This window comes from Dendrobates tinctorius, unplaced genomic scaffold, assembly GCF_039654945.1.
Source record: "Dendrobates tinctorius isolate UK_male_01 unplaced genomic scaffold, ASM3965494v1 ptg000249l, whole genome shotgun sequence".
Taxonomy (NCBI): Eukaryota; Metazoa; Chordata; class Amphibia; order Anura; family Dendrobatidae; genus Dendrobates; species Dendrobates tinctorius.
The window spans coordinates 2,836,027-3,073,370 of NW_027361916.1; the positions used below are offsets into that span (position 1 = coordinate 2,836,027).

Genomic DNA, 237,344 nt, shown 5'->3' on the forward strand with positions numbered 1-237,344 from the left:
CAACAACCAACACCACTGATACACCACAATATAGCCTCCCCTTTCACTGCACACACAGTGACTTGTGTGTTGTGCAGGCCAAATCGCTAGCAGCAGAAGCAGTTTTTTTGTCTTCTTCCCTGCCTAACCCTCTCCCTACAGAATCAGCAGCAACCTCTCCCTATACTAAGATCGGCAGAAGTAAGATGGCGGTCGGCGTGCACGCCCTTTTATACCCCCTGTGACGCCCACCAAAGCAAGCCAATCACTTGCATGCCCTTCTGAAAGATGGTGGTGACCCGTGCCTATGTCATCACGTTGCCCACAGTGTCCGTGGATCCTGATTGGCTGAAAAAGAGCGCAAAACAAACTTTTGAAACGCGACTTTGGCGCGTAAGTCGCCGACCTCGTGGCCGACCTCATCCTAGGGTCGGGTTTCGTTTCATGAAACCCGACTTTGCCAAAAGTCGGCGACTTTTGAATTTTTTCGACCTGTTTCGCTCAACTCTAGTGCCAGCGAATCTCCAGCCAGGCTTGGTAGTGTGTGACAATGGCCGAAATCTGGTGGCAGCTCTTGGCCTAGGCAACCTCACTCACATCCCATGTCTGGCACATGTGCTCAACTTGGTCGTGCAGAGCTTTCTGAGGGACTATCCGGATCTTGATGCACTGCTGCACAAGGTCCGCATAGAGTGCGCTCACTTGCGTCGTTCCAGCACGGCAAGATCGCGCCTTGCTGCTCTGCAGCACCGATTACGCCTTAGAATCATAGAATGGTAGAGTTGGAAGGGACCTCCTGGGCCATCTGGTCCAACCCCCTGCTCAAAGCAGGATTCGCTAAATCATCCCAGTCAGATGTCTGTCCAGCCTCTGTTTGAAGACTTCCATTGAAGGAGAACTCACCACTTCTCGTGGCAGCTTGTTCCACTCATTGATCACTCTAACTGTCAAAAAGTTTTTTCTAATATCTAATCTGTGTCTCCTCCCATTCAGTTTCATCCCATTGCTTCTAGTCTTTCCTTGTGCAAATGAGAATAAAGTTGATCCTTCTACAATGTGACAGCCCTTTAGATATTTGTAGACAGCTATTAAGTCTCCTCTCAGTCTTCTCTTTTGCAAACTAAACATTCCCAAATCCTGCAACCTTTCCTCATAAGACAGGGTTTGCAGACCGGTCACCATTCTGGTCGCTCTTTTCTGAACTTGCTCCAGTTTGTTGATGTCTTTTTTAAAATGTGGTGCCCAAAACTGGACACAATATTCCAGATGAGGTCTGACCAAAGAGGAGTAGAGGGAAATAATGACTTCACGGGATCCAGACTGTATGCTTCTGTTAATACATCCTAGAATTGCATTTGCCTTTTTTGCTGCTGCATCACACTGTTGACTCATATTCAGTCTGTGATCTATTAGTATACCCAAGTCTTTTTCACATGTGCTGTCACTTAGCCCTATTCCTCCCATTCTATATATGCTTTTTTCATTTTTATTGCCCAGATGTAGTACTTTGCATTTCTCCCTGTTAAAAACCATTCTGTTAGTTGCTGCCCACTTCTCCAGTTTATTTATATCTTTTTGAATCCTCTCTCTCTCTTCTCTAGTATTAGCTATCCCTCCTAGCTTTGTGTCATCAGCAAATTTAATCAGTTTACCCTCAATTCCTTCATCTAAATCGTTGATAAAGATGTTGAACAATACAGGGCCCAGGACAGAGCCCTGTGGTACCCCACTTGAGACATTCTTCCAACTGGATGTGCAGCCATTTACGACCACTCTTTGGGTCCGATCACTAAGCCAGTTATGAATCCACCTAACAGTTGCCTTGTCCATTCCATACTTAGTCATTTTTTCAATAAGGATTGTATGAAAGACTTTGTCAAATGCTTTGCTGAAGTCAAGATATATTATATCTACAGCATTTCCTTGATCCACCCAATCAGTGATACCGTCATAGAAGGAAATTAAGTTAGTCTGACATGACTTATTAGCTACAAACCCATGCTGACTCTGTTTAATCACTTCATTCTTATCCAGGCATTGACATTGACATACATGTTGTTTAATAATTTGTTCAAAGATCTTCCTTCCGGAACATCGCATCATATGTGACCTACCCACCAGGTGGAATTCTACGTTACATATGTTGGAGCGGTTCTGTGAGCAGCAGGCAGCAGTCATGGAGTACCAGCTGCATCAGGCGCAAACAAGTCGCAATGTGCGCCGGTCACACTTCAGCACCACTGAGTGGGCCTCTATGAAGGACATCTGCCTCGTTTTGCATGCCTTCGATGATTCCACACGGATGGCGAGTGCAGATGATGCACTAGTCAGCATGACTGTCCCCCTTATCTGCCTGCTTCAAAACACTGCAAGCACTAAGGGATGAGGTTTTGGAAGAGGTGGAGGATGAGGAGTCCCAAATGCCATCTGCTTCTGGACAGTCTGCGCTACGTGGTTCCTCACAAAGGCCTAGGCAGGGGACACTTTGTGAGGAGGATGAGGAGGAGTCGATGGAGGAGGAAGACATCTCTCCAGTAGAGGGAGGTACACAAAGCTCTAGTCAGTATGTACAGCGAGGGTGGGGTGATTCAGAGCAGGCAGAGATCACGCCTCAAGCAGGGGACAGCGGTTCTTTGGCAGTTGGGAGTCTGCAGCACATGGTTGACTTCATGCTGCAGTGCCTGAGAAACGACCGCCGCATCGCCCACATTCTCTACACGGCTGATTATTGGGTGTACATCCTCCTAGATCCTCGCTATCGGGACAACTTGCAAACCCTCATACCAACGTTGAACCGGGAGCGTAAACTGCGGGAGTACCAAGACACACTGTTGCAGTCCATCATGTTTTCCATTCCACCCGACAGCAGTGGTGCTAGTGCTTTACAAAGCACCTCCGTGCGTCGAGCCAGTGGAGGAAACACGGCACAAAGAGGGAGCAGAGGCAGCGCCTCAGCACAAGGCAAGACCACTATGGCCCAAATGTGGCAAAGTTTTGTGTGTCCTCCACAACTGTCTACACCATCACTGACGGCTCCAGTCAGCAGGAGGCCACGTTTCCGTCAGATGGTGACAGACTACATGTCTTACCCTGTGAGTGTACTCACAGACGGCTCTTCCCCCTTCAAGTTTTGGGTCTCTAAGCTGGATACATGGTCAGAGCTTAGCCAGTATGCATTGGAGGTGCTGGCTTGCCCTGCTGCCAGTGTATTATCGGAACGCGTCTTTAGTGACGCAGGTGGTGTACTAACAGACCGTCGCACGCGACTTTCTTCCAATAACGTCGACCGGCTTACTTTTCTGAAAATGAACAAGGCCTGGATCTCCCCAGAATTTGCCAGTCCTCTTCCTGACTAAATAATTTGTTGGCAACTGTATCCAGGTCTCCTGTTGTGTTCACGTTTCTACCACCTGAACTATAATCCCTGGGCTTCAACACAGCCAGTTGTAGCTCAGGTGTGTCATCTGCACAGAGAAAAACACTAGCTCCTGTGTTAGTGGGGTTCAGTAATGCCAGCTGCTCCCCTGCTGTGTGGACAGCAAAGTCTCCTGCTCCATCCACATTCAAACTACTACTGATTTTTAACCCTGCTCCACTTAGGCCTCTGGCTCCACTGTCTCTAGTATTTCCCCTGGCCTCCAACCCCGCCAGTGACAGTTCTTAAGTGGCGTCTGCACAATCCACACTTGTTCCAGTGTTACTTGGCCTCAGTCACGTCAGTTGATCCCCTGATGTGTGTCCGGCAAGGTCTCCTGCTCTGTCCACATTCCCATTACTAGTAGTGTGAATGAGGACAGAGCAGGAGACCTTGCCGGACACACATCAGGGGATCAACTGACGGGACTGAGCCAAGTAACACAGGAACAAGTGTGGATTGTGCTGACGCCACTTCAGAGCTGTCACTGGCGGAGTTGGAGGCCAGGGGAAAAACTAGAGACAGTGGAGCCAGAGGCCTATGTGGAGCACGGTTACAATCAGTAGTAGTCTACAACCTCTATAAAACGTGCTGCAAGTTGGCCTCAGCCTGCTCCATGCCTCATCCTGGGCTCCAACAACGCCAGTTGGTGTTCAGAAGTGCCGTCTTCACAGAGAAACACACATTAGCTCCTGTGTTAGTGGGGTTCAGTAAAGCCAGCTGTTCCCCTGCTGTGTAGATAGCAAAGTCTCCTGCTGCCTCCACATGCCAACCCTATCAGGCCTCAGCCTGCTCCATGCCTCATCCTGGGCTCCAACAACGCCAGTTGGTGTTCAGAAGCGCCGTCTTCACAGAGAAACACACACTAGCTCCTGTGTTAGTGGGGTTCAGTAATGCCAGCTGTTCCCCTGCTGTGTAGATGGCAAAGTCTCCTGCTGCCTCCACATGCCAACCCTATCAGGCCTCAGCCTGCTCCATGCCTCATCCTGGGCTCCAACAACGTCAGTTGGTGTTCAGAAGTGCCATCTTCACAGAGAAACACACACTAGCTCCTGTGTTAGTGGGGTTCAGTAATGCCAGCTGTTCCCCTGCTGTGTAGATAGCAAAGTCTCCTGCTGCCTCCACACGCCAACCCTATCAGGCCTCAGCCTGCTCCATGCCTCATCCTGGGCTCCAACAACGCCAGTTGGTGTTCAGAAGTGCCGTCTTCACAGAGAAACACACACTAGCTCCTGTGTTAGTGGGGTTCAGTAATGCCAGCTGTTCCCCTGCTGTGTAGATGGCAAAGTCTCCTGCTGCCTCCAACATCACACAACATCATCTTTTCTACTTGCTCCAAGTAGGCCTCAGCCTGCTCGGAGCATTGATCCTGGGCTTCAACACAGCCAGTTATAGCTTGGAAATGCAGTCCGCACAGATAGAAACACTCGCTCCTGTGTCTGTGGGGTTCAGTAACACCAGCTGTTCCCCTGCTGTGCGGATGGCAAAGTCTCCTGCTGCCTCTAACATCACACTACTACTAACTTTTAATGTCTCCTGCTCTGTCCCCATTCCCATTAATAGTAGTGGGAATGTGGACAGAGCAGGAGACCTTGCCGGACACACATCAGGGGATCAACTGACGTGACTGATCCCCAGTAACTCAGGAACAAGTGTGGATTGTGCAGACAACACTGCAGAGCAGCAACTGGTGTGGTTGGAGGCCAGGGGAAATACTAGAGACAGTAGAGCCAGAGGCCAAAGTGGAGCACGGTTACAATCAATAGTTGTGTACAACCAATAAAAAAAAACTCGCTCCAAGTTGGCCTCAGCCTGCTGCATGATTGACCCCTGGGCTTCAACATCGCATGTTGCTGCTCAGAAGTGTCTTTGGCACGGGTACTCACTCCTGCCCAGCCTGGTTCCAGCACGCCAGCTGTTTCCGGGTAGTGTCAACGTCACTTTGCCACCAATACGTTGTCCTGTCGTGTTGCGGTCGGGTTAGCCGAGTCTATGGTGCCTGCAGATTCGGTGCTTCCTATGTGGGCTGCGGGTTCTGGTACTAAAGGCTGGTTCCGTAGTGCCAATAGGACAAGAACCCCCTGTAGGACTGTGGGATTCGGAAACTGCGTCCTGCTCGCGGCCTTGCAATTTTTTGGATTCTGCTACCCATCTGAGTTCCAGCACTGTCAGCTGGTTCTCGGCAGTGTCTTTGGCACGGGTACTCCCTCCTGCCCATCCGGGTTCCCGCACCGTCAGCTGGTTCTCGGCAGAGCCTTTGGCCGAGGTGCCTCCTTCTCGGTATCCGAGTTCCAGCACCGTCTGCTGGTTCTTGGTAGTGCTTTAAAGCACAGGTACCTCCTGTGTAGTAACCGTGTTCCAGCACCGTCAGCTGGACCATGGTTGTGCCATTGGCTCTTGTTCCTTCTGCTGCCCCTCCGGGTTCCAGCACCGTCAGCTGGTCCTCGCTAGTTCCATTTGCTATTGTTCCTTCTGCTACCCATCCGGGTTCCAGTACCGTCAACTGGTTCTCGGCAGTTCCTCAGCCTTCTTGTACCTTCTGCTACTTTTCCAAGTTCAAGCTTGTGGAAATGGTTTTTGATTCTCACTCTGGATATCCCTGACAATGACTGTGAAGACGACGACCCTGAAGACCACACAGAAGAATACCTAAAAGATGACTATGAAGAAGATGACCAAGAGGACAAAGAACATGAAGACAACCACCAAGATGCAGAACAACAAGAGACAGAAGACCAAGAAGCATAAAAAACAAAAGCAGAAGAACCTTGAGCATAAGACTAAAAATCTGAGCAAATGATATTATCTAATTTATAAGCAGAGGAAGACTAAGCAGTGTATGGGGGTGAGTCCGTTCCTCCTCGTGGTGCCCCTGGAAAAGGCCTGCTGCTACAGACCAAACTGAACGCGGACAAATCCTGTTGTAAATCTTTTGTGACAGACAGAACGTAAGGTGTAATCTTCAAACTTTTATAGATAACAACTACAGGAATGCCTGATACAAATCAGAATATGATGAAGAAGAAGAATAGGAAGAAGATGAAGAAGTTGAATATGAAGCAGAATAATAGTTGAATGAGAAGAATATGAAGAATGTAAAAAAAAAAAGAAGAAGGTGAAGAAGAAGTTGATAATAATAATAATAATAATAAATTTTATTTCTATAGCGCCGACATATTCCGCAGCACTTTACATTTCAGAGGGGATTTGTACAGACAATAGACATTACAGCATAACAATAATCACATACAGTAGATTATAACAAAATACCAAGAGGAATGAGGGCCCTGCTCGCAAGCTTACAGTCTATGAGGGAAAAAGGGAGACACGAAAGGTGGGTGGTAACAGTTGCCCTGATTGTATGGACCAGCCATAATGTTAAGTGTGTAACAGTACAGACACAGAGGGCTGATGGATGCATAAAGCATGTGGGAACATGATGCGGGGAACCTGGTTATGGTAAAACTTTTGGCTGTGCCACACAGGGATAGATTAGGTTAATGTATTGAGGCGATAGGCCAGTCTGAATAAATGCGTTTTCAGGGCACGCTTAAAATTGTGGGGATTGGGGACTAATCGTATTGACCTGGGAAGTGCATTCCAAAGAATTGGCGCAGCACGTGTAAAGTTTTGGAGACGGGAGTGGGAGGTTCTGACTATTGAGGGTGCTAACCTGAGGTCATCAGCAGAACGGAGGGTGCGGGTAGGGCGGTATACTGAAACAAGGGAGGAGATGTAAGGTGGTGCTGAGCTATGGAGGGCTTTGTGGGTGAGGGCAATAAGTTTGTACTGGATTCTGGAGTGGATGGGTAGCCAGTGTAATGACTGGCACAAGGTAGAGGCATCGGTATAACGATTGGTGAGGAATATGATCCTGGCTGCAGCATTCAAGACAGATTGGAGGGGGGAGAGTTTGGTAAGAGGGAGACCGATTAGAAGAGAGTTACAATAGTCGAGACGAGAGTGAATAAGAGAAACAGTAAGAGTTTTTGCAGAGTCAAAAGTAAGAAAAGGTCGGATTCTAGAAATGTTTTTGAGGTGCAGATGACAAGAGCGAGCCAGTGATCGAATGTGGGGGGCAAAGGAAAGCTCGGAATCAAGTATGACCCCAAGACAGCGGGCTTGTTGCTGGGGAGTAATAGTGGAACCACACACAGAAATGGCAATGTCGGGTATAGGTACATTAGAAGAGGGAGGAAACAAAAGTTGTTGTAAATCAAGATGACTATGACTTGGTCTTCTGATCTACAAAAGTTGATGAAAAAGATACTGGCTGCTGCTGAAGATGATGAAGGAGAAAATGTGAGAGAAGTAAAAAAAGGTGAAGAGCATGGAAGTAGTGATACATATCTAACAAAATATAAAAGAGGTTAACATAGTCAATATCTTTGTAACTCCGAACGTCTTTAAAAAAAAAAATTTAATTCCTGCTATTCCATTTGATTGGGCTAAACCTCTATGGCTTTAATGTCTCCTCCACCTCCCACAATACATTCTACATTATTATTAGTTGTTTTTCTTCATGTAGAATTAACCAACAGGGAAAGAAAGGGTTTTTTTTAATTCCGATATTTCAGTTCCATTGACTTGAATGGGACTTCCGGGATCGGAATCGGCGATACCCGATACTTTTTTTAGATCGGCCGATCCATTCTGATCCGATATTTTTCAGTATCGGGTGGTATCGCTCAACACTACTTATGACCATGTGATATTTCACTTTTTCCTTTTTAATAAATTTGTTTTTTTTCAGTTAATATGGGGTGCAGAGTGCACATTAATGAGGAAAAAAATGAGCTTTTTTAAATTTACCAAATGGCTGCAATGAAAAATTCAAAGGGCTCTGAATACTTTCTATACCCATCTATACCCACTAATATATATATATATATATATATATATATATTTATATACATATATATATGGAAAAAAAATAGGCAGCACTCAAATTAAATGTGAAAAAGTGGATACTTTACTGATCCTCAGATGGCAACGTTTCATATATATATATATATATATATATATAAAAGGAAAAAAAATAGGCAGCACTCAAATTAAATGTGAAAAAAGTGGATATTTTACTGATCCTCAGATGGCAACGTTTCATATATATATATAAAAGGCAAAAAAATAGGCAGCACTCAAATTAAATGTGAAAAGAGTGGATATTTTACTGATCCTCAGATGGCAGCGTTTCAACGGTGACCCGTCTTTGTCAAGCTTGACAAAGACGGGTCACCGTTGAAATGTTGCCATCTGAGGATCAGTAAAGTATCCACTTTTTCACACTTAATTTGAGTGCTGCCTATTTTTTTTCCTTTTGTCATTTTGGCTGTTTGGACACTGCTGTATAGGTTTTGCACCTGCTGTATTATTTTGGTAGTGCTGCCCTTTTTTCTTGATATATATATATATATACACACACACACACACAGAGGTTGGAAAAAATAATGGAAACACCTAACGTTTTGGCCTCATAATCTTCGAACATGTTATAAACATGCAAACCGTGACATATGGTAATGTTTTGCAGTTGATTATTTGTGTTATGTGATATGTGTATGTAAATTAACTGTTTGTTTTGCAGAATTGTAAGAACATTGATGAGAACCTGATACTAATGGCAGACCTCTCGGATTTTCAAAGAGGCCAAATTGTTGGTGCTCGTATGGCAGGCGCTAGTGTAACAAAGTGCCCGAATGATTGGCGTGTCAAGAGGTGCTGTCTCCAAAGTAATGACTGCATTTGAAAGAGAAGGAAAAACATCAGCAGCAAAGCACAGGTCCGGCCAAAAATTGAAGTAGACTGAGAGAGACCGTCAGACTCTAAAGCGAATTGTGAGAGAGGATCACAAGACAACGGCTCCGAAAATTACTGCTGAGCTCCATGAACACCTACAGAACCCAGATTCCACGAAAACTGTTCGTCGGGAGCTGCACAAATCTGGATTCCACGGAAGAGCTGCAATTAGAAAACCGCTGCTCTCAATGACAAATGTTACCAAGCGTTTAGAGTGGTGTAGAAACCTCCAAAATTGGTCCCTCGAGCAGTGGAAACGTGATATTCTCAGACGAATCATCATCTACCCCATTTCCGACCTCCGGCCGAGTGTACCTTTGGAGACAGCCGAAGGAAGCATTCCATCCAGACTGCCTTCTCCCAACCGTAAAACATGGCGGAGGTTCTGTGATGATCTGGGGTGCTATTTCATGGAGATCCGCCGGGCCAATGATATCCCTTCATGGAAGAATTAACAGCCGTGATTATTTAGGCATTTTGGGCGACCAAGTGCATCCTATGGTTCAAGCACTGTTCCCGGAGGGGAACGCCATCTTTCAGGATGATAGTGCACCAATTCATACAGCTAGAATCGTTAAAGCATGGGACGATGAAACATTGTAATGAAGTTGAGCATCTCATCTGGCCCCCACAATCCCCAGACCTCAACGTTATTGAGCATTTATAGGCGATTTTAGAGATTCAAGTTAGACGTCGATTTCCGCCGCCATCGTCGCTCAAAGAACCAGAGTGTGTTTTAACTGAAGAATGGGCTACAATTCCTTTGGAAACAATTCACACCTTGTATGAATCCATACCTCGGAGAATTGAGGCTGTAATCGCCGCAAAAGGTGGACCTACACCATATTAAACTAACTTTTTTGGAGGTTTCCATTATTTTGTCCAACCCCTGTATATACACACAGGGTCAGACTGGCCTGGCGGGGTATCGGGGGAATCCCCAGTGGGCCCTTGGCTGTGGGAAGGAGGAGGAGAAGTAGAAAAAAATAAAAAAAGTCTGGTTTTCAGGGGCGCAGGCCCTTTAAAGGCGCAGGCAGAGTATGTGCAGGGGTGCGCGCATGTAGCAGTCATTAACTGAAAAACTGCGGCATACGTCCCGATCAAAAATGGCCGGCCTGTGCTATGTCGGCGGCCATTTTACTATATGCACTCCGGGACCTGCAGAGGAGGACTGCGCCGCACGATGTTGGAAGCGCAGGAAGGTAAGAGGATTTTTTTTGTCCTCTCTCTCTCTGTACATGAAGCCAGGACACGGGGCCAGGATGGATATACATGGGGTGCCAGGATGGATACACATGGCGGGCCAGGATGGATACACATAGGGTGCCAGGATGGATACACATGGGGGTCATGATGGCTACACATGGGGGTCATGATGGCTACACATGGGGGGCCAGGATGGATACACATGGGGAAGCCAGGATGGATACACATGAGGGGGGGCAGGATACACAGATACACATGGGGGGCCAGGATGGATACACATGGGGGGAGTCTGGATGGATACACATGGGGGGCAGAATGGATACACATGGGGGACCAGGATGAATACACTAGGGGGACCAGGATGGATACATATGGGGGGCCAGTATGGATACACATTAAGGGACTAGGATGGATACACATAGGGGAGTCAGGATGGATACACATAGGGGAGTCAGGATGGATACACATAGGGGAGTCAGGATGGATACACATGGGGAGAGTCTGGATGGATACACATGGGGGACCAGGATGAATACACTAGGGGGACCAGGATGGATACATATGGGGGGGCCAGTATGGATACACATTAAGGGACTAGGATGGATACACATGGGGGGGCCAGGATGGATACACATGGGGGGCCAGGATGGATACACATGGGGAGGCCAGGATGGATACACATGGGGGGGCCAGGATGGATACACATAGGGGAGTCAGGATGGATACACATAGGGGAGTCAGGATGGATACACATAGGGGAGTCAGGATGGATACACATAGGGGAGTCAGGATGGATACACATAGGGGAGTCAGGATGGATACACATAGGGGAGTCAGGATGGATACACATGGGGAGAGTCTGGATGGATACACATGGGGGACCAGGATGAATACACTAGGGGGACCAGGATGGATACATATGGGGGGGCCAGTATGGATACACATTAAGGGACTAGGATGGATACACATGGGGGGGCCAGGATGGATACACATGGGGGGCCAGGATGGATACACATGGGGAGGCCAGGATGGATACACATGGGGGGGCCAGGATGGATACACATAGGGGAGTCAGGATGGATACACATAGGGGAGTCAGGATGGATACACATAGGGGAGTCAGGATGGATACACATAGGGGAGTCAGGATGGATACACATAGGGGAGTCAGGATGGATACACATGGGGGGGCAGGATACACAGATACACATGGGGGGCCAGGATGGATACACATGGGGGAGTCTGGATGGATACACATGGGGGGGCAGAATGGATACACATGGGGGACCAGGATGAATACACTAGGGGGACCAGGATGGATACATATGGGGGGGCCAGTATGGATACACATTAAGGGACTAGGATGGATACACATAGGGGAGTCAGGATGGATACACATAGGGGAGTCAGGATGGATACACATAGGGGAGTCAGGATGGATACACATAGGGGAGTCAGGATGGATACACATGGGGAGAGTCTGGATGGATACACATGGGGGACCAGGATGAATACACTAGGGGGACCAGGATGGATACATATGGGGGGGCCAGTATGGATACACATTAAGGGACTAGGATGGATACACATGGGGGGGCCAGGATGGATACACATGGGGGGCCAGGATGGATACACATGGGGGGGCCAGGATGGATACACATGGGGGGGCCAGGATGGATACACATAGGGGAGTCAGGATGGATACACATAGGGGAGTCATGATGGATACACATAGGGGAGTCAGGATGGATACACATAGGGGAGTCAGGATGGATACACATAGGGGAGTCAGGATGGATACACATAGGGGAGTCAGGATGGATAAACATAGGAGAGTCAGGATGGATACACATAGGGGAGTCAGGATGGATACACATAGGGGAGTCAGGATGGATACACATAGGGGAGTCAGGATGGATACACATAGGGGAGTCAGGATGGATACACATGGGGGGCCAAGATGGATACACATAGGGGGAAAGGATGGATACACATGGGGGGCCAGGATGGATATACATGGAGGGCCAGGATGGGGACACATGGGGGGCCAGGATGGATACACATAGGGGGAAAGGATGGATACATATGGAGGGCCAGGATAGAGACACATGGGGGGCCAGGACAGATACATATGCAGGTCCAGGATAGACACACATGGGGGATAGGATGGATATATATGGGGAAGGGCCAGGATGGATATATATGGGGGGCCTGATTGCATATACAGGGAGCAGGACAAGAGACCATGAAGCATATATATATATGGGGGGCCAGGATGGAAATATGGGGGAGCCAGGGCAAGGGACCAGGAAAGATATGTGGGGGTCCAGGAAAGATATATGGAGGTCAGGATTAGAGACATATGAGGGCCAGTATGTATAGCTGGGGGTGTGGGATGGATATCTGGGGCCAGGCTGGACAAGGGACATAGGGGACCAGACTGGGGCATATTACAAAAAAAGGGGGCCAGGCTGGTGTGATGATGGTGTGATTGATGCCACCAATATGTGAAGAACAATAAGAAAGAAAAAATGCCAGCTTACCCGGTTGGTTCAAAAGATAAGCTGCTATACTGTATAGGCTCTCAGCAACGGATAAATGACAGGAGCTCTTGCCAACAATAAATGCGAAAAGGAGATGAATCCAGCGAGCCAAGTTTGAAGTACTTAAAAAATCTTGTTCTTTATTTCAAACGTAGATTAAAAATATTTATCCATAGCAGCATATTATAGATGTAGGCAGAGATGGGAAAAATTACTGGTGTAAAGCGCACGGCAAGACGCGTTTCGGCTAAACCTTTATCATTGCCATAATACACATTGCTATTTTTCTGGGCTATAAGAAGGATAAGATCCTTGGATAGGTGGTGCTATAGTTGATTAAGCGTTAATAGATCACACTTGTGGGCATCCACCTATAAGATTAACTATTTAAAAACAAGTGTTAACCCTAACAAAAGCTAATACGCTAGCAGTAATTTTTCCATATATTTTACAAATATTTTACAATACATGATATAACAGAACATATGTACAGAGATTTTATTCTCATGTTGTCCTCCACAATATTTCTATAATATAATTTTTGCTCAAAAAAGTATATTTACAAACTTAGGACAGAGCGGGTTGTAATTATTAACATAAGAATCATAATTTTAGGATTTTTAATAAATTCTAATTAGATCTTGTCTATTGTTTAAGCCAATTGGCATTCTAGTTTCCAAAGTAAAAATCCAAGCAGATTCTCTGTTAAGTAGTTTACGTCTTCTATCGCCCCCTCTGGTGGACCGTGTTACTAACTCTATTGCTTTAAACCTGAAGCTATCAAAATTACCAGAATGATATTGTGAAAAATGTCTGGAGACCGCTGATTGATTGAAGCTGGAGGGGTTAATGGCATCAGAAATGTGTCTTCTAATTCTTTTCCTCAGTTTTCCCGTTGTACAACCTATATACTGTTTACAACATGATGTACAGTCAAATATACTACACTAGATTATGGCCCGATGCTATCGCATCGGGAGGATGCGATAGCATCACACCTCTTGCCATGTTAACTCTCAACACACACACACTCCTCAACACACACTCCTCTCACCTTTCACCATCTCCACTCACGTCCACTCACTCCTTCACTCCACATACGACCCCTTCTCTCACTCCGTCTCTCATACTCACGCCGTCATCGCCGCTGCTCCACGATCCCCGACATCTTCTTCCGCCGGCGCCATCCTGGATCCAGACGTCCTTCCACGCCGGCGACATGTTCTTGCGGCGACGCCATCTTGAGTATCGTGAAATCCCGCGATACTCAAGATGGCGTCGCCGGAAAAACATGTCGCCGGCGTGGACAACGTCGGGATCCAAAATGGCGTCGGCGAAATCTCGCGAGTTTTTGCTGACGCCATTTTGGATCCCGACGTCGTCCTCGCCGGCGACATGTTCTTGCGGCAACGCCATCTTGAGTATCGCGGGATTTCACGATACTCAAGATGGTGTCGCCGCAAGAACATGTCGCCGGCGTGGAGGACGTCTGGATCCAGGATGGCGCCGGCGGAAGAAGATGTCGGGGATCGTGGAGCAGCGATGATGACGGTGTGAGTATGAGAGACGGAGTGAGAGAAGGGGTCGTATGTGGAGTGAAAGAGTGAGTGGACGTGAGTGGAGATGGTGAAAGGTGAGAGGAGTGTGTGTTAAGGAGGAGTGTGTGTGTTGAGGAGTGGTGTGTTGAGGGTTAACATGGAAAGAGGTGTGCGGTGACGTCACCGGTTACAACTGGACGGAAGTTGTTACAACCGGAAGCTGCTTAGCCATTTATTATTATAGATAGGTGGAATTACAGTTCAGAAAGCTGTTAATAGGATATTCTTTGTTACTATGGAATGAGGAGAATTTGTTGATTTTATGTGCATATTGACAACAAGTACATCTCTTATTTCCACATTTATAAACCCCTTTAATTTCAGCCAGGTGTCCCTGGTCTCCAGCGAGGAATTCAGATACAGACTGGGCGATAGTTTATCCTGCAGAGTAGGAGCTTTTTTTGCTACATAAGTGATTTGGTTTTCTGCAATAATTTGTTTTAGTTTTGGATCCTGGCTTAACACTGGAACATATTTCTTTATAATAGAGACTAAGTTGTTATACTGAAGACTATATGGAGTAGAGAAAAAATTTTTGGACTTAATAATAAATAAAAAAACAACAAAAAAAACACAATTTCCAAATAATAAAAAAATGTTTTTCTCTACTCCATATAGTCTTCAGTATAGCAACATAGTCTCTATTATAAAGAAATACATTCCAGTGTTAAGCCAGGATCCAAAACTAAAACAAATTATTGCAGAAAGGGTTAACACTTGTTTTTAAATAGTTAATCTTATAGGTGGATGCTCACAAGTGTGATCTATTAACGCTTAATCAACTATAGCACCACCTTCTTAGGATCTTTTCCTTCTTATATCCCAGAAAAATAGCAATGTGTATTATGGCAATGATAAAGGTTTAGCCGAAACGCGTCTTGCCGTGCGCTTTACAGCAGTAATTTTTCCTATTTCTGCCTACATCTATAATATGCTGCTATGGATAAATATTTTTAATCTATGTTTGAAATAAAGAAAAAGATTTTTTAAGTACTTCAAACTTGGCTCGCTGGATTCATCTCCTTTTCGCAATTATTGTTGGCAAGAGCTCCTGTCATTTATCCGCTGCGGCGAGCCTATACAGTACAGCAGCTTATCTTTTGAACCAACCGGGTAAGCTGGCATTTTTTCTTTTTTATTGTTCCATGAGAGTTTTTTTTGCCGTGCCTACCCTTATTAGGCAGAAGATCTTAATGATTGAACTTTAACATGAATACAGAACAGATAATTTTGGATGTGGATGATTATGCCAATAGACTAGACAGATCTGCACAGATCTTTAGAGCCAGTAATGTGAACAGGGTGCAACTTCCTGATGAACTGTCCACCATTATTAAAAATCTGGAACATAAAATGAGCAAGGAAATAAAAACTTGGTGGAATCATAACTCTCTAAATGTATATCTTGAAAAGGAGATGATTCCCCGCGGACTAAGATTACGGAAAAAAGCTACAGCTCATTTCAGTGAGGAATTCCAGAGAAAATGGGAGAACATTCTCAGCACATGTTCCTTGAAGCTTATTCAACTGATTATCCAGCTTCCATACAGACAGATATCAAAGCTCTTAAAAATGATCTGGCTAAATTTTCACAACATGTGGACTTTCAAAAATTGCAAGACAGAATGAAATCAAACTTGGTTAAATTGGAAAATTCTATTACAGATATTAAGAAAAGAAAGTTTGAAAGAGATCTGAAAGACTACAAAGAAAATAAAGTCTATAATTGGCAATCCTATCCACGCCCTACACTAAAGAAAAATCTGTATACACAGAATAGAAACAAAGTGACTTCCTCAGATGGGAATAAAAGTTCAGATTCCTCTTCATACAATTCTACAGAGGACACTCTGGATTCTTCATCTTTATTCACTTCTATTGAAGATAATGACGGCGTATACAACCCTGGAATACAACAAAGGACTTTTTATTCTAGAAAGGTTTCAAAAAACGGAGGAAAAGAGGCGGGCGGAAACACCATAGTGCCAGCAAGAAGAAATCCGCAAAGGAACAAAAATCGGAGGTATTAGAGGTTCTTATATGGAACCTCTCTAGTTATATACTAACGGAAGATCAAATTTCCTTATTATCTAGAGGACTAGGCTACTGTCCGATGTATAACTTTGATTTATATAAAACCTTGTTAGATGTTAACAAATTGGCACGCAATTTTACCATTAAATGTCATTTTTCTGATGATAATGTTACAAAGTTATATGATGATATTCCTATTATAGATGAAGATATCATGTTATCCTATGAAGAACAAAAAACACTTTTGTCTGCAAAAAAACTACAATGCGAAAGCACAGATAGCTATATAGATCTGAACTCAACCTTTCATACAAAAAATCCTCAATTTTATCCCCTGAAGTCACGACCACCAGTCCTCGATTCCTTCCAGGAGCTGGTGGAAAGTGAACTTATAGAGGTGGATAAGGAAATTAGAAATAATCCTATAAATAGAAATAATTTATCTACAAAAGAAAGAATGGCTTTAAAGGATTTAATACGTAATAAAGATCTGTTAGTACGTGAGGCTGACAAAGGGGGAGGAGTAGTTATTCTTAATGCAGGATTGTATGAAAGGTTGAATTTATTAGACCTCGAGAACTCTAAAGCTTATCAAGAAATATTCTATGATCCTACTATTGAATTTAATGGGGAGCTCAAAGCACTGCTAGACGAGGGCTTATTCAATGGGGCTCTAACACAGGTTATGTGACTATTTACATGGCACCTGTCCAATTGTTCCTATTTACCATTTTTACTTTGGAAACTAGGATGCCAATTGGCTTAAACAATAGAGAAGATCTAATTAGAATTTATTAAAAATCCTAAAATTATGATTCTTATGTTAATAATTACAACCTGCTTTGTTCTAAGTTTATAAATATACTTTTTTGAGCAAAAATTATATTATAGAAATATTGTGGAGGACAACAGGAGAATAAAATCTCTGTAAATATATTCTGTTATATCATGTATTGTAAAATATTTGTAAAATATATGGAAAAATTACTGCTAGCGTATTAGCTTTTGTTAGGGTTAACACTTGTTTTTAAATAGTTAACCTTATAGGTTGATGCCCACAAGTGTGATCTATTAACGCTTAATCAACTATAGCACCACCTTCTTAGGATCTTTTCCTTCTTACTGTATATCCCAGAAAAATAGCAATGTGTATTATGGCAATGATAAAGGTCTAGCCGAAACGCGTCTTGCCGTGCGCTTTACAGCAGTAATTTTTCCTATTTCTGCCTATATCTATAATATGCTGCTATGGATAAATATTTTTAATCTATGTTTGAAATAAAGAAGATTTTTTAAGTACTTCAAACTTGGCTCGCTGGATTCATCTCCTTTTCGCATCTTTAAAGATAACCCCTTTGGTTACTAATTTGTTTTTATTCTTATTTTAAATGCCAATAGCATGTCATCCACATATAAGAGCATCTGGCTCCTTCTGGTGACTCACATTGAGCTAGGTTAGCCGATTTTACCTGGAAACAATAGTAGGTGATTCACAGTTCCCTTGTGGGATTCCGGTGACTGTATACCTGCTCCCCTTATATGTGAATACAAACCAAACCTGGCTATCTGGATGTACCAGGATGCTGAAGAAGACATTACTGACATCACTGTAAAGACCTTATGTCCCGGCCTCCAGCCATTCAGCAGAGTATGGGGGTCTGGCACTGTGGGGGCTCTTGTTATCACAGCCTCGCTTACAGATGGGGGCGCCCTCCCTACTGGAAACAAGGCTGTGTTACAAGGTGAGCTGGACAGGGTATAATCACCCCTATTATCGATCCCACATCTGCAGGTCATGAGGACCACAAAGATCCTGGGTATGTGGTCAATTCTTCCTCTAATTCTAGGAAAGGATCAGCATTTCTCACTCGTTCCCCTGCCTCCCTGCAGGTGGACACTGGGTTTAGAAATGGTGTTCCACTTTAGTACTTGTGAACATGCCTGCAGTCTGGCATTGTAAAATGAGCCAGCACCCAAATCCTCCCATCGTTACTTTCCTTACACTCCAACAAAATCACCAAGGAATTTCCATGATCTACCTTACATCTGGAGAGGGAAACATGTGGCTCGGGGCCTCTAAAAAGCAAAAACAACAATTTAATTTGTTCTGACAGATTACAACTGGCGACACAGTTCCCTTATGATCCCAGTATAGAGTGTCCAAGAACACTCCACAGGCAGAGACACAGCATAGGACTGGAGCACCTCGGGCCCACCAGAGAAAATCATTCTTGGGGCCCACTATGTAGCTACATAGAAATAAATACAAGACCACCAATTGTGCGGTAAAACACGCTAATATCAGGGTATAATATAAGGTAGTACACGTCTTAATTATGTAGCAGGGGTTGGGGTAGAATCATAGAGGGGTAGCCCTAGAATATAATGTAGCCTCCCTCATAAAATATAATGCAACCCCCTCATAAGGTATAACACAGTCCCCACCATAGAATATAACGTAGCACCCTCATAGGGCATAATGCAGCCCCCCATATAGTATAATACAGCACCAACACAGAATATAATGCAGCCTCCCCATAGAGAATACTGTAGCCCCCTAAAAGGGCATAATGCTGCCCCCTCATATAGTATGATGTAGCCCCCCAGAATATAATGTAGTCCCCTGAGAGAATAATGCCGCCCCACCACAGAATATAATGCAGCCCCCCATAGAGTATACTGTAGCCCCCTCATATAGTATGATGTAGCCCCCCAGAATATAATGTCCCCTGAGGATAATGCAATCCCCATCAGAATATAATGCAGCCCCCCCATAGAGTATAATGCAGCCCCTCTCCACCCCCATCATTGTCCTCATCACCACCTCCATCATTTCCTTCTCCCCCACCATCCCTATCATTCTCCCCCACCACTGCTCATTCCATCACCTCAATCATTGCCTCCTCCCCACCATCATTGTCCATTTTATCACCTCCATCATTGCCTCCCCCACCACCATCATTGTCCATCACCTCCATGATTGCCTCCCCCACCGCCATCATTGCCCATCACCTTCATTATTGCCTCTCCCCACCACCATCATTGTCCATCACCTCCATTATTGCCTCCCCACCTCAATCATTGCATCCCCACCTCCATCATTGCCCATCACCTCCGTCATTGCCTCCCCACCAATCATTGTCCATCACCTCCATCATTGTCTCCCCCCACCATCATTGCCCATCACCTCCATCATTGCCTCCCCCACCACCATCATTGCCCATTTCCTCCATCATTGTCCATCACCTCCATCATTACCCATCACCTCCATCATTGCCCATCACCTCCATCATTGCCTCCCCCACCGCCATCATTGTCCATCACCTCCATTATTACCTCCCCCACCACCATCATTAACCATCACCTCCATTATTGCTTCCCCCACCAATATCATTGCCCATCACCTCCATCATTGTCTCCCCCACTGCCATCATTGCCTCCCCCACCAATATCATTGCCCATCACCTCCATCATTGTCTCCCCCACTGCCATCATTGCCCATTACCTCCATCATTGCCCATCACCTCCATCATTACCCATCACCTCCATCATTACCCTTCACCTCCATCATTGGCCATTGCCTCCTCACCGCCATCATTGTCCATCACCTCCATTATTGCTTCCCCATCAATACCATTGGCCATCACCTCCATCATTGTCTCCCCCACTGCCATCATTGCCCATTACCTCCATCATTGTCCATCACCTCCATCATTACCCATCACCTCCATCATTACCCATCACCTCCATCATTGGCCATCACCTCCATCATTGCCTCCTCACCGCCATCATTGCCCATCACCTCCATTATTGCTTCCCCATCAATATCATTGGCCATCACCTCCATCATTGTCTCCCCCACTGCCATCATTGCCCATCACCTCCATCATTGTCCATCACCTCCATAATTGCCCATCACCTCCATTATTGCCTCCCCCTACCACCACCATTGCCCATCACCTCCATTATTGCCTCCCCCAACAATATCATTGCCCATCACCTCCAGCATTGTCTCCCCCACTGCCATCATTGCCTCCCCCCACCAATATAACTGCCCATCACCTCCATCATTGCTTCCCCCACCAATATCACTGCCCAACACCTCCATAATTGTCTCCCCCACTGCCATCATTGCCCATCACCTCCATCATTGTCTCCCCCACTGCCATCATTGACCATCACCTCCATCATTGCTTCCCCCACCAATATCATTGCCCATCACCTCCATCATTGCCTCCCACCACCCCTCACACACACACACATACACACAGCACCGGTCCGAAACACTCACTCACATAGCAACCCATCACACACACACACACAGCACCGCATCACTCTCACACACACAGCACCACATACACACACAGGCACACAGCACAACTCACCTCCCTGCAGCAGCAGCACATCCCGGAAGCCTCTTTCTCTCTGGCAGCTTTCCCTCTGATACAGAACGCTGGATGATGATGTCATCCCGCTGGGCTGTCACAGACAGGAAACGCCCAGAAAGCAGGAAGCCGGGAAGTGCTGCTGCTGCGGGGAGGTGTGATGTGCTGTGTGCCTGTGTGTGTGTGTGGTGCTGTGTGTGAGAGTGATACGGTGCAGTGTGTGTGGTGCTGTGTGTGAGAGTGATACGGTGCAGTGTGTGTGGTGCTGTGTGTGAGAGTGATACGGTGCTGTGTGTGTGGTGCTGCGTGTGAGAGTGATACGGTGCAGTGTGTGTGGTGCTGTGTGTGAGAGTGATACGGTGCAGTGTATGTGGTGCTGTGTGTGAGAGTGATACGGTGCAGTGTGTGTGGTGCTGTGTGTGAGAGTGATACGGTGCAGTGTGTGTGGTGCTGTGTGTGAGAGTGATACGGTGCAGTGTGTGTGGTGCTGTGTGTGAGAGTGATACGGTGCAGTGTGTGTGGTGCTGTGTGTGAGAGTGATACGGTGCAGTGTGTGTGGTGCTGTGTGTGAGTGATACGGTGCAGTGTGTGTGGTGCTGTGTGTGAGAGTGATACGGTGCTGTGTGTGTGGTGCTGTGTGTGAGAGTGATACGGTGCTGTGTGTGTGGTGCTGTGTGTGAGAGTGATACGGTGCAGTGTGTGTGGTGCTGTGTGTGAGAGTGATACGGTGCAGTGTATGTGGTGCTGTGTGTGAGAGTGATACGGTGCTGTGTGTGTGGTGCTGTGTGTGAGAGTGATACGGTGCAGTGTATGTGGTGCTGTGTGTGAGAGTGATACGGTGCTGTGTGTGTGGTGCTGTGTGTGAGAGTGATACGGTGCAGTGTGTGTGGTGCTGTGTGTGAGAGTGATACGGTGCTGTGTGTGTGGTGCTGTGTGTGAGAGTGATACGGTGCAGTGTATGTGGTGCTGTGTGTGAGAGTGATACGGTGCTGTGTGTGTGGTGCTGTGTGTGTGAGAGTGATACGGTGCTGTGTGTGTGGTGCTGTGTGTGAGAGTGATACGGTGCAGTGTGTGTGGTGCTGTGTGTGAGAGTGATACGGTGCAGTGTGTGTGGTGCTGTGTGTGAGAGTGATACGGTGCTGTGTGTGGTGCTGTGTGTGAGAGTGATACGGTGCAGTGTATGTGGTGCTGTGTGTGAGAGTGATACGGTGCTGTGTGTGTGGTGCTGTGTGTGAGAGTGATACGGTGCAGTGTGTGTGGTGCTGTGTGTGAGAGTGATACGGTGCTGTGTGTGTGGTGCTGTGTGTGAGAGTGATACGGTGCAGTGTATGTGGTGCTGTGTGTGAGAGTGATACGGTGCTGTGTGTGTGGTGCTGTGTGTGAGAGTGATACGGTGCTGTGTGTGTGGTGCTGTGTGTGAGAGTGATACGGTGCTGTGTGTGTGGTGCTGTGTGTGAGAGTGATACGGTGCAGTGTGTGTGGTGCTGTGTGTGAGAGTGATACGGTGCAGTGTGTGTGGTGCTGTGTGTGAGAGTGATACGGTGCAGTGTATGTGGTGCTGTGTGTGAGAGTGATACGGTGCAGTGTATGTGGTGCTGTGTGTGAGAGTGATACGGTGCAGTGTATGTGGTGCTGTGTGTGAGAGTGATACGGTGCTGTGTGTGTGGTGCTGTGTGTGAGAGTGATACGGTGCAGTGTGTGTGGTGCTGTGTGTGAGAGTGATACGGTGCAGTGTGTGTGGTGCTGTGTGTGAGAGTGATACGGTGCAGTGTGTGTGGTGCTGTGTGTGAGAGTGATACGGTGCAGTGTGTGTGGTGCTGTGTGTGAGAGTGATACGGTGCAGTGTGTGTGGTGCTGTGTGTGAGAGTGATACGGTGCTGTGTGTGTGGTGCTGTGTGTGAGAGTGATACGGTTCAGTGTGTGTGGTGCTGTGTGTGAGAGTGATACGGTGCTGTGTGTGTGGTGCGGTGCTGGGGATGGGCTGCCCACTATTAAAGAGGAATGGTATTCACGCCTCTCCACGCCCATAGGGGTGTGGAGAAGCGTGAATATTCATTTCGTTTTAGCAGCGGGGACAGGAACTTGTCTCCTGCTGCTGCTAGCTGGCACAGGGTGGGCCCCCTTGACTCAGGGGCCCTATACCCACTGACTTGGGGGCCCTCGAGCAGTGGGGGCCCTTGGAGCAGTGGGGCCCTAGGCACTTGCTGGCCAGTAAGCCAGCAGGTGTCAGTGCCTGGGCCCACCGGAGAATCCTCCGGTTCTCCGGTGGGCCAGTCCGAGCCTGCGTAGACAATGGTCCTCTGTGGCTTACCACTTGCTCCTTTTACCACTATGCAGGCAGCAGACAGTCCAATAGTCGGTATCTCTTCTGGATGTACTAAGGTTCTAGTGCTGCTGCTGAATCAACAAGAGAAGTGACCTCATGGCTTCCCACAAGGACGGTTACTTCTGGAAATACAGTGTTTTATAAATGTATTTCTACTTTAGCCAAATTAAATATTTCCTCTCATTACACATTTCTTGTACCAAATTTTCACATTTTATCAAAGTAGTTTACCATCAAATACAACCCATCTGTCAGGGGACACCCTCAGCTCTTCTAGTGGCCCCTTCTTATCTCAAAACCACAACCACATTCCACAACAATCCTCACCTCACAGCTTATCTCCCACCTCAGGACTGTTTGCTCTGGGTGGTGCCGGCTCCTAGTTTTTCAAGATTAAAAAGACATTGTCAGGGATATAGAATGTTTACTCTCTATTTGTTATAATATGTAAGAGTTGGGCCTATAAGTTACCAATAAGGACACATTACACATCTGATCTGAAGACTGTTCTCTCTGGGTACCTGATGAGGAAGGACCATATCCGGTCTCATTCCAGGGATACCTTCTTGGTACAGTCTTAATAACTTTCCAGCCATCAGATGAAATGGTCAATAACAATTCTGCCTTAAGGGCCTGTCACACTAAGCGATATCGCTAGCAATATCGCTATAACGTCACTGGTTTTTATGACGTTATAGCGATATTGCTAGCGATATCGCTGTCTGATACTTACCTACAACCCGCTCCCCCGCTGGTTATCGCTGATCGCGCGAGAACGTCCTGGACCGTTTCTCGTCGTCAGCTTCCTGCTGGGCTTCCTGCTGGCGCCGACGAGCAACGCGTGGATGCGGGCGGGAGGACATCAGGATCGCCTCGTCTGACAGGTAAGTAACGACGCCCAACCCCAGCGATGTTGCTGGTGAGATCTGCCTGTGTGGCAGCTCACTAGCGACCACTTAGCGATGCACCAGCGATCCTGACCGCGTCATATCGCTGGTCGGGATCGCTGGTGCATCGCTAAGTGTGACAATACCTTTACAATGAGGACAAGACCTTAAAATATAGCTATGGGACAAAGTCCCATAAGGATGTTACATGAAATTCTTAAATACAAAAGACAAACAAGATGAGGACTATACACAATATAAACCCTGGAGCACAATGGATTTCTACCCACTTATAAGAAGTCTGACAGATATCAGTGAAATTCATAAGTCAACAAGAAGATAATAAACCAGTAGCAACAATACAATTACTGCTACTAATATCCAGGATCTAAATAATCCTCACTGATTACACTATGTCCTAGGTATTCACCAGCTTGTATCTCTATATCGTGCCACCTCCGTCCGATGAAGGCCTGTAAGGGGCGAGTGTGACAACACAGTGTAATAATAACAAAGTGCCCCAAGGACTATGGCTACTGATATCACAAAGATACATATGCTCACAAGGACTTCTGACTAGTGCAAAGGCCCCTTTACATTTAGCGATGTACCAGCGATCTGACCAGCGATCCGACCAGGTCAGGATCGCTAGTGCATCGCTAAATGATCGCTAGTGAGCTGTCACACAGGCAGACCTCACCAGCGATGCAGCAGCGACGCAGCGGACGATACTTACCTTTCACACACAGCGATCCTGACGTCCTCCCGCCCACCTCCACGCGTCGCTCGTCGGCACCAGCAGGAAGCCCCAGCAGGAAGCTGACAACGAGAAATGGAGCCAGACATTCTCGCGCGATCAGCGATGGACAGCGGGGGAGCCGGTCGGAGGTAAGTATCATACATAGCAATATCGCTAGCGATATCACTATAATGTCACAAAATCGGTGACGTAGCGATATCGCTATAACGTCACAAAATCGGTGATGTTATAGCGATATTGCTAGCGATATCGCTATGTGTAAAACCCCCTTTACAGTACAAACACACAACAATTTTCACAGTTAGGGACTGGACATACACACATACACAGAGACATATAAGACAAGAGAGTAAAGTTCCCTCATACTCTTACAACCTGAACTGCTGAGATAAAGTCCAATGACACCGCCTCTTTATATCCAGAGACGTTCCCGTTCTTAATATCAGGTATTCAGAGCACCACCGGCGCAGACTCTCCTCAGTGAAACGAGGAGGGTTCAGTCACTCTGTGTTATTAAAAGAAAAACATATAACAATACAACATAGAATATTCTCTATGGGGATCAGGTGGCGTGTACCTAGGTGATTTATATCACTATAATAACCTATGATTTGTCTCCAGTCCACAGGTGACTGTTAACCACGCCTACTGGACTCCCCTATACAGTCAGGATTTTATATTCCAATCCTTATACATTCACGCAAGATAACATTCAAGGAGTCTCATGTGTAACATAAAACATATATTTATGGCGCTTTAGTTCTATATAATTTTAAAAGACAGACAAAACAGCACACTTACCAGGAAACAACATTCAACAAAGTACAGAAGACAAAACAGAATACCGGCAAAAATTCATCTTATACTGGGTTCTATTTTAGGTTAATCCAGCGGATTCCTTAATCCGACGAGAATCTCCCTTGATTCTCCCATCTAGATCAATTTAACGTGCACACACAGTTGCCTTCTCACACTGGCTTTGTACCCATTCTACAGAATTCTTTACAAGAACAAACCCCATTCCTATGGAGCTTCGCAACTTACAGGAGTTATTATAACTCCAATTGCATGTAAACAACTTCCAACTTACAGGAGCCTCTCACAAACCCCAATTGGAAAAGTCCACAATCACAGTCCCCATTCAATTCCTAGAATAACATTCATACTGGATTAACAAGGTTACCGAATATAATGAAAACTAGTAAATGTTCTTACCTGTATTCAGATACAGACGATTCCCAGAGATCCTTAGACTATACGAAATCCGTCACTTTCCCTCAGACCGGGATAACTGATAATGCCCCTGTTGACGCCTACTGTCAAGGCGGAGGACTTACTCCCCCGTGCACGGTTTACAGTACTCACCGGTGAGGGAAAGGTGTTGGATTTCTCGGCCAACGCACTAAATGTCAGTGGTTTTAGTCTTCCAATTAGAAATCGTCCAGACCTGAATAAGTAAGATCCTTTATTTGTCATGCCTGCATGGAGAAAGATTGACAACCACACCAGCTGTGGGCAGTCATCTGTCTGACTCCATACAGATTCTTAGAGTTTAAATAAGAAAAGAACAGGGTGTTCAAAATACTACATTTTCAAATATAGTGCATACATTGGAATATGCTTAGCTGTAAACAATTCTTATCTACGTTACCAGAGAAGTAAAGGTATGACATTTTATTTTTGTACGTTAGATAAGGATAGCAACCTAAGCATTACACCCATGTATTACATCAGCTGAAAAGAGTGTCTAGGCATAGTAATGGCATATATGCAATCATGTATATACTGTACAGTATATATATATACTCACACACATACACGTATGCATATATATACAGTGGGGCAAAAAAGTATTTAGTCAGTCAGCAATAGTGCAAGTTCCACCACTTAAAAAGATGAGAGGCGTCTGTAATTTACATCATAGGTAGACCTCAACTATGGGAGACAAACTGAGAAAAAAAAATCCAGAAAATCACATTGTCTGTTTTTTTTTTCATTTTATTTGCATATTATGGTGGAAAATAAGTATTTGGTCAGAAACAAAATTTCATCTCAATACTTTGTGATATATCCTTTGTTGGCAATGACAGAGGTCAAATGTTTTCTGTAAGTCTTCACAAGGTTGCCACACACTGTTGTTGGTATGTTGGCCCATTCCTCCATGCAGATCTCCTCTAGAGCAGTGATGTTTTTGGCTTTTCGCTTGGCAACACGGACTTTCAACTCCCTCCAAAGGTTTTCTATAGGGTTGAGATCTGGAGACTGGCTAGGCCACTCCAGGACCTTGAAATGCTTCTTACGAAGCCACTCCTTCGTTGCCCTGGCGGTGTGCTTTGGATCATTGTCATGTTGAAAGACCCAGCCACGTTTCTTATTCAATGCCCTTGCTGATGGAAGGAGGTTTGCACTCAAAATCTCACGATACATGGCCCCATTCATTCTTTCATGTACCCGGATCAGTCGTCCTGGCCCCTTTTGCAGAGAAACAGCCCCAAAGCATGATGTTTCCACCACCATGCTTTACAGTAGGTATGGTGTTTGATGGATGCAACTCAGTATTCTTTTTCCTCCAAACACGACAAGTTGTGTTTCTACCAAACAGTTCCAGTTTGGTTTCATCAGACCATAGGACATTCTCCCAAAACTCCTCTGGATCATCCAAATGCTCTCTAGCAAACTTCAGATGGGCCCGGACATGTACAGGCTTAAGCAGTGGGACACGTCTGGCACTGCAGGATCTGAGTCCATGGTGGCGTAGTGTGTTACTTACGGTAGGCCTTGTTACATTGGTCCCAGCTCTCTGCAGTTCATTCACTAGGTCCCCCCGCGTGGTTCTGGGATTTTTGCTCACCGTTCTTGTGATCATTCTGACCCCACGGGGTGGGATTTTGCGTGGAGCACCAGATCGAGGGAGATTATCAGTGGTCTTGTATGTCTTCCATTTTCTAATTATTGCTCCCACAGTTGATTTCTTCACTCCAAGCTGGTTGGCTATTGCAGATTCAGTCTTCCCAGCCTGGTGCAGGGCTACAATTTTGTTTCTGGTGTCCTTTGACAGCTCTTTGGTCTTCACCATAGTGGAGTTTGGAGTCAGACTGTTTGAGGGTGTGCACAGGTGTCTTTTTATACTGATAACAAGTTTAAACAGGTGCCATTACTACAGGTAATGAGTGGAGGAAAGAGGAGACTCTTAAAGAAGAAGTTACAGGTCTGTGAGAGCCAGAAATCTTGATTGCTTGTTTCTGACCAAATACTTATTTTCCACCATAATATGCAAATAAAATGAAAAAAAAACCAGACAATGTGATTTTCTTGATTTTTTTTTCTCAGTTTGTCTCCCATAGTTGAGGTCTACCTATGATGTAAATTACAGACGCCTCTCATCTTTTTAAGTGGTGGAACTTGCACTATTGCTGACTGACTAAATACTTTTTTGCCCCACTGTATATATATACATGCACATAAAAGAAAGGACTTTATTACTATTATTATAACATTAGTAGTTTGGGGAACATGTAGGACTTGTTTTTAATCACTTTTTATTCTGCTGTTTGTGAGGTAGGATTTAGAAAATGACGGCAATTCTGCTAATGTTTTCTATTATGTGACTGTACGGCCCCTTCACACGACCTGTCATGGTTTTCACAGATGCCACGTGTCCCATATTTGACATACGGTGCTGCTCTTATGTCCGTGTTTTCCCAGCAGCACATGTGGGTATACAGGTGTATATGGGTCGCCCCATCCCAGGGCTGTGGGGTACTCGGTACCGGTGTCAGCGGGATGTGTCACAGCGGCGGTGACCCGGTCTGTGGCCCTGGGCGCCCAAATCAATGGTGGTGTGTTGTTAATGAAGTGGAATAGTTCGTGACGCCACCTGTGGTGTTTGGCAAGCAAGATGTTAAAGCCAACGCTGCGTGCAGATCCTCTGGGGCTGATGGTGTGTTGCAGCATAGATGGTGTAGCTCCCCACAGGTGAAGATGTAACCCCAGGGCAGTGTATAGGTGCAGGCGGTGTGAGGAATGTTGGTACCAAGATGTAGCAGTGCTGAAGGTGTTGGCGCACAAAGGAATGGAAGACACCAGGGCTTGTAGTTCCAAAGCTTTACTCACAGTTCGTGGTACACACTGGCGCCTGCCTCTGTGCCGTGTCCTCCGGGGTAGAGACTCAATCAACCTCCCGGGCAAGTCAGGATTCTCCTCTCCAACACCCCGCCAACTTGTACCTCTCCTGAATGACTCCTCTATTGTGCCTTTTAGTGTGAAGAGCTCCAGTACCGTGGTACTCTGAAGTTCCTCCTGTCAGATGTTCCTAACAGCTCTCCTCGTACGGCAGATAGCTGTAGCCTCTCTCGGGGACTCCCTTTATCCTGAGTCCCGGCTCTCTATCCGTGTTGCTTTTGTGCCCCAAGTCTTGGATGGGAGTAGTGCATTTACAGCCAACTACTCTACCGGTGTCTGCTGCAGAAACATAAGTGTCCATACAACCTCGGGGACCGGGCCCCGGCCTTGCGCTGAGAACCTATAGGCAGGGTTCCTCTTCCAACCCACAACTCCTCTCTGTTCTCCTACTCCTTCGTTCCGTGCTGTTCCTTCTCTCTCTTATGGAAGCTTAGGTTGCAGTTCTATGTCTTCTCCTTCTGTTCCCTTCCCGTGTCAGCTGGCTCAGATCACTGAGGCAGCTGCAGAACTCCTTCCTCTCTCTCTCTCGGACCCATCCTCAGTCTCTCCTGACTGACTGTCCTTCTCCCGCCTGACCTCCCGTCAGACTGACCTGTCATTCTAAACCTTCCCAACCTTTTATGTATCTCAACTCCACCCACCTCCCAGCACATCTCGTGTTACAAAGCAAGGACCCACGAAAGGTGCTCTGCTATACTCTAAGCGTGGAGCTGCAATCTGGTCCATTGCTGAACTATCCTGTGTGTGGGTTCAGCTGTTGGAGCGTGGAAAGGAGTTCCCAACTTACCTAGGTGGTGGGGCACTACACCTTAGGAGAAGATGCAGTACCTCTGTGGCGACCGAGCCCCAGGGGCGCCACATATACAGTGTACACAGAGGGGTCTGCGACTGAAGCTGTGGGTATACGGGTGTATACCGCGTACATGGGAGTCTGTGACGGAAGCTGAGGGAATACAGGTGTATACAGCGTTCACAGAGGGGTCTGTGACTGAAGATAGGGGAATACAGAGTACACAGAGTGGTCCCCTCCGTACACACACGGCTCCGCTCCGTACACCTCGTACACACACGGCTCCGCTCCGTACACCTCGTACACACACGGCTCCGCTCCATTCACCTCGTACACACACGGCTCCGCTCTGTACACCTCGTACACACACGGCTCCGCTCCGTACACCTCGTACACACACGGCTCCGCTCCGTACACCTCGTACACACACGGCTCCGCTCCATTCACCTCGTACACACACGGCTCCGCTCCGTACACCTCGTACACACACGACTCCGCTCCATTCACCTCGTACACACACGGCTCCGCTCCGTACACCTCGTACACACACGGCTCCGCTCCGTACACCTCGTACACACGCGGCTCCGCTCCGTACACCTCGTACACACACGGCTCCGCTCCGTACACCTCGTACACACATGGCTCCGCTCCGTACACCTCGTACACACGCGGCTCCGCTCCGTACACCTCGTACACACACGGCTCCGCTCCGTACACCTCGTACACACGCGGCTCTGCTACATCCACCCTGTAAACCCCTCCTGACCCCACACATAAACTTCCCCTCATCCAGCACCATGACAACCAGCACAGCAGAGTCCTGCCCACACTGAGGCCCCTGATCATGTGACCCCTGACTCCTCCCCTCCTGTGACCTCATCACAGGTCCTGTGCGCACAGAGCAGCTGTAGAAATCTCCGGCCTCGGGGGTCTCACCAGACTTCGCTCTTTTCTTGCAGGGGCCGCAGTGGATTTCATCCTGGATCCATAGAGCTGAATAGAGGAGCGATGTTCCTTCACTCTGATGGGAATTGATGGTGACGTTTGTCCAATGTCCACGTTACCGAGTAAATCTCCCCAGGACTGCAGCCGGTAAAGACCCCGATATCCACAGGTGTCCCCTCTATTTGGGGGAAAGGGATAGAAAAGCCTCTTATCCCGAGGGGAAACCCTGTACATGGAGACATCGGCCTCAGATCTCTCCTGTCCTGTTCTTCCAGAAAAGCCTCAAACTTCTGTGTGTGACTCAGAGCTGAGATCTAACGTGATAGAAGATTCCAGTGCGGGGAAGACGGGAAACCTTCATATAGACGGCCGGTGGGGATGGAGGCAGTGACCGACTCTGGTCAAATCTGTCTCTAGAGCCGCAGTAGAAGATGAAGATGTCGTCCTCACCATGAAGGAGTTATTTCTCATGTCGCGTGTAATGAATATCTCCTGCAGTATTGCTAATGCCGATTCCAGTGTCGGTAATGAGACGAGAATTAGCGTTATGGAAGATGAGTCTATGAGGAACGTGTTCAGCTGCCGACTCCGAGGAGGAAACTGCTTGTTGTCTGTGGCCTAAATATATAGGTTTTATTAGTAGATGTCAGGGAAGAAAACTAAACCCTGTAAGATAATAAATCTCCTCCTATGTTTCCCTTATTATCTCCAGTAATTGTATTATTACACAGGATTCTTATGATGTTACATCGGATCATCTTCTCATTCAGGTCTCTACAATATCGGATCCTCTCAGTGAAGATCTTCTACAGAAGAGAATTTTCCTGATTTACCCATCAAGGACGGATATGGACAGAGACAAGATGGCGGAGAGGATGTTACACCTCACCCTAGAGATCCTCTTCCATCTCACTGGAGAGGTGAGAGATTCTGATGTCGTCACATTACATCATTCTTATCTATGGGAATAACAGATGGACAGAACTGGAGAGGTGAGGACTCTGGAAATGTCTGTAGTGAGATTTATTAATGTGTCTCTCCATAACCAGGATTACACAGTGGTGAAGAAGACCTCTAGTGACCGCTGTCAGGACCCTGTGTCTGAGGAATGTGGAAGACCCCTGAGCCCAATCACGGGGCCTCCACCTCACCCCCTGATCCATGAGGACATCAATGACCAGAAGATCCTAGAACTCACCTACAAGATGATTGAGCTGCTGACTGGAGAGGTGACACTGCTGGGAATGCTGGGACATTATACAGTAACACTATGAAGGGATCGGGGGATGACGGTATCATTGTATGTGTCAGGTTCATATAAGGTGTCAGGATGTCGCTGTCTATTTCTCCATGGAGGAGTGGGAGTATTTAGAAGGACACAGAGATCTGTACAGGAACGTCATAATGGAGGTTCCCCAGCCCCTCACATCTCCAGGTAATAGACAGGACTAAATACACACGGCCTATAATTATCTGTATGTAGAGAATGAATTCAGTCCCTGTATGTGTTTCCTCCAGATCTATCCAGTAAGACGACAACACCAGAGAGATGTCCCCGTCCTCTTCTTCCACAGGACTGTAACCAAGAAGATCCCAGTGCTCTTCAGGATCATCAGGTAGATGGAGAGAAGGTGTCAGGAGATCTCCCCTATGATGTGTAGACGGCTGTGAAGGTCTTGTGCTCAGTCTTGTTTTATCCACCAGTATTATATGTTTTATACTTGTGTAATGAGAACGGTGGAGATGGCAGGATTAGAGCTGATCATAGATGGGACTTCTCCATCTGTCTGTGACTTTTACAATATTTGTTTCAGGGTGAAGATCTGACCCATATTAATACTACAGAGACATATGTGAGGGGTGATGAGCGGTGTAAAGAGGAGATTCCCACATATGACTACCCAGGTGAGTAGTAACCACTGAATGCAGAGAAGTCACAGAATCCTCTCAGTCACCGGCTGTGGCTGCTTTATCGGTGGTGTAGTCCGGCCGTATTACCATGATCACCATTTTCCCTCTAGACCACAACATTCTCCTCCACCCAAAACTGTTCAAATGACTTTGGGCATTGAAAGCCCTTTTCTATAGAACTTACAACCAATTACATTGTTTTCGATCCTAAGGAATTCAGATTACTGCACAATCTCTCCTGAAATGGGGAGCAATATTATTTTCTCTAATCTTCTGGTCAGGATTCATAGTAGCTCCAATGGTCCACCATAAATGAGGGCAACTCTGGTTTACTGTTGTCTAATCTGTATTTGTAGTTTTCAGTTAATGAGATTCTCGTGCTCTGGGGCGGGGCTGTGGGTGGGGCTGTGGGCGGGGCTTTATGTGGTGCTCTGATTACATATTCATTTGTATTGGCTTATGACAGGTCGCTGACCCCTCACTGACCTGCCCCCCATTATTACATGATGCATATAGAGTTGAGCGACTTTTGGTTTTTTAGGGTCGCGTTTCGTTTCGTGAAACCCGACTTTTCCAAAAGTCGGGTCGAGCAAGATCGTCCGATTATAGGGAAAAGTCGGGGTCTTCCCGAAGCAAGAAACCCAATGTAAGTCAATGGGGAATAAAAGTCGGCAGTGAGAGGAGGACAGGAAACACACCTACAGTGCCCATTTGAATGCCAAAAGCATCAATTCTTCTTACTTAAGCTTGTCAACCTTAATTAACTTCATAATACAAGTTACGCACTGAAAAATGGGGGTTATTTGGCTAAAGTTGTGGGGGGGGAGGGCTGGCTGCAGGTTTTCATGTGCCCTGGGCGAAAGAGCGCCCCTTTAACACATACCACAACTCATCATGCTCCGATACGGCAGAGAAATAGCGGTATAGTACAATGAAAAATACTTCACTTTTTACATCTCATGACGAGGCCCATCTATTTCTCCATACAGAATCATTGGTCCCATATAATGTTTGAAACAGTATATGATGAGCTCCACATAATGCTACAGTATATGTTGGTCCCCATGGATGAAGCTCCACTGTCTTATGGGCCCAAATAATGCTCCAAACATAATGGGCCCCATTTCTAATGCTCTAGTGTATAATGGGCCCTGTAAATGCTGCTCCAGTGTCTGATGTCCACCTTTGGAATGTTCCAGTGTATGGTGGGCCCCATCTATCATTCTCCAGAGTAACGTGCTCCCCAAAAATTGCTGTCCCAACATTGAAAACAATCAAATAAGTCTCCTCGCTAGGGAATCCCTGTACTAGTCTGGACTCCTCATCGTCCCCATCTTCCATCTCACTGCACAGTATTTCAACCTTGCAAGTGCTGTGATCCTGAGCAAGCAGGGGGGGCCCACTCGTTGGTGACGGCACTGGCACAGGGCCCCTGATAGTACGGTGGTGTGTCTGATGGCGGGTGGGCCGAACCTGCACTTTCATCTGCAGCTTCCTCTTTGTCACCGTGTAAGATGGAACTGTATATGGGAAGGGTAACCTGAGTTCATCAGGGTCAGATTCAGGCCGTGTAGCGTGCGAGGGGAATGTAGTGGTCTGGGTCAATGTACCAGCAGATTCATCGAGCAGTGGCTGGGCATCAGTGCACTTGTGTCGCCCCCAGGAGTACGGTCGCCACAGTGGCATTACCTTCCTCCTAGGGAGTGTGATGTCATGCTTGGGAGCAACGAAGGATCTCTCTAGCAGGTTAACTGATTGGGCGGCGTTATTACCACCAGTCATGACCCTCCAAACAGCGTTCATGAAGGCAAAGTGTTTGTTTTACGTGGGCAGTATAGTTGCAAAGCTGAACCTTAAAGGAATGTCCAGAAGGGCACCACCAGGAGTAGAGCCTACGGTTAAATTCGACTCCACCTGGGAAACCTCAACCATGCCAGCTACAGAACAGATGCACACATTGCAAGCTTAATTCCGTTAACGAACGAGACTCCGTCATGCCCCGCGGTCCGAGTCCGGCTTACTAGAGGGACACGTGAGGCTCTGGAACATGAGATTGGCCAATAACTGGTGTGTCATGCCCTTACATGTCCATGGCTGCATGTGCGCTACACTGAAAAGGCCAGCGTTTGTCGCTTACAGGTGCAGATAACCCGCTGAACAACGTTAGTGATGGGGATCACTGATTACAATTATTACCCGCGAACAATGATTTCCCAGTAAGTGCAGGTCAACTGCAGTTCCGGAATTAGGCCTAACCGTCATTCCTGAAAACATGAAAAACTTACGTGTGCAAACCACAGGTGCTGTAGCTTGCTTAACAGCTCGCCAGCCATTCTCACACCCAGTATGGATTACACGTGATTGCACAAAGGTTAGAAAGGGTACCGTATCCCCAGATAACATGTATGGATAGCATACACATTCAAAATATATGTCTCAGGAGGCAGGCTCAGACGGTGTTAGGCCCAGTATGGATTGCACGTGATTGCACAAAGGTTAGAAAGGGTACCGTATCCCCGGATAACATGTATGGATAGCGTACACATTCAAAATATATGTCTCAGGAGGCAGGCTCAGACGGTGTTAGGCCCAGTATGGATTGCACGTGATTGCACAAAGGTTAGAAAGGGTACCGTATCCCCGGATAACATGTATGGATAGCGTACACATTCAAAATATATGTCTCAGGAGGCAGGCTCAGACGGTGTTAGGCCCAGTATGGATTGCACGTGATTGCACAAAGGTTAGAAAGGGTACCGTATCCCCGGATAACATGTATGGATAGCGTACACATTCAAAATATATGTCTCAGGAGGCAGGCTCAGACGGTGTTAGGCCCAGTATGGATTGCACGTGATTGCACAAAGGTTAGAAAGGGTACCGTATCCCCGGATAACATGTATGGATAGCGTACACATTCAAAATATATGTCTCAGGAGGCAGGCTCAGACGGTGTTAGGCCCAGTATGGATTGCACGTGATTGCACAAAGGTTAGAAAGGGTACCGTATCCCGGATAACATGTATGGATAGCGTACACATTCAAAATATATGTCTCAGGAGGCAGGCTCAGACGGTGTTAGGCCCTGTATGGATTGCACGTGATTGCACAAAGGTTAGAAAGGGTACCGTATCCCCGGATAACATGTATGGATAGCATACACATTCAAAATATATGTCTCAGGAGGCAGGCTCAGACGGTGTTAGGCCCAGTATGGATTGCACGTGATTGCATAAAGGTTAGAAAGGGTACCGTATCCCCGGATAACATGTATGGATAGCGTACACATTCAAAATATATGTCTCAGGAGGCAGGCTCAGACGGTGTCAGGCCCAGTATGGATTTGACGGGATTGCACAAAGGTTAGAAAGGGTACCGTATCCCCGGATAACATGTATGGATAGCGTACACATTCAAAATATATGTCTCAGGAGGCAGGCTCAGACGGTGTCAGGCACGGTATGGATTTGACGGCCCAGATTACACAGCGGAGGAGCAGGGAGAGGTAAAGATTGCAAATGCTGGGGCCCTGCCCAAGCAAGGGGGGCCCACTCGTGGGCGTCGGTACTGGCACTGGGCCCCTCATAGTACAGCGGTGTGTCTGACGGCGGGTGTGCACCACCACCGTCAGAGACACTTGATTGCACTATGAGGGACCCTGTGCCAGTGCCCGCGCCCAAGAGTCAGCCTACCCACCTGTCCAGGGCAACGGCACTCGCACGGTGTCGTGCGCTAGGTGGTGACCCCGGCCATGGGGGGGAGGTAGCACAGTTAGGGAGTTTTAGAAAGTGGCATATGTTGATGTTGGACATTCAGCTGATGCAAAAGGCGAAATAGGTCAAGTCCCAGGAAGAGGTGGACCAAAGCAAGCCATTTTTCTGTCACCCTATGTGTCATCAGGGGAAGGTGGGACAAAATCCTTGGAAACCCATGCATGGTTAATTTTAATGAAGGTTAGATCATCCACATTTTGGGTTGACAGACGGGTCCTTTTTTCTGTCAGGATTGATCCAGCTGCACTGAAGACTCTTTCCGATAGCACACTTGCAGCTGGGCAAGCGAGCTCCTGTAAGGCATATTGTGCCAATTCAGGCCAGGTGTCCAGTTTAGCGGCCCAATAGTCAAAGGGGAATGACCTGTGTGGGAGAACATCGATATGGGAGGAAAAGTAGTTTGTAACCATGGTTGACAACTGCTGTCTCCTGTCACTTTCCATCGATGCAGTATTACCAGTTGTGTGAGCGGTATTTGAAAAATCAGTCCACAACATTGTCATGAAACCCCTGTCTCCAACGCCACTTCTGCTGTGTGCACCACGAACACCTCTGCCAAGCTGCCCCCGGCCCGTACGGCTCGTGTGAGAACCATCACCGCTGCTGTGTGCTGGGAATGCCTCAAGCAACCGATTTACCAGAGTTGCTTGTTTATTAGCCAATATTAGGTCAAGGTTCTCCTGTGGCATGATGTTTTGTAATTTGCCTTTATAGCGTGGATCCAGGATGCTGGCCAACCTGTAGTCGTCATCGTTCATCATTTTGGCAATGCGGGGGTCCCTTTTTAGGATCCGCAAGGCATAATCTGACATGTGGGCCAATGTTCCCGGTGTCAATGATGCACTGCGAGTGCTGGTTGGAAGAGCACTTTCTGGCAAATCCACATCCCTCCAGTCACGCACAAACCCTGTACCAGACCTTGCCACGCCAACATTTTCACTTGCCCCACGAGATGCATCCTCCTCCCCTAAGTAATCATCCCCATCATCATCCTCCTCCTCTTCTTCCTCCACCTCGTCCAGGAGAGGTCCCTGAGCAGACAATGGCTAAATGTCATCAAGGATTCCCTCCTCCTCTTCCTCCTCATCAACATTGGCTGCAGACGCCTGCTCCTTAAGGTGCGTCAAAGTTTGCATGAGCAGACGCATAAGTGGGATGCTCATGCTTAGGATGGCGTCGTCTGCGCTTACCAGCCGTGTGCATTCCTCAAAACACTGAAGGACTTTACAGAGGTCTTTCAGCTTCGACCACTGCACACCTGTCAACTCCATGTCTGCTCTCAAAGTGCCTGGCCGTGTATCCTCCCACAAATGCATTATGGCCTGCCTCTGCTCGCACAGCCGCTCCACCATGTGCAGGGTGGAGTTCCACCTTATTGCAATGTCGATAATGAGGTGGTGGTTGGGAAGGTGGAGCAATCGCTGCAGCTTCTGCATACGAACGGAGTGTACAGGCGACCGGCGGATGTGTGCGCACAGTCTTCGCACCTTCTGGAGCAGGGCTGTTAACTCCGGATAATTTTTGAGGAAGCACTGCACCACCAGATTCAAGGTGTGAGCCAAGCAAGGTATGTGGCTGAGTTTTGAAAGGGCTATGGCTGCCACAAAATTACGGCCGTTATCACTAACTACCTTGCCTGCCTCAAGATGTACACTGCCCAGCCATGACTCAGTTTGTCGCTTCAAGTACTCGGCCAGCACCTCGGCGGTATGTCTGTCGCCCAAACACATCATCTGCAACACAGCCTGCTGACGCTTTCCACTAGCTGCTCGATAGGGGGACACATCGTGTGCAACAGTGGCAGCTGCAGATGGAGTGCTCGTATGACTGCGCTCTGTGGACGAGCTTTCGCTTCTGGAGGAGGAGGGTGGAACGCCTACAGCCAACTGTTTCCTATACCGTGGGCTAGGCAGCACTGTCCCACCACCGCTGTCCCCTGTGGACCCTGCATCCACCACATTAACCCAGTGCGCAGTGATGGACACGTAACAGCCCTGGCCATGCCGACTGGACCATGCATCAGTTGTGAGGTGCACCTTTCCGCTCACTGACTGCTTGAGTGCATGGACAATGCGGTCTTTCACATGATGGTGGAGGGCTGGGATGGCTTTGCGAGAGAAGAAGTGGCGACTGGGTAGGTCATAGCGTGGTACTGCATAGGCCATGAGTTCGCGGAAAGCTGTGCTTTCCACCAACCGAAAGGGCATCATCTCAAACGAGATTAGTTTGGCAATGTGGGCGTTCAAACCCAGTGTACGCGGATGAGAGACTGAGTACTTTCTTGACCTACTCATAGTGTCTGGGAGGGTGAGCTGGACTTGAGAGCTGCATATGGTGGAAGTAGCGGTGGACAGGGCGGACTGAGAGAGGGTTGATGATGGTGATGGAGTTGGTGTTCTTTCTGATGGCCTAGAATCAGTCTTTCGTTGATATAACAGTGGGATTCCCTGACTGCTGTGGCCTTACAACGACACCTCAACATTTGCTGCTGTGCTAACCGGTGGGCTTACAGTGGGGGAAACAATGTAGCGTTGATGACTACCTTCGTTGTGATCAGTTGCACATGTGGCACTTGAGGTTTGGTGTTGTGTCCACGCTTGCAAGTGCATGCTGGTTAAATGTCTAAGCATGCAACTGGTATTCAAATTTTTCAGATTTTTCCCTCGGCTAAAGGTCTTGGCGCACTTCTTACAGATAACCTTGGCCTGATCATGAGGATTTTGTTCAAAAAAGTGCCACACTGCACTCTTCCTACTTTGGCAGACATTTTGTGGCCTAGCACGCTGTGATCTTTTGACCCTCTGGACAAGCTGTCCAGCAACTCTTTTGATGTTTGGAACCTGTCTTTGGAGTGCTCCGGGCCTGCCAGATAACAGCTGTTGCGATGTCGATGTCTGCTGTGGATGCTCCTCATCTGAGCTATTGGAAGCAGCACCCTCTTCCCCCAATGGATGCCAATCTGGGTCAACAACTGGGTCATCCATCACCTCCTCTGTGTCACCGTGTATGCTGGTATAGTGTGCGGGAAGGGGCACCTGAGTCTCATCAGGGTCAGAATCTGGCTCTGTACACTGCGAGGACAATGTAGTGCTCTGAGTGAATGTACCAGCAGAATCATCCATCAGCGGCTGTGCATCAGTGCACTCCATGTCAGATTCATCTTGGCCTGGGTAATTCACCATTTCACTTGATAATCCAGGCATGGTATGTGAAAACAGCTCCATGGAGTAATCAGTAGTATGGCCTGCATCATCCTTCAATCTTGGTTGGGGTGAAGGACACAAGGAAAGGTGTGGTTCATGAACATGAGCCTCCAATGACGACTCAGTGCTTTTACTTTTTACAACTGAAGAAGAGGAGGCGATAGAGCTGGAGGCTGAGTCAGCAATGTAAGACAAAACTTTTTCCTGATGCTCTGGCTTTAAAAGCGGTTTGCCAACTCCTAGAAAACTAAGCGTTCGAGGCCTTATGTAGCCAGACAATGACGCAGGCTCAACACCTCCTGCATTCGGTCCTATTTTGCTCTTGCCACTACCATCAGATCCACCACCAACACCATCATTACCAGCTGCCAACCCCCGCCCAATTCCACGGCCTCTTCCACCAGCCTTCCTCATTTTTGGTAGAAATGTAGACAAAATCCAACAAACTATATAGTATGTAAAACAAGGTATAAGGTGTCTATAGGACAGGGGAGATTTTGAATTTCTGCACACACTTTTGGACACTGGACACTTTTGGATTGTGTGAGGCCCAATGAATATCTGAGCGCTATGTGACAGGCTCGATGGCATAGCTGTGACCTAAGTGACTAGAGGATAAGTGAGATTTTGAATCTCTGCACACACTTTTGGACACTGGACACTTTTGGATTGTGTGAGGCCCAATGAATATCTGAGCGCTATGTGACAGGCTCGATGGCACAGCTGTGACCTAAGTGACTAGAGGATAAGTGAGATTTTGAATCTCTGCAAAAACTTTTGGACACTGGACACTTTTGGATTGTGTGAGGCCCAATGAATATCTGAGCGCTATGTGACAGGCTCGATGGCACAGCTGTGACCTAAGTGACTAGAGGATAAGTGAGATTTTGAATCTCTGCACACACTTTTGGACACTGGACACTTTTGGATTGTGTGAGGCCCACTGATATCTGAGCGCTATGTGACAGGCTCGATGGCACAGCTGTGACCTAAGTGACTAGAGGATAAGGGAGATTGGATTGCTTTTAAAAAAGCAGTTTGTGGAGCAGTGGGTAAACAGCAATGCCAGCCTGTCAGGAAGCCTTAAAAGGCAGCCCAACAACCAAAACCACTGATACACCACAATATAGCCTCCCCTTGCACTGCACACACAGTGACTGGTGTGTTGTGCAGGCCAAATTGCTATCGGCAGCAGAAGCAGTTTTTTTTTCTTCTCAGCAGGACAAAAAAAAAAAATTGGGATTGCTTTTAAAAAAGCAGTTTGAGGCCCAATGAATATCTGAGTGCTATGTGACAGGCTCGATGGCACAGCTGTGACCAAAGTGACTAGAGGATAAGGGAGATTGGATTGCTTTTAAAAAAGCAGTTTGCGGAGCAGTGGGTAAACAGCAATGCCAGCCTGTCAGGAAGCCTTAGAAGGCAGCCTAACAACCATCACCACTGATACACCACTATATAGCCTCCCCTTGCACTGCACACACAGTGACTGGTGTGTTGTGCAGGCCAAATCGCTAGCAGCAGAAGCAGTTTTTTGGTCTTCTTCCCTGCCTAACGCTCTCCCTACAGAATCAGCAGCAACCTTTCCCTATACTGAGATCGGCAGAAGTAAGATGGCGGTCGGCGTGCACGCCCTTTTATACCCCCTGTGACACCCACCAAAGCAAGCCAATCACTTGCATGCCCTTCTGAAAGATGGTGGTGACCCGTGCCTATGTCATCACGTTGCCCACAGTGTCCGTGGATCCTGATTGGCTGAAAAAGAGCGCAAAACAAACTTTTGAAACGCGACTTTGGCGCGTAAGTCGCCGACCTCGTGGCCGACCTCATCCTAGGGTCGGGTTTCGTTTCATGAAACCCGACTTTGCTAAAAGTCGGCGACTTTTGAATTTTTTCGACCCGTTTCGCTCAACTCTAGATGCATATAATAGCATTGATGTTATTGGTGATAATGCCTATAATATTGTGGCTATTGTGAGGCTTAGAAAGAAATTACATCCAGCACAATGTCACCGGCGATGGCGGCGCCTGCGCAGTAGCATCTATATCAACTATATCAAATTTTTTTGTTAGGAAGTTATAAGGGTTAAAAGTTAAACAGCGATTTCTCATTTTTACAACAAAATTTACAAAACCATTTTTTTAGGGACCACCTCACATTTGAAATGAGTTTGGGGGGTCAATATGACAGAAAATACCCAAAAGTGACACCATTCTAAAAACTGCACCCCTCATGCTACTCAAAACTACATTCAAGAAGTTACTTAACCCTTCAGGTGCTTCACTGAAATGAATGGAATGTGGAAGGAAAAAATAAACATTTACTTTAATTTTCTTTCACAAAAATTTTCCTTTAGACCTATTTTTTTTTTAGTTTCGCCAGGGTAACAGGAGAAAATGGACTATACATTTTGTTGTGCAATTTCTCCTGAGCATGCCGATACCCCATATGTGAGGGAAATCTACTGTTTGGGTGCACGGCAGGGCTCGGAAGGGAAGGCGCTCCATTTGATTTTTTGAATGTAAAATATACTGTAATAATTAGTGGTTGCCATGTCTCGTTTGGAGAGCCCCTGATATGCCTAAACAGTGGAAACCACCAATAAGTGACACCATTTTAGAAACTAGACCTCTTAGGGAACTTATCCAGATGTGTATTGAGCACCTTCAACCCACAGGTGCTTCACAGAAGTTTATAACATGGCGCCATGCAAATAAAAAAAAAATACGATTTTTCACAAATCTTTTTAGCTCCATATTTTGCATTTTCATAAGGGTAACGGGAGAAATTGCTCCATACAATTTGTTGTGCAATTTCTCCTGAGCTCGCCGATACCCCACATGTGGGAGAATACTACTGTTTCGGCGCATGGCAGGGCTTGGAAGGGAAGGAGCGCTGTATTGGAGAGCAGATTTTGCTGGAAGTGTTTGTGGGTGACATGTCACATTGTCAGAGCCCCTGAGGTGCCAGAACAGCAAAATCCCCCAAAAGTGACTGCATTTTACAAAATACTACCCTGAATGAATTCTTCTAGTGGTGCAGTGAGCATACTGACCCCACAGCTGTTCCATAGAAAATTATACCATTGGGCAGTGAAGAAGAAATAATTACTGTATTTTTTGGACTATAAGACGCACCCCAAATTTTCAAAAGGAAAATAGGGGAGAAAAATGTGCAAAATGGGGGTCCATCTTACATCCGAATTCAGCTTACCGGGGGGTGGAATCAGCACAGGTGCAAGAGTGGTCACAGACGTTGTTCGGTGGTCCAGGCTGGTGCGGTGGCTTCCGGAAGCTCCCATTCCAGGCTGGTGTGGCAGCGGTGCTCTGTGCTTGGGTGGAAGTGCTCTGCGTTGGGTCGGCAGCGCTCCACCTGTGGCGGCGGCAGCGCTCTGTGCTGGGGCAGCGGCACCCTGTGCTGCGTGGGGGGCTTTGCCGCCATTTTGTCAAAGCCTTAAGCCCCTGCAGCTCCATTGCTGTGATGCGATGGCCTCCGGGAGAATGGCAGGTGGGGGCGGCACATGCTCAGATTTAGATCTCGGCAACGAGATCTCGGGGCGAGATCTGAATCTGAGCATGCGCCGTTCCCAGCGGCCATTTTTCTGGAGACCACCGCATCGTAGCAATGAAACTGCAGGGGTCTCTGGACTTTGACAAAATTCCAGTGGAGCTCTCCACGCAGCACAGAGCGCCGCCGCCACAGCATTTGTAAGTAAATTCCTACTATAAGACGCATCCCTATTTCCCCACTAAATTTTTTGGCAAAAAGTGCGTCTTATAGTCTGAAAAATATGGTACATTTTTATCACTAAAATGTTGTTTTAACCCCAGATATTACATTGGAAATTAGGTAGATAGGTAAATGGTCACTACACCCAGAGATGAATTCACAGAGGGGGGGTCATTTCTAATTCCCAGAGGGGTGTCATTTCTAAAATGGGGTCACTTCAGGGGGGATTCTGCTGTTGTGGCACTTTGGAGAGCCGCTAAGTGCTAGAACAACAGAATCCCCCCCTGAAGTGACCCCATTTTGGAAATGACACCCCTCTGGGAATTCATCTATGAATATAGTGAACATTTTCTCTACATGGATGATTTCCAGAAACTCGTAGTGGAAGTTTTAGAGCAAAAATTGAAAAAATGTCATTGTAGTGCCCAATATATTGTGCCCAGCTTGTGTCTCTGGAGACCTCCCCCCACCTACCACCGGAAATTGTTAAGTCAGCTCTACTCAAATGTGTCTGTCACTAAATAAACCAAATGCTTGAATGTCAAAACAGTTCAAAGACGGGGTTCTGTGTGGAAGATTGTAAAGCCATCATGGAGGCATAAGGCTGGCAATGATGGGCATTGTGGGTAATAATAGCAGGTATCATGCCTCATTCCTCTCTAGGAACATACACGACATCTTCTCTGGGGTTCTTTCTTGTTTCAGTTACTGGGATGAGTGCAATAAAATGTCGCTCAGTGAGTCTTCTGACGTCTTCAGATTATAAAGGATTGGCGGGGACAAAATTCTCAAAAACAAGATTTTCAGTGACCTTTTCCTGATAATCAAGGAAAGTATCTGCATTTCCGGCTTTTTTGTATAACACAAAAGAATTATATGTGGCCACCTGAAACAAATACATGACTAACTTTTTATACCAGATATATGATTTTCTTGATACCTGGTATGGCTGTAGAACCTGATCTGCAAGGTCCACACCCCATATATTTGTTGTAGTCAATGACAGACCCAGGTTTTGGAGTAGTGGATCCCTGTTGGTCTGCAGTGGCCCTTGTGTAATCTGTGTGGATCGAGCTCAGGATAAAAATATCTTTATCCTTATACTTAAGGGCAAGCAGCTCTCCATTGTGTAAAGCCCCTGACTGCCCCTTTTGGAACTTTTTGCTGACCAATGATTGTGGAAACACCTGACGGTTTTTGCGAATAGTCCCACAAGCCCCTATGTTATGTTCAACCAGACTTTTAAATAGGGGTATGCTGGTGTAGAAGTTGTCAACATACAGATTGTAGCCTTTTTGTAAAAATGGCGTTATCAGCTCCCAAATGATTTTTCCCTATGTCCCCAGATAAGTAGGGCCTCCTGGTGGGTTTAGTTGGCTATCTTTCTCCTCATAAATGCGAAAAGCTGATGTGTATCCGGTTGGACTCTCGCACATTTTATAGAGCCTTATTCCAAAAATTGCCCTCTTAGAAGGAATAAATTGCTTGAGGTGCAGTCTTCCTTTTCCTTTTCTGTGATGATGGGTCTGATTTTGAATAGTCTGTCATGTTCAGGGACATTTCTGGGCAGGCATTGACTATTGTCGTTAAAATGACAAAATCTCATGAGCATTTCATAATGGGTCCTACGAAGAACAGCAGAAAACATAGGGGTGGCTTGAACAGGGCAGTTGGACCAATAGGACCGAATGGTTATTTTTTTTAACAAGTTCCATATTGAATGTAAGTCCTAAAAATGTTTTCCTTTCTAGGACATTAGTTGGTTCCATAAATTTGACCTAGCATAATAGGATGGTGGATTCTGGCTGATGAATTGGGACACATATAAATTTGTAGGACAATATGCTCTTGCAAGCTATCTGTCAGAAACAAATTAAAAAAATAATCGTTCCAAAATTTTCCACCTCCACATTTATACCAGGAATGGCATTAAAATTAGGGATGAATGGAGTAGCCGAATCCGAAGCCTCCCATCTGGGAAATGCTACATCAAGAGGCAAAGCCCCTTGGACATTGGTGTGCGCCAATTCACGAGCACTAGGGACAGCGCTAGTACTGGGCATTGTTCCCTGAGTTGGAGACATTTCTCCAGAAGCGCTATTTGTCCTTCTTGTTGTACTGGTCCTTGTGTGTGAGGATGGACCAGAATCACTGCTCATTTCTGAGCTATCACTGTCGCTGCTACTAAAACCCTCAAAATCCACATCGCCATCTGACACTGAACTTTCTTCACTGTCAGAACATAAAAGTGCATAAGCCTCCTCTGCACTATAATACTGACGGGCCATTTTATTCGTTTATAGTTTTTTTTCTCCGGAAATAGAAAACTCTCACGTAACATGACTGACGTGACCAAATTATTGGGGAGACAATTGAGAAAAGCCTAATTCTTTAGCCTACCCCTAACTGTAGAATAAACTCTAACTTTAGCCTAACAGTAACCCTAACTTTAGCCTAACAGTAACCCTAACTTTAGCCTAACAGTAACCCTAACTTTTGCCTAACAGTAACCCTAACTTTAGCCTAACAGTAACCCTAACTTTTGCCTATCAGTAACCCCAACTTTTGCCTAACAGTAACCCAACTTTTGCCTAACAGTAACCCAACTTTTGCCTAACAGTAACCCAACTTTTGCCTAACAGTAACCTTAACTTTCGCCTGACAGGAACCCTTTAGCCCCCGTCTCACATAGCGAGATCGATTTTGTGACGCATCAGCGATCTCGCCTGCGTTCTCGCTACTTGTGACACATAGTGGCGATTGGGCCCCTGCTGCGGTGTTGCTGATCATGCTCGAATGTCCTGGGCCATTTTTTGATCGCTGGTGTCCCGCGGGCCAGCATGCATCGCTGTGTTTGACAGGGACAATGAGGAATGACCTCAGTACTACAGGTCTGAGAGACCGGATCCCAACGACTGTCGTATCATTCTATATCGCTGCTGCGTCGCTGTGAGATCTGACTTTGACATCTCACCAGCGACCATGTAGCGATGCACCAGCGATCCCTATTAGGTCATATCATTGTCGGGATCGCTGGTGCATCGCCAAGCGTGACAGTACTCTTACTTTAGCCCCAACACTAACCCTAACTATAGCATTAACTCTAACCTGCCTTGACTAAGGGTGCTGAGACTCTAGAAATGCGTTGAGAATGCAAGCATCTGTATTTTCTATGCAGGCATTTTAACTTCCTCTTTGTAACGTCTGATGTGAATAAAGAAATCTGTTTTCACAACATCGTGGAGCTGGAGAACTTCTTCCAATTATTTTTGCCTATGTAACATTGATTGGTTTCTTTATATTTGATATTTGGGAGGCAGAATGAACAAACAGTTGAACACCACACACTACTGGCTCATCCAACAAGGTTTTCTATTAGACTGTGAACTGTCATTGTCTTGGTAAATAATTAAAGTTTTTTACATAGTTTGCCATTTTTATGGACAGTTTAAGTAGAAATGTTCAAAAATATAAAACTCAAGGATATTTTATTAAAAAAATTGTTTTTTTATCCTAGAAGATGACTGTACCAAGCGATCAGAGGGACAGCTGACATCTTCAATTTTTAAATCTAATGATCTTGAGATCCTACAAGATACAACTGAAGTGAATGCTATTACTCCAGATATATCATCACCTATTCACAGTAAAGATCTGTCATCTGATCCTATGAAACAGGTCCCATCTTCTGATTCTTTACCGATTACTAAGGAAATTCAAAGTCACAAAAGAGACATTAAAAAACAAACTGCTCCTAAAGCAAAGAAGCCATTTTCATGTTCAGAATGTGGGAAATGTTTTAACACGAAATCACAATTGGTTAATCACCATAGGACTCACACAGGGGAGAAGCCTTTTTCCTGTTCAGAATGTGGGAAATGTTTTAGCCGGAAAGAGCATCTTATTAATCACCAGAGAACTCACACAGGGGAGAAGCCGTTTTCCTGTTCAGAATGTGGGAAATGTTTTAAACAGAAAGAGCATCTTATTAATCACCAGAGAACTCACACAGGGGAGAAGCTTTTTTCATGTTCAGAATGTGGGAAATGTTTTACTCAGAAACCAAATCTTGTTACACATCAGAGAATTCACACAGCAGAGAAGCCATATTCATGTTCAGAATGTGGGAAATATTTTAAATGGAAAGTAAGTCTTGATCGCCATCAGAGAACTCACACAGGGGAGAAGCCTTTTTCCTGTTCAGAATGTGGGAAATGTTTTACTCATAATTCAAATCTTGTTAGACATCAGAGAATTCACACAGCAGAGAAGCCATATTCATGTTCAGAATGTGGGAAATGTTTTAAATGGAAAGTAAGTCTTGATCGCCATCAGAGAACTCACACAGGGGAGAAGCCTTTTTCATTTTCTTAATGTGGGAAATGTTTTACTCAGAAACCAAATCTCATTACACATCAAAGAATTCACACAGCAGAGAAGCCATATTCATGTTCAGAATGTGAGAAATATTTTAAATGGAAAGTAAGTCTTGATAGCCATCAGAGAACTCACACAGGGGAGAAGCCTTTTTCCTGTTCAGAATGTGGGAAATGTTTTAGCCGGAAAGAGCATCTTATTAATCACCAGAGAACTCACACAGGGGAGAAACCTTTTTCCTGCTCAGAATGTAGGAAATGTTTTAACCAGAAAGAGCATCTTATTAATCACCAGAGAACTCACACAGGAGAGAAGCTTTTTTCATGTTCAGAATGTGGGAAATGTTTTACTCAGAAACCAAATCTTGTTACACATCAGAGAATTCACACAGCAGAGAAGCCATATTCATGTTCAGAATGTCGGAAATATTTTAAATGGAAAGTAAGTCTTGAAAGCCATCAGAGAACTCACACAGGGGAGAAGCCTTTTTCCTGTTCAGAATGTGGGAAATGTTTTACTCATAATTCAAATCTTGTTAGACATCAGAGAATTCACACAGCAGAGAAGCCATATTCATGTTCAGAATGTGGGAAATGTTTTAAATGGAAAGTAAGTCTTGATCGCCATCAGAGAACTCACACAGGGGAGAAGCCTTTTTCATTTTCTTAATGTGGGAAATGTTTTACTTGGAAATCAACTGTTAATAAACATCAGAGATGTCACATAGGGGAGAAGCCTTTTTTATGTTCAGAATGTTGGAAACGTTTTAACCAAAATTAGATCTTCTTAAAGGGGTTGTCTCTTGTCATTCCTCATGTTTGCTGACAAAAGGATAAAACTAAACTTTATTAACTCAAAATGTAAAACTATACCCATAAATTTACCCCCTGAAGGTTAGTCAGAAGATGACTAATAGAAAAAACATGTACCCCACGTTTCAGTAGATAGGGTGATAGGGTATACACACTCACTCTCCAAGCCTCTCATTTCTGTGAGTTTTGTCATCCTCACCAAAGGCGACTCATCAGCAGACTACATTTAATATTTATCTATATTCAAGCCAGACTAGATGGAAAAAAACTAAAATCATGTATCATGTTATCCGAAACAGTCAGAAAACTAGCCCCATATTGGCAGATCCCAGACCTCAGACTATATACTGTGTAAGTTTATAACCCACTCCAGTGTCAGGAATAGATATTATGTGAAAATACAGTATTATTCTTGTGTTTTTCTCCTATAGGGACTGCCCTAGTTTGGTAATGTAACTGCTGATAATTAGTAGTGCAGACAAATTGTCCTAGACTAAACTCAGTCTTCAGACGGCCCAATATGTACCACTCAGGGAAAACTTACCTGCTCCAAAGATCATTAGCAGCTTCTAACTAATGGCCATGCTGCGGTCTGTCAGGGAATGAGTGCAATATCGGTATAAAGACTAGGGATATGTGCAGTCATAATGTCTGGGAGATGTGTGCCATTATTTAGTATGAATAAGGTGAGTGTTCCCTGAGCGGTATATACGGTATTTTCACATACTATCTATTCCTGACACTGGAGGGGCTTATAAACTTACACAGTATATAGTCTGAGGTCTGGGATCTGCCAATATCTGGCTAGTTTTCTGACTGTTTCGGATAACATGATACATGATTTTAGGGTTTTCTTCATCTAGTCCCGCTTGAATATAGTTCAATATTAAATAGTCTCCTGGTGAATGAATGATGAATCCAATGAATATTCATTTCTCTTAAGTAGCAGCACATGTGACCGCCGGCAGCAGTAGGATGTCGGTGGCTGATACTGCGCTCTACTGAAGAGCAATGAATACTCACCGTGATCTTTGAGGAACAGTCCTGGCGAGTACTCCGGCAAATGTAATTTTTTTTATGTTTTCTGATGGGGCCATGCATACCAGGATGGGGTGGGGGCAATAGGGATGGGGCCATACATAACAGGATCGGGATGGGGGCCAATCGTATCAGAATAGAGATGGGGCCCTGCGTACCAGGGTGAAATGGGGGCCCTGCATACTAGCATAGGGATTAAGACGATCATTCCTGTCAGGATAGGGATGAGGGATCCATGCATTCCAGGATAGGGATGAAGGATCCATGCATTCCAGGATAGGGGATGAGGGATCCATGCATACCAGGATAGGGATGAGGGATCCATGTATACCAGGGTAGGGATGAGGGGGCCATGTGTATCAGGATAGGGATGAGGGGGCCATATATACCAGGATAGGGGATATTAAGTACAGAATTGACCACATTTTTTGCTTCAATTTTTTTCCTAATTTCCTCCTCTAAACCTAGGTGTGTGTTTATAGTCCAAAAAATACGGTATATATCTTAAATAATAGAGTGACACACTGGCGCTAGTCTACTTGGCCCAGAATAAAAAATTGGGCGTTCCCAGATGCTGCTGGTGATTGACAGGTTCTGTGCTAATACCTGCTAAAAAGAGACAAGCTTAAAATAGTAATTACAGCGCGCTATACTGGGAAAGACAAGGGTTAACATTAGACTACTCACTTGATAATGTATAGAAAAAACAAGATGTCCTGGAGGCTGGTTGCCTGGTCTTGGAAATATGGATAGCTGGCACAAAAAGTGAGATGAATAAATGAATGAATAAATAAATAAAGCCTATTTTTTTTTTTTTGGTTTTGTTTTAGAAAATAAGCTACTTACTTGTTAGTGTATAGAAAAAACGCAATGCCCTTAAGGCTGATCGCTTTGTCTTGAAAATGTAAGTAGCTGCCAATAAAGTGAATGAATAAATAAAGAAGTAGAGTACGCTTATCTTACAAAAAAGGGGGGGCAACCCCTTAAGGGTTAAAAGAGATTCTGATAGACTTACTTATTAATGAACCCGACCATAAGTGCATCCAACCTTGGAACTGTTACTGGGATATTGGCTGGCACATGTCCCCTAATCCTGGTTTAAATATAATTACTAATAAAAAAAAAAGATTTGAATATCAGAAAAAAAGCCAAAAGGTACCAAGGAATAATGATAGATGGTTGGGGTGGAGGCTGAGGCTAACCTTGCCGAATGCTTGTGGCTGAATATCCTTAGATAAATCAAGAGCACCTGGTACTAGACTGTTCTATGCAGAGGCAGACCTGTGACATGGGTGAGGGTTAGAGGAGGCTTGTGCTGGCTGGTATAGTGCAGGGAGGGTGGCACTTACTTGGAAGCTGGTGGTCGGTGGTGCAGTCAAGCGTGCTAGGTGGGGTGGGTGATGACCGCTGCTGCTGGGCAGTGAAGCAGTGCGGATCGCCGCTACCTTGCGTGCTCCGGCCTTGAGCGGCGCTGAGGTCGGCGTGTGCTGGGGGCAGGGTGTAGCGTGACGTCACACTGGGAAAGGACGGTGGCTGGCTAATGGCACAAAACCAACGCGTTTCGAGAGAACGTCTCTCTTCATCAGGGTTGTGCCTGCCATTGCATAGAGCGTCCTTATAAAGTATCCTGAAACCCTGCAGAGTAATGACCTGACCCACAGCTGCCTGATAAGAAAGCCTCATTAGGAAGGAGAGATTGTGGATTCAGTGAGAATCAGAAAGGGAGGAGGGGAGGACGGCAGTGTCTGCATCTAACCCTAAAGCAAGTAGAGGTTGCATGAGACTGAATCCAAATGGATGGACATAGAGAATATGTGTATATAAAAGGGAATGAATGATGAGATTAAGAAAGACATAAATAAAATATGCATGTGGTGTAACCTTTATTTATTAACATAATTAAAATAGATTAAAAAATGAGAATGCAAATATATATATAAAAAATATATATATATCAAGAATAATACTAAAAATAGGAAAAAATATAAAAATTAAAATAAAAAGTATGTGCATATTTCAAAAAGCCCCATTTTATCGGGCCCTGTTCATTTATGGGCTGATCAAAAGGTCCGACATTCATATGAAATCATGTCCATACTTCTGATGTAGCTTCACTTTTAAGCCCTTTTGTTTGGGGCTTAAAACTTGTACCACAAAGTGAGGAAAAAACTAGAACGCATAGAGCTCAATTTCGTGATTCAAACCTGCTGGGGCTAGTGTCCAGGGTAAAAATCCATCTGGATTCCACTCGGGACATTGCTTTGAGATAGTCGCCCCTTCTATGATTTGGCTTAACTAATTGTATGCCCATATAGGAGACACCTCTGCGTGATCGATTGTGCATGTCTGCAAAGTGGCGGGACAATGGATGTCCCTTATATCCCTTTCTAATGTTGTTAAGGTGCTCCTTGATCCTTACTTGCAGAGGTCTCTTAGTTCTGCCTACATACAATATGGAATCCAGATGGATTTTTACCCTGGACACTCTATCCCCAGCAGGTTTGAATCACGAAATTGATTGTGTTATGGAGCCAGTTTGTTGACTGCTAAAGCAAAAAAGGAAAAACTATACAAATAGTTTAAATCAGGGGTCTCAAACATGCGGCCCGCGGTGCACCACATGTCTCACTCCCGAGGCAAGGGGAAGGCATGCATTCAGGAGCGGCGATGGCATTGGCTGTTCTGTGTGCACACACTGCACAGGACCTGTGATGAGGTCACAGGAGGGGGAGGAGTCAGGGATCACATGATCAGGGGCCTCAGTGTGTGCAGGATGGACACTGCTGACCACCCCCGGGTTAGCCCCCCCTTAGTGAGAATTTGGGTAAAAAATGACTACATTCATTAGATCTTTGTTAGATCCGGTTTGATCAACCAAAACTAACATTAGATCACCCCTACAAAATGAGATATTTACGATCTTTTTCAGGGGGGGCTAACCCGTAGCTAGCCCCCCAACTATGAAATTTGCCGTTTTTTGGATGGATTCTGATAGATATTCGTTAGATCCGGTTTGATCAGCAAAAACTAGCGTTAGATCTCCATTCGTTCCCGAGATATTGGGGGTGTCAGTTGGGGGGTTAGCCCCCCCTAATTTGAAATTTGCCATTTTTTGGATGGATTCTGATAGATATTCGTTAGATCCGGTTTGATCAGCAAAAATTAATGTTAGATCTCCTTTCGTTCCCGAGATATTGGGGGTGTCAGGTGGGGGGTTAGGTACGGGTTAGCCCCCCCTAATTTGAAATTTGCCGCTTTTTGGATGGATTCTGATAGATATTCGTTAGATCCGGTTTGATCAGCAAAAATTAATTTTAGATCTCTTTTCGTTCCCGAGATATTTCCGATCTTTTTCTGGGGAGGGCTAACCCGTAGAAGTTTCCCCGATAACTTGAATAAGGATACAAGCCTTCTGAACTGCTCGTACTAGAAATGTTGAGGCTGCTTTAAAATAGGGGGGTAAAAAAAAGGCCTGCATGTAGGAAGAAAAAAAAGTGCTAATATTTTGAGCACTAGCAGTTCAGTAAGTTACTGTCCCCGTTCCAGCAAACAGGGAAGCAAACTATGATATTTGGTTCTGTCCAGCCTCTCCTTTGGACAGAGAAGCTGAATATAACTATACGATGTCCTTGTGAACTCAGCCTACGCTAAGTGCATTTACAGACCATTTTCATATACCGTAACTGAAACCAAACTAGATTCCAAAATTAGTTATATGTCAAAAGCAATAAGTAAAAGAGGACTATCTGTTAATTCTCAAAGAGTAACTAAACTCTTCTATTTCATAAGTGGGCAGGGAGGGGGCATATATATTTACTTCTATATAGATGTAGGGTCTACAGATTCTGAAAGTGCCCCCAAGTTACCCCGCCAACCATCCACCGGATTTTTATTTCTTCAGCCGACTGGCTTAATCAGCCTGACTGACAAAAGGGAGAAAAGGGGAGAGCAATGTGACCGTGGTCCTAATTGGCTGGTTGCTGTTAGAGCTAGCAGCCAGCCAATCAGGAGTTTGGCCACAGTGCTAGCCATGCCCGTGATATCATGCAGATCATGGAAGAAAAGGAAATCTAGTGGACAGCTGTGGAAATTGTAAGGGGAAATTTGAAGGCACTTACAATAGTCTTTAGACTCTGCATATAAATACAGTACAGGTTAGTATGCAAATCTCAGTGGCTTTCACTGCCACACTGTACCAACCAAGAAGAAACAAAAAAAAATGTAAATTTGCATGGATTTCTACAGACAATACATGTAATACAAGTAACAACCCTCACATACCCCCATCTTCAGCAATAATGCCCCCAAAGTCAGTAATGTTGCCTTCGCTTTGCTCTCCTGTGTGTCCCGAGTCCCACTCCTCACCACCTGCTGCACAGCAATATGGCTTACATGGCAGCAGGAGCGAGTGGCTGCATGGAGCTCATCATCCCGCTCACCTACAGGAGGGCTGCGGCTGTCTGAGCTGATCCGACATCTGCAGTCTGGGTCCGGACGCTTAGGAGGCAGTGACACACAGCAGCGCTTGCCAAGCTCCTCACAGGCTGAGCACACTACAGCCTCTACTAGGAGCTAAGCCGGCCTCGGAGGAGCGCCCCGACCGCCACACACTTCTTTCTATCCAAAGACGGTTCCTCCATTCCTAAGTAGGGTTTTTGTATGAGTGGAGAAAAACTAAAAGGAAAATGGAGATAAATTTATTCAAATATGTTTAATCATAGAATACCAATAATAATTTACAATACATATTCACGAAAGATGTAGGCTGTATCTGAAGAATAGAAGGACTGAAAATTCCCATGAGTGCCAAATAACTCAAACAAAGGAAAGAAGAAGAAGAACAGGAACGCCCCGGTGTTGGGGTGAAGGAGAACAGTAACACCCCGGTGTTGGGGTGAAGGAGAACAGTAACACCCCGGTGTTGGGGTGAAGGAGAACAGGAACGCCCCGGTGTTGGGGTGAAGGAGAACAGGAACGCCCCGGTGTTGGGGTGAAGGAGAACAGGAACGCCCCGGTGTTGGGGTGTTGGTGTTCTTCTTTGTTTTGTTTGAGTTACTTTGCACTCATGGGAATTTTCAGTCCTTCTCTTCTTTAGATACAACCTACATCTTTCGTGAATATGTATTGTAAATTATTATTGGTATTCTATGAGATTAAACATTTGAATAAAATTATATCTAGTCACATTAGTAATTTTCTTTGTTTTTTGTATAAGTCAAACCCCGATAACTCAGGAACTCCGTCTAGATATTAAAATGTAGGTGTTCTATTTATATTACAGGGATTTTCAGTCCTAAACTTTCAGGTTTTCACTGTTAAATATCTATTTCTGTAAGGTATTACTTTTACTTGTGTTTTTGTACTAATAAGATTTATTTTTTTGATAATTAAATTGATTAAAAATGAGACCACATGAGGAGTTTTTGTTTAGTCTATGTACAGGCTTTTTTAACCCCTTGACGACCGCCCATTGACTTTTGCCGACGGGGCTAGCCGGGCCTTATTCATCCACCATAGAGTTTTCACGTCGGGCGGGGAATGGCAGCCCCAGCTATCCCCATCGGCAATCACGGGATCCCAGCTGTCCTACCGTCAGCTGGGATCCCAACCCCCAAAAATTAAATATTTTAATATTTATTCCACACGGTAAACACCATAAAAAATAAAAAAAGCCATAATTTCTATTTTTTTCACTGTTTGAGTCACAAAAAAAGGCATAAAACGCGATTAAAAAATCGGATATATTTCAAAATGGTCCGAATAAGAACTACAACTCTTCCCGCAAAAAATGAGGCATCCCACAGCTCCGTAGTCAGACAAATAAAAGCGCTACGGGGCTGCGCATGCGGCGAGACCAAATCCTCTCCAATTATTTAAAAAAAAACATTTTACTTTTTAAAAGTAGTGAAAAGAAAAAAAATTACATAAATTTGGTTTCGGTGTGTCCGACCTGACACGGAGAATAAAGATATTCTGCTATTTTTACCGCACGGGAAACTAACTAAAAATAAAACTCAAAAAACATTAGCGTAATTAATTTTTTTTTAAATTTTGCCTCTCCTAAAAAATAAATAAAAGTTATACAAAACATTATTTGCACTCCAAAGTGGTGCCAAGGAAAAATACAACTTGCTAGCTATGCAAAAAACAAGCCACCTGTACTTTGAAATTTGCCGGTTTTTATATGGATTCTGATAGATATTCGTTAGATCCGTTTGAGCAGCGGCGACTTCGACGGGGGCCAGTTGTGGGCAGCATCAGGACTTCACTGGCGATGTGTCGCGGCGAGGAAGGGGGACAGTGTGCTGCGATGATTGCGAAGAGGCGAGCCTGTAGGCATCATGGGGGACGAGAATGACTCACTGACCGAACTTTCAGATTGTCCCACTCACTCACCACCTCCTCACTTCACTCTCTCTCTGTTGGTCTCCCCCAATTGGACCCCTCCTCTTCTCCATCTACACCTCAGGACCGCTGCTAAAACGGATCTAACGAATATCTATCAGAATCCATCCAAAAAACGGCAAATTTCAAATTAGGGGGGGCTAACCCGTACCTAAACCCCACCTGACACCCCCAATATCTCGGGAACGAAAGGAGATCTAACGCTAATTTTTTCTGATCAAACCGGATCTAATGAATATCTATCAGAATCCATCCAAAAAACGGCAAATTTCAAATTAGGGGGGGCTAACCCGTACTTAACCCCCCACCTGACACCCCCAATATCTCGGGAACGAAAGGAGATCTAACGCTAATTTTTTCTGATCAAACCGGATCTAATGAATATCTATCAGAATCCATCCAAAAAACGGCAAATTTCAAATTAGGGGGGGCTAACCCGTACTTAACCCCCCACCTGACACCCCCAATATCTCGGGAACGAAAGGAGATCTAATGTTAATTTTTGCTGATCAAATCGGATCTAATGAATATCTATCAGAATCCATCCAAAAAACGGCAAATTTCAAATTAGGGGGGGCTAACCCGTACCTAACCCCCCACCTGACACCCCCAATATCTCGGGAACGAAAGGAGATCTAACGTTAATTTTTGCTGATCAAACCGGATCTAATGAATATCTATCAGAATCCATCCAAAAAACGGCAAATTTCAAATTAGGGGGGGCTAACCCGTACCTAACCCCCCACCTGACACCCCCAATATCTCGGGAACGAAAGGAGATCTAACGTTAATTTTTGCTGATCAAACCGGATCTAATGAATATCTATCAGAATCCATCCAAAAAACGGCAAATTTCAAATTAGGGGGGGCTAACCCGTACCTAACCCCCGACATGACACCCCCAATATCTCGGGGACGAAAGGAGATCTAACGTTAATTTTTGCTGATCAAACCGGATCTAACGAATATCTATCAGAATCCATCCAAAAAACTGCAAATTTCATAGTTGGGGGGCTAGCTACGGGTTAGCCCCCCCTGGAAAAGATCGTAAATATCTCATTTTGTAGGGGTGATCTAACGTTAGTTTTGGTTGATCAAACCGGATCTAACAAAGATCTAATGAATGTAGTCATTTTTTACCCAAATTCTCACTAAGGGGGGGCTAACCCGGGGGTGGTACACTGCTGTCTGTGTGGTGGTTGTCATGGTGCTGGATGAGGGAAGTTTATGTGTGGGTTCAGGAGGAGTTTACAGGGTGGATGGAGCAGAGCAGTGTGTGTATGAGGTGTACGGAGTGGAGCCGCGTGTGTACGAGGTGTACGGAGCGGAGCCGTGTGTGTACGAGGTGTACGGAGCGGAGCCGTGTGTGTACGAGGTGTATGGAGCGGAGCCGTGTGTATGAGGTGTACGGAGTGGAGCCCTGTGTGTACGAGGTGTACGGAGCGGAGCCGTGTGTGTACGAGGTGTACGGAGCGGAGCCGTGTGTGTACGAGGTGTACGGAGTGGAGCCGTGTGTGTACGAGGTGTACAGAGCGGAGCCGAGTGTGTACAAGGTGTACGGAGCGGAGCCGTGTGTGTACAAGGTGTACGGAGCGGAGCCGTGTGTGTACGAGGTGTACGGAGCGGAGCCGTGTGTGTACGAGGTGTACGGAGCGGAGCCGTGTGTGTACGAGGTGTACGGAGCGGAGCCGTGTGTGTACGAGGTGTACGGAGCGGAGCCCTGTGTGTACGAGGTGTACGGAGCGGAGCCCTGTGTGTACGAGGTGTACGGAGCGGAGCCCTGTGTGTACGAGGTGTACGGAGCGGAGCTGTGTGTGTACGAGGTGTACGGAGCGGAGCTGCGTGTGTACAAGGTGTATTAAGTTTGAAAGGAATGTGGCCCCCCAGCTCAAATTTTTTTTATGTGCGGCCCATTTACTCTGCCGAGTTTGAGATCCCTGGTTTAAATAATCAAGTAATGCTATAATAATCTCATCTCCATTCTTACCCTTTATGTAAACACTGAATGAGGGACACTTGTTAAGTCTAAAAATAGGTTACATGCCTCTGTATAAAGAGACAGAGAGAAAGAAACAGAGAGATTCTGCCAAGACATCCATACATCTCAAAAGGACAAGAGACAGGACAGCAGCCATTTTACATCATGGCTCCATTATGAGAAACATGGATTGATTATTCTATAGGAAATAACCTAGGGGTTTTCAGCCTCGGTTGGAAGAATTCAGATTTGCCCTATTGACCATTGCTAAACCATGGATACGTTTGGACAAGCGAGGTTGTGATCCTCAGATCAATTGGTCTTTTACCTTGTATGGACTGTCATCTTCCTACGCTTGTCGTTACCTCCTCTCTCTGTGTGTGCCACAGCTGGGATTGTGACCCTGGAAGATCTGTAGTCACAGCTGCCATTATCCCGGCGGGTCAGTGGAGGGTGAGACTCTGTAATGTGCCCCATCTTGAGTACTGTGCTGGGACTGTTCTGCATGGTACTGTGTGCTGGGTGTTTGGACAGTGCTGAAATCATAAGTCTGCTGTGTATGGGCTGCTGCATGTGCTGAGATTACTCCATTGAGGATATCAACAGGCTCTTTAAATCCGACTGAAGGCAGAGATAAATCCTGGTGCACAGAAGTTTGTCTAATTCTGCTACTTTGTAATTGGGACCTCTCTGGATTATATGGATAAAGAGTTGGACATACAAAGGTTTTGCCAACCAGGTCTCAGCAGAGATGCCAGATAAAACACCAGAGGGTACAGAAACCACATCGCAGAATGAAGGTAAAAATTCCCTCTGCTTGCTGTCTTCTACAACATATTCAAATGGTACAACTTCCCACCTCTGATTGCTGTCTCATCTGCTGCAATAGACTCTAATGGTAAAAATTCCCTCTGCTTGCTGTCTTCTGCAACATATTCAAATGGTACAACTTCCCACCTCTGATTGCTGTCTCATCTGCTGCAATAGACTCTAATGGTAAAAATTCCCTCTGCTTGCTGTCTGCTGTGTCATCTGCTGCTTTACCATCTAGAAACATATTTTAATGTGTCTGCTAATTCATTGTTATAAATCATTTGGTGCATTGTACTTAAAACTCACTGTTGCATTTCCATGACTGGGATCAGTGTAGATCTTATCTGGTGGAGGTGTTAAAATAGATGTTGCCAGGCTGAATGTCTTTGATCATCCCAAAAAAACCCAACAACCCTGGTGTGCTGAGCCCAGCTGCCAAATTATCCTCAACCAGTTCCCACAATCCATCTCTTCTGACCCAGCAGTCTGGACTATAAATGTGAACCATTCTTAGGGGTGTACGCATGTGGGGGTGCACGCATCACAGAAGCAAAGCGTCACGAAGATAAGCGTCGGGATACAGCAGTTATTACATGGCAGTCAGTCAGGACAGGAGTCAGGTAACCCACACTCTGCTGTCCCTTTTAACCATGTGCTTTATTCCTATCCTCCTATGTTCTCTTGCAATCCACTTTCACCGACCAATCCCCCCTCCATCACAACTCATATACATCAGCTCCTCTCTCTTTCCTTCTCCCATGTACAGCTCCCATGCACTTCTCACCTTCTTAAAAAACCTCATCCCATCTTGCCCAAACACATTGCACAAAAAATCTTCATACAATTCCAAAAACTACTTGCTCTTTATCTTCCTGCTCCTACTGATTTCAGGGGACATCTCCCCCAACCCCGGTCCACCATCCCCCAACCTCAACCCCTACCCTACCTCACATCGAAACCTTAATAATCTTACTAATATTATTTGCACTCCTTCATCTCCTTCTTTCAATTGTGCCCTTTGGAATCCACGGTCTGTATGCAACAAGCTTCCTTTCCTACACAATTACTTTCTGAAAAACTCTCTGAATCTGTTGGCCCTCACGGAAACCTGGATTCAGGATTCTGACACTGTCTCTCCTGCTGCCATTTCCCATGGTGGCTTACAATTCTCCCATTCCCCGAGACCGACAAACAGACCTGGTGGTGGAGTCGGCATACTCCTGTCCCCACAATGCACTTTCCAGGTCATCCCCCCAGTTCCATCACTCTCATTCCCTTCTTTTGAAGTCCACACCATCAGGCTCTTTCGTCCCCTCTCCCTCAGAGTAGCGGTCATATACCGGCCCCCAGGCTCACCCACCCACTTCCTGGACCATTTCTCTGCCTGGCTGCCGCACTTCATGTCCTCAGAACTACCAACCCTTATCCTGGGAGACTTCAACATCCCCATTAACAGCCCCACTTCCACATCTGCATCCCAGCTTCTATCACTAACCACTTCTCTAGGCCTCTCTCAGCTCTCAACCTCTGAAACACACAAAGACGGTAACACCCTGGACCTGGTTTTCGCCCGGCTCTGCTCAATCTCCTACATAGATAACTCACCGCTTCCCCTCTCTGACCACAACATTCTCTCCTTTACACTCGCAAATCCTCGCTCACCCCAGCACCCTCCTACCTACCATTCAGTCAGAAATCTACAAGCCATTAACCCTCATACACTTTCAGACTCCCTACACTCATCACTGTCCCCAATCTCTTCTTTGTCCTGTCCTGATCTGGCTGTACATCACTTCAATGACACTCTTAGAAGCACCCTTGACCAAGTAGCCCCCCTCACCCTCAGAACCTCCAAACACAGAGTGAAACAGCCCTGGCTCACATCGCAAACCCGATTTCTCCAGCGATGCTCTAGGTGTGCTGAACGCTTATGGAGGAAAACACGCACACCAGAAGACTTCATACACTTCAAATTTATGTTAAGGACATATAACTCTGCCCTTCACCTCGCCAAACAGACCTACTTCACCACCCTGATCTCCTCACTATCCAACAACCCCAAGAAACTTTTTGACACCTTTCACTCCCTCCTCAGGCCAAAAGCACAAACCCCTATCACAGACATTTGCGCTGATGACCTTGCCTCCCACTTTATAGAGAAAATAGACAATATCCGTCAGGAAATCCGCTCCCAATCACCAAATTCAGTGACTCCCATCCCTCCCTGCATTCCCCCTGGCTCACTCTCCACATTCGATCCCATCACAGAAGAAGAAGTCTCCAGGCTCCTCTCCTCTTCTCGTCCGACTACATGCACAACCGACCCCATTCCCTCACATCTCCTCCAGTCTCTCTCCCCAGTCGTCACAACTCACCTAACTACAATCTTTAATCTCTCCCTCTCCTCTGGCATTTTCCCCTCCTCCTTCAAACACTCTATCATTACTCCATTACTAAAGAAACCCACCCTCGACCCATCCTGCACAAACAACTACAGACCAGTCTCCAATCTCCCCTTCATCTCTAAACTCTTGGAGCGCCTGATATACTCACGCCTTACCCGTTACCTCTCCATTCACTCCCTCCTAGACCCTTCACAGTCCGGTTTCCGCCCCCTACATTCGACAGAAACTACACTCATCAAAGTGACCAATGACCTTCTGACAGCAAAACGTAATGGTGACCACTCTCTGCTCATTCTTCTCGACCTTTCTGCAGCTTTCGACACTGTTGACCATCCTCTCCTACTCTCTAGGCTCCAGTCACTAGGCATTAAGGACACTGCTCTTTCCTGGTTCTCCTCCTATCTTTCCGACCGCTCCTTCAGTGTTCTGTTTTCTGGCTCCACTTCATCTCCTCTTCCTCTCACTGTTGGGGTACCTCAGGGCTCAGTCCTTGGCCCCCTTCTCTTCTCTCTCTATACGGCCCCAATTGGACAGACCATCAGCAGATTTGGCTTTCAGTACCATCTTTATGCTGATGACACACAACTGTACACATCATCCCCTGACCTTACCTCCGCTGTACTACAGAACGCCACTGACTGTCTGTCTGCAGTCTCCAACATCATGTCTGCTCTCTATCTGAAACTCAACCTCTCCAAAACTGAACTTCTTCTGCTCCCACCATCTACTAACCTCCCTAAATCTGACATTTCCCTCTCTGTGGGTGGCACCATAATAACACCCCGACAGCAGGCACGCTGTCTGGGTGTTATGTTCGACACCGATCTCTCCTTCACCTCCCATATACAATCTCTTGCCCGCTCATGCCGCTTACACCTAAAGAACATCTCTAGAATCCGCCCTTTTCTCACCATGGAAACAACAAAAACTCTCACTGTCTCCCTGATCCACTCCCGCCTGGACTACTGTAATGCTCTATTAATTGGCCTCCCTCTCACTCGACTCTCCCCTCTCCAGTCTATCCTTAATGCAGCAGCCAGGGTTGTCCATCTGGCTAATCGTTACTCAGACGCGTCCGCTCTTCGCCAGTCGTTACACTGGCTGCCAATTCATTACAGGGTACAATTCAAAGTACTTGTTCTCACCCACAAAGCTCTCCACAGTGCGGCACCCCCTTACATCTCCTCCCTCATTTCTGTCTATCGGCCTAACCGACCGCTGCGCTCTGCAAATGACTTTCGACTAACCTCTGCCCTAATCCGTACCTCCCACTCCCGACTCCAAGACTTCTCCCGTGCTGCGCCAATCCTCTGGAATGCTCTACCCCAAGATATTAGGATCATCCACAATTTGCATAGTTTTAGGCGCTCGCTCAAAACGCATTTGTTCAGAGCGGCCTATCACATTCAGTAATCAAAGTCATGTTATGTTTGTGTGTGTGTAGCCCATTCACTATCTCCATCTAACCCCCACCCCCTGAAGATGGCTGGACCGTCATTGTAAATACATCATTGTAAATACAAACCTATGCTTTGTATCTCCCCCACCTCATTGTAGATTGTAAGCTCCACGAGCAGGGGCGGCTTATTTCGCTTTAATTATTGTATTGTTAACGTTGTTACTTATGACTGTTGTGTTTGAAACTGTTCAACTGTAAAGCGCTGCGGAATATGTTGGCGCTATATAAATAAAGATTATTATTATTATTATTATGTGTTATCTGCCTGTTCTGTGGCACAATAAAGCATTGCCCACACTGTTTTACCCTCACCCTGTGTTGTCTGAGTAGTGTTTTGCCCATGTTAAAAGGGGAGCAAGGTTCGGTGGGACGATCACTGATCCATGTGGTTTTGGCTAGCGGGCGGCGCTCACAGCATTCCGGTAGTGAGAAGCATAGAGGTCTGCTGGAGACCACTGGTTGTGATGCCAACCCATCAGTGACCGATGGGTGGATTTCCGGTGCTTGCTGGAATTGCGCATTAAATGCCGCTGTCAGAGGCTGTTAGGGGCAAATGGCAGATGTGCAATACAGCTGACATGTGCCGGAAAAGATGTGAGATCACCGCCGGAGCCCACATCAAAGGGAGGAAGTACATTTACACCCGATGTCAGAAAGGGTTAAAGGGGATTGTTTTTACAGAGCCAGAAGTGGTAATCAATCATGTATACATACAGATAATTACAGAAATACACAGCTTCTAATGGTAAATAGTATAGAGTTACCACAAGAAAATATAATTTGTTTAAACCATGTGTAGATATAAAAATTCAGGCAAATGTCAGATGTTGTAGCTCCATCTAGTGGCCATGTGCAGAAGTGCCATCATAGAGTAACATGTATCCTAAGAGAGTGTCACTATCAAGGTGGGGATGAGATAAGTGCATCGTATTTATTGAGTATAAGATAAATCCATCCATAGATATATGTAACCGGATTGTAGATCTATCACTGGATATCAGTGTATAAGGGGAATAGATCCTGTGCACTTATAGATGAATAGCTTATATAATGAGAGGACACAGAGCAAAGGGTATAAATAGTGAGAGAATAAAGAGCTGACAGCGCATTACATCCCTGGAGTACAGATAGGAGATATAAAGTGCAGCCAGTGCTATATGGGATATCCCAGGAATACAGCACAGCCCATATAGTGTAAAGGAGGAGCCATCCTAACAAGAGATGGAGATTACAGATCCTACAGACGACATGCCGGGAGTGTACAGAGAAAGATGGCAGATTCACCACTGTTCCCTCTTACGGGCGTTTCGCCCCGTCAGCTTCCTCAGAGGGTACGGATAAGTGTTTCCAACACAGCAAGGTCCTGCACTAATCCAGGCAAGGGGAGTAACTCTGGGGTAAAGTGGGGGTGTTCCTAAAGGAATTGGGGCTGTTCCCCGGTCACATCTTTCCCAGTGAAGCAGGAGGTTCAGGATGAAAACCTGTTGGTAAGACCAAGATGAATAATGCTGCATAGAGCCATCTGGTAGCGATCAGTCAGGTAAAGTGATAGTGAGGGGGGTCCGGAAACAGAACAATGCAGGTGAAAAGAGCCAAATGTGACCCCACCAAGTGACCAGTGAGAGTGCAACTGTGCAACGGGTAAGAAAAGAGAATAAACAGTGATATGGTAAAGATATAAAGAGAAAAGCAGCTTAATAACAGTGATGATAATAAAATCTATGGGAAGTGTTTGTGGTGAAGTGTATACACTCCTAGAAATGTTTCCTCTACAATATAGAGATATAAATGATCAGTATTAGGACGTGTAACAAAGAGGAATCTGTTATTATATAGAGAGAATGTAATGAGCAATAAATGACGGGAATAATCAGGAATGAAATTGTTATTAATAATATAATGAGATCCCAGCACCTGACACTTCCCGGGATATATGGGCTTATATTAGAATCCCAATTACCAACTGGAAAGATAACAACAAAGGGAAAAGGGCGGAACAAAAAACAAGCCCCAAACACCTCATAACCCACAATGTAAGGGCAGAAAAATACCGGAAATATAAGTGTCTATTCACACTGCAATATTAGTCACCTGTGATCTGTGTCTCTCCCAGAAGAGAAGTCATCACAGCGTCATTCCCCGTAATAACCGTATAGAGGAGGAAATGATCGCGGAGAGAGCGTCCATTGTTAGAATAGTGGGGAGACACAGATGGGATCCAATGCTCCTGACTGTCCGGATGTCTAGAGGATCGTCACCATCGGAGAGTAAAGTGCAGATCGGCGATCTTGTGACCGTTGTATTATGGGGAAATAAGAAACAAATAAGACACATTGAGATCAGAGAAAACTGTTCTATGTAATAAAGAGTGTAGAGAACGAATTCCACCAAACCCCCTATAGGAAAGGGGAGAAGCGGAGAACTTCATCTACACCATTGGGATGTCAGGGATTTAATTGCCGGATCCATTTAGTTTCTGACTGTGACCAGATCTTTTTCCAGTCGCCCCTATTGGTAACCAGGACCCTATCGGTGCCAGAGACACAGAGGAAGCAACTACAGCAAAAGAAACCCTAAAAAATAACTTATTAATTATTTAAAAACTATCAAATTTTACCAGAAATAACCAAGAAGAATCTTTCCAATGTAAAGGAGTAATGGGGGGTCTGGTGGTGGTAATGGGGGGTCTGGTGGTGGTAATGGGGGGTCTGTTGGTGGTAATGGGGGGTCTGATGGTAGTAATGGGGGGTCTGGTGGTGGTAATGGGGGGTCTGTTGGTGGTAATGGGGGGTCTGGTGGTAGTAATGGGGGGGTCTGATGGTAGTAATGGGGGGGTCTGGTGTTAGTAATGGGGGGTCTGGTGGTAGTAATGGGGGTCTGGTGGTATGTGCACTGAGCACAGATGTGGCTCCATGTTACAGAGAAGATGCTGCATCCATATATCCTCCGTATGTCTAATATCTTGTAGTGATAGAGAAATAACAAGATGTCATGGATCAGAGACAAAAGACATCGATCATATAGACCTACTGCTCAAACGTAAGACGCCTATAATAACAAAGCAGAAGGCCCAAAAGGAAATCTATCATTCTCTGCAGCAACTGAAGATCTAATGTGTAAGCATGTAAAATCCACAGCACAATGGATGATGTAAAAAGCACAAGACCGTGCCCACAATACAGGCCACACTTCTGCCTTTATATGGCCCCATTAGCTTCATATTATATAAGCAGGTGTCGCCCCAATACTGAGCCTCTGCTGCCGTATCTGTCCCTATTACTGCACCTGATACCCCAATACTGAGCCGCTGCTGCCATATGTGTCCCTATTACTGCACCTGATACCCCAATGCTGAGCCACTGCTGCCATATCTGTCCCTATTACTGCACCTGATACCCCAATACTGAGCCGCTGCTGCCATATGTGTCCCTATTACTGCACCTGATACCCCAATGCTGAGCCACTGCTGCCATATCTGTCCCTATTACTGCACCTGATACCCTAATACTGAGCCGCTGCTGCCGTATCTGTTCCTATTACTGCACCTGATACCCTAATACTGAGCCGCTGCTGCCGTATGTGACCCTATTACTACACCTGATACCCCAATACTGAGCCGCTGCTGCTGTATGTCTCCCTATTACTGCACCTGATACCCCAATACTGAGCCTCTGCTGCCGTATGTGTCCCTATTACTGCACCTGATACCCCAATACTGAGCCGCTGCTGCCGTATGTGTGCCTATTACTGCACCTGATACCCCAATGCTGAGCCTCTGCTGCCGTATCTGTCCCTATTACTGCATCTGATACCCCAATACTGAGCCGCCGCTGCCGTATGTGTCCCTATTACTGCACCTGATACCCCAATGCTGAGCCCCTGCTGCCGTATGTGTCCATATTACTGCCCCTGATACCCCAATGCTGAGCCGCTGCTGCAGTATGTGTCCCTATTACTGCCCCTGATACCCCAATGCTGAGCCGCTGCTGCCGTATGTGTCCCTATTACTGCCCCTGCTGTGTGGTTCTGTGTGCCCTTTAAATTCTAAAGCAACCGCGTAGAATATAGTAATGCTGGGAGCAAATGCCCTACAAACCAGTGCCACCATTTTGTCCTCTAGAAAGTAATAATGTCCTGTGGGCCCCTTTGTCAGTCACAGTAACCTGAGTTCCCCTGTAACAATAAGTGCCCACTTTACATTTAATAATGTCCCGAGTCTGCCCCTGTACAGCTCCCCTATACACAGTATGATGCTCCCCAATACACAGTATGATGCTTCCCTATACACTGTATGATGCTCCCCTATACACAGTATGATGCTCCCCTATACACTGTATGATGCTCCCCTATACACAGTATGATGCTCCCCTATACACTGTATGATGCTCCCCTATACACTGTATGATGCTCCCCTATACACTGTATGATGCTCCCCTATACACAGTATGATGCTCCCCTATACACAGTATGATGCTCCCCTATACACTGTATGATGCTCCCCTATACACTGTATGATGCTCCCCTATACACTGTATGATGCTTCCCTATACACTGTATGATGCTCCCCTATACACTGTATGATGCTCCCCTATACACTGTATGATGCTCCCCTATACACAGTATGATACTCCCCTATACACTGTATGATGCTCCCCTATACACAGTATGATGCTCCCCTATACACAGTATGATGCTCCCCTATACACAGTATGATGCTCCCCTATACACTGTATGATGCTCCCCTATACACAGTATGATGTATCAACCACTGAGGACTCTCAATTCTGAATATTTTTCTATCTACTGGCTAACATGGTACAAAGATATACATCTTCCCTCACTGTATACACACTGACCCCTTAGTATCCCCCAAACTTTTTGATGGTTCAAAACTGTATGACGGCCCCCTCACTGTAACCTCCACTCTGTATGATGCCCGCCTAGATAGCCTCCATATAGTATAATACTCCAGATAGTCCTCAATATAGTATAATGCAGCCACCATAGGCAGAGTCTATATAATATTTTATTTTAAAACATTTTTATTGAATTTTAAATACAAACAGGAAAAACATAAAAAACTGTAAGGTGTATGTAACAGAGCATTTGATTACAAGGAAGTCAATCGGTTATAGATCAATTACAGGTTGTTAGATATTTGATTTCAAACAAAATCTCTTTTCGTGTACAGCTATTGTGACATAATAAAAAGATAGACAGGTTTCCTTACAATATGGCGGTACTGTTCTAATTCCAAAATTTTAATCATTTGAAAGAATTAATGCCTGTACATATAAACCTATTTCTTTTAAGTTATAAGGTAGTGGTGAAGAAGGTGACTGGGGGAGAGAGGAATAGGGTGATAGGAGAATCTTCCAAATGGGGGAGGCCGAGATGGCATCTAATTCCAATTAAAACTGAAGGCCTATAGGGATAGTAGTGTGAATCACATATTAGACGTCTCACCTTTTAATTGAAATCCAAGATCACCTTCCACAGTATGTCAGTTACTCAGTGCTCCTGAATTTCAAATATTCATCGAGTCTATATAGTATAATTGTATTGTAAGGGTTCCAATGGATTGTAATGAATAAGAAAATGCTCACACAAGAATTGAATTTACTAAATTGATTTACTTAATAAATGATAAGATCAAATAATAAACAGTATAAACAATAAATATACACGTGAATTAAACATGCATTACATTATTCAGGTAGAATTCAGGTCCATCTCTTTCTCATCTCCATGTCCTCGTCTGGTCCGATCATCTCCCCTCTGCCCTTTGTCTCTCTCTGTCCCTCTGCTAATCAGTCCACTCTTTTTATCCCCCCAAAAGCATCCAAATGTGTCTTAGTTAAAAAGCTTTGATCTATCCTTGAATGCTAATGAGAAAGTCCCCTGCAACCAAATAGATGAGAATTCACCAGATAACATCCTTGGGAACGTTTACACACCCAATCTAATTATGGCAACGAAGGTCCTTTGTTGGTAGATAGCTGTAAGCCAGTTATTTGCTCTGCTTGGACAATTTGACCATCTGGTTGAACAAGTCAATTACCTTCTAGGAAGGATCAAAGAGATGAGACTATATATATATATATATATATATATATATATATATATACACAGTAGATTGTAACGGTATCAATAGTTGGTATTAATTAATTGGAGTCTTGAAACCATTAAAAATAACTCATAGTATACAATAATGCAGCCCCCATAGGCAGACTCTACAGTATAATGCAGCCTCCCATAGGCAGACTGTAATATAATGCAGCCCCCCATACAAAAACTAATGTAAGGCAGCCCCCATACACAAACTGTAATGTAAGGCAGCACCCCCCATAGGCAGAATGCAATGTAAGGCAGCACCCCCTATAGGCAGACTGTAATGTAAGACAGCACCCCCCATAGGCAGACTGTAATGTAAGGTAGCACCCCCCATAGGCAGACTGTAATGTAAGGCAGCCCCCCATAGGCAGAGTGTAATGTAAGGCAGCACGCCCCCCATAGGCAGACTTATGTAAGACAGCACCCCCCCATAGGCAGACTGTAATGTAAGGCAGCCCCCCATAGGCAGACTGTAATGTAAGGCAGCACCCCCCATAGGAAGATGGTAATGTAAGGCAGCACCCTACCATAGGCAGACTGTAATGTAAGGCAGCACCCCCCCATAGGCAGACTGTAATGTAAGGCAGCACCCCCCATAGGAAGATGGTAATGTAAGGCAGCACCCCCCATGGGCAGACTGTAATGTAAGGCAGCACCCCCATAGGCAGACTGTAATGTAAGACAGCAACCCCCCATAGGCAGTCTGTAATGTAAGGCAGCACCCCCATAGGCACACTGTAATGTAAGACAGCACCCCCCATAGGCAGACTGTAATGTAAGGCAGCAACCCCCCCATAGGTAGACTGTAATGTAAGGCAGCACCCCCAATAGGCAGACTGTAATGTAAGACAGCACCCCCCATAGGCAGACTGTAATGTAAGACAGCACCCACCATAGGCAGACCGTAATGTAAGGCAGCACCCCATAGGCAGAGTGTAATGTAAGGCAGCACGCCCCCCATAGGCAGACTGTTATGTAAGACAGCACCCCCCCCATAGGCAGTCTGTAATGTAAGGCAGCCCCCCATAGGCAGACTGTAATGTAAGACAGCACCCCCCATAGGCAGACTGTAATGTAAGGCAGCACCCCCATAGAGATAGGCCCCAGGGCAGTTATAGTTCTTATAAGGGATAGTGACGTTGGGTGCAGGACTGAGGGAATAATGAATAACTGCAGACATATGAACTGTAGTTTCCTTTACCTTTACTTGATGGTTTGGAATGCAGACAGGAGCACTGCTAACAGATGGAAATGAAGTTGCAGACAGCCTGGAAGCAATTTAGGGTCCCCTAAGCCAGATGCAGGTGGAGGCCTCCTTGTTGCGCTGTTCTCTGAGGTCCAGGCTACTTAAAGCTTTGCTCAAGCCTCTGTTCCTTATGGTCCCTGTTCTTTCCCATATGGCAGGCAGCTTGAGCTTATTCCAGGTGTCGCTCCTTTGTGGCAACTCCGGGCTCTGATATGCTGCTGTGCCCCTAGTGTCTGATGGGCCAGGGGACCTTCAGTTGCCTGCCCTCCAGATTTAGCTGCTTGGACTCTTGTACCCGTGCAGCCACGGACTCCAGCGTCTGGTTCTAGTGCTCTGTTCTGGGGTGAGCTTGGTCACAGCTCCATCGCCAGCTTTTCCTAGACTTCTCTCTTCCTCTAATGTATAAACAGAGTGATAAAGGTGGTATGATTGTTGTCTTGAATTCGGAAGGCTACAAAAATCAAATGTTGGAATTGTTATCAGATACTTCCACATATGAAAAACTCAAAAATAATCCAACTGAAAAGTCCAAAGAAGAAATTAGTAAAATTATTTTTGAAGGACTAAGTTTGGGTGTTCTTAGAAAAAAACAAGCTGACTTTTTGTTTGTACCGAATCCTGTCCTCCCGATCTTATATGGTTTACTGAAAGTCCATAAAAGCACTGGAATCCCTCCAATGAAACCCATTGTCTCTGGAATTGGATCAATAAATGAACATCTTTGTGAATGGGCCAATTCCTTGTTACAACCTTTGGTACAAAAACTACCAGGCTACTTAAAAGATTCCAAAGACGTTCTGAGAGTTTCTTCCTAAAAAAAACATGGCTCAATAATTTTTCATGGCTATCTTGAGACGTTGTGTCACTGTACACTTGCATTCCTCATGAACTAGCTGTACGAGCTCTTCATTTTCATCTGAAAAACTCCAGTAACTATTCAGAAGATCTTATAAATTTTTTATTACAGGTTCTTTTTTGCTAACGTATAATTTGTTTTCTTTTGACCGCAATGTCTACTTACAAAAAACAGGCGTTTCTATGGGAGCAAAATATTCCCTGTCATTGGCTAATCGCACCATGGCATATTGGGAGTCGCAATACATTTATTCCATTCACAATCCCCTCTCCCAAGAGTTGATTTAGTATGGCAGATACATTGATGATATCCTCATTATATTGGGGGCCGATCTGTCTGCCATACCGGAAATCATCAAATATATCAATTCCAATGATTATAATATTCACTTTACACACAGACAAGATAGTCATTATATTTCTTTTTTGGATTTAGATCTTCAAGGTAAAGTAGGCCAACCAATTTTGAGCAAAACGCATTGTAAACCGCTGAGTGGGACACTATCCTACATGCCCATAGCAGTCATCTGAAGCACACAATAAAATCCATCCTGGTGGGAGAATATATCAGATAGAAAAGGAACTGTAGCAACAAAAGACATGGATTCAGAATTTCTCAATTTACACCAAAAATTGTAAAAGCAAAATGATCCTGAGTGGTCTTTAAAAAGGGAAAAAAGAGAAAATGTAACTGAACCCAAATTTGAAATGACACGTAAGGCTCGGGAGAGAAAGGAATACAAAACCTTATGTGTGTGTAAGATCTAGTCCTCAGCTCAATATAAGTAAAGAAATTATTAACAAATGTTTTCCCTATTATATGAGGATCAACCTTTGAGCGATATCTTGAATTTGGGTGTGAATACAGTAGCTAGAAGAGCCCCCAGCATTGGAGGTGTCATCTCACCAGGAATATTTCAGTGCAAATCTTTATCTAAAACTTGGCTAAGCTGTAAAGGCTTTTATAAATGTGGTGCATCTAAATGCAATACATGGAAATATGCCCAAACTAGCAACACGCTCAATAATTACAATAATTCTCAGACCCATCATATTGACCAATTTATTCATTGTAACACTAACAATGTTGTCTATAAAGCTGCCGCTTACTGTATACAGGCCGCACTACAAGGAAATGAAAACCTCGCACATCTGAGCATGTTAGAGACATAAGTAACACAAGGATCAGGAATCGTAATGTCTCTATGGCGGCAAAACATTGTATAATGCATCATGCCTGTAACACATCCTCCCTCACAATACCGGGCCCAGAATGGGTGAGGAATCCCCGCCGTGGGGGAGAGGTCAAAAGACGTCTCCTCAGGCGCGAGGCTTTTAGGATCTATAACTTAGGAACTAGATTTCCTACTGACCTAAATAGAGGAAACAAAATCAGGTTTCATTATTAATGGTGAACTATTAACACTTGTTTTATTTTATTCTGCATGCATTAGTCTAGTTTTATATTTCATGTTCACAGCATTTTGTTACTGTGTTTCAGGCTGTTTGCTAATTATCAGTTTTAACCTATCAGGACCTTAGTACTCTGTCACCTGACATTTTTAATAGATTTGATTGGTCTGAAAACACTATATGTATCTTTTGCTGTGTTACATGGTTTAGCTGTGAAAAAACTTGACATACAGTACAGACCAAAAGTTTGGACACACTGTCTCATTCAAAGAGTTTTCTTTATTTTCATGACTATGAAAATTGTAGATTCACTCTGAAGGCATCAAAACTATGAATTACCACATGTGGAATTATATCATTAACAAAAAAGTGTGAAACAACTGAAAATATGTCTTATATTCTAGGTTCTTCAAAGTAGCCACCTTTTGCTTTGATTTCTGCTTTGCACACTCTTGGCATTCTCCTGATGAGCTTCAAGAGGTAGTCACCAGAAATGGTTTTCACTTCACAGGTGTGCCCTGTCAGGTGTAATAAGTGGGATTTCTTGCCTTATAAATGGGGTTGGGACCATCAGTTGCGTTGTGCAGAAGTCTGGTGGATACACAGCTGATAGTCCTACTGAATAGACTGTTAGAATTTGTATTATGGCAAGAAAAAAGCAGCTGAGAAAAGAAAAACGAGTGGCCATCATTACTTTAAGAAATGAAGGTCAGTAAGGCCGAAAAATTGGGAAAACTTTGAAAGTGTCCCCAAGTGCAGTGGCAAAAACCATCAAGCACTACAAAGAAACTGGCTCACATGAGGACCGCCCCAGGAAAGGAAGACCACCTGTGCTGTGGAGGATAAGTTCATCCGAGTCACCAGCCTCAGAAATCGCAGGTTAACAGCAGCTCAGATTAGAGACCAGGTCAATGCCACACAGAGTTCTAGCAGCAGACACATCTCTACAACAACTGTTAAGAGGAGACTTTGTGTAGCAGGCCTACATGGTAAAATAGCTGCTAGGAAACCACTGCTAAGGACCGGCAACAAGCTGGAGAGACTTGGGCTAAAGAACACAAGGAATGGACATTAGACCAGTGGAAATCTGTGCTTTGGTCTGATGAGTCCAAATTTGAGATCTTTGGTTCCAACCACCATGTCTTTGTGCGACGCAGAAAAGGTGAATGGATGGACTCTACATGCCTGGTTCCCACCGTGAAGCATGGAGGAGGAGGTGTGATGGTGTGGGGGGGCTTTGCTGGTGATACTGTTGGGGATTTATTCAAAATTGAAGGCATACATGGCTACCACACCATCTATTCCATCCGGTTTGCGTTTAGGTGAACCATCATTTATTTTTCAACAGGACAATGACCCCAAACACACCTCCATGATGTGTAAGGGCTATCTGACCAAGAAGAAGAGTGATAGGGTGCTACTCCAGATGATCTGGCCTCCAGTCACCAGACCTGAACCCAATCGAGATGGTTTGGGGTGAGCTGGACCGCAGAGGAAGGCAAAAGGGCCAACAAGTGCTAAGCATCTCTGGGAACTCCTTCAAGACTGTTGGAAGAACATTTCCGGTAACTACCTCTTGAAGCTCTGCAGCAGCTATATGACTGCAACAAACGTTGAGAGTGGTTGTGTCTGAACACAACCCATAAAGGGTGAGTACTCCAGAGTCCCTATGTCTGCGCCCCCGCCCTTGTTTTCTCTTATTGCTGGATTGCTATGAGCGCTGCCCGCTAGCTGAAACCACATGAACCAGGGATCATCCCGCCAAACTCCCACTCTCGTTTTAACATGGGCAAAATGCTACTCAGAAAACACAGGGTGATGGAAAAACAGTGTGGCAATGTTTTATTGAACCGCAAAACAGGCAGGTAGCACACAGAACAGTCCCAGCAAAATACCCAGATGGTGCACATTACAGAGTCTCACCCTTCTGCTGTGACTTCAAATCCAGGGTCACTACCCCATCTGTGGCACGCACACAGAGAGGAGGTAACGACAAGTGTAGGAAAACAACAGTCCATACAGTCCATACAAGGTACAAGGCCAGTTGATCTGAGGATAACAATCTGGCTTCATCTTCCAGGGTTGACTACTTCACCTGTGGCATGCACAGAGAGGAGGTGATAACAAGTGTAGGAAAACAACAGTCCATTGAGTCCATACAAGGTACAAGGCCAGTTGATCCGAGGATCACAACCTGGCTTCTCGAAACGTATCCATGGTTCAGCGATAGTCAATGGAGAAGATCTGTATTTTTCCAACTGAGGCTGAAAACCCCTAGGTTGTTTCCTGTAGAATGATAGATCCGTGTCCCTCATGATGGAGCCATGATGTGAAATGGCTTCTGTCCTGTATCTGGTCCTTTTGGGATGTATAGATGTCTTGGCAGAATCTCTCTGGCTGTTTCTCTCTCTCAGTCTCTTTATACAGAGGCATGTAACCTATTTTTAGCCTTAACAAGTGTCCCTCATTCATTATTTACATAAAGGGTAAGAATGGAGATGAGATCAAGTAGCATTACTTGATTATTTAAACTATTTGAGCAAAGCTCCAAAAAGGTGACTATAAGTCCAAAGTAAAATCAATAATTTATATTAAGACAAATCCAGATACAAGTGGGGGGAAGTGGACAATGAAGTGCGGAAACCGCACAACGCATGGATAACAAGGGGATGCTGTACAATCAGAACCTTATTGTCCATCTATTTGTATCTGCTATTGAATTATTATGCTAATTTCCTAATATTTAAAATGCAGATATTTGTCAAAGGCATTTTTATTTATTTAAACTATTTGCATAGTTTTTCCCTCTCTGCTTTAGAAGTCAACAAACTGGCTCCATAACACAATGCATAATTAGCATATCAGCAATCATCACTAGTGATTAGTGTTGAGCATTCCGATACCGCAAGTATCGGGTATCGGCCGATACTTGCTGTATCGGAATTCCGATACCGACATCCGATATTTTTTCAATATCGGGCATCGGAATCGGAAGTTCCAAGTTGATTGACAGCCGAAATGACGTCATCATGATGCGCGGTGTGTGCGCATCATGATGCGCCGTCATTTCGGGCCTTCCGGGGGGTCTGTACCGGCCTGCCGGGGGGCTGTGCCGGAGGTCTGTGCAGCCTGCGGGGGTCTGTACTGGCCTGCCGGAGGGCTGTGCCGGCCTGCCGGAGGTCTGTGCAGCCTGCGGGGGTCTGTACCGGCCTGCCGGGGGGATGTGCCAGCCTGCCGGGGGCCTGTGCCGGCCTGCCGGAGGGCTGTGCCGGCCTGCCGGAGGGCTGTGCCGGCCTGCCGGAGGGCTGTGCCGGCCTGCCGGAGGGCTGTGCAGCCTGCGGGGGTCTGTGCAGGCATCGTCCGATGTGACTACAAGTCCCATCGGGCGATGCCTGCTACCATGACAGTGATTGACACATTAGCCAATGATGGGACAGTAGTAGGCCCATCATCCGGCTAATGTGTTAAATGTAAAAAAAAAATTTTTTACATACATACTACATACATACTACATGCATGCTACATACATACTACATGCATGCTACATACATACTACATACATACTACATGCATGCTACTTACATACTACATACATGCTACATACATACTACATACATGCTACATGCTACATACATACTACATATATACTACATACATACTACATGCATGCTACTTACATACTACATACATACTACATACATACTACATGCATGCTGCATACATACTACATGCATGCTACATACATACTACATGCATGCTACATGCATGCTACATACATACTACATGCATGCTACATGCATGCTACATACATACTACATACATGCTACATGCTACATACATACTACATATATACTACATACATACTACATACTACATATATACTACATGCATGCTACATACATACTACATACATACTACATACATGCTACATACATACTACATGCTACATACATACTACATATATACTACATGCTACATACATACTACATGCTACATACATACTACATACATGCTACATGCTACATACATACTACATATATACTACATACATACTACATACATGCTACATACATGCTACATACATACTACATATATACTACATGCATGCTACATACATACTACATGCTACATACATACTACATACATACTACATACATGCTACATACATACTACATGCTACATACATACTACATACATGCTACATACATACTACATGCATACTACATACATACTACATACATACTACATACATACTACATACATACTACTTACATACTACATACATGCTACATACATACTACATGCTACATACATACTACATGCATGCTACATACATACTACATACATGCTACATACATGCTACATACATACTACATGCTACATACATACTACATACATACTACATGCATGCTACATACATACTACATACATACTACATGCATGCTACATACGTACTACATGCATGCTACATACATACTACATGCATGCTACATACATACTACATGCATGCTACATACATACTACATGCATGCTACATACATACTACATATATACTACATGCATGCTACATGCTACATACATGCTACATACATGCTACATATATACTACATATATACTACATACATACTACATACATACTACATGCTACATATACACTACATGCATGCTACATACATACTACATGCTACATATATACTACATGCATCCTACATACATACTACATGCTACATACATACTACATATATACTACATACATACTACATACATGCTACATATATACTACATGCATGCTACATACATACTACATACATACTACATACATGCTACATACATACTACATGCTACATACATACTACATATATACTACATGCTACATACATACTACATGCTACATACATACTACATACATGCTACATACATGCTACATACATACTACATACATACTACATACATACTACATACATGCTACATATATACTACATACATGCTACATACATACTACATATATACTACATGCATACTACATACATACTACATACATGCTGCATACATACTACATGCTACATACATACTACATACATGCTACATACATACTACATACATACTACATGCATACTACATACATACTACATGCATACTACATACATACTACATGCATGCTACTTACATACTACATACATACTACATACATGCTACATACATACTACATGCTACATACATACTACATACATACTACATGCATGCTACATACATACTACATACATGCTACATACATACTACATGCTACATACATACTACATACATACTACATGCATGCTACATACATACTACATACATACTACATGCATGCTACATACATACTACATGCATGCTACATACATACTACATGCATGCTACATACATACTACATACATACTACATATATACTACATACATACTACATGCATGCTACATACATACTACATGCATGCTACATACTACATATATACTACATGCATGCTACATGCTACATACATGCTACATACATGCTACATATATACTACATATATACTACATACATACTACATACATACTACATGCTACATATACACTACATGCATGCTACATACATACTACATGCATGCTACATACATACTACATATATACTACATGCATGCTACATACATACTACATGCATGCTACATACATACTACATATATACTACATGCATGCTACATGCTACATACATGCTACATACATGCTACATATATACTACATATATACTACATACATACTACATACATACTACATGCTACATATATACTACATGCATCCTACATACATACTACATGCTACATATATACTACATGGATGCTACATACATACTACATGCTACATACATGCTAAATACTACATATATAATACATATATACTACATACATACTACATACATACTACATGCATGCTACATACATACTATATGCTACATACATACTATATGCTACATACATACTACATACATGCTACATACATACTACATATACTACATACATACTACATACATACTACATGCTACATATAAACTACATGCATGCTACATACATACTATATGCTACATACATACTACATACATGCTACATACATACTACATATATACTACATACATACTACATGCATGCTACATACATACTACATGCTACATACATACTACATACATACATACTACATATATACTACATGCTACATACATACTACATACATACTACATGCATGCTACATACAATACATTCATACAATACATACATAGACATACAGTACATATAACATAGAGTAACATACTTACCAATACTTGTCACATTGTTCCCTGAAGCGATTGTCTTCTGCGGAATAAATACTAAAATAACAAACCACCAAAATACTCACCCATGATCCGAAGCAGTCCACGAGTGTGTCCCACGACGATCTTGAGTAGAGAACGGCAGCATCAGCTGATGCTACCGCTCTCTACGGGCTCCAGGAATCCAATGACGGAAGGTAGGTATCCTTCCGCACTGTATTCCTCCGCCACTTAAAAAAAAAAGTCCCTAGTCTCACTTTATGGTAAAAGCTGTGTGGGAATTTCCCATGCAGCTTTTACCATAAAGTGAGACTAGGGACTTTTTTTTTTTTAAGTATGTATGTAGTATGTATGTAGCATGTAGTATGCATGTAGCATGCATGTAGTATGTATGTAGTATATATGTAGTATGTATGTAGCATGTATGTAGTATGTATGTAGCATATAGTATGTATGTAGCATGCATGTAGTATATATGTAGCATGTAGTATATATGTAGTATGTATGTAGTATATATGTAGTATATATGTAGTATGTATGTAGCATGTATGTAGCATGTAGTATGTATGCAGCATGCATGTAGTATATATGTAGTATGTATGTAGCATGTATGTAGTATATATGTCGTATATATGTAGTATGTATGTAGCATGTAGTATGTATGTAGCATGCATGTAGTATATATGTAGCATGTATGTAGCATGTAGTATGTATGTAGCATGCATGTAGTATATATGTAGCATGTAGTATGTATGTAGTATATATGTAGTATGTATGTAGTATGTATGTAGTATGTATGTAGCATGTAGTATGTATTCAGCATGCATGTAGTATATATGTAGTATGTATGTAGTATATATGTTGTATATATGTAGTATGTATGTAGCATGTATGTAGCATGTAGTATGTATGTAGCATGCATGTAGTATGTATGTAGCATGTATGTAGCATGTATGTATGTAGTATGTATGTAGCATGCATGTAGTATATATGTAGCATGTAGTATGTATGTAGTATATATGTAGTATGTATGTAGCATGTATGTAGCATGTAGTATGTATGCAGCATGCATGTAGTATATATGTAGTATGTATCATGGAATCATAGAATCATAGAATCATAGAATTGTAGAGTTGGAAAGGACCTCCTGGGCCATCTGGTCCAACCCCCTGCTCAAAGCAGGATTCGCTAAATCATCCCAGTCAGATGTCTGTCCAGCCTCTGTTTGAAGACTTCCATTGAAGGAGAACTCACCACTTCTCGTGGCAGCCTGTTCCACTCATTGATCACTCTAACTGTCAAAAAGTTTTTTCTAATATCTAATCTGTGTATAGCATGTATGTAGTATGTATGTAGTATATATGTCGTATATATGTAGTATGTATGTAGCATGTATGTAGCATGTAGTATGTATGTAGCATGTAGTATGTATGTAGCATGTATGTATGCAGTATGTATGTAGTAGTATATATGTAGTATGTAAGTAGTATGTATGTAGCATGTATGTATGCAGTATGTATGTAGTATGTAGTATATATGTAGTATGTAAGTAGTATGTAGTATGTATGTAGCATGTATGTAGTATGTATGTAGCATGTAGTATGTAGCATGCATGTAGTATGTATGTAGTATATGTAGTATGTATGTAGCATGCATGTAGTATGTATGTAGCATGTATGTATGTAGCATGCATGTAGTATGTATGTAGTATGTATGTAGCATGTAGTATGTATGTAGCATGCATGTAGTATGTATGTAGTATGTATGTAGCATGTAGTATGTAGCATGCATGTAGTATGTATGTAGTATATATGTAGTATGTATGTAGTATGTATGTAGTATATATGTAGTATGTATGTAGTATGTATGTAGCATGTAGCATGCATGTAGTATGTATGTAGTATATATGTAGTATGTATGTAGCATGCATGTAGTATGTATGTAGCATGTAGTATGTATGTAGTATGTAGTATGTTGTATATATGTAGTGTGTATGTAGCATGTAGTATGTAGCATGCATGTAGTATGTATGTAGTATATATGTAGTATGTATGTAGCATGTAGTATGTATGTAGTATATATGTAGTATGTATGTAGCATGCATGTATTATGTATGTATCATGTAGTATGTATGTAGTATGTATGTAGCATGTATGTAGTATGTAAATTTTTTTTTTTTTTTTTACATTTAACACATTAGCCGGATGATGGGACTACTACTGTCCCATCATTGGCTAATGTGTCAATCACTGTCATGGTAGCAGGCATCGCCAGATGGGACTTGTAGTCCCATCGGACGATGCCTGCACAGACCCTCGCAGGCTGCACAGACCCCCGGACATCAGCACAGCCCCCCGGCAGGCCAGCACAGCCCCCCGGCAGGCCGGCACAGACCCCCGTAGGCTGCACAGACCTCCGGCAGGCCGGCACAGCCCCCCGGCAGGCCGGTACAGACCCCCGCAGGCTGCACAGACCACCGGCAGGCCGGTACAGACCCCGGGCAGTCCACACAGCCCCCCCGGCAGGCCGGCACAGCCCCCCGGCAGGCCGGCACAGACCCCCGTAGGCTGCACAGACCACCGGCAGGCCGGCACAGCCCCCCGGCAGGCCGGTACAGACCCCCGCAGGCTGCACAGACCACCGGCAGGCCGGTACAGACCCCGGGCAGTCCACACAGCCCCCCCGGCAGGCCGGCAGAGACCCCCGGCAGGCCGGCAGAGACCCCCGGAAGGCCCGTACAGACCCCCGAGAGGCTGTACGGGGGCTTTAAAGGGTTTTTCCAATTCCGATACCGGAAGTCCCATAGACTTGAATGGGACTTCCGGTATCGGAATCGGCGATACCCGATATTTTTTTTAGATCGGGCGATACCGTCCGATACGATATTTTCAAGTATTGGACGGTATCGCTCAACTCTACTAATGATCAAGGATAAGCGCACAATAAAAGTCAATATTACCGGCTTACACAAACAAAAGTCTGTTTTCTTGACCAACCAGAAATCAACACTTACATTTAAAGCCAACATACAGATAACATTCTATTATTCTTTGTTTGCTAAAAATAGTCGTCTGGTTACTTAAGATACAATGCTGTATATCTTCACAATGCCAAAAGTAAAAAAAAAAAAGGTTTTTAAAACTGTTAAAGAAAAATATATAAAAGTTCAAATCACCCCCCTTTCACCCCATTCAAAATAAAATAAAAAAATCAAACACAGTTATTTGGTATCGCCGCTTTCAGAATCGGCCGATCTATCAATATAAAAAAGAATTAACCCGATCGCTAAATGGCGTAACGAGAAAAAAGTCAAAACGCCAGAATTAAGTTTTTTGGTTGCTGCAACGTTGCATTAAAATACAATAACGGGCGATCAGAAGATCGTATCTGCACCAAAATGGTATCATTAAAAACGTCAGCTCGGCACACAAAAAATAATCCCTCACCCAACGTGAGATCATGAAAAATGGAGACGCGACGGGTATCGGAAAATGGTGCAATTTTTTTTATACTTTACCTAATAAAGAGGAGTTATTTTTACTGATAAATGTTTGTTTTGGGTCATTTATTTTCTGTTGGTATTTGGTTTATCCTATAAAACTCCCATATAATATTCTCACCCTGAATTTATCCTATAAACTCCCATATAATATTCTCACCTTGAATTTATTCTATAAATCTCCCATATAATAATCTCACCTTGAATTTATCCTGTAAAACTCCCATATAATATTCTCACCTTGAATTTATCCTATAAAACTCCCATATAATATTCTCACCCTGAATTTATCCTATAAACTCCCATATAATATTCTCACCTTGAATTTATTCTATAAAACTCCCATATAATATTCTCACCTTGAATTTATCCTATAAAACTCCCATATAATATTCTCACCCTGAATTTATCCTATAAACTCCCATATAATATTCTCACCTTGAATTTATCCTGTAAAACTCCCATATAATATTCTCACCTTGAATTTATCCTATAAAACTCCCATAATATTCTCACCCTGAATTTATCCTATAAACTCCCATATAATATTCTCACCTTGAATTTATTCTATAAATCTCCCATATAATAATCTCACCTTGAATTTATCCTGTAAAACTCCCATATAATATTCTCACCCTGAATTTATCCTATAAAACTCCCATATAATATTCTCACCTTGAATTTATTCTATAAATCTCCCATATAATATTCTCACCTTGAATTTATCCTGTAAAACTCCCATATAATATTCTCACCTTGAATTTATCCTATAAAACTCCCATATAATATTCTCACCTTGAATTTATCCTATAAAACTCCCATATAATATTCTCACCTTGAATTTATCCTATAAAACTCCCATATAATATTCTCACCTTGAATTTATCCTATAAAACTCCCATATAATATTCTCACCTTGAATTTATTCTATAAAACTCCCATATAATATTCTCACCTTGAATTTATCCTATAAAACTCCCGTATAATATTCTCACCTTGAATTTATCCTATAAAACTCCCATATAATATTCTCACCTTGAATTTATTCTACAAAACTCCCATATAATATTTTCACCTTGAATTTATCCTATAAAACTCCCATATCATATTCTCACCTTGAATTTATCCTATAAAACTCCCATATAATATTCTCACCTTGAATTTATTCTATAAAACTCCCATATAATATTCTCACCTTGAATTTATTCTATAAAACTCCCATATAATATTCTCACCTTGAATTTATCCTATAAAACTCCCATATCATATTCTCACCTTGAATTTATCCTATAAAACTCCCATATAATATTCTCACCTTGAATTTATCCTGTAAAACTCCCATATAATATTCTCACCTTGAATTTATCCTATAAAACTCCCATATAATATTCTCACCTTGAATTTATCCTATAAAACTCCCATATAATATTCTCACCTTGAATTTATTCTACAAAACTCCCATATAATATTTTCACCTTGAATTTATCCTATAAAACTCCCATATAATATTCTCACCTTGAATTTACCCTATAAAACTCCCATATAATATTCTCACCTTGAATTTATTCTACAAAACTCCCATATAATATTCTCACCTTGAATTTATCCTATAAAACTCCCATATAATATTCTCACCTTGAATTTATTCTACAAAACTCCCATATAATATTCTCACCTTGAATTTATCCTATAAAACTCCCATATAATATTCTCACCTTGAATTTACCCTATAAAACTCCCATATAATATTCTCACCTTGAATTTATCCTATAAAACTCCCATATAATATTCCATCCTTGAATTTATTTTATAAAACTCCCATATAATATTCCATCCTTGAACGCACGCCGCGTGCATCATGTTTTTGTACAATTTGTGAATAATATATATAGGTTCTCCTCGTCTGAGTTATTTTTGAAAGTCAACAAAATACGATTTTCCTGTAATTCATTTCTCACACTCTCGGTATAATAATGACTTTTCTCTGTGTGGGATTTTTGATAAAGAGGTTGACAACTAGTTGGACAACCCCTTCTCATTCCTCATGTTCGGTCCTGTTAATATAAAAACACTTACACAAACCTCCCATGCTGGCTCCGTTTCAGCGGTGTCGGCACTTGCGTTCTTGGGCTCTTTTGAGGCTTTTACGTCATGTGAGCCCTGTGCCCAATCAGCGCTGACGTCACTGTCCCCACCTTCGGACAAATCAAGCATCATGAGGCCGTCAGAGAGCAGCCGCAGCCCTGGCCTCCTGTCGATGTTCAATATGTCCGAAGGAACAGTGAAGCTGCCGCTGATTGGGTGCAGGGCTCGTGTGATGTGAGAACCTCACATAAGCCCCGGGACAGTGAGTCTCAACACCGCTGAAGTGGAGCCGGCACGCCAGCGGAGTATGAGTGTTGTTATTTTAATGAGGCCAAACATGAGGAATGAGTTCAGAGAAAATTTATATATAGGAAGAAGCCGAGCGGTGAAACACATGTCGGGGTGTCAGGAAGGGTGTCACAACTCTGCATCAGGTGAATCGCTCTCCCTTTACTACTTATAACTTTTATTATTGACATTTGGGATTATTTAGCGTTCAGTCAGCTGATTATAGTATACATACTGTTTAGAATTAGTGACATTTTGGTCTATTACCTTACATGGCATGGTATAATCAGTGAATTAGATGCACTGCTTTCCCTTTACTATTCACACCTCTTGCTATTGACTTTTGGGATTACTTAGCAGTCATCTATTCAGCTGTTCATTGTATTGAATACTGTCTATGCTAAGTGGCTGTTTGGTCTTTTGACCTTATATGATGTGGCACAATCAATGGAAAATAATGCCTTAATTTCGTTTTAGTCGAAGAATAATATATTTTTTCATATATCTGGCACTGTGCATTTTATGATAAACAATTATTTGCATATTTTTGGCATTAAACTTTGGATATATGGGCATTCATTACCTTTGTATTTTCCACTGATTTTTGCACGAGTTGTTCCGTCCTGATTTTTGAGGCATTCTGCTTAATTTTACATAAATTGTTGTTTTTAATATTTGAAACAAAAATGTTATTTTTATGGATCTCTTCTTTTGTCGTTACGTTATCATAAGGAAGGATTGGAGTTAAATATTTATGCTGAAGGGCCATATATCTTTATTGTCTCTTCTGGACATTTACTTGATGGTATATATATATACACACTCACCGGCCACTTTATTAGGTACACCTGTCCAACTGTGTGTTAAGACTTAATTTCTAATCTGCCAATCACATGGCGGCAACTCAGTGCATTTAGGCATGTAGACATGGTCAAGACAATCTCCTGCAGTTCAAACCGAGCATCAGTATGGGGAAGAAAGGTGATTTGAGTGCCTTTGAACGTGGCATGATTGTTGGTGCCAGAAGGGCTGGTCTGAGTATTTCAGAAACTGCTGATCTACTGGGATTTTCACGCACAACCATCTCTAGGGTTTACAGAGAATGGTCCGAAAAAAAAAAAAATCCAGTGAGCGGCAGTTCTGTGGCCGGAAATGCCTTGTTGATGCCAGAGGTCAGAGGAGAATGGGCAGACTGGTTCGAGCTGATAGAAAGGCAACAGTGACTCAAATTGCCACCCGTTACAACCAAGGTAGGCAGAAGAGCATCTCTGAACGCACAGTGCGTCGAACTTTGAGGCAGATGGGCTACAGCAGCAGAAGACCACACCGGGTACCACTCCTCTCAGCTAAGAACAGGAAACTGAGGCTACAATTTGCACAAGCTCATCGAAATTGGACAGTAGAAGATTGGAAAAACGTTGCCTGGTCTGATGAGTCTCGATTTCTGCTGCGACATTCGGATGGTAGGGTCAGAATTTGGCGTAAACAACATGAAAGCATGGATCCATCCTGCCTTGTATCAACGGTTCAGGCTGGTGGTGGTGGTGTCATGGTGTGGGGAATTTTTTCTTGGCACTCTTTGGGCCCCTTGGTACCAATTGAGCATCGTTGCAACGCCACAGCCTACCTGAGTATTGTTGCTGACCATGTCCATCCCTTTATGACCACAATGTACCCAACATCTGATGGCTACTTTCAGCAGGATAATGCGCCATGTCATAAAGCTCGAATCATCTCAGATTGGTTTCTTGAACATGACAATGAGTTCACTGTACTCAAATGGCCTCCTCAGTCACCAGATCTCAATCCAATAGAGCATCTTTGGGATGTGGTGGAACGGGAGATTCGCATCAGGGATGTGCAGCCGACAAATCTGCGCCAACTGTGTGATGCCATCATGTCAATATGGTCCAAAATCTCTGAGGAATGCTTCCAGCACCTTGTTGAATCTCTGCCACGAAGAATTGAGGCAGTTCTGAAGGCAAAAGGGGGTCCAACCCGTTACTAGCATGGTGTACCTAATAAAGTGGCCAGTGAGTGTATGTATGTATATATATATATATATATATATATATATATATATATATATATACACACACACACACACACATGCACTACCATTCAAAAGTTTAGGGTCACTGAGAAATTTCCATATTTTTGAAAGAAAAGCAGTTTTTTACAATGACGCTAACATTAAATGATTCAGAAATACATTCTATACATTGTTAATGTGGTAAATGACTTTTCTAGCTGCAAACGTCTGGTTTGTAATGCAATATCGTCATAGGTGTATAGAGGCCCATTTCCAACAACCATCACTCCAGTGTTCTTATGGCACTTTGTTTGCTAACTGTGTAAGAAGGCTAATGGATGGTTAGAATACCCTTGAAAACCCTTGTGCAAGTATGTTAGCACAGCTGAAAACAGTTTGGCTGATTAGAGAAGCTATAAACCTGACCTTCCTTTGAGCTAGTTGAGAATCTGAAGCATTACATTTGTTGGTTCCATTAAACTCTCAAAATGGCCAGAAAAAAAGAACTTTCATGTGAAACTCTACAGTCTATTCTTGTTCTTAGAAACGAAGACTATTCCATGCGAGAAATTGACAAGAAATTGAAGATTTCCTACAACGGTGTGTACTACTCCCTTCAGAGGAGAGCACAAACAGGCTCTAACCAGAGTAGAAAGAGAAGTGGGAGGCCCCGCTGCACAACTGAGCAACAAGACAAGTACATTAGAGTCTGTAGTTTGAGAAATTGTCACCTCACAGGTCCTCAACTGGCAGCTTCATTAAATAGTACACGCAAAACGCCAGTATCAACGTCTACAGTGAAGAGGCGACTCCGGGATGCTGGCCTTCAGGGCAGAGTGGTAAAGAAAAAGCCATATCTGAGACTGGCTAATAAAAGGAAAAGATTAATATGGGCAAAAGAACACAGACATTGGACAGAGGAAGATTGGAAAAAAGTGTTATGAACAGACGAATCCAAGTGTGAGGTGTTTGGATCACACAGAAGAACATTTGTGAGACGCAGAACAACTGAAAAGATGCTGGAAGAGTGCCTGACGCCATCTGTCAAGCATGGTGGAGGTAATGTGATGTCTGGGGTTGCTTTGGTGCTGCTAAAGTGGGAGATTTGCACAAGGTAAAAGGGATTTTGAATAAGGAAGGCTATCACTCCATTTTGCATCGCCATACCCTGTGGACAGTGCTTGATTGGAGCCAATTTCATCCTACAACGGGTCAATGATCCAAAGCACACCTCCAAATTATGCAAGAACTATTTAGGGAAGAAGCAGATAGCTGGTATTCTATCTGTAATGGAGTGGCCAGCGCAGTCACCAGATCTCAACCCCATTGAGCTGTTGTGGGAGCAGCTTGACCGTATGGTACGCATGCCAATGGTCTGCAATGCTGGACTTGCTGCAAAGGGAGCATTCTTTGACGAAAGAAAAATTTGAAGGAGAAAATTATTATTTCAAATAAAAATCTTTTTTTCCAACCTTGTCAATGTCTGGACGAGATTTTAAATTAATTTGGCAACTCATTTGATTAATAAAAGTATGAGTTTTCATAGAAAACACAGTTGTCTGGGTGACCCCAAACTTTTGAACGGTAGTGTATATACATTATATATATATATACACACACGTAATTATCCCTTGATTAGAAGATTCACTGACAAAATGATAAAACTAAACTTTATTAATTCCAAATGTAAAACTATAATTCACTCCCTGAAGGTTAGTCAGAAGGTGACTATTAGAAAAAACATGTACCCCACATCTCAGCATATAGGGTGAGGTGACGTATACACACTCACTCTCCAAGCCTCACATTTCTACGGGTTTCATCGTCCTCACCAAAGGCGACTCATCAGGAGACTATTTATTATTGATCTATATTCAAGCGGGACTAGATGAAGAAAACCCTAATATCATGTTATCTGAAACAGTCAGAAAGCTAGCCACATATTGTCAGATCCCAGACCTCAGACTATATACTGTGTAAGTTTATAAGCCCCTCCAGTGTCAGGAATAGATAGTATGTGACAATACAGTATATACCGCTCAGGGAACACTTACCTTTCAGAGATAATTTCCATATTCATACTAAATAATGGCACAGATCTCCCAGACATTATGATTGCACATATCCCTAGTCTTTATAACGATATTGCACTCATTCCCTTCCAGACCGCAGCATGGCCATTAGTTAGAAGCTGCTAATGATCTTTGGAGCAGGTACGTTTTCCCTGAGTGGTACATATTGGGCCGTCTGAAGACTGAGTTTAGTCTAGGACAATTTGTCTGCACTACTAATTAACAGCAGTTACATTACCAAACTAGGGCAGTCCCTATAGGAGAAAACACAAGAATGATACTGTATTTTCACATACTATCTATTCCTGACACTGGAGTGACTTATAAACTTACACAGTATATAGTCTGAGGTCTGGGATCTGTCAATATGGGGCTAGTTTTCTGACTGTTTCGGATAACATGATACATGATTTTAGTTTTTTGTCTAGTCTCTCTTGAATATAGGTCAATATTAAATAGTCTCCTGATGAGTCGCCTTTGGCGAGGACGATGAAACCCGTAGAAATGAGAGGCTTGGAAATGTGGGATATATGTTTTGTCTATTAAGCTATGTGCACACGGTGCGTATTCTGCTTTGGAATTTTCCACGCAAAATTTACTAAATCCGCAGGTCAAATGACCTGCATTTTTCCTGCAGATTTAGTGCATTTTTTGTGCGATTTTACTGCATATTTTGTGCGGTTTTCCCCTGCGGTTTTCCACCTGCAGATTCCTAGAATGGAGCAGGTGGAAAACTGCAGCAAACCGGCACAAAAGAAGTGACATGCTGCATTTTTCATTCCACACCAAATCTGCACGGAAAAAACGCAGCATGTGCACTGCGGATTTTGTTTTACATAGCCTTTAATGCTACTGTACATCACATGCAGTTCTGCTGCGAATCCGCAGGGCCAAATGCGCTGTGGATCTGCAGCAGAATTCGCACCATGTGCACATAGCCTCAATCACCTTCTGACTAACCTTCAAGGGGTGAATTATTTGTATAATTTTACATTTGAAATTAATAAAGTTTAGTTTTATCCTTTTGTCAGCAAACATGAGGAATGACAAGAGACAACCTATTTAAGAAGATTCAATTTTGGTTAAAACTATTCCAACATTATGAACAAAAAAAAGGCTTCTCCCCTATGTGACATCTCTGATGTTTATTAACAGTTGATTTCCAAGTAAAATATTTCCTACATTAAGAAAATGAAAAAGGTTTCTCCCCTGTGTGACTGCTGTGATGCTTAACAAAATATGATTTGTGCGCAAAATATTTCCCACATTCTGAACAGGAAAAAGGTTTCTCCCCTGTGTGGGTTCTATGGTGAATAACCAAATTTAATTTCCGGTTAAAACATTTCCCACATTCTGAACAGGAAAAAGGCTTCTCCCCTGTGTGAATTCTCTGGTGATTAACTAAATCTGATTTCTTGTTAAAACATTTCCCACATTCTGTACAAGAAAAAGGCTTCTCCCCTGTGTGGGTTCTATAGTGAGTAACAAAATTTGATTTCTCGTTAAAACATTTCCCACATTCTGAACAGGAAAAAGGCTTCTCCCCTGTGTGGGTTCTTTGATGGCGATCAAGACGTGTTTTCCCTTGAAAACATTTTCCACATTCTGAACATGAAAAAGCTTCTCCCCTGTGTGAGTTCTATGGTGAGAAACAAGCAGTGATTTATGTGCAAAACATTTCCCACATTGTGAACATGAAAAAGGTTTCTCTCCTGCGTGAGTTATTTGGTGTGCAACAAGACTCCCTTTTTGGTTAAAACATTTTACACATTCTGGACAGGAAAAAGGCTTTTCCCCTGCGTGAGTTTTTTGGTGTTGAACAAGATTCCCTTTCTGGTTAAAACATTTTCCACATTCTGGACAGGAAAAAGGCTTCTCCCCTGTGTGAGTTCTTTGGTGCTTAACAAGATTCCCTTTCTGGTTAAAACATTTTCCACATTCTGAACATGAAAAAGGCTTCTGCCCTGTGTGCGTTCTATGGTGTGTAGCACAAAGTGATTTCTTGTTAAAACATTTCCCACATTCTGAACATGAGAATGACTTCTTTGCTTTAGGAGCAGTTTGTTTTGTAATGCCTCTTTTGTGACTTTGATTTTTCTTAGTAGTCAGTAATGAATCAGAAGATGGGACCTGTTTCATAGGATCAGATGACAGATCTTTGCTGTGAATGGATGATGATATATCTGGAGTAATAGAAATCACTTCAGTTGTATCTTGTAGGATCTTAAGATCATCAAATTTAAAAATTGAAGATGTCAGCTGTCCCTCTGATCTCCTGGTACAGTCATCTAAGATAAAAAAAAAAACTTTTTTTTAAATAAAATATCCTTGAGTTTTATATTTTTGATCATTTCTACTTAAACTGTACATAAAAATGGCAAGCTATGTAAAAAACTTTAATTATTTACCAAGACAATGACAGTTCACAGTCTAATAGAAAACCTTGTTGGATGAGCCAGTAGTGTGTGGTGTTCAACTGTTTGTTCATTCTGCCTCCCAAATATCAAATAAAAAGAAATCAATCAATGATATGTAGGCGAAAATAATACCAATTTTCATCTCACAAAAAACAAGTCCCCACTCAGGTCCATCATCTGTCAATGGAAAAACAGATAAGGCATGTGATGTACAATGTCTGTGAGGTATGGGGTTTTGTCCACAAAATATGATGTTTTCTGTTGTAACTTTCCAGAAAGATCCGGCAGATATGACAATCCAGGCTGCTAGCTCTGCAGCTTCATTCCTCCTCCCTTCACACACACACAGAGCAGTGCCACCCCCCCTCCTCTACAGCCTGTGTTCGCACTAGTAATAGGAGACCCCCCTGCTGTTACAACCATTTGTTTCCTTCTCTCCTCTTCAGAGCGGGAAAAACTTCTTTGTTTGAAACGAATAAAACTATGAGAGACTATACCATAAGAACCAAATACCCTAGAGATATGAAAATCACATTTTTGTAATCCGGACGGTCACAGCGTCGCTACCGTGGTTCTGGCGAAGCGTAATCCTTTCAGAACCTGAGATATGTGTTCCAGCTAAACGGTGTATCAGAACTACTGCATATTTGGTCTTGAATTATTGTACTCAACAAATCACAACCAATGATGCCCTATATGTGTCTGTGCGGGCTGCCCCCACGGAGTTATGATTAGTATAAGTTTTCTAGTGTAATTCTACATCCAAAAGAGAGAGGTGGGATTAACCCAGCATGCATCTCTCCGTGATGTCACATAGCAAGTCTTTAAAGCATTTCCTGGACAAAACCAGAGCAGAACAGCTCAAGTCGTCGTGCTAGAAAGACCCAGATGAGCGGAGAAGTGCAGCTCCGCCTCCACCCACCTTAGCCGCATGGTCTGCCTAACAACAATATGGAACCGTGAGTATAATCTCTTTGTTTTCTCCACTTTTATTTTATACCTGTACTGTACATATTTTATGTCTCAATTTTATAGCAACTTTTATCTGTAATCACTGTCCTCTTTCGGAAAATAAATGAAATAATTATTTAGATCTGTCTCTATGCTCTAAGACTCGAACTATACGCCTTTGATAGATAATGGCTACTAATTCAAGGGGTTTGCCACGGACCCTCTTAATTTAACAGTGAATTAAGTAACCGTGACTGGTGGCAGCGCGTTGTGCACGGCTATTGCGGCTTGCTGGCAGTCTAGAAGGGTCTTATAGAGCTGAATAAGGGTCTGCGGCACCAGCATTCATAATTCCCTTACTGCAGAAGCCTAATTGCCGGTTCACAACAGGCAGCCCGTCCGGCGACCAATTATCCTAGGTGCAGTTCCCTGACTGACCTGAGGGTAAGGGGGGCGCCGGAGAGCTGCAAGTTCAAAAGTGGAACTGAGAAAGTGGGATATACATAAATCCCCGCAGTACTTGGAAGATTGATAGCAGTGGTGGGGCATCCAAATTAAACTCCCCCTGTGGCAAATTGTAGAGCGAGATTAGCTTGCTGGATATTTTTGGTCACATGGTGCCAGTGTTGGGATAACTAAGATAAGCCCCACTGCGCCTGTGATAGCCGTGTGCCGGCATTGTGTCACGCCCCTCCGTCCGCTGATACACCGGTGTCAGTGGTGGGATTGTGACAGTGGTGACACAGGGTCCGCTGTCCGTCGCGTTTTGGTGGCAGCGGGACCCCCGTTAGTGTCGCCCGTAAGTGGATGAACGGCGGTGGGCTGTTCGTCACATATTGGTGGCAGAGCGGTGGGATAATCCTAGAGCATTAGTGATTTGGTTTGAGCAATCACTCCTCTCACTAAAGACCTGCACGGTTCCTGCGGGAATCCTGCATCATAGGTTTTGGAGAACAGACTCAGTGGTTACTAGTCCTGAGACATTAGTGTGTACTTGCAAGTATTCCCTCCCTTTTTCTCCGTTTTTCTTTTCTGTCTTTTATTTGGCAACCATGGCTACGATGGGAGCAGAGTGGTATAAGCAGCATAACAAGGCATCTCTTATTGCCCTCTGCGGGGTGTGGCGGATCGACACCACGAACAAAAAACAAAGCCCAAATGATCGCGGCTCTGGTGCAACGGGAAAACGACCAGAGCCCAGCGAACGCAGAAGCGGGCTCAAGTAACAATGGGGCTGCAGCAGAGGCTCCACTCATGAGCGCTGGCCCCACATTCAACCATAACGGGGTGGACCCCTATCTGCAAATGGCCTTGGACGAACTCCCTGCCGAAGACAGTGAGGGTCGTCTGACACTGATCCGGCAATATCGGCAGGAGGCCCAGGCCGAGCGTCAAGCCCAGGCTGAGAGAGCCGAACGTGAGCGTCAATCCCAGGCTGAGAGAGCTGAGCGCCATGCAGAAGCTCAGAGGGCCCATGAGCTGGAGATGCTCCAGCGGGGGTGGAATGCCCCCACAGCCCGAACCAGTGAGCCCAGCAGCGTCCAGACTCCTAAACCCCGGACAGAGCATTTTCCCGTGATGGAAAAGGACGGGGACTTGGACACGTTTCTGCGAGCCTTTGAGAAAGCCTGCAGACAGTACCGACTGCCCGAAGACCAATGGGCCAGGTACTTGACCCCAGGGCTAAAAGGCAAAGCTCTGGAGGCGTTTGCTTCTCTTCCGCAAGCGCATGATGATGACTATCGCGCCATAAAAGAGGCGCTGATCGCCAAATATCGGCTGACACCTGAGGTATACCGAAAGAAGTTCCGACACCTCCAACGTGGCCCACATGATAGCTACAGTGATGTGGTGCAAGGACTCAGGACCCACTTTGACCAGTGGATCCATGGACTGTCCGTTGAAACCTTTGAGCAGCTACGGGACCTGATGATCAAAGACCAGTTCCTGCATCTCTGCCCAGCTGAGGTCCGACAGTTCATCCTGGACCGCGAACCAACGAACGCGGACAAAGCGGCGCAGATCGCCGACAACCACGAGGCCAACCGGAAGCCCGAGACGCGGAGGCCAGTCGCCACCAGCTGGAAAGGGGGTAAGCCAGCAACCAACCCCAATGCCCCAGCTAGCCGTCCCTCCGGAGGCCCTGTCCCTGTTGCCAACAACAGGCCGGCTACTGACAGTCGCCTGTGTCACCACTGCCAGCGGCCTGGTCACTTCTTTTACGCCTGTCCGAACAGGCCGAAGAACCCCCCAGCCAAGGCCCCCGGGCCCAACGCCTCTGTTCTTTTGGTGGGAGGTGTGGTTGGGAGGGCTGACGACAACGTTCAACTTGTTCAGGTGGGGGCCCGTCTTGCTACAGGCCTCAAGGACACCGGGGCTGAACGAACCCTCATCCGTCCTGGACTGGCGGCCCCTGAAGAGTTTGTTGAGGGGAAAACCCTGACTGTCACCGGGATTGGAGGCACCCGTTGTCCTTTGCCAGTGGCACGAGTTTATCTCGATTGGGGTGCTGGGAGCGGGTTGAGGGAGGTGGGAGTGTCTGAAAACCTGCCCACTGATGTTTTATTGGGGACTGACTTGGGGCGGATGGTTGCATACTACGTCAGGAGTGGTACTGTGCAGTGCATATATGCAGAACAGGAGTGGTGCTGTGCAGTGCATATATGCAGGACAGGAGTGGTACTGTGCAGTGTATATATACAGGACAGGAGTGGTACTGTGCAGTTGCGACGCCTCCTGTCTGATTTCACGGTAGGTCTAGAGGGAGTAGTCCTGCTGCCTAAGGCTACTTCTGTGACTATTTTTACCGTGACAGTTTCGCTGTTATTCTGTGTCCCCGAACAGACGTAGCGTGTCACTTTATTCTTTTCCCTGCAGCTCTGTGAGCATAACAGAGCTCTCTTCTGTGCACTTAGAGTGCAGTTAACCCCGTGCACATTACCGCCATAGTGCTCTGCCTCTCTAGCAGCGGTTATATCACCTGGCGCACGGTGGACCCCGGGCGGCGAACACGTTTATTTATATTTTTTTTAAGCGTGTACCGCCGCCGTAACATAATACTAGCGCCAGGGTCTGGCTAGAGATGGCAGATCAGAAGCAGCTGTTACAGCTTGTGCGTCAGCTCGAGGCTCGTCTTGCTACCCTTGAGAGGTCTCTCGCAGCTGCGCAGGCCACAGATGCTGCCGTCCAGGCACTTACGGACGCGGTAGGGCGTATGTCCATGTCCACCCTTGCGCCGACAGTTACCCGCCTCCCGTTGCCCGATAAATATGCTGGGGATGGAGTCCCTCCTCCATCAGCGGACCCGGGTGCATCTGTAGGAGATGGTCGCGAGCATTTGATGTCGCTGGTTCGTTCGTCGGTGACTTCGTCTACGTGGCAAGCCTATGATGCCGTTAGACCGACTGTCTGGTTACTAGGACACTCCTACATATTTTGAGCAGCACAGCGAGCTGAGTGCCGCCCTGGGGGGAGGCATCTAGGTTTCCGTGACGTGGCCTTCATGTGGAGAGGCATCAGGGGCTTGCAATGGCCGCAAGTTCTACCGGAAGTGGTATCGATTGCAAGAGGAGCCAGGGGTCCTATAATTTTGGATTCTGCACGCGGGGGGAATGATCCATGATCGTACAGGTGGCAGAGCTTCTCACAATGATGCGGGCTGATATGGAACGTTTCCATGGTTTTTTTTTCAGGAATTGGTGCTAGTCTGGTCTGAGATTGTCCCGAGGGCGGTGTGGCAAGGAGCTAGGGATGGTATTGCCGTTGAGCGCACTAGGAGGACCATACACGCCTGTATTTCTAAGATGGTGCGTGAGAGGTTTGGTTGTTAGACACAGACAACTGGAAGGGGATAATGCTGCTTTATTGAGACCTGACGGGGTGCACTTGAACAATATCGGGCTCGATATCTTATCCGGTCTCCAAGATGGCATAGAGCAGGCATTGCTACTGATGGGTGGGGGTCGGAGTCCTGTTTGAGAAACAGGATCCTCCGTGGCGGTGGAGAAGTAATGGCACATAAGTTACGGCTTGCTGGCTGACTTGCCTGCGAATATGGAGTAGGGCATTAGGCAGCGAGCGCGTTTTTAAGAAAGCTAAGTGCCTTTTCAAATGGTTGGTAAGAAAACATTTAATAAAGCTGTGACCGACCTTCACCCATCACTTGGTCTCTGAGTTTTGATTTGTATGGTTAAGTGGGGCTGAGGAAATGCGCCAAAGGGTTGTTTAGCCCTATGTCAACACAGTCATACAGGAGGAGAGGTACTGTGCAGTATATACATATACAGGAGTGGTACTGTGCAGTGTATATATATACAGGAGGAGTGGTACTGTGCAGTATATACATATACAGGAGTGGTACTGTGCAGTGTATATATACAGGAGGAGTGGTACTGTGCAGTATATACATATACAGGAGTGGTACTGTGCAGTGTATATATACAGGAGGAGTGGTACTGTGCAGTATATACATATACAGGAGTGGTACTGTGCAGTGTATATATATATATATATACAGGATGAGTGGTACTGTGCAGTATATACATATATAGGAGTGGTACTGTGCAGTGTATATATACAGGAGGAGTGGTACTGTGCAGTATATACATATACAGGAGTGGTACTGTGCAGTGTATATATACAGGATGAGTGGTACTGTGCAGTATATACATATATAGGAGTGGTACTGTGCAGTGTATATATACAGGAGGAGTGGTACTGTGCAGTACATACATATACAGGAGTGGTACTCTGCAGTGTGTATATATACAGGAGGAGTGGTACTGTGCAGTATATACATATACAGGAGTGGTACTGTGCAGTGTATATACACAGGAGGAGTGGTACTGTGCAGAGTATATATAAAGGAGGAGTGGTACTGTGCGGTATATACATATACAGGAGTGGTACTGTGCAGTGTATATATACAGGACAGGAGGAGTTGTACTGTGCAGTGTGTACATATACAGGAGGAGTGGTACTGTGCAGTGTGTATATACAGGAGGAGTGGTACTGTGCAGTGAATATATACAGGACTGGAGTGGTACTGTGCAGTGTATATATATATATACAGGAGGAGTGGTACTGTGCAGTGTGTATATACAGGAGGAGTGGTACTGTGCAGTGTATATATACAGGACAGAAGGAGTGGTACTGCGCAGTATATATATACAGGAGGAGTGGTACTGTGCAGTGTATATATACAGGAGGAGTGGTACTGTGCAGTGTATATATACAGGAGTGGTACTGTGCAGTGTATATACACAGGAGGAGTGGTACTGTGCAGGGTATATATACAGGACTGGAGTGGTACTGTGCAGCGTATATATACAGGACAGGAGGAGTGGTACTGTGCAATGTATATATACAGGAGTGGTACTGTGCAGAGTATATATATACAGGAGTGGTACTGTGCAGTGTGTATATACAGGAGGAGTGGTACTGTGCAGTGAATATATACAGGACTGGAGTGGTACTGTGCAGTGTATATATACAGGACAGGAGGAGTGGTACTGTGCAGCGTATATATACAGGACAGGAGTAGTGGTACTGTGCAATGTATATATACAGGAGTGGTACTGTGCAGAGTATATATATACAGGAGGAGTGGTACTGTGCAGTGTATATATACAGGAGGAGCGGTACTGTGCAGTGTATATATACAGGACAGGAGGAGCGGTACTGTGCAGTGTATATATACAGGAGGAGTGGTACTGTGCAGTGTATATATACAGGAGGAGTGGTACTGTGCAGTGTATATATATACAGGAGGAGTGGTACTGTGCAGTGTGTATATACAGGAGGAGTGGTACTGTGCAGTGAATATATACAGGACTGGAGTGGTACTGTGCAGCGTATATATACAGGACAGGAGGAGTGGTACTGTGCAGCGTATATATACAGGACAGGAGTAGTGGTACTGTGCAATGTATATATACAGGAGTGGTACTGTGCAGTGTATATATACAGGAGGAGCGGTAATGTGCAGTGTATATATACAGGAGTGGTACTGTGCAGTGTATATATACAGGAGGAGTTGTACTGTGCAGTGTATATATACAGGAGGAGTGGTACTGTGCAGTGTATATATACAGGAGGAGTGGTACTGTGCAGTGCATATATATACAGGGCAGGAGGAGTGGTACTGTGCAGTGTGTATATGCAGGACAGGAGTGGTACTGTGCAGTGTATATATACAGGACAGGAGTGGTGCTGTGCAGTGTAAATATACAGGACAGGAGTGGTACTGTGCAGTGCATATATACAGGCCAGGAGGAGTGGTGCTGTGCAGTGTATATATACAGGACAGGAGGAGTGGTAATGTGCAGTGTATATATACAGGAGGAGTGGTACTGTGCAGTGCATATATACAGGACAGGAGGAGTGGTACTGTGCAGTGTATATATACAGGAGGAGTTGTACTGTGCAGTGTGTATATGCAGGATAGGAGTGGTACTATGCAGTGTGTATATACAGGACACGAGTGGTACTGTGCAGTGTATATATACAGGGCAGGAGGAGTGGTGCTGTGCAGTGTATATATACAGGACAGGAGGAGTGGTGCTGTGCAGTGTATATATACAGGAGTGGGACTGTGCCGTGTATATAGACAGGAGTGGTACTGTGCAGTGTGTATATATACAGGACAGGAGTGGTACTGTGCAGTGCATATATGCAGGACAGGAGTGGTACTGTGCAGTGCATATATGCAGGACAGGAGTGGTACTGTGCAGTGCATATATACAGGACAGGAGTGGTACTGTGCAGTGTATATATACAGGACAGGAGTGGTACTGTGCAGTGCATATATGCAGGAGGAGGGGTACTGTGCAGTGTATATATAGGAGTGGTACTGTGCAGTGTATATATACAGGAAAGGAGGAGTGATGTCGTGCAGTGTATATATACAGGATTGGTACTGTGCAGTGTATATATACAGGACTGGAGTGGTACTGTGGAGTGTATATATACAGGAGTGGTACTGTGCAGTGTATATATAGGAGTGGTACTGTGCAGTGTATATATACAGGAAAGGAGGAGTGATGTCGTGCAGTGTATATATACAGGATTGGTACTGTGCAGTGCATATATACAGGACTGGAGTGGTACTGTGGAGTATATATACAGGAGTGGTACTGTGCAGTGTATATATACAGGATTGGTACTGTGCAGCGTATATACACAGGACAGGAGTAGTGGTACTGTGCAGTGTATATATATAGGAGTGGTACTGTGCGGTGCATATATACGGGACAGGAGGAGAGGTACTGTGCAGTGCATATATACAGGACAGGAGTGGTACTGTGCAGTGTATATATACAGGAGTGGCGCTGTGCAGTGTATAAAGGAGGAGTGGTACTGTGCAGTGTACATATGCAGGACAGGAGTGGTACTGTGCAGTGTATATATACAGGACAGGAGTGGTATTGTGCAGTGCATATATACAGGACAGGAGTGGTATTGTGCAGTGCATATATACAGGACAGGAGTGGTGCTGTGCAGTGTATATATACAGGACAGGAGTGGTACTGTGCAGTGTATATATACAGGAGGAGTGGTACTGTGGAGTGTATATATACAGGACAGGAGTGGTGCTGTGCAGTGTATATATACATCACAGGAGGAGTGGTGCTGTGCAGTGTATATATGCAGGACAGGAGTGGTACTGTGCAGTGTATATATACAGGAGTGGGACTGTGCAGTGTATATAGACAGGAGTGGTACTGTGCAGTGTATATATACAGGACATGAGTGGTACTGTGCAGTGCATATATGCAGGACAGGAGGAATGGTGCTGTGCAGTGTATATATACAGGACAGGAGTGGTACTGTGCAGTGTATATATACAGGACAGGAGAGGTACTGTGCAGTGTATATACAGGAGTGGTGCTGTGCAATGTATATATGCAGGAGTGCTACTGTGCAGTGTGCATATGCAGGACAGGAGTGGGACTGTGCAGTGTATATATACAGGAGTGGGACTGTGCAGTGTATATAGACAGGAGTGGTACTGTGCAGTGTATATATATACAGGGCATGAGTGGTACAGTGCAGTGCATATATGCAGGACAGGAGGAGTGGTGCTGTGCAGTGTATATATACAGGACACGAGTGGTACTGTGCAGTGTATATATACAGGAGGATGGGGTACTGTGCAGTGTATATATAGGAGGAGTGGTGCTGTGCAGTGTATATATACAGGAGGAGTGGTACTGTGCAGTGTGTATATATACAGGACAGGAGTGGTACTGTGCAGTGTATATATACAGGAGTGGGACTGTGCAGTGTGTATAGACAGGAGTGGGACTGTGCAGTGTATATATACAGGAGGAGTGGTACTGTGCAGTGCATATATACAGGACAGGAGGAGTGGTACTGTGCAGTGTATATATACAGGAGGAGTGGTACTGTGCAGTGTATATATACAGGAGGAGTGGTACTGTGCTGTGTGTATATGCAGGACAGGAGTGGTACTGTGCAGTGTGTATATACAGGACAGGAGTGGTGCTGTGCAGTGTATATATACAGGACAGGAGGAGTGGTGCTGTGCAGTGTATATATACAGGACAGGAGTGGTACTGTGCAGTGTATATATACAGGACAGGAGGAGTGGTGCTGTGCAGTGTATGTATACAGGACAGGAGGAGTGGTGCTGTGGAGTGTATATATACAGGACAGGAGTGGTACTGTGCAGTGTATATACAGGAGTGGTACTGCGCAGTGTATATATATATACAGGAGGAGTGGTACTGTGCAGTGCATATATATACAGGACAGGAGGAGTGGTACTGTGCAGTGTGTATATGCAGGACAGGAGTGGTACTGTGCAGTGTATATATACAGGACAGGAGTGGTGCTGTGCAGTGTAAATATACAGGACAGGAGTGGTGCTGTGCAGTGCATATATTCAGGACAGGAGGAGTGGTACTGTGCAGTGTATATATACAGGAGGAGTGGTACTGTGCAGTGCATATATACAGGACAGGAGGAGTGGTACTGTGCAGTGTATATATACAGGAGGAGTTGTACTGTGCAGTGTGTATATGCAGGATAGGAGTGGTACTATGCAGTGTGTATATACAGGACACGAGTGGTACTGTGCAGTGTATATATACAGGATAGGAGGAGTGGTGCTGTGCAGTGTATATATACAGGAGTGGGACTGTGCCGTGTATATAGACAGGAGTGGTACTGTGCAGTGTATATATACAGGACAGGAGTGGTACTGTGCAGTGCATATATGCAGGACAGGAGTGGTACTGTGCAGTGTATATATACAGGACAGGAGTGGTACTGTGCAGTGTATATATACAGGACAGGATTGGTACTGTGCAGTGCATATATGCAGGAGGAGGGGTACTGTGCAGTGTATATATAGGAGTGGTACTGTGCAGTGTATATATACAGGAAAGGAGGAGTGATGTTGTGCAGTGTATATATACAGGATTGGTACTGTGCAGTGTATATATACAGGAAAGGAGGAGTGATGTCGTGCAGTGTATATATACAGGATTGGTACTGTGCAGTGCATATATACAGGACTGGAGTGGTACTGTGGAGTGTATATATACAGGAGTGGTACTGTGCAGTGTATATATACAGGATTGGTACTGTGCAGCGTATATACACAGGACAGGAGTAGTGGTACTGTGCAGTGTATATATATAGGAGTGGTACTGTGCGGTGCATATATACGGGACAGGAGGAGAGGTGCAGTGCATATATACAGGACAGGAGTGGTACTGTGCAGTGTATATATACAGGAGTGGCGCTGTGCAGTGTATAGATAAAGGAGGAGTGGTACTGTGCAGTGTACATATGCAGGACAGGAGTGGTACTGTGCAGTGTATATATACAGGACAGGAGTGGTACTGTGCAGTGTATATATACAGGACAGGAGGAGTGGTGCTGTGCAGTGTATATATACAGGACAGGAGTGGTACTGTGCAGTGTATATAGACAGGAGTGGTACTGTGCAGTGTACACTCACTGGCCACTTTATTAGGTACACCTGTCCAACTGTGTGTTAAGACTTAATTTCTTATCAGCCAATCACATGGCGGCAACTCAGTGCATTTAGGCATGTAGACATGGTCAAGACAATCTCCTGCAGTTCAAACCGAGCATCAGTATGGGGAAGAAAGGTGATTTGAGTGCCTTTGAACGTGGCATGATTGTTGGTGCCAGAAGGGCTGGTCTGAGTATTTCAGAAACTGCTGATCTACTGGGATTTTCACGCACAACCATCTCTAGGGTTTACAGAGAATGGTCCGAAAAAGAAAAAAAATCCAGTGAGCGGCAGTTCTGTGGCCGGAAATGCCATGTTGATGCCAGAGGTCAGAGGAGAATGGGCAGACTGGTTCGAGTTGATAGAAAGGCAACAGTGACTCAAATTGCCACCCGTTACAACCAAGGTAGGCAGAAGAGCATCTCTGAACGCACAGTGCGTCGAACTTTGAGGCAGATGGGCTACAGCAGCAGAAGACCACACCGGGTACCACTCCTCTCAGCTAAGAACAGGAAACTGAGGCTACAATTTGCACAAGCTCATCGAAATTGGACAGTAGAAGATTGGAAAAACGTTGCCTGGTCTGATGAGTCTCGATTTCTGCTGCGACATTCGGATGGTAGGGTCAGAATTTGGCGTAAACAACATGAAAGCATGGATCCATCCTGCCTTGTATCAACGGTTCAGGCTGGTGGTGGTGGTGTCATGGTGTGGGGAATTTTTTCTTGGCACTCTTTGGGCCCCTTGGTACCAATTGAGCATCGTTGCAACGCCACAGCCTACCTGAGTATTGTTGCTGACCATGTCCATCCCTTTATGACCACAATGTACCCAACATCTGATGGCTACTTTCAGCAGGATAATGCGCCATGTCATAAAGCTCGAATCATCTCAGATTGGTTTCTTGAACATGACAATGAGTTCACTGTACTCAAATGGCCTCCTCAGTCACCAGATCTCAATCCAATAGAGCATCTTTGGGATGTGGTGGAACGGGAGATTCGCATCAGGGATGTGCAGCTGACAAATCTGCGCCAACTGTGTGATGCCATCATGTCAATATGGTCCAAAATCTCTGAGGAATGCTTCCAGCACCTTGTTGAATCTCTGCCACGAAGAATTGAGGCAGTTCTGAAGGCAAAAGGGGGTCCAACCCCTTACTAGCATGGTGTACCTAATAAAGTGGCCAGTGAGTGTATATATACAGGACAGGAGTGGTACTGTGCAGTGTATATATAGATCACAGGAGGAGTGGTGCTGTGCAGTGTATATATGCAGGACAGGAGTGGGACTGTGCAGTGTATATAGACAGGAGTGGTACTGTGCAGTGTATATATACAGGACATGAGTGGTACTGTGCAGTGCATATATGCAGGACAGGAGGAGTGGTGCTGTTCAGTGTATATATACAGGACAGGAGTGGTACTGTGCAGTGTATATATACAGGACAGGAGTGGTACTGTGCAGTGTATATACAGGAGTGGTGCTGTGCAATGTATATATGCAGGAGTGGTACTGTGCAGTGTGTATATGCAGGACAGGAGTGGGACTGTGCAGTGTATATATACAGGAGTGGGACTGTGCAGTGTATATAGACAGGAGTGGTACTGTGCAGTGTATATATATACAGGGCATGAGTGGTACTGTGCAGTGCATATATGCAGGACAGGAGGAGTGGTGCTGTGCAGTGTATATATACAGGACACGAGTGGTACTGTGCAGTGTATACAGGAGGAGGGGTACTGTGCAGTGTATATATAGGAGTGGTGCTGTGCAGTGTATATATACAGGAGGAGTGGTACTGTGCAGTGTATATATACAGGACAGGAGTGGTACTGTGCAGTGTATATATACAGGAGTGGGACTGTGCAGTGTGTAAAGACAGGAGTGGTACTGTGCAGTGTATATATACAGGAGGAGTGGTACTGTGCAGTGCATATATACAGGACAGGAGGAGTGGTACTGTGCAGTGTATATATACAGGAGTGGTACTGTGCTGTATGTATATGCAGGACAGGAGTGGTACTGTGCAGTGTGTATATACAGGACAGGAGTGGTGCTGTGCAGTGTATATATACAGGACAGGAGGAGTAGTGCTGTGCAGTGTATATATACAGGACAGGAGTGGTACTGTGCAGTGTATATATACAGGACAGGAGGAGTGGTGCTGTGCAGTGTATGTATACAGGACAGGAGGAGTGGTGCTGTGGAGTGTATATATACAGGACAGGAGTGGTACTGTGCAGTGTATATACAGGAGTGGTACTGTGCAGTGTATATATACAGGAGGAGTGGTACTGTGCAGTGCATATATATACAGGACAGGAGGAGTGGTACTGTGCAGTGTGTATATGCAGGACAGGAGTGGTACTGTGCAGTGTATATATACAGGACAGGAGTGGTACTGTGCAGTGTATATACACAGGACAGGAGTGGTACTGTGCAGTGTATATACAGGAGTGGTACTGTGCAGTGTATATATACAGGAGTGGTACTGTGCAGTGCATATATATACAGGACAGGAGGAGTGGTACTGTGCAGTGTATATATACAGGAGGAGTGGTACTGTGGAGTGTATATATACAGGAGGAGTGGTACTGTGGAGTGTATATATACAGGACAGGAGTGGTGCTGTGCAGTGTATATATACATCACAGGAGGAGTGGTGCTGTGCAGTGTATATATACAGGATACGAGTGGTACTGTGCAGTGTATACAGGAGGAGGGGTACTGTGCAGTGTATATATAGGAGTGGTGCTGTGCAGTGTATATATACAGGAGGAGTGGTACTGTGCAGTGTATATATACAGGACAGGAGTGGTACTGTGCAGTGTATACAGGAGTGGGACTGTGCAGTGTGTAAAGACAGGAGTGGTACTGTGCAGTGTATATATACAGGAGTGGTACTGTGCTGTATGTATATGCAGGACAGGAGTGGTACTGTGCAGTGTGTATATACAGGACAGGAGTGGTGCTGTGCAGTGTGTATATACAGGACAGGAGGATTAGTGCTGTGCAGTGTATATATACAGGACAGGAGTGGTACTGTGCAGTGTATATATACAGGACAGAAGGAGTGGTGCTGTGCAGTGTATGTATACAGGACAGGAGGAGTGGTGCTGTGGAGTGTATATATACAGGACAGGAGTGGTACTGTGCAGTGTATATACAGGAGTGGTACTGTGCAGTGTATATATACAGGAGGAGTGGTACTGTGCAGTGCATATATATACAGGACAGGAGGAGTGGTACTGTGCAGTGTGTATATGCAGGACAGGAGTGGTACTGTGCAGTGTATATATACAGGACAGGAGTGGTGCTGTGCAGTGTAAATATACAGGACAGGAGTGGTACTGTGCAGTGCATATTTACAGGCCAGGAGGAGTGGTGCTGTGCAGTGTATATATACAGGACAGGAGGAGTGGTACTGTGCAGTGTATATATACAGGACAGGAGTGGTACTGTGCAGTGTATATATACAGGAGGAGTGGTACTGTGCAGTGTATATATACAGGAGGAGTGGTACTGTGCAGTGTATATATACAGGAGGAGTGGTACTGTGGAGTGTATATATACAGGACAGGAGTGGTGCTGTGCAGTGTATATATACATCACAGGAGGAGTGGTGCTGTGCAGTGTATATATGCAGGACAGGAGTGGTACTGTGCAGTACATATTTACAGGCCAGGAGGAGTGGTGCTGTGCAGTGTATATATACAGGACAGGAGGAGTGGTACTGTGCAGTGTATATATACAGGAGGAGTGGTACTGTGCAGTGCATATATACAGGACAGGAGGAGTGGTACTGTGCAGTGTATATATACAGGAGGAGTGGTACTGTGCAGTGTATATATACAGGAGGAGTGGTACTGTGGAGTGTATATATACAGGACAGGAGTGGTGCTGTGCAGTGTATATATACATCACAGGAGGAGTGGTGCTGTGCAGTGTATATATGCAGGACAGGAGTGGTACTGTGCAGTGTATATATACAGGAGTGGGACTGTGCAGTGTATATAGACAGGAGTGGTACTGTGCAGTGTATATAGACAGGACATGAGTGGTACTGTGCAGTGCATATATGCAGGACAGGAGGAGTGGTGCTGTGCAGTGTATATATACAGGACAGGAGTGGTACTGTGCAGTGTATATATACAGGACAGGAGTGGTACTGTGCAGTGTATATACAGGAGTGGTGCTGTGCAATGTATATATGCAGGAGTGGTACTGTGCAGTGTGTATATGCAGGACAGGAGTGGGACTGTGCAGTGTATATATACAGGAGTGGGACTGTGCAGTGTATATAGACAGGAGTGGTACTGTGCAGTGCATATATGCAGGACAGGAGGAGTGGTGCTGTGCAGTGTATATATATACAGGACAGGAGTGGTACTGTGCAGTTTATATACAGGAGTGGTGCTGTGCAATGTATATATGCAGGAGTGGTACTGTGCAGTGTGTATATGCAGGACAGGAGTGGGACTGTGCAGTGTATATATACAGGAGTGGGACTGTGCAGTGTATATAGACAGGAGTGGTACTGTGCAGTGTATATATACAGGGCATGAGTGGATAGTGCACTGCATATATGCAGGACAGGAGGAGTGGTGCTGTGCAGTGTATATATACAGGACACGAGTGGTACTGTGCAGTGTATATATACAGGAGGGGTACTGTGCAGTGTATATACAGGAGGAGTGGTGCTGTGCAGTGTATATATACAGGAGGAGTGGTACTGTGCAGTGTATATATACAGGACAGGAGTGGTACTGTGCAGTGCATATATACAGGAGTGGTACTGTGCAGTGCATATATACAGGACAGGAGGAGTGGTACTGTGCAGTGTATATATACAGGACAGGAGGAGTGGTGCTGTGGAGTGTATATATACAGGACAGGAGTGGTACTGTGCAGTGTATATATACAGGAAAAGTGGTACTGTGCTGTGTGTATATGCAGGACAGGATTGGTACTGTGCAGTGTGTATATACAGGACAGGAGTGGTGCTGTGCAGTGTATATATACAGGACAGGAGGAGTGGTGCTGTGCAGTGTATATATACAGGACAGGAGGAGTGGTGCTGTGCAGTGTATATATACAGGACAGGAGGAGTGGTGCTGTGCAGTGTATATATACAGGACAGGAGGAGTGGTGCTGTGCAGTGTATATATACAGGACAGGAGGAGTGGTTCTGTGGAGTGTATATATACAGGACAGGAGTGGTACTGTGCAGTGTATATACAGGAGTGGTACTGTGCAGTGTATAAATACAGGAGGAGTGGTACTGTGCAGTGTGTATATGCAGGACAGGAGTGGTACTGTGCAGTGTATATATACAGGAGTGGAACTGTGCAGTGTATATAGACAGGAGTGGTACTGTGCAGTGTGTATATATACAGGACAGGAGTGGTACTGTGCAATGCATATATGCAGGACAGGAGTGGTACTGTGCAGTGCATATATACAGGACAGGAGTGGTACTGTGCAGTGCATATATACAGGACAGGAGTGGTACTGTGCAGTGTATATATACAGGACAGGAGTGGTACTGTGCAGTGTATATATACAGGAGGAGTGGTACTGTGCAGTGTATATATACAGGAGGAGTGGTACTGTGCAGTGTATATATACAGGAGGAGTGGTACTGTGGAGTGTATATATACAGGACAGGAGTGGTGCTGTGCAGTGTATATATACATCACAGGAGGAGTGGTGCTGTGCAGTGTATATATGCAGGACAGGAGTGGTACTGTGCAGTGTATATATACAGGAGTGGGACTGTGCAGTGTATATAGACAAGAGTGGTACTGTGCAGTGTATATAGACAGGAGTGGTACTGTGCAGTGTATATATACAGGAGGGGTACTGTGCAGTGTATATAGGAGGAGTGGTGCTGTGCAGTGTATATATACAGGAGGAGTGGTACTGTGCAGTGTATATATACAGGACAGGAGTGGTACTGTGCAGTGTATATATACAGGAGTGGGACTGTGCAGTGTGTATAGACAGGAGTGGTACTGTGCAGTGTGTATATACAGGAGGAGTGGTACTGTGCAGTGCATATATACAGGACAGGAGGAGTGGTACTGTGCAGTGTATATATACAGGAGGAGTGGTACTGTGCTGTGTGTATATGCAGGACAGGAGTGGTACTGTGCAGTGTATATATACAGGAGTGGTACTGTGCAGTGCATATATACAGGACAGGAGGAGTGGTACTGTGCAGTGTATATATACAGGAGGAGTGGTACTGTGCTGTGTGTATATGCAGGACAGGAGTGGTACTGTGCAGTTTATATATACAGGAGGAGTGGTACTGTGCAGTGCATATATACAGGACAGGAGGAGTGGTGCTGTGCAGTTTATATATACAGGAGGAGTGGTACTGTGCAGTTTATATATACAGGAGGAGTGGTACTGTGCAGTGCATATATACAGGACAGGAGGAGTGGTGCTGTGCAGTTTATATATACAGGACAGGAGTGGTACTGTGCAGTGTATATATACAGGACAGGAGGAGTGGTGCTTCCCTGAGGAAGTTGTTTTTCTAGCTCCGAAACGCGCGTCGGGGATAGGACCGACCTTGCTGCTTCCCCCCGTACTTCAGGTATAGTAATGCAGTTTATTAGGTCATTAGTATGACGTGTATTATACATCAATTTTGCATGTGCGCATTTGCACTTTGTCAGGGTATACTTCTTATGAAGGATTGTAGCACTTGCTGTATGATTTGTCTTATTATACTTTATATAACCCCTTAACTCTTATTAGCTATACCATCTAGCTCTGCATTTTACTATCCTGGCGGGGTGTTTGCAGCTTCGTTGGCCCTTCATGACGATTGTGTTCATTTATATGCTGTTCCTTTTCCCTGTCCAAACACTGTGTGTCCATATCTATTAATGTTTTAAATTATCTTTAATAAATATCATAGTTTTATGGATTTTTTGACTGCTTCTTTGTTTGGTACTTTCTATATACAGGAGTGGTACTGTGCAGTGTATATATACAGGAGGAGTGGTACTGTGCAGTGTGTATATGCAGGACAGGAGTGGTACTGTGCAGTGTATATAGACAGGAGTGGTACTGTGCAGTGTGTATATATACAGGACAGGAGTGGTACTGTGCAGTGGATATATTCAGGACAGGAGTGGTACTGTGCAGTGTATATATACAGGACAGGAGTGGTACTGTGCAGTGTATATACAGGAGTGGTGCTGTGCAATGTATATATGCAGGAGTGGTACTGTGCAGTGTGTATATGCAGGACAGGAGTGGGACTGTGCAGTGTATATAGACAGGAGTGGTACTGTGCAGTGTATATAGACAGGAGTGGTACTGTGCAGTGTATATATATACAGGGCATGAGTGGTACTGTGCAGTGCATATATGCAGGACAGGAGGAGTGGTGCTGTGCAGTGTATATATACAGGACACGAGTGGTACTGTGCAGTGTATACAGGAGGAGGGGTACTGTGCAGTGTATATATAGGAGTGGTGCTGTGCAGTGTATATATACAGGAGGAGTGGTACTGTGCAGTGTATATATACACAGGACAGGAGTGGTACTGTGCAGTGTATATATACAGGAGTGGGACTGTGCAGTGTGTAAAGACAGGAGTGGTACTGTGCAGTGTATATATACAGGAGTGGTACTGTGCAGTGCATATATACAGGACAGGAGGAGTGGTACTGTGCAGTGTATATATACAGGAGTGGTACTGTGCTGTATGTATATGCAGGACAGGAGTGGTACTGTGCAGTGTGTATATACAGGACAGGAGTGGTGCTGTGCAGTGTATATATACAGGACAGGAGGAGTAGTGCTGTGCAGTGTATATATACAGGACAGGAGTGGTACTGTGCAGTGTATATATACAGGACAGGAGGAGTGGTGCTGTGCAGTGTATGTATACAGGACAGGAGGAGTGGTGCTGTGGAGTGTATATATACAGGACAGGAGTGGTACTGTGCAGTGTATATACAGGAGTGGTACTGTGCAGTGTATATATACAGGAGGAGTGGTACTGTGCAGTGCATATATATACAGGACAGGAGGAGTGGTACTGTGCAGTGTGTATATGCAGGACAGGAGTGGTACTGTGCAGTGTATATATACAGGACAGGAGTGGTACTGTGCAGTGTATATACACAGGACAGGAGTGGTACTGTGCAGTGTATATACAGGAGTGGTACTGTGCAGTGTATATATACAGGAGTGGTACTGTGCAGTGCATATATATACAGGACAGGAGGAGTGGTACTGTGCAGTGTATATATACAGGAGGAGTGGTACTGTGGAGTGTATATATACAGGAGGAGTGGTACTGTGGAGTGTATATATACAGGACAGGAGTGGTGCTGTGCAGTGTATATATACATCACAGGAGGAGTGGTGCTGTGCAGTGTATATATACAGGATACGAGTGGTACTGTGCAGTGTATACAGGAGGAGGGGTACTGTGCAGTGTATATATAGGAGTGGTGCTGTGCAGTGTATATATACAGGAGGAGTGGTACTGTGCAGTGTATATATACAGGACAGGAGTGGTACTGTGCAGTGTATACAGGAGTGGGACTGTGCAGTGTGTAAAGACAGGAGTGGTACTGTGCAGTGTATATATACAGGAGTGGTACTGTGCTGTATGTATATGCAGGACAGGAGTGGTACTGTGCAGTGTGTATATACAGGACAGGAGTGGTGCTGTGCAGTGTATATATACAGGACAGGAGGATTAGTGCTGTGCAGTGTGTATATACAGGACAGGAGGAGTAGTGCTGTGCAGTGTATATATACAGGACAGGAGTGGTACTGTGCAGTGTATATATACAGGACAGGAGGAGTGGTGCTGTGGAGTGTATATATACAGGACAGGAGTGGTACTGTGCAGTGTATATACAGGAGTGGTACTGTGCAGTGTATATATACAGGAGGAGTGGTACTGTGCAGTGCATATATATACAGGACAGGAGGAGTGGTACTGTGCAGTGTGTATATGCAGGACAGGAGTGGTACTGTGCAGTGTATATATACAGGACAGGAGTGGTGCTGTGCAGTGTAAATATACAGGACAGGAGTGGTACTGTGCAGTGCATATTTACAGGCCAGGAGGAGTGGTGCTGTGCAGTGTATATATACAGGACAGGAGGAGTGGTACTGTGCAGTGTATATATACAGGACAGGAGTGGTACTGTGCAGTGTATATATACAGGAGGAGTGGTACTGTGCAGTGTATATATACAGGAGGAGTGGTACTGTGCAGTGTATATATACAGGAGGAGTGGTACTGTGGAGTGTATATATACAGGACAGGAGTGGTGCTGTGCAGTGTATATATACATCACAGGAGGAGTGGTGCTGTGCAGTGTATATATGCAGGACAGGAGTGGTACTGTGCAGTACATATTTACAGGCCAGGAGGAGTGGTGCTGTGCAGTGTATATATACAGGACAGGAGGAGTGGTACTGTGCAGTGTATATATACAGGAGGAGTGGTACTGTGCAGTGCATATATACAGGACAGGAGGAGTGGTACTGTGCAGTGTATATATACAGGAGGAGTGGTACTGTGCAGTGTATATATACAGGAGGAGTGGTACTGTGGAGTGTATATATACAGGACAGGAGTGGTGCTGTGCAGTGTATATATACATCACAGGAGGAGTGGTGCTGTGCAGTGTATATATGCAGGACAGGAGTGGTACTGTGCAGTGTATATATACAGGAGTGGGACTGTGCAGTGTATATAGACAGGAGTGGTACTGTGCAGTGTATATAGACAGGACATGAGTGGTACTGTGCAGTGCATATATGCAGGACAGGAGGAGTGGTGCTGTGCAGTGTATATATACAGGACAGGAGTGGTACTGTGCAGTGTATATATACAGGACAGGAGTGGTACTGTGCAGTGTATATACAGGAGTGGTGCTGTGCAATGTATATATGCAGGAGTGGTACTGTGCAGTGTGTATATGCAGGACAGGAGTGGGACTGTGCAGTGTATATATACAGGAGTGGGACTGTGCAGTGTATATAGACAGGAGTGGTACTGTGCAGTGCATATATGCAGGACAGGAGGAGTGGTGCTGTGCAGTGTATATATATATACAGGACAGGAGTGGTACTGTGCAGTTTATATACAGGAGTGGTGCTGTGCAATGTATATATGCAGGAGTGGTACTGTGCAGTGTGTATATGCAGGACAGGAGTGGGACTGTGCAGTGTATATATACAGGAGTGGGACTGTGCAGTGTATATAGACAGGAGTGGTACTGTGCAGTGTATATATACAGGGCATGAGTGGATAGTGCACTGCATATATGCAGGACAGGAGGAGTGGTGCTGTGCAGTGTATATATACAGGACACGAGTGGTACTGTGCAGTGTATATATACAGGAGGGGTACTGTGCAGTGTATATACAGGAGGAGTGGTGCTGTGCAGTGTATATATACAGGAGGAGTGGTACTGTGCAGTGTATATATACAGGACAGGAGTGGTACTGTGCAGTGCATATATACAGGAGTGGTACTGTGCAGTGCATATATACAGGACAGGAGGAGTGGTACTGTGCAGTGTATATATACAGGACAGGAGGAGTGGTGCTGTGGAGTGTATATATACAGGACAGGAGTGGTACTGTGCAGTGTATATATACAGGAAAAGTGGTACTGTGCTGTGTGTATATGCAGGACAGGATTGGTACTGTGCAGTGTGTATATACAGGACAGGAGTGGTGCTGTGCAGTGTATATATACAGGACAGGAGGAGTGGTGCTGTGCAGTGTATATATACAGGACAGGAGGAGTGGTGCTGTGCAGTGTATATATACAGGACAGGAGGAGTGGTGCTGTGCAGTGTATATATACAGGACAGGAGGAGTGGTGCTGTGCAGTGTATATATACAGGACAGGAGGAGTGGTTCTGTGGAGTGTATATATACAGGACAGGAGTGGTACTGTGCAGTGTATATACAGGAGTGGTACTGTGCAGTGTATAAATACAGGAGGAGTGGTACTGTGCAGTGTGTATATGCAGGACAGGAGTGGTACTGTGCAGTGTATATATACAGGAGTGGAACTGTGCAGTGTATATAGACAGGAGTGGTACTGTGCAGTGTGTATATATACAGGACAGGAGTGGTACTGTGCAATGCATATATGCAGGACAGGAGTGGTACTGTGCAGTGCATATATACAGGACAGGAGTGGTACTGTGCAGTGCATATATACAGGACAGGAGTGGTACTGTGCAGTGTATATATACAGGACAGGAGTGGTACTGTGCAGTGTATATATACAGGAGGAGTGGTACTGTGCAGTGTATATATACAGGAGGAGTGGTACTGTGCAGTGTATATATACAGGAGGAGTGGTACTGTGGAGTGTATATATACAGGACAGGAGTGGTGCTGTGCAGTGTATATATACATCACAGGAGGAGTGGTGCTGTGCAGTGTATATATGCAGGACAGGAGTGGTACTGTGCAGTGTATATATACAGGAGTGGGACTGTGCAGTGTATATAGACAAGAGTGGTACTGTGCAGTGTATATAGACAGGAGTGGTACTGTGCAGTGTATATATACAGGAGGGGTACTGTGCAGTGTATATAGGAGGAGTGGTGCTGTGCAGTGTATATATACAGGAGGAGTGGTACTGTGCAGTGTATATATACAGGACAGGAGTGGTACTGTGCAGTGTATATATACAGGAGTGGGACTGTGCAGTGTGTATAGACAGGAGTGGTACTGTGCAGTGTGTATATACAGGAGGAGTGGTACTGTGCAGTGCATATATACAGGACAGGAGGAGTGGTACTGTGCAGTGTATATATACAGGAGGAGTGGTACTGTGCTGTGTGTATATGCAGGACAGGAGTGGTACTGTGCAGTGTATATATACAGGAGTGGTACTGTGCAGTGCATATATACAGGACAGGAGGAGTGGTACTGTGCAGTGTATATATACAGGAGGAGTGGTACTGTGCTGTGTGTATATGCAGGACAGGAGTGGTACTGTGCAGTTTATATATACAGGAGGAGTGGTACTGTGCAGTGCATATATACAGGACAGGAGGAGTGGTGCTGTGCAGTTTATATATACAGGAGGAGTGGTACTGTGCAGTTTATATATACAGGAGGAGTGGTACTGTGCAGTGCATATATACAGGACAGGAGGAGTGGTGCTGTGCAGTTTATATATACAGGACAGGAGTGGTACTGTGCAGTGTATATATACAGGACAGGAGGAGTGGTGCTTCCCTGAGGAAGTTGTTTTTCTAGCTCCGAAACGCGCGTCGGGGATAGGACCGACCTTGCTGCTTCCCCCCGTACTTCAGGTATAGTAATGCAGTTTATTAGGTCATTAGTATGACGTGTATTATACATCAATTTTGCATGTGCGCATTTGCACTTTGTCAGGGTATACTTCTTATGAAGGATTGTAGCACTTGCTGTATGATTTGTCTTATTATACTTTATATAACCCCTTAACTCTTATTAGCTATACCATCTAGCTCTGCATTTTACTATCCTGGCGGGGTGTTTGCAGCTTCGTTGGCCCTTCATGACGATTGTGTTCATTTATATGCTGTTCCTTTTCCCTGTCCAAACACTGTGTGTCCATATCTATTAATGTTTTAAATTATCTTTAATAAATATCATAGTTTTATGGATTTTTTGACTGCTTCTTTGTTTGGTACTTTCTATATACAGGAGTGGTACTGTGCAGTGTATATATACAGGAGGAGTGGTACTGTGCAGTGTGTATATGCAGGACAGGAGTGGTACTGTGCAGTGTATATAGACAGGAGTGGTACTGTGCAGTGTGTATATATACAGGACAGGAGTGGTACTGTGCAGTGGATATATTCAGGACAGGAGTGGTACTGTGCAGTGTATATATACAGGACAGGAGTGGTACTGTGCAGTGCATATATGCAGGAGGAGTGGTACTGTGCAGTGTATATATACAGGACAGGAGTGGTGCTGTGCAGGGTATATATACAGGACAGGAGGAGTGGTACTGTGCAGTGTATATATACAGGAAAGGAGGAGTGGTACTGTGCAGTGTATATATACAGGACAGGAGTGGTACTGTGCAGTGCATATATGCAGGAGGAGGGTTACTGTGCAGTGTATATATAGGAGTGGTACTGTGCAGTGTATATATACAGGACAGGAGGAGTGGTGCTGTGCAGTGTATATATACAGGACAGGAGTGGTGCTGTGCAGTGCATATATACAGGACAGGAGTGGTACTGTGCAGTGCATATATACAGGACAGGAGGAGTGGTGCTGTGCAGTGTATATATACAGGACAGGAGTGGTACTGTGCAGTGTATATACAGGAGTGGTACTGTGCAGTGTATATGTACAGGAGTGTTACTGTGCAGTGTGTATATGCAGGACAGGAGTGGTACTGTGCAGTGTATATATACAGGAGTGGGACTGTGCAGTGTATATAGACAGGAGTGGTGCTGTGTATATACATATACAGGAGTGGTACTGTGCAGTGTATATATACAGGAGTGGGACTGTGCAGTGTATATAGACAGGAGTGGTACTGTGCAGTGTATATATACAGGACAGGAGTGGTACTGTGCAGTGCATATATGCAGAACAGGAGTGGTACTGTGCAGTGTATATATACAGGACAGTAGTACTGTGCAGTGCATATATGCAGGAGGAGGGGTACTGTGCAGTGTACATATAGGAGTGGTGCTGTGCAAGGTATATATACAGGAGGGGTACTGTGCAGTGTATATATACAGGAGGAGTGATACTGTGCAGTGTATATATACAGGAGGAGGGGTACTGTGCAGTGTATATATACAGGAGGAGGGGTACTGTGCAGTGTATATATAGGAGGAGTGGTACTGTGCAGTATATACATATACAGGAGTGGTACTGTGCAGTATATACATATACAGGAAGAGTGGTACTGTGCAGTATATACATATACAGGAGTGGTACTGTGCAGTGTATATATATACAGGATGAGTGGTACTGTGCAGTATCTGTATCCAACATTCTGCCCCAGCTCACAGCCTGCCCCCATGTCCAGCATTCTGCCTCAGTCTCCAGCATTCTGCCCCAGCTTCGAGCATTCTGCCCCACGTCCAGAATTCTGCCCCAGCGTCCAGCATTCTTCTGCCCCATGTCCAGAATTCTGCCCCAGCGTCCAGCATTCTTCTGCCCCATGTCCAGAATTCTGCCCCAGCGTCCAGCATTCTTCTGCCCCATGTCCAGAATTCTGCCCCAGCGTCCAGCATTCTTCTGCCCCATGTCCAGCATTCTGCCCCGTCTCACAGTCTGCCCTCATATCCAGCATTCTGCCACCAGCGTCCAGCATTCTGTCCCCAGCGTCCAGCATTCTGCCCCCAGTGTCCAGCATTATGCCCCATGTCCAGCATTCTGCCCCAGGCTCCCTGGATAGCCGCTCTCAAAAAAAAAAAAAAAAAAAAAAATTCTTACCTTGTTATCTGGCTGTGCTCCAGCGCGAGGCTCCCTCCCTCTCCCACGTGGCACACTGACTGAATGAGGAAGTGGAGGAGCAGAGCAGTGTGTGACGTCAGGTGAGGGCGGAGCTGTGGCTGGACCATTGTGCAGGGGGGGATTTCGGCGCTGGCTGGACCATGGTGCGGGGGGGGGGGGGGGGGGCCTGCCCGAGGGTCCCGGCAGGCGCTGAGTCTGAATTTAAAATATAGCTGCAGAAGCCTGTATAAAATGTAGGGGGGCCCCAGCGCGGATCGGGCTGCCAGCATGGTCGGGCCCCCCTAATCACCGGGCCCCATACACATGTAAGGCCTGTCATGCCCTGATGGCGGCCCTGGTTTCAGGATGCTTGACAGTTGGCATGAGACAAGACTGGTGGTAGCGCTCACCTGGTCTTCTCCGAATAAGCCGTTTTCCAGATGTCCCAAACAATCGAAAAGGGGATTCATCAGAGAAAGTGACTTTACCCCAGTCCTCAGCAGTCCTCTCCAGAAAAAACATCATGGACAGACTGATATTCTGCAAGAGGTACAGGGAGTGAAGTGGCTTCTTTGCTGTCCTCCTTGAGACCAGGCCTTGCTCCAAGAGTCTCCGCCTCACAGCGTGTGCAGAAGCACTCACACCTGCCTGCTGCCATTCCTGAGCAAGCTCTGCACTGCTGGTAGTCCGATCCCACAGCTGAAGCACTTTTAAGAGACGGTCCTGGCGCTTGCTGGTCTTTCTTGGGCGCCCTGGAGCCTTTTTGGCAACAAGGGAACCTCTCTCCTTGAAGTTCTTGATGATGCGATAGATTGTTGACTGAGGTGCATTCTTTCTAGCTGCGATACTCTTCCCTGTTAGGCCATTTTTGTGCAGTGCAATGATGACTGCACGTGTTTCTTTAGAGATAACCATGGTTAACAGAAGAGAAACAATGATGCCAAGCACCAGCCTCCTTTTAAAGTGTCCAGTGGTGTCATTCTTACTTAATCATGACAGATTGATCTCCAGCCCTGTCCTCATCAACACCCACACCTGTGTTAATGGAGCAATCACTGAAACGATGTTAGCTGGTCCTTTTTAAGGCAGGGCTGCAATGATGTTGAAATGTGTTTTGGGGGATAAAGTTAATTTTCTAGGCAAATATTGACTTTGCAAGTAATTGCTGTTAAGCTGATCACTCTTTATAACATTCTGGAGTATATGCAAATTGCCATTAGAAAAAATGAAGCAGTAGACTTTGTAAAAATTATTATTTGTGTCATTCTCAAAATTTTTAGCCATGGCTGTACAGACCAAAGTTTGGACACACCTTCTCATTCAAAGAGTTTGCTTTATTTTCATGACTATGAAAATTGTAGATTCACTCTGAAGGCATCAAAGCTATGAATTAACACATGTGGAATTATATAATTAACAAAAAAGTGTGAAACAACTGAAAATGTGTCTTATATTCTAGGTTCTTCAAAGTATCCACCTTTTGCTTTGATTACTGCTTTGCACACTCTTGGCATTCTGTTGATGAGCTTCAAGAGGTAGTCACTGGAAATGGTCTTCCAACAGTCTTGAAGGAGTTCCCAGAGATGCTTAGCACTTGTTGGCCCTTTGGCCTTCACTCTGCGGTCCAGCTCACCCCAAACCATCTCGATTGGGTTCAGGTCTGGTGACTGTGGAGGCCAGGTCATCTGGCGTAGCACCCGATCACTCTCCTTCTTGGTCAAATAGCCCTTACACAGCCTGGAGGTGTGTTTGAGGTCATTGTCCTGTTGAAAAATAAATGATGGTCCAGCTAAACACAAACCGGATGGAATAGCATGCCGCTGCAAGATGCTGTGGTGGCCATGCTGGTTCAGTATGCCTTCAATTTTGAATAAATCCCCAACAGTGTCACCAGTAAAGCACCCCCACACCATCACACCTCCTCCTCCATGCTTCACGGTGGGAACCAGGTATGTAGAGTCCATCCGTTCACCTTTTCTGCGTCGCACAAAGACAAGGTGGTTGGAACCAAAGATCTCAAATTTGGACTCATCAGACCAAAGCACAGATTTCCACTGGTCTAATGTCCATTCCTTGAGTTCTTTAGCCCAAACAAGTCTCTTCTGCTTGTTGCCTGTCCTTAGCAGTGGTTTCCTAGCAGCTATTTTACCATGAAGGCCTGCTGCACAAAGTCTCCTCTTAGCAGTTGTTGTAGAGATGTGTCTGCTGCTAGAACTCTGTGTGGCATTGACCTGGTCTCTGATCTGAGCTGCTGTTAACCTGCGATTTCTGAGGCTGGTGACTCGGATGAACTTATCCTCCGCAGCAGAGGTGACTCTTGGTCTTCCTTTCCTGGAGCGGTCCTCATGTGAGCCAGTTTCTTTGTAGCGCTTGATGGTTTTTGCCACTGCACGTGGGGACACTTTCAAAGTTTTCCCAATTTTTCGGACTGACTGACCTTCATTTCTTAAAGTAATAATGGCCACTCGTTTTTCTTTACTCAGCTGCTTTTTTCTTGCCATAATACAAATTCTAATAGTCTATTCAGTAGGACTATCAGCTGTGTATCCACCAGACTTCTGCACAACTGATGGTCCCAACCCCATTTATAAGGCAAGAAATCCCACTTATTAAACCATAGTCATGAAAATAAAGAATACGCTTTGATTGAGGTGTGTCCAAACCTTTGGTCTGTAGTGTGTGTGTGTGTATATGTATATATATATATATATATATATATATATACACACACACATACTATGACTTATCTCGGCTAAGACAAAGCCTAGATCCTCAGGCTACATCCACATCATGGGCGTAGCCAGGATCAAACCTGGGGGGGGCAGAACCTCATACTGCACACCCCTACACTTGAAAATAAAGCCTGCACCTTAAGAAGATGTGGTGGTGAATGCAGTATATTTATTCCAACTATCAGTTGATGTTACTGAAGACGAGCAATGCCTGTCCTGGGCGTCCTTTTGGGCAGCTATGAGGTGGACCTGACTGGTGCTAAAAAAAAGGAGTGTTAGTCTGTGTGCTATCCGGCTTTCATTCTTTTTGGTACAGATATGATATGGATAGACAGATATATAAATAAAAGCAGATTAGAAATCTGCTCTGATATTGAAAACATTATCTATGAGCTCAAAAACCTTTCAGGTGATGCAGTTTTTAAAAAGCTGATCTGCTTTTGCAACTGAAAAACGTATCCTCAAAAAACGCAGCAAAAACGCTGTGTGTGAATGTAGCCTTAGATCAGGAATAGAACAGCCATTTATAGGACATTTCATAACTTTCCCAAATTCCTATGAAAAAATATTCAGCACATTCTGCATTGAACTACTGTACCCAATTTATTATATATTTTAGGAGTCGGAATCGTTCCATTTTATACCAACTCCGACTCCACCAAAATGAGCTCCGACTCCGACTCCACAGCCCTACATACTAAGGTTGTGTTTTATCTCCCGTCCACCACACTCCAGCTCCGCCCCCTAAGCACCATCCTCTGCTCCCCCCCCATGCTCAGCCTCTGCTCCCCCCCATGCTCAGCCTCTGCTCCCCCCCATGCTCAGCCTCTGCTCCCCCCCCATGCTCAGCCTCTGCTCCCCCCCCCATGCTCAGCCTCTGCTCCCCCCCCATGCTCAGCCTCTGCTCCCCCCCCATGCTCAGCCTCTGCTCCCCCCCCCATGCTCAGCCTCTGCTCCCCCCCCCATGCTCAGCCTCTGCTCCCCCCCCATGCTCAGCCTCTGCTCCCCCCCCATGCTCAGCCTCTGCTCCCCCCCCATGCTCAGCCTCTGCTCCCCCCCCATGCTCAGCCTCTGCTCCCCCTCCCCATGCTCAGCCTCTGCTCCCCCCCCATGCTCAGCCTCTGCTCCCCCCCCATGCTCAGCCTCTGCTCCCCCCCCCCATGCTCAGCCTCTGCTCCCCCCCATGCTCAGCCTCTGCTCTCCCCCCCCATGCTCAGCCTCTGCTCCCCCCCATGCTCAGCCTCTGCTCCCCCCCCCATGCTCAGCCTCTGCTCCCCCCCCATGCTCAGCCTCTGCTCCCCCCCCCATGCTCAGCCTCTGCTCCCCCCCCCCATGCTCAGCCTCTGCTCCCCCCCCCCATGCTCAGCCTCTGCTCCCCCCCCCCATGCTCAGCCTCTGCTCCCCCCCCCCCCATGCTCAGCCTCTGCTCCCCCCCCCCCATGCTCAGCCTCTGCTCCCCTCCATGCTCAGCCTCTGCTCCCCCCCCATGCTCAGCCTCTGCTCCCCCCCCATGCTCAGCCTCTGCTCCCCCCCCATGCTCAGCCTCTGCTCCCCCCCCATGCTCAGCCTCTGCTCCCCCCCCATGCTCAGCCTCTGCTCCCCCCCCATGCTCAGCCTCTGCTCCCCCCCCCCATGCTCAGCCTCTGCTCCCCCCCCCCATGCTCAGCCTCTGCTCCCCCCCCATGCTCAGCCTCTGCTCCCCCCCCATGCTCAGCCTCTGCTCCCCCCATACACCGTCTCCCTTCTGTCCTCTGCTCCCCCCCCATGCTCAGCCTCTGCTCCCCCCCCCCCCATGCTCAGCCTCTGCTCCCCCCCCATGCTCAGCCTCTGCTCCCCCCCATGCTCAGCCTCTGCTCCCCCCCCCATGCTCAGCCTCTGCTCCCCCCCCCCCATGCTCAGCCTCTGCTCCCCCCCCCCCATGCTCAGCCTCTGCTCCCCCCCCCCCATGCTCAGCCTCTGCTCCCCCCCCCCCATGCTCAGCCTCTGCTCCCCCCCCCCCATGCTCAGCCTCTGCTCCCCCCCCCCCCATGCTCAGCCTCTGCTCCCCCCCCATGCTCAGCCTCTGCTCCCCCCCCCATGCTCAGCCTCTGCTCCCCCCCCCCCCCCCCCATGCTCAGCCTCTGCTCCCCCCCCATGCTCAGCCTCTGCTCCCCCCCCCATGCTCAGCCTCTGCTCCCCCCCCCCCCCCCATGCTCAGCCTCTGCTCCCCCCCCCATGCTCAGCCTCTGCTCCCCCCCCCCATGCTCAGCCTCTGCTCCCCCCCCCCATGCTCAGCCTCTGCTCCCCCCCCCCATGCTCAGCCTCTGCTCTCCCCCCCCCCATGCTCAGCCTCTGCTCCCCCCCCCATGCTCAGCCTCTGCTCCCCCCACTCTCTCCCCCCACACACCGTCTCCCTTCTGTCCTCTGCGGGGTGTCGCCGCTCCCTCCTCCGGGCTTTGTGTTGTGCCGCGCTCTTCCCCGCTGACAGCTCCGCTCCTCTGCTGCTGCTCTCTCCACAGCAAACATTACGACACCACCGTCGCCTCCTCCATGACTCAGTCCGGCCTCCCACGTCTCCTCACCACACGTCACTTCCCCGCCCGGCCGCCATTTTAGTTCCTGTGGTGGCGGAGCACAGGCGGAAGTGCCGCCATCTGTAGCAGCGGCTGCGGTCCTCCTCACCGTGTCTCCGCCGAGTCAGGAGGTTTTCGTGAGGGGGAGATCTCGGCGGCCTGATACCATAATGCCGTCCACCCCGCTCCGTGTGGCCGCGGTGTGCTCCAGAACCGCAGCATGGAGGCGCACAATCTCCTCCGGTAATGGCGGAGCCCCTTCTTCTTCAGTCTGTGCGCGTAGTTCGGGGCCGTGTGAGGCCGGGTGATGTCTCTAGGCCTCTGTATGTGATGGAGGACCCTGGGAGCGGCCATACCTTCTTACACACACCTCCATGGTGGCCTTTTCCCCCTCAGATGTAGGAAAATTACACATTTGTAACTGAATGTGTTAGAAACTTTTTTTGGGGGGGAACTTGCGCCATATAGCAACTCTCCGGCCATTTTTTTTAAAATTCTTTTATATGACTGGGAAAGGATTAAAAGCATAACAGTAGTGGCCTTTTCAGTTACCGGGGCCGACTAGGCCTCACACGGGTTCTGGTCGGGTCGTCATCAGTCCAGTCTGGGCAGGTGGTGTGTATATATATATAATTTAGTTTTCACCCCCCCAGTCTCTTCGCTAGTTTTAAGCTTCAGGGGCCTGAAGGTCCTGGAAACCCTTTTATTTCGAGTGATTTCTGGCCGAAGCAAACTTAGGTTTGTTTGTGTCTGGTGGAAACTGATTGCCTTCACTCTGTTTTTTTTTCTGTTTTTGGAGTAAAAAAAAAAATATATATATTAGGTTCTTTTCACACCAGGACGTGTACACTGAATATATTCTATAGGGTATAACAGGCACCCGTCTGCCGAGAGAACGTCCTTCTCAAATCCATCTGACCACTGTACATCCAAAGAAACTTACCAGCTGATTCATCAGTTTAATTTTTTTTTTTTTTTTTTAAGCCAAAAAATGTCTCTTGATGTTTTTACAGCCTCTCTGTTAACTTTGTGAAAAGTTGAATAAAATGCCTTTATCTACGATCATCTGATGTCTTGTTACAAAGAAATTAGACAGGGACAGAGTTTTGAATATTGGAATATTACAATTTTTTCTCATGTAGGGTGACCAGCCAATGTTACTGGGCACAGTGAGGCTACATGAAAGCTCCACATGTCCACTGTTAACTCCTGGTGGATTGTTTTATTAGTAATCTGTTCATTGTGGTATAAGTTGTATGCACAACTTTTTGTGTTTTTTGTGTTGTATTTGAATTCAAATGGAATTTGAATTCAGGGGGTCAGAGCCTGGCTGTCCATGGATAAAAGTGGTCCTTGTGGTGCAGGCTTGAGGGTGCACAAATGCCCAACAGAGCACCACACAGCCCCAAGAACTGCTCCCTCACCTCAGTCTGGTAATTAGCTTTCAAATGACATCCCAATGTCCCCTCTGGCTTTGCCAGAAGTCCCACCAGGGGCCCCAATGTCTGATTTGGACAGCAGATCTGTACAGAAGTCCCTGGTGGTGCAAACTCTTGTGTCACCAGGGAGCATGTCAATGTCAGCAGTCAGGATGGCCTAGTGGTCTAAGGCACTGTGTTCAGGTTGCAGTCTCCCGTGGAGGCGTGGGTTCGAATCCCACTCCTGACAGCAGCAGTACTGGTCCCTGGAGGTGCAAGCTGTTGCGCACCAGGGAGCGTGTTAACCGTCTGCAGTCACCACATGTGGAGGTGTGGGTTCAAATCCCACTCCTTGACAGCAGCAGTACTGGTCCCTGGAGGTGCAAGCTGTTGCGCACCAGGGAGCGTGTTAACCGTCTGCAGTCACCACATGTGGAGGCGTGGGTTCAAACCCCACTCCTTGACAGCAGCAGTACTGGTCCCTGGAGGTGCAAGCTGTTGTGCACCAGGGAGCGTGTTCAGCGTCTGCAGTCACCACGTGGAGGCGTGGGTTCGAATCCCACTCCTGACAGCGACAGTATTTTTTTTTTGTTTTAAGAAAAGAAAATAAACCTAGTGGCAGCATGTGTAATAACAGTCTCCCGTGGAGGCGTGGGTTCGAATCCCACTCCTGACAGCAGCAGTACTGGTCCCTGGAGGTGCAAGCTGTTGCGCACCAGGGTGCGTGTTAACCGTCTGCAGTCACCACATGTGGAGGCGTGGGTTCAAACCCCACTCCTTGACAGCAGCAGTACTGGTCCCTGGAGGTGCAAGCTGTTGTGCACCAGGGAGCGTGTTCAGCGTCTGCAGTCACCACGTGGAGGCGTGGGTTCGAATCCCACTCCTGACAGCGACAGTTTTTTTTTTTTGTTTTAAGAAAAGAAAATAAACCTAGTGGCAGCATGTGTAATAACAGTCTCCCGTGGAGGCGTGGGTTCGAATCCCACTCCTGACAGCAGCAGTACTGGTCCCTGGAGGTGCAAGCTGTTGCGCACCAGGGAGCGTGTTAAGCGTCTGCAGTTACCACATGTGGAGGCGTGGGTTCGAATCCCACTCCTGACAGCAGCAGTACTGGTCCCTGGAGGTGCAAGCTGTTGCGCACCAGGGAGCGTGTTAAGCGTCTGCAGTTACCACATGTGGAGGCGTGGGTTCGAATCCCACTCCTGACAGCAGCAGTACTGGTCCCTGGAGGTGCAAGCTGTTGCGCACCAGGGAGCGTGTTAACCGTCTGCAGTCACCACATGTGGAGGCGTGGGTTCAAATCCCACTCCTTGACAGCAGCAGTACTGGTCCCTGGAGGTGCAAGCTGTTGCGCACCAGGGTGCGTGTTAACCGTCTGCAGTCACCACATGTGGAGGCGTGGGTTCAAACCCCACTCCTTGACAGCAGCAGTACTGGTCCCTGGAGGTGCAAGCTGTTGTGCACCAGGGAGCGTGTTCAGCGTCTGCAGTCACCACGTGGAGGCGTGGGTTCGAATCCCACTCCTGACAGCGACAGTTTTTTTTTTTTGTTTTAAGAAAAGAAAATAAACCTAGTGGCAGCATGTGTAATAACAGTCTCCAAGTCTTATAGCCTAATGTATACACCATAAATATTTATGTGTGTCTATACAGTTGGTGTATATATGTGTGAGTATATTTTTTAGCCTTAAAGTTTTGATTCTCCATCCTCATTTCTTTCTTTTCCAAATCAAAAAAACACTTGTGTGAGAGCAATCTGCATCCAAAAAAACTTAGGGATAGGGACAATTTAGTGAGTACGTCGGGCTCCCTTAAAAGGTCAATTCACCCAACGAACAAGGGTGCTGCTCAGGGTGGATTGATTTAAATCACGCCGATTTAAATCATGATTTAAATCACGATTTAAATCAAAAGATTTTTTTCTATTTAAATCGGATCGATTTAAATCATGATTGTAATCACTGATTTAAATCATGATTTAAATCACTGATTTAAATCAAAAGGTTTTTTTTTAATATAAATCACGATTAAAATGAGAAGTGAGAGCAGTGTGCATGTGCGCCCATAGTTACACGGACGAAAGTAGGGGCAACGATCTAACGCCAGGGTGAGGGGGGGACCCCAAAGTAAGTAAAAATCTTTTTTGTTTTACTATATGGCAATAGGTAGGTGTTTAAAAGCAGCATGTCTTAATTGTATAAACTATTAATAGCCTCCACATTTTGTTCATACTGCCCCTTTAATTCCACACTTCTAGCATGGTTTCAGTTTGGGTTTAGTTTCTTTTTCCCTGCATTCAGTTGACATGCCCAAACTTGTTGGATAGTCAGCAGTACTTGGCTCAGGCTGTAGTAACATCAGCAGTGCTTGGCTCAGGCTGTAGTAACAATCAAACTTCATAAGTGATCTGTGTGAGCCATGGCAGCAGGTCGTAAGAGAGACCCTATTTGGGTTCATTTTGTTGAGATGCCAGCAGCAGATCTTGGAAAGAAAGGTGCAAGAGCAAAGTGCAAATACTGTCAAAAATCTGATTTTTTTGATTTTTTAAAAAAATTCAAGATTTTTATCCACCCTGGTGCTGCTTGCTCGTCGGGTGAGATGGGCAGCACGATTATCATCTAACACGCTTTCCTAGGATAATCTGCCAACACAAATCTCTTCTTGAATGGACAATCGTTTCTTAAATGACAATTTATGCTGATAAAAAAAACCAAAAGCTCTAAATTAGGAAGGAGGCTGGAGGGGGGGGCGTCAGGGACTGGAGGGGGGAGACAGAGGCTGGAGGAGGAAGTGTGGTGCTGTAGAGCGGGTTGCGGGAGGCTGTGTGGTGGTGTAGAGACCTACAGGGCCACACAGCCCCCTGGTGTGACTTCCCGAGTGCCATGACAGCTGACTGTATATACATGTTTACACATACATGTATGTACATGTGCCATGACCGCTCCTTAGACCATACATACATGGATTGTCACTTACCCAAACCGAGGATGAAGAGGCTTAGCTGCTCCACATGATGATGGTGGCCGGAGAGCTGTGTTCCTCCATAGCGATGTCGTCCATTAGGCAAACTTGGTGTCCTTGTCCCGCCAGTTCTTGAGCCAGTTTAGTGTCCACGATGCCTTGTTACCTATTGGAAAAAAAAGGGAAAAGGAAATTATTGAATTTTGACATAGAATAAAAATTAAGTCCTATGAATTGTACTGGTACATTAACCCCTTTTTCTACGAGCGTATATTGCCAGCAGACACACAGAGAGCGGGCGACTGCCCCAAGTGTTACCTACTGAGAGACAGAGAAATAAAAAAACAATAATTAATAAGGGAAATATTGCATTCATAATTAGTGTTCACAGCAGAGTGACAACACAGCCCCCCTAACCCTCCCCTACCCCACAGGAAACGCCTGTATCCCGCCATGCCCCCCACAGCTGTGCCCATACACTGTCCTCACCTCCCCCTGCAGGGACCCCCTGTCTCCCACGCAGTGCCCCCCACAGCTGACCCCATACACTCTGCAGGGACCCCCTGTCTCCCCCGTAGTGCCCCCCACAGCTGACGCCATACACTCTGCAGGGACCCCCTGTCTACCCGCAGTGCCCCCCACAGCTGACCCCATACACTCTGCAGGGACCCCCTGTCTCCCCCCCACAGCCTCCGGGCTGCGAAGAAATCGCGACGGAGCCGCCGTCCCTGTACCGGAGCACAGCCCGCTGCCACCACCGCACCGCAAAGCGCCGCCCGCTGCCACCACCACAGAGCCCACCTGCCCCAGCGCAGCTGCCCCTGCCCCAGCGCAGCTGCCCCTGCCCCAGCGCAGCTGCCCCTGCCCAGCTGCCCCTGCCCCTGCCTCAGCGCAGCTGCCCCTCCCCCAGCGCAGCTGCCTCTCCCCCAGCGCAGCTGCCCCAGCACAACCAACCTGCCCTAGCACAGAGCCGCCACCGCACGAGCCTGGACCACTGAATGACCCCTGTGACTACTTCACCTGTGCCAGATCCCTTCCCAGGTAAGCTGAATTCGGACTGTAAGACGGACCCCCATTTGACACATTATTTTTTTTCACCCTATTTTCCTACTGAAAATTGGGGTGTTCTTATGGTCCGTTGCATCTTTTTTTTTTTTTAAAGAAAAGAAAATAAACCTAGTGGCAGCATGTGTAATAACAGTCTCCAGGTCTTATAGCCTAATGTATACACCATAAATATTTATATGTGTGTCTATACAGTTGGTGTATATATGTGTGAGTATATTTTTTAGCCTTAAAGTTTTGATTCTCCATCCTCATTTCTTTCTTTTCCAAATCAAAAAAACACTCGTGTGAGAGCAATCTGCATCCAAAAAAACTTAGGGATAGGGACAATTTAGTGAGTACGTCGGGCTCCCTTAAAAGGTCAATTCACCCAACGAACAAGGGTGCTGCTTGCTCGTCGGGTGAGATGGGCAGCACGATTATTATCATCTAACACGCTTTCCTAGGATAATCTGCCAACACAAATCTCTTCTTGAATGGACAATCGTTTCTTAAATGACAATTTATGCTGATAAAAAAAAACAAAAGCTCTAAATTAGGAAGGAGGCTGGAGGGGGGGGCGTCAGGGACTGGAGGGGGGAGACAGAGGCTGGAGGAGGAAGTGTGGTGGTGTAGACGGGGCTGCGGGAGGCTGTGTGGTGCTGTAGAGCGGGTTGCGGGAGGCTGTGTGGTGGTGTAGAGGCCTACAGGGCCACACAGCCCCCTGGTGTGACTTCCCGAGTGCCATGACAGCTGACTGTATATACATGTTTACACATACATGTATGTACATGTGCCATGACCGCTCCTTAGACCATACATACATGGATTGTCACTTACCCAAACCGAGGATGAAGAGGCTTAGCTGCTCCACATGATGATGGTGGCCGGAGAGCTGTGTTCCTCCATAGCGATGTCGTCCATTAGGCAAACTTGGTGTCCTTGTCCCGCCAGTTCTTGAGCCAGTTTAGTGTCCACGATGCCTTGTTACCTATTGGAAAAAAAAGGGAAAAGGAAATTATTGAATTTTGACATAGAATAAAAATTAAGTCCTATGAATTGTACTGGTACATTAACCCCTTTTTCTACGAGCGTATATTGCCAGCAGACACACAGAGAGCGGGCGACTGCCCCAAGTGTTACCTACTGAGAGACAGAGAAATAAAAAAACAATAATTAATAAGGGAAATATTGCATTCATAATTAGTGTTCACAGCAGAGTGACAACACAGCCCCCCTAACCCTCCCCTACCCCACAGGGAACGCCTGTACCCCGCCATGCCCCCCACAGCTGTGCCCATACACTGTCCTCACCTCCCCCTGCAGGGACCACCTGTCTCCCACGCAGTGCCCCCCACAGCTGACCCCAAACACTCTGCAGGGACCCCCTGTCTCCCACGCAGTGCCCCCCACAGCTGACCCCATACACTCTGCAGGGACCCCCTGTCTCCCCCGTAGTGCCCCCCACAGCTGACCCCATACACTCTGCAGGGACCCCCTGTCTACCCGCAGTGCCCCCCACAGCTGACCCCATACACTCTGCAGGGACCCCCTGCCTCCCCCCACAGCTGACCCCATACAGGCATACAGTTACCGGCCGGCAGCTCCAAGGTTCAAATCTGGCGCTCAGGTGACGTCATTGTTGCTGCAGTTAGACCGAGAAAGCAGGGGGTGGGCTCGGAGCCACGTGACACAGAGCCCGGCCGCCCATCCCCCAGCCTCACTGTACTGCAAGCCAGGGAGAGACTGTTTGTGTGCTGCACGGCGCTGACTCCGCCCCCCGAGCCAGGGGATGAGTCACAGGCAGCTCGGCGTGTCACACGACTCCTCCCTCTTCCACCTTCTATGCAGGCCGGATCTTGGTTCCCATAGCACAGTGACCCTGCCCACCGGCCAGTCACTGCCGCCCCTCCCCCACCACTAAGCGATCTTGCACAGCAGCACAGAGCCAGGGAGGAGATGGGAGATGACCCCGCACCACACAGCGGAGCACTATGAGCCCTGGGGGTGCAGCGCTGACCCCGCCCACGCCGCACCACACAGCGCAGCGCTATAAGCCCTGGGGGCGCAGCGCTGACCCCACCCACCCCGCACCACACAGCGGAGCACTATGAGCCCTGGGGGCGCAGCGCTGACCCTGCCCACCCCGCACCACACAGCGCAGCACTATGAGCCCTCGGGGCAGTCTCCCGTAGAGGCGTGGGTTCGAATCCCACTCCTGACAGCAGCAGTACTGGTCCCTGGAGGTGCAAGCTGTTGTGCACCAGGGAGCGTGTTCAGCGTCTGCAGTCACCACGTGGAGGCGTGGGTTCGAATCCCACTCCACACAGCGCAGCACTATGAGCCCTCGGGGCGCAGCCAGGGGTGGGATTCAGCGGGTTCTCCCCGGTTCGGTGGAACCGGTTGTTAAAGCTATTGCTCTCATTTTTGGCACCATTAGCCGGCTCTCACTTTTGAAAATGAGATTTCAAATTTTGAGGTCTGCGGCAGATTCTTTCCGGTGTCCATGCTCCCGGAGGCCACTGCAACATGGCGGCGGCCAGCAAGGGAAGTGCGGGGGCCTCCGGGCTGCGAAGAAATCGCGGCGGAGCCGCCGTCCCTGTACCGGAGCACAGCCCGCTGCCACCACCGCACCGCAGAGCGCCGCCCGCTGCCACCACCACAGAGCCCACCTGCCCCAGCACAGCTGACCCTGCCTCAGCGCTGCTGCTGCCCCTGCCTCAGCGCTGCTGCTGCCCCTGCCTCAGCGCTGCTGCTGCCCCTGCCTCAGCGCTGCTGCTGCCCCTGCCTCAGCGCTGCTGCTGCCCCTGCCTCAGCGCTGCTGCTGCCCCTGCCTCAGCGCTGCTGCTGCCCCTGCCTCAGCGCTGCTGCTGCCCCTGCCTCAGCGCTGCTGCTGCCCCTGCCCCAGCGCTGCTGCTGTCCCTGCCTCAGCGCAGCTGCCTCTCCCCCAGCGCAGCTGCCCCAGCACAACCAACCTGCCCTAGCACAGAGCCGCCACCGCACGAGCCTGGACCACTGAATGACCCCTGTGACTACTTCACCTGTGCCAGATCCCTTCCCAGGTAAGCTGAATTCGGACTGTAAGACGGACCCCCATTTGACACATTATTTTTTTTCCCCCTATTTTCCTACTGAAAATTGGGGTGTTCTTATGGTCCGTTGCATCTTGTAGTCCGAAAAATACGGTAATTTATCCTGAGATTACAGAGTCTGCAACTTTTCTATCTAGCCAGTTAGAAGTGACTCATTGTAACACTTAGGGTACCGTTACACCTAGCGATGCACCAGCGATCCCGACTAGCGATATGACGCGGTCAGGATCGCTGGTGCATCGCTAGGTGGTCGCTAGTGAGCTGCTACACAGGCAGATCTCACCAGCGACATTGCTGGGGACGGGGATCGCTACTTACCTGCCAGACGCGGCGATCCTGCGTCCTCCCGCCCTGGGCGCCACAGGAAGCCCAGCAGGAAGTGGCCGACGAGGAATGGACCAGGAGCTTCTCGCGCGATCAGTGATAACCAGCGGGGGAGCCGGTCGGAGGTAAGTATCACATGCAGGGATATCGCTAGCAATATCGCTGCAACGTCACAAAATCGGTGACTTTACAGCAATATAGAATCGTAGAGTTGGAAGGGACCTCCTGGGCCATCTGGTCCAACCCCCTGCTCAAAGCAGGATTCGCTAAATCATCCCAGTCAGATGTCTGTCCAGCCTCTGTTTGAAGACTTCCATTGAAGGAGAACTCACCACTTCTCGTGGCAGCCTGTTCCACTCATTGATCACTCTAACTGTCAAAAAGTTTTTTCTAATATCTAATCTGTGTCTCTTCCCATTCAGTTTCATCCCATTGCTTCTAGTCTTTCCTTGTGCAAATGAGAATAAAGTTGATCCTTCTACAATGTGACAGCCCTTTAGATATTTGTAGACAGCTATTAAGTCTCCTCTCAGTCTTCTCTTTTGCAAACTAAACATTCCCAAATCCTGCAACCTTTCCTCATAAGACAGGGTTTGCAGACCGGTCACCATTCTGGTCGCTCTTTTCTGAACTTGCTCCAGTTTGTTGATGTCTTTTTTAAAATGTGGTGCCCAAAACTGGACACAATATTCCAGATGAGGTCTGACCAAAGAGGAGTAGAGGGAAATAATGACTTCACGTGATCTAGACTGTATGCTTCTGTTAATACATCCTAGAATTGCATTTGCCTTTTTTGCTGCTGCATCACACTGTTGACTCATATTCAGTCTGTGATCTATTAGTATACCCAAGTCTTTTTCACATGTGCTGTCACTTAGCCCTATTCCTCCCATTCTATATATGCTTTTTTCATTTTTATTGCCCAGATGTAGTACTTTGCATTTCTCCCTGTTAAAAACCATTCTGTTAGTTGCTGCCCACTTCTCCAGTTTATTTAAATCTTTTTGAATCCTCTCTCTCTCTTCTCTAGTATTAGCTATCCCTCCTAGCTTTGTGTCATCAGCAAATTTAATCAGTTTACCCTCAATTCCTTCATCTAAATCGTTGATAAAGATGTTGAACAATACAGGGCCCAGGACAGAGCCCTGTGGTACCCCACTTGAGACATTCTTCCAACTGGATGTGCAGCCATTTACGACCACTCTTTGGGTCCGATCACTAAGCCAGTTATGAATCCACCTAACAGTTGCCTTGTCCATTCCATACTTAGTCATTTTTTCAATAAGGATTGTATGAGAGACTTTGTCAAATGCTTTGCTGAAGTCAAGATATACTATATCTACAGCATTTCCTTGATCCACCCAATCAGTGATACCGTCATAGAAGGAAATTAAGTTAGTCTGACATGACTTATTAGTTAGAAACCCATGCTGACTCTGTTTAATCACTTCATTCTTATCCAGGTATTGACATACATGTTGTTTAATAATTTGTTCAAAGATCTTTCCTGGTATAGAAGTCAGACTCACCGGCCTATAGTTGCCTGGGTCCACCTTCTTCCCCTTTTTGAAGATAGGAACAACATTTGCTCTTCTCCAGTCTTCTGGCACTTCTCCTGTTCTCCAAGAATTTTCAAAGATTATGGAGAGGGGTTCAAAAATATTGCTAGCGATATCGCAGTGTGTAACGGGGTCTTTACAGACAATGGCGTTTACCATCTGTCTGCAGAACTAAAGTAATGAAAAAGAAGCTGGTAATTAGCTTTCAAATGACATCCCAATGTCCCCTCTGGCTTTACCAGAGGCCCCAATGTCTGATTTGGACAGCAGATTTGAAAAGACATTTTCAGTCTGGGGCAGTCTTGGGGGTTCTCAATCCCCTTAACTACTCTGCAGAAGGGGTCAGGCAAATCAAGCTTGGCAGGAACATCATCCAGGAGGCCACCTACATACAGCAACATCACTTGTCCCCCTGCTCCAAATGGAATTTGAATTCAGGGGGTCAGAGCCTGGCTGTCCATGGATAAAAGTGGTCCTTGTGGTGCAGGCTTGAGGGTGCACAAATGCCCAACAGAGCACCACACAGCCCCAAGAACTGCTCCCTCACCTCAGTCTGGTAATTAGCTTTCAAATGACATCCCAATGTCCCCTCTGGCTTTGCCAGAAGTCCCACCAGGGGCCCCAATGTCTGATTTGGACAGCAGATCTGTACTGAAGTCCCTGGTGGTGCAAACTCTTGTGTCACCAGGGAGCATGTCAATGTCAGCAGTCAGGATGGCCTAGTGGTCTAAGGCACTGTGTTCAGGTTGCAGTCTCCCGTGGAGGCGTGGGTTCGAATCCCACTCCTGACAGCAGCAGTACTGGTCCCTGGAGGTGCAAGCTGTTGTGCACCAGGGAGCGTGTTAAGCGTCTGCAGTCACCACATGTGGAGGCGTGGGTTCAAATCCCACTCCTTGACAGCAGCAGTACTGGTCCCTGGAGGTGCAAGCTGTTGTGCACCAGGGAGCGTGTTCAGCGTCTGCAGTCACCACGTGGAGGCGTGGGTTCGAATCCCACTCCTGACAGCGACAGTTTTTTTTTTGTTTTTTTTTTAAAGAAAAGAAAATAAACCTAGTGGCAGCATGTGTAATAACAGTCTCCCGTGGAGGCGTGGGTTCGAATCCCACTCCTGACAGCAGCAGTACTGGTCCCTGGAGGTGCAAGCTGTTGCGCACCAGGGAGCGTGTTAACCGTCTGCAGTCACCACATGTGGAGGCGTGGGTTCAAATCCCACTCCTTGACAGCAGCAGTACTGGTCCCTGGAGGTGCAAGCTGTTGTGCACCAGGGAGCGTGTTCAGCGTCTGCAGTCACCACGTGGAGGCGTGGGTTCGAATCCCACTCCTGACAGCGACAGTTTTTTTTTTTGTTTTTTTTTAAAGAAAAGAAAATAAACCTAGTGGCAGCATGTGTAATAACAGTCTCCAGGTCTTATAGCCTAATGTATACACCATAAATATTTATATGTGTGTCTATACAGTTGGTGTATATATGTGTGAGTATATTTTTTAGCCTTAAAGTTTTGATTCTCCATCCTCATTTCTTTCTTTTCCAAATCAAAAAAACACTTGTGTGAGAGCAATCTGCATCCAAAAAAACTTAGGGATAGGGACAATTTAGTGAGTACGTCGGGCTCCCTTAAAAGGTCAATTCACCCAATGAACAAGGGTGCTGCTCAGGGTGGATTGATTTAAATCACGTCGATTTAAATCACGATTTAAATCAAAAGATTTTTTTCTATTTAAATCGGATCGATTTAAATCATGATTTTAATCATGATTTAAATCACTGATTTAAATCAAAAGGTTTTTTTTTAATATAAATCACGATTAAAATGAGAAGTGAGAGCAGTGTGCATGTGCGCCCATAGTTACACGGACGAAAGTAGGGGCAACGATCTAACGCCAGGGTGAGGGGGGGACCCCAAAGTAAGTAAAAATCTTTTTTGTTTTACTATATGGCAATAGGTAGGTGTTTAAAAGCAGCATGTCTTAATTGTATAAACTATTAATAGCCTCCACATTTTGTTCATACTGCCCCTTTAATTCCACACTTCTAGCATGGTTTCAGTTTTGGTTTAGTTTCTTTTTCCCTGCATTCAGTTGACATGCCCAAACTTGTTGGATAGTCAGCAGTACTTGGCTCAGGCTGTAGTAACATCAGCAGTGCTTGGCTCAGGCTGTAGTAACAATCAAACTTCATAAGTGATCTGTGTGAGCCATGGCAGCAGGTCGTAAGAGAGACCCTATTTGGGTTCATTTTGTTGAGATGCCAGCAGCAGATCTTGGAAAGAAAGGTGCAAGAGCAAAGTGCAAATACTGTCAAAAGGATATCCAAGGACTTGTTTGCCGTTTGAAATCACATTATGAAAACTGCAATCAAATGATTTAAATCAAAAAAATCTGATTTAAATCAAAAAAATCTGAATTTTTTTTGATTTTTTTAAAAAATTCAAGATTTTTATCCACCCTGGTGCTGCTTGCTCGTCGGGTGAGATGGGCAGCACGATTATTATCATCTAACACGCTTTCCTAGGATAATCTGCCAACACAAATCTCTTCTTGAATGGACAATCGTTTCTTAAATGACAATTTATGCTGATAAAAAAAACCAAAAGCTCTAAATTAGGAAGGAGGCTGGAGGGCGGGGCGTCAGGGACTGGAGGGGGGAGACAGAGGCTGGAGGAGGAAGTGTGGTGGTGTAGACGGGGCTGCGGGAGGCTGTGTGGTGCTGTAGAGCGGGTTGCGGGAGGCTGTGTGGTGGTGTAGAGGCCTACAGGGCCACACAGCCCCCTGGTGTGACTTCCCGAGTGCCATGACAGCTGACTGTATATACATGTTTACACATACATGTATGTACATGTGCCATGACCGCTCCTTAGACCATACATACATGGATTGTCACTTACCCAAACCGAGGATGAAGAGGCTTAGCTGCTCCACATGATGATGGTGGCCGGAGAGCTGTGTTCCTCCATAGCGATGTCGTCCATTAGGCAAACTTGGTGTCCTTGTCCCGCCAGTTCTTGAGCCAGTTTAGTGTCCACGATGCCTTGTTACCTATTGGAAAAAAAAGGGAAAAGGAAATTATTGAATTTTGACATAGAATAAAAATTAAGTCCTATGAATTGTACTGGTACATTAACCCCTTTTTCTACGAGCGTATATTGCCAGCAGACACACAGAGAGCGGGCGACTGCCCCAAGTGTTACCTACTGAGAGACAGAGAAATAAAAAAACAATAATTAATAAGGGAAATATTGCATTCATAATTAGTGTTCACAGCAGAGTGACAACACAGCCCCCCTAACCCTCCCCTACCCCACAGGGAACGCCTGTACCCCGCCATGCCCCCCACAGCTGTGCCCATACACTGTCCTCACCTCCCCCTGCAGGGACCACCTGTCTCCCACGCAGTGCCCCCCACAGCTGACCCCAAACACTCTGCAGGGACCCCCTGTCTCCCACGCAGTGCCCCCCACAGCTGACCCCATACACTCTGCAGGGACCCCCTGTCTCCCCCGTAGTGCCCCCCACAGCTGACCCCATACACTCTGCAGGGACCCCCTGTCTACCCGCAGTGCCCCCCACAGCTGACCCCATACACTCTGCAGGGACCCCCTGTCTACCCGCAGTGCCCCCCACAGCTGACCCCATACACTCTGCAGGGACCCCCTGCCTCCCCCCACAGCTGACCCCATACAGGCATACAGTTACCGGCCGGCAGCTCCAAGGTTCAAATCTGGCGCTCAGGTGACGTCATTGTTGCTGCAGTTAGACCGAGAAAGCAGGGGGTGGGCTCGGAGCCACGTGACACAGAGCCCGGCCGCCCATCCCCCAGCCTCACTGTACTGCAAGCCAGGGAGAGACTGTTTGTGTGCTGCACGGCGCTGACTCCGCCCCCCGAGCCAGGGGATGAGTCACAGGCAGCTCGGCGTGTCACACGACTCCTCCCTCTTCCACCTTCTATGCAGGCCGGATCTTGGTTCCCATAGCACAGTGACCCTGCCCACCGGCCAGTCACTGCCGCCCCTCCCCCACCACTAAGCGATCTTACACAGCAGCACAGAGCCAGGGAGGAGATGGGAGATGACCCCGCACCACACAGCGGAGCACTATGAGCCCTGGGGGTGCAGCGCTGACCCCGCCCACGCCGCACCACACAGCGCAGCGCTATAAGCCCTGGGGGCGCAGCGCTGACCCCACCCACCCCGCACCACACAGCGGAGCACTATGAGCCCTGGGGGCGCAGCGCTGACCCTGCCCACCCCGCACCACACAGCGCAGCACTATGAGCCCTCGGGGCAGTCTCCCGTAGAGGCGTGGGTTCGAATCCCACTCCTGACAGCAGCAGTACTGGTCCCTGGAGGTGCAAGCTGTTGTGCACCAGGGAGCGTGTTCAGCGTCTGCAGTCACCACGTGGAGGCGTGGGTTCGAATCCCACTCCACACAGCGCAGCACTATGAGCCCTCGGGGCGCAGCCAGGGGTGGGATTCAGCGGGTTCTCCCCGGTTCGGTGGAACCGGTTGTTAAAGCTATTGCTCTCATTTTTGGCACCATTAGCCGGCTCTCACTTTTGAAAATGAGATTCCAAATTTTGAGGTCTGCGGCAGATTCTTTCCGGCGTCCATGCTCCCGGAGGCCACTGCAACATGGCGGCGGCCAGCAAGGGAAGTGCGGGGGCCTCCGGGCTGCGAAGAAATCGCGGCGGAGCCGCCGTCCCTGTACCGGAGCACAGCCCGCTGCCACCACCGCACCGCAGAGCGCCGCCCGCTGCCACCACCACAGAGCCCACCTGCCCCAGCACAGCTGCCCCTGCCCCAGCGCATCTGCCCCTGCCCCAGCGCATCTGCCCCTGCCCCAGCGCTGCTGCTGCCCCTGCCTCAGCGCTGCTGCTGCCCCTGCCTCAGCGCTGCTGCTGCCCCTGCCTCAGCGCTGCTGCTGCCCCTGCCCCAGCGCTGCTGCTGCCCCTGCCCCAGCGCTGCTGCTGCCCCTGCCCCAGCGCTGCTGCTGCCCCTGCCCCAGCGCTGCTGCTGTCCCTGCCTCAGCGCAGCTGCCTCTCCCCCAGCGCAGCTGCCCCAGCACAACCAACCTGCCCTAGCACAGAGCCGCCACCGCACGAGCCTGGACCACTGAATGACCCCTGTGACTACTTCACCTGTGCCAGATCCCTTCCCAGGTAAGCTGAATTCGGACTGTAAGACGGACCCCCATTTGACACATTATTTTTTTTCCCCCTATTTTCCTACTGAAAATTGGGGTGTTCTTATGGTCCGTTGCATCTTGTAGTCCGAAAAATACGGTAATTTATCCTGAGATTACAGAGTCTGCAACTTTTCTATCTAGCCAGTTAGAAGTGACTCATTGTAACACTTAGGGTACCGTTACACCTAGCGATGCACCAGCGATCCCGACTAGCGATATGATGCGGTCAGGATCGCTGGTGCATCGCTAGGTGGTCGCTAGTGAGCTGCTACACAGGCAGATCTCACCAGCGACATTGCTGGGGACGGGGATCGCTACTTACCTGCCAGACGCGGCGATCCTGCGTCCTCCCGCCCTGGGCGCCACAGGAAGCCCAGCAGGAAGTGGCCGACGAGGAATGGACCAGGAGCTTCTCGCGCGATCAGTGATAACCAGCGGGGGAGCCGGTCGGAGGTAAGTATCACATGCAGGGATATCGCTAGCAATATCGCTGCAACGTCACAAAATCGGTGACTTTACAGCAATATAGAATCGTAGAGTTGGAAGGGACCTCCTGGGCCATCTGGTCCAACCCCCTGCTCAAAGCAGGATTCGCTAAATCATCCCAGTCAGATGTCTGTCCAGCCTCTGTTTGAAGACTTCCATTGAAGGAGAACTCACCACTTCTCGTGGCAGCCTGTTCCACTCATTGATCACTCTAACTGTCAAAAAGTTTTTTCTAATATCTAATCTGTGTCTCTTCCCATTCAGTTTCATCCCATTGCTTCTAGTCTTTCCTTGTGCAAATGAGAATAAAGTTGATCCTTCTACAATGTGACAGCCCTTTAGATATTTGTAGACAGCTATTAAGTCTCCTCTCAGTCTTCTCTTTTGCAAACTAAACATTCCCAAATCCTGCAACCTTTCCTCATAAGACAGGGTTTGCAGACCGGTCACCATTCTGGTCGCTCTTTTCTGAACTTGCTCCAGTTTGTTGATGTCTTTTTTAAAATGTGGTGCCCAAAACTGGACACAATATTCCAGATGAGGTCTGACCAAAGAGGAGTAGAGGGAAATAATGACTTCACGTGATCTAGACTGTATGCTTCTGTTAATACATCCTAGAATTGCATTTGCCTTTTTTGCTGCTGCATCACACTGTTGACTCATATTCAGTCTGTGATCTATTAGTATACCCAAGTCTTTTTCACATGTGCTGTCACTTAGCCCTATTCCTCCCATTCTATATATGCTTTTTTCATTTTTATTGCCCAGATGTAGTACTTTGCATTTCTCCCTGTTAAAAACCATTCTGTTAGTTGCTGCCCACTTCTCCAGTTTATTTAAATCTTTTTGAATCCTCTCTCTCTCTTCTCTAGTATTAGCTATCCCTCCTAGCTTTGTGTCATCAGCAAATTTAATCAGTTTACCCTCAATTCCTTCATCTAAATCGTTGATAAAGATGTTGAACAATACAGGGCCCAGGACAGAGCCCTGTGGTACCCCACTTGAGACATTCTTCCAACTGGATGTGCAGCCATTTACGACCACTCTTTGGGTCCGATCACTAAGCCAGTTATGAATCCACCTAACAGTTGCCTTGTCCATTCCATACTTAGTCATTTTTTCAATAAGGATTGTATGAGAGACTTTGTCAAATGCTTTGCTGAAGTCAAGATATACTATATCTACAGCATTTCCTTGATCCACCCAATCAGTGATACCGTCATAGAAGGAAATTAAGTTAGTCTGACATGACTTATTAGTTAGAAACCCATGCTGACTCTGTTTAATCACTTCATTCTTATCCAGGTATTGACATACATGTTGTTTAATAATTTGTTCAAAGATCTTTCCTGGTATAGAAGTCAGACTCACCGGCCTATAGTTGCCTGGGTCCACCTTCTTCCCCTTTTTGAAGATAGGAACAACATTTGCTCTTCTCCAGTCTTCTGGCTCTTCTCCTGTTCTCCAAGAATTTTCAAAGATTATGGAGAGGGGTTCAAAAATATTGCTAGCGATATCGCAGTGTGTAACGGGGTCTTTACAGACAATGGCGTTTACCATCTGTCTGCAGAACTAAAGTAATGAAAAAGAAGCTGGTAATTAGCTTTCAAATGACATCCCAATGTCCCCTCTGGCTTTACCAGAGGCCCCAATGTCTGATTTGGACAGCAGATTTGAAAAGACATTTTCAGTCTGGGGCAGTCTTGGGGGTTCTCAATCCCCTTAACTACTCTGCAGAAGGGGTCAGGCAAATCAAGCTTGGCAGGAACATCATCCAGGAGGCCACCTACATACAGCAACATCACTTGTCCCCCTGCTCCAAATGGAATTTGAATTCAGGGGGTCAGAGCCTGGCTGTCCATGGATAAAAGTGGTCCTTGTGGTGCAGGCTTGAGGGTGCACAAATGCCCAACAGAGCACCACACAGCCCCAAGAACTGCTCCCTCACCTCAGTCTGGTAATTAGCTTTCAAATGACATCCCAATGTCCCCTCTGGCTTTGCCAGAAGTCCCACCAGGGGCCCCAATGTCTGATTTGGACAGCAGATCTGTACTGAAGTCCCTGGTGGTGCAAACTCTTGTGTCACCAGGGAGCATGTCAATGTCAGCAGTCAGGATGGCCTAGTGGTCTAAGGCACTGTGTTCAGGTTGCAGTCTCCCGTGGAGGCGTGGGTTCGAATCCCACTCCTGACAGCAGCAGTACTGGTCCCTGGAGGTGCAAGCTGTTGTGCACCAGGGAGCGTGTTAAGCGTCTGCAGTCACCACATGTGGAGGCGTGGGTTCAAATCCCACTCCTTGACAGCAGCAGTACTGGTCCCTGGAGGTGCAAGCTGTTGTGCACCAGGGAGCGTGTTCAGCGTCTGCAGTCACCACGTGGAGGCGTGGGTTCGAATCCCACTCCTGACAGCGACAGTTTTTTTTTTTTTTTTTTAAAGAAAAGAAAATAAACCTAGTGGCAGCATGTGTAATAACAGTCTCCCGTGGAGGCGTGGGTTCGAATCCCACTCCTGACAGCAGCAGTACTGGTCCCTGGAGGTGCAAGCTGTTGCGCACCAGGGAGCGTGTTAACCGTCTGCAGTCACCACATGTGGAGGTGTGGGTTCAAATCCCACTCCTTGACAGCAGCAGTACTGGTCCCTGGAGGTGCAAGCTGTTGTGCACCAGGGAGCGTGTTCAGCGTCTGCAGTCACCACGTGGAGGCGTGGGTTCGAATCCCACTCCTGACAGCAGCAGTACTGGTCCCTGGAGGTGCAAGCTGTTGCGCACCAGGGAGCGTGTTAACCGTCTGCAGTCACCACATGTGGAGGCGTGGGTTCAAACCCCACTCCTTGACAGCAGCAGTACTGGTCCCTGGAGGTGCAAGCTGTTGTGCACCAGGGAGCGTGTTCAGCGTCTGCAGTCACCACGTGGAGGCGTGGGTTCGAATCCCACTCCTGACAGCGACAGTTTTTTTTTTTTGTTTTAAGAAAAGAAAATAAACCTAGTGGCAGCATGTGTAATAACAGTCTCCAGGTCTTATAGCCTAATGTATACACCATAAATATTTATATGTGTGTCTATACAGTTGGTGTATATATGTGTGAGTATATTTTTTAGCCTTAATGTTTTGATTCTCCATCCTCATTTCTTTCTTTTCCAAATCAAAAAAACACTTGTGTGAGAGCAATCTGCATCCAAAAAAACTTAGGGATAGGGACAATTTAGTGAGTACGTCGGGCTCCCATAAAAGGTCAATTCACCCAACGAACAAGGGTGCTGCTCAGGGTGGATTGATTTAAATCACGCCGATTTAAATCATGATTTAAATCACTGATTTAAATCAAAAGGTTTTTTTTTAATATAAATCACGATTAAAATGAGAAGTGAGAGCAGTGTGCATGTGCGCCCATAGTTACACGGACGAAAGTAGGGGCAACGATCTAACGCCAGGGTGAGGGGGGGACCCCAAAGTAAGTAAAAATCTTTTTTGTTTTACTATATGGCAATAGGTAGGTGTTTAAAAGCAGCATGTCTTAATTGTATAAACTATTAATAGCCTCCACATTTTGTTCATACTGCCCCTTTAATTCCACACTTCTAGCTTGGTTTCAGTTTTGGTTTAGTTTCTTTTTCCCTGCATTCAGTTGACATGCCCAAACTTGTTGGATAGTCAGCAGTACTTGGCTCAGGCTGTAGTAACTATGTAGGTGACTATACAATTTTTTTTTCTTGTATCGGAGGCAGCGGCAGCAGCAACATGTTGGGGCCACTCACTGTGCAGCAAAGCTGGGGCCACTCACTGTGCAACATAACTGGGGCCACTCACTGTGCAGCATTATCTGGGGCCACCCACTGTGCAGCATTATCTGGGGCCAGTCACTGTGCAGCATTATCTGGGGCCAGTCACTGTACAGCATTATCTGGGGCCAGTCACTGTACAGCATTATCTGGGGCCAGTCACTGTACAGCATTATCTGGGGCCACTCACTGTGCAGCATTATCTGGGGCCACTCACTGTGCAGCATAACTGGGGCCACTCACTGTGCAGATAACTGGGGCCACTCACTGTGCAGCATTATCTGTGGTCACTCACTGTGCAGCATTATCTGGGGCCACTCATTGTGCAGCATTATCTGGGGCCACTCACTGTGTAGCATTATCTGGGGCCACTCACTGTTCAGCATTATCTGGGGCCACTCACTGTGCAGCATTATCTGGGGCCACTCACTGTGCAGCATTATCTGGGGCCAGTCACTGTGCAGCATTATCTGTGGCCACTCACTGTGTAGCAATATCTGGGGCCACTCGCTGTCCTCATTATCTGGGGCCACTCACTGTGCAGCATTATATGGGCCTCTCACTGTGCAGCATTATCTGGGTCCACTCACTGTGCAGCATTATCTGGGGCCACTCACTGTGTATCATTATCTGGGGCCACTCACTGTGCAGCATTATCTGGGGCCACTCACTGTGCAGCATTATCTGGGGCCACTCACTATGCAGCATAACTGGGGCCACTCACTGTGCAGCATTATCTGGGGCCACTCACTGTGCAGCATTATCTGGGGCCACACACTGTGCAGCATTATCTGGGGCCACTCACTATGCAGCATAACTGGGGCGACTCACTGTGCAGCATTATCTGGGGCCACACACTGTGCAGCATTATCTGGGGCCACTCACTATGCAGCATAACTGGGGCCACTCACTGTGCAGCATTATCTGGGGCCACACACTGTGCAGCATTATCTGGGGCCACACACTGTGCAGCATTATCTGGGACCACTCACTGTGTAGCATTATCTGGGGCCACTCACTGTGCAGCATTATCTGGGGCCACTCACTGTGCAGCATTATCTGGGGCCACTCACTGTGCAGCATTATCTGGGGCCACTCACTGTGCAGCATTATCTGGGGCCACTCACTGTGCAGCATTATCTGGGGCCACTCACTGTGCAGCATTATCTGGGGCCACTCACTGTGCAGCATTATCTGGGGCCACTCACTGTGCAGCATTATCTGGGGCCACTCACTGTGCAGCATTATCTGGGGCCACACACTGTGCAGAATTATCTGAGGCCACTCACTGTGCAGCATAATTGGGGCCACTCACTGTGCAGCATTATCTGGGGCCACTCACTGTGCAGCATAACTAGGGCCACTCACTGTGCAGCATTATCTGGGGCCACTCACTGTGCACCCTCGGCTTATACGCGAGTCAATAAGTTTTTTTGTGACAAAATTAGGGGGTCGGCTTATACACGGGTCGGTGTATATAAGGTAGTACCACAGCCCCAAGGGGTAAATTGCAATGCTATATACAAAAAAAACAAAAAATAATCAAAACATAAAATAGAATGATAAAAATAATTAATTATGATGGAGCAACATTATGATTAAGACCCCGGCGGGGTGAAAACATCAACAACTGTAGTTGCTTCCTCACATTGTAAATTATCGCTCCCTTGTGAAAACCCCAATAAATCTTTTCTATTTATGCATGAACACCCGGCACTGCCGCTGGCATTCGGACCAGAGCTTGCGGCTGCATAGAAATACATACTGCACACTCTGGTCCGAGTGTCGGCGGCAGTGCCCGGTGTTCATGCGAGAGACTCGCACGAGAATCGTGAGTTTCTTGCATGTGTGTCCCCGGCCTTATCCTGGTCTAGGGCCTATATGGTCCATTACCCCAGCCCCTCACTTTAATTCTCACAGTGTGCAGGCTAATTCTAAATTTCACTGCATCTGTAGTTGCACAAAAACTCAACTAGCACCATTAACAAGCACGTCCACATCCTTGTCCCACCGCAGCGTTCAGTTGTCCACACCCCAGTCCATGGAACGCAAGTGTGGCGCCCCTGAGGCTGTTGCCACAGAGGTACTGCACCTTCTCCTAAGGTGTAGTGCCCCACCGCCTAGGTAAGTTGGGAACTCCTTTCCTCACTCCAACACCTGCATCCCACACACAGGATAGTTCAGCAGGACCACATTGCGGCTTCATGCTTAGAGGGTAGCAGAGCACCTTTCGTGGTTCCTGGCTTTATAACACGAGATGTGCTGGGAGGTGGGTGGAGTTGAGATACATAAAAGAGTGGGAAAGTGTAGGATTACAGGTCAGTCTGGCGGGAGGTCAGGCAAAAGAAGGACAGTCAGTCAGGAGAGTCTGAGGATGGGTCCAAGAGGGAAGGAAGAAGGAGTGCTGCAGCTGCCTTAGTGATCTGAGACAGCTGGCATGGGAAAGGAACAAGGAGAAAGATGTAGAACTGCAACCTAAGCTTCCATTAGAGAGAGAAAGAACAGTACGGAACGAAGGAGTAGAGAACAGAGAGGAGTTGTGGGTTGGAAGAGGAACCCTGCCTATAGGTTCTCAGCGCAAGGCCGGGGCCCGGTCTCCGAGGTTGTATGGATACTTATGTGTTATGAATGAGTCACCGGAGGAAAAAACAAAAATGCAAGCTATGTCCAGAAAACCGGAGAGGTTGGTAGCTAGCGGATTGCAGACCCCTGATCCTATTCACAACTAACAGTAGCCGTGGAGCGTTCCTACGGTGGTCCTAGACGCCTCTTCACAGCCGAAGAACTAAATAAGCCTAAAGAAAGAAAGGGGAAATCTAAACTGCCCCAGAGCAGACCCCAAAGCAATAGACAGCCCCCAACATGTATTGTCGGTGAAAACACAAACACAGACAGAAAGAAAGGCAGAGCAAACGATGGGGCCCAACTAACTAGATAGGAAAGGACAGAAAAGATGCTGGCTGCAATCCACAAAAACCCTACCAAAAAATGTCCCAACACGTCTGATAGGAAAAACGGCCCTGAAGTCACTAGACTTCAAAATCCCTATATCAGCACTCCGATATATTCTGAAGACAGAGCAAAAGAGATTTAACCGATCAGGGACAAAAATGGAAATTCAGCAAAGCCCCAGTCGGGGCTGCCTGAACACAAAACTAAGCAAATCAGACAAAATCTCATAGAACAATAACAGAGCAAAACTTAGCTTTAGAAGACAGACACACTGAACATGTGGCATGAACTGGCTCTCTCTACTGCGCATGTGTGCTGTACTCATGGTCAAGGAGTGCACGGTGACTCGCTCTCTGGCGGTCACTGGGCACACGGCACCTCGCTAAATGGCAGTACCACTTTTACAGTTGTGGCCAAAAGTATTGACACCCCTGCAATTCTGTCAAATACTCAGTTTCTTCCTGAAAATGATTGCAAACACAAATTCTTTGTTATTATTATCTTCATTTAATTTGTCTTAAATGAAAAAACACAAAAAGAATTGTCCTAAAGCCAAATTGGATATAATTCCACACCAAACATAAAGAGGGTGGACAAAAGTATTGGCACTGTTCGAAAAATCATGTGATGCTTCTCTAATTTGTGTAATTAACAGCACCTGTAACTTACCTGTGGCACCTAACAGGTGTTGGCAATAACTAAATCACACTTGCAGCCAGTTGACATGGATTAAAGTTGGCTCAACCTCTGTCCTGTGTCCTTGTGTGTACCACATTGAGCATGGAGAAAAGAAAGAAGACCAAAGAACTGTCTGAGGACTTGAGAAACCAAATTGTGAGGAAGCATGAGCAATCTCAAGGCTACAAGTCCATCTCTAAAGACCTGAATGTTCCTGTGTCTACCGTGCGCAGTGTCATCAAGAAGTTTAAAGCCCATGGCACTGTGGCTAACCTCCCTAGATGTGGACGGAAAAGAAAAATAGACAAGAGATTTCAACCCAAGATTGTGCGGATGTTGGATAAAGAACCTCGACTAACATCCAAACAAGTTCAAGCTGCCCTGCAGTCCGAGGGTACAACAGTGTCAACCCGTACTATCCATCGGCGTCTGAATAAAAAGGGACTGTATGGTAGGAGACCCAGGAAGACCCCACTTCTTACCCCGAGACGAGTTTGCCAAAACTTACCTGAAAAAGCCTAAAACGTTTTGGAAGAATGTTCTCTGGTCAGATGAGACAAAAGTAGAGCTTTTTGGGCAAAGGCATCAACATAGAGTTTACAGGAGAAAAAAGAGGCATTCAAAGAAAAGAACACGGTCCCTACAGTCAAACATGGCGAAGGTTCTCTGATGTTTTGGGGTTGCTTTGCTGCCTCTGGCACTGTACTGCTTGACCGTGTGCATGGCATTATGAAGTCTGAAGACTACCAACAAATTTTGCAGCATAATGTAGGGCCCAGTGTGAGAAAGCTGGGTCTCCCTCAGAGGTCATGGGTCTTCCAGCAGGACAATGACCCAAAACACACTTCAAAAAGCACTAGAAAATGGTTTGAGAAAGCACTGGAGACTTCTAAGGTGGCCAGCAATGAGTCCAGACCTGAATCCCATGGAACACCTGTGGAGAGATCTAAAAATGGCAGTTTGGAGAAGGCACCCTTCAAATATCAGGGACCTGGAGCAGTTTGCCAAAGAAGAATGGTCTAAAATTCCAGCAGAGCATTGTAAGAAACTCATTGATGATTACTGGAAGCGGTTGGTCGCAGTTATTTTCGCTAAAGGTTGTCTAACCAAGTATTAGGCTGAGGGTGCCAATACTTTTGTCTGGCCCATTTTTGGAGTTTTGTGTGAAATGATCAATGTTTTCCTTTTTGCTTCATTCTCTTTTGTGTTTTTTCATTTAGGACAAATTAAATGAAGATAATACCAAAGAATTTGTGATTGCAATCATTTTCAGGAAGAAACCGAGTATTATCTGACAGAATTGCAGGGGTGTCAATACTTTTGGCCACAACTGTATTGGCAGGAGCTGACGGGAAGTCCTTTGCGGTGCCTGTGCTCTAAGGACAGAGCACGCCGCTCAGCCTCCTCTGCGCTGCTTGTCCACACCAAAAATCTCTGCTGTCGTGCCCTTTCTCTTAAGCTGGCCCCCTGCCTCTAGGTCACAGGGTCTGTCTGCTGCAGTTCGCTGCAGCGTCGGCACTTCGAGTGCATTGTGCACTACCCCCCTTGCTGCTCACACGCTCACAGCTGGGGACTCACTCCTGCTTTGTGTTTTTTTCCCTCAGCTTCCGACCACGTTCCCTGTCTATACATGCCCCCTCTTCCTGGGTAATGGAGCCTGTCCATTCCCCTATTACTTCCCTCGGGAAACGCAGCCTTGACAGTTCCGAACCCGGCACAGCACAGGTACCCGCAGCACGGTCATCCTGACTGCGTACATATCTGGCCAATCAGTTCTTTAATGCAAAAATCATAGAAGGCATGTTCTTCCAATTTTCAAGAGAAAATTGTACATTACATCCAGAACACTTTCACTTTGAAGGACTTTGTGGCTCATATCAATCCACAAGATGACACTAGTCTCATACTTCAAAATTTCGGTGGTAAATCATTTCCCCACTGATAGGCTGGGTATGTTCTGACATATGTAACATCATTTGGGTGATAATAATTATTCATACCTATTTGCTTCACAATATATTCATCTTTTTCTTAAAGGCTTCGGAATCTAATGTAAAAGTGAAAGCAAGTTGGTGAAGTGTGTTTTAACTCAAATGTGAAACGAATTGTCATCTTTACTATTTCTCCATTCCGTGTGCGGCTAACCACCTCATTGATCTTATTGAGTTTCTTTGGCAAGAAAACAACAGCACCATCAATACCACGTGCTTTTCCTATTAATTCATCGTGCTGGTAAAGTAGAGGTGAGATTAGTGATCTAGATAACATCTGTGGACTGTAGTCAACATGACACTGTGCCAAGACCCACTGGGATCTAGCTACCAATTTGACAGTTTGTGCACAGCTGAACAGAGTTGTCAGAAAAACGATTTTGATTCAATAACATGTTGGATGGTTTGTCTAGTGGAAACACCCATATAGTATTATTATAATTATTTATTTATATAGCGCCATTAATTCCATGGTTCTGTACATGAGAAGAGGTTACATACAAAGTAATAGATATCGTTTACAGTAAACAAATTTACAATGACAGACTGGTACAGAGAGTAGAGGACCTTGTCCTTGTGGACTAACATTCTACAGGATAATGGGGATGAGACAGAAGGTCGAGGGTGCGGTGCCTCAGCTGGTGGAGAGGCAGCAGCTCATGTGGTGGTGTAGAAGTCACATCTATGACCACCACGCTCTCCAATTGACACCTCTTGAAATGCAGCCGAAATGTCAAAATCTCCGTTACAGAAAGTGCAGGGGCTCCTTTTTTACGTCATCATCCAACCAGTTCAGTATTAGTAGGTAATGGATTTTCAGATTGCGGCCCAGGAACAGCAGCCTTCAGTAGTTGCGAGTCCTGCTCTTCCGCGTGATCTTGCTCTGGCTCTTTCAGTCATGATTTAATCTAGAAGATTTTGCCTTTAAATTCAGAGACAGAGTACAACACCGCCCAAGCGTTAACCCTCTGCTCCTCAGACTTTCTATCTGCGCAATGAATGCCTCTAGGCAAAAGATGATGGTGGTAGTAGTTGGAGTATTTAAGACAGTCATGAAGCAGCCATAATGACTTGAAACAGAAGTATTTTTACCGAGATATCACACTGTTCAATATGTGGCCTGTATTTTTACCCCAAAATAGTGTAGAGGACTAGGGTATCTGACAGCAAATACAGTGGAATATTGGCCAGAATTGCCACAATTTGTATGCATATGATATGTATATACACACATAGAGTGCTTGCCGGCCTTGCACTAATATGTATAGAGCGACGTACACTCCCCTGTCCACATAACACTGCAACCTATATACTCCGGAATTAGTCCTTAGAAGGACTGTTGGTTTAGCTGGATGTGAGTATTTAGGATGGTAGACCCCACACTGACTAATAACTCCCCAAATCTGACCCTATCTCTGCAGCAGCTCTCCCTACACTATCTCAATCCAGAGTTGAATGCACCGATCAGGGTGGTGTCCGGTCTCTTATACCCTTGATGATGCTGTGTGGCCAGCCAATAACTGCACGACCATAACAAAGATGGCTGCGGCATTACAGTGCCTGGCAGACAATCCCTGCATGGTGATTGGGTCTCTAAAGACCGCCAAAAATGCTGGGTGGAGCATTTCCCGCCGAGTAGTCCCGGATATGCACTGTGCTCGCCGAGTACAGTGATACTCAGGCGAGTAACGAGGAATAGCAAGCACGTTCGCTCATCACTAATCAGAAAATACATAAATGTAATTTATGACAAACAAATGAATGTGATATTGAAAGGATACGTTATGATGTAGAATATCGATGAGGGCACTGTTTATTAAGTAGATATTATAATATATTGCGCAAAAAAAATAAAGGGAACACTTATACAACACGATGTAACTCAAAGTCAATCACTTCTGTAAGATAACCTGTCCAGTGATGATACAACACTGATTGTGAATCAGTTCCTCCTGCTGTTGTGCAAATGGAACAAACAACAGGTAGAAATGATCGGCAATTAGCATGACAACCCTATAAAGGAGGATTCTGCAGGGGGTGACAACAGACCATTTCTCTGATCTCCTCCTTCTTGGCTGTTGTTTTGGTCACTTTTGCGTTTTGTCATTGCTGTCATCTCTAGAGCGTGTACAGTAGCATGAGGCAGTATCTACAACCCATAGAAGTTGCTCAGGTAGTGCAGCTCTTCCAGGATGGCACATCAGTGCGAGCTGTGGCGAGAACGGTAGCTGTGTTTGTCAGCAGTGTCCAGAGCATGGAGCAGATACCAGGAAGCAGGCCAGTACACCAGGAGACATGGAGGGGGCCATAGGAGGGCCACAATCCAGCAGCAGGACTGCTACCTCCTCCTTTGTGCAAGGAGGAATATGAGGAGCAGTGCCAGAGACCTGCAAAACGACCTCCAGCAGTCCACTAACATCCATGTGTCTGCTCAGACTGTCTGGCTTGGCTTTTATCCCAAGTCATGTAACAAGGCTCGTTAAAGGGTCGACATTGACTTTTAGGATTGCTACTTCCAATAGGTGGCACTAGAGTTCTGGTCCTCTTCCTCTCTGATGAGACAATTTGCATAATTAGCTCAGACTGTCAGAAACAGACTCCATAAAGATGGTTTGAGGGCCCAATGTCCACAAGTGGGTGTTGTGCTTACAGCCCAACACTGTGCACGGTGATTGGCATTTGCCAGAGAACACCAAGATTGGCAGATTCAACATTGGTGCCTTGTGCTCTTCATGAATGACAGCAGGTTCACCCTGAGCATGTTACAGACGTGAGTCTGGAGACACTGTGGAGAAAGTTCTGCTGCCTGCAACATCCTCCAGCATGACCGGTTTGGCAGTGGGTCAGTAATGATATGGGAAGGCATTATTTTGGAGGGCCACACATCCCTTTATGTGCTAGCCAGAGGTACTCTGACTGCCATTAAGTACCGGGATGAGACCCTCAGACCCATTGTGAGATCATGGGCCCGTGCAGTGGGTCCGGAGTTCCTTCTGCTGCATGACAATGCTAGGCCTCATGTGGCTGAAATGTCATCAGTTCCTGCATGATGAAGGCACTGATGCTATTGACTGACGTGCCCATTCCCCAGACCTGAATCCAATCAAGCATATCTGTGACTTTGTATCTCGTTCCATCCACCACGTTGCACCACAGACTGTCCAGGAGTTAACTGATACATTAATCCTGGTCAGGGATGAGATCCCTGAGGAGAACATTCGCCTCATCAGGAGAATGCCCAGGCATTGTAGGGAGGTCATACAGGCAGATGGAGGCCACACACATTCCTGAGCATCATTTCTTTTTCTAGAGGACTTTCCACTGAAGTTGGACCAGCCTGTAATTAGATTTTTCTCCTTGATTTTGAGCATCATTCCAAATCCAGCTCTCCGTGGGATACTGTAATTTACATTGATCATTATGTTTTATTGTTATCAACACATTCCACTATTATTATTATTATTATTATTTATTGTTATAGCGCCATTTATTCCATGGCGCTTTACATGTAAGGAGGGGTATGCATAATAAAAGTACAATAATCTTAAACAATACAAGTCATAACTGGTACAGGAGGAGAGAGGACCCTGCCCGCGAGGGCTCACAATCTACAAGTATGTAATGAACTGCTCAGCCCACGCATCTAAAGATTTCTGGAAGATGTAATTTCTCAACCAATGTGGCCTGAAGACTCTGACTACACAGATTTGTTTCTAGTCTGTTACCATAGGGCTGCATCTGAGCTGTTCACACCAACAAGCAGAGATCAAGCTGTTTTATTTTACATGTCTCTTTATTTTTTTTAAACTTTCTCCCAAATCATACACAGATGCCCTTCCAGTATTACCAATTTATGGAAATCTGCCATGAAGAATAAGAGCAAGATTTCACCACTTCTTTAAGATGAGTATCTCAAGGAGTTTTTGAAGAAAAAATTGAACAAAAAAATTCAAAAACTTTAGTTTCAGCTCCAAAAAGTCAGGAAAAAAAATTAGGAAAAAATTAAAAACCAGACCTCAGACACTTCCTGCCTAGCCCCCACACACACTCTACTCTCTGCTTGATCCCCACACGCACTCTACTCTCTGCCTGACCCCCCACACACACTCTACTCTCTGCTTGATCCCCACACACACACATGCTAGGTTAGGATATGGGTTGAACTAAATGGACTTAAAGTCTTCCTTCAACCTTAATAGCTATGTTACTATGTTACTGACTAACCTGCAGGGGGTGAATTATGGGTACAATTTTAGATTTGGAATTAATAAAGTTTAGTTTTGTCAGCAAACATGAGGAATGACAAGAGACAACCCATTTAAGAAGATCCAATTTCCGTTAAAACTATTTCAACACTATGAACATAAAAAAGGCTTCTCCCCTATGTGACGTCTCTGATATTTATTAACAGTTGATTTCCAAGTAAAATATTTCCCACATTAAGAAAATGAAAAAGGCTTCTCCTCTGTGTGACTGCTCCGATGTCTAACAAGAAGAGCTTTCCGTTTAGAACATTTCCCACATTCTGAACATGAATATGGCTTCCCTCCTGTGTGAGCTCTCTGGTGGCTAACAAAATGTGATTTACATGCAAAACATTTTCCACATTCTGAACAAGAAAAAGGCTTCTCCCCTGTGTGAGTTATTTGGTGTTTAACAAGATTCCCTTTATGGTTGAAACATTTATCACATTCTGAGCAGGAAAAAGGCTTCTCCCCTGTGTGAGTTCTATGGTGATTAACCAAATCTGATTTCGGGTTAAAACGTTTCCCACATTCTGAACAGGAAAAAGGCTTCTTTGCTTTAGGAGCAGTTTGTTTTTTAATGAATCTTTTTTTACTTTGATTTTCCTTAGTAGTCAGTAATGAATCAGGAGATGGGACCTGTTTCATAGGCTTATATGACAGATCTTTGCTGTGAATGGATGATGATATATCTGGAGTAATGGCATTCACTTTAGTTGTATCTTGTAAGATCTCAAGATCATCAGATTTAAAATCTGAAGATGTCAGCTGTCCCTCTGCTTTCCTGGTACAGTCATCTGCTTAGATAAAAACAATTATTTTTTTAATAAAATATCCTTGAGTTTTATATTTTTGAACATTTCTATTTAAACTGTCCATAAAAATGGCAAGCTATGTAAAAAAAACTATAATTATTTACCAAGACAATGACAGTTCACAGTCTAACATAAAACCTTGAAGGATGAACGAGTAGTGTGTGGTGTTCAACTGTTTGGTTTCTTTATATTTGATATTTGGGAGGCAGAATGAACAATCAATGTTATGTAGGCGAAAATAATACCAATTCTCATCTCACAAAAAACAAGTCCTCACTCAGGTCCATCATCTGTCAGTGGAAAAACAGAGGTTCCCACACTATTAGTGGCTCAAAGGCTGTTGAAAAGCAACAGAGTTTCTATAAACCAATCCAGCAAAATCCGCTCTCATGTCGGAGTCTTGCAGTGTGCGCAAACAACATTTAGGATCTCTGTATTTTGCAATATTATAGGAAGAAGAACCCACTTAATTTGCGGTGTGTGTCTCCTGGAGCACAATCTGGGCACTATGTGCTGGGTAAGAAAATGGCAAATGTGTAATTTTCACTCTCCAACATCCACTGCGTGTTAATTTCCGGAAAGAGGCTGTGGAGTCAAAATATTCACTCCTCCTACACACGTGGTCAAAATTGTTGGAACCCCTCGTTTACTGACAGATAAACCCACAATGGTCACAGAAATAACTTGAAGCAAATGAAAGTCAGATATTGCTTTTCAACCATGCTTCCACAGTACTTTTAAAAAAATAAAACTTATGAATTTGGCCTGGACAGAAATTATGGTGCCTTTAACCCCTTACCTACAATTGACGTAATATTCCGTCCATGTGACCATGGACCTAATTACCATGGACGGAATATTACGTCATCGCGATCAGCGGCGCCCACGTGGTGAGCGCCGCTGATCGTGGCCGAGTGTCAGCTAATTATCATAGCTGACACCCGGCACAATGTGTCAGGGGCGGTCACGGACCGCCCCCGACACGTTAACCCCTTGCACACCGCGATCAAACGCGATCGCGGTGTACCGGGGGTTAAAGGGAAGCATCGGCAGGGAGGGGGCTCCCTCCGTGCTTCCCTGAGCCCCCCACGGCAGCGGAATGTGCAGCGCTGCTGCGGGGGGCTCCTTTCCTCCAGGCCCCCGAATCCAAGATGGCGACGGGGGCCTTCAGGGGCCTGAGGAAGCTGGCTTCCTCAGTGCCTGCAAAGCGCAGGCATGAGGAAGCCTTCAGCAGTGCCTGTGTCAGATCGCTGATCTGTCACAGTGATCTGTGATGTGACAGATCAGCGATCTGTCACAGGACAGTGATGTCCCACCTGGGACAAGGTAATAAAGTAAAAAAAAAGTGTTAAAAATAATTTAAAAAAAATCGCTAAATAAATTAGTAAAAAAAAAAAAAAATATTCCCCAATAAATCCATTTATCCAAAATAAAAAAAAACAAAAACAATAAAAGTACACATATTTGGTATCGCCGCGTCCGTAATGACCTGCCCTATAAAACTGTCCCATTAGTTAACCCCTTTAGCGAACCCCTTAAAAAATAAAAAACGAAGCAAAAAATAATGATTTATTATCATACCACTGAACAAAAAGTGCAATAACGCGCGATCAAAAAGGCAGATATAAATATGCATGGTACCGCTGAAAACGTCATCTTGTCCCGCAAAAAACGAGCCACCATACAGCATCATCCACAAAAAAATAAAAAAGTTATAGCTCGCAGAATAAAGCGATACAAAAATAATTATTTTTTATATAAAATAGTTTTCATTGCAAAAAACCGACAAAACATAAAAAAACGACCTAAATGAGGTATCACTGTAACCGTACTGACCCGGAGAATAAAAATGCGTTATCAATTTTACCGCACGCGGAACGGTGTAAACGCACCCCCCCAAAAGAAATTCATGAAACGCTGGTTTTTGTTCATTCTGCTCCCCAAAAATCGGAATAAAAAGCGATCAAAAAATGTCACGTGCCCGAAAATGGTACCAATAAAAACGTCAACTTGTCCCGCAAAAAATAAGACCTCACATGACTCGGTGGGTCAAAATACGGAAAAATTATAGCTCACAATATGTGGTGATGCAAAAACTATTTTTACAATAAAAAGCGTCTTTTAGCGTGCGACAGCCGCCAAACATAAAAACCGCCATAAATCGTAAATCAAACCCCCCGTTATCACCCCCTTAGTTAGGGAAAAATAATAAAACTAAAAGAAAATGTATTTATTTCCATTTTCCCGCTAGGGTTAGGGCTAGGGTTAGGGCTAGGGCTCAGATTAGGGTTAGGGGTGTGTTGAGGTTAGGGTTGGAGTTATAATTGGGGGTTTCCACTGTTTGGGCACATCAGGTGCTCTCCAAAGGCAACATGGCGTCTGATCTCAATTCCAGCCAATTCTGCGTTGAAAAAGTCAAATGGTGCTCCTTCCCTTCCAAGCTCTGCCATGTGCACAGTGTTTTACCCCCACATGTAGGGTATCAGCCTACTCAGGACAAATTACAAAACAACTTTTGGGGTCCAATTTCTCCTGTTACCCTTAGGAAAATAAAAAATTGGGGGCAAAAATATAATTTTGCGGAAAAAAGTTTTTTTTATTTTCACGCCCAGGCGTTATAAACTTCTGTGAAGCACTTGGGGGTTCAAAGTGCTCTCCACACATCTAGATAAGCTCCGTGGGGGGTCTAGTTTCCAAAATGGGGTCACTTGTGGGGAGTTTCAATAGTTTAGGTACATCAGGGGCTCTCCAAACGCACATGACACCCGCATACCAATCCATCAAAGTCTGCATTCCAAAACGTCACTACTTCCCTTCCGAGCCCCGACGTGTGCCCATACAGTAGTTTTCTCCCACATATGAGGTATCAGCGTACTCAGGACAAATTGGACAACAACTTTTGGGGTCCAATTTCTCCTGTTACCCTTGGGAAAATAAAAAAAATGGGGACTAAAAGATGATGTTTGTTGAAAAAATACGATATTTTTATTTTCACGCCCGGTCGTTATAAACTTCTGTGAAGCACTGGGGGGTTCAAAGTGCTCACCACACATCTAGATAAGTTCATTAGGGGGTCTAGTTTCCAAAATGGGGTCACTTGTGGGGGGTTTCCACTGTTTAGGTACATCAGGGGCTCTCCAAACGCACATGACACCCGCAGACCAATCCATCAAAGTCTGCATTCCAAAATGTCACTACTTCCCTTCCGAGCCCCGACGTGTGCCCATACAGTAGTTTTCTCCCACATATGAGGTATCAGCGTACTCAGGACAAATTGGACAACAACTTTTGGGGTCCAATTTCTCCTGTTACCCTTGGGAAAATAAAAAAATGGGGACTAAAAGATCATGTTTGTGGAAAAAATACGATTTTTTTATTTTCACGCCCGGACGTTATAAACTTCAGTGAAGCACTGGGGGGTTCAAAGTGCTCACCACACATCTAGATAAGTTCCTTGGGGGGTCTAGTTTCCAAAATGGTGTCATTTGTGGGGGGTTTCTACTGTTTTGGTACATCAGGGGCTTTCCTAACGCGACATGGTGTCTGATCTCAATTCCAGCCAAAAACGTCAAATGGCGCTGCTTCCCTTCCGAGCTCTGCCATGCGCCCAAATAGTGGTTTATACCCACATGTGGGGTATCAGCGTACTCAGGATAAATTGCACAATAACTTTTAGGGTCCTGTTACTTTTGGAAAAATAAGAATTGAGGGTGAAAAGATCATTTTTGTGGAAAAAATATGATTTTTTAATTGTACTGCTGTACGTTATAAACTTCTGTGAAGCCCTTGGGGGTTCAAAGTTCTCACCACACATCTAGATAAGTTCCTTGGGGGGTCTAGATTCCAAAATGGTGTCATTTGTGGGGGGTTTCCACTGTTTTGGTACATCAGGGGTTTTCCAATCGCGACATGGTGTCCGATCTCAATTCTAGCCAAAAACGTCAAATGGCGCTGCTTCCCTTCCGAGCTCTGCTATGCGCCCAAATAGTCATTTACACCCACATATGGGGTATCAGCGTACTCGGGACAAATTGCACAATAACTTTTAGGGTCCTGTTACCCTTGGAAAAATAAAAATTGGGGGTGAAAAGATCATTTTTGTGGAAAAAATATGATTTTTTAATTGTACCGCTGTACGTTATAAACTTCTGTGAAGCCCTTGTGGGTTCAAAGTTCTCACCACATATCTAGATAAGTTCCTTGGGGGGTCTAGTTTCCAAAATGGGGTCACTTGGGGGGTTTCCACTGTTTAGGTACATCAGGGGCTCTCCAAACGCGACATGGCGTCCGATCTGAATTCCAGCCAATTTTGCATTGAAAAAGTCAAACAGCGCTCCTTCCCTACTGAGGTCTGCCATGCGCCGAAACAGTGGTTCCCCCCCACATATCAGGTATCAGCGTACTCAGGACAAATTGCACAATAACTTTTGCAGTCCAATTTCTCCTGTTACCCTTGGTAAAATAAAGAAAATTGAACCTGAAGTATTTTTTTTGTGAAAAAAAGTTAAATGTTCATTTTTTTTTTAATATTCAAAAAATTCCTGTGACGCACCTAAAGGGTTAATAAACTTCTTGAATGTGGTTTTAAGCACCTTAAGGGGTGCAGTTTTTATAATGGTGTCACTTTTGGGTATTTTCTATCATATAGACCCCTCAAAGTGGCTTCAAATGTGAAGTGGTCCCTAAAAATAAAATGGTGTTGCAAAAATGAGAAATCGCTGGTCAATTTTTAACCCTTATAACTTCCTAACCAAAAAAAATTTGGGTTCCAAAATTGTGCTGATGTAAAGTAAACATGTGGGAAATGTTATGTATTAAGTTTTTTGTGTGCCGTATCGCTGTGATTTAAGGGCATAAAAATTCAAAGTTGGAAAATTGCGAAATTTTCAAAATTTTCGCCAAATTTCCGTTTTTTTCACAAATAAATGCAAGTTATTTGAATGCAATTTTACCACTACCATGAAGTACAATATGTCACGAGAAAACAATGTCAGAATCACCGGGATCCATGAAAGCGTTCCAGAGTTATGACCTCATAAAGGTACAGTGGTCAGAATTGTAAAAATTGGCCCGGGAGTTAACGTGCAAACCACCCTTGGTAGTGAAGGGGTTAACTTAACCGCTTTGTGACCACCAATAGTACATAAATGTCGGCGCTAGCAGGGCTTTGTGCAGCACTGACGTTTATCTACGGTCGGCGGTTTTGTGCTCATCAGGCCCCCATCTACCTTATAACGAGGGGATTCCAGCGCACAACGTATCCTGTGACCCTCGACCTCATTGAGACCTGGTTGGTTCAGGTCCTTATGACGTCAGCATCACACCAGGCAACGAGACAAATCACTAGGAAAGTTTGTTGTAGCAGCGAACTTTCCCGGGCAATCTGCATCATAAAAACACTGTTTCTCCTCAGATCTCCTGTCAGTGAGAGATTAGAGGAGAAACAGTGTTACAAGTGCTGCTGGCACCAGCTGTGTCAGTCAGCGATTGTGCTATAAAGTAAAAAAACAACTAAGGCAGGTTAGGGTTAGTGCTATAGTTAGGGTTAAAGTTAGGGTTACTGTTGGGCTAAAGTTAGGGTTTATTCTAAAGTTAGGGGTAGGTGTTGTGAATTCTCTTACTTCTGGGTCAGGGCTCCCTCTGGTGGTTACTGGAGGTAGTGGAGCTGGCCGGATTGACAGAGGTCTGCCACCTGATGATGATGACGATTGGAGATCTGGGGTTACTGATTGGAGTATTTAAGTCAGCAGACTTCCTTCAATCCCTGGTGATGATTGCTTTCCTGTGCATTCTGAGGTCTGACGTCTCCTGCCCTGATCCTACAATGTTCAGCTAAGTTGTTCATATGCTAATCCTTTGCATCTGATCTGGTTTTGTCTCTTTCTGCTTGTTGTGAGGGTTCAGCTTGCTCCCTGCTGGGGGCTGTAAGAGACCACCGCTCCATATGTTACAGCTTGTGTCAGTTTGTTCAGTCCCCTGTTATATTAGTCTCTTTTGCTTTGCTTCCAGTTCATACCAGAATGCTGATATAGTGGGGGCGAGGTCGTGAGACCTCAGTGTTTTTTTGTACATCAGACATGTTGGATTTTTCAGGGTTTTGCGTGATTGCAGTGTCTTTCCTTTCCTATCCTATCTAGTCAGCTTGGGCCCCATCATTTGCTCAGTCTATTTTCTGCCTGTGTTTGTGTTTCATCTTGTCTCACCGACAATATATGTTTGGGGGCTATCTATTCCTTTGGGGTCTACTCCAGAGCAGTTTAGATTTCACGTTTCTTGCTTTAGGCTTAGCTAGCTCTCCGGCTGTGCCAAGGCATCAAGGGTATTGTAGGTACGCTCCACGGCTGCTGTTAGTTGTGTTGTTAGGACTAGCGGTCTGCAATCCGCTAAGTGACCAACCTTTCTGGTTTTCTGGTGGCCTAGCCTATTCCTGCCATCCTCCTCCGGTGACCTGTTTATAACAGGTAGGCTAAAGAATTAGGCTTTTCTCAATTGTCTCCCCAATAATTAGGTCACGTCAGTCACGTCGTAGTTTTCTATTTACGGAAAAAAAATAAAAACGAATAAAATGGCCCGCCAGTATTATAGTGCAGAGGAGGCTTATGCACTTTTATGTTCTGACAGTGAAGAAAGTGCAGTGTCAGATGGCGATGAGGATGGCGAGGGCTTTATTAGCAGCCACAGTGATAGCTCAGAAATGAGCAGTGATTCTGGTCCATCCTCACACACAAGGACCAGTACAACAAGAAGGACAAATAGCGCTTCTGGAGAAATGTCTCCAACTCAGGGAACAATGCTCAGTACTAGCGTTGTCCCTAGTGCTCGCGAATTGGCGCACACCAATGTCCAAGGGGCTTTGCCTCTTGATGTAGCATTTCTCAGAAGGGAGGCTTCGGATTCGGCTACTCCATTCATCCCTAATTTTAATGCCACTCCTGGTATAAATGTGGAGGTGGAAAATTTTGGACCAATTAATTTTTTTAATTTGTTTATGACAGATAGCTTGCAAGAGCATATTGTCCTACAAATTTATATGCGTCCAAATTCATCAGCCAGAATCCACGATCCTATTATGCTAGGTCAAATTTATGGAACCAACTAATGTCCTAGAAATGAAAGCATTTTTAGGACTTATATTCGCTATGTGGCTTGTTAAAAAACGATCATTCAGTCCTATTTGTCCAACCGCCCTGTTCAAGCCACCACTATGTTTTCTGCCATTCTTCCTAGGACCCGTTATGAAATGCTCATGAGATTTTGGCATTTTAACGTCAATAGTCAATGCCTGCCCAGAGATGTCCCAGAACATGACAGACTATTCAAAATCAGACCCATCATCGAAGACTTGACAGAAAAGTTCTTATAGCTCTACACCCCAACAGAAAACATTTCCATTGATGAGTCCCTTGTAAAATTCAAAGGAAGACTGCACCTCAAGCAATTTATTCCTTCTAAGAGGGCAAGGTTCGGAATAAAGCTCTATAAAATGTGCGAGAGTTCAACCGGATACACATCAGCTTTTCACATTTATGAGGGGAAAGATAGCCAACTAAACCCACCAGGATGCCCTACTTATCTGGGGACATCTGGAAAAATGGTTTTGATTACCAGGAAAAGATCACTGAAAATCTTGTTTTTGAAAATGTTGTCCCCGCCAATCCTTTAGAATCTGATGTCAGAAGACTCACTGAGCGACATTTTATTGCACTCATCTCAGTAACTGAAACAAGAAAGAACCCCCAGAGAAGATGTCGTGTATGTTCCAAGAGAGGAATGAGGCATGATACCCGCTATTATTACCCACAATGCCCATCATTGCCAGCCTTATGCCTCCATGACAGCTTTCAAAATAGTACACTATAGGAACAAAAAAGCACAAATAGGGTCTTATCTGGGTTAATAATAAATATAAAAGAAATCCACTCACCTATTGCAGGAGAGATCAGGCACGTACGATTAGTAGTCAGCTGCTGCACGTCCAAAGGTCAAACAAGTGACCGCTGATATATCAATTCTTATGGAACTAATTTATGGACTTCCATGCACTGCTTGACAAAATACAGGAGGTGGCTCTTTTACTTAAAAACGCCTGAAGGGGGTGACAGGTTCCTTTTAACAATTTCCGGGGTAGGTCTCCAGAGACACAAATTGGGCACAATATATTGGGCACTACAATGACATTTTTGCAATTTTTGCTCTGAAACTTCTTCTATGAGTTTCTGGAAATCATCCATGTAGTGAAAATGGTCACTATATCCATAGATGAATTCCCAGAGGGGTGTCATTTCCAAAAAGGGTCACTTCAGGGGAAATTCTGGTGTTCTGGAACTTAGCGGCTCTCCAAAGTACAACAACAGCAGAATCCCCCCCTGAAGTGACCCCATTTTGGAAATGACTCCCCTGTGGGAATTGGAAATGACACCCTTCTTCGAATTCATCTATGTTATGAATGGGTCACCGAGGAGGAAAGCGCAAAAGGCTATGCCACCAGAATACCAGAGAGGTTGGTCACTCAGCGGATTGCAGACCCCTGATCTTAACACAACTAGCAGTAGCCGTGGAGCGTTCCTACGATGCCCTAGACGCTTCGTCACAGCCGGAGGACTAACTAAGCCTAAAGACAGAAAGGTGAAATCTAAACTGCCCCAGAGCAGATCCCCAAAGGAATAGACAGCCCCCAAACATATATTGTCGGGGAGACAAGATGAGACAGACAGAAAATAGACTGATCAAATGATGGGGCCCACACTGACTAGATAGGACAGGACAGAAAAGGCACTGTCTGCAATCACGCAAAAACCCTAAAAATTCCAACACGACTGAAGCACAAAAATACTGAGGTTGGCACAACCTCGCCCCCACTAAATCAGCACTCAGGTGTGAAATGGCGGCTAGCAACAGGCTAAGGCTAGTTTCACACTAGAGTTTATTCGACGCAGCGCACGGCGCCGCTAAGCCCCGCCCCCTGCCGACTCCCTGCCCGCCCCATCCAGTCATCACTGCCTACTATCGCACATGGATGCTTGCGATCTGCGCACCCTATCTTTAGCTTTTAACCCTTATAACTTCCTAAGGAAAAAAATTTTGTTTCCAAAATTGTGCTGATATATATATAGTTGATATAGATACTACTGTGCAGGCGCCGCCATCGCCGGTGACATTGTGCTGGATGTAATTTTTTTTCTAAGCCTCACAATGACCACAATATTATAGGCATTATCACCAATAAATTATCACCAATAATATCAATGCTATTATATGCATTATGTAATAATGGGGGCAGGTCAGTGAGGGATCAGCGACCTGTCATAAGCCAATACAGATGCATGCGAGTATTATTTCTTCTCTTAACCCCCCTTTTATAAAACAACTGAAAATATGTCTTATATTCTAGGTTCTTCAAAGTAGCCACCTTTTGCTTTGATTACTGCTTTGCACACTCTTGATGAGCTTCAAGAGGTAGTCACCGGAAATGGTTTTCACTTCACAGGTGTGGCCTGTCAGGTTTAATAAGTGGGATTTCTTGCCTTATAAATGGGGTTGGGACCATCAGTTGTGTTGTGCAGAAGTCTGGTGGATACACAGCTGATAGTCCTACTGAATAGACTGTTAGAATTTGTATTATGGTAAGAAAAAAGCAGTAAAGAAAAACGAGTGGCCATCATTCCTTTAAGAAATGAAGGTTAGTCAGTCTGAAAAATTGGGAAAACTTTGAAAGTGTCCCCAAGTGCATTGGCAAAAACCATCAAGCGCTACAAAGAAACTGGCTCACATGAGGACCGCCCCAGGAAAGGAAGACCAAGAGTCACCTCTGCTGCGGAGGATAAGTTCATCCGAGTCACCAGCCTCAGAAATCGCAGGTTAACAACAGCTCAGATTAGAGACCAGGTCAATGCCACACAGAGTTCTAGCAGCAGACACATCTCTACAACTGTTAAGAGGAGACTTTGTGCAGCAGGCCTTCATGGTAAAATAGCTGCTAGGAAACCACTGCTAAGGACAGGCAACAAGCAGAAGAGACTTGTTTGGGCTAAGAACACAAGGAATGGACATTAGACCAGTGGAAATCTGTGCTTTGGTCTGATGAGTCCAAATTTGAGATCTTTGGTTCCAACCACCGTGTCTTTGTACGACGCAGAAAAGGTGAACGGATGGACTCTACATGCCTGGTTCCTACCGTGAAGCATGGAGGAGGTGTGATGGTGTGGGGGTGCTTTGCTGGTGACACTGTTGGGGATTTATTCAAAATTGAAGGCATACTGAACCAGCATGGCTACCACAGCATCTTGCAGCGGCATGCTATACCATCCGGTTTGTGTTTAGTTGGACCATCATTTATTTTTCAACAGGACAATGGCCTCAAACGCACCTCCAGGCTGTGTAAGGGCTATTTGACCAAGAAGGAGAGTGATGGGGTGCTACGCCAGATGACCTGGCCTCCACAGTCACCAGACCTGAACCCAATCGAGATGGTTTGGGGTGAGCTGGACCACAGAGTGAAGGCCAAAGGGCCAACAAGTGCTAAGCATCTCTGGGAACTCCTTCAAGACTGTTGGAAGACCATTTCTGGTGACTACCACTTGAAGCTCATCAAGAGAATGCCAAGAGTGTGCAAAGCAATAATCAAAGCAAAAAGTGTCTACTTTGAAGAATCTAGAATATGACATATTTTCTGTTGTTTCACACTTTAATTATATAATTCCACATGTGTTAATTCATTGTTTTGATGCCTTCAGAATGAATCTACAATTTTCATAGTCATGAAAATAAAGAAAACTCTTTGAATGAGGAGGTGTGTCCAAACTTTGGTCTGTACCGTATACATGTATACAGTGTATTACATATTTACAATTTATTAGTTTTTTGTGTTATAAAGTTGTATTCCAATAGATAGATATTATGTTCTATCTACATATCTTGATTATTGGATCATAGAAATGATTAAATGTCTGTTGTTCACATTGTACAACAATAAATTTTTCACTTAAATATAAGCAATATATGTGGGAGTTGGAGTCGGTGTAAGGGAAATTGAGGAGTCGGAGTCGCAGGTTTGGCTTACCGACTCAACAGCCCTGCTGTTGTGAGTTAATTTTCCCCTTCACCATTGAGGTCTGATGAACTCCCTCTTCTGTGAAGGAAGGTAGTGAGGCTGATTACCAAGCACCTGAGCAGGATGATGATGACTGGGTGGCTGGAATTGCTGACTGGATATAAGGCAGCCGACGTCCTTCTGCCTTGCTAGTGATTTCTCAGAGGGATTCTAGGAGACCAGTCTGATTCCTGCTCCTCAAAAGTTAAGTTTTCTGCTCTGCTTTTTGCATTTGTGTTTTGGTTTTGTTTTGCCTTGTTTTTCTGGAATTCTGCCATTCCCTGCTGGGGTGAGCTGAATTCCTTTTTGCTCTGTCTTCAGAAAATACCTGAGTACTGATATAGTCTTTTGAAGCCTAGCGTCTTCAGGGCTTTTTTCCCTATCAGTCTGTTGGCTCTTGTTTTGATAGGGTTTTGGTGGATTGCAGACAGCAGCTTTTCTATCCTGTCCTATTTAGTTAGCTTGGGCCCCATCATTTGCTCAGCCTATCTTTCTATCTGTGTGAGTGTTTTTTCATCTTGCTTCACCGTCATTATATGTTGGGGGCTGCCTATTGCTTTGGGGTCTGCTCTGGGGCAGTTTAGATTTCCCTTTCTGTCTTTAGGTTATTTAGTTCTCCGGCTGTGATCGAGGGGTCTAGGGCACCGTAGGAACCCCCCACAGCTACTGCTAGTTGTTGTTGATAGGTTCAGGGGTCTGCAATCCGATAGCTGCCAACTTCTCTGGTTTTCTGGACTTAGCTAGTATTTCTGTTTTTGCCTCCTACGGTGACTCATTCATAACACCCTGCTATGAACATAAAAAAGGCTTCTCCCCTATGTGACGTCTCTGATATTTATTAACAGTTGATTTCCAAGTAAAATATTTCCCACATTAAGAAAATGAAAAAGGCTTCTACTCTGTGTGACTGCTCCGATGTCTAACAAGAAGAGCTTTCCGTTTAGAACATTTCCCACATTCTGAACATGAATATGGCTTCTCTCCTGTGTGAGCTCTCTGGTGGCTAACAAAATGTGATTTACGTGCAAAACATTTCCCACATTCTGAACATGAAAAAGGCTTTTCGCCTGTGTGAATTCTTTGGTGTTTAACAAGATTCCCTTTATGGTTAAAACATTTCCCACATTCTGAGCAGGAAAAAGGCTTCTCCCCTGTGTGAGTTCTATGGTGATTAACCAAATCTGATTTCCGGTTAAAACGTTTCCCACATTCTGTACATGAAAAAGGCTTCTCTCCTGTGTGGGTTCTTTGGTGATCATCAAGATTCCCTTTCTGGTTAAAACATTTCCCACATTCTGAACTGGAAAAAGGCTTCTCTCCTGTGTGAGTTCTATGGTGAGTAACAAGCAGTGATTTATGTGCAAAACATTTCGCACATTCTGAACAGGAAAATGACTTCTTTGCTTTAGGAGCAGTTTGTTTTTTATTGCCTCTTTTTTTACTTTGATTTTCCTTAGTAGTCAGTAATGAATCAGAAGATGGGACCTGTTTCATAGGATCAGATGACAGATCTTTGCTGTGAATGGATGATGATATATCTGGAGTAATAGCAATCACTTCAGTTGTAGCTTGTAGGATCTCAAGATCATCCGATTTAAAAGTTGAATATGTCAGCTGTCCCTCTGATCTCCTGGTACAGTCATCTGCTAAGATAAAAACAATTATTACTTATTAATAAAATATCCTTGAGTTTTATATTTTTGAACATTTCTACTTAGCTTGCCATTTTTATGGACAGTTTATGTAAAAACTTTAATTATTTACCAAGACAATGACAGTTCACAGTCTAATAGAAAACCTTGTTGGATGAGCCAGTAGTGTGCGGTGTTCAACTGTTTGTTCATTCTGCCTCCCAAATATCAAATAAAAAGAAACCAATCAATGTTATGTAGGCGAAAATAATACCAATTCTCATCTCACAAAAACAAGTCCCCACTCGGGTCCATCATCTGTCAGTGGAAAAACAGAGGTTCCCACACTATTAGTGGCCCAAAGGCTGTTGAAAAGCAACAAGGTTTCTATAAACCAATCCAGCAAAATCCGCTCTCACTTCGGAGTCTTGCAGTGTGCGCCAACAACATTTAGGATCCCTGTATTCAGCAATATTATAGTGAGAAGAACCCACTTAATTTTTGGTGTGTGTCTCCTGGAGCACAATCTGGGCACTATGTGCTGGGTAAGAAAATGGCAAATGTGTAATTTTCACTCTCCAACATCCACTGCGTGTTAATTTCCAGAAAGAGGCTGTGGAGTCAAAATATTCACTCCTCCTACACACGTGGTCAAAATTGTTGGAACCCCTCGTTTACTGACAGATAAACCCACAATGGTCACAGAAATAACTTGAAGCAAATGAAAGTCAGATATTGCTTTTCAACCATGCTTCCACAGTACTTTAAAAAAAATAAAACTCATGAATTAGGCCTGGACAGAAATTATGGTGCCTTTAACTTAACCGCTTTGTGACCACCAATAGTACATAAATGTCGGCGCTAGCAGGGCTTTGTGCAGCACTGACGTTTATCTACGGTCGGCGGTTTTGTGCTCATCAGGCCCCCATGTACCTTATAACGAGGGGATTCCAGCGCACAACGTATCCTGTGACCCTCGACCTCATTGAGACCTGGTTGGTTCAGGTCCTTATGATGTCAGCATCACACCAGGCAACGAGACAAATCACTAGGAAAGTTTGTTGTAGCAGCGAACTTTCCCGGGCAATCTGCATCATAAAAACACTGTTTCTCCTCAGATCTCCTGTCAGTGAGAGATTAGAGGAGAAACAGTGTTACAAGTGCTGCTGGCACCAGCTGTGTCAGTCAGCGATTGTGCTATAAAGTAAAAAAACAACTAAGGCAGGTTAGGGTTAGTGCTATAGTTAGGGTTAAAAATGACAAAAATCTTGGCACTCAATATGTGAAATATTCAGACACTTTTATTTTGTGCATCCAGACAGAAAGGTTTAAACGTTTTCAGTCCAGCATAGGACCTTCATCAGAAAAATCTCGTTTACTGAAATAAATAAATCCTTCCAATGGTAGCCAAAAGAAGGACAAAGTAGAGAGCCTGGATGGCCAGTGGAAATGTTAAATGGCTGGCGTCTGGAAAGCGTATGTGGACTGAGCCGTCCAAAATTAGAACAGGCAGCTGTACAGCGTAGGGCTTCAGAAAAAGGACCTCTAGGGTCACTAAAATAAGGAGTGAAGACAGCACTGATAGCAGTGGTTATACAACCTCTAGAATTGAATTGCACTGGTGAAGCCCTGGTCCGTGGTCTGGCTGCCCTGTGTGTAAGACTGAAAACGTTTAAACCTTTCTGTCTGGATGCACAAAATAAAAGTGTCTGAATATTTCACATATTGAGTGCCAAGATTTTTGTCATTTTTGATTGATGGGTTGGATATCCGACTTGAGCACCAACAACCAAACTATTCCTGAGTGCCGTGCTCTCTTTATAGGATAGTTAGGGTTAAAGTTAGGGTTACTGTTGGGCTAAAGTTAGGGTTTATTCTAAAGTTAGGGGTAGGTATTGTGAATTCTCTTACTTCTGGGTCAGGGCTCCCTCTGGTGGTTACTGGAGGTAGTGGAGCTGGCCGGATTGACAGAGGTCTGCCACCTGATGATGATGACGATTGGAGATCTGGGGTTACTGATTAGAGTATTTAAGTCAGCAGACTTCCTTCAATCCCGGGTGATGATTGCTTTCCTGTGCATTCTGAGGTCTGATGTCTCCTGCCCTGATCCTGCAATGTTCAGCTAAGTTGTTCATGTGCTAATCCTTTGCATCTGATCTGGTTTTGTCTCTTTCTGCTTGTTGTGAGGGTTCAGCTTGCTCCCTGCTGGGGGCTGTAAGAGACCACCGCTCCATATGTTACAGCTTGTGTCAGTTTGTTCAATCCCCTGTTATATTAGTCTCTTTTGCTTTGCTTCCAGTTCATATCAGAAAGCTGATATAGTGGGGGCGAGGTCGTGAGACCTCAGTGTTTTTTTGTACATCAGACATGTTGGATTTTTCAGGGTTTTTTGCGTGATTGCAGACAGTGTCTTTCCTTTCCTATCCTATCTAGCCAGCTTGGGCCCCATTATTTGCTCAGTCTATTTTCTGCCTGCGTTTGTGTTTTATCTTGTCTCACCGACGATATATGTTTGGGGGCTATCTATTCCTTTGGGGTCTACTCCAGGGCAGTTTAGATTTCACCTTTCTTGCTTTAGGCTTTGCTAGCTCTCCGGCTGTGCCAAGGCATCAAGGGTATCATAGGTACGCTCCACGGCTGCTGTTAGTTGTGTTGTTAGGACTAGGGATCTGCAATCCGCTAAGTGACCAACCTTTCTGGTTTTCTGGTGGCCTAGCCTATTCCTGCCATCCTCCTCGGTGACCTGTTCATAACAGGTAGGCTAAAGAATTAGGCTTTTCTCAATTGTCTCCCCAATAATTAGGTCACATCAGTCACGTCGTAGTTTTCTACTTACGGGAAAAAAAATAAAAACGAATAAAATGGCCCGTCAGTTTTATAGTGCAGAGGAGGCTTATGCACTTTTATGTTCTGACAGTGAAGAAAGTGCAGTGTCAGATGGCGATGAGGATGGCGAGGGCTTTATTAGCAGCCACAGTGATAGCTCAGAAATGAGCAGTGATTCTGGTCCATCCTCACACAAGGACCAGTACAACAAGAAGGACAAATAGCGCTTCTGGAGAAATGTCACCAACTCAGGGAACAATGCCCAGTACTAGCGTTGTCCCTAGTGCTCGCGAATTGGCGCACACCAATGTCCAAGGGGCTTTGCCTCTTGATGTAGCATTTCTCAGAAGGGAGGCTTCGGATTCGGCTACTCCATTCATCCCTAATTTTAATGCCACTCCTGGTATAAATGTGGAGGTGGAAAATTTTGGACCAATTAATTTTTTTAATTTGTTTATGACAGATGGCTTGCAAGAGCATATTGTCCTACAAATTTATATGCGTCCAAATTCATCAGCCAGAATCCACGATCCTATTATGCTAGGTCAAATTTATGGTACCAACTAATATCCTAGAAATTAAAACATTTTTAGGACTTACATTCGCTATGGGGCTTGTTAAAAAACGATCATTCAGTCCTATTTGTCCAACCGCCCTGTTCAAGCCACCACTATGTTTTCTGCCATTCTTCCTAGGACCCGTTATGAAATGCTCATGAGATTTTGGCATTTTAACGTCAATAGTCAATGCCTGCCCAGAGATGTCCCAGAACATGACAGACTATTCAAAATCAGACCCATCATCGAAGACTTGACAGAAAAGTTCTTATAGCTCTACACCCCAACAGAAAACATTTCCATTGATGAGTCCCTTGTAAAATTCAAAGGAAGACTGCACCTCAAGCAATTTATTCCTTCTAAGAGGGCAAGGTTCGGAATAAAGCTCTATAAAATGTGCGAGAGTTCAACCGGATACACATCAGCATTTCACATTTATGAGGGGAAAGACAGCCAACTAAACCCACCAGGATGCCCTACTTATCTGGGGACATCTGGAAAAATGGTTTTGATTACCAGGAAAAGATCACTGAAAATCTTGTTTTTGAAAATGTTGTCCCTGCCAATCCTTTAGAATCTGATGTCAGAAGACTCACTGAGCGACATTTTATTGCACTCATCTCAGTAACTGAAACAAGAAAGAACACCCAGAGAAGATGTTGTGTATGTTCCAAGAGACGAATGAGGCATGATACTTGCTATTACCCACAATGCCCATCATTGCCAGCCTTATGCCTCCATGACAGCTTTCAATATAGTACACTATAGGAACAAAAAAGCACAAATAGGGTCTTATCTGGGTTAATAATAAATATAAAAGAAATCCACTCACCTATTGCAGGAGAGATCAGGCATGTATGATTAGTAGTCAGCTGCTGCACATCTAAAAGGTCAAACAAGTGACCGCTGATATATCAATTCTTATGGAACTAATTTATGGACTTCCATGCACTGCTTGACAAAATACAGGAGGTGGCTCTTTTACTTAAAAACGCCTGAGAGGGGTGACAGGGTCCTTTTAACATTTTCCGGGGGTAGGTCTCCAGAGACACAAATTGGGCACAATATATTGGGCACTACAATGACATTTTTGCAATTTTTGCTCTGAAACTTCTTCTAAGAGTTTCTGGAAATCATCCATGTAGTGAAAATGGTCACTATATCCATAGATGAATTCCCAGAGGGGTGTCATTTCCAAAAAGGATCACTTCAGGGGAAATTCTGGTGTTCTGGCACTTAGAGGCTCTCCAAAGGGCAACAACAGCAGAATCCCCCCTGAAGTGACCCCATTTTGGAAATGACACCCCTCTGGGAATTGGAAATGACACCCTTCCTCGAATTTATCTATGTTATGAATGGGTCACCGAGGAGGAAAGCGCAAAAGGCTATGCCACCAGAACACCAGAAAGGTTGGTCACTCAGCGGATTGCAGACCCCTGATCTTAACAACACAACTAGCAGTAGCCGTGGAGCGTTCCTACGATGCCCTAGACGCCTCGTCACAGCCGGAGGACTAACTAAGCCTAAAGACAGAAAGGTGAAATCTAAACTGCCCCAGAGCAGATCCCCAAAGGAATAGACAGCCCCCAAACATATATTGTCGGGGAGACAAGATGAGACACAGACAGAAAATAGACTGATCAAATGATGGGGCCCACACTGACTAGATAGGATAGGACAGAAAAGGCACTGTCTGCAATCACGCAAAAACCCTACAAATTCCAACATGACTGAAGCACAAAAATACTGAGGTTAGCACAACCTCGCCCCCACTAAATCAGCACTCAGGTGTGAAATGGAGGCTAGCAACAGGCTAATACAGCAGGTGACTGAGCAAACAAACACAAGATACAAAAATACAGGGCAGGAGCCAGAAGCCCCAGGGGGAGCCAGCTGACTCCTGACAGCAAGGCAAAATCAGATGCAAAGGATTTAGCAAATGACACTTAGCTGGAAAATGCAGGATCAGGCAGGAGACAGATATCCTCACTATGCACAGACAGGAGTATCCCCGGCAGCCACTGAGAGAAGTCTGCTCGCTTATGTACTCCCAGTCTCTACCCCCACTTCTCCAATCATCCTCTGCAGCTGTTGGATTAACATCAAATTGACCAGCTCCACTACCAGCAGTATCCACCAGAGGGAGCCCTGCCTCAAAAGTAAGATTAAGAGAGTTCACAACACATCTATGTACACCCATAGTTTTACCTATGTTGACCATATACTTATCTACCTATTTTCCAATGTAAAATCTGGGCTTAAAACAACATTTTAGCGGTAAAAATGTACCATATTTTTCGGACTATAAGACGCACTTTTTCCCAAAAATTTTTTAGAGTCGGAATATACTTACAAATGCTGCGGCGCATCGCAGCAATGGAGCTGTGGGGACTCCGGCTTTGACAAAATGGTGGCGGAGGCCCCTCGCAGCACAGAGCACTGCCGCCCCAGCACAGAGCATTGCCGCCGCACCAGCACAGAGCGCTGCCGCCGCACCAGCCTTGACCACCGAACGTCTGTGACCACTCATGCACCTTTGCTGATCCCTCCCAGTAAGCTGAATTCAGACTCTCCAAACGCGACATGGCAACCGCTAATTATTCCAGCAAATTTTACATTCAAAAAGTCAAATGGTGCGCTTTCCCTTCTGAGCTCTGCCGTGCGCACACACAGTAGATTTCCCCCAAATATGGGGTATCAGCATGCTCAGGAGAAATTTCAAAACAAAACGTATCATCCATTTTCTCCTGTTACCCTTGCAAAAGTAAAAAAAAAATTAGGTCTACATGAAAATTTTTGTGAAAGAAAAGTAAATGTTTATTTTTTCCTTACACATTCCAATCATTCCTGTGAAGCACCTGAAGGGTTAAGAAACTTCTTGAATGTGATTTTGAGTACCTTTAGGGGTGCAGTTTTTACAATGGTGTCACTTTTGGGTATTTCCTGTCATACTGACCCCCCCAAACTCACTTCAAAGGTGAGGTGGTCCCTAAAAAAAATGGTTTTGTAAATTTTGTTGTAAAAATGAGAAATCGCTGTTTAGCTTTTAACCCTTATAACTTCCTAAGGAAAAAAAATTTGTTTCCAAAATTGTGCTGATATATATATATATATATATATATATATATATATATATATATATATATATATATATATTTGATATAGATGCTACTGTGCAGGCGCCGCCATCGCCGGTGACATTTTGCTGGATGTAATTTTTTCTATAAGCCCAACAATAGCCACAATATTATAGGCATGTACATATTTTAATTGTCTCCCATTGTAAGATCTTTTTATATCTCTGTAAACAGTGCCTACTTTTTGGAGTAAATATAAAATTTATTAGTTCCGTCTCCTTGTTCTGTGACGAATTCACGTGCCTATAAGCTAATTACGCTACTATTTGGGTTGGCTTCGGAACCCCTGTATTAATTTTAAATATTAATATAGAGAATCAGAAGTTGGTGGCAGCGGTGTGTTTTGGCTAGGTGGGTAGAGCTGGTAGTGACTGAGCGGGTTTTATAGGCAGATTGTGTAGCTGCGGCCAAAGCATTTATAATTCCCTCACTGCAAGTGGACCTAATAGCCATTGCACAACAAGTAGCCCGTCCGGCGACTTCCTAGGTGCAGTTCTCTGACTGACCTGAAGGTAAGGGGGGGCGCCTGCGAGCTCCAAAGTGGAACTGGAAAGTGGGATATACATAAATCTCGGCAGTTCGTGACATATTGTGGCAGCAGTGGGATATCTACAATAAACCCCTGCGGTAAATTGTTGGGGCAAGACAAGCTTGCTGCTTTCATCACATTGTTGACAGCAGTGGGATAACTAAGATAAGCCCCCCTGCACATGTGATAGCCGTGTGCGGTCAAAGGTCACACCACTGTCCCCTCCAACCTCCCTTATCTCTGCCGAGGAATTTGGCACACACTTCAAAAATAAGATCTACCAAACAAGCCAAGTCTTCATCATTCAACCAACACAACCCCTTTGTATACCAGACCACTGCCCAAACCCCATAACCTCCCTCTCCAACATCGCTGAAGGGGAGCTTAATTGTCTCTTCTCCAAATCGCACCTCACAACCTGTGCACTCGACCACATCCCATCCCCTCCCCAACTTCAACACCACACTTATCTCATCCCTAACCCACCTCTTCAACCTATCACTAACGTCTGGTACCTTCCCTTCTGCTTTCAAACATGCCACAATCACGCCTATCCTTTAAAAGCCAACCCTCGACCCAACCGCAATGTCCAGCTATCGTCCAATATCACTGCTCCCATTTGCTTCCAAACTCCAGGAGCAGCACGTCCACGCTGAACTTTCTTCCCATCTATCATCTAACTTGCTCTTTGACAATCTACAATCTTTATTTATGCCCCCATCACTCCACTGAGACAGCCCTGACCAAAATTACTAACAACCTAATTACAGCAAAATTAAATGGACAATACTCTCTACTCCTGCTTCTAGACCTGTCTTCTGCATTCGACACAGTTGACCACTGCCTCCTACTACATATCCTCTCCTCCTTTGGCATCAAAGACATCGCCCTATCCTGGATCTCCTCATACCTTTCCAACCGCACATTCAGCGTCTCCCACTCCCACACTACCTTCCTCATCCCACCCTCTCTCTCTGTTGGAGTCCCCCAAGCCTCTGTTCTAGGACCCCTACTCTTCTTAATCTATACACTTGGCCTGGGGCAACTCAAAGTCCCACAGATTCCAGTACCACCTTTATGCCGATGACACTCAGATCTACCTCTCTGAGTGGGTACATTTTGGGTACAACATTTTGGCCCAGATGTCACCTCTCTGCTGTACAGAATCCCGGAGTGTCTATCAGCCATATCCTCCTCCATCTCCTCTCGCTTCCTCAAGCTCAATGTGGACAAATCTGAAGTCTTCTTTCCTCCATCTCACAGATCTTCCTTACCTGACCTATCACGATTAATGACATCACGCTTTCCCCAGTAACAGAAGTCTGCTGCCTCGGAGTAACCTTTGACTCTGCCCTGTGCTTCAAACCTCACATCCAAGCTCTTTCTACCTCCTCTTGCCTCCAGCTCAAAAATATTTCAAGAACCCGTCCTTTCCTCAACCTACTAAAATACTTGTGCATGACCTCATCTCCCGCCTCGACTACGGCAGAATTCTTTTCTGTGGTCTCCCTGCTAACACCCTCGCACCTCTCCAGTCCATCCTTAAATCTGCTGCCCGACTAATTAATCTCTCTCCTCGCTACTCCTCCACTTCTCCCCTCTGCAAATCTCTTCACTGGCTCCCACTCCCTCAGCGTATCCAGTTCAAATTACTAATACTGACCTACAAGGCCATCTATAACCTGTCTCCCCCATATGCCTCTGAACTAATCTCCCGATACCTTCCCTCACGTAATCTCTGGTCCTCCCAAGACCTCCTCACCTCCACAATTATTCGCTCCTCACCCAACTGCCTCCAAGACTTCTCCCGAACTGACCCAATTCTCTAGAATTCTTTGCCCCAACAAGTCCAAATATCAACCACATTTGGATCCTTCAGACGGAACCTGAAAACCCACCTCTTCAAGAAAGCCTACAGCCTGCAATGACCCCGCTACCTCCTTCTCTCTCACCACTACCGGGGATATCACCTCAACCAACACCGGAACTGCTACGACCCACCAACCTACTGTCTCCTTACCCACCATCCTGTAGCATGTAAGCCCTAAAGGGCAGGGTTCTCTCTCCCCTCTATCAATCTGTGATTGTTAGCTTGTTTACTGTGACATCTGCAATTTGTATGTAACCCCCTCTCATGTACAGCACCATGGAATCAATGGTGCTATATAAATAATAAAAAAAAATGTAATCAGAGCACCACATAAAGCCCCGCCCAGAGCATGAGAATCTCATTGACTGAAAACTACAAATACAGATTACACAACAGTAAACCAGAGTTGCATTCATTTATGGTGGCTCATTGGAGCTACTATGAATCCTGAGCAGAAGATTAGAGATAGTTTTGCTCCCCATTTCAGGAGAGATTGTGCAGTAATCTGAATTCCTTAGGATCAAAAACAATGTAATTGGTTGTAAGTTCTATAGAAAAGGGCTTTCAATGCCCAAAGTCATTTGAACAGTTTTGGGTGGAGGAGAATGTTGTGGTCTAGAGGCAAAATGGTGATCATGGTAATACGGCCGGACTACACCACCGATGAAGCAGCCAAAGCCAGTGACTGAGAGGAATCTGTGACTTCTCTGGATTCAGTGGTTACTACTCACCATTCATCACCCCTCACATATGTCTCTGTAGTATTAATATGGGTCAGATCTTCACCCTGAAACAAATATTGTAAAAGTCACCGACAGATGGAGAAGTCCCATCTATGATCAGCTCTAATCCTGCCATCTCCACCGTTCTCATCACACAAGTATAAAACATATAATACTGGTGGATAAAACAAGACTGAGCATAAGACCTTCACAGCCGTCTACACATCATAGGGGAGATCTCCTGACACCTTCTCTCCATCTACCTGATGATCCTGAGGAGCACTGGGATCTTCTTGGTTACAGTCCTGTGGAAGAAGAGGACGGGGACATCTCTCTGGTGTTGTCCTCTTACTAGATAGATCTGGAGGAAACACATACAGGGACTGAATTCATTCTCTACATACAGATAATTATAGGCCGTGTGTATTTAGTCCTGTCTATTACCTGGAGATGTGAGGGGCTGGGGAACCTCCATTATGACGTCCTTGTACAGATCTCTGTGTCCTGCTAAATACTCCCATTCCTCCATGGAGAAATAGACAGCGACATCCTGACACCTTATAGGAACCTGACACATACAATGATACCGTCATCCCCCGATCCCTTCATAGTGTTACTGTATAATGTCCCTGCATTCCCAGCAGTGTCACCTCTCCAGTCAGCAGCTCCATCATCTTGTAGGTGAGTTCTAGGATCTTCTGGTCATTGATGTCCACATGGATCAGGGGGAGAGGTGGAGGCCCCGTGATTGGGCTCAGGGGTCTTTCACATCCCTCAGACACAGGGTCCTGACAGCGATCACTAGAGGTCTTCTTCACCACTGTAATCCTGGTTATGGAGAGACACATTAATAAATCTCACTCCAGACATTTCCAGAGTCCTCACCTCTCCAGTTCTGTCCATCTGTTATTCCCATAGATAAGAATGATGTAATGTGACATCATCAGAATCTCTCACCTCTCCAGTGAGACGGAAGAGGATCTCTAGGGTGAGGTGTAGTATCCTCTCCGCCATCTTGTCTCTGTCCATATCCATCCTTGGTGGGTAAATCAGGAAAATTCTCTTTTGTAGAAGATCTTCACTGAGAGGATCCGATATTGTAGAGACCTGAATGAGAAGAAGATGATCCGATGTAACACCATAAGAATCCTGTGTAATAATACAATTACTGGAGATAATAAGGGAAACATATGAGGAGATTTATTATCTTACAGGGTTTAGTTTTCTTCCCTGACATCTACTAATAAAACCTATATATTTAGGCCACAGACAACAAGCAGTTTCCTCCTCGGAGTCGGCAGCTGAACACGTTCCTCATAGACTCATCTTCCATAACGCTAATTCTCGTCTCATTACCGACACTGGAATCGGCATTAGCAATACTGCAGGAGATATTCATTACACGCGACATGAGAAATAACTCCTTCATGATGAGGACAACATCTTCATCTTCTACTGCGGCTCTAGAAACAGATTTGGCCAGAGTCGGTCACTGACTCCATCCCCACCGGCCGTCTATATGAAGGTTTCCCGTCTTCCCCATACTGGAATCTTCTCTCACGTTAGATCTCAGCTCTGAGTCACACACAGAAGTTTGAGGCTTTTAGAAAAGATTTTTAGGTTCCACAATCACAACGGACAGAAATGATCTGATCCCAAAGTCTCCATGTACAGTGATTTATGGGGTTTATTTCTGGCCTTAGGCTTTCCTATATTACAAGAAAAACTCCAGAAAAAGCCGATATTAAAATGTTTCTACAGAAAATTGGCTCCAACAATTCTTGTAAAAATAAAAACATAAAAAAAGCAGAAGACACATTATATTTTAACAAGTGAAACTCTTTGGGCCCCATAACATAGATGTACACCGCAGGAGCGTCTGCAACAAAACCCTGGCAGTTTAAAGGGAAGGTGCCATCAAAGCCGGATGTGGCGTTGGCGCGCGTTCCACTTGCCGGATGTGGCGTTGGCGTGCGTTCCACTTGCCGGATGTGGCATTGGCGCGCGTTCCACTTGCCGGATGTGGCATTGGTGTGCGTTCCACTTGCCGGAGATACAAGGCTGTGGACCGTGCGCCATCAAGCCAACTTGGTTTCATATTCTACTTCTATGCGGTTCAAGAAACCGGAAGTTATTTTGGCGTGTGTTCCACGTACCGGAAACACTAGGTTGTGGAGCGCACGCCTCTACCTCATTGGACACAATTAGTAGCCCGCCTTCATTTGAGTGTGGTGGATTTTTTCCTTGCGGCTCACGCGCCTTTATGGCACACTGGCGTGCGTTTCAACCACCAGAAGTACCATGGTATGTTCTCCCCCTGCCTTTCTCTGGGGTAACACGCGTCTGTAAGACGTCCTAGTGATTGGAGACATAATGGCATGCACACCATATGTTCAGTGTTAACACCTGTGGGAATTCCTAATGGGAAGTGGTAATTAATTTCTCCTCATCTATGTAAAGTTAACCCTTTTTGTCCTGCCGTTCCTCACAGCTTCAGACAAGGAGTGGAGGGATCCATTCCTCTCTAGCTCAGCACTATGGCACCTCACCTCCTATCACAAGCAGAAGTCCCCTGATGACTCAGCTTGGAAGAAACGCGTTGGGCCCTTCCATGGGGGAATGCAGGGCTTGTTTAGCACAGGGGGAGCTGTGGACGGTCGGGGGGGGGGAGTCTTGGGGATAGACTACTGTTAGCCCTTTGGGGTCTTGTAGGGCATTTTCTTCCCCTTGTCCTGTATGGATCATCCTGGACCCAGGATCTCCTTTTCCTCCCGCACCGGCTTCATGAATTGCTGAGCTTGTGCCTTTCCTTCCTTATTGCTCTGGCATATTTCGGGTGGTAACTCTATAACTGTCATCCAGATTCCAGTCATTCCTGTTATATGCAGCCAGAATCTGTCAGTCGTTATTTGCGGGGTTCTGTGGGATTCTCCCAGATCCACAAGGTGAGATTCTGGGACTTGCTGATTGCAGTTCAGCCATTTCAAGTGGGAATCATTCCTCCTGATCGGGCTGTGCTCCTCACGCCCCTTTATTTGTGACTTCACCCAAACATTTATATTCATTCACTCTGGGGGACACAAAATTGTATTTATTCTACTATCTAACTAAAGGTTATGTTTTATCTCCCGTCCACCACACGCCAGCTCCAGCTCCGCCCCTGTCCACCACACGCCGACTCCGCCTCCGCTCCCGTCCACCACACGCCGGCTCCGCCTCCGCTCCCGTCCACCACACGCCAGCTCCGCCTCCGCTCCCGTCCACCACACGCCAGCTCCGCCTCCGCTCCCGTCCACCACACGCCAGCTCCGCCTCCGCTCCCGTCCACCACACGCCGGCTCCGCCTCCGCTCCCGTCCACCACACGCCGGCTCCGCCTTCGCTCCCGTCCACAACACGCCGGCTCCGCCTTCGCTCCCGTCCACAACACGCCGGCTCCGGCTCTGCTCCCGTCCACCACGCGCCAGCTCCGGCTCTGCTCCCGTCCACCACGCGCCAGCACCACGCGCCAGCTCCGGCTCTGCTCCCGTCCACCACATGACAGCTCCGCCTCCGCTCCCGTCCACCATGCGCCAGCTCCGCCCCCGTACACCACGCGCCAGCTCCGGCTCTGCTCCCGTCCACCACGCGCCAGCTCTGCTCCCGTCCACCACGTGCCAGCTCCGCCCCCGTACACCACACGCCAGCTCCGGCTCTGCTCCCGTCCACCACACGCCAGCTCCGCCTCCGTCCACCACGCGCCAGCTCTGCTCCCGTCCACCACGCGCCAGCTCCGCCTCCGCTCCCGTCCACCACACGCCAGCTCCGCCTCCGCTCCCGTCCACCACACGCCGGCTCCGCCTCCGCTCCCGTCCACCACACGCCGGCTCTGCCTCCGCTCCCGTCCACCACGCTCCGGCTCCGCTCCCGTCCACCACGCGCCGGCTCCGCTCCCGTCCACCACGCTCCGGCTCTGCTCCGGTCCACCACGCGCCAGCTCCGTCCCCGTCCACCACGCGCCAGCTCCGGCTCTGCTCCCGTCCACCACGCGCCAGCTCCGGCTCTGCTCCCGTCCACCACGCGCCAGCTCCGGCTCTGCTCCCGTCCACCACGTGCCAGCTCCGCCCCCGTCCACCACACTCCAGCTCCGGCTCTGCTCCCGTCCACCACGCGCCAGCTCCGGCTCTGCTCCCGTCCACCACGCGCCAGCTCCGCCCCCGTCCACCACACTCCAGCTCCGGCTCTGCTCCCGTCCACCACACGCCAGCTTTGGCTCCGCCCCCGTCCACCACACGCCAGCTCCGCCCCGTCCACCACGCGCCAGCTCCGCCCCGTCCACCACACTCCAGCTCTGCTCCCGTCCACCACGCGCCAGCTCTGCTCCCATCCACCACGCGCCAGCTCCGGCTCCGCTCCCGTCCACCACGCGCCAGCTCCGGCTCTGCTCCCGTCCACCACGCGCCAGCTCTGCTCCCGTCCACCACGCGCCAGCTCCGGCTCTGCTCCCGTCCACCACGCGCCAGCTCCGGCTCTGCTCCCGTCCACCACGCGCCAGCTCCGGCTCCGCTTCCGTCCACCACGCGCCAGCTCCGCCTCCGCTTCCATCCACCACGCGCCAGCTCCGGCTCTGCTCCCGTCCACCACGCGCCAGCTCCGCCCCCGTCCACCACACTCCAGCTCCGGCTCTGCTCCCGTCCACCACGCGCCAGCTTTGGCTCCGCCCCCGTCCACCACACGCCAGCTCCGCCCCCGTCCACCACACGCCAGCTCCGCCCCCGTCCACCACACTCCAGCTCTGCTCCCGTCCACCACGCGCCAGCTCTGCTCCCGTCCACCACGCGCCAGCTCCGGCTCCGCTCCCGTCCACCACACGCCAGCTCCGCCTCCGCTCCCGTCCACCACGCGCCAGCTCTGCTCCCATCCACCACGCGCCAGCTCCGGCTCCGCTCTCGTCCACCACGCGCCAGCTCCGCTCCCGTCCACCACGCGCCAGCTCCGGCTCTGCTCCCGTCCACCACACGCCAGCTCCGGCTCCGCTCCCGTCCACCACACGCCAGCTCCGGCTCCGCTCCCGTCCACCACGCGCCAGCTCCGGCTCCGCTTCCGTCCACCACACGCCGGCACCGGCTCCGCTCCCGTCCACCACGCGCCGGCTCCGGCTCTGCTCCCGTCCACCACGCGCCAGCTCCGGCTCTGCTCCCGTCCACCACACGCCAGCTCCGGCTCTGCTCCCGTCCACCACGCGCCAGCTCCGGCTCTGCTCCCGTCCACCACGCGCCAGCTCCGGCTCTGCTCCCGTCCACCACGCGCCAGCTCCGGCTCTGCTCCCGTCCACCACGCGCCAGCTCCGGCTCTGCTCCCGTCCACCACGCGCCAGCTCCGGCTCTGCTCCCGTCCACCACGCGCCAGCTCCGGCTCTGCTCCCGTCCACCACGCGCCAGCTCCGGCTCTGCTCCCGTCCACCACGCGCCAGCTCCGGCTCTGCTCCCGTCCACCACGCGCCAGCTCCGGCTCTGCTCCCGTCCACCACGCGCCAGCTCCGGCTCTGCTCCCGTCCACCACGCGCCAGCTCCGGCTCTGCTCCCGTCCACCACGCGCCAGCTCCGGCTCTGCTCCCGTCCACCACGCGCCAGCTCCGGCTCTGCTCCCGTCCACCACGCGCCAGCTCCGGCTCTGCTCCCGTCCACCACGCGCCAGCTCCGGCTCTGCTCCCGTCCACCACGCGCCAGCTCCGGCTCTGCTCCCGTCCACCACGCGCCAGCTCCGCCCCCGTCCACCACGCGCCAGCTCCGCCCCCGTCCACCACGCGCCAGCTCCGGCTCTGCTCCCGTCCACCACGCGCCAGCTCCGGCTCTGCTCCCGTCCACCACGCGCCAGCTCCGGCTCTGCTCCCGTCCACCACGCGCCAGCTCCGGCTCTGCTCCCGTCCACCACGCGCCAGCTCCGGCTCTGCTCCCGTCCACCACGCGCCAGCTCCGGCTCTGCTCCCGTCCACCACGCGCCAGCTCCGGCTCTGCTCCCGTCCACCACGCGCCAGCTCCACCCCCGTCCACCACACTCCAGCTCCGGCTCTGCTCCCGTCCACCACACGCCAGCTCCGGCTCTGCTCCTGTCCACCACACGCCAGCTCCGCCCCCGTCCACCACACTCTAGCTCCGGCTCTGCTCCCATCCACCACGTGCCAGCTCCGGCTCCGCCCCGTCCACCACACGCCAGCTCCGCCCCCGTCCACCACGCGCCAGCTCCGCCCCGTCCACCACACTCCAGCTCTGCTCCCGTCCACCACATGCCAGCTCTGCTCCCATCCACCACGCGCCGGCTCCGGCTCTGCTCCCGTCCACCACGCGCCGGCTCCGGCTCTGCTCCCGTCCACCACGCGCCGGCTCCGGCTCTGCTCCCGTCCACCACGCGCCGGCTCCGGCTCTGCTCCCGTCCACCACGCGCCGGCTCCGGCTCTGCTCCCGTCCACCACGCGCCAGCTCCGGCTCTGCTCCCGTCCACCACGTGCCAGCTCCACCCCCGTCCACCACACTCCAGCTCCGGCTCTGCTCCCGTCCACCACACGCCAGCTCCGGCTCTGCTCCTGTCCACCACACGCCAGCTCCGCCCCCGTCCACCACACTCTAGCTCCGGCTCTGCTCCCATCCACCACGTGCCAGCTCCGGCTCCGCCCCGTCCACCACATGCCAGCTCCGCCCCCGTCCACCACGCGCCAGCTCCGCCCCGTCCACCACACTCCAGCTCTGCTCCCGTCCACCACATGCCAGCTCTGCTCCCATCCACCACGCGCCAGCTCCGGCTCTGCTCCCGTCCACCACGCGCCGGCTCCGGCTCTGCTCCCGTCCACCACGCGCCGGCTCCGGCTCTGCTCCCGTCCACCACGCGCCGGCTCCGGCTCTGCTCCCGTCCACCACGCGCCAGCTCCGGCTCTGCTCCCGTCCACCACGCGCCAGCTCCGGCTCTGCTCCCGTCCACCACGCGCCAGCTCCGGCTCTGCTCCCGTCCACCACGCGCCAGCTCCGGCTCTGCTCCCGTCCACCACGCGCCAGCTCCGGCTCTGCTCCCGTCCACCACGCGCCAGCTCCGGCTCTGCTCCCGTCCACCACGCGCCAGCTCCGGCTCTGCTCCCGTCCACCACGCGCCAGCTCCGGCTCTGCTCCCGTCCACCACGCGCCAGCTCCGGCTCTGCTCCCGTCCACCACGCGCCAGCTCCGGCTCTGCTCCCGTCCACCACGCGCCAGCTCCGGCTCTGCTCCCGTCCACCACGCGCCAGCTCCGGCTCTGCTCCCGTCCACCACGCGCCAGCTCCGGCTCTGCTCCCGTCCACCACGCGCCAGCTCCGGCTCTGCTCCCGTCCACCACGCGCCAGCTCCGGCTCTGCTCCCGTCCACCACGCGCCAGCTCTGCTCCCGTCCACCACGTGCCAGCTCCGGCTCTGCTCCCGTCCACCACGCGCCAGCTCCGGCTCTGCTCCCGTCCACCACGCGCCAGCTCTGCTCCCGTCCACCACGTGCCAGCTCCGGCTCTGCTCCCGTCCACCACGCGCCAGCTCCGGCTCCGCTCCCGTCCACCACGCGCCAGCTCCGGCTCCGCTCCCGTCCACCACGCGCCAGCTCCGGCTCCGCTCCCGTCCACCACGCGCCAGCTCCGGCTCCGCTCCCGTCCACCACGCGCCAGCTCCGGCTCTGCTCCCGTCCACCACGCGCCAGCTCTGCTCCCGTCCACCACGTGCCAGCTCCGGCTCTGCTCCCGTCCACCACGCGCCAGCTCCGGCTCTGCTCCCGTCCACCACGCGCCAGCTCTGCTCCCGTCCACCACGTGCCAGCTCCGGCTCCGCTCCCGTCCACCACGTGCCAGCTCCGGCTCCGCTCCCGTCCACCACGCGCCAGCTCCGGCTCCGCTCCCGTCCACCACGCGCCAGCTCCGGCTCTGCTCCCGTCCACCACGCGCCATCTCCGGCTCTGCTCCCGTCCACCACGCGCCAGCTCTGCTCCCGTCCACCATGCGCCAGCTCTGCTCCCGTCCACCACGCGCCAGCTCCGGCTCTGCTCCCGTCCACCACGCGCCAGCTCTGGCTCTGCTCCCGTCCACCACGCGCCAGCTCCGCTCCCGTCCACCACGTGCCAGCTCCGGCTCCGCTCCCGTCCACCACGTGCCAGCTCCGGCTCCGCTCCCGTCCACCACGTGCCAGCTCCGGCTCCGCTCCCGTCCACCACGCGCCAGCTCCGCCTCTCCCCACCCCACATTGGCAGCCTCTGCCTGTTACCCCATGCCCAGCCTCTGCCCCCCCACACTCTCTCTCCACAGACCGTCTTCTTTCTGTCCTCTGCGGGGTGTCGGCTGCTCCCTCCTCCGCGCTCTTCCCCGCTGAAAGCTCCGCTCCTCTGCTGCGCGCTCTCCACACTGCTCTCCTATGGTGAATGCTGGACAGTGTGGGCGGGGCCACAGCTTCCTCCCGTCTGCTCTATGGAGGAGGAGGCACCGCCCCTTCTGGTCACATGGGCATGACGTCACTACAGGTCCTGTGTGCACAGAGCAGCCATATATGTGGTGGACACTCCTGGACCTTCTGCTTTCTGGGCCGGTTCCTCCTGTGAGTCCTATTAACCCTTTCGCTCCCTGTCTTCTCCTTTCTGACAGGACAATCTCTGAATTCGGACAGTGTGACGGGAATTTCAGCAATGTGGAAGGAAAAAATGACAATTTTCCTGTTTTCCTCACAGAAATGTGACTTTCCCCCCAATGTATCATTGTCCTAAAGGTGACAGGAGCGCTGAGGCCGCACAGTGCGCCGTGTCTCCTGAGTGCCGATACCCCACAGGCTCAGGAGGGAAGGGGCGCCATTGTGACTGGGATAGACGGCGGACGCCGTGTGACGTGTGAAGAGCGCTGACACCAGAACAGCAGAGACCCCACAAGTGGCCCCATGTTACCCCCTCCACCTCTAGGGGACAGGGAGGATTATTAACCCTCAGGGGAATCGCTTGTGTAACACACGACCGCTCCAAAGTTTGGGGGTCACCCAGACAATTTTGTGTTTTCCATGAAAACTCCGACTTTTATTCATCTATTGAGTTGCCAAATTAATTTAACCACTTAAAGGGAGTCTGTCACCCCATTTTAGCACTATAAGCTGGGGCCGCCGCCATCAGGGGCTTATCTGCAGCATTCTGTAATGCATTCTGTAATGCTGTAGATAAGCCCCGATGTAACCCGAAAGATAAGGAAAACACGTTAGATTATACTCACCCCGGCGTACGGTGCCTCCCATCTTCATACGATGACGTCCTCCTCCTAACTTCTCCCTCGGCTCCTGTGCAGGCGTACTGATCTGACCTGTAGAGGGCAGAGTAAAGTACTGCAGTGCGAGGGGCCGGGAAGGGCACAGAGGTCCCGCGCCTGCGCACTGCAGTACTCTGCTCTGCCTTCTACAGGACCGATAAAGCACGCCTGCGCGGCAGCCGAGGGAGAAGTTAGGAGGAGGACGTCATCGTATGAAGATGGGAGGCCCTGGACCAGACTGCAACGCCCCCCGGTGAGTATAATCTCACGTGTTTTTCTTATCTTTCAGGTTACATCAGGGGCTTATCTGCAGCATTACAGAATGCATTACAGAATGCTGTAGATAAGCCCCTGATGGCGGTGGCCGCAGCTGATAGGGCTAAAATGGGGTGACAGACTCCCTTTAATGAACGGAGCTTTTTTCATTTTTCGCTCCCCTTATTTCCAGAGCCATAACTTTTTTATTTCTCCGTCAGTATGGCTGTATGCAGGATGAGTTGTGCTTTTGAACGACACCATTCGTTTTATCATGTCTTGTACTCAAAACCGGGAAAAAAAATTCTAAATGCGGTAAAATTGCAAAAAAAGTGCAAACCCTCACTTTTTTGTTTGGCTTTTTGCTAAGTTCACTAAATGCTAAAACTGCCCTGCCATCATGATTCTCCAGCTCATTACGAGTTCATAGACTCCAAACATGTCTAGGTTCTCTTTTATCCAAGTGGTGGAAAAAAATTCCAAAATTTGCTAAAAAATAAGCACAATTTTTCGAGCCCCGTAGCGTCTCCATTTTTCGTGATCTTGTGCTTGGTGAGGGCTTATTTTTTGCGTGCCGAGCTGATGTTTTTAATGATACCATATTTGTGCAGATACATTCTTTTGATCACCCGTTATTGCATTTTAATGCAATGTCACGGCGACCAAAAAACCGTAATTCTGGCGTTTTGATTTTTTTTCTCGCTACGCCATTTAGCAGTCGGGTTAATCCTTTTTTTATTGATAGATCGGGCGATTCTGAATGCGGCGATACCAAATATCTGTAGGTTTGATTTTTTTTATTGTTTATTTTGATTGGGGCGAAAGGGGGGTGATTTGAATTTTTATGATTTTTATTTTCTTTAATTTTTAAACACTTTTTTTTTTATTTTTGGCACGCTTCAATAGTCTCCACGGGAGAGTAGAAGCATGCCATACTTGATCGGCTCTGCTACATATGGGAGATGAGCAGATCGCTCATATGTAGCAGTAATACAGCATTGCTATGAGCGCCAACAACAGAGTGGCACTCATAGCAATCTGACGGCAACAACCATAGAGGTCTCTATGAGACCTCTGATTGTCATGGCAACGCGTCGCTGACCCCCGATCACGTGACGGGGGTTGGTGATACGCTCATTTCCGGCTGGACGCCGGAAATACTAGTTTAATGCCCGCTGTCAGTGTTTGACAGTGGGATTTAACTAGTTAATAGGCGCGGGCAGATCTTGATTCCGCCCGCGCCTATTGCCGGCACATGTCACCTGTTTATAACAGCTGACATGTCGAGGTTTTGAAGTGGGCTCACCGCCGGAGCCCACATCAAAGCAGAGGATACTGACCGCTGATGTACTATCCCGTCAGCGGTCTGTAAGGGGTTAAAATCTCGTCCAGACATTGACAAGGTTCGAAAAAAAGATTTTTATTTGAAATAATAATTTTCTCCTTCAAATTTTGCTTTTGTCAGAGAATGCTCCCTTTGCTGCAATTCCAGCATTGCAAACCTTTGGCATTCTAGCAGTTAATTTGCTGAGGTAATCTGGAGAAATTTCACCCCATGCTTCCAGAAGCCTCTCCCACAAGTTGGTTTGTCTTGATGGGCACTTTTTGCGTGCCATACGGTCAAGCTGCTCCCACAACAGCTCAATGGTGTTGAGATCTGGTGACTGCCCTGGCCATTCCATTACAGATAGAATACCAGCTGCCAGCTTCTTCCCTAAATAGTTCTTTCATAATTTGGGTCATTGTCCTGTTGTAGGATGAAATTGGCTCCATTCAAGCGCTGTCCACAGGGTATGGTGTTGTGAGTTCATTTTTCCCTTCACCAGTGTTGTCTGATGAACTCCCTCTTCTGGCGAAGGAAGGTAGTGAGGCTGATTACCAAACAGCTGAGCAGGTAGATGATGACTGGGTCACAGGAACTGATGACTGGATATAAGGCAGCCGACGCCCTGCTGCCTTGCTGGTGATCTTCCTGCTGCATTCTTGGAGACCAGTCTGATTTCTGCTTCTCAAAGCTAAGTTTTGCTCTGCTTTTTGTACACTTTAGTTCTGGTTTTGTTTGCCTTGTTTTTTGGGAGTTCTGCCATCCCCGGCCAGGGGTGAGCTGAATTCCATTTTTGTCTCTGATCTGTTGATCTTTGGCTCTGTCTTAAGAATTTACCTGAGTGCTGATATAGTCTTTTTGAAGCCTAGCGACTTCAGGGCCTGTTTCTCCTATCAGTCTGTTGGTACATTTTTGGATAGGGTTTTTGCGGATTGCAGACAGCAGCTTTTCTGTCCTGTCTTATTTAGTTAGCTTGGGCCCCATCATTTGCTCAGCCTATCTTTCTATCTGTGTTAGTGTTTTTCATCTTGCTTCACAGTCAGGACTTAGCTATTATTTTTGTTTTTTCCTCCTTCGGTGACTCATCCATAACAGTATGGCATGGCGTTGCAAAATGGAGTGATAGCCTTCCTTATTCAAAATCCCTTTTACCTTGTACAAATCTCACACTTTACCATCACCAAAGCAACCCCTGACCATCACGTTACCTCCACCATGCTTGACAGATGGCGTCAGGCACTCTTTCATCATCTTTTCAGTTAATCTGCGTCTCACAAATGTTCTTCTGTGTGATCCAAACACCTCAAACTTGGATTCGTCTGTCCTTAACACTTTTTTCCAATCTTCCTCTGTCCAATGTCTGTGTTCTTTTGCCCATATTAATCTTTTCCTTTTATTAGCCAGTCTCAGATATGGCTTTTTCTTTTCCACTTTGCCCTGTAGGCCAGCATCCCGGAGTCGCCTCTTCACTGTAGGTGTTGATACTGGTGTTTTGTGTGTATTTAATGAAGCTGCCAGTTGAGGACCTGTGAGGCGTCGATTTCTCAAACTACAGACTCTAATGTACTTGTTACTCAGTTGTGCAGTGGGGCCTCCTACTTCACTTTCTACTCTGGTTAGAGCCTGTTTGTCGTCTCCTCTGAAGGGAGTAGTACACACCGTGGTAGGAATTCTTCAGTTTTCTGGCAATGTCTCACAAATAATTCATTTCTAAGAACAAGAATAGACTGTCAAGTTTCACACGAAAGTCCTTTTTTCTGGCCATTTTGAGAGTTTAATGGAACCAACAAATATAATGCTCCAGATTCTCAACTAGCTCAAAGGAAGGTCAGATTTATAGCTTCTCTAATCAGCCAAACTGTTTTCAGCTGTGCTAACATACTTGCACAATGGTAATCTAACCATCCATTAGCTTCTTACACAGTTATCAAAGTACCATAAGAACACTGTAGTGATGGTTGTTGGAAATGGGCCTCCTTACACCTATGAAGATATTGCATTACAAACCAGACATTTGCAGCTAGAATAGTCACACGGTAGTGTACTTTAATATTGGCCCTATTTCCTGTTGGCAGGTATACCTTTTCTTTTAGGATTTGATAAAAACGGCCACCAGTGGAGAAGAAACCTCTTCTACTAATATTTTGCAGAACTCCCCTGGCAGCCCATCTGGTCCGGGTGCCTCGCTATTTTTCAGGGAGTTAATAGTGTCCACTATCTCTTCCTTTCTTATTGTAGAGTTGAATCTTTCTCACCTTCTGAGACTGTTGGGAGGGATAGTCTATCTAGGAATGTCTTCCCCTCTTCTCCATCTACTGGTTCTTGTTCATACAATGTGTTATAGTATTTATGCCAGATGTCATTTATGATTTTTGGGTCTGTTTGTGGTGAACCTTTGTGATCATTCAATCTACCTATAAATCTCATAGGTGTTCGGCTTTTTGCCAAGCGAGCCAATAATGAACCAGCCTTATTACCGTATCTAAAAAATTCAGATGTTTTTTGGTTCCCCCTTATTCTTTCTAGTCTGTCCAGCTAAAGGTCAAATTCTGCTTTAGCTTTAATCCATTTATGCCTATTTTCTAAATTGGGTCGGTTAAGTGCTTGGTGTATAGGCCGCTTAGCTCTTCACTTGCTGTGTTATAGGATAATGTAGTTTTAGTCCGTGTTTACCACAATGTCACACAGGTTGGGAAACACCGGCTTTTGTGCTGGGTATGTTCGGCTATATTTGGTGATTTAATCGATGATTAAATTGTTGAATATTGCAATTTCGGCGATCGTGAGCCGAACTTTAACCCCTTTCTGACATGAGACGTACTATCCCATCCATGGGACCCGGGCCCCTATGCCCATGGACGGGATAGCACGTGGTGAGCGGCGCTGATCGCGGCCGGGTGTCAGCTGATTATCGCAGCTGACACCCGGCACAATGTGTCAGGGGCGGTCACGGACCGCCCCCAACATGTTAACCCCTTGCACACCGCGATCAAACATGATCACGGTGTACCGGGGGTTAAAGGGAAGCATCGGCAGGGAGGGGGCTCCCTCCGTGCTTCCCTGAGCCCCCCACGGCAGCGCAATGTGCAGCGCTGCTGCGGGGGGCTCCTTTCCTGCAGGCCCCCGAATCAAAGATGGCGACGGGGGCCTTCGGGGGCCTGCAGGAAGCTGGCTTCCTCAGTGCCTGCAAAGCGCAGGCATGAGGAAGCCTTCTGCAGTGCCTGTGACAGATTGCTGATCTGTCACAGTGATCTGTGATGTGACAGATCAGCGATCTGTCACAGGACAGTGATGTCCCACCTGGGACTATTTAATAAAGTAAAAAAAAAAATAAAAAAAAATGTTAAAATAAATTAAAAAAAATCGCCAAATAAATTAGAAAAAAAAAAAAATATTCCCCCAAATAAATCCATTTTTTAGAAATAAAAAAAAAAAAACAATAAAAGTACACATATTAGGTATCGCCGCGTCCGTTACGACCCACCCTATAAAACTATCCCATTAGTTAACCCCTTTAGCGAACCCCTTAAAAAATAAAAATAAAAAACGAAGCAAAAAATAATGATTTGTTATCATACCGCCAAACAAAAAGTGTAATAACGCGCGATCAAAAAGACGCATATAAATATCCATGGTACCGCTGAAAACGACATCTTGTCCCGCAAAAAACGAGCTGCCAAACAGCATCATCAGCAAAAAAATAAAAAAGTTATAGCTCGCAGAATAAAGCGATGCAAAAATAATTATTTTTTATATAAAATAGTTTTCATTGCATAAAACCAACAAAACATAAAAAAAACGACCTAAATAAGGTATCGCTGTAACCGTACTGACACGAAGAATAAAAACGCTTTATCAATTTTATCGCACGCGGAACGGTGTAAACGCACCCCGCCAAAAGAAATTCATGAAACGCTGGTTTTTGTTCATTCTGCGTCCCAAAAATCGGAATAAAAAGTGATCAAAAAATGTCACGTGCCCGAAAATGGTACCAATAAAAACGTCAACTCGTCCCGCAAAAAATAAGACCTCACATGACTCGGTGGGTCAAAATACGGAAAAATTATAGCTCTCAATATGTGGTGATGCAAAAACTATTTTTACAATAAAAAGCGTCTTTTAGCGTGTGACAGCTGCCAAACATAAAAACCGCCATAAATAGTAAATCAAACCCCCCGTTATCACCCCCTTAGTTAGGGAAAAATAAAATTAAAAAATGTATTTATTTCCATTTTCCCGTTAGGGTTAGGGCTCAGATTAGGGTTAGGGGTGTGTTGGGGTTAGGGTTGGAGTTATAATTGGGGGTTTCCACTGTTTGGGCACATCAGGGGCTCTCCAAATGCAACATGGCGTCTGATCTCAATTCCAGCCAATTCTGAGTTAAAAAAGTCAAATGGTGCTCCTTCCCTTCCAAGCTCTGCCATGCGCCCAGTGTTTTACCCCCACATGTATCAGCCTACTCAGGTCAAATTGCAAATCAATTTTTGGGGTCCAATTTCTCCTGTTACCCTTAGGAAAATAAAAAATTGGGGGCAAAAATATCATTTTTGTGGAAAAAAATGATTTTTTTATTTTCACGTCCGAGCGTTATAAACTTCTGTGAAGCACTTGGGGGTTCAAAGTGCTCACCACACATCTAGATAAGTTCCGTGGGGGGGCCTAGTGTCCAAAATGGGGTCACTTGTGGGGAGTTTCAATAGTTTAGGTACATCAGGGGCTCTCCAAACGCACATGACACCCGCAGACCATTCCATCAAAGTCTGCATTCCAAAATGTCACTGCTTCCCTTCCGAGCCCCGACGTGTGTCCATACAGTAGTTTTCTCCCACATATGGGGTGTCAGCGTACTCATGACAAATTGGACAACAACTTTTGGGGTCCAATTTCTCCTGTTACCCTTGGGAAAATAAAAAAAATTGGGGACTAATTGATCATGCTTGTGGAAAAAATACGATTTTTTTATTTTCATGCCCGGGCATTATAAACTTCTGTGAAGCCTTTGGGGGTTCAAAGTGCTCACCTCACATCTAGATAAGTTCCTTAGGGGGTCTCGTTTCCAAAATGGGGTCATTTGTGGGGGTTTCCACTGTTTAGGTACATTAGGGGCTCTCCAAAGGCAACATGACACCCGCAGACCATTCCATCAAAGTCTGCATTCCAAAACGTCACTACTTCCCTTCCGAGCCCCGACGTGTGTCCATACAGTAGTTTTCTCCCACATATGGGGTGTCAGCGTACTCAGGACAAATTGGACAACATCTTTTGGGGTTCAATTTCTCCTGTTACCCTTGGGAAAATAAAAAAATTGGGGACTAATTGATCATGTTTGTGGAAAAAATACGATTTTTTTATTTTCATGCCCTGGCATTATAAACTTCTGTGAAGCCTTTGGGGGTTCAAAGTGCTCACCTCACATCTAGATAAGTTCCTTAGGGGGTCTAGTTTTCAAAATGGGTTCATTTGTGGGGGGTTTCCACTGTTTAGGTACATTAGGGGCTCTCCAAAGGCAACATGACACCCGCAGACCATTCCATCAAAGTCTGCATTCCAAAACGTCACTACTTCCCTTCCGAGCCCCGACGTGTGTCCATACAGTAGTTTTCTCCCACATATGGGGTATCAGCATACTCAGGACAAATAGGACAACAACTTTTGGGGTCCAATTTCTCCTGGTACCGTTGGGAAAATAAAAAAATGGTGACTAAAAGATCATGTTTGTGGAAAAAATACGAATTTTTTATTTTCACGCCCGGGCGTTATAAACTTCTGTGAAGCACTGGGGAGTTCAAAGTGCTCACCACACATCTAGATAAGTTCCTTGGGGGGTCTAGTTTACAAAATGGTGTCATTTGTGGGGGGTTTCCACTGTTTAGGTACATCAGGGGTTTTCCAATCGCGACATGGTGTCCGATCTCAATTCCAGCCAAAAACATCAAATGGCGCTGCTTCCCTTCCGAGCTCTGCCATGCGCCCAAATAGTGGTTTACCCCCACATGTGGGGTATCAGCGTACTCAGGACAAATTGCACAATAACTTTTAGGGTCCTGTTACCCTTGGAAAAATAAGAATTGAAGGTGAAAAGATCATTTTTGTGGAAAAAATATGATTTTTTAATTGTACGGCTTTATGTTATAAACTTCTGTGAAGCCCTTGGGGGTTCAAAGTTCTCACCACACATCTAGATAAGTTCCTTAGGGGGTCTAGTTTCCAAAATGGTGTCATTTGTGGGGGATTTCCACTGTTTAGGTACATCAGGGGTTTTCCAATCGCGACATGGTGTCCGATCTCAATTCCAGCCAAAAACGTCAAATGGCGCTGCTTCCCTTCCGAGCACGGCCATGCGCCCAAATAGTGGTTTACCCCCACATGTGGGGTATCAGCGTACTCAGGACAAATTGCACAATAACTTTTAGGGTCCTGTTACCCTTGGAAAAATAAGAATTGAGGGTGAAAAGATCATTTTTGTGGAAAAAATATGATTTTTTAATTGTACGGCTGTATGTTATAAACTTCTGTGAAGCCCTTGGGGGTTCAAAGTTCTCACCACACATCTAGATAAGTTCCTTAGGGGGTCTAGTTTCCAAAATGGTTTCATTTGTGGGGGGTTTCCACTGTTTTGGTACATCAGGGGTTTTCCAATCGCGACATGATGTCCGATCTCAATTCCAGCCAAAAACGTCAAATGGCGCTGCTTCCCTTCCGAGCTCTGCCATGCGCCCAAATAGTGGTTTACCCCCACATGTGGGGTATCAGCGTACTCAGGACAAATTGCACAATAAATTTTAGGGTCCTGTTACCCTTGGGAAAATAAAAATTGGGGTGAAAAGATCATTTTTGTGGAAAAAATATGATTTTTTAATTGCACCGCTGTACGTTATAAACTTCTGTAAAGCCCTTGTGGGTTCAAAGTTCTCACCGCATATCAAGATAAGTTCCTTGGGGGTCTAGTTTCCAAAATGGGGTCACTTGTAGGAGGTTTCCACTGTTTAGGTACATCAGGGACTCTCCAAACGTGACATGGCGTCCGATCTGAATTCCAGCCAATTTTGCATTGAAAAAGTCAAACGGCACTCCTTCCATTCTGAGCTCTGCCATGCGCCGAAACAGTCGTTCCCCCCCACATATAAGGTTTCAGCGCACTCAGGACAAATTGCACAATAACTTTTACAGTCCAATTTCTCCTGTTACCCTTGGTAAAATAAAAAAAATTGAACCTGAAGTTTTTTTTTGTGAAAAAAAGTTAGATGTTCATTTTTTTTTAAATATTCAAAAAAATTCCTGTGACGCACTTAAAGGGTTAATAAACTTCTTGACTGTGGTTTTGAGCACCTTAAGGGGTGCAGTTTTTAGAATGGTGTCACTTTTGGGTATTTTCTATCATATAGACCCCTCAAAGTGGCTTCAAATGTGATGTGGTCCTAAAAATAAAATGGTGTTGTAAAAATGAGAAATCACTGGTCAACTTTTAACCCTTATAACTTCCTAACAAAAAAAAAATTTTGGTTCCAAAATTGTGCTGATGTAAAGTAAACATGTGGGAAATATTAGTTATCAAGTTTTTTGTGTGCCGTATCTCTGTGATTTAAGGGCATAAAAACTCAAAGTTGGAAAATTGCGAAGTTTTCAAAATTTTCGCCAAATTTCCATTTTTCTCACAAATAAACGCAAGTTATTTGAATGAAATTTTACCACTAACATGAAGTACAATATGTCACGAGAAAACAATGTCAGAATCACCGGGATCCATGGAAGCGTTCCAGAGTTATGACCTCATAAAGGGACAGTGGTCAGAATTGTAAAAATTGGCCCAGTCATGAACGTGCAAACCACCCTTGGGGGTGAAGGGGTTAATCTGTAAGACCTGTAGCCACCATCTTTTAGCCACATTTAAAAAGCCATCCTGTAAGATTCCAGCCGCTTGCAAACTTAAGAAAATAATCATTCTCCTTCTCGTAAGCTAATCGGCAGCGTCCAGTCGGATGAGTGTCTATGGTCCCTGCTTAGCACCTCCTCTGACCCCACAATTGCCATCCTCCTGCCTTTACTGACGTGGCTGACGCCTCCTATGTCATCCAGTCTGTTGCGCTGCGCAGCTCCTGTTCCCTCCTGTGCAGGTGCGAGAGCTGGACAGACAGTGGATGACACAGGAGACGTCAGTCATGTCAATCAAGGCAGGAGAGACGGTGAATCAGGCCCATAGTGAGCAACAAAAACCGCTGTGCACATGATGCTGAAAATTCAGCGCGGAAACACAGCGGTTTATTTTCCACAGCATGTCAATTCTTTGTGCGGATTCCGCAGCGGTTTTACACCTATTCCATTATAGAGAAAACCAAAAACAAAACACAAAACAAATATCCTGGAATAAAAAAGTAAAAAAATATATTGCAAAAATTGCATGAAGGTAGTAATAATAAGGGTATTTAGTTAACATAATTTTGATCAAAATAATGTAGAAGCCATCCCGCCACGTCACGGCAACCCTTGTGGGACAGTCCTAACTCTTGTATTTAAAACCTTTCCACTTGTCAAGTGACGTAAATGTGAACAAGGACAGAGGGACTGAACCACCAGTAATAGTGTAGGCCAGACAGGATGGATTTTCCAACTCAGAAGCAGGGCGGTCACACCCTTATATGCACAGAATGCGCAATGAAACATGAGAAACTGGGTCTGAGCAGAAAAAGTAAATTAATGTGCATGCAAATTGTAATTGCATATGAACACATGACCTTTACACAGAGAAAAGCAAAACACAAAACAAATATCCTGGAATAAAAAAGTAAAAAAATATATTGCAAAAATTGCATGAAGGTAGTAATAATAGTAATAATAAGGGTATTTAGTTAACATAATTTTGATCAAAATAATGTAGAAGCCATCCCGCCACGTCACGGCAACCCTTGTGGGACAGTCCTAACTCTTGTATTTAAAACCTTTACCTATTCCATTATAGGAATCTGCAGGTGTAAAAACGCAGAGCAAATCCGCACTAAATCCGCAGGAACCTGCAGGTAAAACACAGGTCGTCTTACCTGCGGATTCTGCAGAATCCATGCAGAAAAATCCACAATGGAATAAGCAACGTGTGCACATACCCTTAGTCTCTGTCCAGCTTGCAGGATAAACAAGACATAAAAGTTTAAAGGGGTTGTCCACTACATTAAATTAACCCCCAAAGTATCCCCCCAGGCCCCTAATGAATTTTGTAAATACCTCATGTTGCCTATACTGCCTGTGAGTGGCGTTATCGCTGGCCGCTCACAGGCAGCACGTAACCCAGCGCTGATGTCACAAGTGAGGCGTGACTCAGCGCTGGGTCCCCGCAGTGGCTGCTGGGTTGTGGGCGGGGTTACCCCCGGGGTCACACCCAGCATCCACCCAGCATCCACTGCGCGCTTTCTCAATGAATGGGCGCTTGGTGGATGCCGGGTGTGATGCGGGGGGATAATCGCTCCCACAGCCTGGCAGCCAGCGCGGAAGGAGGAAGATGGACCCCCGGCTGCTGCCAGCACTTGTCGGGACGTCAGCGGAAGCAAGAGCCGGCTGCAGCCAGGGGTCATGTGCTGCCTGTGAGCGGCCAGCGATAGCGACGCTCACAGGCAGTATAGGCAACATGAGGTATTTACAAAATTCATTAGGGGCGCCAGGGGGATACATTGGGGGGTTAATTTAAAGTAGTGGACAACCCCTTTAAGAACCTTCATTGCTTTATGTATCTGTATGTATATATTCGACCAACAGATTAGACATATCAAATAGTAAATGACATGTGCCAAGACACTCATCAGTCCTCATGTTGTGTCCAGTGTGTCCCTGGTCCTCGGTGCTGCTCCTAGCCTCCTTGGCTGTCAGGCTCCTTCCAGACAGAAGCAGAAGAGTGCAGACAGTGAGCTCAGCTCACAGTCAGAGGCAGAGCAAGCCCCGCTGCGTCCAGGCTTTTGGGGCTGATGACTTCTCTGCAGCAGGGAGCTTTGAAGGAGAGCGCGCTCATCCTGGATTGGGTGGGTAACCTTCCTTCCCCCTCTCCTCCACAAACTGCAGAAGAGTGGTTACATGACTCACTCCCTGCACTCTGATACATGTGAAGTACAAACGCCAGCCCTGACAGTAGCTCCAGGTGGGCCCGCTCTCAAGCACAGTGTTACATCGCATCATCTTCTTCTCATTCAGGTCTCTACAATATCGGATCCTCTCAGTGAAGATCTTCTACAAAAGAAAATATTCTTGATTTACCCATCAAGGATGGGTATGGACAGAGACAAGATGGCGGAGAGAATGTTACACCTCACCCTAGAGATCCTCTTCCGTCTCACTGGAGAGGTGAGAGATTCTGATGACGTCACATTCTATCATTCTTATCTATGGGAATAACATATGGACAGAACTGGAGAGGTGAGGACTCTGGAAATGTCTGTAGTGAGATTTATTAATGTGTCTCTCCATAACCAGGATTACACAGTGGTGAAGAAGACCTCTAGTGATCGCTGTCAGGACCCTGTGTCTGAGGGATCTGAAAGACCCCTGAGCCCAATCACGGGGCCTCCACCTCACCCCCTAATCCGTGAGGATATCAATGACCAGAAGATCCTAGAACTCATCTACAAGATGTTTGAGCTGCTGACTGGAGAGGTGACACTGCTGGGAATGCCTGGACATTATACAGAAACACTATGAAGGGATCGGGGGATGACGGTATCATTGTATGTGTCAGGTTCCTATAAGGTGTCAGGAGGTCGCTGTCTATTTCTCCATGGAGGAGTGGGAGTATTTAGAAGGACACAGCGATCTGTACAAGAACGTCATAATGGAGGTTCCCCAGCGCCTCACATCTCCAGGTAATAGACAGGACTAAATACACACGGCCTATAATTATCTGTATGTAGAGAATGAATTCAGTCCCTGTATGTGTTTCCTCCAGATCTATCCAGTAAGAGGACAACACCAGAGAGATGTCCCCGTCCTCTTCTTCCACAGGACTGTAAACAAGAGGATCCCAGTGCTCCTCAGGATCATCAGGTAGATGGAGAGAAGGTGTCAGGAGATCTCCCCTATGATGTGTAGACGGCTGTGAAGGTCTTGTGCTCAGTCTTGTTTTATCCACCAGTGTTATATGTTTTATACCTGTGTAATGAGAACGGTGGAGATGGCAGGATTAGAGCTGATCATAGATGGGACTTCTCCATCTGTCGGTGACTTTTACAATATTTGTTTCAGGGTGAAGATCTGACCCATATTAATACTACAGAGACATATGTAAGAGATGATGAGCGGTGTAAAGAGGAGATTCCCACATATGACTACCCAGGTGAGTAGTAACCACTGAATGTAGAGAAGTCACAGATTCCTCTCAGTCACCGGCTGTGGTTGCTTTATCGGTGGTGTAGTCCGGCCGTATTACCATGATCACCATTTTGCCTCTAGTACCACAACATTCTCCTCCACCCAAAACTGTTCATTGATTTTGGACATTGAAATCCCTTTTCTATAGAACTTACAACCTGGTAGATCCACCTACCCCCTGGGATTAGGAGACGCTGACTGTTCCCTGCCCAGATCTGTAACTAAATCCAAATGACAGCGTACGTAGAATGTGCTGACAAGATAGAAAATCACTTGTAGAAAAATCTTATGCTGGGCCTGTAAGAGAAAGCGGAGGGTAATGATGCTGTTGGCTTCCTAGATCCCTGAGATCTTATCGGATGAATCTTCTCTCCCTTCTGTGCTGCTGAATGTCTCATGGTCCCTACAAGACCAGGTCCAGTCTTTCTGGCCAAACATCTCTTTTATGATCCACAACAGTAAATGTGCAGTGAGGCCAAGTGTGAATTTCTGTACAATAACAGCAGAGTTTCCCTTTATCCTGACTTTCCAATTTGTATTAAAACTACCGTATTTTTCGGACTATAAGACACACTTTTATCCTTCAAAAATGTGGAGGAAAATGGGGGTTGCGTCTTATAGTCCGGATGTACCGGCTCTGGCTTTGGTGTGGAGGTGAGGGAACTGCATCAGCGGAGCAGCGGGTCACAGGAGGCTGGAGCCGGTGACTGCGGCTAAATCTTGTTCCCGCTGCTAAAGAGAAATGAATATTCACTGCATTACACGCCCATGGGCTTGGAGGGCAATGAATATTCATTTCTCTTTAATAATAGTATCTTGAGATGATTAGCCCCTAACCCCGGTCCTGGTATGCATGGCCCCATCCTTATAATTGGCCCCCACCCCCGTCCCCATCCTGGTATGCATGGTCCCATCAGAAAACATTAAAAAACAAATCATTACACTTACTTACCCCGCGCTCCCTCGCAGCGTCCTGCTCCGGTGCCAGCAACTGCTATATGCTTGTAAGCAGCGCATGGCAGGGACGTGCACGCAAAGGGCAGTGAGTATTCATTGCTCTTCAGTAGCGCGCAGTGTCAGCCACCGGCTTCCTGCTGCTACCGGCGGTCACGTGTGCCGCTACTTAAGAGAAATGAATATTCATGAATGCTCACTGTTCTCAGCGCTGCTTACAAGCAAATAGCAGATGCTGGCACCAGAGGTAAGCGTAATGGTTTGGGTTTTTTTTAATGTTTTGTGATGGGCCATGCTCACCAGGATAGGAATGGGGGTGGGGGCTTCTTATAAGGATGGGGCCCTACATACCAGGACGAAATAAGTCACTGAATACCAGGACGAGATGGGGTCCATGCATACCAGGATAAGGTTGGGGCCATGCTTTCCAGGATAGGGATGATGGGGCCATGCATACCAGGATAGCGATGAGGTGCCATGCATACTAGGATGAGATGGGGCCCTGCATACCAGGATGAGATGGGGCCATACCTACTAGGACAAGATGGGGACCCTGCATACCAGGATTGGGATGGGACCATGCATACTAGAACGAGATGGGGACCCTGCATACAAGGATAGGGATGGGACCATGCATACTAGAACGAGATGGGGACCCTGCATACAAGGATAGGGATGGGACCATGCATACCAGGACAAGATGGGAGCTCTGCATACCATGATAGGGATGGGATCATGCATACCAGGACAAGATGGGGACCCTGCATACCAGGATTGGGATGAGGCCATGCATACCAGGATAGAGATGAGTGGGCCATGTGTATCAGAATGGGTATGAGGGGACCATATATACCAGGATAGGGGATATTAAGTACAGAATTGACCACATTTTTTGCTTCAATTTTTTTTCCTAATTTCATTCTCTAAAACCTAGGTGCGTCTTATGGTCCAAAAAATACAGTAATTTCAAGGAGGATTGTGATAATCTCCAGGACAAACATTCCACCTGTGCCATGATAGATCTCTAAGCTGTGTGTGGCTGATGGCTGTAATATACATTTATTCCCGCCTGCAGGAGATGTGTTGGCTCCAGCCCTGGTGTCATAGATTTACTAAACGTCATGAATTCCAATATGTTTTCCATCCTAAGGAATTCAGATAACTGCACAATCTCTCCTGAAATGGGGGCGCTAATACTTTCTCTACTCCTCCGGTCAGGACTCATAGTGGCTGCAATGGTCCACCATAAATGAGTGCAACTCGTTTAGTGTTCTCCCCTTGTACATACGTTGTTGGGGATGTAACATATTTTTTTATTCTGTGTCTTTTTTTTATAACCTGTTCATTCTGTATGATAGTTTGATTGTGGTGGGATCGGCCTTCCTGCCTAATGTGAGTCTGTAACTCCCTGATAGTCTTGAAAAAAATCTCTCCATTGCCTCTTCCAAATGCCTAAGATCTAAATTTAAAGGGATCCTGTCAGCCGGATTGTGCACAGTAACCTACAGACACTGTCAGGTCAGCGTCGTTATACTGATTACAGTGATACCTGGTGATGAAATCCGTCTTGTGGTTTATGTTTAATCTGTATTTGTAGTCTTCAGTTAATGAGATTCTCGTGCTCTGGGGCGGGGCTGTGGGCGGAGCTTTATATGATGGTCTGTTTACATATGCATCTGTATTGGCTTATGACAGGTCGCTGACCCCTCACTGACCTGCCCACATTATTACATAATGCATATAATAGTGTTGATATTATTGGTGATTATGCCTATAATATTGTGGCTATTGTGAGGCTTAGAAAAAAGAAATTACAAATGACACTGGCGGCGCCTGGCCAGTAGCATCTATCTCTTACTTATAGATGGTACTGCGTAGGCGCCACCATCGCCGGTGACATTTTTCTGGATGTAATTTTTTATGTAAAATAGGGGGCAGGTCACTGAAGGGTCAGTGTCATAAGCCAATACAGATGAATATATACGCAGAGCACCACATAAGGCCCCTCCCACAGCCCAACCCACAGCCACTCCCACAATCCCACCCCGAAGCACAAGAATCTCATTAACTGAAAACTACAAATACAGATTAAACAATAACCAGCCCGCAGCTGCCCAGAAAACCCAGAAATTCCGACACTTTGCCCGGCTCTTCCTACTTACCATGTGTGTTGTTTTATCTCTAATAAAAGACTTTATTCTGGCTGTGATTTATTTACCATATATCTATAGGATTAGTAATGGATAGGTGTCTTACTCTCCATTACTAAGCCGTGGGCTTGATGTCACCTGACAATACAACCCCACAAATATGAAGCCCACTTGCCATCACTACAGGGCAAGTGGGAAGAGCCGGGCAAAGCACCAGAATAGGCGCATTTAATAGATTTTCCTTTTCTGGGCAGCTGCAGGCTGCTATTTTTAGGCTGGGGGGTCAATATCTATGGCCCCTTACAAGCCTGAGAATACTAGCCCCCAGTTGTCAGCTTTAGCAAGGCTGGTTGTCAAAAATGGAGGGGAACTCACGCCGTTTTTTTAAATTATTTAATTAATTAAAAAAACTGTTTGGACCCCTCTATTCTTGAAAACCAGCCTTGCCAAAGCTGACAGATGAGGGTTGCAGCCCCCAGTTGTGAGTTTTTCCGGACTGGTTATAGAAAATAAAAGGGAACGCACGCCGTTTTTTCATTCCTTTATTTAGTTATAGCGCAGGCGGCGGGTGAGGAATACTCCCATCATCTGCTCCTGCTGTCATTGTACTTAGCATCAGGTGTAGGTTGATGGGAGTAATAGTCATCATTCTTACTTTAATATAACTATCATTATTCTCCCCGCCGGCAGAGCAGGGGAGAATGATGTGAGCGTCTTCAGCACCCGCTGCCGGGGAACAGCGCTTACTGTAGCGCTTCTTCCCTGTCGGCCGTCCTTGTGGTACTGATGCTGCACTAGGGCGGCACACGGTTGTCACACATGTGCCACAAGTATTACACACATGGACATCTCCGGTACCGGAAATATCAGGACGTGTGAAACCGGCCTTATACACAGTTCTCTTTAAATGCCTAATATTTCTTCTTGAAACTCATCTGACAGAAAATATTGGAGCTTAGGATAGTATAGATTGTGAAGTCTCCGAGACCCATACTCTAGTTACACCAGAGAGGTTTCACCACTAGTTACTCATTTAGTACTGATGGAGACTGTGGAGTTTGATCATTTCAGTAGTTCCTAATCAGGCCCCATTATTAACCCCTTCCTGCCATCCGACGTACTATCCCGTCCACGGTACCCGGGCCCGTATGACCGGGGACGGGATAGTACGTCGGGCCCTTTAATAAGATACCGCGACTAAAGTCGCGGTGATCGCATTAAAATTCCGACGCCATCTCACCTTAGAAAAGATGGCGTCGGCATCCCGGGCTGCGATCCCGCCCCCCCGGCATCCAGAGCGCTGTGATTGGCTGTTCAATTCTGAACAGCCAATCGCAGCGTTTCTCATTGTTTCAGCCAATCAGCTTGGCTGAAACAATGATGTCCTAGGCGGGGATCGAGTACCGATGTACTCGATCCTAGAGCCGGTGCCTGGCAACGCCAGGCACCGGCAAAAAGCACCCGGATTGGCGCGATCGCCGATCTGATCGATCGCGCCAATCGCAGTGCACAGCGGCGCTATATCGCCGCTGTGCCCTGCCAGTACCGGCCAGGATCGGTGCTATATTAGCACCGATCATGCTGGAGCCTGATGCAGGCCCAGTAGGGCCTGCAGGAGTTGGCTGGCGCGATCGATTAGATCGGCGATCGCGCCAACCACAGGGCACAGCTGCGGTCACCATGTGACCGCTCTGTGCCCTGCTGGTGACCTGGGCATGACCTGCCTAGTAATCGGAGCTGTGAGCTCCGATTCTAGGCAGTTGCCATGGTCACCAGGCAGATCAGGGATTGGTGGGATCGATGTAATCATTCGATCCCACCAATGACAGGTCACAGCAGCGATGTGACCGCTCTGTGACCTGCCCCCTGACCTGCCTCTGACCTGTCTGCAGGGGTCCTCACTCTAGCTGAGGATTCCTGCAGAGAAGTCGGGCGCAGCAAGAGCTCCTGTGCTGGGTATTGTGGTGCCACAGCTTGTAGCATCACAATCCCTGCAGAAGAAAGAAGAAGAAGAAAGAAAACTACAATTGTAAGTGTTAATTGATCCCTGATCCCCTGCCCAATCTATCTTCACCCCCCCAATCTATCTTCATCCCCCCATCCCCCCTCCACCCCCCCCTTACCCCCCTTTTACCCCCCTCCACCCCACTTTTGCGTCACCTCCGTGCGCAGCCGGCGAGCGTTGATCGGTGACGCAGTTCACCGATCAACACTCGCGCTCGCTTTTTTTTCCTTAGCCCCCTTTGCGCCACTTCCGTTCACACATTCCGCAGCCGCAAAAGTTGGATAAGTGACACACGTCACTTATCCAAGCTTGTGCCTGCCGTTTTTCATTTTTTTCACCCCCCTTTGTGCCACCTAACTACAACCCTAACTGTTGATCCCTGCCCAATCTATCTTCATCCACCCCAATCCCCCCATCCCCCTTCCCCCTATTTTTACCCCCCTCCACCCCACTTTTGCGCCACCTCCGTGCGCAGCTGCCGAGCGTTGATTGGTGACGAGGTTCACCGATCAACACTTGAGCTCATTTTTTTTTCCTTAGCCCCTTTTGCGCCACTTCCGTACACACATCCCGCAGCCGCAAAAGTTGGATAAGTGACACACGTCACTTATCCAAGCTTGTGCCTGCCGCTTTTCATTTTTTTCACCCCCCTTTGTGCCACCTAACTACAACCCTAACTGTTGATCCCTGCCCAATCTCTCTTCTTCCACCCCAATCCCCCCATCCCCCTTCCCCCTATTTTTACCCCCCTCCACCCCACTTTTGCGCCACCTCCGTGCGCAGCCGCCGAGCGTTGATTGGTGACGCAGTTCACCGATCAACACTTGAGCTCGCTTTTTTTTCCTTAGCCCCTCCGTACACACATCCCGCAGCTGCGAAACTTGGATAAGTGACACAGTTCACTTATCAGAGTTTGCCGTTTTCCTTTTTTTTTTTTTTTCCACCCCCCCCTTGCGCCACCCCGTGCGCACATCCAGCAGCCTAGTTTTGATAAGTGACACTTATCAGCTAGGGCCTGCTGTTTTATACTTTTTTCCACAGCTTTTTCTTTACAGAAAGTTTACACCAATCACTCCCCCCCCCCTCACGTACACATACAGTTTTCAATAAAGTGTACACCCAAGCACCATATTTACACAAAAATGTCATCAAATTCATCCCAACAGCGCTATTCATATGCTTTACTTGCCTCCGAAACTAATAGCGATTTGGATGACGATCCGACTTTTCTTTATTTTTCGGATTCTTCATCCTCTTCTTCTTCCTCTTCTCCCTCCTCATCTTCCTCCTCGGGTCCTGCGGAACCGCCACGCAGACGCTCCAGGACAGAAGATGAGGCAGCGCCCACCATGCCCGCAGCTGACCCAGTGCTCCCCGTATGGACCTCGCCCCCCGAAAATTACGAGACACTGATTCCTGATTTTGTGGCAGAATCAGGAATCAAGTTTGACACCACCGGCCTCACAGAAATTGACTTTTTCAAAGTCTTTTTCTCTGAGGATTTTGTTAACCTCATGGTGGAGCAAACTAATTTGTACGCTCGTCAATTTTTGGAGCAAAACCCGCGTTCAACATTTTCAAACTGGTCTCCTGTAGACGCAGTTGAAATGACGCAGTTTTGGGGCCTGGTCCTCCATATGGGGATACTGAAGAAACCGGAAATTCGGCAATATTGGAGTGTTGATATTTTATACAACACTCCAGTGTTCCGAATGGTCATGGCCCGGACGCGTTTTGAGGCCATCCACAAGTTTCTGCATTATACTGATAATGCAGCGTGTCCCGCACAAGATGACCCCAACTTTGACCGTCTGTTCAAAGTTCGGCCGGTCATCGAACACTTCAACAAAAAGTTTGCTGAAGTGTACGTGCCCCAAAGGGACATCTGCGTGGATGAGTCCTTGGTTCACTTCAAGGGAAGGCTGCGATTCCGTCAATACCTGCCCAGTAAGAGGGCCAGGTACGGAATCAAACTCTATAAGTTGTGTGAGAGTACCTCAGGGTACACCCACAAGTTTAGAGTTTACGAAGGGAAGGACACCCGGATTGAACCCCCTGAGTGTCCTCCTTTCCTGGGAGTGAGTGGGAAAATTGTGTGGGATTTGGTGCACCCACTGCTGGATAAAGGTTATCACCTCTACACTGATAACTTTTATACCAGCATCCCACTCTACAAATCCCTCTCTGAGCGACGTACCGCAACCTGCGGTACTGTCCGCAAAAATCAGAGAGGCCTCCTGAAGACGCTACTTGGGCAGATGCTCCGAAAAGGTGAGAGCAGAGCCCAATGTAGCGACCACCTGCTGGTGGTCAAGTACAAGGACAAGAGAGATGTCCATCTCTTGACCACCATACACGGTGATGGCAGTACCCTCTGCACTGTACGGGGTACCTCTACACAGGTCCTCAAACCGACATGTGTAGTGGGGTACAACAAAAAAATGGGGGGAGTTGATCTCTCCGATCAACTCCTCCAACCGTACAATGCATTGAGGAAGGCCAAGGTGTGGTACAAAAAGCTGGCCGTGCACATCGTCCAAATGGCAATGCTCAACGCATTCCTGCTGTCACAATGTGCATGCCCCAGCGATACGGCGTACCTTCATTTCCAGGAGGTAGTGGTTAAGGCCATGATGTTTGGCGCTCAGGAAGGAGCGGGCCCCAGTACTTCAGGAACTGAAGGTGCTCGTATTGTCCCAGGTCACCATTTTCCGGGGGTGGTCCCGCCAACCCCAAGAAAAGGTAAGCCGCAAAAAAGGTGTCGAGTGTGTTACAAAGAAATGGAATACGCAGGGACACCACTTACCAGTGCGACACCTGCCCCGAAAAACCTGGCCTGTGCATGAAGGATTGCTTCAAATTGTACCACACCTCCATGCACTACTAATTTACATTAGATTAGTTGGGGGCACATCTAGATTTGTTCATTGGGGGTCTAGTATCCAAAATGATGTCATATGTGGGTTTTTTTCCTGTTTAGGCACATCAGGGACTCTGCAAATGGAACATGACGCCAGCAGACCATCAAAGTCTGCATTCCAAAACAACACTACTTCCCTTTCGAGCCCCAACGTGTGCCTAAACAGTTTTTTCCCACATGTGGGGTACCAGAGTACCCAGGACAAATTGGACAACGACTTTTGGGGTCCAATTTCTCCTGTTACCCTTGGGAAAATTAAAAATTGGGGACTAAATTATCATTTATGTGGGAACAAAACAGGATTTTATATTTTCACGCCTGGGCATTATAATCTTTAGTGAAACACTTGGGGGTTCAAAGTGCTCACCACACATCTAGATAAGTTCCTTAGGGGGTCTAGTTTCCAAAATGGGGTCACTTATGGGGGGTTTCTACTGTTTAGGAACATCAAGGGCTCTGCAAATGGAACATGACGCCCGCAGACCATTCCATCAAAGTCTGCTTTCCAAAACGTCATTACTTCCCTTTCAAGCCCTGACGTGTGCCCAAACAGTAGTTTTCTCCCACATGTGGGGTATCAGGGTACTCAGGACAAATTGGACAACAACTTTTGGGGTCCAATTTCTCCTGTTACTCTTGGGAAAATTAAAAATTGGGGACTAAATGATCATTTATGTGGGAACAAAACAGGATTTTATATTTTCACGCCTGGGCATTATAATCTTTAGTGAAACACTTGGGGGTTCAAAGTGCTCACCACACATCTAGATAAGTTCCTTAGGGGGTCTAATTTCCAAAATGGGGTCACTTATTGGGGGTTTCTACTGTTTAGGAACATCAAGGGCTCTGCAAATGGAACATGACGCCCACAGACCATTCCATCAAAGTCTGCTTTCCAAAACGTCATTACTTCCCTTTCGAGCCCTGACGTGTGCCCAAACAGTAGTTTTCTCCCACATGTGGGGTATCAGGGTACTCAGGACAAATTGGACAACAACTTTTGGGGTCCAATTTCTCCTGTTACTCTTGGGAAAATTTAAAAATTGGGGACTAAATGATCATTTATGTGGGAACAAAACAGGATTTTATATTTTCACGCCCGGGTGTTATAAACTTCTGTGAAGCCCTTGGGGGTTCAAAGTGCTCACCACACATCTAGATAAGTTCCTTAGGGGGTCTAGTTTCCAAAATGGGGTCACTTGTGGGGGGTTTCCACTGTTTAGGCACATCAGACGCTCGTCAAACGTGACATGGCGTCCGATCTCAATTCCAGCCAATTTTAGGTTGAAAAAGTCAAACGGGGCTCCTTCCCTTCTGAGCCCTGCCATGTGCCTAAACAGTGGTTCCCCCACACATATTGGGTATCAGCGTACTCAGGACAAATTTGACAACAACCTTTGGGGTCCAATTTCTCCTGTTACCCTTGGGAAAACAAAATATTGGGGACTAAATGATCATGTTTGTGGAAAAAATATGATTTTTTATTTTCACGCCCGGGTGTTATAAACTTCTGTGAAGCCCTTGGGGGTTCAAAGTGGTCACCACACATCTAGATAAGTTCCTTAGGGGGTCTAGTTTCCAAAATGGGGTCACTTGTGGGGGGTTTCCACTGTTTAGGCACATCAGACGCTCGTCAAACGTGACATGGCGTCCAATCTCAATTCCAGCCAATTTTAGGTTGAAAAAGTCAAACGGGGCTCCTTCCCTTCTGAGCCCTGCCATGTGCCTAAACAGTGGTTCCCCCCCACATATTGGGTATCAGCGTACTCAGGACAAATTTGACAACAACCTTTGGGGTCCAATTTCTCCTGTTACCCTTGGGAAAACAAAATATTGGGGACTAAATGATCATGTTTGTGGAAAAAATATGATTTTTTATTTTCACGCCCGGGTGTTATAAACTTCTGTGAAGCCCTTGGGGGTTCAAAGTGGTCACCACACATCTAGATAAGTTCCTTAGGGGGTCTAGTTTCCAAAATGGGGTCACTTGTGGGGGGTTTCCACTGTTTAGGCACATCAGACGCTCGTCAAACGTGACATGGCGTCCGATCTCACTTCCAGCCAATTCTAGGTTGAAAAAGTCAAACGGGGCTCCTTCCCTTCTGAGCCCTGCCATGTGCCTAAACAGTGGTTCCCCCCCACATATTGGGTATCAGCGTACTCAGGACAAATTTGACAACAACCTTTGGGGTCCAATTTCTCCTGTTACCCTTGGGAAAACAAAATATTGGGGACTAAATGATCATGTTTGTGGAAAAAATATGATTTTTTATTTTCACGCCTGGGTGTTATAAACTTCTGTGAAGCCCTTGGGGGTTCAAAGTGGTCACCACACATCTAGATAAGTTCCTTAGGGGGTCTAGTTTCCAAAATGGGGTCACTTGTGGGGGGTTTCCACTGTTTAGGCACATCAGACACTCGTCAAACGCGACATGGCGTCCGATCTCAATTCCAGCCAATTTTAGGTTGAAAAAGTCAAACGGGGCTCCTTCCCTTCTGAGCCCTGCCATGTGCCCAAACAGTGGTTCCTCCCCACATATTGGGTATCAGCGTACTCAGGACAAATTTGACAACAACCTTTGGGGTCCAATTTCTCCTGTTACCCTTGGGAAAACAAAATATTGGGGACTAAATGATCATGTTTGTGGAAAAAATATGATTTTTTATTTTCACTCCCGGGTGTTATAAACTTCTGTGAAGCCCTTGGGGGTTCAAAGTGGTCACCACACATCTAGATAAGTTCCTTAGGGGGTCTAGTTTCCAAAATGGGGTCACTTGTGGGGGGTTTCCACTGTTTAGGCACATCAGACGCTCGTCAAACGTGACATGGCGTCCGATCTCAATTCCAGCCAATTTTAGGTTGAAAAAGTCAAACGGGGCTCCTTCCCTTCTGAGCCCTGCCATGTGCCTAAACAGTGGTTCCCCCCCACATATTGGGTATCAGCGTACTCAGGACAAATTTGACAACAACCTTTGGGGTCCAATTTCTCCTGTTACCCTTGGGAAAACAAAATATTGGGGACTAAATGATCATGTTTGTGGAAAAAATATGATTTTTTATTTTCACGCCTGGGTGTTATAAACTTCTGTGAAGCCCTTGGGGGTTCAAAGTGGTCACCACACATCTAGATAAGTTCCTTAGGGGGTCTAGTTTCCAAAATGGGGTCACTTGTGGGGGGTTTCCACTGTTTAGGCACATCAGACACTCGTCAAACGCGACATGGCGTCCGATCTCAATTCCAGCCAATTTTAGGTTGAAAAAGTCAAACGGGGCTCCTTCCCTTCTGAGCCCTGCCTTGTGCCCAAACAGTGGTTCCCCCCATATATTGGGTATCAGCGTACTCAGGACAAATTTGACAACAACTTTTGGGGTCCAATTTCTCCTGTTACCCTTGGGAAAACAAAATATTGGGGACTAAATGATCATGTTTGTGGAAAAAATATGATTTTTTATTTTCACGCCTGGGTGTTATAAACTTCTGTGAAGCCCTTGGGGGTTCAAAGTGGTCACCACACATCTAGATAAGTTCCTTAGGGGGTCTAGTTTCCAAAATGGGGTCACTTGTGGGGGGTTTCCACTGTTTAGGCACATCAGACACTCGTCAAACGCGACATGGCGTCCGATCTCAATTCCAGCCAATTTTAGGTTGAACAAGTCAAACGGGGCTCCTTCCCTTCTGAGCCCTGCCTTGTGCCCAAACAGTGGTTCCCCCCCATATATTGGGTATCAGCGTACTCAGGACAAATTTGACAACAACTTTTGGGGTCCAATTTCTCCTGTTACCCTTGGGAAAATAAAAAAATTGTTGCTAAAATATTATTTTTGTGACTAAAAAGTTAAATGTTCATTTTTTCCTTCCACGTTGCTTCTGCTCCTGTGAAGCACCTGAAGGGTTAATAATCTTCTTGAATGTAGTTTTGAGTAGCTTCAGGGGTGCAGTTTTTAGAATGGTGTCACTTTTGGGTATTTTCTGCCATATAGACCCCTCAAAGTGACTTCAAATGTGAGGTGGTCCCTAAAAAAAAATGGTTTTGTAAGTTTTGTTGTAAAAATTAGAAATCGCTTGTCAAATTTTAACCCTTATAACTTCCTAACAAAAAAAAATGTTGTTTCCCAAATTGTGCTGGTGTAAAGTAGACATGTGGGAAATGTTATTTAGTAACTATTTTGTGTCACATATTTCTCTGTTTTAAGGGCATACAAATTCAAAGTTTGAAAATTGCAAAATTTTCAAAATTTTTGCCATATTTCTGTTTTTTTCATAAATAAACGCAAGTTATAGCGAAAAATTTTTACCACTAAAGTGAAGTACAATATGTCACGAGAAAACAATCTCAGAATCGCCTAGATCCGTTGAAGCGTTCCAGAGTTATAACCTCATAAAGGGACAGTGGTCAGAATTGTAAAAATTGGCCCGGTCATGAACGTGCAAACCACCCTTGGGGGTGAAGGGGTTAATATCTGACGTGTGTCACTTTATGTGGTGATAAATTCTTCACAAAGGATAATAGAAAACAACTGGATCTTACAAATTATTTTCCAGCTTCGCACTATACCCTACATACGATTGTACACTACTGTCTGGGCACATGGCAGTGTTCAGAAGGGAAGGAGCGCCATTTAGCTATTTGAATGAAGATCTAGCTGGAATAGTTTGCAGACACAATGTATTGGGAGCACTGTTCATGGTCACCTGGCAGCTCAAAAGAAGTCCACCATGAACATGCTTGGCTCTATCTTCTCTGCTTTCCATATCCCAAGGATTGCCTTGCTCATCGCCCTTTAATACCATTACATGAATCTGGACTTACACTGGGACCCCTAGGCTTGGACCATGGTGTTACCTGCTATTCTGTGCTGTTAGATGGCAAGAAGAATAGTCAGATAGCTGGGTTAGAACCAGAAGGACAGAATACAGAATCAGAAGACACAAGAGTAGTCAGTAAACGGGCCACGGTCACAGCAGGAAACAAATACACAAGCCGCAAGCTGAGCACAGAGGACTCAACCAGAGGAGAACAGCGCTGTATCTGGCAGATTCCGGCCATGTGCTTTGCACTTTAGTAAGGTGTGGTACTTTCCAATTGGCTGCAGTAGGGAGCAGATTACTCCAGCTGGACAGCAGGAACAGATCCCAGATGAGATTGGACACACCATATGCAGAAGCCCTAACTAGTGTTGAGCGATACCTTCCGATATCGGGAAATATAGGATCGGATTGGATCGTACCGATACCCCAAAAATATCGGGTATCGCCGATTCAGATACCGGAAACCCATGCAAGTCAATGGGGCACAAATATCGGAATGAAAATAAACCCTTTCTTTCCTTGCACATCCAGTTCGGGAGGGGGGAAGAGTGTGGGCGGAGGCTGTGCGTGTGTGTGTGTGTGCAGGCGGGGTCTGTGCGGGCCTGCCGGAGGTCTGTGCGGGCCTGCCGGGGGTCTGTGTGGGCCTGTAGGGGGTCTGTACGGGCCTGCCGGGGGTCTGTGCAGGCCTGCCGGGGGTCTGTACGGGCCGGCCGGGGGTCTGTGCGGGCCTGTAGGTTGTGTGTGTGGGCCTGTCGGTTGTGTGTGTGTGCAGGCATCGTCCGATGGGACTACAAGTCCCATCGGGTGATGCCTGCTACAATGATAGTGATTGACACATTAGCCAATGATGGGACAGTAGTAGTCCCATCATCCGGCTAATGTGTTGAATGTAAAAAAAAAAAAAAAAAGCATACATACTACATATATACTACATTCATACAACATGCTACATACATACAACATACATACTACATACAATACATTCATACAATACATTCACATAGACATACAGTACATACAGTTGTGGCCAAAAGTATTGACACCCCTGCAATTCTGTCAGATAATACTCAGTTTCTTCCTGAAAATGATTGCAAACACAAATTCTTTGATATTATTATCTTCATTTAATTTGTCTTAAATGAAAAAACACAAAAAGAATTGTCCTAAAGCCAAATTGGATATAATTCCACACCAAACATAAAAGAGGGTGGACAAAAGTATTGGCACTGTTCGAAAAATCATGTGATGCTTCTCTAATTTGTGTAATTAACAGCACCTGTAACTTACCTGTGGCACCTAACAGGTGTTGGCAATAACTAAATCACACTTGCAGCCAGTTGACATGGATTAAAGTTGACTCAACCTCTGTCCTGTGTCCTTGTGTGTACCACATTGAGCATGGAGAAAAGAAAGAAGACCAAAGAACTGTCTGAGGACTTGAGAAACCAAATTGTGAGGAAGCATGAGCAATCTCAAGGCTACAAGTCCATCTCCAAAGACCTGAGTGTTCCTGTGTCTATCGTGCGCAGTGAACTGTATAACAGTACATACTCACCATCACTTGTCACTTTGATCCCCGAAGCCAGTGTCATCTATAAAAAATATTAAAATAACAAACAACCAATATACTCCCTGGTCCGCAGAAATCCACGAGTGTCCCACGACGATCTCCCGTGGAGAGCAGCAGCATCAGCTGATGCGACTGCCCTCTAGGGGCTCCAGGAATACAATGACGGGAGGTAGGCATTCCTCCGCCACTGTAAAAAAAATAGTCCCTAGTCTCACTTTTGGCATTGCTGTGTGAGAAAGTTCCCACGCAGCTTTTGCCATAAAGTGAGACTAGTGAACTATAGTAACCTCTCAGTGATGCACTGCAGGAGATCGTCGTGGGACACTAGTGGATTTCTGCGGATCACAGAGTATATTGGTTGTTTGTTATTTTAATATTTTTTACAGATGACACTGGCTTCGGGGATCAAAGTGACAAGTGATGGTGAGTATGTACTCTATGTTATATGTACTGTATGTCTATATGTATGTATGTATTGTATGTTGTATGAATGAAGTATATATGTAGTAAGTATGTATTATGTAGTATGTATGTTGTATGAATGTAGTATGTATGGTTGTATGAATGTAGTATATATGTAGTATGTATGTTGTATGAATGTAGTATGTATGTATGTTGTATGAATGTTGTGTGTATATATGTAGTATGTATGAATGTAGTATATATGTAGTATGTTGTATGAATGTAGTATGTATGTTGTATGAATGTTGTGTATATATGTAGTATGTATGTATGTTGTATGAATGTAGTATATATGTAGTAAGTATGTATGTTGTATGAATGTAGTATATATAGTATGTATGAATGTAGTATGTATGCATGTTGTATGTATGTAGTATGTATAGTTTCTTTTTTTTTTACATTCAACACATTAGCCGGATGATGGGACTACTACTGTCTCATCATTGGCTAATGTGTCAATCACTGTCATTGTAGCAGGCATAGCCCGATGGGACTTGCAGTCCCATCGGATGATGCCTGCACACACACACAACCCCCGGCAGGCCCGCACAGACCCCCGGCAGGCCCGCACAAACCGCGCATCATGATGACATCATTTCAGCAGTCAATCACAGCCATGCCATTAGTTAACATGGCTAACACAACTGGCTCATGTATTATGGGAACTTCCGATTCCGGTATTCGATAGTGTAAAAATATCGGAACTCCGATAAAGCGAATATCAGCCGATACCCGATATTTGCAGTATCGGAATGCTCAACACTAGACCTAACATAACTAAATGACAGAAAACCAGAACAATCGAAATCCCCATAAAGTGATTCTATTTTATAAATTAATTCACTGAGGGTTATAATCCTTAGGAGGAGTGAATATTTTGACTCCACAGCCACTTTCTGCAAATTAACACGCAGTGGATGTTGGAGAGTGAAAATTACACATTTTCCATTTTATTACCCACCACATAGTGCCCAGATTGTGCTCCAGGAGACACACACCGCAAATTAAGTGGATTCTTCTCACTATAATATTACTAAATACAGGGATCCTAAATAGAGTTGAGCGACTTTTGGTTTTTTAGGGTCGCGTTTCGTTTCGTGAAACCCGACTTTTCCAAAAGTCGGGTCGAGCAAGATCGTCCGATGATAGGGAAAAGTCGGGGTCGTCCCGAAACACGAAACCCAATGTAAGTCAATGGGGAATAAAAGTCGGCAGTGAGAGGAGTACAGGAAACACACCAACAGTGCCCATTTGAATGCCAAAAGCATCAATTCTTCTTACTTAAGCTTGTCAACCTTAATTAACTTCATAATACAAGTTATGCACTGAAAAATGGGGGTTATTTGGCTACAGTTGTGGGGGGAGGGCTGGCTCCAGGTTTTCATGTGCCCTGGGAGAAAGAGCGCCCCTTTAACACATACCACAACTCATCATGCTCCGATACGGCAGAGAAATAGCGGTATATAGTACAATGAAAAATACTTCACTTTTTACATCTCATGACGAGGCCCATCTATTTCTCCATACAGAATCATTGGTCCCATATAATGTTTGAAACAGTATATGATGAGCTCCACATAATGCTACAGTATATGTTGGTCCCCATGGATGAAGCTCCACTGTCTTATGGGCCTAAATAATGCTCCAAACATAATGGGCCCCATTTCTAATGCTCTAGTGTATAATGGGCCCTGTAAATGCTGCTCCAGTGTCTGATGTCCACCTTTGGAATGTTCCAGTGTATGGTGGGCCCCATCTATCATTCTCCAGAGTATAGTGCTCCCCAAAAATTGCTGTCCCAACATTGAAAACAATCAAATAAGTCTCCTCGCTAGGGAATCCCTGTACTTGTCTGGACTCGTCGTCCCCATCTTCCATCTCACTGCACAGTATTTCAACTTTGCAAGTGCTGTGATCCTGAGCAAGCAGGGGGGGCCCACTCGTTGGCGACGGCACTGGCACAGAGCCCCTGATAGTACGGTGGTGTGTCTGATGGCGGGTGGGCCGAACCTGCACTTTCATCTTCAGCTTCCTCTTTGTCACCGTGTAAGATGGAACTGTATATGGGAAGGGTAACCTGAGTTTCATCAGGGTCAGATTCAGGCCGTGTAGCGTGCGAGGGGAATGTAGTGGTCTGGGTCAATGTACCAGCAGATTCATCGAGCAGTGGCTGGGCATCAGTGCACTTGTGTCGCCCCCAGGAGTACGGTCGCCACAGTGGCATTACCTTCTTCCTAGGGAGTGTGATGTCATGCTTGGGAGCAACGAACGATCTCTCTAGCAGGTTAACTGATTGGGCGGCGTTATTCCCACGAGTCATGACCCTCCAAACAGCGTTCATGAAGGCAAAGTGTTTGTTTTACGTGGGCAGTATGGTTGCAAAGCTGAACCTTAAAGGAATGTCCAGAAGGGCACCACCAGGAGTGGAGCCTACAGTTAAATTCGACTCCACCTGGGAAACCTCAACCATGCCAGCTACAGAACAGATGCACACATTGCAAGCTTAATTCCGTTAACGAACGAGACTCCGTCATGCCCCGCGGTCCAAGTCCGGCTTACTAGAGGGACACGTGAGGCTCTGGCACATGAGATTGGCCAATAACTGGTGTGTCATGCCCTTACATGTCCGTGGCTGCATGTGCGCTACACTGAAAAGGCCAGCGTTTGTCGCTTACAGGTGCAGATAACCCGCTGAACAACGTTAGTGATGGGGATCTGTGATTACAATTATTACCCGCGAACAATGATTTCCCAGTAAGTGCAGGTCAACTGCAGTTCCGGAATTAGGCCTAACCGTCATTCCTGAAAAAATGAAAAACTTACGTGTGCAAACCACAGGTGCTGTAGCTTGCTTAACAGCTCGCCAGCCGTTCTCACGCCCAGTATGGATTGCATGTGATTGCACAAAGGTTAGAAAGGGTACCATATCCCCGCATAACATGTATGGATAGCGTACACATTCAAAATATATGTCTATACATCAGGAGGCAGGCTCAGACGGTGTTAGGCCCAGTATGGATTGCACGTGATTGCACAAAGGTGAGAAAGGGTACCGTATCCCCAGATAACATGTATGGATAGCGTACACATTCAAAATATATGTCTATACATCAGGAGGCAGGCTCAGACGGTGTTAGGCCCAGTATGGATTGCACGTGATTGCACAAAGGTGAGAAAGGGTACCGTATCCCCAGATAACATGTATGGATAGCGTACACATTCAAAATATATGTCTATACATCAGGAGGTAGGCTCAGACGGTGTTAGGCCCAGTATGGATTGCACGTGATTGCACAAAGGTTAGAAAGGGTACCGTATCCCCGGATAACATGTATGGATAGCATACACATTAAAAAGATATGTCTATACATCAGGAGGCAGGCTCAGACGGTGTTAGGCCCAGTATGGATTGCACGTGATTGCACAAAGGTGAGAAAGGGTACCGTATCCCCAGATAACATGTATGGATAGCATACACATTCAAAATATATGTCTATACATCAGGAGGCAGGCTCAGACGGTGTCAGGCCCAGTATGGATTGCACGTGATTGCACAAAGGTGAGAAAGGGTTCCGTATCCTCAGATAACATGTATGGATAGCGTACACATTCAAAATATATGTCTATACATCAGGAGGCAGGCTCAGACGGTGTTAGGCCCAGTATGGATTGCACGTGATTGCACAAAGGTGAGAAAGGGTACCGTATCCCCAGATAACATATATGGATAGCGTACACATTCAAAATATATGTCTATACATCAGGAGGCAGGCTCAGACGGTGTTAGGCCCAGTATGGATTGCACGTGATTGCACAAAGGTTAGAAAGGGTACCGTATCCTCAGATAACATGTATGGATAGCGTACACATTCAAAATATATGTCTATACATCATGAGGCAGGCTCAGACGGTGTTAGGCCCAGTATGGATTGCACGTGATTGCACAAAGGTGAGAAAGGGTACCGTATCCCCAGATAACATGTATGGATAGCATACACATTCAAAATATATGTCTATACATCAGGAGGCAGGCTCAGACGGTGTTAGGCCCAGTATGGATTGCACTTGATTGCACAAAGGTGAGAAAGGGTACCGTATACCCAGATAACATGTATGGATAGCGTACACATTCAAAATATATGTCTATACATCATGAGGCAGGCTCAGACGGTGTTAGGCCCAGTATGGATTGCACGTGATTGCACAAAGGTGAGAAAGGGTACCGTATCCCCAGATAACATGTATGGATAGCGTACACATTCAAAATATATGTCTATACATCAGGAGGCAGGCTCAGATGGTGTTAGGCCCAGTATGGATTGCACGTGATTGCACAAAGGTTAGAAAGGGTACCGTATCCCCAGATAACATGTATGGATAGCGTACACATTCAAAATATATGTCTATACATCAGGAGGCAGGCCCAGTATGGATTTGACGGCCCAGACTACACAGCGGAGGAGCAGGGAGAGGTAAAGATTGCAAATGCTGGGGCCCCGCCCAAGCAAGGGGGGCCCACTCGTGGGCGTCGGTACTGGCACTGGGCCCCTCATAGTACGGCGGTGTGTCTGACGGCGGGTGTGCACCACCACCGTCAGAGACACTTGATTGCACTATGAGGGACCCTGTGCCAGTGCCCGCGCCCAAGATTCGGCCTACCCACCTGTCCAGGGCAACGGCACTTGCACGGTGTCGTGCGCTAGGTGGTGACCCCGGCCATGGGGGGGAGGCAGCACAGTTAGGGAGTTTTAGAAAGTGGCATATGTTGATGTTGGACATTCAGCTGATGCAAAAGGTGAAATAGGTCAAGACCCAGGAATAGGTGGACCAAAGCAAGCCATTTTTCTGTCACCCTATGTGTCATCAGGGGAAGGTGGGACAAAATCCTTGGAAACCCATGCGTGGTTCATTTTAATGAAGGTTAGATCATCCACATTTTGGGTTGACAGACGGGTCCTTTTTTCTGTCAGGATTGATCCAGCTGCACTGAAGACTCTTTCCGATAGCACACTTGCAGCTGGGCAAGCGAGCTCCTGTAAGGCATATTGTGCCAATTCAGGCCAGGTGTCCAGTTTAGCAGCCCAATAGTCAAAGGGGAATGACCTGTGTGGGAGAACATCGATATGGGAGGAAAAGTAGTTTGTAACCATAGTTGACAACTGCTGTCTCCTGTCACTTTCCATCGATGCAGTATTACCAGTTGTGTGAGCGGTACTTGAAAAATCAGTCCACAACATTGTCATGAAACCCCTGTCTCCAACGCCACTTCTGCTGTGTGCACCACGAACACCTCTGCCAAGCTGACCCCGGCCCGTACGGCTCGTGTGAGAACCATCACCGCTGCTGTGTGCTGGGAATGCCTCAAGCAACCGATTTACCAGAGTTGCTTGTTTATTAGCCAATATTATGTCAAGGTTCTCCTGTGGCATGATGTTTTGTAATTTGCCTTTATAGCGTGGATCCAGGATGCTGGCCAACCAGTAGTCGTCATCGTTCATCATTTTGGCAATGCAGGGGTCCCTTTTTAGGATCTGCAAGGCATAATCTGACATGTGGGCCAATGTTCCCGGTGTCAATGATGCACTGCGAGTGCTGGTTGGAGGAGCACTTTCTGGCAAATCCACATCCCTCCAGTCATGCACAAACCCTGTACCAGACCTTGCCACGCCAACATTTTCACTTGCCCCACGAGATGCATCCTCCTCCCCTAAGTAATCATCCCCATCATCCTCCTCCTCCTCCTCCTCTTCTTCCTCCACCTCGTCCAGGAGAGGTCCCTGAGCAGACAATGGCTGAATGTCATCAAGGATTCCCTCCTCTTCCTCATCAACATTGGCTGAAGAAGCCTGCTCCTTAAGGTGCGTCAAAGTTTGCATGAGCAGACGCATAAGTGGGATGCTCATGCTTAGGATGGCGTCGTCTGCGCTTACCAGCCGTGTGCATTCCTCAAAACACTGAAGGACTTTACAGAGGTCTTTCAGCTTCGACCACTGCACACCTGTCAACTCCATGTCTGCTCTCAAAGTGCCTGGCCGTGTATCCTCCCACAAATGCATTATGGCCTGCCTCTGCTCGCACAGCCGCTCCACCATGTGCAGGGTGGAGTTCCACCTTGTTGCAATGTCGATAATGAGGCGGTGGTTGGGAAGGTGGAGCAACCGCTGCAGCTTCTGCATACGAACGGAGTGTACAGGCGACCGGCGGATGTGCGCGCACAGTCTTCGCACCTTCTGGAGCAGGGCTGTTAACTCCGGATAATTTTTGAGGAAGCACTGCACCACCAGGTTCAAGGTGTGAGCCAAGCAAGGTATGTGGCTGAGTTTTGAAACGGCTATGGCTGCCACAAAATTACGGCCGTTATCACTAACTACCTTGCCTGCCTCAAGATGTACACTGCCCAGCCATGACTCAGTTTGTCGCTGAAAGTACTCGGCCAGCACCTCGGCGGTGTGTCTGTCGCCCAAACACATCATCTGCAACACAGCCTGCTGACGCTTTCCACTAGCTGCTCGATAGGGGGACACCTCGTGTGCAACAGTGGCAGCTGCAGATGGAGTGCTCATACGACTGCGCTCTGGACGAGTTTTCGCTTCTGGAGGAGGGTCGAACGCCTACAGCCAACTGTTTCCTATACCGTGGGCTAGGCAGCACTGTCCCACCACCGCTGTCCCCTGTGGACCCTGCATCCACCACATTAACCCAGTGCGCAGTGATGGACACGTAACGGCCCTGGCCATGCCGACTGGACCATGCATCAGTTGTGAGGTGCACCTTTCCGCTCACTGACTGCTTGAGTGCATGGACAATGCGGTCTTTCACATGATGGTGGAGGGCTGGGATGGCTTTGCGAGAGAAGAAGTGGCGACTGGGTAGGTCATAGCGTGGTACTGCATAGGCCATGAGTTCGCGGAAAGCTGCGCTTTCCACCAACCGAAAGGGCATCATCTCAAACGAGATTAGTTTGGCAATGTGGGCGTTCAAACCCAGTGTACGTGGATGAGAGACTGAGTACTTTCTTGACCTATTCATAGTGTCTGGGAGGGTGAGCTGGACTTGAGAGCTGCATATGGTGGAAGTAGCGGTGGACAGGGCGGACTGAGAGAGGGATGGTGATGGAGTTGGTGTTCTTTCTGATGGCCTAGAATCAGTCTTTCGTTGATATAACAGTGGGATTCCCTGACTGCTGTGGCCTTGCAACGACACCTCAACATTTGCTGCTGTGCTAACCGGTGGGCTTACAGTGGGGGAAACAATGTAGCGTTGCTGACTACCTTCGTTGTGATCAGTTGCACATGTGGCACTTGAGGTTTGGTGTTGTGTCCACGCTTGCAAGTGCATGCTGGTTAAATGTCTAAGCATGCAACTGGTATTCAAATTTTTCAGATTTTTCCCTCGGCTAAAGGTCTTTGCGCACTTCTTACAGATAACCTTGGCCTGATCATGAGGATTTTGTTCAAAAAAGTGCCACACTGGACTCTTCCTACTTTGGCAGACATTTTGCGGCCTAGCACGCTGTGATCTTTTGACCCTCTGGACAAGCTGTCCAGCAACTCTTTTGATTTTTGGAACCTGTCTTTGGAGTGCTCCGGGCCTGCCAGATAACAGCTGTTGCGATGTCGATGTCTGCTGTGGATGCTCCTCATCTGAGCTATTGGAAGCAGCACCCTCTTCCCCCAATGGATGCCAATCTGGGTCAACAACTGGGTCATCTATCACCTCCTTTTCAATGTCATGTGCACCTTCCTCTGTGTCACCGTGTATGGTGGTATAGTGTGCGGGAAGGGGCACCTGAGTCTCATCAGTGTCAGAATCTGGCTCTGTACACTGCGAGGACAATAGTGCTCTGAGTGAATGTACCAGCAGAATCATCCATCAGCGGCTGTGCATCAGTGCACTCCATGTCAGATTCATCTTGGCCTGGGTAATTCACCATTTGACTTGATAATCCAGGCATGGTATGTGAAAACAGCTCCATCGAGTAATCAGTAGTATGGCCTGCGTCATCCTTCAATCTTGGTTGGGGTGAAGGACACAAGGAAAGGTGTGTTTCATGAACATGAGCCTCCAATGACGACTCAGTGCTTTTACTTTTTACAACTGAAGAAGAGGAGGCGATAGAGCTGGAGGCTGAGTCAGCAATGTAAGACAAAACTTTTTCCTGATGCTCTGGCTTTAAAAGCGGTTTGCCAACTCCTAGAAAACTAAGCCTTCGAAGCCTTATGGAGCCAGACGATGACGCAGGCTCAACACCTGCATTTGGTCCTATTTTGCTCTTGCCACTACCATCAGATCCACCACCAACACCATCATTACCAGCTGCCAACCCCCGCCCAATTCCACGGCCTCTTCCACCAGCCTTCCTCATTTTTGGTAAAAATGTAGACAAAATCCAACAAACTATATAGTAATGTAAAACAAGGTACAAGGTGTCTATAGGACAGGGGAGATTTTGAATTTCTGCTCACACTAGTGGACACTGGACACTTTTGGATTGTGTGAGGCCCACTGAATATCTGAGCGCTATGTGACAGGCTCGATGGCACAGCTGTGACCAAAGTGACTAGAGGATAAGTGAGATTTTGAATTTCTGCAGACACTTGTGGACACTGGACACTTTTGGATTGTGTGAGGCCCACTGAATATCTGAGCGCTATGTGACAGGCTCGATGGCACAGCTGTGACCAAAGTGACTAGAGGATAAGTGAGATTTTGAATTTCTGCAGACACTTGTGGACACTGGACACTTTTGGATTGTGTGAGGCCCACTGAATATCTGAGCGCTATGTGACAGGCTCGATGGCACAGCTGTGACCAAAGTGACTAGAGGATAAGTGAGATTTTGAATTTCTGCAGACACTTGTGGACACTGGACACTTTTGGATTGTGTGAGGCCCACTGAATATCTGAGCGCTATGTGACAGGCTCGATGGCACAGCTGTGACCAAAGTGACTAGAGGATAAGTGAGATTTTGAATTTCTGCAGACACTTGTGGACACTGGACACTTTTGGATTGTGTGAGGCCCACTGAATATCTGAGCGCTATGTCACAGGCTCGATGGCACAGCTGTGACCAAAGTGACTAGAGGATAAGTGAGATTTTGAATTTCTGCAGACACTTGTGGACACTGGACACTTTTGGATTGTGTGAGGCCCACTGAATATCTGAGCGCTATGTGACAGGCTCGATGGCACAGCTGTGACCAAAGTGACTAGAGGATAAGTGAGATTTTGAATTTCTGCAGACACTTGTGGACACTGGACACTTTTGGATTGTGTGAGGCCCACTGAATATCTGAGCGCTATGTCACAGGCTCGATGGCACAGCTGTGACCAAAGTGACTAGAGGATAAGTGAGATTTTGAATTTCTGCAGACACTGGACACTTTTGGATTGTGTGAGGCCCACTGAATATCTGAGTGCTATGTCACAGGCAGAAATTGGCTAGTGTATCACAAACTACAAGGTGTATGTAGAATTGGGCAGAGTAGGAATCTCCCTAGAGTACAGGTCTGTAAGAACGGAACATGTCCTCGACTTATTCTCACAGAGTGACACAGATAGCTTCACTGTGGCTGTGATAACAGCCGTTACACGGTACTGTGTGAGGAGCGTACACCGCTGTATGGTGTGAAAAAATGCACGCTCAGTACCTCAGCAGGACAAAAAAAAACAAATTGGGATTGCTTTTAAAAAAGCAGTTTGCAGCTCAGTACCTCAGCAGGACAAAAAAAAAAATTGGGATTGCTTTTAAAAAAGCAGTTTGCAGAGCAGTGGGTAAACAGCAACGCCAGCTGTCAGGAAGCCTTAGAAGGCAGCCCAACAACCAACACCACTGATCCACCACAATATAGCCTCCCCTTGCACTGCACACACAGTGACTGGTGTGTTGTACAGGCACAATCGCTAGCAGCAGAAGCAGTTTTTTTTTCTTCCCTGCCTAACACTCTCCCTACAGAATCAGCAGCAACCTCTCCCTATACTGAGATCGGCAGAAGTAAGATGGCGGTCGGCGTGCACGCCCTTTTATACCCCCTGTGACGCCCACCAAAGCAAGCCAATCACTTGCATGCCCTTCTGAAAGATGGTGGTGACCCGTGCCTATGTCATCACGTTGCCCACAGTGTCCGTGGATCCTGATTGGCTGAAAAAGAGCGCAAAACAAACTTTTGAAACGCGACTTTGGCGCGCAAGTCGCCGACCTCGTGGCCGACCTCATCCTAGGGTCGGGTTTCGTTTCATGAAACCCGACTTTGCCCAAAGTCGGCGACTTTTGAAATTTTTCGACCCGTTTCGCTCAACTCTAATCCTAAATGTTGTTTGCGCACATTGCAAGACTCCGAAGTGAAAGCGGATATAACTGGATTGGTTTATGGAAACCTTGTTGCTTTTCAACAGCCTTTGAGCCACTAATAGTGTTTACAGATGATGGACCTGAGTGGGGACTTGTTTTTTGTGAGATGAGAATTGGTATTATTTTCACCTACATAACATTGATTGGTTTCTTTTTATTTGATATTTGGGAGGCAGAATGAACAAACAGTTGAACACCACACACTGCTGGTTCATCCAACAAGGTTTTCTATTAGACTGTGAACTGTCATTGTCTTGGTAAATAATTAAAGTTTTTTACATAGGTTGCCATTTTTATGTACAGTTTAAGTAGAAATGTTCAAAAATATAAAACTTAATATTTTATTAAATTTTTTTTTTTTTTTTTTTTATCTTCGCAGATGACTGTAGCAGGAGATCAGAGGGACAGCTGACATCTTCAATTTTTAAATCTGATGATCTTGAGATCCTACAAGATACAACTGAAGTGATAGCTATTACTCCAGATATATCATCATCCATTCACAGCAAAGATCTGTCATCTGATCCTATGAAACAGGTCCCATCTTCTGATTCATTACTGACTATTAAGGAAAATCAAAGTCACAAAAGAGGCATTAAAAAACAAACTGCTCCTAAAGGAAAGAAGCCATTTTCATGTTCAGAATGTGGGAAATGTTTTAACAAGAAATCAGATTATGTTAAGCACCAGAGAACTCACACAGTGGAGAAGCCTTTTTCCTGTTCAGAATGTGGGAAATATTTTGCACAGAAATCAAATTTTGTTACCCACCAGAGAACTCACACAGGGGAGAAGCCTTTTTCCTGTTCAGAATGTGGGAAATCTTTTGCACAGAAATCACAATTGGTTACCCACAAGAGAACTCACACAGGGGAGAAGGCTTTTTCATGTTCAGAATGTGGGAAATGTTTTAACAATAAATCACATTGTGTTAAGCACCAGAGAACTCACACAGGGGAGAAACTATATTCATGTTCAGAATGTGGGAAATGTTTTGTACATAAATCACATTTTGTTATCCACCAAATAACTCACACAGGAGAGAAGCCTTTTTCATGTTCAGAATGTGGGAAATGCTTTAACAATAAATCAAATTTTGTTAAGCACCAGAGAACTCCCACAGGGGAGAAGCCATTTTCATGTTCAGAATGTGGGAAACATTTTAACCAGAAAGCGCTTCTTCATCGCCATCAGAGCAGTCACACAGATGAGAAGCCTTTTTTATTTTCTTAATGTGGGAAATATTTTACTTGGAAATCAACTGTTAATAAACATCAGAGACATAACAAAGGGGAGAAGACTTTTTATGTTCATAATGTTGGAATAGTTTTAACCAAAATTAAATCTTCTTAAATGGGTTGTCTCTTGTCATTCCTCATGTTTGCTGACAAAAGGATAAATATAAACCTTATTAATTCCAAATGTAAAACTATACCCATAATTCACCCCCTGAAGGTTAGTCAGTAGGTGACTAATAGAAAAAAACATGTACCCTACATCTCAGTATATAGGGTGAGGTGATGTATACACACTCACTCTCCAAGCCTCTCATTTTACGGGTTTCATCGTCCTCACCAAAGGCGTCATCAGGAGACTAATTAATATTGATCTATATTCAAGCGAGACTAGACAAAAAAAACTAAAATCATGTATCATGTTATCCGAAACAAAACTAGCCACATATATGCAGATCCCAGACTTCAAACTATATACTTCATACAGTTTTTACATCACGAGGGACACGGATCTATAATTCTATAGGAAACAATCTAGGGGTGACAGTGAGTGGTGTCAGGAAACAAAACAATGCATGTGAAAAGAGCCAAATGTGACACCACCAAGTGGCCAGTGAAAGTGCAACGGATAAGAAAAGAGAATAAAAAGTGATATGGTAAAGTTATAACGATAAAAGCAGCTTAAAAAACAGTGATGGATAATAAAATATATGGAAAAGTGTTTGTTGTGAAGTGTATACACTCCTAGAAATGTTTTCTTTGAAATATAAATAAATCAGTATTAGGATGTGTAAAAAAAGAGAAATATGTTATTTTGAGAAAATGTAATGAACAATAAGTTAAGTGAATAATCGTGAATGAAATTGTTATTAAAAAATATAATTAAATCCCAGAACCTGACACTTCCCAGGATATATGGGCTTATATTGGAATCCCAATTAACCAACTGGAAAGTTAAAAATAAAGGATACAAAAAAACAAGCCCAAAACACCTCATAACCCACAATGTAAGGTCAGAAAAATACAGAAAAAATATAAGTTTATATTCACACTGCAATATCAGTCACATGTGATCTGTGTCTCCCAGAAGAAAAGTCATCATAGTGTCATTCCCAGTAATAACCGTATAGAGGAGTAAATGAATGTGGAGAGACCGTTCATTGTTAGAATAGTGGGTAGACACAGATGGTATCCAATGTTCCTGACTGTCCGGATGTAATGCTAAGTAGATATGATTTTACGGAACATTCTAGTATCTCCCATTGCTACTCTACTGATGAGAAAATCTACCTGTCAGCTGAAAACCCCCCTTACTCACTTACAGCTCTGTGTCTGCATTAGTAATAGGACACCAGACATTTCCTGTTGCAAGCAGCTGTCTCTCTCTCTCTTCCCCCCTCCCTGCACAGCCAGGAAAGGAAGTCTTTGTTTAAACCATACGGGGCAAGCTTATGAATGAGAGATATTAAAATAAGCCTAGCGCAGGCTCCGGTCGCAACAGAAAAATGAAACAGACATTTCTGTGATCTGCGCGGACCCGGCTTCGCTACGGTGGCTCTTGCGAAGTTCTAGCACTCTCATAAACGGAGATATGGATTACTCCCAAATGTTGTGTCCTAACTACTGCATGTTTGGTTTTGTTTTATTGTATTCGATAAATGGGGAAAAACGATGCCATCTGCGTGTTTATGTGAGCTTGCCTCATCGAGATATAGTTAGTATAAATTTTACAGTTAGATTGTAACTTAGAGAAAGGGGGGCCAAACGTCTCCAGCAACCCCTTCTGTGATGTCACACAGCAGACGCCATAAGGCATGCCAGTAAACAAACCAGTCAGTTAAGCTGGAGTTTTCATGCTGAAAGGACCCACCAGATGTTGGGAGATGTCTGGCTGGCTGCCTGCCCATCTCCCAGCCACATGATTTGCCTAAAGATAATTGAGCAACTGTAAGTTTTAATTTCTGCTTTTCATCCCTGTTATTTTATATTTGCAATGTACATATCTAATGTTTCAACTTTGTAACAACTTTTTATCTATGTAATCACTGCCCGCCTTTGGGGAATAAATCATAAAATTATCAGTCTGTCTTCATGCTCTAAGAAACGAACACGTGCCTTTAGATAATTATGCTACCGAATTGGGTTGGCTTCGAACCCCTCTATTAAGTCTATAACTTAAGCAGAGAAACCAGGGGCTGGTGGCGGCGTGGTGTGTTTGGTTGGTTGGGCTAGCTGGCAGTACGCAAGGGTCTTATATGCTGATTGGGTGACTGAGGCCAGAGCACTGATAATCCCCTTACTGCAGCAGTCTAATCGCCTGTGCACAACAAGCAGCCAGTCCGGCGACTAATTATCCTAGGTGTAGTTCCCTGACTGACCTGAGAATAAGGGGGGCGCCGGAGAGCTGCAAGTTCCAAAGTGGAACTGAGAAAGTGGGATATACATAAATCCCCGCAGTTCTTGGAAGGTTGTTAGCAGTGTTGGGGCATCCAAAATAACCCCCCTGCGATAAATTGTTAGGGCAAGACTAGCTTGCTGTATTTTTGTCACATGGTGCCAGTGGTGGGTTAACTAAGATAAGCCCCCACTGTGCCTGTGATAGCCATGTGTCGACAGTGCGTCGCATTCCCCCGTCCGTGACATATCGGTGTCAGCAGTGGGATCGTGACATATTGGTGGCAGCGGTGATATCGTGACACCGGATGTCTAGAGGATCTTCACCATAGGAGAGTAAAGTGCAGATAGGCTATCTTGTGACTGTTTTATGAGGAAACCTTTTAAATAAAAGGGAAATGAAAAACAAATAAGACACATGGAAATCAGATAAAACTGTTTTATTTAAAAAAGAGTGTAGAGAACAAATTCTACCAAACCCCCTATAGGAAAGGGGAGATGCTGAGAACTTCATTTACACCATTGGGATATAAGGTAATTGCCAGATCCATTTAGTTTCTAATTGTGACCAGTAGTGATGGGCGAACCCCCCCCCCCCCCCCCCCCCCCCGATGATCGGGATCGCTGGGTTCGCCCGAGATTTTTTGTAAAGTTCAAGCTCGGGGCCGGAGATGACGCGAACTTGCGTCCAAACCCAGAGCTTGGACTTTACAGATATGGGGTGGGGGGGCTGTAAAAGCATAAAATTAATAATAAACATTATAATTATACTTACTAGTCCAGTGACGCGTCCTCCCGCCTTGTCTCCCGGCTGCATCTACTTCCGGGGCCGCTCATTAACTTCCGGCTTATTCACTCCACTGCTCGGAAATTTTCAGCCAGTGTCAGTGGCGTTCGTGTGGTGACGTCAGGGTTCACCCCAGTTAATGCGCGGCCCCAGAAGCAGATGCGGCCAGGAGACAGCAGGATTGGAGGATGCGACCCAGGACAGGTAAGTATAATATTTATTATTAATTTTATGCTATTACAGGCTTTGGACCCCAACTGTAACACAGGTATCCCATGGAAACCCATGTTCAGAACTTTGTGACCGAGCACTATGTGTTCGGTACGGGTCCAGAACTTTACAGTTTGGGTTCGCCCATCCCTAGTGACCAGATCTTTTTCCATTCGCCACCCCTTTTGGTAACCAGGACCCTATTGATGCCAGAGACACGTAGTAAGCTGGAATCACAGTTATGTTTTGTCTTGAAATGTCTCGGCAAGGGTTTTATTTGAGTCATGTCTTCAATCTTTTTAGAATTGTTGATGCTCAAGACATGTTCACTTAGGCTGGGTCACACTGCGTTATGGCAATCCGTTTAACGTATTGCGTTACACCGAGGCATAACACAGTGTAACGCAATCTGTTAACGCTGCCATTAACCCCCATTATTGGGCGCATCGCCAACTCATGCCATAATCAGCATGCGCTAGCGATGTGCCATTATTCTGTGATGGACCCTCGGACACGTGCTGCAGCATCTGAGCTTCCGTCACCGTTAGCGCATATGAAGCATCTGCACTAGCGGTATAGCATAACGCGATCGCGTTATGCTATAGTGTTAACGCAGCCCATCAACGCTATGCGTTGAACGGACTGCTTTAGCGCAGTAAGAAGCTGACCTTATTCGGTCTCTAGGTTTTCTAAGGTGTCACAGGCACTGCCTAGGGAGCGCTATCAGGGGGCACATGAATGAGCGCGGGGAGTGCAGGCAGAAGGCATGCAGCACACAAGGACCTGAGGCTAGGGCAGCAAGCACAGGACCCAGCACTAAGCGATCACGTGACCAGGGGGCAGAGACACCACACGTGAGTGCAGGGAAAGAAACTGAGCATGCAGAGCACAGGACAAAGACAGTAAACCTGGTCAAAGAGAGCCGAGGGTCAAAAGCCAGATGAGCGCGCAGTACCTAGCGACAAGACAAAGAGTAAACGGAGACAAGCCAAGGGGATCAGATAAACAGGAGAGACAGAGAAGTACAAAGCAGAATACAGAGGCAAAAGTCAGGGGACAAAGGCATACCTTTACGATGAGTCACCTGGGTCAGCGACCACAAACAAGGTATACAGAAGTATCACCGACACTAAATCCAGGAACTGCCAAGATTAAATAGCCGCCCCAAAACCAAAGAGAGGCAGACTAAAATTAACCCTGACCTGACCAGGATGGAGGCGGAACCATCCTGTCCAGAGTCATGACACGTGAGTCCTATATATTAGCTTGCAAGGACAAGTGGCAAAGTAAATGACAAACTCTGTGTCACATGTTCTGTGATGGATAATGTTGTACTTGACACTTCCATTTCTCAAGCTAAATGTCAATCTCACCTCCATATTTGGGCAAGCTATACATTAACGACAAGGAGAAAAAATCACCATTTATTACCCTTCGTGCCAAAGTAGTTAGGTGTGTTGGCTAAGTTACTTGTGACACATAAGAACCAGCTGTGTGCTGAATGTATTACAAAGATCCTAAAGAAGGAGCAGACCTCATTCATGGCTGACATGAGGTCTATAATTAGGGAAGACGCGCTAAGCACAGTTTCCAGTCCAGTTCCCCCTCAGACAGTACAGGTCATGTCCCATCATAAGAGAGAAAGGTGGGAAATGGAAGTATCATCAGAGAAAGATGAAGGTTCTTATGATCGGTACCAATATCTGGAGGGTGGAGAGGAAATGCCTCAGGTTCTCCCAGAGGAAAGGAATAAAGATTATTTTTCATCCGACGATACAGAACGAGTACAATGAAAACTGAGGAAGCACAAATGGCTCACTCAATACAGGATGAAATGTTTAGGGGCTGTGAACCCAGAGAAACAGAGTCTTTCCAGCTAACAAACACATAAGAGCCATGATAATGGAAGAGTGGGAAGATGAAAAAATAGCTAAAAAGAGACCCTCCTACTACTTACAACAATTTTAATACTTTAAAAAGGGGGGCTTATCATATCAGAGGTACAGTGAGGAGAAGTTATCTAGCCATATTACGGCCTATCACTCAGCCCGCCTTGCCGCCGAGGTTGGCACCCTAAGATTGCGATATGGCGGCCCCACTCACTGCCGGTTTACACTCAATGACCTAAATACACCCTACATATATAGTGGTACGGAAAGTATTCAGACCCCTTTACATTTTTCACTCTTTGTTTCATTGCAGCCATTTGGCAATTTCAAAAAATTTCATAATTTTCTCATTAATGTACACTCTGCACCTCATCTTGACTGAAATGTAGAAATTTTTATTAATGTATTAAAAAAGAAAAACTGAACTATCACATGGTCATAAGTATTCAGACCCTTTGCTCAGACACTCATATGTAAGTTTCATGCTGTCCATTTCCCTGTGATCCTCCTTGAGATGGTTCTACTCCTTCATTGGGATCCAGCTGTGTCTTTTTAACTTTGTTTTTATTGAAAAAAAATCTTTCCTACATATATCCATGCAGATAATGTTTGAGGCATATGTAATGAAACCTCATTAGAGATCGCATCGGTACACAGAACAATAGATCAAGACAAACCTGAAAAACCGGGGAAGGGAAAAAAGGGAGAAGGAAGCGGGGGGCATGTCAAAAACAAGCATAATGTTTACCCATCAGACATCCAGCACATGTGTCCAATCTTAAGTTCAGGACCCACTGACACTAAAGTACACCCCAAACACCCCGAAGTGTCTCTCTGCAGCGGTTCACCCAGAGACATCAATGGACAGGTGTCTCCCCCAGTAGTAGTTGCTCCTGGTACCAGACTGTTGGCTGAAAACAGGTCTTAATATCGCTCTGGATGTGCTGTGGGAGCAGAGAGATGAAGCTTTCCCAAGTTTTGAAAAAGGCCTGCACCCTTCCCTCTTTATGTAAAGAGGCCTCAACCCAGTCCATTTGAAGCAAGAGTGACAGCTTCTCTAGAAAGATATTGAATGGAGGGGCATGGTCGTGGATCCATGTCTGTAAAATGGCCTTAGTCCTGGCAGCCGCCACCAAATGCAGTAGTTTATGGGCCCCTGGAGAACAGGTGTAATTATCTGGTTTTAGGTATCCAAATATGGCCCATAAGGGTTAATCAGGAACAAAGTTTGTCAGATGTGTGGCAGTGTATTGCCGTACTCTTTCCCAAAATAGTCTAATGACCGGGCATGCCCACAAGCAATGAAACAGGTTGGCTTCTAGGGAATGGCATGTAAAACATTTAGAAGTTGTGTACAACCCCATTCTATGACCTTTTGTGGAGTCAGGTAAGAGCCATGACAGATTTTCAATCTCATTTCTAGGAAACGGGCTGAGGGGAGGAATTTGTAGGCTGGGTCTAGAGCTTTCAGAATAGTGTCACAGGACATGCTGGGGTCTTCAGTCTGCCATTTTGTTACTGGAAATTGGAATTGTGCATAATCCAGAGCTATATGGATGAATTTGTAATTAGTGGCTATTTGGACAGATGGAGAATTATATTTCGTGAGCCATCTAAGCACGGATGGTCTCCATTCATATTCAGAAAGATGTGCTAATACTTTTGTTCCATAGCTTTTACCTTGCAAGTATTGGAAGGGAGGGAATATGGCAGTGGGATATTTACATTTCAACTCCTCTATTGAGTAAATCCGTCGTTCCTCGGGGTGGACTAAGTGCTTAATAGATGTTATACCTTGGGAGTACCACTGGTAGAAGACAGGGTGAGAGTGCCCGTCCTGAAAGTGGGGGTTACCAATAAGTGGAAGAAGAGACATTCAGGGAGAGAGCTGGAAATGTCAACGTAGTTTCCGCCATACCCTCCATGTGGACATTAAAAGTGGGTTAGCTCTCACGAGTGTAAGATATGATGTCTTTCATGCTCCCCTTCCCTCTGATTGTCTTCCAGTTCTAAATGTTTACAGACGTGTTTTATGATAATTGCCTGCGATACTGCTACATGTATAACTATGTATTACTGCTCATTGCTTATGGTATTGCCACTTGAATGTGTTACCATTGTATAGAAAACTGTATATATTGACTTGCATTCCTGTATTATAATGCTTACATATTATGTGTTCTTTGTATATGTACAGTCAGGGATAGGTAGTGTATCCTTCTTGGGATATTAGAGAAGGACACTCTTACTATATAGTTTCCCCTATAGACCAGGTAGTTGTAATTATGTTGCGGACCACTAGAGGGGGTATACTAGTGGGGCCTGATAGGAGGTTCTTAGAGGGTTATTTGTAGGAGGGGCTGCTGAGAGTTAAGGTTAGTGATGAAGAGTGGTTTAGTCAGATGGGGCCAGGGTGCCCAAGTGTCCACATGGGCTATAGGGCCGGACAGCTCGGCAGTCACATAAAATTAAGTCGTTATTGTCCACGTTACCCACGGCCACTGCATGCCTAAGCAGTGGGTCAGAATCGGAAAAGGAAGATGTGGCATTTTACCGCCTGGGCCAATGCTTTTAGGGCATAAGTTGGCTGGACTAAGGAGATGAAAGGAGTTGGAGCTTCGACAAGATCAGTACAGACGGGCCGGATGCTTCACTAGGGGCCACCAAACATAGTGATTGATGAATTCATGTCTGGGGTGAAACAGGCTGAAGGAAATGTCATTATAGTGAGGTCAGGCCTGGAAGGAACTGGGAAGCAGTCTAGTACGGTCCAGTCCGGGCGTTTACTGCACAGAAGTGACAACAAGCAAAGGAAAGATCAGGAAGCAAGAAAATGTTATGATGTACCAACTGTGAATGTAACGTGCAAAATTCTAAGTAGAGAAAGTGTTAAAGTTGTCTCGGACTGTGTCTCCATTGATGGGGGTCGCCTAGAAGAGAGACTGCTATGGCCTGGGAAGTGCCTGGGTGAACCTGAATCTGGAGATGCAGGTATGCCGAGAATAGTATTGTTTCATGTAGGGAAAGGACTGGACACAGCTGTCACCGGAATACAGGTCACGACTACAGTCCTGTCCCTCCCTTATACTTCAGTCGGCAATTCCGTATAAGGGAGATGTAGAAGGGTAGGGAGAGCCAGTGCCGGGGTAAGACCGCTCCAGGTCATATTGGGCATAATAAGACATTCCTCTCAGCCAGTCCACCACCACCCGGTACAGGGATGCTAAGGTATAGTGTCAAATGTCAGGGAAATTTATCCCCCCGTTTCCCCGCAATCATTGGAGTATTTTGAAGGCTATACGGGGCATTTTTCCCTCCCAGATGAATGAGCGATACAGATAGTTAATTGGGATAGTATGGAAGAGGTAGAGGAGACGTGGGAATTTCGTCATCTAAATTAAGTTGGCTCTGCCTAGATATGACAAGTTAAAATCTTTCCATTTCACTAAGGTAGATTCTAAGTTTTTAAGATATGTATCAATATTAGTTTTCTATAATTTAGCTGGGTGTTTTGTCACCTGTATTCCCAAGCATTTCAGTGAGCCATTAGTAAATTGACACGGGAACCTTAATGCCCGCAAAGGTTTGAAAGGTTTGAAATGCGAATATTTGCCACGCTGCTGCATCCCTGATTAAATCCTGTCTTAGCCTCACATAGGAGGCCATGTAGCAGCATCTGCAGTCAGTTCGCCAGGATCCTCACCAAGAGTTTATAGTCGTGGTTGAGGAGAGCTGCTCCATAAAGGCTGATGGCCCCATAAGATGCTCCATAGAATAATATGCCCCATATGCTGCTCCATAAAGGTTGATGGCCCCAATAGATGCTCCATAGAATATTATGCCCCATATGCTGCTCCATATGCTGCTCCATAAAGGTTGATGGCCCCATAAGATGCTCTATAGATATATATGCCCCATATAATGCTGCATAAATGTTGATGGCCCCATAAGATGCTCCATATATATATATGCACCATATGCTGCTGTGATTTAAAAAAAAATGACATACTCACCTCTCGCCGCTGTTGGCCAGGTGACGGTGTCATGAGCAGGTGCGGATACTGACACGCTATGGGGGCCAGGTGCCAGTGTCGCCGCTTGCTCAGGGCCCCGACACCTGTGATATTCACCTGTCCCTGTTTCACCTCCACGCGCCACTTAATCTTGCTGTACCACGTGACAGCTGAACACAGGAAGATCTGCGGCACCGGAAACCATCTGAGAAGCAGGGAAGTGCAGAGACCGTGCCAGGAAGGGGTGAGTATGATCTGACAGCCGCCGACTCCTGTGCTCCCCCTCCAACGCCTACCCCCTGAGACAATGACTCGAGAATAAGCCGAGAGGAGCACTTTCAGCCTAAAAAATGGGTTGAAAATCTCAGCTTATACACGAGTATATACGGTAAAGAAATTTAACTCACGACCTGATTTGACATTTTCATGAAAAAAATCACTGATAATATAAATTCATTGGAAGACAATATAATCAAGACTAAAATGTCATGGTGTGTTTTGGGTAGGTGGTGAAGGAGTTAACTCTGAGAGCCTCTCTGTGGATCTGGGGAGGGTTTTTATAGCTTCAGGGGAGAGCCATCCCCTGTCACTTATACTCCTATGTGAGTGTGCCCGACCCTGCTTTGTCCGTGCGTCACTCATTGTCAATCATTGTCCGTCTGCCTGGTATTCTGACCCTGCTCTGTTATGGTTTATGTCTCTGGTTTGCTGACTCTGTACCTGCTTTGCCTGTGCTGTGTATGACCCTTGGCTTTGTCTGACCTCCCTCCTGAATATCCCTCCTGTACCTCGCTTGCCCGTACTGTGTATGACCTTCGTTTTGACTGACTCTGAGTTTTTGGATAATGTCCTGCCATCTCTGAAATCAGGATGCTAAGCCCCGCCCCCTTGCAGTCACATGACCATAGGTCCTGTGAATGCTTGCAAACTTCAGCATCCACAGGTCCTGTGCATCTGTACTTTCCAGCTGTACCTGACACCGGGCCCCCTACAGTGTGGGTGAGTCCCTGCTCAGCGGAGGCTGCATGCCGGCGCTGTCAGGATCCTGACATAAAAAATCTACGTTTTCCAGAGACACTATGAACTATAAAAACAACAAAGTATATAGTTGGAATAAATCTTCTTTTCATGGTTCCTCTAAAAAATCCATCTTGAGAAATAATGTGAACGCTTCCAAACCTGGTTATAAACACAATAAAACGGTCTATTTTTCTTCATCTGAATACAATAGCTCGGATTAGGACACTGGCCATTCCTCACGTAGGAGGGCTGTGGATACACGTGACCCTCGTAATTTTTCCACTGTTGCAACAAAAAACGCAATTTGCGTAGGAGAGGAGGACGGAGACAGAGAAAACCGTCCATGGAGACGCTATCCTACGAGGCACAGGAAAACAACTTAGTAAAAGCCATTGATAGTTTTTCTTATGTCCTGATTCTGGCCCCTGTGGTTTTATCTCAAGCACAAATGGAAGTTTTATCAAAAGGACTGAATTCTGTACCGAGCAAAAAGTTCAACTTATTCCAGACCATCAAAGATGTTAATAAACTTACGAGGTTGTTAACCGTCAAAAGACACTTTTTCTCTGTGGATCGGCAATGTAATTGACCAACATTTGAACCCGCTTCATCACCTTTGACTACCGCATTATTTTCATTTGAGGAACAGAAAGCCATTTGTACATTATCATCTCTTCAGGATCCAAAATGCAATCCATGTTCTGTTCAAGACAATGACATTTTTGTTTCTACTCAGAATTTGACTTATTATAGTGGTTTGAAAAAACCACTATACTGTAATCCGAACGCTGCTAACTTCTTCTTCTTATTATTATTATTTTCCAGTTGATTTCCGCAATTAATGCGGCTCGAACCGCTACACGCACAGACTCCGTTGAGGTGTCGTTTCGAAGCCAGCGTCCATGTGAGGTGTGCTAAGTATTTTTCGTGTTGATCGGATTTGTAGTTTTTGCGCAATTTGCGTTTGAAAATTTTTTTTCCTGTCATTGGAATGCACTGTCTCCAATGCTTTTCAATGGGAAATGGCAAAACGTGCCCTGAGGCGATTGAAATGGCAGTTAAGCTCATTGATATGCGCAGGCACACCCAGTTACTATGCCAACGATACCCCGAAACAGCTGTCTGTGGATGGATACTATGTTTTGGCATAGGTGGTTTCCTTCATTGGAGACTGCCCTTCCCGTGGTTGTTCCTTCCCGATGAAAGACCTGGCTAGTCATTGCTTGCATTGAGAAACATGTGATGGTGTCTCCGCAGTGTTGGATGTTGATCTCCATGAGGTCACTCATCCTCATTTTTTCATTGATATGCGCAGGCAGACCCAGTTACTATGCCAACGCCTACGAACATCACATGACGCCCCCAGGACAGAGCTTCTGCCACATTTCTCTCAGAAAGGAAATGTAACATCAACTGTTATTCACTGTCCTATTAAGGGAATAGAAGAATCCAGGATATCTATAAACAGAAAGATAGTGAGGAAACACTTAGCTAGCCTAAATGAATTCAAGTCTCCAGGTCCAGATGAATTACACCCCAGAGTACTGAAGGAGATAGCAGAAGAAATTTTTGAACCCCTCTCTATAATCTTTGAAAATTCTTGGAGAACAGGAGAAGTGCCAGAAGACTGGAGAAGAGCAAATGTTGTTCCTATCTTCAAAAAGGGGAAGAAGGTGGACCCAGGTAACTATAGGCCGGTGAGTCTGACTTCTATACCAGGAAAGATCTTTGAACAAATTATTAAACAACATGTATGTCAATACCTGGATAAGAATGAAGTGATTAAACAGAGTCAGCATGGGTTTGTAACTAATAAGTCATGTCAGACTAACTTAATTTCCTTCTATGACGGTATCACTGATTGGGTGGATCAAGGAAATGCTGTAGATATAGTATATCTTGACTTCAGCAAAGCATTTGACAAAGTCTCTCATACAATCCTTATTGAAAAAATGACTAAGTATGGAATGGACAAGGCAACTGTTAGGTGGATTCATAACTGGCTTAGTGATCGGACGCAAAGAGTGGTCGTAAATGGCTGCACATCCAGTTGGAAGAATGTCTCAAGTGGGGTACCACAGGGCTCTGTCCTGGGCCCTGTATTGTTCAACATCTTTATCAACAATTTAGATGAAGGAATTGAGGGTAAACTGATTAAATTTGCTGATGACACAAAGCTAGGAGGGATAGCTAATACTAGAGAAGAGAGAGAGAGGATTCAAAAAGATTTAAATAAACTGGAGAAGTGGGCAGCAACAAACAGAATGGTTTTTAACAGGGAGAAATGCAAAGTACTACATCTGGGCAATAAAAATGGAAAAAGCATATATAGAATGGGAGGAATAGGGCTAAGTGACAGCACATGTGAAAAAGACTTGGGTATACTAATAGATCACAGACTGAATATGAGTCAACAGTGTGATGCAGCAGCAAAAAAGGCAAATGCAATTCTAGGATGTATTAACAGAAGCATACAGTCTAGATCACGTGAAGTCATTATTTCCCTCTACTCCTCTTTGGTCAGACCTCATCTGGAATATTGTGTCCAGTTTTGGGCACCACATTTTAAAAAAGACATCAACAAACTGGAGCAAGTTCAGAAAAGAGCGACCAGAATGGTGACCGGTCTGCAAACCCTGTCTTATGAGGAAAGGTTGCAGGATTTGGGAATGTTTAGTTTGCAAAAGAGAAGACTGAGAGGAGACTTAATAGCTGTCTACAAATATCTAAAGGGCTGTCACATTGTAGAAGGATCAACTTTATTCTCATTTGCACAAGGAAAGACTAGAAGCAATGGGATGAAACTGAATGGGAGGAGACACAGATTAGATATTAGAAAAAACTTTTTGACAGTTAGAGTGATCAATGAGTGGAACAGGCTGCCACGAGAAGTGGTGAGTTCTCCTTCAATGGAAGTCTTCAAACAGAGGCTGGACAGACATCTGACTGGGATGATTTAGCGAATCCTGCTTTGAGCAGGGGGTTGGACCAGATGGCCCAGGAGGTCCCTTCCAACTCTACGATTCTATGATTCTATGATTCTATGATTCTATGATTAATATCAGCTCTTAAAGCGAAACCCACAGCACAAATGCAAATCTAGCTTCATCACATGACACATGCCCCTGAGAGAGAATGTGCGCCAAAGTTGATTTAGAAGAAGCCCAGTGAGCCAAAATAGCTCTTAAAGGGCCAACGCGCCAATGTGATTGTTAAAGGGCCGGCGCACGGAAATGAGTCTTAAAGGGCCGACACATCAAATCGAAAGCTGAGTGACCCCAGGCTCCAAATCGGAGGCTGAGCCACCCCGGCCTCCAAATCAGAGGCTGATCGTCCCCGACCTCCAAATCGGAGGCTGATCCACCCCGGCCTCCAAATCGGAGGCAGATCCACCACGGCCTCCAAATCGGAGGCTGAGCCACCGCGGTCTCCAAATCGGAGGCTGAGCCACCCCGGCCTCCAAATCGGAGGCTGAGTCACTCCGGCCTCCAAATCGGAGGCTGATCGACCCCGGCCTCTAAAATGGAGGCTGAGCCACCCCTGCCTCCAAATAGGAGGCTGAGCCACTCCGGCCTCCAAATAGGAGGCTGAGCCACCCCGGCCTCCAGATCAAAGGCTGAGCCACCCCGGCCTCCAATTTGGAGGCTGAGCCACCCCGGCCTCCAAATCGGAGGCTGAGCCACCCCGGCCTCCAAATCGAAGGCT

The 237,344-nt window shown here is 46.1% G+C and overlaps 5 protein-coding genes and 3 non-coding genes across 9 annotated transcripts; 5 read left to right on the forward strand and 3 right to left on the reverse strand.

The window, feature by feature from the left end:
* The first annotated feature begins 31,692 nt into the window (after nt 1-31,692).
* Nucleotides 31,693-48,886, forward strand: LOC141063277 (gastrula zinc finger protein XlCGF66.1-like). The gene is made up of 6 exons (XM_073557340.1): nt 31,693-31,769; nt 31,899-32,078; nt 32,161-32,284; nt 32,368-32,465; nt 32,664-32,754; nt 46,981-48,886. The coding sequence occupies exons 1-6, from the start codon at nt 31,698-31,700 to the stop codon at nt 47,835-47,837; spliced, it is 1,422 nt and encodes a 473-aa protein (XP_073413441.1). The 5' UTR covers nt 31,693-31,697; the 3' UTR covers nt 47,838-48,886.
* Nucleotides 48,887-89,837: 40,951 nt separating this feature from the next.
* Nucleotides 89,838-121,001, reverse strand: LOC141063281 (uncharacterized). Its single transcript, XM_073557344.1, has 2 exons — nt 120,987-121,001; nt 89,838-90,958 (listed from the first exon to the last, which is right to left on the reverse strand). The coding sequence occupies exon 2, from the start codon at nt 90,807-90,809 to the stop codon at nt 90,072-90,074; it is 738 nt and encodes a 245-aa protein (XP_073413445.1). The 5' UTR covers nt 90,810-90,958; nt 120,987-121,001; the 3' UTR covers nt 89,838-90,071.
* A 640-nt stretch (nt 121,002-121,641) lies between these two features.
* Nucleotides 121,642-223,450, forward strand: LOC141063274 (oocyte zinc finger protein XlCOF8.4-like). 2 transcript variants are annotated; one of them, XM_073557336.1, is made up of 7 exons: nt 121,642-122,047; nt 195,698-195,847; nt 195,977-196,156; nt 196,239-196,362; nt 196,446-196,543; nt 196,742-196,832; nt 222,471-223,450. In XM_073557336.1, the coding sequence occupies exons 2-7, from the start codon at nt 195,770-195,772 to the stop codon at nt 223,322-223,324; spliced, it is 1,425 nt and encodes a 474-aa protein (XP_073413437.1). In that variant the 5' UTR covers nt 121,642-122,047; nt 195,698-195,769; the 3' UTR covers nt 223,325-223,450. The 2 variants fall into 2 exon arrangements, with proteins under 2 accessions (XP_073413437.1, XP_073413436.1); XM_073557335.1 differs by lacking the exon at nt 121,642-122,047 and adding an exon at nt 195,352-195,528.
* Nucleotides 123,390-123,472, forward strand: TRNAL-CAG (transfer RNA leucine (anticodon CAG)). Its single transcript has one exon. It is a non-coding gene; the product is annotated as a tRNA-Leu (tRNA).
* On the forward strand, nt 132,910-132,992 carry TRNAL-CAG (transfer RNA leucine (anticodon CAG)). Its single transcript has one exon. It is a non-coding gene; the product is annotated as a tRNA-Leu (tRNA).
* TRNAL-CAG (transfer RNA leucine (anticodon CAG)) lies at nt 139,978-140,060 on the forward strand. Its single transcript has one exon. It is a non-coding gene; the product is annotated as a tRNA-Leu (tRNA).
* On the reverse strand, nt 149,819-174,754 carry LOC141063326 (uncharacterized). Its single transcript, XM_073557375.1, has 3 exons — nt 174,695-174,754; nt 164,311-165,059; nt 149,819-152,304 (listed from the first exon to the last, which is right to left on the reverse strand). Exons 1-3 carry the CDS (start codon nt 174,699-174,701, stop codon nt 151,705-151,707), a joined length of 1,356 nt encoding a protein of 451 aa, XP_073413476.1. The 5' UTR covers nt 174,702-174,754; the 3' UTR covers nt 149,819-151,704.
* On the reverse strand, nt 175,340-183,117 carry LOC141063270 (uncharacterized). The gene is made up of 3 exons (XM_073557332.1): nt 177,235-183,117; nt 175,643-175,792; nt 175,340-175,513 (listed from the first exon to the last, which is right to left on the reverse strand). The coding sequence occupies exon 1, from the start codon at nt 182,665-182,667 to the stop codon at nt 177,793-177,795; it is 4,875 nt and encodes a 1,624-aa protein (XP_073413433.1). The 5' UTR covers nt 182,668-183,117; the 3' UTR covers nt 175,340-175,513; nt 175,643-175,792; nt 177,235-177,792.
* Nucleotides 223,451-237,344: the final 13,894 nt, after the last annotated feature.

What these genes read in the sequence shown, in the direction of transcription:
- LOC141063277 (XM_073557340.1), top strand. Translation starts at nt 31,698, where the DNA reads ATGGACAGAGACAAGATGGCGGAGAGGATGTTACACCTCACCCTAGAG. An exon ending in TCTTCCATCTCACTGGAGAG is followed by an intron (nt 31,770 to 31,898) that starts GTGAGAGATTCT and finishes CTCCATAACCAG; the next exon opens with GATTACACAGTGGTGAAGAA. An exon ending in TTGAGCTGCTGACTGGAGAG is followed by an intron (nt 32,079 to 32,160) that starts GTGACACTGCTG and finishes TGTATGTGTCAG; the next exon opens with GTTCATATAAGGTGTCAGGA.
- LOC141063281 (XM_073557344.1), bottom strand. Translation starts at nt 90,809, where the DNA reads ATGAAACAGGTCCCATCTTCTGATTCATTACTGACTACTAAGAAAAAT.
- LOC141063326 (XM_073557375.1), bottom strand. An exon ending in ATCGGAGCAGTCACACAGAG is followed by an intron (nt 152,305 to 164,310) that starts TAGAAGCCTTTT and finishes ATCTAAGCAGAT; the next exon opens with GACTGTACCAGGAAAGCAGA.
- LOC141063270 (XM_073557332.1), bottom strand. Translation starts at nt 182,667, where the DNA reads ATGGTGGACGGGAGCAGAGCTGGCGCGTGGTGGACGGGAGCAGAGCCG.
- LOC141063274 (XM_073557335.1), top strand. Translation starts at nt 195,475, where the DNA reads ATGACTTCTCTGCAGCAGGGAGCTTTGAAGGAGAGCGCGCTCATCCTG. An exon ending in TCTTCCGTCTCACTGGAGAG is followed by an intron (nt 195,848 to 195,976) that starts GTGAGAGATTCT and finishes CTCCATAACCAG; the next exon opens with GATTACACAGTGGTGAAGAA. An exon ending in GTGCTCCTCAGGATCATCAG is followed by an intron (nt 196,544 to 196,741) that starts GTAGATGGAGAG and finishes TATTTGTTTCAG; the next exon opens with GGTGAAGATCTGACCCATAT.